General features: G+C 41.6%; 1 protein-coding gene across 3 annotated transcripts; it reads left to right on the top strand.

Moving 5' to 3' along the window:
- The first annotated feature begins 79,280 nt into the window (after positions 1-79,280).
- On the top strand, positions 79,281-287,160 carry zswim5 (zinc finger, SWIM-type containing 5). 3 transcript variants are annotated; one of them, XM_080195380.1, is made up of 15 exons: positions 79,753-79,852; positions 125,580-125,653; positions 207,857-208,213; positions 231,018-231,166; positions 239,557-239,707; positions 258,519-258,698; positions 270,295-270,471; positions 270,585-270,731; positions 275,787-275,924; positions 276,558-276,818; positions 278,359-278,494; positions 279,866-280,023; positions 281,756-281,919; positions 283,780-283,861; positions 285,579-287,160. In XM_080195380.1, the coding sequence occupies exons 3-15, from the start codon at positions 207,910-207,912 to the stop codon at positions 286,439-286,441; spliced, it is 2,910 nt and encodes a 969-aa protein (XP_080051506.1). In that variant the 5' UTR covers positions 79,753-79,852; positions 125,580-125,653; positions 207,857-207,909; the 3' UTR covers positions 286,442-287,160. The 3 variants fall into 3 exon arrangements, with proteins under 3 accessions (XP_080051505.1, XP_080051506.1, XP_080051507.1); XM_080195379.1 differs by lacking the exon at positions 125,580-125,653 and having other exon boundaries at positions 79,281-79,852; XM_080195381.1 differs by lacking the exons at positions 79,753-79,852; positions 125,580-125,653 and adding an exon at positions 205,230-205,704.
- Positions 287,161-288,358: the final 1,198 nt, after the last annotated feature.

Here is a 288,358-nt window from a genome sequence, read left to right as displayed (position 1 = left end):
AAATAGAATTCTGTAGCCATTGGACTTATCACAGGCTTATGTGATGAGAGAAATTGCTCTGTAGTTGCCATTTATTACACTTGACGTAACCAGTAATCTCATCCTTCATAATGGATTGGTGCCTGCACCTTAAAAGGAATGTATTCATAGTCACTGTCAGTTGCCAATCCAAGACTCGGAATTCAAAACTAATTTCCTTGATAAAAGAGTCATTAAGGACAAACAGCTCAACCTAGCCATTCTTTCCCGCCATCACACTCTCCCCCTCCCAACTTTCTCTTTGTGGCTCACTGCACCTACATGAAGGCACATTACTTGTGGGGTTTATCAGTGAAAAGCAGTCATATCCCAGAGGGCCTCACAGGAAGGTGGAAGCATCGGAAACAAACTTCATTAGTGTCAGCGAATGAAGCATGAGGGAAGTGAGGCCTAATCAGCCTGGGGAGATGAATTTCAGGCCTTTTTCCTTCTGCTAAGCAACGCGTTGAAGTGACAGCTTACTGACAGGGCCTCAGAAAAATTCCTTTCTACCTTTTACATATTGTATAGCCGCATCTGAGGTGAAAACATTTGCTTTTTTTTCAAACCCCATGCTGATGGTTAGCTCTTTCGTGATAATTTCAAAACGTTAAAAAAGAACCTTTGGTGATTCTTTTTAACTTTAATTTTGACAATGATCTTTTTGGGAAAGCTTGTCAACTGTGGCACTAAAAGCACTTTTCACCCTGGGAAATCACACACCAGTCATATGCACGTCATTAAACACATTGGCATTATCGGACTTGAAACGCATGCAGCCATAAAAAAAAGACTTGTGATCTGAATTACCTTGGCACTCTATTCATGACAAGATTTTCTATTCGTATTCAATCAGAATTACAAGGGGCTGTTGCTGCAGTATTGTTGGGGGAGGGCATTGTCAGGGGCAGACAGAATTATTTGAAAAGCGAGAAATAGGCTTACAGCAAAGCTTTACAGTAGTTCTGCTGTAAAGTGCTAGTGATGAAAGAATATTTTTACACTATTGTAGTTGCTATTGCGTATGTATGTATGGTTGTGTGTGTGCGTGTGTGTTTCTTTGTGCATATCTACTGTATATTTGCACGTACTACTTCATCAGCTTCAAACATCTCTTCCTCCTACATGTTGAGTTTTAAAGGTTAAATTTGCTGTTATCTAATTGTTACATTTTGATTATTATCACCTCCTCCCTTCTATTATTCAATCTGGGTGGTGTTCTGTGCTTGGATCCTTGGTACTTGCTTGGACTTTTCACCAAAATAGTTTGGCTATTTTAAGGAACAGAGTTAGGACAAAATAGCACAATGCAACACCAATCATGTTAATATATGCCGTTTTATTTTCACTTTACCAGATGACTGGTCTTTTCAGCATCTTTACTGAATGATGGATCGCCTTAGAGTGAATCATTGTATATGTTGAAATGTGAGTTCACTTTAGAGTGACATTCTAATGAAAGAGAATTCTTCTTTTGATTTGTTGAAAAGCAGGTAGCCCTGACTGCCCTGATGGTCAGTGGGTAAAGGCACCAAAGTGAAAGATGGTTTGTGATGTCCATTTCCCCCACTTTCTTCTCCACAGTTACAGTGTCAAGCAGTCTCAGGTATTGGAAAGTATTGTGTGTTTGCAGCTACTAATAAGGGGAATCTACATCTAGGTTGAGCAATGTTCTACTTTAATGGGAACTTCAGAAGAAATCCCTTCCTGAGCCTGTGTAACATTTGTACATCCCAAGTCAGCTGTCCTGAAAGATTCTTCATAAAATTACCAAATTACTAAGTAAGTGTAAGTTTCATGCTTTAGAAAAGCATTCATTAGAAGATGACACATTTATAACCTCCAAAAAAAGCTTTTTTTCCCATTACTTTTGATGTCATTCAACATTTATGCAATACATTAACAAGATGACCAAAGTTCCTTCAATAGCACCTTCCAAACCCCATGATCTCTGTCGGGATAAGGTAGAAAATGCATTGGAACCCCACCACCTGGATGTGCCCCTTCAAGCTGCACACCATCCTGACTTGGAACAATATTGCCATTCCTTCACTGTCACTGGATCAAAATAGGAACTCTCTTCCTAACAGCACTGTGGGTGTGCCTACACCACATGATTGCAGCAGTTCAAGAAGGCAGCTTACCATGGCCTTCTCACGGCAATTAGGGTTGGGCAATAAATGTCCTAGCCAGCAACCCTCACATCCCATGAAAGGGCAAAGTTTTAAAAAACACATTGTGATGTCTCCTGGGGTTGGGTTTTGTCCATTTTTGCTTGGAACTTGAGGATTGAAGGTATACTGAGAGTTCAATAAAATTCTGATAATAATGGAGTTGTGGGAATTATGCGAAGTTGTACAGTGAAGGTTAATATACATGCAACAAGTTATAAGTTGTTCTGGGTGAGGAATTTCACTAATTTCTGGCAATTATATGTGAAATGATTTAGACAATCGCCTTATTAGTTTTTTGAAACAAATACAGAGCAAACATAAGTCATAAAATATGAACTGTGGCAGTAAACTTAAGATTATTGTATAAATCTGGCTATAAATACGTTTATATACTTTATTTGTCTGCTTGATTTGAGCTATACCTGTTTGCAGTGTTTGTCCGGATAACAAGGATCCAAAATGAGTGTTAATCCATAAATCTGACTGTTGACTGAGTTACCTATTGCACATCCCAAAAATGTCCTTGGTAAATGCGACGCGACCACCTGTGCACTACCTGGGTTGGTCGGAGAATGTTGCATTAGATGCGCTAGGAAATCATGTACATACTTATTATCTGTCTGTCTATCTATCTAGTCAGTCTAATTTTGATCAGATTCACTGCTGTATCCTACTGCATGCGCTGAAATCCCAGAGACAAGGATACGATGGGGGAGGAGTTGCATTAGACAAAGTGTACTTGACATCTTCGTGAATGACTTCGGACAGCTAGATTAAGGACAGAGGAAGAAGCTTATTTCATGGCTGATTTGCTTTAATACCTCAGCGACAGCAGGGAAGCTAAAATGAACTTGCCCTTGAGAAAGCGGATGCAGGTCCTTTTTAAGTCACGACCAGACTCCAGTGAATGCATCAGTGCTGCTGCTGTGTGCTGGGAAATAAGCACACATGCACAAAAGGGAGGGGGAGGAGAGAGCTGAGATTGGGTTCATTCTCCAGAGTTGATGAAATGTTGCATTTTAAACAACGTACTTCGTGTACTTCAGATGCACGAGTACCCTGGAAATGTTTATGGGTGCTGTCCAGTCTCTCAAACAATCAAAATAAATTCCTGCTTAAAAGTGTTTCCTTTTATGTCATTCACGTTTGCAGTTTGCATTTCAATTTTGATACCATTCCCGCTATTATTTAGAGAAACACCCACTGCTTTTTCTTTTGGCTCCTCAGTTGCCGCACATCAGATGGAACAATTCTGTACCTCCCGATCTTCTTCATATTGCAGCCACTATCATATTTTATTGAAAAAACAACTATGACGGCCTGTGATACTTTGATTAAGCTCCTTGTATAGCCCTTGACCTGTGAACCTGATTGAATGTCAGACAACACATAGCATTCACTGTCCCAGCTAACAATTAAATCGAGAAAGAGAGAATGATTGGGAGGAAAACTACAAAGATAAATAGAAAAGAGATTGATAGGTGGTGGAAATGACAGGGACACAGAGAAGCAGGAAAAGAGACCAAGAGATTGCCAATGACAGGAGTAAATTAATATGAATAGGCAGATAAAAGCAAAAGGACAGAGAGACTTTGTTTCCAAAAGAAACAAAGGGATTGATAGTCATGTAAGTCGATTAGATAGGTTGCTTTCATATATGCACTGTATACATATGTAAATAGCAATCAATAGAAAGAAATACCGTTAAAAATAGGATTCATATATATACTCTATATACAAATACATTTTGGTGAACAGATAAATAGAAAATTGGATCAATAGATTCATACATAGACACATAATACATAGCTAGTGGGATAATAGGTAGTTGGACAGATATATGGATGAGAAATAGATAGATAAATAGAAAAGTAAGAGATTTACAGCACAACACCAATGTATAGATAATTCCTGCACGTACACCAGCTACAGGCAGAGCAAGTGATTGAATAAAGGACCATCTCCAATGAGCCTGTAATCAAATTTTAAGGGATACACTGATGAATACAGTAAAAGAGCATTTGGGGTAATGAATATAACAAAAAGAGCATACCTATTGTTGCACTGTAAGTCATAAATAAATGTATCATTCCAGAACAGCATGGGATAAAAAAAATCATTCTGCATCACACAAGTTTAAAATTGCCACTTAGTCTTTCTGCAGAACAGCCACAGTCTTTTTAACCCTTCAATAACAAGAGTCTGCCATGTTCAAATTATGCTATGTGCTGCATGCAGAATGCATATCAATACAAATAATTCAGAGGTATAATGAGTGCCATAGAAGGAAAGTTTATGAATTTGAAACTGTACTAGGTCAGGATAAACTCAACCCAATCCATTCAGGATGGGAGCTAGTGGCTGGGAATTTCTTTTCTTCAGGATAGGTGAATTTTCAAAGGGTTGGAGACACATTTGTAGAATCATAGATGTTTACAATGCAAGTTGAGACCTTTCAACCCATTAAGCCTGTACCTGCTCAAATCTAAATGTAAACTCACTCAATCCCCATAGTCATACTATTCTAAATGTCATCTGCTCTTCCCTTAATAGATTCCTCACTCCATTTATATTTGTTAAGCTGGTGAGAATATGCTTGTGTATATGGCATAAGTAGCAATCTAAAACCATTTTGTTAACTGTAGGGCTATATTGCTTATGATTGGCCTATGCTTAACTTTCCTCATTCAAGAGATGTACAACTGGCTGGCACAGTGCCACAGTGATGAACGCTGCTGCCTCACAGGACCAGGGACTCAGATTCAATTCCGGCCTTGGGTGACCATTGGTGTGGAGTTTGCATGTTCCCCCCATGTCTTCTTGGGTTTCCTCCATATGCTCTTGTCTCCTCCCACTGTCCAAAGCTGTGCAGATTAAGTTAATTGACCATGATAAATTGCCCTTTAGTGTCAGGGGAATTAGTAGGGTAAATATATGGGGTTACAGGGATAGGGCCTGAGTGGGATTGTTGTTGGTGCAGGCTCAATGGGCCGAATGGCCTCTTTCTGCACTGTAGGGATTCTAACTTATGTCATTACTTTTGTTTACTAAAGTTTTAAGGTTTACAGAACTTAGATTTATGCTTTTTTGCTCAGATTTATAGCTGGTAAATTTTTGAGGATATTACCAAAACAACTCTGACAATCATTTCATGTGCCTTCAGCAAGGAAACACCATCCCATTTATTTTCAAACTAACTTTCAGGATTTCCTTCACAACATTTAACTTTTAAGGTGTAATACTTGCACATAAACAAGATCCACATGCATCTGAATGCACTTTAATGCTTGGTTAGATGCTAAATCATTCTTGTCAGGTCTGTGTCCCGGTTTTGACCTAAAGTCTTATTGCTGGTGGTGTATCCTGTTCAAGCCATGGCATATAAGCTTCTTGGACGAACGTCAGGTCTCTGATATTGCATTACCCCATCTCTCCCTTCCATTAAAGGGATATCGTCAGTCTCACAACAGGTTCAAGGAACCAGTCTCAATTTTCGTTACAGTTGCTCAGAAAACACTGCTTTCATTTTAGCTATAAAAACATTTATGTACTAGCAACTAGAACATCGCAGTTTTGATAGAAAATATCTTGTTTCATTTTAATTTAAAAAAAACATACCCAGATAGGATCAGTAATACAGTGACATGATTGTTTCATTGTGTGTCTCTGTAAGCACGGTGACACATCATGGCAGTTTTTTACCAGCTTGGCAATGTCTCTCTGAAATTAATCACGTTGCCACAATGTGAAGACGTGTAAGGTCGTCCATGTTGATGTGAAAAAGATAATTCAGGATATTTTCTGTACAGTGAGAGACGGGAATCTATGAGACATTGTGACTGTGACAGAGGTAAACCTATCCCTCCACATCCTGCTTGAACCATCCACAACTTTGATGTGGATGACAACATCATTCTCCTTAACACCTCTCCATCATTGTCCAGCTGGATGCCTGCACTCACCTAGTTCTGTTCTTATCTATCCAATTGTTATAGCAGTCATGAAGGACATGGAGGGGGGGGGGGGGGGGGGGGGGGGCGGTGGTTGAAGGGGGTGGGGGGTGGGGTTCATCAGTAGATCTCCCCGTGGGATTCGTGGAATACAGCTTTCCCTATTAAGCAAGTGGGAGCCCGCCCAATGAGAAATGAGCAGCAGGAGTTTAAAATCCATGCTCTTAGTCTGGACCAGGCATTGTAAGTCTGGAACCTAGAACTTGTGTTGCTGTAATCCATGGGTGTGGCCTTTTTTCTGTTCAATAAAGCAGTATGATTTGGAAGACTGACCCTGGTGAGATTATTACATTGGTGATGAGGGTAAACAGGAATTTTCTTTCCTCGTCTCTTCCTGGCAACTTTCTTCATCAAACACAAGCAGCCTTCCTTTCCGCGAAAAAAAATAAATGCCTCTCTTCGGTAAACCTGAACCCTATAATGTGAACAGAAAAGAGTGGGCCCAATATGCAGAGCACATGTGTTACTTCTTCCGGGCAAATGTTATTAAGGGAGATTAAAACAGAAAGTGTTCTTACTAACAGCATGCTTGGCCCTAGTGTTCAGCCTGATTATAAAGCCTGATGTATCCAGATACCCCAGACTCAAAGATCTTTAATGAGCTCATAGACTTGATTAAAAACCATTATGATCCAAACCCCTCTGTCATACTCCAGAGATATTGCTTTAATATAACAGGGTGAATGCATGGGGAATCTGTTATCAAATTTTTGGCCAGAAAATTGGCAGAATATTATGAATTTGGGTCATCCCTGAATGAAATGTTATGAGACAATAGGTATATGGAATAAACAGCTTGATAATTCAAAGAAAAACTATTGACAGGACCTGATATGGACTTAAAGGAAGCTCTTGAAATAGCTCTATCATTGGAAAATGCAGGAAAAGGGGCTCAAGAGCTACAAGTGTCATCTGAAAGTAATATTCTCCAGTTAGAGAGAGAGGCCTTGAGTAACAGTGACCATTCTTCAGCTGTTGGTATCTGTGCAACTAAGATGTCAGTTTCCAAAACAATATCAAAGAACAGCTGGTGTCGCCAAGCAGTCAAGGTAACATAATGACATCCCCAAATACACTGAAGAATATGGTCTTGAAGGTTGCAAATGACACACATTGTAGGCTCAATTATCGGAGCAGACTAAACATGTGCTATTCTGGGAAGAGACCAAGGCCAGTTCTGATCCATACCATAAAGGTTCATCCACTGCCAAGACGAGAAACAATGTAACTAAATCACATATTATGACCTAGCTTACTCATTAATGTTGGAACTGCTGATAAATGGACACTCGTTCAAAATGACATGAGACATGAGAGCTCTGGCTTCCATTATCAGAAAGCAGACATATGATCATCCTCAACCCAGAATTCAACTTCTGAATTTACAGCACACCAAGGCCAGACTGACAACCTATCTGGGGGATCTACTGAGAATTAGTGGCACTACAGTTATCCCAGTGACCTACAGACAACAATCAGCCCAACTCCCACTCCTAATTGTGTGGGAGAAGGACCAAGCCTAACAGGGAATAATTGGCTCCAGTGAAACAGGCTGAACTAGTTGAAGATCTTCTAGCTAGGTGTGGGAGGGCTATAGGAAGTCATCAGCAGACATCCTGAAGTTTTTCAGGAAGAATTTGGGAAAATGAAAGGGGCCCGAGCCAAAATTTATGTTGATTCAGATTCCACACCTAAACAGTATAGAGCAAGACCTGTTCTTTGCTCCCTACTAGAGAAAGTGGAGATCAAACTCAGATGCCTGAAAGATCTCAGCATAGCAAGGCCCTTGCAGGTCACAGAATGGGCCACACGCATCGTCCTTGTTCTTAAGCCAGGACAAGTCAATCTGCATCTATGAATATTATGAATTAATGGTCAATTGAGTCTCTAAATTGGATAGATACCCCATGCCCAGGATCAAGGATGTGTACAACAAGTTAGCAGGTGGCACATTTTCACTAACCTGGATGTGAGCTTTGCTTATCTTCAACTCAAACTGGATGAGGCATCCTGGCAGTACGTTACAATCAATGCCCACAAAGGCATATATGAATATACTCACCTGCCCTTCGTGTCTTGTTAGTGTGTGCCATAGTCCAATGGATAATGGAGAAAATGCTGCAGGGGTGATCCAAAGTGGCAGCATACTTAATGATGTCCTAGTCACAGGGACTTCAGAAAAAGAATATCTAGAAGAGGTTGAGAAGATTTTCGAGAGATGGAGTGCACCTAAAGAGCGAAAAAAGTGTGTCTTCCAGGCAAGTGAATTGACCTACTTGGGTTACCGTGTGGGTGCAGAAGATAGCAGACAAAGTAAATGTCATTAAGAAGACACCAACTCCACAAAATACCACAGAGTTGAAATCTGTTCTAGGGTTATTAGACTACAGTGGGAAATTCATCCAAAACTTGACCACCTTACTGACTCCCTTGCACACCCTGCTGCAGAAGTATCAGAAATGGTCTTTGGATTCTCCTCAGGCTGCGGACTTCAGTAAGGTTAAAAAAACTGTTGCAGTCATTCAATTTGTTGACTTATTTTGACCCAAAGAAGGAACTTGTTTAAACGTGTGATGTTTCTCCTTACGGGATCGGAGTGGTACGTTGGCATCACTGGAAAGATGGAATGGACAATCTATTGTATATGCATGCAGGACCCTCCCAGATGCCGAGCAAAGGTACTCACAAATTGATAAAGAAAATTGATGATTATTTTTGGCGTTAAAATTTCCATCAGTACATCTATGGTAGACTCTTCGTAATAGTAACCGACCTCAAACTCTTACGAGGGCTTTTTAAGGAAGATATTCCCCGCTATTATCTCTGCCTAGATACAGCATTAGGGCCAGTTACTCATAGTTTATGAATCTTTTTATCACCCTCGAACCCAAATAGCTAACTCCAAAACATTGAGACACCTTCCACTGTCCACAAGTGCAGCTTCTCTGCCAGGTGTCCACAGAACAAATTAGGACCAAGAGGTCCAACCTTATCCAAAGTAAAGCATTTGCTCCTGAATAGTGGACTCCAAAGACAATCTCAGAAGAGATAAAGCTATATTTGACTAAGAAGGACAAGCTTAGTGTGAGGATGCTACTCGAGACCCCTGGGGGTCTTGAGTAGTTGTCTCTCATCTAGGGCAACATCCAATACCTATGGAAGTACATATCAAAAATGAAAATGCTGTCCAGGAACTATGTCTGGTGGCCTGGACTTGAATTGCAGACTTGGCAATTTTCTTCCAAGGTGCGGAGAAGGCAGCAGAATAGCACTGGGCAAATGCTCATTTGGAGAGCTGATGCAGGCACGATGGGCTAAATGGCTTCCCTGTGTAATATAACAATTATACGATTCCCCAGGTGGCATTATTTGAAGGATGCCAATCCGTAGCTTATGCTGTGATTTTACTGTGGGGCAGGGGGAAGTGGCAGCCCACTTCAGTCAGAATGCGTTCGAACTGTGAGCATTATTCTGAACCATATGCTAACCATCCTGGTAAACCTCCTCTGCACACTTTCCAATGCCTCCACATCTTTCTTATAATGTGGCGACCAGAACTGTACACATTACTCCAGGTGCGGCCGCACTAGAGTTTTGTACAATTGTAACATGACCTCACGGCTCCGAAATTCAATCCCTCTACCAATAAAAGCTAACACACCGTACGCCTTCTTAACAACCTTATCAACCTGGGTGCCAATTTTCAGGGAGCTATGCACATGTACCCCAAGATCTCTCTGCTCGTCAACACTACTAAGAATCCTTCCATTAGCCCTATATTCTGTACTCCTGTTATTCTTACCAAAGTGAATCACCTCACACTTTTCCATATTAAACTCCATCTGCCACCTCTTGGCCCAGCTCTGCAACTTATCTATGTCCCTCTGCAAACTGTAACATCCATCCTCACTGTCTACAACTCCTCCGACTTTGGTGTCATCAGCAACTTTACTAATCCATCCTTCTACACCCTCATCTAGGTCATTTATAAAAATTACAAACAGCAGTGGTCCCAAAACAGATCCTTGAGGTACACCACTTGTAACTGTACTCCAGGTTGAATATTTCCCATCAACTACCACCCTCTGTCTTCTATCAGCTAGCCAATTCCTGATCCAAACTGCTAAATCACCCTCAATCCGATGCATCTGCATTTTCTGCAATAGCCTACCATGGGGAACCTTATCAAACGCTTTGCTAAAATCCATATACACCACGTCAACTGCCTTACCCTTGTCCACCTCTTTGGTCACCTTTTCAAAAAACTCGATAAGGTTTGTGAGGCACGACCTACCCTTCACAAAACTGTGTTGACTATCCCTAATCAATTTATTTCCCTCTAGATGATTATAAACCCTATCCCTTATAATTCTTTCCAAAACTTTGCCCACAACAGAAGTAAGGCTCACCCGTCTATAATTCCCAGGATGGTCTCTACTCCCCTTCTTGAACAAGGGGACAACATTTGCTATCCTCCAGTCTTCCAGCACTATACCTGAAGTCAATGACGACATCAAGATCAAAGCCAAAGGCTCTGCAATCTCCTCCCTAGCCTCCCAGAGAATCCTAGGATAAATCCCATCCGGCCCAGGGGACTTATCTATTTTCACACTCTCAAGAATTGCCAACACCTCCTCCTTTTACATTTCATGCTTACCAATTCCGCTTCTTTAATGCTACAATTCACTACTTGAAATTTCAGAATGTAAAATGATGCAAAATTAATTGCCATAGCACCACTGGAGACACTGCTCTTGAGGCTCAGTGCCATTTTGTCAGGGCACACATAGGTTGCCAGCTGCTTCTTAATGGCCCACATGGTCCCCAGCATATGCCATCCTTACATTACACAGTCACCGGAAAGTCGAGCGTACCAAAGTTGGACTACAAAGATCCAGGCATAAAATCAGTGAAAAATCCATTAACAAACAAGTGTTAAGCTGCCATGTGGGCTCTGCATCCATGTTCCTTAAAGGGATAGGCACCAAATTGCAGGTATGGTCATCTTTAAGAACTTGCACTATGGCAATGTGTTTGGAAATATGCTAGTGTTTTTGGAGATGTTTTGGTAAGTTCTTGTTTTTATCATAGACTGTCATTGAACCCTTGGATGGGGGGAAGAGGGCTAGGTGACCTATCCACACAAAGGAAGGCTGCAACAGCTAATGGGCCAGCAGTGGTCTTGCTCTGGCTGTAGATGAATGCGCTAATCCAGATTATGGATGAGTGGAAATATCTCAGAAGAAATAACAGAGATTGGTGAGGCCAGAGAGGGATGTGAAAACATAAGAACATAAGAACATAAGAAATAGGAGCAGGAGTAGGCCATCCAGCCCTTCGAGCCTGCCCCGCCATTCAATAAGATCATGGCTGATCTGTCGCTGCTCAGTTCCACTTTCCCGCCCTCTCCCCATAACCCTTAATCCCCTCTCTTATCAAAAAGCCATCAACCCGCATCTTAAAAATATTTAGCGAGGCAGCCTCCACCACTTCAACGGGCAGAGAATTCCAGAGATTCACCACCCTTTGAGTGAAGAAGTTCCTCCTCAACTCCATTCTAAACCGCCCCCCCTTTATCTTGAGGCTGTGCCCCCTAGTCCTACTGTCTTTTTTGAGCGGGAAGAGTCTCTCCACCTCTATCCTATCCATCCCATTCATCATCTTATACGTCTCAATGAGATCTCCCCTCATTCTTCTAAACTCTAACGAGTACAAGCCTAGTTTATTCAGCCTCTCCTCATAGCTCAACCCCCTCAACTCCGGTATCAGCCTAGTAAACCTCCTCTGCATTCCCTCCAAGGCCAAAATATCTTTGCGCAGGTGCGGCACCCAAAACTGCACACAGTACTCCAGGATGAGAATTTTCAAAATGAGGTACTGCTTAACCAGGAGCCAGCGTAGCTCAACAGATAAATAGATGGTGGTGAACAGGACATGGTGCAGGTTAGGATATAAGCAACAGAATTTTGAATGACATCAGAATAACAAAGATTATAATGTGAATGGCCAGCTAGCATTGTGTTAGAACAGGCAGTGGTGCAGTCATATTGTTGTTGGACTAGTAATCCAGAGACCCCAGGTAATGCTCAGGTGACCCAGGTTCAAATCCCATCATGGTAGATGGTGAGATTTGAATTCAATAAAAATCTGGAATTAAAAGTCTAATGATGACCATGAAATCATTGTTGATTGTTGTAAAAATCCATCTGGCTCACTAATGTCCTTTAAGGAAGGAAATCCTTTGGCCTATATGTGACTGTAGATCCACAGCAATGAAGTTGACTCTTAATTGCCTCAGATATGAACAATAAATGCTGACCCGGCCCATGAACGAATAAAAAGAAGTATCGAGTATAGAGTAAACAAAAGATGTAGATGAGGGTTTCAGCAGCTGGTGTTGGAATAGGAATGCTGAGGAGGTGGAAATGGACAGTCATGTATTGATCCATGGTTGGAAGCTCATTTCATGTTTAAATATTACACCAAAGTTGCAGACACTCTGCTCAGCCTCAGACTGTTGTTAGGGAGAGGGATGGAGTCTGCGACTGAGGGGTAGAGTTTTTGACATTGAGCACTATAATGGTAACAATAGGTAGATCAGAAAGAGGAACTGAGTGGGGATTCATCTAATGTTGGGAGGACTACATGGAGTACAATGAAAAGGCACAATTTACAGTAAAAATTAATTAAGCAGACATGCAAATATGACAAAGGCAAAAAACAGATGTGACATTACAGAGGAAGTAAATGTGAAAACAAGACATACTTTTAATATTCATTTAATTTTTATTTTTATTTTGTTTTTATTTATTATCAGGTATGCTTACATTAACACTGCAATGAGGTTACTGTGAAAATCCCCTAGTTGCCACACTCCGGTGCCTTTTTGGGTACACTGGGGGAGAATTTAGCATGGCCAATGCGCTTCATATTTATTGATTTACTATTATATATATATATGAATTTCCATCCCCAAAAAATAAAGGCTACCAGTCTGATTGAAGTGTCAGGATCTGCCCACAGATGACCTCTGACACTGACTCCAGCAAATTAAGCAGGGCCAAGGGACTCACCTAACTCAAGTATTCTGCGTGAGTGTCTGCATTGCCAGGGGCACACCATGGGCACTGAACTGACTGGGAATTCTGTTGGGGAATGCGAGATCTGATGTGATACTGAATAATATGTGCAGTGCCACCTCATTTTCCTGTTCAAGGAGCCAAATAAAAATTGAACGTGTATGATATCTTCTGAAGGGCTTGGAGAAACCTCAAGTCTGGACACTCATGGTTCCCATTATTTCCAAATGCCAAGCTGATATTCGTGTTCTGACTCGGCATGCCAGTTTGCCATTCTTCAGTCAGGTCAAGAACGGGGAAACCTGTGGACCTGGGCGCTCTACTTCATTCCTCCTCAGAGATGTGGGATTTTGTTTGAGGCAGGTTGAGGCACCACCCAAAATAACAGTCCACATCTAGGCTGTGCTTCTGGCTCTTCTGTCAAACCAATGGTGGGAATGCAAAGAGAGCTTGTGAATTTTCAGCTGTACTGTGCTCTGTGCCCTGTTTGTTGCTTTTTGATGTAACCCTTTTGGGCACGTTGTACTGAATTGCTGAACATATATTCATTAAACAACAGCCAACTGGGGTCACACAAATAAGGAACAAAGCAGTCAAGTAGCAAGCAAGAATGAAAGTGGGCAATCAAGCTGAAAATGCTGACCTGATTGAGACATGACAGAAAATGCATTTTTTTATTCATTCATGAGATATAGGCGTCACTGGTTGGCCATCTGTGGTTGCCCTTGGAAGGCACTCACACTGCTGTGGCACTGGAGTCACATGTAGGCCAGACCAGATAAGGGTGATAGATTTCCTTCCTAAAAGGACATTAGTGAACCAGATGGGTTTTTCCGACAATCGGCAATGGTTTTATGGTCATCGGTAGATTCTTAATTTCAGGTATTTTTTGTTGAATTCAAATTCCACCATCTGGCATGGTGGGATTTGAATCTGGGCCCACAGAACATTAGCTGAGTTTTTGGATTAACAGTCCGGCGATAATGCAACCAGGCCATTGTCTCTCCATATATATGTATATGCATACATTTATTCATCAACTGGATTATTTTATAGAGCCATTTTTTTCTGTTCTGTAACAAATTGTTGAGTTAACAAATGATTCAGCCAGTCACCTGATGCCTTGCAGCAGCTTCAAGGTAGCGATGGCCATAGGGGTGAGGAGCCTGATCCAACTAACTCCGAACAAAGGATAAACTTCGCAAATCGTAATTTCCCATTGTGGTGCTATTGGCAAAAGCATTAACAGTCCCAGTGTGATGGCTTCTTCAAAGATAGTGGCAGTTTGGAGACACCAGCGTCTCCAAACTAAAAGGAATCTCAACTCCAATTAAACAATTACATTCCAGCATTGGAAACACACATCCTGTGTCCAAAATCAGGGAGGTATATCACATGAACTCCCTTCAAGCTGCACTGTGACCTCATCTGTTGGAGCTGACTTCCGCAGTTGCAATTTAACTTCCAAAGTGAATAGAATTCCAGGTAATACCTTGTGCTATCTACCATCAATGTAGGGGGAATAATACTCCCATTTATAAAGGGGGATATCAGAATTCCCTCCATGTCAAACTATGCCCCTCCAATACAATCAATGGCCACTCATACCTTTCATGCCAACCTATGGCAGCACTTCATTGCACTTTGATCCCATACACACTCTTCACAGATCAATTAACCTGAAGGTTACAATGACATGCATTAAAGAGCATTTTAAAAAGTCATTCATTCATATCTATCTTACAAAAGCCTCTTGTTACTGTGACCTTCTGAAAGTGTCAATCGACTAGTTCTTTAAAAATATCACTAGTCAAAACTGCAAGTAGTTGACATTTCTTTATCTTCTGCGAATAAACTTTGAACAAGTGAGAAAGCTGTCAATCAAGAGATATTTTCCCCTGGGCATAGGTTTTTCCAGTAAGAAGTCTCACAACACCAGGTTAAAGTCCAGCCAGATTATTTGATAGTAAACCCACAAGCTTTCAGAAATGCTGTTCCTTCGTCAGGTGTATGGAAATTTACTATCAAATAAACTGGTTGGACTTAAACCTGGTGTTGTGAGACTTCTTACTGTGTTTACCCCAGTCCAATGCCGGCATCTCCACATCATAGGTATTTCAACAGACTAATGGATGTTTGGGCTCTCACCTTAGGATGCAATGGGGTGGACTTGGACTTTGAAATATGAGTTGGCATGAAGAGGGAATGGGGTGTGTGGAGGGGGGGCGCAGTGAGAGGGTGTGAGGGGTGAGGACTAGTGGGCAATTTTCTGTTTTATTGTTTTTATTGAAACTGGGAAAAAATCTCAGCAGACTAAGGCAGCCCTTTGAATAGCCCTCTTCCTTACCCAACAGTTCCTGTGGTTGCCTCCAAACTGTTTCTGGAGTCACCGAGCCCTATTCCAATTAGCAGCTGCTGACCGGGAGAAAAAATATCCCGCTTTTCTCCCGAGGCCTGAGAAATTTCCTGACTCCTGCTACCTACCGCTAGGATGAAATCCAGCACATTAGATCCAAAGACCAAAGGTTTGTCAAAGAGATCTATTTTAAGGAGTGTCTTAAAGGGGGAAAGCAATTTGGAGAGATGGGGAGGTGTAAAGAGGGACATCCAGAGATTCAGACTTCTGCAACTCAAAGCACATCCACCAGTGCTGGAGAAATTATCATTGGAAATGCACAAAGGGCCAGAATTAGAATACTTCAGATATCTTGGAGGGTTGTGGGGGCAGAGCAGATTACTTGGAAATATATCGTCGTTCCTTCACTGTCACTGGGTCAAAAGCCTGGAACTCCACCCCTAACAGCATTGTGTGTGTACCTGGAGTACATGGACTGCAACGGTTGAAGAAGCCAACTCACCGCAACCTTCTCAAGGGCAACAAGGGATGGACAAAAAATGCTTGCCTATCCAATAACGGCCATATCCTGTAACTGAATAAAACAAAACATGGCAAGGCACGGAGTAATTTGAAAATAAAAGTGTAGAAATGAAAATTCAGTAAGAAAAAGATTTTAAAAATCCTTGTATTGTAGCACTTTTGTAAATTAAGTGACTGTAAAGTATTGGAGGTTTGTGTCTATGTGAGAAACCTAAAGCTTGTGTTCTTGCAATTTTCCAATGCCATTGCTGTTATCTGAGAAGGCTCAAGCTCACTGGCAACAGCTCATAAAATACAAATGCATATACAATTTCTAGACTGGCCATTGCAATTTAGAGGATACGAGAATTTATGGTGAGCAAGACTGCCTCTTTCTCCTGGTGTATCAATGGAAAATTGGAACAACATAGAAGTTGCAAAGGAAATCACTTATGGAACATATAAGAGTCACTGGATTTCTTTGTAGAGAATGTCAAAGACAATCCGAAATACAACTTTTTTCTGAGCTGGCTGAATTAAGACATTTTCACAGCAGATTTCACGTTAAGTTAAACTTTAAGTAATGTAACTTTAAGTAATGCCATGGCTCACTGCCTATACTCAGTGATAAGATGCACGTTCAGTAATCACGCAATACAAATGAGCGTGAGCATAACATGTTACCCAGAACCCATGTGAACACACATGTTCATTGTGTACCCCTGCATGCCTGGTACTGTCAAACGTCTCAACTGATGCATGGCCTTCACAGTAACTTACTTTGTACTAATGGAAGTATAAATATTTAAGTAACTGGCATCTAGTTGTTGCACTGATATTTCATGCATCTCTTAAATCTTCCCCAACAGCCCAGAGGAGAAAAAATGCTGATCACTGGTATTTCTGATGCAGTTGATGCAGTGCTGATTACATCCATGACAATGTGTGAACAAGAGGTAAGACTTGATTTGAACCCAAAGAAAAGGAAAAGAAACATAAATCTAGAAATCTTCAGTAGAAACATTCTTAATATACTGTTGATGATACCCAATTGCCAGAAGTGCTTGCATGCAAATCTATCTGTATGAAGCAGTGTCTCTGTGATTTATTAGTTTTGCTGGTCTGCTAATTAATTACTTATCTTTCTGAGATAGGCGAGTCAGCATGGTGGCACAGTGGTTAGCACTGTTGCCTCACGGAGCCATGGACGCAGGTTCAATTCCTGGCTTGGGACTGTCTGTGTGGAGTCTGCACATTCTCCCTGTGTCTGCATGAGTTTCCTCCCGTTTCCTTAAACAGAGTGAAAGGTGTGCTGGTTAGGTGCATTGGCCATAGTTAAATTCTCTCTCAGTGTACCTGAACAGGCGGCTGAGTATGGCGACTAGGGGATTTTCTTCATTGCCGTGTTAATGTGCGTCTACTTGTGATACTAATAAATAATCCTTGCAGAAGGATCTAGATAGGCTGGGCGAATGGGCCAGGAACTGGGAAATGGAATTTAATGTTGGCAAGTGTGAAGTTGTCCACTTTGGTAGGAATAATGGTAGGAAGGACTATTACTTACATGGCGAAAAACTGCAGCATGCGACGGTGCAGAGGGACCTCGGGGTCCTTGTGCATGAGTTGCAAAAACCCAGCCTGCAGGTGCAGCAGGTGGTCAGGAAGGCAAATGGGATGCTGGCCTTCATAGCGAGGGGGATTGAATATAAAAGTAGGGAGGTCTTGCTGCAACTGTACAGGGCACTTGTGAGGCCGCAGCTGGAGTACTGTGTGCAGTTTTGGTTGCCGCACTTACGCAAGGATATTTTGGCCTTGGAGGGAGTGCAGAGGAGGCTTACTAGGCTGATACCAGAGTTGAGGGGGTTGAACTATGAGGAGAGGCTGAATAAACTAGGCTTGTACTCATTAGAGTTTAGAAGAATGAGGGGAGATCTCATTGAGACATATAAGATGATGAATGGGATGGATAGAATAGAGGTGGAGAGACTCTTCCCGCTCAGAAAGGACAGTAGGACTAGAGGGCACAGCCTCAAGATAAAGGGGAGGCAGTTTAGAACGGAGTTGAGGAGGAACTTCTTCACTCAAAGGGTGGTGAATCTCTGGAATTCTCTGCCCGTTGAAGTGGTGGAGGCTGCCTCGCTAAATATATTTAAGACGCGGGTTGATAGGTTTTTAATAGGCAAGGGGATTAAGGGTTATGGGGAGAGGGCGGGAAGGTGGAACTGAGCCACGACAGATCAGCCATGATCTTATTGAATGGCGGGGCAGACTCGAGGGGCTAGATGGCCTACTCCTGCTCCTATTTCTTATGTTCTTATGTTCTTATAAACTTAGGTGACATTTTCATGTTGTGTATAGATCACTGACACTTGAATACCATATTTGGATTCATACTTAAGTCCACATTTTTGCTACTGAGGCGGGTTGCTCGAGTTGGGAAACTTCTCGACTCGGCAGGCCCACCTTGGTTTAAAGGACCCCATTACATCCAATTAAATCATCATAATTACTCAGAAATCATTAAGCAGGGAAGTGGAAACCAAATGAGCTAAGGACGACCTACTCTCTCAATGTTCTGCACATGTGTTGGTAAAATTATATATGATAGATGATGCAATTGCTGCAGTTCCTTCAGCAAAATGTAATTGTTTCTTGCATGAGGATTGATGGAGCTGGAAAATATCATGCAGAAAGCTATCCTATGCTTGCACGCCAACCAATGGAGCTGAAATTAAACAAGTCAACAACTTGAACGACTGCATGAGTGATCTAGCAAAGGAATTTTCCAACATCATTTCACCAGACAATTGATGGTAGTTAGAAATAAAGCTGACACAGCTTTGTGAAAATTCGATGGACGTTTTACTGTCACGAAACAATGATCTATGAAAAGGTTAAATATAGACAGTGAAACTCTTCAAAGCATAGGGCTCATAATTTGAGGATAAGACGTAAACCTTTAAGGCCCGAGATGAGGAAAAATTTCTTCACCCAGAGAGTGGTGAATTTGTGTAATTCACGACCACAGAAAGTAGTTGAGGCCAAAACGACTCAAAAACAGCTTTCTCCCTGCTGCCATCAGATTTTTGAATGGACCTACCTTGCATTAAGTTGATCTTTTCCTACACCCTAGCTATGACTGGAACACTCTGCACTCACTCCTTTCCTTTTCTATGAACGGTATGCTTTGTCTGTAAAACATGCAAGAAACAATACTTTTCACTGTATGTTAATACATGAGACAATAATAAATCAAATCAAAAAAACATTGTGTGATTTCAAGAAGAAATTGGATATAACTCTTGGGGCTAAAGGGATCAAGGGATATGGTGGAAGGGGGAATCAGGATATTGATTTTGATAATCAACCATCATCAAAATGAATGGCAGAACAGGCTCGAAAGACCAAATGGCCTATTCATGTCTCTTTATCCATGTTTCTAAATGTTTCATATTAGATGCCACAAACCCAACAAGCTGCATTATCCATGGATACACAATCAGAAAAGTGCATAGTTATAAGTGCAAATCGAATTGATATAAGCCTGAAAGATCCAACGGATGTGGATGACTGCCAGTGGTAAATGATAAATGCCACAGGTGCAGAAAAAAATTGACCCTTTGTTTGAGCACCTGCTAGTCAAACAAACGTAAGTACACCAAAGTAAAATAATGTCCGATCTTAAAAATAGCAGTAAGAAGTCTCACAATGCCAGGTTAAAGTCCAACAGGTTCAAAGAACAAAGAACAAAATCAGCCCAGGAAACAGGCCCTTTGGCCCAATGAGCCTGCGCCTCCATCTCAACACCACCAGTCCCCCTCTCCACCCACGACCCTTGTCTAATGTTTTATGGCCATCCAGATTGAGGGAAACTGATTTAGGGACAATTTATTCCTGCCAATCAGCCTAACAGCACATCTTTGGGGTGTGGGAGGAAACCGGAGCACCCGGAGAAAACCCACGCAAGCACGGGGAGAATGTGCAAACTCCCACAGACACCGGCCCAAATCCATGTGTCTGCACAGCAATCAGCGATAGTCACTGAGCTGTCGTCTTGTCCAGTATCTTGTCCAGTTTAGGCACACACTAACGACATGAAGCACTAGGCCAATCTCGAACAACCAAGAGCAGCCCCAGTATGACCCATCGCATGTATGCCCCTCGTTGGACACGAGGTGGACCAACTTAAAACCTGTGAATGAAAAGAGAAAAAACATTATTATCATACCATACCCATTTACATTACCAGGGACGCCCCAATGCTAATGACCCTTATTTAAAACAATCTCCTATATCCACCCATCTCCAACTCACTCATGTGCCTGTCTAAGTTACTCTTAAAGGACTCTAGCGTGTTTGCCTCCACCACTTGGCAGAGCATTCCATACCCCCACTACCCTCTGTGTGAAAAACCTCCCTCTAATATCTGTGTTGTACCTCTCCCCCCTCACCTTCATTTGGTAGCAGAAGCCACTAGCTTTCGGAGAGCTGCTCCTTCATCAGGTGAGGGGGATTTCAGTTCACAAACAGGGCGTGTAAAGACACAAACTCAATTTACAAAATAATGGTTGGAATGCGGGTCTTTACACGTAATGAAGTCTTAAAGGTACAGGCAATGTGAGTGGAGAGAAGGTTAAGCACAGGTTAAAAAGACATGTATTGTCTCCAGCTACCTTCTGCATTGTAGGTTTCTATGATTCTAACAATGTGTTTGTGCTGAATATCCCTTCTCCCAGCACACCCTCATCCTGCTATTTGGCATGACATGCACTCTGCTGCTGGCATAACCATGGACCTTTTATTTCCCAATATCCTTCTTCTCTCAAATAAACATTTCCCATCTTTCAGAAAACCAGTAACTGTTTCCAGCCCAGTCATGGTACTCCGAAGGCAAAGGGAGATACATCAACGCCATACTGCTGATGAAAAGGCCCTATTACTCGATCACCTACTGGCACTGCATGTTCCTTAGCCAGAAGTACAGAGCCTGGATCAACACATGGTTGCACCATCCAGGCATGAGTGGACGGCAGTCAGACCAGGGGAAAATGATCTTTAGTGTGCCAGCTCACAGGAAACTGAGGTCACGGACAGGTTCTGCTACAGGCATCTGATTTGGATCAGAAGGCACACAGGAGAAAGGTAATGAGCATGTACACTGAGATGCTGGAAGCATTGGCTAACCTGGTCGATAGCCTTCTATCACTACCATGGAGAATGAATAAGTGTTTCTTTGGATTAGGAGTTTGGCCCTCTGAAAACCTTGCTCCATCTCCCTATCAAGCTGCTCATATCTGGAGCATCCCCAATTTCAATCACTCCACCACTGATGACCGCATCTACAGCAATCTGGATGCCAAGCTCTGTAATTTCCTCCCTAAATGGCTGCACTTCTTTACTTTACTTTCCTCCTTAAAATGTACCTCTTTGCCAAGAGGAAGTGATGACCTAGTGGTATTATTGCTAGACTATTAATCCAGAAACTCAGCTAATGCTCTGAGTACCTGGGTTCGAATCCTGCTATGCAGATGATGGAATTGGAATTCAACAAAAAATTCCGGAATTAAAAATTTACTGATAACCACAAAACCATTGTTGGAAAACCCATCTGGTTCACTAATGCCCTTTCAAGAAGGAAATCTGCCATTCTTACCTGGTTTGGCCTTCATGTGACTCCAGAGGCACAGTAATGTGGTTGGCTCTCAACTGCCCTCCAAGGGCAACTAGGGATGGGCAATAATTACTGGCCAGCCAGTGACTCCCATGAATGAATTAAAAAATATATCTCTTTATGTGACTCAGTGTCAAATTTTATTTTCTAATTTCCCTGCAGTGTGCTTTAGAGTGCATTATTATATTAAATGATTTTTTTTTAAGTGTATTATGCCACAGCATTCCTGACCTCAGTAGTTGCTCTGTTATTCTCCCCAGCATACCTGGCAAAGGTCCTCAAACAAACATTTTGTTGACGCTCAGTTGAATGCAACATAACTAGAAACCTCCACCCAACACCTCTCCCCTGGCTTGCAAACATCACTCTGCCACACATCTACTGACTGATTAAAACCCTCAAGCTAGCTGAAACCATCCATGGTGCATTTCGCTTAGCACTCTATGATGACCTGTTCAACTCTCCAAAGCACAACTTACATTTCTGTACCCATATGAAACATCCTTCCTGAGCAAGATCTAACAGCCGACATCTTTGGATCAATGCATGGGAAACCCAGGGAGTCACTAACATGATCCTGGTTACAAAGCTTGTTGAATGGCAGGCTTTGAACCTCCACAGCAACAGTGGTACTCACCCAATGAAGGAGCAGTGCTCTGAAAGATTGTGCTACCAAATAAACCTGTTGGGTTTTAACCTGGTGTTATGAGACTACTTACTGTGCCCACCCCAGTCCAATGCCAGCAACTCCTCATCATTGCTGGAGAGGTTCAGGACAGACTACGGATCCCCAGTGAAGCCAATCTACACCTCTGGGATCTCAGTGCAAACCCCTTATGTATTTGTGCAAAGACACAAACAGTGCAGCATATCATCGAGTGTCCCCTCTAGAGTTTAAAGTTTACTTATTAGTGTCATAAGTAGGCTTACATTAATACTATAACGAAATTACTGTGAAAATCATCTAGTGGCCACACTCCAGCCTGTTCGGGTACACAGAGGGACTTTAGCATGGTCAATGTACCTAACCTGCATGTCTTTGGGACTGTCAGAAGAAACTGGAGCACCCAGAGGAAACCCACACAGACACAGGGAGAATGTGCAGACTCTCTATAGACAGTGACTCAAGCTGAGACTTGAACACAGGTCCCAAGCACTGTAAGGCGACAATGCTAACCACTTTTCCACCAGACCAGTCACCAACAGGCTTAAACTCAGCAAATAAGGAAGATATTGCCCAGCTTTGAGGATTTGCATTCACTAAATAAATAAAAATAAAATTACGTTGAAAGCACCATATACATACAAGTTGTTATTGCTCCTTATTCTCCACTGACAAATCAGAAATTTGTTTTTTCAAAGCCCTCATTACAATTTTTGCATCTGATTTTCTCCCAGATTCATTATCATTCACTCTCATAACTGGGCCCTGTGACCCCATAATCAGCAATATACTCTGAATGCAACATCTTTTTGTATAATAGCATGACACGAAGATTGCAACAGTGAGATCTCTTGCAGCGTGATCTTGCTTGTACCTGCTATGTGTACATCCTATCTTGCAAAAGGCTTATAATGAATGCTCCTGTGAGACAAAGCTAATTGTAAACCAATGGGTTAGTTTATTTTGACTGAAGCACACAATTTCACAGAATATCAGACTATGATGCACTAATCTTCTATCACCCCTCGTAACACAAAAAAAATTCAGCCAACAATATTGCCTTTGATATTGGCTTATCTTCGCTGGTCTGCATGGTTGAACTAATCAGTGGTCACCTGGATGATCATTGATAGCACAATGGTTGTTGCTGCCTCACAATGCCAGGGACCCGGTTCAACTCCTACTTGGGTCATTGTCTGTGCACAGTCTGCATGTTCTCCCCGTGGTTTCCTCCGGGTGCTCCAGTTTCTTTCCACAGTCCGAAAGACACACTGGTTATGTGGATTGGCCATGCTAAATTTTCCCTTTACTGTCAGGGGGATTAGCAGGGTTAATAGGTGGAGTACATGGATAGGGCGTGTGTGGGATTGTGGTCAGTGCAGACTTGATGTGCTAAATGGACTCCTTCTGCACTGTAGGGATTCTATGAAATTGATTGCCAAAGGATTCTGTTTTATCCAGAGGGAAGGTGAAAGGTTGAACTGCTGTCCATTCCAGCTTGGCTCATCAAGCAGTTAATCAAATCTCAGCAGTGTCCCCTGTGGAACTTCCTGCTATGCACAATGAATGAAACTAATCCAGCACAATAGGGCCAATTTCCATCCTTCCTTTTGAGGTGAAAATGGGAAATGGCAGTGTACTATTTACCCACTCCTCGTGTCAAGCATCCCTAAAACAATTCACTGTAGATTAAATGCTAAAAAATAAACCATTGACATTACCCATGCCCATTGCAGCTAGATTTCTAAATAATCATGGTTTTCAAATTCCTTGGAAGGAATCTTGTTACTGTTCACGCTGGCAGGATTTTCCCATCCCGCCGCAGTGAATGGAGATTCGGCCGGCCGCTAAATTCTCTGACCTCACTGCAACGGAACTGTGGTGTGAACGGGCAGTAAGACTGTGCCCTTTGTCTCACACTAAAACAAGTTGCATAGAATCCCTACAGTGCAGAAGGAGGCCAGTTGGCCCATCGGGCCTGCAACGACTACAGTCCGACCCTGGCCCTATTCCGATAACCCCACGTATTTACCTTGCATTCCCCTGACACTAAGGTGTAATTTAACATGGCCAATCAACCTAACCCGCACATCTTTGGAGTGTGGGAGGAAACAGGAGCACTCAGAGGAAACCCACGGAGAATGTGCAAACTCCACACAGACTGTGATCCGGTTCTGGAATTGAACCCGGGACCCTGAAATTTGCTTAATCATCTCTCTCTGAGCTAACCTGTGTCTGAAATAAAAATTAAACGCTCATTCGTAATTTTGCTGCAAAAGTTCATCTTAAAAAGTTGATAAAATCGCAGTGTTTTAAAATAATTGAATTTAAAAGCCCAAATATTGCATCGACAATCTAAGTCTTAATCATTGCTGTATTTGATTTCTCAGTAGCAGAGTCAGCCTCAGTCTCTGAAGTGAAATGCAGTATTTGATAAAAGCTTTGCAGAGAAACTCAGAATTTCACCTCTCTGGCTGGGAGAATCAGAAGCATGAGGCCTGTCTCATCTCATTGTGTGGCAACACATTTTTCTTCTCCATTTCATCCTAAAGTGTATGTTTTGTAGATGAAAAAGGAAAATCACATGAGAAGAGATCACAATGTTGTGTGCTGCGCTATCAGTTCTTTGCGGGATTCAGGCATCCCCATCCGAAGATGCTTATGTTCTCCCGTTGGGAACTGACTGGCCTCTGCTTCTTCCTTCTCCCTTGAGGGCTCTCTGGGATCAGAAGTAGATCAAGAGAGGAATTGAAATCCACAATCCAGAATCCTCAAGCATATCAGCAACTGCATCATAAGCTTTATTTAACGCGAGCACAGAGCTCAGAAAGCATATACGGACTGGAGTAACAGCAGTAAAAAAATGAACATTCTATTGGAAACAAATAGGTGACAGGCCTGCTATGTATCTCATCTCTTGATCTGCTAGTATTTCTTGCTGTTGACTTCAGCTCTACTGATCCAAGCACTCTTCCCCTGCCTGTCACTGAAGACTATCTATCAGTGTCTACCGTGTCTGGCTCACAGCAGGTGTCTGCTGGGTGATGCTTTTATCAGAGGCTTGGCAGTGTCTGCCAGGACTGTTTGTTGTCATTGTTTAACACGGAGTTTTCCATTTGACACACAGCTTGTTTTTTAGCTTGGATCTCATTAAAATCTGCCCTGTTTAAAGACATTTGAATCCCTGTCTATTGTCACAGAGCTGTACCTAATTAATTTCGATAAGAAAAGTGAAAAGGAATCTGGTTCGCTGAGAGAACAGATATCGAGGTGACAGTCTCTGCATCTTGTTTGTTTCTCTTCGTATTTATTAATGGGTCATTTATCGATCTGAGCACAGTAAGGTTCCAGCACCAAATTCCCAACAGATTTATTATATTTATTCTATCCAATGGGCAGCGCAGTGGCACAGTGTTTAGCACTGCTGACTCACAGTGCCAGGGACTCAGAATCGATTCCCAGCTTAGGTCACTGTCCGTGCAGAGTCTGCACATTCTCCCTGTGTCTGCGTGGGTTTCCTTTGGGTGCTCCGGTTTCATCCCACAGTCCAAAAGGCATGCTGGTTAGGTGCACTGGTCATGCTAAGTTCTCCCTCAGCATATCCAAACAGGCGCAAGAGTGTGGTGACTAGGGAATTTTCACAGTAACTTCATTGCAGAGTTAATATAAGCCTACTTGTGACAATAATAAACTTAAAAAAGAGGGTCGGAAGGGTTGTGCTAAAGTATGGACAGATTAGGTTTTGCTGCTGTGAAAGGGCATGGAAGATTGTGTGGGTGATGGTGAGAAAGGAGATTGTATTTGTGGGTGGGCTGGAGCAGGGGGGAGGGAGGCGGGAAGGAGAGGTGGATCAAGAAAGGGCGCAGAGGCAGTGATGTGTACAATCAATGGAGGAGTCCTGGGAAGAATACTCAGGTTACAAATGATAGGATGGATTCCTGATGGGGGTGAGTAGAGTGAGGGTACGGTGATGGCAGGTAAAGGGGCACTGAGAGTTGTTGGAGGGGATGCGGATGGTGATGTGGGTTCATGGGGTCAGAAGGATGAGGGAGATTCGACTAACAGGAGTTGGCTGTTTGGGAAGGTAAGGGATATGGACATTCACATGCACAAAACGGAAAGTGATTGGGAGGATTGAAGGGTGATGGTAAGGGGATCAGAAGTGATTCCTTGGAGTTAGGGGTGATCTAGTTATGGGGGGAAGGACAGCTTACATTGTGTTCTATTGTGGAACTAATATTAAGGGTCCAATGGATTACTCCTTCCTTCTCTTGTTATTTCTTATTTCTATTCAGACTGATTCCACATCTTGATCTCTGGTGCTTATATAATTTCTCACTATAGCACTGATTAGTTCCTGCACTAACAAAGCTACACAATCTCCTTTTCTTTTCTGTCTATTCTTCCAAAATACTGAGTACCCTTGGAGATTAGTTCCTTTGTGGTTCTGATTTTTAACACCTAGCTTTATTATCATTCAAGGAGACCATTCATCCTATCGAGTCTCCACTGGCAACAATCCCACCCAGGCCCTATCCCTTTAAACCCATGTATTCATCCTGACACTAAGGGACAATTTAGTTTGGCCAACCCATCTAACCTGCACATCTTTGGAGTGTAGGAGGAAACCGGAGCACCCAAAGGACACCCACACAGACATGGGAGGAACGTGCAAACTCCACACAGTCACCTGAGGCCAGAATAGAACCCAGGTCTCTGGCACTGTGAGGCAGCAGTGCTAACCACTGCGCTGCCAAATGGTGGAGTTGCTGGGTGAAGTTTGCACATTCTCGCTGTGTCTGGCGGGTGCTCCAGTTTTCTCCCACAATCCAATGATGTGCGAGTTAGGTGGATTGGCCATGCTGAATTACCCCTTAGTGTCCCGAGATGTGTAGGTTAGAGGGCAGATATGTGGGGTTACAGGGATAGCGGCTGGGTGGGATTGTAGAAAGTGCAGGTTCAAAGGGCCAAATGGCCTCCTTCTGCACTGCAGCGGTTCTATGATTCTACCTAGCTGCTTGAGTTACCTCCTCAGAACCCTTTTCCTCTTTGTATCTATATCGTCGGTACCTACATGAAACACCACAACCGGATCTATCCCCTCCCACTCCAAGTTCCGCTGCAACGCAGATGAAATATCCTTAATTATGGCACCAGGTAGGCAATGCAATCTTTGGGAGTTTGGGTCCTGGCTACAGAGTAAGCTGTGACTCAGGAGTTTAGGTGTTCCTATTTTGGGGAGTATTGGGGGTGGGTTAGGGAGGAGTTGTGGGGGGCGGACAGGCACATAGCATAAATTGTCCACATCAGAATAGTGCAATCCAAGATATTTACAGATGATACCATATTGAAAGGAATAGCTCTCATAAGGGAAGGCACTAATAGGATTTCAGAGTAGTTGGATAAACATTAAATTGAATTCAAGACAGTGAGCTGTGAGTTGCTTTGCTTTGGTGGAAAGAATCAGCAAGCCACATTCATTGGAAGGCAATGAATGAAATGGATTGAAGGAGAAATGAGAACATCTGGAAAACAGAAAACAGAGATCTTTAAAATTATGATGGGTTTTGATATGATGGATGCACAGAATTCATTCCCACTTCTTGGTGAATCCCTTCTCTCCACACACGAGTGTGGTTAGAATGTGAAACTCACTGCCACAAAGAAAGGTTGAAGATAATAGCATTGATGCCTTTAAGGGGAGGCTTGCTGAATGTATGAAGAAGAAGGAAATCAAGGAATATAGTGGGAGAGCGGGAAGAGTTAATTAGAGTAGAAGGAGACTCAAGTGGAGTATGACCTGCTTCTGTGTTGCAGGTTATGTGCAATTCTATGCAGTGGACTAAAACCTGGTCTTGTCAGACTTTTTACTGTGCAAGCTCAACAGCAGACTGCACAGCAGTAACCCCTGCTTCAGTGCAGAAGCAAAGCAGCATAGCAAGCTAGTTTGCAGCATGGTCTACAAGAGGATGTGAAAGTGAATCCATTTCATTTTATAAAATATGTTCCATTTCATGGCTAGTCTTGTAAGAATCATAGAGTACCTTTGGAAGGTTTGTTGCTGAGAAAGTTGGTCATCTGTAAATGGGATGTGGCACATTTCCAACAAGGGCGCATGCTAAGCTAGTGAAACATATCTGCACGCCAGAGATACACCATTATAATCAGAGACCTGGATTTGCATTTTTCATTGAAAAGTTGGTTGGTAATATAAATTGTGATCCCCAAACACCAATCAAAAAAACACAGAAAATCTTGTGTAATAAAAAGATTCTCACTTGATCGATGTACTAGTCGACCTAACTATAAGCTGATGGAATCCTTGGAATTTTATGACCTCATCCGGGCAAGGCTCGAGGCCAGTGGAGAATTCCGTTCCGTATGCCTCGCTCCTCTGATTCCAGGGCGGGTGTGCCAGTAAAGTTCCGGCCCATCCCCAAAACAGGAGTAACAAAACCTAGAATGCCAATTTAAAAATGAGCATTTGACTTATCCAGACAGTTTAAAACAATGAGCCTGAGTTTACTTATGCAAAGTGAAAAGAAACCCAGTCAGACCTCCATGGGACCATTTTCAAACAAGAGAGAGGTTTGACCTGAAAAATCACAAGATCGACATTTAAATATGAACAATCTATTCGGTAAGATTTTAATTTGCCATCAGAAAGGAAGTTGCAAGTTTTGACCACTCTTCACCTGAAAAGAGTTTTCTAACATCATCCTTGAATTACTTTTCGCTCAGTTAGAACTGTACCTCAATGTTTGAAGCTACAGTTTTACTTGGAATAGTTTTCTTCAGTTTGGATTTCTCCAGTTGCTTCTGCATTCATTTCCAGCCTTTGTGCATCCTTCATTGCAGAATTGTCTTCAGCTGCCTTGGGCCATAAGTTCTGAAATTCCCTCCCTTAGACTCACCACTTCTCCCTCTCCTCCTTTGAAACGCTCCTTAAAACGTATTTCTTTGACCAAGTTTTTTGGTCACCCATCCTAAAATTGCCTAACGTGGTTTGGGAATAATAAAGTAATAAACTTTATTTATTTGTCACAGGTAGGTTTACATCCCATTCAATGAACTTACTGTGAAAATCCCCAGTCACCACACTCTGGCACACTGAGGAAGAACTTAGCATGGCTAATGCACCTAACCAGCACTTCTTTTGGATTGTGGGGGAAACCAGAGCACCTGGAGGAAACTCACGCAGACATAGCGAGAACATGCAACTCCTCACTGACAGCGACCCAAGCCAGAATTGAACCCAAGTCCCTGGCGCTGTAAAGCAGCAGTGCTAACCACTGTGCCACTATGCCATCCATACTGACCACTGTGCCACCACAGTGCTTTGTTTGCTATGTCTCCTATGAAGCACTTGCAACATTTTGCTACATTAAAGGCGGTATATAAATGCAAGTTACTGTTATTTTTCTTGAAAGAGAAAATGGGGATTGAATGAATGAATATTTTAAACATCTGCAGTTTTGCATTTTTATTCAAAGCTCACCGAAATGTAAAGTACCTTGCCTACAGAAATAATTCTTGAAAGCTTACTTAGCACTGTGTAATTGTGAGTTATTTGTGAGTAATTATAGTAAGTCTGCAATTTTTTCAACTACAACTGTCATGCTAGTTCTTCAACAATTCATTGCTTTCTGTTGGATTGGAAGTGGATTGTTAGAATAGTTTGGTTTAAATATACACTGATATTTAGGGACACTTGTATCTGAGTGTTAACAGTGGCTACCTATATAGATGGCAAACTCTAAATATAGTAGATTCCACAATGGCATTCTCTGTTTATTCATTCTGATTGTCAATTGTCACTTCCACATGCTTCCATTGCTACTTTCTTCCTCTCATTTGCCTGTGTGATAATCTCTCTGTGTCAGTTCTCTGTGCTCTGCGTTCTTGCAGAGCATTTTGTTTTGCCTTCACACTGTCTTGCTTTGCAAATGTTGTTTTACACTTGCTGCGATCTACTGCTCCTGAGAGAAATTGTGTACTGCACTGATGGAATTACTGGTAGCCTTGCAAGTTCGGTCCAAATGACCTGGGCTTGATTATACTTTTCATCTCCTTCTGACATCAGATATTCTGGAATTTGTAATTCACTGTTGCCTGCCCTATGAATTTCAGTGCCACTGGAGTTGACTCCTGTGCCATAATCCTCTCTTGTCATTAAATGTTGCTAAGGTCTGCCACCTATTGATGGGCCATAGAGTCAATGCACAATTGCAATACATTAGTGGAGCGGGGGGTGGAGAGGCTTTACCCTTTTTCTGATAGCTGCAACTAATAAGTTCTCCCTTCTCATGCAGATACTTCTGCCAGAGTTTCAGAAACCTTTTGCTCTGTTGTTTGGAGTTCACAGACGTTATGAAAGTTTGTCAGGTGAAATGCTGCCTTTATTGTTCATTTCTCGATTGCTTATAATAATGAGTTGTTGTGCCCCAGGCTAGATGACCATATTCAAGGACTAGGTGGATGTAAACTTTGTACAACCAGAGGAAAGTTCTGTAGTTGATTCTATGCTTCTTTCAGGAATTGGCCCAGTCTAGTGATGGGACTGAGCCATATTTCCTTGAAAGATTTTGTGCAGAAAATCCTGTTGCCTGTTTGTCTTGCTTGGTGTGGTTGCAAGTCATTCAATCCTCCTTTTCTGTTTGTCGTACCAGCTTGTTTTTGAGAATCACAATTGTTCTGATTTTTGGGGGTTCATTAACCTTTGACAAGTCCATTGCTCCAGGTGACCCTGGTATCTCCAGAGTTTTTCTGATGCCATTACTAAGCTCCTGAACACCACCAACAATTTGCAAGCAAGCCACAATCTTCTGGTTATCGGAGCCTCATTGAGAGAGACAAAGAAAGAAAAATGAACTGATTACTAATCCTTTGGAAGAAAACTTAGTAGATATTGCTGTGTCCATTTTGACATCAATACTGCCCTGAAATTTGTTATCTTTCAAATGAGATCAGTGGCAATGAGATATTGGGCCTGGGATTACAGTCCGTGGTGCTAACCGGGGCATAGTGGTTAGCACTGCTGCCTCACAGCACCAGGGACCTATGTTCAATTCCTGGCTTGGGTTACTATCTGTGTGGCATCTACATGTTGTCCCTGTGTCTGCATGGGTTTCCTCCAAGTATTCCAGTTTCCTCCCACCAAAAGACGTGCTGGTTAGGTGTATGGTCATGTTAAATTCTCCCTCAATGTACCCAAACTGATGCCGGAGTGTAGCGACTAGGGGATTATTGCAGTAACTTTATTGCATTTTTAATGTAAGGCTACTTATGACACTAGTAAATAAACTTAAACTTTGTCAAAAGCCACATAACAGGAAGATTGTCGACGTGCACTCTTTCTTGTTAAAGCCTCAGAAGATGTGCTCTGGCTGTTGTGCTAAGTTTTGACCGTTGCTTCTTCTGCTTATGAACCCTGCTTGTCCTGAGTTGAAGAAGTTAATGCTGTCCAAGTCATTTCAGAGTTAATATGTGATGACTCTCTGGAGCAGCTTTTGTACATATTCAGTGCGATCATTAGAGTGCTTATCACTCAAGTAACAGATAGCACAGTGGTTAGCACTGCTGCTTCACAGCTCCAGGATCCAGGGTTCAATTCCTGGCTCGGATCACAGGTTGTGTGGAATTTGCACATCCTCCTCGTGTCTGCGTGGGTTTCTTCTGGGTGCTCTGCTTTCCTCCCACAGTCCAAAGATGTGCAGGTTAGGTTGATTGGCCATGCTAAAATTGCCAGTTAGTGTCCTGAGATGCGTAGGTTAGAGGGATATGGGGGTAGGGCCTGGGTGGGATTGTGGTCGGTGCAGACTCGATGGGCCGAAGGGCCTCTTTCTGCACTGTATAAATGTATGAGAGAAGATGATGCACTGCTTTAAGCCAGCCAAATGCTACTGCCGTGGTTTGGTTCACTTTATGGAACAGTCATGAGAAAACCTCTGGAGAGAATAGTGTCACCAAGCATATGTTCAATAAAGCCCCTGACAGAGCAATGCAGTGTCAGCGAGGATTCTCACCAGGCCAGTAGTGTTGGATTACTTAGGAAAAACAGTACTTCAACAATGGCAACCCCCAAAGCAGTGGTATTTTGGGCACAATCAAAGGGACATGATTCTCTGGCCCTGCTTGCAAAGGCAAAAATCCCATTATGGCCAGAGACTCTCGTGAGAGGAGCCATAATATGATTTGCACTACAGAAAACTGATCTTGAGATTCTCCCCATCTGCCAGCTGGCGACATAGTCTAGTTCATGCCCAGTGAGAGCATGGATCAGATTAGCATTATAAATATTCATTTAAATATGCAGGATCCATTTTAAGCCGAATTCACCCAGCTCCTGGAACTCACCCACCCTCTGGCGCAACCTGAAGTCGACGGGAGTCACTATAGGTCTCCACTAATGGGACTTGGAGGCTGTTGGGTATCCTGGGTGGTCAGAGAAATGGCTGGATGCTGTCCCCTGGCATGTTGGCAGCTTGGCAAGGCCAACCTGGCTAAGCTAGCACACCAAGATGCCAGGGGAGGCACTGTTGGGGTGACTCTGCCAAGGGGCCGGAGACTGAAAAGGGCAAAGCCTGAAAGGGCAGGGGCTGAGGGGCTTTGGCAATCCTATAGTTGGGTGTCACTCACTAGGGGGCAGGGGGTTTGGTACCTGTGATGGGGGGGTCCCGAAGCTGGTAATTGGGTGGGGGGTCTGTAGCATTTTCAGAATGGACAGTCCTTTAAATAGGAAGCCTCGATCTCTGAAGTTCCCCCATATCTCTGAGGTTCCCACACATCTCTGAGGATCCTGCACATCTTTTTCATGGCGCAAATCATCCCAAACTTCAAAAAGTTGTTTAAGTGTGGGTGGATGACGAACGGAATTGCGCTGACCCACCCAGCTGGAATCACACCGTGTCTTCTGCCAGAGATCACACTTAGAAATATTCTCGGAGAATTGCACCCAAGGCATATTGCCTCATAAGGAAAAGGGGCAGTGTACAAAGTCAAAGTTCTCTGGATGGCAAAAGAGCTGGTGCTACGTATTACGGAGGTGGGGGTGCACAGACGGCTCAATTGGATTGGCCAGTAGCAGTTTCTGCAGTGCCAAGAGGGCATTAGTGGGCAAGCCTGGACTGCATTAAGCCCCAATAAGAGGGCACAATGGATCTCCGAGCAATTCCGGGTTATTGGGCGGTCCGTGTTTGGGCAGTTTAGGGAAGGGGAAGGGTGGTGATGTGATTGGTTTTACAGATAAGGCATGCAGGAAGAAACATGCAGGGGTAGGGCACAATTACCTGTTGTGCAGGCCCATGTAGCAATTTGATGGAACTTGGTGCCAGAAAAGTTCCTTGCTTTTAGGGTGGAAAGAGATTAGGAAGCCTTCCGAGGGAGGCCAGGGTTTTGGATACCCAACTGCCTCCAAGTCCCATGAGTGGAGACCAGTAGTGGAGAACAAAGCAGGGTTAACATTCTGAAGGGAATTCTATTGATGCACACAAGGGCCGCAATTCTCCCAAGAGTGCTGAATTGATGGGAGAACTGTTCTAAATCCTGACTGTTCTGTTAGTTCAGTTTCTCACCTGTGCGTCTCCACACTCTGTGCACTGAAGAGGTCCCAGTCGGGAGTCTCATTGAAAACCCCGGAGGGCCAGGGACTATTTGCGCCGGAGTTTACAGTTCTGGAGTTCTGTGCGTGCGCAGTGGCCCCAATCTGTCAGACTCCCTGTTTGCTGGCCAGCTCGATCATTGGCCAGCCTGGGACCACCGCAGTGCTGCCCCTCCAGCCCTCCTCACAGCCTGATCGTGGCCTCCACAGCAATTCCCGGGCCAACTCCAACCCTCCCTGTCCCAGAGCACCCAGATATACAGCCCACCTCCCCCAGCAGTGGTGATGCCCCCCCACACCCCTCATCCCAGCAGCGCCCGCTCCCCCCCCACCCCACTGACTCCCCCCCCGGGGTCAGTCCCTCTCCTTGAGGCAGGCCCCCCACCTCGGCAGACCACCCCTAGCCCGCCCCAATCGCTGCCCTCCCTCCAGCCCGCCCCAATCGCTGCCCTCCCTCCATCCCAGACCGATCCTGTCTGCAGACTGGCAGCAGGACCCCCACCCAAAATATGCCCACCCCTTGTCTGTGCAATGCCTGATGGGCAGTGCCAAGGTGCTCCCTGGGCATGGGCACTTTGCTCCATGCCCAGGGGGCATCACCCCCTGCTGTCCGACCCCCTGGGACGGGATTGCCCTCCATAAACGTGAGGAACTAGTCTGAACCCCACCGGAATGCAGGGTGGGAGATTCAATCGGGATCTTTCAGGACCCGATAATTAACTAATATGCATATTTAAAACAGATTCAAACAGATTTAAATGATTTACCTGCCTTCCTGCCGGTTTCCAGCATGGTCTGATCGGCAACTGTTCGCCAGTTCTGGGAGATGTGCATGCGTTCCCAGCACATGTGCAAATCCTTGTTCAAAGCCACAGATGCGTGTCTCCCACCGTGACCCGAGAGAAAAGCTGCGGGTCGCAATGGGAGAATCGCGGCCAAGGTATCCCCTACAGCACATCCCACCCTTCCTTCCCGCCTTTTAACCACTTGTGTTTAAAAACTGGCCTCCCCACTCCCCAACAGTACTATGGCCTGGGCAGCATATTATCAGGGTTAATTGGCTTGTTGACAAGCTCAATTAGTCCCTAATTATTTATTCCAATATAGTTGCCGATTTCAGCACCGTTTTATGGGAAGAGCTCAGGGATGGCCGGGAAGGTGGCGCGTGATCCCTATTTTATGTGCTTACCCAAACCCCCCTCAAAAACATGCCCGACTCAGGCATATAAAATCAAGGTAGAAAATACATTTGATGACCAGACTGAATGTAGAGGGTTCAGAGAGAGATGAAAAACCAAACAAGAGAAGCAAAGAGGGAGCATGAAATGAATTGATGGGAAAACTGTTCTAAATTCTGACTGTTAGTTCAGCTTCTCACCTGAACCTCCACACTCTGTGCACTGAAGAGGTCCCAGTCACGAATTTCATTAAAAACCCAGGAGGGCAGGGACTATTTGTGGCGGAGTTTGACAATTCTGGAGTTCTGCGCATGCGCAGTGGCTCCCCCCCCCGCCCCACCCCGGCTGATTCCCCCCCCAACATCAAAAGGAATCCCAAAGTCTTACAGAGGCATATAAATAAAGTGGTGAAAGGAGAAGACGGACCAATTAGGGACCAAAAAGGAAGCAGTGGATATGAATACTTTGCATCCGTCACCAATGTCTATTCTTTCTCAGGAAGCTAAGGAAATTCAGCATGTCTGCTACGACTGTCCCCAATTTTTGCAGATGCACCATAGAAAGCATCCTTTCCGGATGTATCACAGTGTGGTATGGCTCCTGCTCTGAGCAAGATCGCAAGAAACTACGAAGGGTTGTAAACGTAGCCCAATCCATCACGCAAACCAGCCTCCTATCCAGTGACTCCATCTACACCTCCCGTTGGCTTGGAAAAGCAGCCAGCATAATCAAGGACCCCATGCACCCAGGGCATACCCTCTTCTACCTTCTTCCATTGGGAAAAAGATGCAAAAATCTGATGTCATGTGCCAACCGACTCATGAACAGCTTCTTCCCTGCTGCCATCAGACATTTAATTAACTATCGGGAGGCTTTTGAACAGAGAGTTGATGAGCATAATGCAATTGATGTGGTGTACATGGACTTTCAAAAGTCATTTGATTCAGTGCCACACAACAGACTTGTGAGCAAAATTATCGTTTACGTAGTAAAAGGAACAATAGCAACATGGGTACAAAATTAGCCAGGTCACAGGAAACAAAGAGTAGTGGTTAATGAATGTTTTTCGAGCTGGAGGATGGTTTATAATGGAGTTTCTCAGGGTCAGTGTTCGGAACCCTACCTTTCCTGATATATATTAATATATGTACGGTGCACAATTTCAAGGTTTGTGAATGATATAAAATTTGGAAACATTGGCTGGAATTTTCCTGCTCCACCGCAACAGAAGTAGGGGTGGAAAATGTAGGGAGCCAACCAAAAGCCCATTGACCAGAAGACCTCACCCATTGTAAACTGTGAGGACAAGAGTGTAGAACTTCAAAAAGACATAAACAAGATGTGAAGTTCAATGCAGATAAACGTAAAGTGATTTTATATTGTAAGAAGAATATGGAGTGACAATATAAAATGGAGTACAACTCTGAATGGGGTTCAAGAACAGGGGAACTTGAAATATATGTGCATATGCCATTGAAGGTGGCAGCAAAGGTTGAGAGAGCAGTTAGTAAAGTAGACAATATCCTCGGTTTTATTGATAGGGGTATAGAGTACAAGAGCAAGAAGGTTATGCTGAATTTGAATAGGACACTATTTTAGCTTCAGCTGGAATTATTGCATTCAGTTCTGGGTCTTTAAGAACAATATGAAGGCATTGGAGAGAGTGAAGAAAAGATTAATAAGAATGGTTCCCTGTGATGAGGAACTTCTGTAATGAAAACAGATTGGAGAAATTAGAACTGTGTTCCTGAGGGAAAAGAAGGCTGAGGGGAGATTTGATAAAGCTATTCAAAAATCATGAGAGGCCAGGAACAGTGGGAAAAACTGTTCCCACTGATGAAAGGATCGTGAATGAGAGGGCACAGATTTAAAATAATTGGTAAAAGAAGCAAAAGCAATGTGAGAAAAAGCTTTTTAACACAGTGAGTGGTTAGGGTGTGGAGTGTTCTACCTGGAAGTGTGGTGGAGGCAGGATCAATTGAAGCAATCAAAAGGAGGCAGATTTTTTTTTAGTTTGTTTATTAGTGTCACAAGTAGACTTACATTAACACTGCAATACATTACTGTGAAAGTCCCCTTGTTGCCACACTCCAGCACCTGTTTGGGTACACTGAAGGACAATATAGCACAGTCAATGCACCTAACCTCCACACCTTTTGGACTGTGGGAGGAAACCAGAGCACTCGGAGGAAACCTACACAGACATGGGGAAAACGTACAGACTCTGCACAGACAGTGACCCAAGCTGGGAATTGAACCCCAGTCCCTGGCACTGTGAAGCAGCAGTGCTAACCACTGTGCCATCCTGCCACTGATAGGTTTCTGAAGAAAAAGAATGTGCAGGATTAAAAGGAGAAGGTGGGAAATGGCACTAGGTGTGGTGCTTATTTGGAGATAGGGTGTGGATCCGATGGGCTGAATGGTCTCTTTCTGGACTGTAAGAATTCTGTGATTGTGTGACATATCTGTGGTGTTAGAAACCAACTGCGGTTCCAATAGACATAGCAGTGGCAATGGCCCACAGCACACAATTTGTACCTTTTGAGAGGATGCTTAGCTTATTAAACAGCACAGATATTTTCTGATGAGCTGATCCGTTGTATCTCTTTATGCATTGTTTTGAAATGTATCTTGCTGAAAGTGTAGAATTGGATGCTCATGTGAATGCATTAAAAGAAATAAGATATTTTTCCCAACTGACCTAACAGATTGCCAGTGGACTAGGAGTAATTATGCCCCAAGGAAACTAGACTGACATCTGGTATCATTCTTTTACCAAAAGATGTGTACGAACAGCATGGATAAGCTGATCCTGTAAGACTGCTTTATGTTGGTACTCAGCCTGTACAGTCTCAAGAAAACAAAATTTCAGAGTCAACTCCATGTATAAACATTCCAGCATGTTTATTCCTGCAGCACAATGGTAGGGTCGTGCACACACTCTGATTTTAACTCCCAGCTGGAGTCAGGTGGGCAAGGGTTGAGGCAGAGAGCAAACCATCTGCCAGCCAAACACCCAAACCATACTTTTAGACCTGCCAGTCCATAGTCCAGCCAATCTTGCATGTCCCCATCTGAACCCAACAGGAATAAGATTTTGGGTGGCAGCATGTCCCTGCCAGTGGCCGAACAAATAGTTCCTATCATTCAGGTCAGTGGTTACAGTGAAGATAGCAAGTCCAAGCTTTCCTTCTGGGCTCATAAAACTACTCCTACCCTACTTGAAATGAAAACTTATCTTTCCGGTCTTCTTCGAGTCTTGGTTCCTCTTATAAGAACATTAGAACTAGGAGCAGGAATAGGAGTAGGCCATTTGGCCCCTCGAGCCTGCTCCACCATTCGATAAGATCATGGTTGATCTTTTCGTGGACTCAGCTCCACTTACCTATCCGTTCACCATAACCCTTAATTCCTTTAAAGGAATTAAAGGATTCCCTCTTGCTGCTAAGCAGGGCAGCCATGTCAGCTATCCTGAGCACAACTTGTGATAAAATTGCAATCCAGTCTGAATACATTTATTGGTTTATTGAAGGGACTTGTGATCTTCAGGCATGAGAGCCTCTTCCCTTCTCATCAGAGTAGATTAAGATTGCAAACTGTGCATCAATGGGAGCAAATTGCTGCAGCCATTTTGACAGCCCAGGTGAGCAGGGTTAAAGTTGGCCCTACTAAGTTTGCAAGTTTGGAACTAAATGAATGCCTCTATCTGAGGTCTTTGGAGTTATGCCTCAACTCCGCTCAGTTCCTGACACCTCAAAAGTTGTCCCCCATCAACAGGGCACAGCTACCCACGGTTACTCCCTCCCCATTTGCATACAGTAGTAGCAGTGTGCACCATATATAAGATGCACTGCAGCAATCTGTCAAGCCTCCTTCAACAACATCTTCCAAATCCACAATCTCTTCCATCCAGAAGGATAAGGGCAGCAGGTGCATAGGAACATCACCACCTGCAAACTCCCCTCCGAGCCACACTGACTTGGTACTATATCACCATTCCTTCACTACTGCCAGATCGCAATCTTGGAACTCCCTCCTAACAGCACTGTAGATGTGTCTACACCAGCAGGATTGCAGTGGTTCAAGAAGGCAGCTCGCCACCACTTTCTTGTGGGCAGTTAGGGATGAGAAACAAATGCTGATCTTCCTAGTAATGCTCACATCACAAGAAAACATTTTAAAAAGCTTTTGCTCTCCAATGTTGGTGAAATCAGGGATTTACTTTGGAAATTAATATTGAGGGAGGAAGACAATACTGGACAAAAATGCTGCCTTGTAACATTTAGTGAACAAAACTTTTACTAATCTTACTTTCTTTCTATATATAACATCAATTTTAGAAAGGAATAAAGGATGTGTGGCACAGTGGCACAGTGGTTAGCACAACTGCCTCATAGCTCCAGGGTCCCAGATTCAAGTCTGGCTTTGGGTCACTGTGCAGAGTCAGCATGTTTTCCCTGTGTATGAGTGGGTTTCATCCGAATGCTCTGGTTTTCTCCCACTCTAAAGATGTGCAGATTATGTGGATTGGCATGCAAAATTGCCCCATAGTGTCCCAAGATGTGTAGGCGAGGGGGATTAGTCATGGCAAATGTGTGGGGTTATAGGGATAGGATGAGGGAGAGGACCTGGGTAAGGTACTCTCTCAGGGAGTCGGTGCAGATTCTATGGACCAAATGGCCTCTTCTGCACTGTAAGGATTCTATGATTCTGTGAACCCATGAAGGACAAAGGAAAGGGCTGGTTGCAAGACAAGTGGAGTTAAGACCATAGGCAGATCAACCATGAGCTTATTGAATGACAGATTAGGTTTGAGGGGCTGAATGGACTACTCCTGCTCCTATTTTTCAAGATCCGCTGATGTTAGGATCTTCTTAGGAGGAGCTGAAATACAAGATCCATCAGGAAAGATGTGAAGCAACCACAGACTGTAAATGAAAAATAAATTAGTGCTACCCACAAACTCAAGAAAGCTGAAGAATCAACCCACTTTTGTATTTATCGCTTCTTCAGCCACACCCACCCAAAGCACAACTATTTTTCTTCTTGCCATTTAAATGGAAAAAAAAATACAAAAATAATTGTGTTTACACAGTTAAAGGCAAGGAAGTTGCCAGAAAAGCATGAATTCATAAGAGTGATGTGAAATGGGATCCAATGAAAAGATGCATATGAATGCTTTCTGAAAGCTCTTCGTGGAGAATAATTTTGGAACAGAAGGAGGTAATTAAAGCATCTGCAGACAGTTCATGACACTAATGTTTATGAGAAGTTCAACGTTTAATATCAGTGATTATTTCCTCATGGAAAACTAAGAATTAAATGCTTTATTTCCTTTTGTTGAACCAGAAAGTCTCTGTGTTATTAAGTGTACACGCTAAATGATGTCTGCAAGGGAACAAAGTGTGACCCATGAATTTCTCTGTACCAACCCACTGTTGATCCTCTTCTCCTTTACAGTTGTGCGCACACACTGAAACTGAAACATCTTCCTGGGCCCAGGGGATTTCTACAAATGATCCTCATAGAATCGCTATTCTATAGCAGAAGACGCCATTCAGCCCATTGAGTCTACACCAACTCTCTGACAAAGTATTTACACAAGCTCTCTTCTCCTCTCTACCCCCATAGATTTCCCTTCATATTTTGGGATGATGTTCAATACTGGACACTGCTTTGAAGTTACTGTGAAAATCTCCTCATCGCCAAACTCTGACACCAGTTCAGGTACACTGAGTGAGAATTTAGGGTGGCCAAAGCACCTAACCAGCACATCTTTTGTCCTGTGTGAGGAAACTGGAGCACCGGAAGAAACCCGTGCAGACTCAGACAGAGAGTGACCCAAGCCGGGAATTGAACCTGGGTCCCTGGTACTGTGAGGCAGCAGTACTAACCATTGTACCACCGTGTCATGACACTGAGCCGCCACAAAGAGAGAAGGCAGGAGAGAAGAGGGATGGGAAAACAAGACATAAGACAACAGAGACTAATGAGAAGAAAGGAGACTAAAAGAACCAGGGATTGAGGGAGAGAGTGAATGGGGAGTAATGACTAAGAAAAGAGGGTAATGGGCCTTTTCATGGTCTTACCATTGTGATTATGGAGCTAGTCTATGTTTTTTTTTGTTGGGAGCTTTTATTACTGTGAAATCATATCGGGCCCATTCACTGGTTGGTGTTTCCAGCCTTTCAATGCTCCAAAATAGTTTTCTGAGCAAAAGAAAAACTGTTCCAGTTCAAAGGCAATAACAGGGCAGAAAAGCCACTTAGTTGCTATGGCCACTTAGAGAAATCATGCAGCAAATGAGCAACATTCCCAAATTTCCAACTTCCATTTCCAAAAACACTTTATAAGGGTCATTGTTCTTCGCTCTGTTATCCAAAATGTTCTGCTCAAGAGCATGAATGAATTCACATTGCATGGATCACATGCAGGGAACTTGCCTCTCAGGTTGGCTTGGATTAGGGTTAAAACCTTAGACCGTGTATGAAGTGTTTTTCCTTTGGTCAACATCAAAATGGAATAAACCTCGACAGGCTTAGAAATGAGAATGTTCGGAGATGATCCTGGAGGCAACTGAAGCACTGAGAAACTCAAGAAATCTCCTGAAACTAGCGAGCTGCCAGAACAATGTAGAAGGAACTTATTTGACCCACAGGATCCTTGATCTGGATGTGTTTAGTTAGTTTTCACTGAAGGCAAGAAGGGAGACTTATTCGTACGCCAATACTGTCATCGCTAACCTCACTGACTACTAATCTATGTGAAAGATGTAGATTAAATGTAAATATAAAGAACCTTTGTCCTCAGTAGCCTCGAAGGCAGCTGACTTTTTTTTAATTCAACCGAATCAGCAAAGAAAAAGAACAGTTTTAAATTTAATGGTAACCCTCTGATTTGACTCTCAAAAGTGGGAGCGATTGTGAAACTCCTTCTGCATGACCAGTAAACACGCAGTCTGCACTCTTCTTTTGATCTCAGCCTTGCTGTCGGGAAGAAGTGCAGATGCAGACGGAAAGACAGGTGCTTCTCCATGTGGAAGGAAAGGAAATCACCCCCGGGTTAAAATCTCTCTCAGCACCTTTTTTTTTTGTGGGCCATTCAAGGGCAGCACTGCCAGAGGCACCGAGCTGGGTCACCTGCCTATTCTTTCAACCAAGGAAAAGTATTGGGAGCAGCTGGGAGAGGAATGGGCCTAAGGTGAAATTTCTTTTTTAAAAAAGAACTGAAACAAATAGAATTGTTGGAAACAACTGAAGACTGAGTCAGTGTTGTGCTGTGTGAAGAACGTACAGCATTCAATTCACGCCACACTTACACCAGCCCACAAAAATGGCATTAAATCAGTTTTTGAATTAGCTTGGTATTCGATTATGCTTCCACTCTATGGCTGGGATTTTACCTCCCCAACTACCACGTGAATCGGAGTGAGCGAAGGGCGGAACATGGAAAGGTAGACCTCCGGCAGGATTTTACGGTTTTGGGACGAGCAAGGCTGTAAAATCCCACCCTATTCCTTTATGGACTATTTGATTAAACATACAAGCCAATATTTCTGTGTAAAGTTTATTTATTAGTGTCACAAGTAGGCTTACATTAACACTGCAATGAAGTTATTGTGAAAATTCCCTAGTTGCCACACGCCGGCCCCTATTCGGGTACACTAAGGGAGAACTTAGCATGGCCAATGCACCTAACCAGCACATCTTTCAGACTGTGAGAGATAACCAGAGCATGTGGAGGAAACCCACGCAGAGACAGGGAGAACATACAAAGTCTGTACCGACAGTGACCCAAGCCGGGAATCGAACCAGGGTACCTGGCGCTGTGAGGTTGCAGTGCTAGCCACTGTGCCATTCAAGTATAGATTACAATGCAATGAGTATTGCTGATTTAGCGAATGTATTTTGGTGTTAAACAACTTACTTATTCAACATCAATATCTTATAATGACGCTACAGTTTAGAATTAATAAAACCCTCGCCGGAATTCTACTGTCTTGCCCACCACAGAATCGGAGCAGGCAAGGGGTGGACGATGGAAATGTCCTTTGACCTCAGGCGGAAATTTCCAGTCTTGCTTGAGCGAGGCAATAAAACTTTGCCCCCTGATAAACTCCACTTAGAACCATAGAACCATAGAAAATTTACAGCTCAGAAACAGGCCTTTTGGCCCTTCTTGTCAGTGCCAAACCATTTTTTGCCTAGTCCCACTGACCTGCACTTGAACCATATCCCTCCACACCCCTCTCATCCATGAATCTGTCCAAGTTTTTCTTAAATGTTAAAAGTGACCCCACATTTACCACTTTATCTGGCAGCTCTGCGTGAAGAATTCCGTCCCCTCCCCCAAATATTCCCTTTAAACTTTTTTCCTTCACCCTTAACCCATGCCGTCTGGTTTTTTTCTCTCCTCTAGCCTCAGTGGAAAAAGCCTCTTTGCATTCACTCTATCTATACCCATCAAAATCTTATATACCTCTATCAAATCTCCCCTCATTCTTCTACGCTCCAGGGAATAAAGTCCTAACCTATTTAATCTGTCTCTATTACTCAGCTTCTCAAGTCCTGGCAACATCCTTGTGAACCTTCTTTGCACTCTTTCAACCTTATTTACATCCTTCCTGTAACTAGGTGACCAAAACTGTACACAATACTCTAAATTCAGCCTCACCGATGCCTTATACAACCTTACCATAACACTCCAATTTTTATACTCGATACTCCGATTTATAAAGGCCAATGTACCAAAAGCACTCTTTATGACCCTATCCACCTTTTACGTCACTTTGAGGGCATTCTGTACCTGTGTTCCCAGATCCCTCTGTTCAACTGCACTCTTCAGAGTCCTACCACTTACCCTGTACATTCTACTTTGGTTTGTCCTTCCAAAGTGCAATGCCTCACACTTGTCTGCGTTAAATTCCTTTTGCTATTTTTCAGCCCATTTTTCTAGTTGGTCCAAATCCCTCGGCAAGCTTTGAAAACCTTCCTCACTGTCCACTGCACGTCCAATCTTTGTATCATCAGCATATTTGATGATCCAATTTACCACATTATCATCTAGATCATTGATATAGATGACAAACAACAATGGACCCAACACCGATCCCTGCGGCATACCACTCGTCACAGGCCTCCACTCAGAGAAGCAATCCTCCACAATCACTCTCTGGCTTCTTCCATTGAGCCAGTGTCTAATCCAATTTACTACCTCTCCATGTGTACGTAGCAACTGAACCTTCCTAACTAACCTCCCATGAGGGACCTTATCAAAGGCCTTGCTGAAATCCAGGTAGATAACATCCACCATCTTCTCTTCATCCACTTTCCTGGTAACCTCCTGAAAAAACTCGTATAGATTGGTCAAATATGACCTACCACGCACAAAGCCATGTTGACTCTCCTTAATAAGTCCCTATCTATCCATATATTTGTAGATCCTATCCCTTACCACACCTTCCAATAACTTGCCCACCACTGATGTCAAACTTACTAGCCTAAAATTTCCCGGATTTCTTTTGGAACCTTTTTTAAACAACGGAACAACATGAGCCACCCTCCAATCTTCCAGCACTCCCCCATGCAAACTAACTTTTTAAATATGTCTGCCAGGGCCCCTACAAGTTCAACACTAGCCTCCCTCAAGGTCCATGGGAATACCATGTCTGGTCCTGGGGATTTATCCACTCTGATTTGCCTCAAGACAGCCAGCACCTCCTCCCCTGTGATCTGTAAAGGCTCCATGACCTCCCTACCTGTTTGCCCTCTTTCCGTATATTCCATGTCCATTTCCGCAGTAAATATGGATGCAAAAAACCCATTTAGTATCTCCCCCATCTCTTTTGGTTCCATACACAGTCTACCACTCTGATCTTCAAGAGGACCAATTTTATCCCTCACTATCCTTTTGCTCCTAACATACCTATAGAAGCTCTTTGGGTTTTCCTTCACTCTGTCTGCTAAAGCAACCTCATGTCTTCTTTTAGCCCTCCTGATTTCCCTCTTAAGTAGCTTCTTGCACTTTTATACTCCTCGAGCATCTGATCTGTTCCTTGCTGCATGTACATTACACACAACTCTTTCTTCCTCCTAATCAGTGTTACAATCTCCCTCGAGAACCAAGGTTCCTTATTCTTATTTACTTTGCCTTTAATCCTGACAGGAACATACAAACTCTGCACTCTCAAAATTTCTCCTTTGAAGGCCTCTCACTTTCAATTTACATCCTCACCAGAGAACAGCCTGTGCTAATCCACACTTCCCAGATCCCTTCTCATTTCATTAAATTTGGCCTTTTTCCAGTTCAGAACTTCAACCTGAGGACCAGATCTATTCTTATCCATGATCAGTTGAAACTAATGGCGTTATGATTACTGGATCCAAAGTGTTCCCTCACACTCACATCTATCACCTGTCCTAACTCATTTCCCAATAGGAGATCCAATACCGCATCTTCTCTAGTTGGCACCTCTATATACTGATGTAGAAAATTCTCCTGAACATATTTTACAAACTCTACCCCGTCTAAACCTTTAACAGTACGCGAGTCCCAATCTATATGTGGAAAATTAAAATCCCCTACTATCACAACTTTGTGTTTCTTGCAGTTGTCAGCTATCTCTCTGCTGATTTGCTCCTCCAGTTCTCGCTGACTATTGGGTGGTCTATAGTACAACCCCATTAATGTGGTCATACCTTTCCCGTTTCTTGGAACTGTGTTTATAATTCCATAGAGACCTTAGTGAGTTCTCATGTGTTGGAAATGATTTGGGGGAGGGGGCAGTGCATTGAAACACGTACGTTAATACTCTGCTGCAGGTCACTTGAGGCTCACTGATCCACATCCATGATTTGCCATATAACAAATTCCTGGTTTTAGTCATGACACTAGATTAAGGCATTAAGTAGGGGACCAAGTATTGCTCCACAGGAAGGATGGTAACAGTGGTGATGAGGTACCCTGGATTGTCCTCATTAAATCCATGCGCGACTAGTGTAAGGGATGAATTGAAAAAAAATGTCTTTTTGCCAATTACCTGTTTATTGTTCTCAGTTAGGGAATGGCATATATTGCTGAGGGTGGATAGGTATAGAAAATACCAAAACAAAGGTGTCATAACATTTCTAAAATGTATTTCTTAATTGCTAAGGTGTGACATTCATCATAGGGAATGTTTTGACATTGGCAGTTCCCCAGAAAGACAATTCTACAAAAATGGCAACATGGCTTCGGACCGAGGTGACTGAACTGGAAGAGATGGAGCTTACATGGGGTGAGGCACAAGTTAAATCACAAGACAGAGCCTGATGGAGGAACATTGTTGTGGTGTTATACTGGACAGGAAGATCCCAGAAAGGGACCAGATCCACAGAATCTCTACAATGCAGAAGGAGGCCATTCGGCCGATTGAGTCAGCATCGACTCTCTGAAAAGCATCTCATTCAGGCCCACCCCACACTATCACCATATTCCTGCGCATTTACTATAGCTCATCCACCTAACCAACACATCTTTGGACACTAAGGAGCAATTTAGCATGGCCAATCCACCTAACCTTCACATCTTTGGACTGTGAGAGGAAACTAGAATACCTGGAAAAAACCCACACAGACACAGAGATAACATGCAGACTCTACACAGGCAGTCACCCATCTGGGACTAGGAGGATAACTAGCTAACTAACAAAATGACATGTAAATTCACCAGCAATATTGTTAAGTTCCAAAACAAAAAGTATTTCTGAAATTCAAGGCAGGAACAATTCTCCATCAGTGAGGAGGGCTAACAAGTTACTATTCTTTTAATAAACAATCCTGAATATTTTCCTAACCTTCCAGTGAATATTTCCTCATCCCACATGCCTACTCTATCCAAAAGGACAGGCTAGGAAATTATTCTCAGCCTCTAACAGTATTGTTGACTGTATTACTTCAGTATTACTGATTATCCAGCGTCTTCTTCCTTCCTTTTTGGAAATGCCTGGTCTTCATTTGACAGCTCCTGATGTTATGCCGAGTTCAGGGAATGCAACATGGAGAATTTGTGTAAGAAATCTATTAAATTGTGATGCATCGTATTGAAGGTCCTATTTGTTTTACATTATGCCATCCATGGTATACAATCTATTTACAGTACCGCCTTTACATACCTGAAACCCTCATTATGATAATATTTTGGAGTGTTTAGCATTCCGTGACATTTATGCCAACAAAACTGCTTCATGTTGCAGTATTTAATGGGTACTGTTACTAAACAAATTGGATTTCGCAGAGTGCCAAGATTTGAGTTTGCACTCACAACTTTGTAAACAGTAAACTGCTGCTCTCTGCTTTGGATGGAGGGGTATATAGCAAAGATCAATAGCTTCACTTAACAAGGAAGATAAGAGTGCCCAGACTCCTTCGTGCATATTTGGGTAGCTGGGTGCAAAGTGAAAAGTACAGGGTACAAGACTAATTCTTCCTTAGGCAGGCTGTTGTAACAACATTAATATAAGTGATATTGGTATGTTCCTGGGGATTATAATGTATTGTTGAACCTGTAGTTAAAAAAAATTGCAACATATAATTAAGGACGCAAACTAGTTTGAACCTGTCCTGAATCAAAGTTATTTTGTGAAGGTTTGTCAAGTAACGAAGAAATTCTGGATAGTATAGCACCTACTAAATGATCTGTATATACATATATACTTAAAACTACAGATCCTCAGTAAATTAATAATGTGTATTTATTGTCTCAGTCCAGCTAACCTAGGCATATGCCAAGCTGAAAGAAAAACTCACAGTTTAGAATTGAGAATCAATGATTCATTTATGTTAATCAGGAGTAGGATAAAATGTTCTGTGGAGGAGGGAATAGGAAGAGGAGAAGCTTAGCTTGCATATTTTCAGTATGCAGTACAAAATGAAAATGATTAATTAAATACTGTAGTAGCACTGTCGAACCTAAGGTGGAGCTAAAATTATTGCCAGCGAGATCTATTTGATAGTGAGTTGGAAATTGCTATGACAAATTATTTTTTAAAACTGAGGTTCAGATTTTCCTCCCCAGGTCGGGTTTGTCAATTTGGTAGATTTGTGGGTTCGGTGAACTGGACATTTAAAAACATTGCCTGCAGCTCAGACTTTTGGTCAGGTGCAGGGTGGAAGGTGGATTGAAATAGGAGTCGGTGTGGGTGACCTTGGAATGAATGCAGAGTTGCCAAGTACGGAGGTGGGCTGGAGGAGGCAAGGCCTGCTTCTGTATAACTATTTAGTGAAATAAAAAATAATGATAAAACAATAAACATCCCACTAGAGTCATAGATTTCTCTACAACTGCCTTGCAAATTTCTGCCTCTTCCTCTCACCCTTCACATCACTGCACCCCCACCACACACACACACACACACACACACACACACACGCACATGGGCACATACACACACATGGGCACACAGACACACACACACACACACACACACAAGCACGCACACACATACACGCACATGGGCACATACACGCACATGGGCACACAGACACAGACACACACACACACGCACGCACACACATACACGCACATGGGCACATACACACACATGGGCACACAGACACATACACACACACACACACGCACGCACACACATACACGCACATGGGCACATACACGCACATGGGCACACAGACACACACACATACACACCCCGATCATGTCAGTTGGGCCACAGATTTATTTGTGTTGTTTTAACATTTAAATGCAAGCCTGACCACAAATTAAGATTTTAAATTCCAAGGAAGTATGATAATTTGCCTGCCAATCCTTGGTTCCAATTTATCTTGGCTACATCCCTTCTTACCCCATTGAAGTTGGCTTTCCCCGAATTCATTATTCTTACTCTGCATTGCTTTTGTCCGTTTCCATAGCCAATCTAAACCTTATGATATAACGATCACTGTTTCCTAAATATTCCTCCACCGACACTGATCCATTTGTTCCAACTCATTCCAAAGAACCAGCGTCTCCTTTCTCATTTGATTGGAAACATACTGTTCTTAAAAATTCTCTTGAAGTGGAGCTTTGTTGAGGAACAAATACAGCGTGTAATTGATACGTCTGTCCCTGGCAGGCAGGGAAGAAATGGCCTAGTGAGGGAACCATGGTTCATAAAGGAGGTTGAATGTCTTGTTAAGAGGAAAAAGGAAGTGTATGTAAGGATGAAAAAACAAGGTTCAGTTGGGTCGCTTGAGGGTTACAAGGTTGAACATAAGAACATAAGAAATAGGAGCAGGAGTAGGCCATCTAGCCCTTCGAGCCTGCCCCGCCATTCAATAAGATCATGGCTGACCTGTTGTGGCTCAGTTCCACTTTCCCGCCCTCTCCCCATAACCCTTAATCCCCTCTCTTATCAAAAACCCATCAACCTGCTTCTTAAAAATATTTAGCGAGGCAGCCTCCACCACTTCAACGGGCAGAGAATTCCAGAGATTCACCACCCTTTGAGTGAAGAAGTTCCTCCTCAACTCCGTTCTAAACCGCCTCCCCTTTATCTTGAGGCTGTGCCCCCTAGTCCTACTGTCTTTTTTGAGCGGGAAGAGTCTCTCCACCTCTATCCTATCCATCCCATTCATCATCTTATACGTCTCAATGAGATCTCCCCTCATTCTTCTAAACTCTAGCGAGTACAAGCCTAGTTTATTCAGCCTCTCCTCATAGCTCAACCCCCTCAACTCCGGTATCAGCCTAGTAAACCTCCTCTGCACTCCCTCCAGGGTCAAAATATCCTTGCGCAGGTGCGGCGCCCAAAACTGCACACAGTACTCCAGCTGCGGCCTCACCAATGCCCTATACTGCTGCAGCAAGACCTCCCTACTTTTATATTCAATCGCCCTCGCTATGAAGGCCAGCATCCCATTCGCCTTCCTGACCACCTGCTGCACCTACAAGCTGGGTTTTTGCGACTCATGCACAAGGACCCCGAGGTCCCTCTGCACCGTCGCCTGCTGCAGTTTTTCGCCACGTAAGTAATAGTCCTTCCTACCATTCTTCCTACCAAAGTGGACCACCTCACACTTGCCAACATTAAATTCCATTTGCCATTTCCTGGCCCATTCGCCCAGCCTATCTAGATCCTTCTGCAGACTCTCCACACCCTCCGCACAATTTGCCTTTCCCCCAATCTTGGTGTCATCAGCAAATTTCGACACCCTGCACTCGGTTCCCTCCTCCAGATCATCTATATAAATGGTAAATAGCTGAGGCCCCAGCACCGAGTTGCTAGGAATGAGTTAAAGAAAGGGTTTAGAAGAAATAGGAGGGGGCATGAGAAGTCCTTGGCAGGTCGGATGAAAGAAATCCCCAAACTTTTCAGTCTTATGTGAGAAATAAAAGAATGACCAGAGTGAGGTTAGGGCCAGTCAAGTATAGTAGTGGGAACTTGTGCATGGAGTCAGAAGAGATAGGTGAGGCGTTCACTAAGGAGAGGGGCCATCTTTTTGAGGATGAGTGTGTGATACAGGCTGATAGGGTGGAGGAGGTAAATGTTCTGAGGGAAGGTGTATTAGCAATTTTGAAAAACCTGAGGGTCGATAAGTCCCCTGGGCCAGTTGGGATATACCCTAGGATTCTTTGGGAGATGAGAATGCAGAGTCTTTAGCTTTGATCTTTGGGTCCTCACTGTCCATGGGGATTGTGCCAGAGGACTGGAGAGTGGCGAATATTGTTCCACTCTTCAAGAAGGGAAATAGGAATGACCCTAGTAATTATAGTCCAGTTAGTCTTACTTTGGTGGTCAGTAAGTTAATGGAAAGGGTCCTGAGAGATAGGATTTATGACCATTTGGAAAGGTGCAATTTAATCCGGGTTAGTCAGCACGGTTTTGTGAGGGGTAGGTCCTGCCTCACAAATTTGATTGAATTCTTTGAGGAGGTAACTAAACATGTAGATGAAGGTAGGGCAGTTGATGTTGTATACATGGATTTTACTAAGGCGTTTGATAATGTTCCCATGGTAGGCTCATGAAGATAAGGAGGTTTAGGATAGAAGGAAATTTGGCCGATTGGATAAGTAACTGGCTGTCTGATAGAAGACAGGGGGTGGTGGTGGAAGGAAAATTTTCAGACTGGAGGCCGGTTGCCAGCGGTGTACCACAGGGGTCAGTGCTGGGTCCTCTGCTATTTGTGATTTTTATCAATGAATTGGAAGAGGGGGCTGAAGGGTGGGTTAGTAAATTTGCTGATGACACCAAGATTGGTGGAGTAGTGGGTGAGGTGGAGGGCTGTTGTAGGCTGTAAAGAGACATTGATAGGATGCAGAGCTGGGCTGAAAAGTAGCAGATGGAGTTTAACCCTGATAAGTGCGAGGTGATTCATTTTGTTAGGACAAACTTGAATGCAGATTACAGGGTCAATGGCAGGGTTCTGAGGAACATGGAGGAACAGAAAGATCTTGGGGTTCATATCCACAGATCTCTGAAGGTTGCCACTTAAGTGGATAGAGCCATGAAGAAGGCTTATAGTGTTTTGGCGTTTATTAACAGGGGGTTTGAGTTTAAGAGCCGTGGGGTTATGCTGCAACTATACCGGACATTAGTGAGACCAGATTTGGAATACTGTGTTCAGTTCTGGTCACCTCACTATAAGAAGGATGTGGAAGCATTGGAGCGAGTGCAGAGGAGATTTACCAGGATGCTGCCTGGTTTGGAGGAAAGGGTCCTTATAAGGAAAGGTTGAGGGAGCTGGGTCTTTTCTCTTTAGAGAGGAGGAGGTTGAGAGGTGACTTAATAGAGGTTTATAAGATGATGAGAGGGAAGAATGGACATGCAGAGACTATTTCCTTGGGTGGATGTAGCTGTTACTAGGGGGCATAACTATAAGATTCATGGTAGGAGACATAGGAGGGATGTCTGAGGTAGATTCTTCACTCAGAAAGTGGTTGGGGTGTGGAATGCACTGCCTGCTGTGATAGTGGGGTCGGACACTTTAGGAACTTTTAAGCGGTTATCAGATAGGCACATGGAGCACACCAGAATGATAGGGAGTGGGATAGCTTGATCTTGGGTTTGGACATAGCTGGGCACAACATTGGGGGCCGAAGGACCTGTACTGTGTTGTACTGTTCTATGTAACACATTGTAGGAACACTTGCCCTGTCTGCCCATTTGGATGATTAAAGTCCCCACTGTAACTATTTTTTATTTCTTGTACTGCTCTACAACTTCCTTGCAAATTTGTGCCTCTACATCTTTCCCATTAGTTGGTGGTCTATAGCCTACACCAAGCTATATAATTGCACTTTTCTCGTTCCTCCACCCTGGCCAAATAGATTCTATCCTTGGTACCTCTGGGACATTCTCTCTCTCCAACACTGAAATAATCTCCTTAATCAACACTATCACCTTTCCTCCTTTCCATCCTCCCTTATCTTTCAAGAACACTTTCTATCCAGGAATACACTACCCAGACCTGCTCTTCTTTGAGCCAGGGTATAGCCACATCATATTTCCACATGGCTACCATTCCTGCAACTTACTAATCTTAATTATCAGCTTCCCCATATTCATTCACATGCACTGCAACCTTAATTTAGTATTTATTACTCTTATACTGAACCCATCTAAAACCTCACTGCTTTTTACTATAGAGCTATCTGTCTCTCCCAATATTCTACAACCTTATTATTCCTCTCTAGTATTATTTCCTGGTTCATACATACCTGAAAGTTTAGTTTGAAGCTTTCCCAATAACTTTAACAAATTACCCCGTGAATAACTTGCCCCAGGCTGTGTTTAGGCACATCCTATTTGGCCTCTACAGTCCCCATCTTTGCCAAGATTGATCCAGATATCCCAAGAATCTAAAGTTCTCCCTCCACCACCATTTTTTCAACACAAATTGATCTACTTATTCTACATCTTATATCTACATTTACTTCATTATGAAACTGGAAGTAATCCAGAGATTCCCACTTGTGAGCAGGATGGAAAATTTGGCATTCCAGTTGAAGCTCCATTCACTCTCAGCGGCAAGGGAAAATTCCAGCCACGAACGAGGACAGATGATTTCAACCAATATCTTGCATTGAGGTCTGCGACTGCAGAAACACCTGTCTGTTCCTCTCCCTATCAAATCTATTCTCACTATTGCTTTTCCAGTCTTCTTTTCCTTTACAACGGAGCCATTCATGGTACCATGGTCATGGCTCCAGCTGCACTCCTCATAGGAACCATCACTTTCATCAGTCCTCTGGATTGAATACTGGTTGAAGAGTGATATTCATTCAGGGGACTCCTGCACTGTGTGCCTTGACTGCTTGGTGGTCATGCATTCCCTCTCTCCCTGCATACTCTTAAGGTGCAGGTTGACCATAACCATAACCATGCAATCCATGAAGGTCCCAACCTCATGAATACACTGCACCAGTGCTAGCTGCCATTCAAGTTCCAAAACCCAGAACTCAAGCAACAGCAACTGCCAACACTTCCTGCAAATATGGTTATCCAGGACATGAGAAGTTTTTTGGAATTCCCACAAGGAACAGGATGTGCACCCCAGGGATCAGAACTGCCCTGCCATTCCTCTCTCCAATAGATCATAAAACTTACTGCTTAAAAAAGAAAGATTCACCAACTACTCATATCTCTTCTATTGATGTCACTTAAATACATCAAGGTTAGCTGAAATGTTTTACTTAGTCCTTGTTATCCAAAAATAATTGACATTTTTAATTTTCAGGCTCCTTAGACAAACTGGCTAACTTTGGAACAAGGGAAATGAAGCAATAATACTCACCAGCTGATCAGCTCACAGCTTTCCTGTGATATCCATCTTTCTTCACATTAGATTATTTCACACTGCTCCAGGCCTCAATCCAAATCAAAACTGTAGTTATGTTGACTGAGGAAACATTGGAATTCCCTGATGAAGGGCAATCAACCCAACCAATGTGATCACTGTGCTGCAACAGCTACAGTGGCTGCCTTCCCCTGACCCCAACATTAATTAACTCATAGATATCAAAGCTAAACAAGTTGTCTCAATCTTCTAACTGTATTGATACCAATGCAAACATGGTCAGGCCAAGAAACCTAACAGTATCTTTGTGAAATCAAAATGTACAATGTTTAATAAATATACATTTAAATGTACATTTACCTAAACTTAATGGGCAAGATTTTACCACGGGCTTCAGACCCCAATGCCAAGCCTGTGCTTGCCAGCAGCAGTCCCACTCAACAATTTTACCAGTAGTGGTCTTGCAGTTAACAGTGGTGGTGGGATCCCAATGCTACCAGCCAATTAGAGGGCTGGAAGCTCTGAAGCCTCAGAGACCCCGTCATGAGAGGTGGTCACTGCTGAAGTAGGTCAGAGATCGAGGGGGTGCTTCAACATGAAGGCAGCCTCAGAGATGAAGTAAAAGATTAAAATATCAGGGGGGCCAAACATGCAGATGTCTCCATATGACACACTGAAGCTGTAGGGGTGGCCCGCCCTGTCTGCTATCCTCACTTTAAGAGCATGAAACTTTCAATTCCAATGGCCAGTTGGTCAGCAGGAGGGCCAGGGGACACCTCCTGGAAGCTACTGACCCCCCACTAAGCAACAGTCCTTAAATCTTTAAATTGGCTGCCCATTTCCATTCAACAGGCTGGCACTGTACATCCAGTCCTTCCATTGGGAAAAGCCTCACAGCACCAGGGCACCAGGTTCAATTCCCAACTTGGGTCACTGCAGCATGGAATTTAAATTCTTCCCATGTCTGCGTGGGTTTCCTCTGGGTGCCCGAGTTTCCTCCCACAGTCCAAAGGATGTGCTGGTTAGGTGTATTGTCCATGCTAAGTTCTCCCTCAGTGTACCCAAACAGGCGTTGGAGTGTGGCAACTCAGAGATTTTCACAGTAACTTCATTGCAGTGTTAATTTAAGCCTACTTGCAACACTAATAAACAAACTTAAACTTAATCCTCCCAGCAACGAAACAGCACTGGGGAGCTATCCCCAACATGGCTTCCCAGGACTGGGAAAATCCTGCCCAATATGTGAATGTGTAAACATGCACTCAAATACACAATAATCTCATAATACATTTAGGCGAATGTACCATATATCATTCCTACAATGCAGAAAGAGGCCATTCAGCCCATCGAGCCTGCACTGACAACAATCCCACTCATGCCCTGCCCTGTAACTCCACATATTTACACTGCTCATTTCCCCGACACTAAGGGGCAATTTAGCATGACCAATCATCCTAATCCGCACACTTTTGGACTGTGGGAGGAAACCCAGAGCACCCAAACACAGGGAGAACGTGCAAGCTCCACACAGACAGTCACCCGAGGCTGGAATTGAATTTTGGTCCTCGGTGCTGTGAGGCAACAGTGTGAACCACTGTCCCATTATATATAATGTTCACACTATATATATCTATATATAATTATATGCGCTTAAAAATCTAATAAAAAATCTTAAACATAAGAAAGCCATTGGAAAACCTCATCAATAATGGTGCATGCATTCACCCTGAACAGGCACGACTTACATTCCATTATTTTGTAAGAAAGTACCATTTCAGCAGGCACCTTGAGTTGCTCCCAACTTTTCCTGTTCCCTGCCTCCAAAGCACTTCTGCAGTATTTCATCTTTCACCCTGCAGAATCGGAATAGATTTGTAATGTGGATGCTGGAATTGTTTTCCCATTAAAATAAGTGGCATTTAGAAAGATTAGGTTTGTCTGTGTAGTTATTCACTGAATACAGAATCAAATAAAGCATGTGATGAGATGAATGATGCAATTAAATGCCATTGATGTATACCATTAATATGTGCAAAAATTATTTTTCAAAGTTCAAATGTTAAGCAAATTAGACTGCTTTCTGCAAACTGGACCTTTGGTCTCTAACGCCAAGCAGTGGTCTGAAATTGCGTGTTTTTAGACTGGTGATTATTCTGAAGTCAGAAGTAATTGGGTGACAGCAGATAATTCTTGGCTCGAGGATCACCAACATTATCATAGCTTTACATTTCATTGCTGTCGCTTCAAATTCCCTAAGAAGTGATATAAATCATTGGGGTTGAATGTGACCTCATGTCACCTACTTTACAGGCATTAAACAAGTACAACAAAGCCACTATTGGGACCAATTTCCTGCACTTGAATACTTCGGAAAGCCCTGGTAGATCACTAACTAAGTTGGGGGAATTAGCTGAAATGGTAGAGCGCTCGCAATGCATGTGAGAGGTAGTGAGATCAATGCCCACATTCTCCACTTTGATTTGTGGGTGGCAGAATGGTTAGCAGTGGCACAGTGGTTAACACTGCTGCATCACAGTGCCAAAAATCCAGGTTCGATTCCTGGCTTGGGTCATTATCTGTGCGGAGTCTGCACATTCTCCCTGTGCTCCAGTTTTCCCCTACATTCCGAAAGATGTGCTGGTTAAGCACATTGGTCAAGCAAAATTCTCCCTCAGTGTTACCCGAACAGGCGCCAGAGTGTGGCAACTAGGGGATTTTCACAGTAACTTCATTGCTGTGTCAATGTAATCCTACTTGTGACACCAATAAATAAACTTAAACTAGGCATATGGAGCCTAAAGCCTGAACTAGGTCCCCTCTACCAAACTGATCATTAGATTCTTCAGTGACTGCTGTGGTTTCAGCAACAATTGCCATCAAGTTATTTTCTTTTATTTCAGAAATATTCCCTAGTAGCGAGCAGGTGTAGGACGATTACCCAGATTTCACATACTCCTAATTACCCACCCCATTAGTATTATATTCCTTCCTTCTAGTTCAGTGGTTGCAGCACCGAGTTAGAAATCAAATTTGGAGACACATTTGAAGGAGACCTAAAAACCAATAAAATCCAAGCCAACCTTTTCAGCGAAAGCTATAGATTGTAATGGAGGGAGGCCTGCAACAAGGCCACAACCATGAAAGTAACAGAGATAGTTGCAAGTTGACAGGGAGATCCTTGCCTGAGCTGGCACGGGATGTCCACTAGATCTCAGAAATTCAGGACAAAACTGCCAAGTTCACAGCCTCAGAGTCCAAAATTTAGATGCCACCATTGTTATGGTAACCACTATTTAAATACTCTCTCATTCTCAGTCAAAGTGCCATGCCTATGGGAAGGTCAATCATATCAGACAGCATGCAGGAATAGAGGAAACATTATTGCTTGGGATGGTGGTAAAACATCTCGGTTGCAGCTATGCTGCAGGTTGACATCATTGTAGATTAAAGGCTAATTCAGGAGTCTGAAAATCCTTGAATGCATATGTAATAGATGTGGAAACAATGGTCAATGTTATCAAACAGGAAGATCAACGGTTGTACTCAGCAAGAAAAGCAGCACATAAAAGATGAAAGTAAAAGGGCTAGAGGCGAAAATTCCAGCACCCATAGTAAAAATAAAGGTATGAGATTCCCATATGACTTTAATCACTGATACAGTTGTAGTAGTTAAAAGATGGGAAGGAAAGGTGGGATGTCCTGCACAGGGTTCCCAATGTACATTGGGGACACACTCCTCAAGATGTTACTTCTCCTTTGTTCTGCCCCACCTACCCTCCAAAATCCTTCATGTAATGCCTCCCAAGGTTTCCTGCCCTGAAAGCAAGGGAATTATCTGGCTCTAGGGTCTACTGAAGTTCTGTATGGTCTGGCTTGCAGTCCCAGCAGTGCCCATTACTGAGTTCTGACCGGCAGCACTCAAAAGCGGGACTTCCTCTCACAGAGGAGCAGAAGTCCCACTCTCAGCCATTTAAACCTGACGGCAGCTCATTATGGTTGCGATGTGGACTTTTTTCTTTAGGTGCTTCAGCTGCCTCCTGCAATGGGTGGGAGTTGAGGGCAATATACCCTCTTTGAAAACCAGCCCTAAAGGTCATTATTCTTCCAAAGTTAAAAGAGAGATTGCTAGTGTAACTTTATCAAGTCCACTCAGCAATAGTCCAAATGAAAGAAGTAGTAAGAAGGTACCCAAAAGTAGATAGAGATGTCAAAGAGTTGTTGAAAAGTTACGAAGTTTGTCTCCAAATGAGAAATGATCCCTTTCATTCCATGGTCAAACACAAAAGGTGGTGGAAGAAGTAATTGTCAATTTCTTTGAAGTGGAAGGAACAGAGCACCTTGTTTTGCTCGATAGTTCTAGCAAGTGGTTAAATGTTGAGTCAGTGCCCAAAATAGGAGTCGCTTGCTGGGCCAGCAATTATTGTCTATCCCTAATTGCCTTCCAATTAAGAGTCAACCACATTGCTGTGTGCTAGAACTGTTGAGGTTTCCAGAAGTTGGGTTGCAATTTATGGGCAGGATTTTACAGCCTCGCTAGTCTCAAAACCATATAATTCCACCTCAGATCAATGTATCTTCCCATGCTCCACCCTTCCCCTGCTCCAATTCACATGGTAGACAGGGTGGTAAAGTTATGGTTTATGGGCTGCTGTAAGTGCTGGTGTCAAATAATGGTCCACAAAATTCATCCAAGAAATTTGGGGGTGAAATGAAGAGTTTGAAATATTTCTGAGTAAGCATGGAATCTCTAAGGCCACCATATCACCTATCATTGAATGGTGCTGCACAACAAAGTGTACAGATTGTGAAGAGCTCTCTGAAGAAGATAAACTAGGCAATAATTTCTACATTTCTCTTCAACAAAGATTAGACAATTCTCTATTATTTTACAGAATAGTCCGATAATCTACAACGGGTTGCTCACCTTACAAGTTAATATTTAAACACGCTTCTTGTGAAAATATGTCATGATATTCCGGGCATGAAACTTAAAGAATCAGAAGGCCATGATGAAAAACCACTGTGGTGATAAGGACGGTGGTCTGTACCCACCCTGGTAGTGCAGGGTATTGGATGCTTAACCCCTCTGCTTATGCTCCTCCTAACATTGGCGGGGATAAGGCTTCCAGACATAAAAAGGGGTGTAGATGAGCACAAGGAGAGCAGATGGAAACACAAATCTCAGATTTAGATCTAATAGCAATGAGGAGCAACCATTTCAGTGGGAAAGACAGTGTCCAGGGCATGAGGAGGACAAGTGAAAAGAACAAGTGGCAGGATGGCAACAGAGGTCATACACTCTTCATAGCATCTACCACCAAAAATGAAGCTACATGGAGATATCAGAAAACCAATGCCAGAGGAAACTACCTATTCAGGCTGCTGGTCATTGAGTTTACAGAGGTCCTCTGACCTTGCAGACTGCTCACCATGCCTTGTTGGGAGCCATCACACTCATGTGGCATTTTACTTCTTTGTCTCTGGCTCTTTCCAATGATTGGATGTGGACCTTGTTGGCATCTCACAAATGGCTGTGCACCACTACATCTCATTGCTCACTGATACTCTACCTGTGAGAGTTGGGCAGTATGTTCACTTCCAGACTTATAGGGTCAAACAGGCAATGGATTTTACCTCTATCGCTAGTTTACCCTAGGTGTAGGCATTATTGATTTCACCCAAAAAGAATGGACTTGGGAGACAACAACATGTTCAAGGACTTTTGAAAGGGAAAGGAGGATGGGGATGGGTTTGTAAGAATAGTTGGGTCAAGGGGTGTTTTGTGGGGAGAGGGATGATGATGGCAGATTGAAAGGAGAACAGGTCAACATCTGAAAAGAGGGAATCTTTCCAACACTGGCTCACATGGGGAACAGTAAGAGAGGCTGGGAAGTCAGCAGTTTACTAGGAATAAGATTGATGAAGCAGGAGTTGGATATCCTGGGTTAAATGAACTCTGAGGGAACATGAAGGGAGATAGAAGAGATATGAATCTCCCATTTTGTGAGCTGCTCTTGCCTCCTGATGTGCACTTGTGACGTGCTCTTCACTCTGCACCACGTTACCTAATTCTGCTCGAGTATGCACCAATACGAGTGTATCATGGAGGAGCTGGTGGAGGGTGACCTTGTAAGAGGAGACAGTGCCTGCTCTGATGTCTCTGCTTCCTGCACTTGCCCCATAGTAGACAGAGGAATATGTCTTACCCCTCCATGTCAGGCACAAGGAGAGTTCATGAGGATTAGATTTTAATGGCAGAAGCTGAGGCTTCTCAATGCAGGTGAGTCTCCTTCATGTTTAAAGACATCAATGCTTTCTCATATTAAGTTTTTATTGACCTGGCTGTAAAATGGCAGCTTACAGAGATTCCCTCCTAGAGCTCACATGACTACAGCAAACCAGATAGGACATGCAGTACTGTTGCATTTCTAATCCCAAACATCACCTTTTCATATTGAACATAAGATTCAAATATCTCCCTTTCCCAAATGAACAGAGGGCACATTTGCATGCAGGGTCATGTGTAACTGTAACAGGTTATCCACTGCTTTCATGTAGTAACAATTGCTTATTCTACTGACCATTTTCTGTTCCAGCATTGCATACAGTCTTTAAATCCTGCAGGTTTCTTAATGATACGCATGTGCATTGTCATTGGCTGTACATCCGGGTGATGTTCCTTGTCTGGACGGTGTCATTCCCATGACATTTGTTACCATGGTAACATTTGTTGTTAATTGAGATTGTTGGGGAATGTGTGGCTCTCTGAGGTTGATGGTAGCTCTGTACATCATATAGCTGGGGAGTTTCCTTCTTTCTAGAATCATAGAATCCTACAGTGCAGAAAAAGGCCCTTCGGCTCATCAAGTCTGCACCAAACACAATCCCACCCAGGCCGTACCCTCATACCCCTACATATTATACCCACTAATCCCTCTAACCTACGCATCCCTAGCCACTAACGGGCAATTTCTTAGCATGGCCAATCAACCTAACCTGCACACCTTTGGACTGTGGGAGGAAACCGGAGTACCTGGAGGAAAACTATGCTGATATAAGGAGAATGTGTAAACTCCACACAGACCCGAGCTGGGAATTGAACCCAGGACCCTGGAGCTGTGAAGCAGCAGTGCTAACCACTGTGCTACCATGCCACCCTACATGACTGACTGACTGGTGAAGGAATAGTTTCACCAGTTGTTTGTATATGCCTGCAATTGTGGCGGTATATTCAGTCATTCACTTCCACTGCATCTGATCAAGATGATAATTTCTCTACACACATCCCAAGTTTCCACGTGGGTTGACTCTTGCTGAGATTCTTGAAGGTGTGTAACCTGACTGGCTCTTCAACTCCCAACTCTGGTGACGGTTTGGCAGTCTTGTCAAACTGAAATTTAGCTTTCTGCCTTTTGAGCTTGAATTTTCACTTGTGCCTTTTACTACTTTTGGTTTCAATTTTTTTTTGCCTTTGGAAGAGTGGTCTGCGTGCAGCATGATAGTAATCTTGCCATGCATTCAGTCAATGTCTTTTGCCATTCAAGGACTGTCTATATCTGTGCTAAATTTGCTTGATTTCTAATGTGGCATAAATGCAAGGAAAGGTTTATTTACTCCAAGAGTGATTCCACTGACAAATTGGGGACCTTTTCATGAAAACAAGTTTTATTCATAAAGGAGTTTAAATATATGTCTGGCAAAATGACACAGTCTAGTGCTTAATCATTGAATAATCTTTAAACATGAAAAGAAACAAACTCTTAATTTCTAACTTATTACTATTCAGTTCCAATTAAGCAATATCTTTCTTATAGATTTAAGCCCTACTTTAAAATTAGTTAGCAAATTCAGGCATACTTGCTTTATCTTGGGTAACTGCTTTGGAGCTTTAAGAAAGGTCTTTTCAGCAACTGCTCTTCTTAAAATGAAAATGAATTTTTTTTCTGCTATAAGCCTAGGCACTATGCCTGGACATGATGGCTGTGAACACCCAGGAGGAGTGCAAGGGGAAAGGCCATCCCTCCGCTCTGGTCAATGCCTTTGACTGTTCCTGTCCAGTCAGCAACTTCATCCAAAAGGACAGGCTCCTTGATCCTCACTCCTTGACTCTCTGGTTCAAGGTATAAACTCATAGAGCCTGCACTGACTCAGCATCTTACTCAGGCCCATCCCATCCTATCCCCATAACCCCATGCATTTACCCCACTAATCCCCCTAACCTGCATATCTTGGGACACTAAGGATTGATTTCACTTTGAGCTTTAGTGTTGAATACATCATGTTCATAATTAACATTCATTCAGGTGTTATGATCCTGGTCAGAAAATCCAAGATGTTTTATGGAGTCAGCCTTTGTAAAGTTTTGCTCTTTGATTTTCAGCACTGGTACTAAATTTGCTTGATTTCTAATTTGGCATAAATATAAGGAAAGGTTTATTTACTCCAAGAGTGATTCCACTGACAAATTGGGGACCTTTTTATAAAAACAAGCTTTATTCATAAAGTAGTTTAAATATATGTCCAACAAAATGACACAGTTTAATCTTAAGCTTTGAATAATATTTAAACATGAAAAGAAACAAACTCTTAATTTCTAACTTATTACTATTCAGTTCCAATTAAGCAATATCTTTCTTATAGAACATAACATGTTTCACTCCAGGTATGATTCAAATGGCCCACTAGGGAACTTTTATCAAACAAAATTTATTTAAGAATGCAGTTAACACATAAGATAATTAGAAATTCTACCAGTTACAAACAAGGAAAAAAAAACAACCATTATATTATATCAACCTTATCTGCTCTGAATACTGTTCCAACCAAACAAATCTTCTTACAAACATACACCCTTCCCAGGTTTAGCACAGAAAATAAGAATGCTCACATGATGCTGAATTTTCTAGCTCTGCAATACCTGTTGTGAATTAGCCCTTAGGATGGAGAATTGATAGTCTGACTTCCCAGCCCTGCAGCTTCCAGCCCACTTCTCTGTAGAGATAGAGCTACTGCTCTAGCCAGCAAGCCACCAACAGCAAAATGTTCACTCCAGAAAAGTAAGAAAGACTGCTTCTAACTAGCCAGCAGAATTTCTAATACCAGGGAGAGAGACAAACACACTGCATCCAGCCTGGCGTCCAAACATCTTCTAACTAGCCAAACTGAAAGTGAATCTTTGGATTCCTCTGTAAGGGAGCCAACTGACCATGACCTGTCAGTCAGGCTTCCCACAACAATTCAGAAGAGTCATAAAACTCCAGAACATTGCATTAGGCCCACATTACAAATAAACGAAATAGCCCATTATGTGCCTTCAACAGACATTGCAGCATGATGCAAAAAAAAGGCTGCTCAAAAATAGCAGAGAAACAGAATTATTAACATCCATAGAAAGTTGGTGGATTGGGTGCCAATCAAGTGGCTGTTTTGTCCCAGATGATGTCAACCTTTTTGAATGTTTCTGGAGCTGCCTTTCTAAGCTATGATTTCTCTGCAGCATTTCAAAACTATTTTTTTCCACTTACTGACACCAAGTTCCATTTTTAAAGAGAGCAGTGCTTTCTTTATTGAACTAAATGCAAGATAGCAAAAGAGATTCCCACATGGCAGAAGTCACGTGACTACAGCAAGCCAGATAGGACATGCAGCAGTGTTGAATTTCAAAACTCAAGCCGTCTTTGTCATGCTGTTCGACAGAGAGGAGTACATTCCACATGCCATCCACGGATATCTTTTCATCCTCTCCACCAGGAATGCCTTCCTTCCTTCCTGACCTGCTTCCAAGGCCACCCTGGCAATCTCAAGGGCTCTCTCTTCCAAGGCAATAATGATGTGCAGATGGAAAATTCCCCCTCTGATCTCTGCCCATTTGCAGACATTTTGAGTCCTTCAAGGACAAGAGCAGGAAAGACAATTAAGGTATCGTTGGCATTTGTGGTCTATACCAGTGGCTGATTGACACAGGAAGCTGTACATGTCAGTTCTGGCAAGTGTTCAACAGCTAAAGCTGGGAACTTTGTTGAGAGGTCAGAAAGTAACATAGGCACACATTCCTTCCATATTCAGGAGAAGCATGAGCCTTTATGCTGTTCAACTGATGTATCTGCTAGATATCCAGAAGTCTGTCTGAAGAGTGTAGCATTGCATTCACCTTGCCAGAATGAATAAGGTCATTGAATCATTCCTGACATGAGATTGGGTTCTCCATCACCTTGCTTAGTAGGCTAATGTTCTCAGCTACCTCAATCCATGATTTCTTGGTTTGGGAGGGTAACCATTGCCTGCCATCCTTGATTAAGAGGAGCTTTCTCCTCACTGTCACTGTCTCAAGGGGGCTTCCAAGCAACAGCAAAGAGAGGGGCACCCCTACTCCGGATGCTCACTCTTGGTCTTTCCTTTTTCGTCTCTGCTTTATCCACCCCTTCAGACAAACAACACCCATTATGCATTTAAATTTGGCCTATATTTACACGGTCTCACTTAATCGGCATATTCATTGGCAAGCATGCCAATTAGCAGTCTGCCTCTATGAAAATCAGAGGGGGGAGGGCCTGCTGTGGCCGCTTCCTTCTTGGGATGATGTGGAAATGCCAGCGTTGGATTGGGGTGGGCACAGTAAGAAGTCTCCCGAAATCAGGTTAAAGTCGAACAGGTTGATTTGATATCACGAGCTTTCAAAGCGCTGCTCCTTCATCAGGTGATCACTGGATGAAGGAGCAGCGCTCCGAAAGCTCATGATACCAAATGTTGGACTTTAACCTGATATTATGAGACTTCGTACTGTCCTTGTAACAGGGATGAAGACCCCATAATGATCCTGATATTAGTTCCCTGATCCCAGAAAGAAAATCAAATCTAGTCTTTTATAAATTAATGTGCTCCAATAGATCTGCAGCAGGTCTCAAGTAAGGAACAATATAATTTTGTATTACGATGAAAGTACATTAATGCTTTGAGCCAGCTCAGCATGTCTAACAGTTAGAGAGGAGAACATTGACCCTCCCCCCACCCACTGAAGACTCCCAGTGACTGCAGGGGAATCGTGCATCATTGGCACTTGACAGCACTCAAATAAGGTAAAAGCTCCTCTTGTTGTTCTGCTGAACGATGGTGGCCTTTGCTGGAACCTTATTTGCCCCCCACCTTTATTTAAAGTACCTCACCAAAATATATTAGTGCATTAGCACAATGTGTTAGGTTATGCTGATGGATTACCTCTAGGGCTGAATCCAGCTCAGACTGATGGGATGAATATTTGCTTTCTGTGATAATTCTTAAGTAAAGTTAGTTTGGACACATCAAAAACACAATCATTTACAGGACAGCCAGTAAAAACTGGCCTTTAAAAAAAACAGGTTTCTCCTTGGGTTATCATTGAATTTTCCTAATTACATTTCTGCTGAATTGGTCTAGTTTTGTCCCCAATTAAAACTGACTTGAACACAAATGTATTAAGCGTATGCAAATATGAAATGTTCCTGCTCATTCAGCTATGAGCTATGAGGAGACGCTGAATAAACTAGGCTTGTACTCATTAGAGTTTAGAAGAATGAGGGGAGATCTCATTGAGACGTATAAGATGATGAATGGGATGGATAGGATAGAGGTGGAGAGACTCTTCCCGCTCAGAAAGGACAGTAGGACGAGGGGGCACAGCCTCAAGATAAAGGGGGGGGCGGTTTAGAATGGAGTTGAGGAAGAACTTCTTCACTCAAAGGGTGGTGAATCTCTGGAATTCTCTGCCCGTTGAAGTGGTGGAGGCTACCTCGCTAAATATTCTTAAGACGCGGGTTGATGGGTTTTTGATAAGACAGGGGATTAAGGGTTATGGGGAGAGGGCGGGAATGTGGAACTGAGCCACGACAGATCAGCCATGATCTTATTGAATGGCAGGGCAGGCTCAAAGGGCTAGATGGCCTACTCCTGCTCCTATTTCTTATGTTCTTATTCAGACACCTCAGTGAGAAACGCTCATGCAAACCAAGAACATTCATAGAAAATGTTCTGTGGCGGAAAGTTAGAGGAAGGAAAAGTAGGCACCAGAGTAGATCCGCGGCATGTTCCTGGAAGGGGATTTCAAAATTTGGTTTTTTAAAGTCATCTTTCAGATTTCACTTTTGCAGACACAGTGATGTACAAGATAGGCTGTGGCATGTTATTAGTGAGGCCTTTCAAAGAACTCTATGTCAGCCACAGTTATTATACAGGCAAGTACAACTCAGCATTGAATCCACACACATATATAAAAGAGAAAATGAGGATAAAACCCATCACATAGAATCACATGAAACTTAGAGTTGCCTTGCTGTTAGAACTCCGAACCTGCCTGTTACTATGAAGTGCACAGTGAAAAATAAATTGCTATTTCTGATTGCTGCTGCATATTCGTCCAATCTGTAAAAGCAATGAAAAATTATTCTACTTGTGCACCCGTGCTTCTGTCATGTTTCTTGGATCTGTATTCAGGCTGGTGGATATTAAATCCTGTGTAAAAGGCGGGTTGCAACCCCAGGAAAGATATGTTTTCAAGCTGCTCTAATAAATGTACAGGAGAACAAAATATAAAAGTGGGACATACAATGATGCCCAACCCTAATTTACCATCAAATCTTGAATTTGCAGCTTTTTTTCTCCAGGGAGTGTCTATTTAACACCTCTTTTCACAGCCCTGGTTAAGAGAAAGTGGCTGACTGCTCCCAGGGTTTCATTAAAGCTGTTTAGTGAGCAGTTGTCAAATGTTACAAAACATTGACTCCTCGTTCTGGTTTGATCCCTCCGTATGGAACTACCTGGCCAGCACTCTATAAGACCCCCACCATGATATATAACTACAGTGCTTGAATGGTTCAGCAGCGAGCATGAAATTGCATGGTGCTATAATTTGCTGTCAAAATGACGGTGAAGCTAATGGTACTCTGTTATTTATACACAAATAGTTCAGCAACTACAAGCAAGGACAAATTTGCAATTGTGTGCGGAGATGCAAAAGTTGTCTCTGTCATGAGTTTTGTGAAGGCAGCTTCTTACTGTCTGCCTCACCATTGAAACACACTTAACAGTGTGAAGTTACTATACCTGTGCGTTATACCTCAATATAAATGAATCAGAAATGCCTTGTGAATTTCAGTCCAAGTATCATTTTTAATATATGATATAGTTAATTACTTCCAAACAACTTCCCTGGCAGTGAAAAATTGACAATTATTAGTGTGGAGCTTCTTCCTTCAAGTTTTAATCATTATTGGACATTTTACTATATAACATTTAAAACTTGTTTTTTATATTTTCCTTCTATTTCATTTTTTTCCCTCTCTTTTTGGGCCGAATTTTTGTTCCGGGGTCAGGGCCTTGACATTGCATGAATTTCCAGATCCCAACCAGGCACTAAGCGCCTAATGTGATTTTTTTAAATTATTCCATTCTCAGAGTTGCAAAGCCAATGTACAGAGTGGAGAGGGCAAAGCCCTTAATCCACCTCCTTGCTTATTCCAAAAACCAATTCAAATTCAAATGGAATCCAATTCATGGTTCCCATAAAAGAGATGTAGTAGACCCAAGCTGACAAGAGCAGACATTATACCTGTTGTCAAGCTTGATCCTATGCTTGACCTTAGACAGAAGGCCTAGCAGGCCAATTAGTGCACCAGGGTGCAAGCTCATCATTCAGTTATGGAAGGTGTATAGGCTCCTGAGACTAAAGAGTCAATAGGAAACCAACCAGCAATGATACATTGCTAGCTCCACTATCAGAGATGGTTGCTGCTGGTAGTGGGGAGGCGATGGCCTATTGACATTATTCCCTAGACTATTAATCCAAAAACTCAGCTAATGTTCTGGGGATCTGGATTCAATTCCTGCCATAGCAGCTGGTGGAATTTAATTCAATAAAAGATATCTGGAATCAAGAATCTACTAATGACCACAAAACCATTGTTGATTGTTGGAAAATCCATCTGGTTCATTAATGTCCTTTGGAGAAGGAAATCTGCCGTCCTTAACTGATCTGACCCATGTGTGACTCCACAGCCACAGCAATATGGTTGACTCCCAACTGCCCTTGGGCAACTAGGGTTGGGTAATAATTGCTGGCCAACCAGTGATGCTCATGTCCCATGAATGAATAAAATAAATGCCTCCTGTTGAAAACATCCTCTAAGGGTAAGTTTAAAACTTTTAATGTTAAAAATGACAACAGCTGCCAGACCATTAGCGTCAAGGACCAGCTTCTCCACAGGACATTCAGCAGTTGTGGTCTGACGGCGGGTGAGGTGAGGGAAATGGTTTCCCTACCACAAGTGGTGTACTGTATTGGTCTACTTATTTAAGGAAAGATGTAAATGCATTGAAAGCAATTCAGAGAAAGTTTAGAAGACTAATACCTGGAATGGATGGATTGCCTTATGAGGAAAGGTTTGTCAGGCTAGGCTTGTATCCACTGGGGTTTAGACGAGTAAGGGGAGACATGATTGAAACATATAAGGTCCTGAGGGGTATTGACATGGTGAATGTGGAGGGGATGTCTTCCCTTGTGGGGGAATCTAGAACTAAGGGTCAAGGTTTAAAAATAAGGATTGCCCATTTAAAATGATGAGGCAAATTTTTTTCTTTCAGAATGTTGAGAGTTTTTGGAACTCTCTTACTGAAAGGGAAGCAGTCTTTGAATAATTTTAGAGGTGGATAGATTCATGGTAAGCAAGGGGATGATAGCTGGTCAAGGGTAGACAAGGTGCAGATTTGAAGTTACTATCAGATCAGCTATGATCTTATTAAATGGCGGAGTAGGCTGACAGGACCAAATGGTCTACTCCTGCTCCTCGTTCATATGGAGCATTGGCCACCCTTCTTTTTTGCCAGCTGGCCACTTTAATCTCTTGGCCAAGTTTTGGCCTCATTGAGAGCCCCGCATTCAGTTTGTGGAGAGTGGTTTTAATGGGTCCTTTGATTGTTTGCACACCATTTACAGGTATATAGGCCTATCATAGAACCCTACAGTGCAGAAAGAGGCCCTTCGGCCCATCGAGTCTGCACCGAACACAATCCCACCCAGGCGCCTACCCCCATATCCCTCCATATTTTACCCACTAATCTCTCTAACCTATGCATCCTGGGACACTAAGGGGCAATTTCTTAGCATGGCCAATCAACCTAACTCGCACATCTTTGGACTGTGGGAGGAAACCGGAGCACCTGGAGGAAACCCACGCAGACACGAAGAGAATGTGCAAACTCCACACAGACAGTGATCCAAGCCGGGAATCGAACACAGGACCCTGGAGCAGTGAAGCAGCAGTGCTAACCACTGTGCTACCGCGCTGCCCCATCTGCCCTATCACAGTGCCCGCTGCTCCTATCTGCCTCCAGTCCTGCTTCCGCGATTGTTTGTAAATTCAGCCCTTTGTTTTTCATTTTGCACCTGATTAATTATTAGAACATAGAACATCACAGCGCAGTACAGGCCCTTCGTCACTCGATGTTACACAGATCAGTGGAACCAATCTAATGACCCTCTAACCTAAACTATTACAATGTTATCCATATGTCTATCCAATGACCATTTGAATGCCCTTAAAGTTGGCGAGTCCACAACTGCTGCAGGCAGGGCATTCCACGCCCTTACTACCCTCTGAGTAAAGAACCTACCTCTGACATCTGTCCTATAATTATCACCCCTTAATTTAAAGCTATGCCCCCTTGTGTTAGCCATCACCATCCAAGGAAAAAGGCTCTCACTGTCTACCCTATCTAATCCTCTGATCATCTTGTATGCCTCAATTAAATCACCTCTTAACCTTCTTCTCTCTAACGAAAACAACCTCAAGTCCCTCAGCCTTTCCTCATAAGACCTTCCCACCATACCAGGCAACATTCTGGTAAATCTCCTCTGCACCCTTTCCAATGCTTCCACATCTTTCCTATAATGCGGCAACCAGAATTGTATACAATACTCCAAGCGAGACCGCACCAGAGTTTTGTACAGCTGCAACATGATCTCATGGCTCCGAAACTCAATCCCTCTACCAATAAAAGCTAACACACCATACGCCTTCTTAACAACCCTATCAACCTGGGTGCCAACTTTCAGGGATCTATACGCATGGACACTGAGATCTCTCTGCTCATCCACACTACCAAGAGTCTTTCCATTAGCCCAATACTCTGTAATCCTGTTACTCCTTCCAAAGTGAATCACTTCACACTTTTCCGCATTAAACTCCATTTGCCACCTCTCAGCCCAGCTCTGCAGCTTATCTATGTCCCTCTGCAAACTGCAACATCCATCCGCACTGTCCACAACTCCTCTGACTTTAGTGTCATCTGTAAATTTACTAACCCATCCTTCCACACCCTCATCTAGGTCATTAATAAAAATGACAAACAGCAGTGGCCCCAAAACAGATCCCTGCAGTACAGCACTTGTAACTGAACTCCAGGTTGAATATTTCCCATCAACTACCACCTTCTGTCTTCTTTCAGCCAGCCAATTCCTGAACCAAACTGCTAAATCACCCTCAATCCCACGCATCCGTATTTTCTGCAGTAGCTTACCATGGGGAACCTTATCAAACGCTTTACTGAAATCCATATACACCACATCATCTGCTTTACCTTCATCCACCTCTTTGGTCACCTTCTCAAAGAACTCAATAAGGTTTGTGAGGCACGACCTACCCTTCACAAAACCGTGTTAACTATCCCTAATCAAATTATTTCTCTCTTGATGATTATAAATCCTATCTCTTATAATCCTTTCCAAAACTTTACCCATCACAGAAGTAAGGCTCATCGGTCTATAATTTCCAGGATGGTCTCTACTCCCCTTCTTGAACAAGGGGACAACATTTGCTATCCTCCAGTCTCCTGGTACTATACCTGTAGACAGTGATGACCTAAAGATCAAAGCCAAAGGCTCTGCAATCTCCTCCCAAGCCTCCCAGAGAATCCTGGAATAAATCCCATCCGGCCCAGGGGACTTACCTATTTTCATGTTTTCTAGAATTGCTAACACCTCCTCCTTATGAACCTCAATCCTGTCTAGTCCAAAAGCCTGTATCTCAGTATTCTTCTCGGCTACATTGACTTTTTCCTGCGTGAATACTGACGAAAAATGTTCATTTAGTACCTCTCCTATCTCTTCAGACTCCACACACAACTTCCCACTACTGTCCTTGACTGGCCCCAATTTTGCCCTAATCATTTATTGAATCCATCCACTCATTTGCACTTCCCACTCAACCCTTGAGCTGTTATTATAATATGTCCAAGGGTTCTTTGCCCTGTTTCACTCAGATACCAGATGTCCAATTTCCCTCTTTGCAATATCTTCACCTTGCAGCAATGTGTGGTGCAAACTTTCACCATGATTAAACGGGAAAGGGCAAGTCTAATTAATGTTGAACAGTTTGTTGCTCTGCAGCAAATGAGCTTATGGTTTACTATAATATAATATTATGTTAGGGTTTACCATTCTGTGGCACAATTGCAGTTGTACACGTTCTGTGTCCCAGACCATCACTCTGCATCAATAGGCCAGCTATTTATTCCTCCCTGAACCTGGGCTATCTTAGCTTTTACCAATAATGTGGTCTTCCTGTTTTTATACAGCTCTCTGATGTACAACTCAATATATTACCTGACTGAGGTATTGGGAAGCTCACAATAGTAGCTTTGACATATTGCAACATATGCCAATACCATGAAATATCACAGGATGAAATATCACAAATTTCAAAACTCCGTCACAAGGACATCTGCCAGAACTATCATTCCTTCTCTTCTGCTATGTAAATTATTCTGCGAAGGAATGTGCTCAAGGCATCTTTATTCACATGCACTGAACATTTGCAGTGAATACATTGTGTGACTCAAGCAAAACAAAACTTTGTTTTCATGTCTAAATTGGTGCTTTTTTCTGCCAGGTTGCTTCAATCAGGGAGAAAGCAGAACTGATTTAGGAAGTTGTACAATTACAGAAATTCACTATGGTTGGTGATCACTTTCACTGTGAGACTCCTGGACCTGCATTTAAATCCTGTTATTGGTATCGTGCCTTGCCTTCAGGCCTGAGGAGGCATTGTTTTGCTGTGTGAAAATGTTAACCTTTGCAATGGTGCTTGGCATGAGATTAGATGTCTATGTTGTTGGCAGGAACAAAAGCAGCATTTACCACTGACCAGTCTTACCTGAAGAGCATGATTTGTTATGTCAAAGAGGCTGCAGATAACATCCCTCAGGCATTTTGGACTTATTGAAAGGAAAATAAAATGGCCTGTGGTGTGTGCAGCAGCCACCTAATGATTGAATGTTTGTAAGGGGGATTTGACAAAACAGAGGGTCAGGGTTTGGACATATGCACTTTTGATGAGGGATCATTAATTCTTTTGTTTGAGAAGAAAATGTGGTTTGGGGAGGGAGCACACTTCCTGGCTGTATTCTACAACTAAATCAAAACAACAAACGCAGGCCTACTTGCACAGAGCTTTTTATACTTCTCTCAGTGAAATTCTAACAATTCAAATTTATGAAATCAAAACCTTCCAGACCCTTGACCTCTATTATCAAAATATTGGAGGCAGCAGGCACGTGGGAACGCCAATTCCGTGTTTCCCTCCAAGTCAGATATCACCCTGCCTTGAAGTCTTGAATGTATATCATTGTTTGTTCATTGTCAATGGGTAAAAATTCTAGAATTCCCTACCTGACAGCACGATGGGAGCACCTTCACAAAATGGACTTGCAGCTGTTTAAGGGAGTCACGCAATAACATAATCTCAAGGGAACTCAAGATGGGAAATATATGCTGGCCTTTCCAGTGACACCCATATCCTAAAAATGAAGAAAACACAAACTAAACTCGCATAAAGAAAATGTTGAAGATTAGCAAAGGTGCTAAAGCATGAAACTAAGCAGGAGTCAGTGAGGCCCATACCTAGGAGGCCCATATACATATTGGCCTGGTTAAAATTAAAGCTTAACTTAATCATAGTTATGAATGCAGTATATGAATATTATGCAGGCCTATTTACCTTTCTGTAACTCAGGGAGTGACTGGATCTTCACGGGAATATGATGGAGTGGAATAATTTGGCAAAGGACATGTGCCACCAATTTTTGAATTGGCACTTATAGGAACCTAAAGGATACTATAGAAATTATTCATAGCAGAATTCCCAACTCTGATCTGCCCTTGCGCCACAGTATGCATATGGCTGGTTCTATTAAGTTTCTGGCCAATACTAGCCCAAGGAGGTCTTGTGGCGCAGTGATAGTGTCCCTACCTCTAGACCAGGAGCTCCAGGTTCAAGTCCAATGCCAGGACTTGTTGGCCCTGGAAGGAGTGTTCATAATGCAGTTTGACAGGCTGATAATCAGCTTGGTATTCCTTGGAAGGAAACAATCCTTTCATCATTTCCCCCATAATTCTCAAAAAGGAAAAAAAAATTATGTGAAGGCAACACTTTAAAAAATTATATCCCCCAGGATGTTGGTGGTAAACAGCATAGTAGAAGTGACAGAAAGCTTTCTGTGCAAATGTTTGGGAGGATTTAGTGGGAATTGGTGGTTTGGAAAGTTGTCTGTGCATCTTGCAGATGATACGCAGTGCTGCTACTGTGTGTCAGTTCACTCTGACATTTCTGCAACTCCCAATCTGCTCAACCATACCATCACTCCAGCTTTGATGTCTACAACCTCAGCAACTGCATTTCAGAAGTAGGTTGTAAAATGCTTTGTGACATCAGATGATCATGAGAAGCACTATCTAAATGTAAGTTTTTCTTTCAGTCATTCCCATTAAAATCACTACACTTGCATGCTGGCTATTCCCTGTCATACGTCAGTCATCACCATTCCCTTAAGTCCAAGGGTTACAACCTTGCAAGAATATGGTCGACAGCTAAGTAAATCATTCATTAACAGATCTGCCTGGACCACATAAATCACCATTGATTTTTGCTCTTATCTACAAAACTGTTCACCATTCTTCGAATGCAAAGGTACCCTTGATTATTTTACTGTACTGCAAACTGTCTTCTGAAACCCCTTTCCTTTACCTTAACCACCCTCACCCCAATAGCTCAGGGATTTGTCATTAAGTTTGAGACCATCCAATCAGCTGTGTCTGGCACATGCCTCCTTCCTGGCTCACTGAACCAACTTTTCTCACCAGGTCCCCCTGCTCTAGTTGTAAACTTGTACCTCTCCAGTTTCTTTTCTTTCTCCCCTCATGTGATCGGTGATGTTATCTTGTCTGTGAGATCCACTTCCTGCTCTCTTGACCCTATTTCCACCAATGTATTGGCCACCCTTTAGCAATACTTGATTGGACTGGTTACTGAACTGGACTAGCCATATAAAAACCATGGTTACAAGAGCAGGTCTAAGAGGCTAGGAATCCTGTGGCAGTAGCACCCTCGCCAAAATCTGTCCACTATCCACAAAGCACAAGTCAGGAGTGTGATGCAATACTTTTCACTTGCCTGGAGGAGTGCAGCTCCAACAACACTCAAGAATCTGGACACCATTCAGGACAAAGCAGCCTGCTTTATTGGCATCCCATCCACAAACATTCACTCCCTCCACCATCAACGTACAGTGACAGCAGTGTATACCATCTACAAGATGCACTGTAGGAACTCACCAAGCCTCCTTAAACAGAAATTTTCAAACCACTACCATCTAGAAGGAGGACGGGCACAGATAAATGAAACACCATCACCTGGAAGTGCCATCCATGTCACCAACCATTCTGACTTGGAAATATATTGGTGTTCCTTCACTGTCACTGAATCAAAATCCTAGAGCTTCCTTCCAGCAGTACTGCGAGTGTAACTACACCATATGATGTGGAGATACCGGCATTGGACTGGGGTATGCATCATAAGAAGTCTCACAACACCAGGTTAAAGTCCAACAGGTTTATATGGTAGCACAAGCTTTCTGAGTGCTGCCCCTTCATCAGGTGATGAAGAGAGTCGTAAGACTACTTACTGTGCCTACACTATATGGACTGCAGTGGTTCAAGAAGGTAGCTCACCACCACCTGCTCAAGGCCAATTAGGGTTGGGGCAATAAATGCCAATGACACCCACATCACAAGAATCAATAAAAAACTCTTTAAAACCTACCTCTATGACAAAGCATTTCGTCACCTTCCCTACTATCTCTGTATGTGAGTTGCGTCATAATTTGCTTTAGATTGCCTCGATGAACCACTTTAAGATATTTTATTACGCTTATTTTTTAGTGGTGTCACAAACAATAAAGTTATTGAGAAAATCCCCTAGTTGCCACAGTCTGGCACCTGTTTGGGTACACTGAGGGAGAATTTAGCATGGCCAATGCACCTAACCAGCACGTTTTTCGGACTGTGGGAGGAAACTGGACCACCTGGAGAAAACCCACAGAGACACAGGGAGAACTTGCGGACTCCCCACACAGTGACCCAACCTGGGACTCGAACCCAGGTCCCTGGCACTGTGAGGCAGCAGTGTTAACCACTGTGCCACTCTGTCACCTGCTTGAAGTGTTGATGCTGATTTTCTCATTCCCTATCCAAAAGGAAAATAACTGGCCCTGTCACATGATATTTTGCATATACTCTCAGTCAGCAGTTCATAGAATATCATTAATGTTGGTCTCTAGTTAGTTCAGATAGTTGTACCATTCTGCATGCAGCAGGTGTGTTTTATAGGACAATTTGGGAACATTGAAGAAAAACCTTATTTATTCATGCAGCCCTGCATTCCAGAGGAGGGTAGGTGGATTTTATCCTTACTTTGTCCCACTCTATCCCGTTTATTCTCTCTTACTTGTCAGACTCAAGTGTTGAGCGTTCAGAAGAGGGGTGTGGGAATGCAACAAACTGTTACAATCTTCTTGTGCAATGTCAAAGCATGTAAATGTGGTAGCAAAGTGCCGTTCTCACTTTCCAGGTCCTTCAGACATTGCTTAAGGAATGCGATTTTTCACACTGCACTGCAATCTCATTAACACCTATTAAAGCTTTAAACAATTCTTTACTTGGGTCTCACTCTCGGTCTATTTAAGTTACTGAAATGGGTCAATGATAGTAGGAGGAGCCTCCATCTGAAAGCTTCAATGATCAGAATCCCACTGCAGCATGACAGTTGCAGAGGGAGGAGACACTATACGGCTAGTCACCATGATCAAAAGAACTCCAGAAGTCTGGGAAGGGCATCAGTGACTGAGTTAACATCATTCTGGTAAAAAAAGGATCTCCCACTCCAAGTGAAAGTGTCTCTGCTCTGGATATTCTGAAAGGAGGATGGCCACAACTAATATTTAGTAATAAAACTTACATACATACAAATTAGGCCACTCAAACTTCTCAAACCTATTCCGCCATTTAATAACATTATGGTGGATCTAATTGTAACTTCCATTCCGCATTCCTGTCTAACCTTAATAACCTTTCACCCTCCTGTTAATCAAGGATCTATTTCGCTCTGCTATAAGAATATTCAAAGAATCTGTTTCCACTGCCTTTTGAGGAAGAGTGTTCCGGAGACTCACAACCCTCAGAGAAAAAAAATCTCCTGCCTTAATTGAGCTTATTTTAAAATCCTGTCCCGTAGATCTAGATTCCCCCTCAAGAGGAAACATCCTCTCCCCATCCACTTCAATTGATACAAGCCCAACCTGCCCACCCTTTCCTCATTAGACAAACACCCATTCCTGGTATTAGTCTCGTTTCCGAACTGCTTCCTATGCATTCACATTTTTCCTTAAATAAGGAGACCATTAATGTACACGTTACTCCAGATATGGTCTCACCAGTGCCCTGTACAACTGAAGTATAATCTCCCAATCTCCACATACTATAAAAATTTTAAAACTGCAAAATGATTAAAATTTATGTAGGATCTTTTTTCCATTTTAGTTTTGTAAATGTAAAAATGTTTTTCATAAAGCAGTGAGCGCACATGAACATACTGACTGGTGGAGTTATTGATCTCAAGAAGTGAGTGCTTCAATAAACATAAATGGAAATATACAGCCACTAGAGTAATTCAGTGATCTTGCCATTGTAATCGTGTGATTATTCTCTTCCAGACTTGAAATTAATAAAAGTTTCAAGTTATTCCATAATATTTTCACTTTTGCCCCCCAATGGTGGTGAAGGCAAAAGAACCATGACCTCATAAATTAATGGCTGTGGGCTGAAGAAGGGTTCTCTCGAAAACATTCATCATTCCAAGGAGACCGTGTACAGAGTGGCATTCAATAAATATGAGTTGATCAACTAAGGTGCTTGCACCTACCGACATCACCTGTCAGCCAATGTCTATGTTATGCAATGTTCCTCCTGGGACGGTGTCTGATAAAGTTAAAACACAGTACTGAGCTGAAAACAGCTACCAGATTCTCTTTCTGAAAATTGTCCAAGGATCCAAAAATCTTCTTCAGGCATATAAATAACAAAAAGGAGACAATTAGGGGCATAAAACGGAATTTATGCTGTTGTGATGCGGGCAAATATAAGACACAGCAAGATTCCAAAGGCAAAAATTAAGTAACAAAATTTAGTAGCATTGGTTGAGCGCCAGCAGGAGAATTTCCCAGCTTTTGTTTTATGTCCACCTTAGGGAAAGATGGTGCATCGATTTAACATTTCGTTGTAAAGACAACATCTCTGATACCACCGTTCTTCCTCAGGGTTGCACGGAAGTGTCAGCCTAGATTATGTTCTCAGTCCCTGAACTCCCACAACTTTTTTTTAAGAGGTGAGAGTGACACCAATGAGCTAAGGCTGTCACCCAGTAGATGCTGAGTGGTGGGAATTTCTCAGCATCACCAGAAACTGGCAAGTTTTCAAAACGCTTAGCTTCACTTACAGTACAGAAAGAAAGGCAGTCTGACTAGATTGAAATTTAGGAACCCCAAATGAGAAGACAAATTTCATGCATGTTTGAATGCGTAATGAAGGTGAAGACTCCAAAACAAAAACTGAGAAAAGGAACACATTTATAAATATATTGCCTTCCACAATCCTAAGACATCCCATCACCTTTTATAGCCAATGAAATAAATTTGCAGGAACCCATACAAGCAATTTGTGCACAACAAACTCCCAATAGTTCAGGTATAAATATTGGTCAGGACATCTGCGGTAACACCCTGCATCGCTTTCAAATAGTCTGTGGGATCGTTTAGACCCGTAAGAGGGCAGGTGGGACCTCGACCGGAATCATACGCCAGTTCACGCTGGATTTTCCCGTCCCGCTGCAGCGAATGGAGATTTGTCCGGGCGGCAAATTCTCCGTCCTCAATTGCAGTGGCGACGGGGGCGTGAACGAGTATCTCCGACAGTGCAGCATTCCCTCATTACTCCACACTGGAGTGTCAGCCTGGACTTCTGAACCCACAAGCTGACTGTAAAAGTCTGGCTGATCTAATGCAGAGTGCAAACCCTCCAGAAGTCACACAGCAAAAGCAGGCGCCAGGATCTCCTTCCTGCAGGGAAAAAAAAGGCAGGATTTCCCCTGCTTCCCCCGAGTTGTCACGAGTCCCAGACTAGGCTGGAAGTAGAAACACACAGTGCATGTGTGTCCCACAGCGACTCTTCGTGCAGCATGACCTCCCTCCCCACCCCGTGTGTGTGTATATGACAGCCGGCTCCCTATTCAGACACGCGCTCCTTATATGGAGTGGAAGGGCCGGCGCACCAACATTCCATAATTGTGAGCGAGAGGCGTGATTGGCAACGTGGGGGACCAATCGGATCCCGAGGGTGGTGGTGGGGCGGGGAAGGCAGGCAATCCGATCTGATTGATAGACGGGTAGACCAATAGCAAGGCCAACCGGCTAGTCAGCTGTAGCCAATGGGGAATGAGGACGGCGGGGGGCGGGGCCGGCCGTCAGCGCAAGACACAGGGCGGAGACGGGGGTCGGCAGTGAGTTCGTGAAGATTGACAGACGGATGGACCAATGGAAAGGCAGAGCGGCCAGTCAGCTGCAGCCAATGGGAACAAGGAAGGGGGCGGGGCCGGCCGCCAGCGCGAGACACAGGCGGAGACGGGGTCGGCCGTCAGTACGAGCTAATTGATAGACAGGGGGACCAATGGGGAGGCGGAGCGGCCAGTCAGCTGTAGCCAATAGGGAATGAGGAGGGGGCGGGGCTGGCCGCGAGCTCAAGACACACAGGGGGTAGACAGCGCCGGCCGTCCGTCTGAGTTGATTGACGGGTAGCTGGACCAATGGCAAGGCGCAGCGGTGGAGTAGTCAGCTGTAGCCAATGGGGAAGCGAAGGGGGCGGGTGCGCTGGCGCTGTGAGGAGTGTGGAGGTTTCGAATGCTGTGTGAATAAAAAAAAGCAACATTGTAGCGGTGCGGGCTGCTTGGTGGATACTTTCCTCCTCCCTCTCTCTCTGTCCCCGATACTGTGGAGCAGCATGGCGGAGGACAGAGCCCAGCCGACTGCCAAGCGTCTCTGTTCCAGGCCTTTCCCCGCTTCCAGAGCGTCCCAGAAACCCGCGCCGACCGGCAGAACCCAGCAGCCGGAGTCTCTCCTGGATGCCAGCGCTAAAATGGTGGCGGAGAAGTGGCCCTTTCAGCAAGTGGAGGAACGTTTCTCCCGCATCCCCGAGCCAGTCCAGAGGCGAATTGTTTACTGGTCTTTCCCCCGGAACGAGAGGGAGATCTGCATGTACTCGTCCTTTAACTACTACTCCCCCGAGGAGACGGCAGCAGCCGCCGCCGCCGCCGCTGCCGCGGCAGGAGGCGCAGCCGTGCCCGGGGACGATGAGAATCGCCTCCCGTTCAGGAGGGGCATTAAACTGCTAGAGAGCGGTTGTGTGGAAAATGTTCTTCAAGTAGGTGAGTGAGATTCTGCCCCCCCCAAAAAAAAACACACAGAAGATGAGGGGGGAAAAAAAATTACACAATCACCACAAAAATGGATTCGGTCCAGTGACACTTCCGTTTGAATTGCCTTCTTTCCCACACCGGGGAATGTTGTTCAACTGTCTGCAAAACATATACCCCACTTTTGCTATTTGAATAGTTTGTTTTTTTTGCTGTCGGAATGATCTTTGCAGGCTCTGGCTTAGTTGAAGAGGAACATTTAAGACCAAACAGTCCGCCGTTTGATGCCACAAAAGGATGTATTTATAGCCTTTGTCGATATGTTTTTGTTAAATCGTGGGAAGAGTGGTTTTTGCGGGGGGGGGGGGGTGTGCTGGTGTTGATTTAGGGTTAGAAGAGGGCGGGGAGATAAATAAAAGCGACGCTGTGGTCCCAGTGAAAGGTGTACACTGACAATTTAGATAAGGTCATGGATACATTTTTTTTCTTTTGCCTGATTGAGATTACAGCTTCAAGAAAGCCAAATAAAAAAACAAAATGCAGCTCGCTATTTCAAACAAAAATGCGCACACAATCTGCAGTGATTTTTTTTAAAATTTAATTGTATTGAGCTGTCAGAAAGGATAACGCTACGAGTTGCCTGTCAGGAATGCTCTTGACTGGAGGGAGGAAATGCCAATCCAGCATTTAACACCAATATAGTGATTAACATTTTGGCTGGGGTAGTCACGACTTTTAACAGTATGTTGATGTTTGAAGTAGAGGTAACATTTCCACTTTTATACAACGACCGCCGCCGCCCCCCCCCCCCCCTTCCCCACCCCACTGGAAATGAGCAGTAAGCAGCAAAGCGAAACCAGAATAAAAGGAAATGGGAGAGAGAGAAAGCGAGCCAGGCAATTTCCATAATAAGGATCATCTCTCTCTCTCACACTCTCTGTAGTGATGCCAAGGGAAAGGGGGAAGGGAGCTTGAAGGGGAAGAATGGTAAAATAAGACTGACCATTGTTTCTCATTTGTTTCACAGTCAATTGGTTGTTGTTTTGCGATCGTGAACCGGTCAGCTGGTAGCTTTTTTAATGTTTTGATACGCTTCTCAGTTAAGTATTTGCATTTTCCAAAAGCGATTTTTTTTGCCCTTGGTTTTTTTCCCACCTGATTCCCCCAGACAGTAGGGAACTGAGCCAAATGGGTAAATCCCGTGTTGATACATCACCCGAGGCTCTCCACTTTTTTTTGTTCCAACTGCGGTTTTGACTTAATTTTTCCCCTCCTTTTTCTGCGCTTTAGCAGAAACGTAATTAGAAAACGACAGCCTCGCCGCGTTTAAGCCGCACAGTTTCGTTTGTGAGAACTTCGCCATTAAGCTTCTTTGCACCTCTTACAAAACAATATATTCTGCAAGCCGTTTCTTAATTCCCTAACCTTTTGTCTTCCTCTAAACTGCCGTGATAAATAAAGGTCCGAGTGACACTTGAACCTTAAGGGGTGAAATAACTTGAATGGAACTGCAGAGTCCCTGCAAGTTTGCACTTGTGCGATGTTCCGACTTTTTAAAATTATTAATATATTATGGGATCTAAGAGCAGAAACTAAATGACGGAAGGGACGGAAAGGTTCGTGTTTGTTTGTATTTTTTCGTCATCAAGTTTTGTCATTTGAGTGCCCCAGTTGCGCGGGTTTGTTACTGGTGTCGTTATCGTGGTGTTGATTGAATCGTTTCTTGTGCTTCCGTGAAGCCAGGTAGGCGACTTCGCAACTTGGAAGTTTGCCACCTGAGGTTTCCAGGCTGGCCAGCCTGTTCAGAGCAGACTGATACAAGGCTGGATACCACGACTACCGGGTAGGTCATTAGCAAGGAAGGATGCGTTTATCGCTTTCCAGAGGTTCGGGATGAGAACATTTAAACTTTTGTGTTTTGAGTTTGTGGTGAGAGGTTTTGGTTGTATTTTAACTGAGTGGATAGTTACGTGCGCCAGTGATGTATTCTGAAATACAAGCAAGCAGTAGAGCCAGGTTTGGAGGTGGCATATCATTACTGTTGTTAATACAAAGAGAGGACACACCTTTTTTAAAAGAACGAATCAGTTCGTAGTTTCAATTAAAACATTTTGGTTCATGGCATTGGTACAAAAACTCCGTGGATCACTTATTTTCTAACGTTTTGATTATAAACTGACTTGCTTAGTTTTAATGCAAACTCGCCAATTTGTATTAACAAACAGTTTAATCCCTTCTGGGTAACATAATTTTATTTACTCCTGTTAGAAGTTAGATTACAATTTGCAAGCAATCTCTTTCAAAACACATCCAGAAGACCAGAAGGCTTCATTAATAATATTTGACATAATTGCTTGTTTTTTAACTGAAAAAATAACGTTTTGTTTATTACTCAAAGTTTTTAATGTAAATAGTGGAGGCTGAAAATTATTTTTCCTCTAAATCTGTAAGGAACCTTATTGCTTATATATGCACAGATCTCATGGATAGTCTTGACTACATAAATTAATTTAAATTGTCCACTAAATTATTTATTCAAAATATTAGAAGCTAATGAGTTAGCAGATGCCTTTAGATTTTTCTTATATATATTTTATGTATAACAATGTCTGTGGTCATGTACCAACCAACTCAAGATTAGTTTCTTCCCTGCTGCCATCAGACTTTTGAATGGACGTACCTCATATCAAGTTGATCTTTCTCTACATCCTAGCTATGACTGTAACACATTCTGCACCTTCTCCTTTCTTTCCCTATGTACAATATGCTTTGTATAGTGCAAGAAACAATACTTTTCTCTATACACTAATAAGTGACAAATCAAATAGTTTCTATACATCAAAAAATAGTAATAAGAAAAGCTTTTTCACCTCTCTTTCTCTCACTCCTTTCTTGGGAACTTTTACATCTTACACTTGTGTGCTTGCTGAGAAACTGCTTGCTCTCCAGTATCTCATTTAGTCGCCATATATTAGTTCTGACAGTGGGAATTGGCAAGCCATTTGACTGTAAGTGGGTGGGTGGAGGTCATAGTCAGACCTCAATGTCCACACGTAGCCAATACGGTCATTGTATAGGAATCAGGAGTGGCCCTGGCTAATTTTTCCCTTTCCAAACCCAGAGGTACAGGAACTGAATGTGGTACTTCTGAGTGCCCTGACTGACTTCAGCTAATACTGTGCAAATTTGAGATTCAACCTGGGTGTTTTGATTGGCGTGACATAGCTACTTACTGAGCGAACTTGTTGAACCATTGAAGGATCTATTTTGTGTAAACAAAATCTCTATTTGTAAATATGTCAGTCCTAATGGCTTGGATGCAAGATGTTTTCGATGGTATTGTATGTTTTGATTTTGAAGTAAAAATTGTACTGTGGATAAAAATATAGCATGTTTACACTTGTGCTATTATAGAGGTTTCCCTTGGGGTAATGGTTAGGCCTGTGCCGAAGTCTAGCCCAGGATGTCCACTCTGAATAAGAATGTTACATAAATCTTTCATGCACAAAATGAGTTTGTGAGAAAGAATAATATTCTCCAGAGATTATCTTTTTATTTTGCATTATAACAGTGACTACATTTCAAAAGTAATTGAAGACATCTGGTGGCCACTGAAAGTGCTATATAAGTGCAAGTTTTTCTTTCTTGTTGGTTTGGGAATATTTTATGGGACACCTTGTCAGAAAAAGTGGTATCTTGCTGTTTACATTTCTGTAATTTTTCCAGTATTTACTACCAGAAAAGTAATTATTGCAGTAACAATTCAGTAAGTCTTGAATATGCAGAAATGTGATTAATTTTGAATTTACCAAGTAATGAATAATTTAAAACACTAAACAGTTGAAAATATACACCAACGTTAAGGTGATGCATTTCTGCATCAGAATGTTCAGTTTGATTTCATATCCATATACATTATTCTGTAAAGTAACCAGTGTTCTTTGGTTCTTTGTGCTTAAAACAGGAATTAGTCAGAGGGTTGTAAATTTGAAAGGGATAATTTTGGAAATCTTCATATGGATACAAAAAACGTTTAAAAGATATTTTCTGATGCTAAATAATTTTACTTCTTCAAGAGTCCCTTTTGAACACTAAACAGGAACTTAATGACAGTAATAATTTAATAGGGAATGTAAAAGTAGAAATGTTACCTTCTTTAAAAAAAACTGTCATAGGTAATGTGTAAAGCACAGATTTTAAAAAGAGGGGAACTGCAAGCCACCAATGATGGAATGAATTTAAGTTCAGTATTTTGACAACTTAAATCATACTAACAATTTGAGTCTATAACTACATTCGTAAATATAGAAGATAAGAGCCTTTTGTCGCACCCTATATTTTATTAGTGAAGATGTGTATAATGTTATAATGTATATAACAGTTTAGATAAAATATTTCCATATCACAGGCAATAATGTTGAGTAAAATAATTGCTGTAAATTTAATTAAATTGCAATCAAGTACTCGTAACCAGTGCGCTCTTCAAAGCTTTTACTACTCAAATTCAAATTTTTCAGTTAAACACTTTTTGCTTTATATCTGACATAAAGCAAAGGCTTCTGAGTGTCTGAGTTTGTATTAAAGTTCTGGAAGGATCTCAGTTTTTAAACGTCTGTAGATGACTGCTACAGTTTTATTATCTTGCGATAAACATCCGGTGTGTTTGTCCCAGTCTTCTATCTGGAAAGTATAATAATGACACAAATTACTAGAATATGTCCAAGACATATGTTGGATGCAGTGGCCTGGAGTTTTTGCCAGGTTGCGCTGTTTACTTTTAATCGGCCTTTGCCCAAAAGCATCTAAACCAGAAAAAGATAGTTATGTTGAACACAAATTGAGGTTCCAAGATTTTTTGCAATAGTTTATTAAACTACTGTGCAACTGGCCCCATCCAGAAAACAGACCACAGCCTCAGATGATATTAATCACTGTGGTGATCGTATCAAACAGCATGTCGCTTTGGCTGTTCGCAGTTGGCATATGTGGTTGGGCAGCACTTGCTGAATGATCCCAAGTGATAATCTTAAACTGACTGTTAGAGTAATTCATTTCACTCAGCCTCACAATCTAGCTCACTTGTGCGTGCTGGAAGCAATTCTATTCGTAAACGGTTCTGCTCTCTGACATTGCACCTTTTTTGAGTAAACAAAAATATGAACAATAGCTCTCTATTGCATTTGCCATGGCAACATCTGGCCCAATTGGAACTAACTCGCCAACCAGTCATCATCCCTTTCCTCTTGTGGTGCAAATTGTTGTTCTCTTTGAAATTTGGCATTCTTGCTTCTGTCCTAACGAGCACAAGGCAGGAAGTTTCGATTAGCATGCCTCTTTAGCAGCAATATTAAACATTAATTTACTAAGAACTATTTAGTAGTTCATTTGTGCAGTAGTTAGTTTCTGTATGTTGTTCTTAGCACCATTTTTAATTATTTAAACATTTTTCATGATGATCACTTTCAGTTTTTAAAAAAACTATCAATTTACCACCCTTAAATTATCAAGGATTTTTAAAATTGCAAATTGTTGCTGGATTTCCCTGGGTTATGAAAGATCTTATGTGCCCAAAGAGGAAACTCTACTGCAATATGTCAGACAGGATTTAGTTGAATGACTCCAATTGTTCAAGATAAAAGCTTGGAATGCACCATGGGCCTGCTGACATTTGAAAGTAGAAAATAGAAGTAAGTTAATATTATATCATCACAGTGAATAGGTAGCTAGCAGGTTTTGATTATATTGTGGTTATAAATGATGACCGATGCTCACTGTCATAATACAACAGATTTCATCTACCCAAGTGAAAATATTGGATGCCAGCAGATTAATTTGATGTGGTGTAAAATGAGGTAACATCTTTGAGAAGCTGTGCTGTCTTGGTCATGATTCACTGTAGTGAACAGTGTAGCTCTTGATAGAAAGATCTATTTGCTGTGCCTGTATTTTCATGTCCAGATACAGATGACTTTTGTGCATGATTGGTGTCTCAGCAAGAGAGGATGCACTATTTGTGCAAAACGGGCTGGAGGGAGGTGATAGCTTGATATTTTGGGTGAAGAATTATGCAGTAAACATAAAACTGCAGTACATTGCTGGTAATAAAATGCTGCATTTGTGTTTAGATTGAGGGCTGTAGAAGAACAGAAACATTCATTTAAACTCAAGTCTGGGCATTGCAGCATTACGTTGTAATTGCATAAAAATGCAAAGTGTGGGGGAAGGAGAAGAAATAAAAACTGGGAAATCAAATCAAACTTGCAGCTGGAGGTAGGATTGAACAGACAATGGGATAGGATCCAGTGGCATCATTCAAACTGTATGCTATTTAGATAAATAGAATAAGCGAGAGAGTTCAGCCTGATTAGAAAGAACAAAATTGATATTTTTGAGACAGCACTGCTTTGAATCATTAGTGTTCACATGAAGGTATCAGCATGTTTTAATTGGGCAAATGTTTTGCACATGTAAATAAATAGGTTTTGCCCTATTAAGTGTCGTTTGACCTAATGTCCCTAGGATGAAATAAAAGGGCTTTGCCTTTTTTAAAGGGAAAATACATTTTGTATGCATTGTAACATGTACTCTGATACTGGAGTAAAAATGCTTTGTAATACAATAGCATTTTAAAAATGTAATTAAAGCAACACTGAGGGAGGCTTTATAAACAAGATTGGTGAGTGCCATTGTTCATGTGAGCCTAGTTGAATATCAGCAGGTTGGTGGGGAATTGCAGCCAAGTCCAAGTCTGTCCACGCATGCATTCCCAGCAGGGGTCACTGGTTAGTCATGAGGATTGGGAACCCTGGCAGCTATTTCCAATATATCTTCCACACCCGGGGACATTGAGGACAATTTTTGGACCCACACACGGCAGAGCTAAGAGCTAATTCAGCACAGACCGCTGGTCAAACTTGGCCTGTTCTTTGTCTGTATGACGCAGCACCACAATTGGCAGCCCATTTAGATAATGGGCTGCTGGAAGTACCAAAATGGTGTCTTTATTTTTCAAGAAGTAGTGTAATGCTGCTAATACAATTTCTCTTGGTCAAGTTTTATAGCCTATAATAAATAATTATCTTGTACACAGTCTAGCTGATCTACTGTTTAATGTTAATGTAATTTTGATATTTACCATTCTAAAGGGAGCTTGAAAGTGGTGCTCATTTTGTTTTCACTTGAAAAATATACTACCATAGACATAACATTTGCTTCAAGAGATCTATAGACGTGAATGGACTTGGAAGGTTAAAATATGTGAACATATTTCATATATTTTGTATTCCCTCGAGTATGAAAGATTAAAGGTTTATCAATTGTGGTTAAAATAATTTATTAGAGTAGATATAGAAAAATTATTTCCTCTGGTGGGGCAATCAGGACCAAGGGGATTTAATCGTCATAAAATTAGAGTTTGATTATTCTGGATCGAAATTGGGTCGCACTTTATCTTCACAAAAGATGGTAGCGATTTGGAACGCAATTGTTGTGTCCACAAGGGTTGTGAATGTTGAGTTAATTGGAGCTTGGAAGACTGATAGATTTTTCTTAGCTTTAATGTAACAAGAGTTATGGAAAATAGAATTGTGGTCCAAATCAACCATGATCTAATTGATGGCAGAGCAGGGGCTGAATGGCCTATTTCTGTTGCTAAGTTTAAAAAAATGTAATTGCCCATCAAGTGGTGCTGAAGATGTATTTTAAGTGGTTTGGCACTGTTACCCGAATCCCTTGATTAGGTTACAGCCTTGAAAGGAACGCAATCTATTTAATAAAATCAGTTTTGGAATGTCAGATCTCAAAGTAGACATCAACATCTGGGCAACTTGGTCTCGATACTTTATGATGTTTGTGCTGCAGGAATAATAACTCATGTTCTTGCAGGTATGCAGAGAAATAATTTGTCATTGAGAAATGGAATATTGGCCAGTGAACAGTGTCTTTTTAACCTTTAGTAATGGAAACAAAGTACTGTGCTCATACTAGTGCCAACTTTTTATTTAGGTAAGAGGGATAAACTGCTCACACTAATTTACTTATTAAATTAATTGAATTTTCACACGGGAAAGTGACAGCTCTGTCCTCTTGGCTTTCACTCAAAATGTGACTTCTGCTGAGGCGTGCTGCCATAATTGAGTCTTGACATTTGAAAACAATGAATAATTCCGTGTGTGTGTGTAGGTATTTGTTTTTCAATGATAAAACAGTACCTGGGGAATGCTGTGGATCCAAGCTTGTGGTGCCTGGCATCTTTTATTTCCAAAGTAATGGTGTTGGTCCTTACTTAAAGCACAAAACTTGCATAGGATTTTAAACTAGGTATTATACAACTTTTTAAAAATAGTCAAGATGTTCTGTTGTAGAGCACAGTAATAACTAGTTCGAGGAAGAAAAACAGGTTTTCCTATATGTCAACCATATATGTTAGCAATAAATCTATTGAGAGTAATGATAAAGACGCCCCCACCCCTTAAAAATTTAGGAGTAATCTTGATGAATCATGGTAACATTGACATTAACATTCTGAAGTCCTGTTGTCACACATGCAGCTGGTCCCCCAGATGCACACTTCAACTTCTGTCTGTTATGATGTGAAGTACCTCAGTTACCTGTATCATGTGGACAAAGTTCTATGAGAGGATACAGTTTGTTTATTTATTAGTGTCACAAATAAGCTTACATTAACACTGCAATGACGTTACTGTGAAAATCCTTTTGCTAACGGTGTACTATACCATTGATAGTCAAAACTGTTTATTCGTTATTTAAACTCTCGTCTATTCAAATTAATCTTTTGGCTCTAAAAGTTGTTTGCTGATTAATAATTTTACCCTTTTCTTTGTATCTGAATTTCAGTGGTGCAAGGAATATTGAAACTAAAAATCGGACTTCATTAAAGTAACAGTTTGCATTCGATAGGTTTTGTAGAGTTAAACTAACTGTTTAGAAGCTAATCTGACTTGTTGCACCAAATCTATTATTATTAAAACTGATATACTTTAGAGGATATGTAAATATTCAGACCCTGAATTTCCTTGAATAGCACAATTGGAACTGAAGCCAAAATATGTATCTAGATTATGCCAATATTTCCATCAGACCCACACCAAAATTTTGGCAAAGACGTTCATGTTATCTTACACCAGAATATGTGAACCGGTGTAAAACTAGTGAAAATCAGCATAATTAACCAGTTCTAAGGAAATTGTCTTCCTTTTTTCAAGATCACCTTTATACTTAAATTTCACCTTTGATGTAAATTAGACAGTATTGAAGAAAATGAATTTCTGAAAGTTTTTCAATTTTTACTGAAACTTGCTCTGATTTTGATGCCGTAAAGGTATGATGAAAGATATAGTCTGGGATTTTCCGGTCAGTTATGCTTCACAACCACTGCGAGCGTGGGCAGAGAATTTGGCACTCTGCCAAATCGCCGTGTGCTGCAGTGAGACTAAAGAATCCTGCTGTCTGTAGGAAATATAATAAATTTAACTTTGAACTGTAAATTTGAATTTTAAGCTATTCAGAACTGGCAGGAATTTTGGACTTTTGCATGGGCAGGGGCTATCTCAATGAGTAGCAGAGGTTCTGTGAGGATTTCAAACAATCAGCCTAGAAAATTTGGATATGACATAAAATTTGATCCAAGACATCTCTATAGCCGAATTTCCATGCTCTTTAGCAAAATCAGCATTTTGCCATTCTTCTGCTGTTGTTTTGTCCAGGCTTCCAGAAGTTCTGGGCCACAGTAGCATCTTTGTACTTGTTCTGTCTTTTTGTGCTTTGGATTATTATTGAAACTGATGCACTTTAGAGGATATTCCTCTAAAGGCCCTGATATTCCTTGACTAGCACAATTGGAACTGAAGCCAAAATATATACTAGCATAATCTAAATGTATATGAGTGTGTGCCTGGGTGTGGGGGGAGGGCAGGGATTGAACATTTTTTTATTCATTCGTGTCGCTGGCTGGCCAGCATTTATTGCCCATTTCAAGTTGCCGTTGGAGAACACTTGGGACTCAGTCACATAGCTATGGCTGTGGAGCCATGTGTAGGCCAGACCAGGTAAGGAAGACAAATTGCCTTCCCTAAAGGACACTAGTGAACCAGATGGGTTTTTACAACAATTGACAATGGTTTCATGGTCATCAGTAGATTCTTGATTCCAGGTTTTTTTTTATTGAATTCAAATTCCATCAACTGTAGTGGCAGGATTCAAACCCAAGTCCCCAGAACATTAGCTGAGTTTCTGGATTAATAGTCTGGCGATAAACCACCAGGTCATTGCCTCCTCACTATGTGGAGAATAAATGTTGACCTGTCTGATTTTCATTTGACCAATGCATTACTTGCTCGGGAGTAGTTAAAGGTCTTATTTTGGTCAACACGTTTTAGAGCAGCCAGAGACTGGAAAAATATAGTTTGTTATACCATGTGCATTGCGATAAATGCATATTAAAAACATACAATCCAGCTCGGCATATGTTTCATATGTTACGAGTTTGGTGGGTAGTGGGATGTCTTACAAATATAATTTATTTTTTTAAAAAAACTTTCTTTTAAAAGAGACAAGATTTTCATCTAGGCATCGTTATGTATTATGTTTCTCATTTCTTTTCTTTCGTTGCAAGAAATCTGCAAAGCAAATGCTTAAAAATGGACTGGTCATCCTTCCCTGTAGCCATGTTTAATGCTGATGTGTTCATAGATATTAATATTTTATGTATATTTTAATTTGCGTTGGCTTTCTAAAACAGATTTTTGTTCTCATGCATGACAGCTGTACCCCATGCTGCGTATGGCTATTAAATTATGTGAATAATCCACAGCAGATCAGCTGTCGCATACAGGATGCATTTGATCCTCGGTCTGTAGCTGTCCATTAATGAGTCCTGACAACGGCCAATGAGTAGGTTCATCGTGGCATTCAGTGGGATTTTGTTCGGCATTGACCCAAATCCTGTGGAGGGTATTGTTCCTAGTCAAGTGAGCTAGAGGTGGATGATTTGGCCTTGGACAAATTAAAGAAGCAGAATGCATATTGTACAAGAAGTCAGCTTTATTGTTATCTAAATATCTATAAACAATCTAATCCTGGAGAATAGGGTCATCTGTATTGTGCCTTGTTTAAACTTCACGAGCTACAGTAGATTGCATTTTCGTATGGCTGTAATAGCAGACGTGCTAAGTCCATGTATTGAGCTTCCTTGCATCACAGAATCTTTCTTCATTGGTTGCAAAACTTAATTACTTGTTGACCAATTAACAGTGGGATACCCATGTTTCAGCCAATCCACAGAGTGCTGCTGAAGTTATGTTTTTAAAAAAGTTTTCCTGATTTTGTTTAAAAGTGTGCAGCCATATCTCAGAATCTAGTTTATTTCCTCTAATCTTATGCATGCTCCCCTGAAAGCATCTATTTCAAGTAGGGTTTGAGACCCATTCCAAAATATCCTCCCTTTCTGCATCAAGAGATTGCGAGCGATCAAAATTGCAATCTCTATCACGGCTAGAATTGCAGGCAGTCCTGATCTATCTTCTGCTCGATATCTGAACGCTTGTGTGATCTGTAGTAGTTGGTGCAGGATACTGATCAGGAATCAGAATACTGATTGCCTTTTTTTAAAAACTCTGGCGATGCTGAGTCATGTTCTGCCTGTTAGCTTGTGTCTCATGCGCACTAAGAGCCAATACTGAGGCTTGCCTGAGATTTGGGTACTGAATTACTTTTAAGAGTCCATTATATTTTGTTTTGGATATCCCTATCCTGCTTTAAACCCGTGAGCAGTTTCTTTAAATGACCCTGTGCAGAGAAGTGAAAAACAATGTATGCTTTTCCTGTAGGATTACTCAAGACTTTGAAGTTTTTACATGAATAAAATTATTTGTGATGCCTAGTATTTGTTTCAATGCTGTTTAGCTCATGACTCAGTGAGAGAATTAAATTGTCTATTCCGGGGGTTAGGTGAGAAAGAGAATGTAAGATACTACTTTGCTGCATGAGGAATTTAAGGCATTGGCACGGTACTACCATGCTACCTGAATTTTTTTCTCAAACTCCGCTGTGTAATTTTGCAAATTGTTGAATTTGCCCATATTTAATTATAAATAATCATTCCGCTGAAACCATGTTTTTTTAAAACAAGTTACATTACTTTGGATCAGATAAGCTCAATCACAGTACTGCCCAATTGCATTCAATAAAGGATGCTATAAACTATTTGTTGGCAGCAGACTGCGTTTTGACTTTGGCACCTTTTGTATATGATTCTGGATTATTTTTAAGCAACTTCACTTTTGTTTCTGTTGTAGGATGTAGACCTCCTCAAAGAATTATTACATGAAAGATTTCTGCCATGTGTGGATGCGCTGGCAAGGCATGTTGTCAATAATGGCTGAATTGTAATCTCTCTCTCGCTCCTTGTCATTGGTGTGTTGGAAGGGTTAGCAGACTGATTCTTAACCTTTCTGGCTGCATCATGAATGCTGCTTCCATAACCAGTAAACTTGGTGTGAGTTTTGAACCTGGACCTTCTGGTTAAGAGGTAGGGTGTTACCCACCGAGCCGCAAGACCGTCTGTGTCATTTCAAACAGGGCATCCTAAAATGAGAGAAATTTATTTAGAGTTTCACTTAAACATTTTCCTTTTGATATAAAGATGTAACCTTGTCACTTTTTGTTTCTCCAGTAATGCAGCAGTGAGTAACTGAGGTACGTAAACCATAGAGGACCTTATTCCATTCCGGTTCCGTGCTGAGTTAGCTGATTTCCACCTGAACAGGGATAGTAATGTCACAATTATTGCGATGCCTCTGGGTTTTGCTGTGGAAATTAGCTACCCCTGCACAATGGGAGGTCTGGCAAGGAGAGAATGAGTCTTGGTTGTGAAGGACCTGGGGTCAAACAGCCATGCTGGCAATCCCTGTTGAGGCTCATGCATGACTAACTGCTACGTGGGGTAAGTAGCTTTGGGCCGTGGTGCTCGTGGAATTATTTCCCAGCAAGGAGACAATGCCTTCAGGAAAGCAGCAAATGAACAAGTTGAGGGAAAAAAATAGACATTTCTAGTGCTGCGGTTAAAAATTTTGTGCTACAAATGGGTATGAATGTTGATTAGACTCGATGATCACTCGTTCCGTTGACTACATTTGGGAAAATTTTGGATCAGTATTATTGGAATTAATCACAGAGAAAACAGAGTTAACGTGAACCGAGATGGTCATTAACTTGTTATCATTTACTTGAGTCACCCAGAATTTGAGTTTTCTAATGGTGCTGATACTGAAACAAACTCAAACGCAATAGTTCTGAAGTTATTCAGATACCAAAACTATATTTTAATTTGAATTTTGTATTCTTTAGGTTTGAAAAAAGCTGTGCAGTAAGTTTTGTATTACGCAATGCATGTTTATTTTGTTCATGTTTCTTTGGCTGCCTTTTATTATTGAAGAATGATATAGCACAGAAGGAGTCCAGTTGGTTCATTGCACCTATGCCTGCTCTTTGAAGGAGCTAGCCAATTATCCTAATCCCCTGCCTTTTGCTCATGGCTCCACAAAGCTTTCTCCTTAGAAGCATAGGAAATAGGAGCAGGAATAGGCCACTCAGTCCTTCAAGTCTGCTCTGCCATTCATTATGCTTGTGGCGGATCTTCCAACTCTGTAACCTGTTCCCACTTCTTCCTCCTGCACCTTATCCTTTGATCCCTTGAGCCCCAAGAGTTATCTCCTTGAAAACACACAATACCATATACTCCTTCAAGTATAGAAACGTAAAGACAGGTGTAGGTTGTTGAGGCCCTTGAATTTTCTCCACTATTCAATGATATCATGGCGATCTGTATCCTAACACCACCACCTGTCTTGGTTAACAAAAATCTATTGATCTTGGATTGAAAATGAGCTTGGATCCACTGTTTTTTGTGAAAAATGGTTTGAGATTCATTATACTGCCCTTTTGTTGCGGGAGAAAGACAGGAGAAACTTCTTCACACAAATGTCTCTGCCGTTATGGTTACGTCTACTTGTTCAAGACTCCTTCGCTAGTGGATAAATGGTTTCTCTCTATTCATCCTATCAATTTTTTTAATCCTAAAACTGTATTCAAACCACCCCTGAAACCTCTATAATCCAGGGATACTAGTCTAGTGTATGCATTCTCGTCTGGTAATTTAACCATTCAAGTCCCACTTGAAAGCTTGAGCGCTAAAAATAAGGCTTATGCTCCAGTGCGGTATTGAGAGAGTGCTGTACTATTGCAAGTACCATCTTCCAGATGAGACAACCTGATGCCTGTGTCTGTCTGCTCAGGTAGAGTTATGCCTACTGTCCTGGCCATTATTTATCCCCCGATCAATATCATACAAACTAGTTATCTTGTCACCATTACATTGCTGTTTGTGGGAATTTGTGTGCAAATTGACTACCATGTTTTGTATATTATGAAAGAGATCACAATTCAGTAATACTTCATTGACTGTATAGCATTTTGAGACGTTTGGTTGTGAAAAGCACCATATAAACGTCAGTCTTTTTTGTCCTTTTCCTTGGAGACCATATTACATGTTGGTGAATCTGGGCTCTACTCCTTACAAGGTCAAACCTTACGATACAATGCAAATCGGGTCTTTATGCAACTATAGCAAAACATCTTTCCTTAATATTCTAGCCCCCAGTTGTAAAGGCCATTCCATTAGCCATTTTAATTTTTCTTTTGTACCTGATTGCTGCATTTTAGTGATTTGTGCATTGACTCAAGTCTGTTTGGATATGAACAATTCCTATCTTCTCACTATTCAAAAAATACTCGACCTTTTTTTGTTTCAAAATAAATAGATAACCATATAGCTCAGCAACTTCCTCAAGCTAGTTTCTTAAGATGAACACTTACTTAAATATTTTCGTTTGGAAAAATGAACAAAAGGATATTTTGTTTGTATTGTAACTGATTTTATTTTTGAAAGAACATGATGTGTGCCCTTTAAAACTGCAATACTGTCACGATTTGCATGTGGTGTTCAAAACTTGTGCAGTTGGGTTACCACTCTGTCTGTAAAAAAAAAAGTTCCAGGTTGTGCTGCTGCCAGTTTTGTATTGCTGTGTTAGAGAAGACGCAGATAGTTCATGCAGTCAGGTTACACAATTGCAGTATCACTGGCTGTTAATAGAATGATTGCTTTTAATGCTACCTTTTGTATTAAACATTTTTTTAAAGCTTGGTTCACTGTTATGTTTATATTTATTTGTATTTTTCTTTCACTCTGACCATTGCTCCCCACTCCTTCATGCAGAACGCAGTGACTCGTGAAGACATGCTGTTTCGCAGATATGGTAGACACTTTCATGTACAGAATTGGGGGACGATTTTGTGGTTTTTGACTGTGGGTGGTATCACAACTAAAGTTCAGTCCTAGCATCTATAGATGCTTTTCCAACTGGCTTCACCAGAGAATGGAAGTGGTCAGAAGCCTTGGCCTTTGCATATGCATCCTTCTTCCTTACCTCCCCATTTCCCCCCCCCCCCCCCCCCAACCCCCCACCCCTCCCCTCTAGCTGGGGGAATGAAGCCAATATGGATTTACCAGATGGGACCCTCCCGGCCTGTAGGATTCAGCCCACATGGTTCATGCACGCACCGAGCCATGGGGGAAGCTTCTGTCCTGGCATATTGGCTTTTAGTTACCGTTGTGACGATCAGTCATGTGACATGGCTCAGATAACAAGCTTCAGTTATGTTCGTGCCCACATGATTGAACAATGCCTTAGTGTAAATAACTGAAACAGTTTACAATAGCTGATTGAAAATAAATAACTTTCTTTCAGTAGTGCTAGATCACAAGTGTGAAAAAAAGTGTATCTGACCTACTGCGCCACCCTTGCTCTCTTATTTCAGAGATGCAAATCCATATCTTAAGGGTTGCACAGCCATCCTTTCTTTTAAGCTGTCATTAGTGTTTGCTGTACTGTATGATAATGCTTGGAGGCAATGAGACAAAATGAATATATTTATGGGCTCAAAATGCTGCTTGTTTAACCTTAATTAGCAGTACATACTACTCTACATGCAGTTCGCAAACTGATTAGTGGTTGGGTTTTTGATTAAGCCATTTTTCTTTCCTCTCCTCCCCCTATTGCATTAACCAGTTTCAGGCAGATTTATGCAGATTATGTAGCAAGTCTGTCAGCAATTCAGGTTTTAAAAACTGTGACAATTTTCTAAAGACTAAAATCTGCCTGCATGAAGTATTCTGGACCTTGAGTTCTAAAGTTATTTATTACCTACAAAATAAGATGCATTTTCATTTTAACTTCTACATCAAGCAGTATTTTATCGAAGTAGGGATTTCAGCTCACTATTAAACAACTTTCATGTGGTGCAGTTGATGGATACGTGATGCAGATACAGAAGTCTAACATTCCATTCGTTTCTGCTGCATTAACTTGTGCCATAGAGTGCTTATCAGATGTGTGTACCAAGAATACAACTAATGTAGCCTATCTGTGAGTGGCACCTCATTACAGCACCAGCTTTTGGAAATCTTGGGATAGCAACTCGTCATGAGCAGCGGCGTGAAATGGAAATTATTGCATTTGTCATCTATTATACGCTCCACTTAATGTTCAGTTCCATTGAAGTCAATGGAGCTGAATATTGGCTCTCGCCAGTTTCGTGTTACCCCTTGACAAATTTAGACCCCTAAATCTTTTATCTATTAAAAAATTGTTACTTTTCCAAGTGTAACATTTCTTGTTACAGCAGCTTGAGTCAGATGTAATGGTGTATTCGATTATTGTATTGGTACTTCTGAGCACTGAGATCAAAGGTTTGATTTAGGTGCTCTAATCTTTTATGATCCAGATTTCAGTCATTAACTTGAAATAAAATGAGGATATCACCACTTGACTGGAGGTGTTGACTTAGAGGGAGTGTTTTGTGTTCCGTTGTACGCATTCTCATTGTGGACAAATTTTACAAAAAAACCTTAGTACCTGACAAGTACTTTTAAACCATAATGAAAACTCTTCACTGAAGATATTTAGGCATACATATCCATGAAGAGAATGTACGTGTATGGCATTGTTACCAACAGCAGCTTTCAGATAAATCAAAGCTAAGAGACAATAACCAGATATTTAAAAAAAAAATATGTTTCATTACATTCTCCAATGTGTTCCACCCACACTCCTACCCTCAATAGCATGGTGGGAAGCTGTGCTGAAATTAGCTTTTTATTTTTGCTCAATTGCTTTCTCCGTTCATGTATTCACATTCTCACTGTTTCTTTCCTTTCTTACTTTTTATTTTGTGTGCTACTCTTTCTCTCCTTTTGTGATGTATCTTTTCCTTCAAGTGCATTCTTCTGTCTGTCTTTCTCTTTTGTTTTGTTTCTGCTGGTGCTCTTTCATCTTCCCTTTCTTTCAGGTGCTTGCACACCTTCTCTCCATCTCTCTGATCCACTCTCTCCGTTTGGTGCATATGGTCTCTGGCATTCTCTCCCTTGCTTTCTGTGGTGCCTATGCATTCTCTGTGGCATGTTCCTTAATTCCCTGTCATCACGCATGCTCCTTGGTATGTTCACTCTCCTTTTCTCTGCATTCTTTTTCCTCTGTTTCCCTGTTCTATATGATTGCACACACAATGTCGCTAACTGTCTTTGACAATTTTTCAGTTAAGCAATCAAAACTAGTATTCAATGTCATACATCTGTATAAACTAGACCAGTTAGTTCTCAAAACTCAAGTCCAGATGAAAATGGTTAACATTTGGAAATGTATAGAGTAATCAAAGACAACCAGCAAGAAATTATTAAAGCCAAGTTATGCATACTGCTTGTTGCCACTGCGCTTACCCATGGTGGACATCTGATTTGTTGAACATGGTTTTCTGCAACGCTTATGTTATCCAAGTAGCCTAATGCGTGTCGTGACTTGCTCACTTATGACCGTTGTGGTCATTGTTTAGTAGCAGTTAGTTCTTGAGATGGACCAGCTGCAGGCCTCATCTCTTATGCTGTTAAATTGATCCCATGCCAGTTGGTGAATTACAACACTAGACACTAATTCTTGATGAAAATTCACTTATTTGTAGAATGCAGCATGCCTGCTTATTTACTCCCTCCCATCTACCAGCACATCCTCTTTATATTCTTTTTGAGTACACTTATAAAATAGACTAATTGATCAAATTAACTAATTTAAACAAATTGAAAGCCTTAAAGGGGCTGATTTAAATTTCCTGGTTGCCATGGTAGGATTGGTTCAGGTCTTTGGTTTGCGAGTCCAGTAACCACTGTGCTACCATAGCCGCGTGCCCTAGGTACTTAATTAAACAATGCCCTTCACCTGTGTGTCTTCATTCAATTACTATGCTACTAACACAGGCAGCCTGCCTCCATTCTGATGTGTGTGCAGGCATGGCAGTCAGTGTTGTGGATGGACTAGCAGGGTGATATTCATGCTTTTATCCTGAGACTGAAGAATCGTGTGACTGTTTCTTGCTGTGCCATTAGTACTGGGCATTGGCTTTGCATGATTACCAATGAGTACTCAAGGCCCTTCTTTGTTTGGCGGTTACCTCTCGCCGAGCTGGAAGAGACGGCCCTTTCCGCTCTGGTGTCAAAGGCATGTATGACCTTAGTTTGAAAATGCATAGTAGAAGCAATGGCGTATTTAGGGCTGTTGTCGTGGAAGCCTCTGCTGTAGATCAGCTTGAAGCTGCTGCACATTGCATGATGAACTGCAAAGTCATCCATCATTCTGCCCAAAATGTCAGTCGTGCACCTCTCCAATTGACTTGCATGTTGCTGGATAGCATTCCATGTCTGTAAGCATCCTTTTAAAGGATACTTGAGTTCTGATGCTCTTTTGCCAAGAGGCAATGTCAGCCAGGTCTTCCTCCCCGGCTTTTACTCCAGCTCCTTCTCCTGTCAACTGCAGTATGTGTATGTGCAGAGTGTAAATAATGACATGAAATAAAATATTGGGGCAGGATCAAAAGCAGGGGTGCCTGATGCATCTACCATGTCACACCTGGGGGAAAAAGTGAGAATGGTAGCTGCATTTACCTGTATTTTCTGCTAGAATGAGTTACGAGTTTTGTTATCTAGTTTGCTTCTGTTAGAGTCTCAAACTGTCATGAGTCTGCAATGGGCACCTGCCTTTTCGTTGCCTATCCCGGACCTCCTGTGTTGATTGCTGCATTAGAAGCTCCTATAGTTGGGTATTGTCATAGTTGTATTCGTTTTCAATGTCAGCAGGGAGACCACAATGTAGGTGATGACTAGCGTATCAACCAAGCAGCCACATACTATGTGAAGCATTTGGAAATCCATGCATACAAGCTTCTGAGTGAAAGATCACAGGTAAGTACCGTAAACGGTTGGACAGTATCGCTTGCCCTTTAAAACATAGGACTAAAAAAGGATGTAGAACCACTGCAGAACATGCCAAAAAGAGTTAGAGATGATACCAGACCTGTGTGAGAGGGTATATCTATTAGGAAAGACAGAACAAGCTGGGGCATAAGCACTGACATGGAATGGCCTATTTCTGTCCTGTATATTCTGTAAAAGAAACATTAACTCAGAAGGTGGCCACTTGCCAATTGTGCCTAGGGTCTTTACTCACTCCCTCTGCGTAGCCCTGAATCTTCCTCTTTGCTTTCTATATGGATCTACTTCTACTCTTCTATATGCTTCCGAATGTCTTTATATATCTGTCCCACACAGCTTCCTTCACTAACATATTCAATAGCACTGTCTGACATTTATTAAAGCTTGGGTAATTTACTTCAATATTGCAACATTTATATTAACGTTTGAAGTGGTATGATGGCCAAGTACACACCTTTCTTCGAGACATCTGTAGTCTTTGCTTGTGTCCTTTTCACTCAGAAATTTGGAAGGGGACAGTTATTAAACCAAATTGGTAGCTTTAGTTTGAAAAAAAACTATTCATTTAAAAAAGATCTAATTAATTGTCTTGTAACTATACAGAAAGCTGTGATTAAAAATGTTCCTCTCTTATGCAGCCATGCATTTCCCAAATATAAAGTAAAACCTGGCCAATGTAACAAGACTGCAGCCAGCATGTGCTGACTTGGAGGTGAATCGAACGAGTACAGATTGTCCAGGAGCTGGTACAACACAGACAAATTGGAGCAGGATTGGAGGCTGAGGATGACTTAGCAGCTCTAATTCACCAACCTCATCTGTGGCTCGGATTATCTGGTCCTGCTGCAGTAAATGGAGATTTAGCTGAGCACTAAATTCTCTGTTCTCGTGGCAGTGGGGCATGTGAGACTGGAGAACTCTGGCCAGTACGCTTGAGGTGAAGTGGTGAGAAGCAACGGGAAGCTGGGAGATGAGCATGCTGAGACTGTGGGATAGAACAGGCAGCTCTAGGCCAGACAGTGCAGGGATTGTTATGTAGCTGCATTTGAATTGCAGGGAAAAGTAATGATCCACTTAAGGATTTGGGCTGATGGGGAGAGGCAACATGGTGATGTGTGAGGAGAGAACGTTGCACATTCAGCATGTTGCAACTCAGTGTGCTGAAACAGGGTTGAGAATCTTGTTGCTGGACAAGATTCTTTTATAAACATCATTTTTCTGTTGGGACATATGTATGGAGATAGCGTTAGAGGCATTCTAACAACGTAGGAACAATGAAAAGGGTAAGATGTTTGTCCTTGGAATCAAGATGCAGCAGGGGTGAAACTAACACACAGCTCTATTTCTGTCACAACGTACTTGTACTAGCTAGTGCTGTGACTTAGAATGTGAGTTTTGCAGCTACTGCCAACCATCATTAATTGGTTGCAATAAACATTGAAAAGGATGAGAAAAGTGAACTGCAATTAATTAGACACACTTTCTTTGGATTAAAGAATAGAAATAAAGGGACAGCAACTGAAATATTTTATATTGAATCTTTTTGGCTTCCAGCATTAGCCCTTATGTACTCAAGTCACTTATTTGCTGGGTATTGTTTTAACCCTACAGCAATTTGCTCAAATGGCTTCCTGTGTAAATTTAGTTTGTGAATTTAGGTGATCTCTTCACCTTTTGAGAACATGATGCTAAGTCTGGTCCCATTTCTCTCTCTTTTGCTTGTCCTTCTCTTTGATTCTTTCTCATTCTCCTGCTTATTGGATTAAAACTGGATGCAGGAAGCTTAGCTTTGTTTTAATCTCCCAAGTCCAGCTCAACAAGGGTAGTTAAAATGCTTAAGGAAAACGTGACTATTAAATGATTTCAGAAGTGATGACTTTATTGATGATCATTTCTTAGGGATTGAGAAAGCTGAAAATAGAATTTTTATGGCCTGTGAGAACACTTGTTAAAGAAATTAGTATCTGGTCATAATCCTTTTGTGGCATTTGTAATACAGTTGCTTTGTGATTTAGCAGTAACAAGTCAAAAGCAGGGAGACTAACTTGATATCCCTATTTATGCAGAGCTCCTGAACTTTTTTATTTTGTAAGTGTTGCATTTTTGGAACTTTTTCCTGAGTTTTTGATCTTATCTTTTGAAGCTGTTGAATCTTGTTGGAGGATCATTTCAAAGATTTCCGAGCTCCTCGTCACCTCACCCAAGTAGCTTGTTTTAGTCTAGTGTTGATTTGATTTTACTATTGTCACATGTATTAGTATACAGTGAAAAGTATTGTTTCTTGCGCACTGTGCAGACAAAGCATACTGTTCATAGAGAAGGTTCTAGTATTGGTATATTACTCAATCAGGGTACTGATCATAGCTGAATCTGAATCCAACTGATAATGGTTTCTATGCCAAAAGCAGCTCCATACAAGATATCTGACTATCATCAGCTAATCTCTGTCCAAATTATGGAACTTCCTGGTCTCTAAGGCTCAGCTGTATTTATGAATTTTTAGAAACTTCTGGGGAAACGCAAGATGTTCAACACCAATATGAACTGAAGTGATGTAAAATTTAGGAGTAATTTTTTATGCTGACCTTGACAAGATATTGATGCAAGGGTGAGTAACACTTTGGTAGGAATAATGGTAGGAAGGACTGTTACTTACGTGGCGAAAAACTGCAGCAGGCGATGGTGCAGAGGGACCTCGGGGTCCTTGTGCATGAGTCGCAAAAACCCAGCCTGCAGGTGCAGCAGGTGGCCAGGAAGGCTAATGGGATGCTGGCCTTCATAGCGAGGGGGATTGAATATAAAAGTAGGGAGGTCTTGCTGCAGCTGTATAGGGCATTGGTGAGGCCGCAGATGGAGTACTGTGTGCAGTTTTGGTCGCCGCACTTACGCAAGGATATTTCGGCCTTGGAGGGAGTGCAGAGGAGGTTTACTAGGCTGATACCAGAGTTGAGGGGGTTGAGCTATGAGGAGAGGCTGAATAAACTAGGTTTGTACTCGTTAGAGTTTAGAAGAATGAGGGGAGATCTCATTGCGACGTATAAGATGATGAAATGGGATGGATAGGATAGAGGTGGAGAGGCTCTTCCCGCTCAGAAAGGACAGTAGGACTAGGGGGCACAGCCTCAAGATAAGGGGGGGGGGGGGGGGGGGGGGCGGTTTAGAACAGAGTTGAGGAGGAACTTCTTCACTCAAAGGGTGGTGAATCTCTGGAATTCTCTGTCCGTTGAAGTGGTGGAGGCTGCCTCGCTAAATATTTTTAAGACGCGGGTTGATGGCTTTTTGATAAGCGAGGGGATTAAGGGTTATGGGGAGAGGGCGGGAATGTGGAACTGAGCCACGACAGATCAGCCATGATCTTATTGAATGGCGGGGCAGGCTCGAAGGGCTAGGTGGCCTACTCCTGCTCCTATTTCTTATGTTCTTATGCAATCCAGTGTCAACAGCAAGCTCTTTCATACTAGAGATATTGAATGATGCTCTCTGTACTGAATTCTAATAATGTTCTCTGGCATCACAGCAGATATTAAACTAGTATTCCATACCCCACAATAATGCCAAGCACAGGAAGTGTTTGACTGTCTCAGCAGATCTTAAATTATAAGTTGTTTTGTGCTGTGGCCTTGCAACTGAAATGAATTCACTATGCATGTTTAAATTAGCATCCTTGTTTTTTTTAAATGAGGCTTTTGTGTTTTGAATTAATATCAATTAGCAAATGGGTTTGAAACCCAGAGATAGTAATTGCAATAGTTGATCTTTCTGATCTTCTATTTTCTCCCCACCAGATGGAAATTGGTATGGTTGAGAAGTCTGTGAATTTTGAAAAAGTAAGTATATAGGCTAGAGAACATGGTTCATTCAAGACTTTTATATTCTTGTATTCCATTCTACATCATACATGTCTCAGTCAAATTAGCAACCTTGTCCAAGATGGAATAAGAACAAAATACTAGAAAAACTCAGCGGGTTTAACAGCACCTGTGGAGAAAGGAACCAAGTTAATTTTTCAATTTTGTTTGACTGTTCTCTGGAACCTGTCTAGGATAGACTGGGGAACGTTTGTTTGAACAGTAAGGATTTTAGATTTTTTAAGAATTGGTAAATTTGAAATATGCATTTAAAATGCAAGAATAGAGCAAGTGGAATGTAGGTTCGACAATCGAATTTTAAGACTGATGTTAAGAAGTTTTTTCTCATAAGTAGAGTGGTGCAAATCCGAGTGAATATAGGAACTGGATGGATGGATGGATGAATAAAGATTGGTTGAATGTTCTTGTTTGTGTAATTGACATCTGCTTTGTGTCCTTTTAAAATTTTTTTTCTGAGCTATGAGCGTTGCAGGCAAGGGTGTTTGTTGCATTTGAGAAGCTGATGGTGAGCTGCCTTCTTATCAACTGCTGCAGTGCTTGTCATGTAGGTATGCCAACAGTGCTGTTCGGCTCTTTCCCGTGACTGACTTCTGTACCAAACACGAACTTTTGGGGAAAGGTTTGGCAGATGACTTGTACACCTTTGGCAACCTAACTATCAAGACTAGTTTGCAATGTCTCTAACTTTTCCTGCTCTGGGCAGATTTCTAACTCAATGGTATTGATGATTGGACTCTCACCAGCTTAAGCCAATATCTGGCCACTCTGTAATGTCTTGGCTGCATCCTGCTGATCCACAGTTGTCTTTTACTTCTTGAATTATACAATTGTACAACACAGAAGGAGGTCATTTTGCCTTCTTTTTTTTTGTCAACTAGCTCTTGGATAGAAATAAAAAACACACACATTTATTCTTTTTTGAAACCTATTAGATTTTGCTCTTACTGGGTTATAGGAATAGTTACTCAGAAAATATTAGAAGAATTACAACTTCTTCCAACTTCTGGATAACTGTGGTAGCCCCATGGGACTTTCCCACATCTCCAAGCATCTGCTCTCCCCCCACCCCCGCTTCAGGAACACCTGGAGGAAACCCATACAGACACGGGGAGAACTTTGCATAGACAGTTTCTCAAACCGGGAATGTATCCTAAGTCCCTGACGCTGTGAGGCAGCAGTGTGAACCACTGTCCTGCCCATTCTAATCTATCTCAATTTATCTCAATCAGTGAATTGCTACTATGTGGTTGAGCTTGGTAAGTTTGCTTGGCAGTTGTTTGTTGGGGGAACTTCAGGCAAGATAGCAAACTGGAACATCTGAGCTCCCCAACGTTTGCGGGTACCCCGAAGAGGTGCTGAGGAATCACTCTTGGAACAGGTAAGGGTTTGCACTGAAGTTTCTCAAAAATGCTAACTTCTTCTGGATAATTGCACTGAGATAGGAACCATCCAAAAATGTGATTTAAAATGCAAAGGGTAACGCTAATAGTTTATATAAAGTTAGAAGAATTAAAACCTCTTGTAACTCCTGGGTAACTATTCTAAACACTCAGACCAACACCATGGGACTCCCCCACTAGACCCCTCTTTCTCATTTTATCCTTGCCACCTTGGACCCTCTTGATCACCCATATCCCATCCACTTACCTTTGGATGCTTACCTTCTCCCTGGCCTATCAATTTCACTGGGCCCTTTAAACATACCTGCTTTATGGCAAATGATGCAGTAAAGAGGCATGGCCACTTTGAATCTATCAGAGCTGGATTATGCTGATACTGGCAAGGGCTATTTCAATGCATGCCCCAAGAAACCCTGGTGATTTAAGAAGTTTCCAAAAGTAGGTGAATGCACATTAAAGTCTTTTAATTGTGGCAGGCCATCGCTTTCTGACATGCTAGTCTAAAGCTATGATTCGTGGTCTTGGTTGAGTTGTAGAATCTCTACAATGCAGAAGGAGGCCCATCAAGTCTCCACAAATCTCTGACAGAACCATATCTTGCCTGGGCCCTACTCCATAACCCCACCTATTTACCCCACCAATCCCCCTAACCATCATTTTCTCAACTTCAATGAAAATGCAAGAAAAATCAGGATTGAATTAATTCTGCATTCAGTGCTACGCTATGGGTCACCTGAGCTGAGAGATTAGGAGCCATGGTGTGAATTTACATCCTGTGGGAATAATGCTGATGGAAATATTGTATTACTGGAGATGCTGTCTTTCACATGAGACTCTAAACTGAGGCTGCCTCTGCCTGTTGACAGATATGAAATTTCCCATTGAACTATTTTGAAGAGGAGCAAGGGAGATCTGGTATCCTGACCAACATTTATTTATTTCCTTGACTAAAACTACCAATGAAGATTGATCATTATCATTTTGCAGTTCGAGACCTTGCTAAAATGCTGCTAGTTGTGATAATTGAATTTCAGTTTATTTCTGGTTGGGGCAGGCATCACCTCTTACAAAACATAGGTATTTCAAGAAATTTGGCATCTGTATGATCTCCTGGATTCTTTTTGAATTCCTAGATGGGCTATATAATTTTTTTTTTGTTTTGCCTGTTCCGGCATAACTCAACTTTGCGTGAGCAGTGTACATATTGTGATACACAAAGTATCATAATGGTGATGGACACTCTGGATGGTCTGGAATGTCTTTACCTGTTCATCGTTGTTTGTATGCTTATGGTTTATAGTTGCCTTGTTTGGGCATACAATTGTTGTACTTCATTATTCATTCGCTGTTCTTTTTTTAAAAAAAGTTTCTGCGGACGTGAAAGGAGGTGTAGTGATGCAACCTTTTTTTAGCATAGCCCATCTTGTTAACATTGTTGTCATTAGGATTTCAAGTAAATTCTAATTGTAGGTATGCAAAATTGTGGCTCAGCAATACAATTATAGATTTTTGTCCTTTCAAACGTGGTTCATATTTGGCCAGTTTTATCTGAATATCAGTATGGAAAAATGTGTTTTGATTTTAGGTGATGAATTATAAGTAGCAGACATGAAATATAAGACATTAAATGGTATTGAATTAACTGTTGGCAACACTATTTTTGTTTGTGGGATATTGAGCTGCATGCTTCTAAAATGATGATAACTGCTACAAGATTATTTTCTTTCCGGTGCTCTTGCTGCTGCTCAAAATATCTCATATATTTTGACATTGCGCTGTTTATTTATGGGCTTTCAAGCTGCCGCACTATCGTTATTTTTAATACTGCAGCCAGAAGGTGTTGATGTTGAGAATGAAATTATGCTGGAGGAAAAGGTTAGTTTAAAAACAAGATGATCTTAGATGGAGTCCTACTATTAGCATCATCTTTTAATAAGTCCTCTTGCCAGAGTCACAGTTACACATTAGAAATGTTTGTATCATTTGTGAACGAGGACAAGCCATTAGGGGAACTGAATCTATCCTTGCAATTAGTGCTCAATTAACAAATGCTCAATCACTGAAGTACCTGAGTTACTGATGAGCTCTATGGATATTTGATTTCCTCATTTTCTAACTCTTGGCCGGTTTCCTATGATGTGATCATCATTCTTCAGTTGATTCTTCTTTATATTTCCTGGTATTTTAAGATGACACAATTTTCGCATTGCATAAATCAGCTGTCAAGGCAAAATTACTTTTTTTTTCACTACACTTGTGTTCACACTGGCCGGTAATGGGAAACAAGTCCTCTGTTTGAGCACTCTAAGCCAAGGCATTCAACAAAGTGCTCAGATAAATCCTTTCTCTTCCCACCCGATTGCTCTTGGACTGAAACTGGTGAACTCTAGCTTGCTGAACATTAGGTCATTGGCTCATTCTTGGTTTGTCTACCCACGCCTTCTTTCATTTCAACTCCCCCAAATTGCTTCTGCCATGAATTACCACATCAACCAGCTGTTAAGAAAGACTTTTATGCGATCCTTATTTTAAAGATGTATTTTTACATGTATCTGAATGTTGCAGCTGTAAAGATAACTAAAGAGATGAATCTATTGGCAATCTGCAACAAGCTGGGAGGGTTTCTGATACCTAAGTTTTTTATTTTTCTCATTCCTTTTATGCCTTTTCTTGTCTCGTGCCATTATCAACACCTCTCATGGTTAACGATCTTCTGTTCTCGATCAAATACTGTTACAGCTCATTCTGGCATGCAACGTTCTTCTCCCTCTGTTATCTATTCACCTGATTTGATTTTGTGGAAGAATAAGTCCTGTGACTGAGTATTTCCAGCATTTTCTGTTCTTCTTTCAGATCAACAGTGGTTTTTAACGTTGAAGTAATGCTCCTGTACAATTTACATGTAGCAGTAAGTTTATTTCTTGAAAGAGCGAGATAAACCTTTTCCTGTCCATTCAGATGGTTTTGATCATGCATTGTTTTCTACTTCAGTACTGTTCGCGTCATTGATGTAAGTTACTTTGTGGTGGAATCTGCAAACTGCACTTTTTTTGACCAGCAGTTCCTTTTGTGGCCAATGCAATGACTGATTATTGTAAATGTTTGCTTAATCTGTCATCTGTTACGTACACCCATTAAAATGTGCAAAGCACAAAACCAATCCTGCAATGACTAAAGCGGTTGACAATATCAGGCTGTAAAGTTGTACAAATGAATGGTAATCAATGTAATGCAAAGAATTGAAGTTTTCAAGCTATCGTTTCAAACGAGATGGAATTGATTTCTTTTGCTCTACTGTAAACTTATTCTTAAATGTTATAAAATTGCAGTACTCCAAACAACAACAACTATATTTAGTAGTTTCTTTATTCCTTAGGACTTTGTGAACTTGCTTTTAGAAAGACAACACCCCGCACGCCTGCATGCATGTGCGTTTATCATATGAGGGTGATAAAATGAAGTAGTTTTCTTTCACATTAACAATAAATTTGAAGTGTGAACCTGGAGTCAGAATTCAATCTAGCTCCCAAGGCTAAGTGCAATGAGAATGAGACTGTCTTGATTTGATTTATTATTGTCATATGTATTAGTATACAGTGAAAAGTATTGTTTCTTGCGCGCTATATAAATAAAGCATACCGTACATAGAGAAGGAGAGGGTGCAGAATGTAGTCTTTCAGTCATTGCTAGGATGTAGAGTAACATAGATTGTGATAGTGCATTGTTCAAGAGTTTAAAAGAGTTAGAATCAAGTTTTCGAAGCATAGAATGAGAGTAAAAGATAGAATTAGAGGGTATGCTGGGCACAGCTCACAAGAAGTCACCCTGCTCTGGTGCCATCTTGAATAAAGAGGAGGGTGTTTCAGTCTTAAATTTGTTCAGGTTTTAGTTCTGGCTTTACTCTGTAACCCCCACTTCACACCAATGCTGCAGCTCTATTGAAAAGGAAATGTAGTTATTCCAAGCCCCTCCTTAGCTAAGCAGTGCGTAAGGGAGGAAGAAAGATGAAGGAGCTTTTCAGCAATATATTTAATATTTACTGACCATTTTCTTTGTATATCAAAAAGAGTGTTGCCCTAAATCTATGCTTAGCCTGTAAAATGTAGAACTCACATATGCTCATACTGTTGATAAGGTGACTGAGGATTTTTTTTTGGAAAGTGGAGTGATGTAACAGGAGATAATGAAATAAGATTGAGAACTTGAATATTGTTTAGCTTTCAGTTTTCCTGGACCTGCTGCTTGTGCAAAATACATTCAAACTAAATTTGTAGATAATTTCACATCATCCAGAACTTCGTACCATAGTTGGAACTATTCAGTAAACACAACTCGGGATAATGTACAGATGTTTCTGAGGACAGAATTGAAAGTCACCCTGTAGTTTGTAAACTTTGTCCAGATACTGGGTGAGGCCTGTTCATGTTATGAACCCCAGCAATAGAGTTCACTGATAACTGTGTTAAAACCACAGCCAAGTTAAAAGCTAGTTGCTATTGGTCCCTCTCAGCTATTTGATTAAATTGAATGGAAAGTTTGAGTCAGAGTTTCACTCTTGCGTTCAACAGTAGATGGTTGTGGTTTGCTGATGACTGCCAGCTCTTTGTCTCTGCATTCCATAGTCTGAACTCCTTGTCAAATCAGTTCACTTGAACCATGAGGTGAACTTTGACTAAACTAGTAAAATTGGCTGGTGAATCATTTGTAAATTAGTAAATTTTTGCCTAGAAATACAGTGGTGTGTCTTTAGATGTAGAACTATGACAGCAGTTCCAGCTTATGAGATCTTTGGTATGCTGCTTTCTTTCAAAGTGCTGTAACTAGGCTGCTGTGGACTTTACATAATAACCCTTCTAGGATTATTTGCCCTTTTTCACTAAACATCTGGAGTTATTGTCATCACGGTGGTGTGCCAGTCCTCCAGCAAGCTCCAAAGTAACACTATTTTTTTTTACTGTTCTCTCCCACCCTTTAAAAAGAAAAACTAGGAAAGAAAATTATGATGATCCAGTAAGAGGATACTCGTTTAAGATGCAGTTAGATAGGCACATGAGTGAAACGAGAATGGAGGGATATGGTAGGGGCTATTAAATAGGGTTAAACCTCGGGAGACACCGGAAGGGCAGGCTGTATGATTAATATTTTTTGTCTTTATTCCACAGGTGGAGGTCCACCTCGTGTCAAGCGAGGGGCATGCACACAGCGGGTCGTGCGTGGGCTGCTCTTGGAAGTCCAGGAGTGGCCTAGTACTTCATGTCGGTGTGTGTGCTTGATCCTGGACCGATAGACGGGCTCCACAACAGCTCAGTGACTAGCACTGCTAGCTGTGCAGATACATGGATTTGGGCCTGTGTCTGTGGGAGTTTGCGCATTCTCCCTGTGGTTGCGTGGGTTTCCTCCGGGCGCTCCGGTTTCCTCCCACACCCCAAAGATGTGCTCTTAGGCTAATCGGTTTCCACCAAATTGACACTATTTCTTCCCTGAATCTGACTGAGTAGGGTCCCATTCGTAGACATGCAGGGTAGAATAGGTGTAGGGCGATGCGGCGGCGCAGGCTCGTTGGGCCGAAGGGCCTGTTTCCCGTGCTGGGTTGTTCTTTGTTCTTTGATGGTGATGGTGAGCAGCTTCATTATTTAAGTGAGATTTTTGAGCCCCCTGCTCCATTGAAGAGTAATCATAGACTTGCAGTCAGGTTGGCCTCCTTTTGGACAACTGTTCTGGCCTACGCTAAGCACTCCCCACCCTGACTCAGCAACATCTAACACCGGTTACAGCACCTCAATCACTGTCTGGACGAGAATAGATAACTCAGCAGAGGTGGAAGATCGAGCTATAAAAGTAAATTGGATTCGGTGCTATTTCTGCAGTAGCATATCAATTCTAGTGAATAAGCTGAAAGACAAAACTGCCATGCAGATTGCTGCATCATTGATGATTATACAATGCCAAATGAATAATGTATTTTATTGACTGTCCCTCGTTCCCCTTCCCAAATGCATCATTTCTTTGGTGTTAATGTGCGTTTCAGCTTGCTAACCTAACTGATTTTCCCATATCTTGCAATTAGCTGAAAGTGCGAATGCAGTATTTGGTCCTAGGATTAGATTCTGTTAGCCCCACAAGGCTAATTTTGTAATTTTTGCATCCCATCCTCTCCGATTCTTCTGTCTTTAACTCCTCTTCCTAATCTTGTCTTAGATGTCTAGCTCTATTTTCTCATCACACATAAAATAGTGTATAGATGGCTTGCTTTGAGGATTGTATTCCCTTGTGCTGCTATGTGTGGAACAGTGGGGCAGAGTGAAAATTACATGGGTGTTGTTCTTTCAGATTTAATTTCCACATTACAGTTTGAGGAAGATGTGGGGTTTTCTTTTCAACAGCCTGGCTAAGGTGGATATCTCCTTGCTGCTCATCTAATCCCCCAGCAGGCTGGCGTAGCATGCCAACTGTGTCATCTACCTCTGTTTTAAAGCTATCTGTCAACTCTTCTCTGGCATTGTTTTTGAGCAATGAGAGGGTTTATAAATACAAATAGACACAGTTGCCTAGTGGTACTGGATTAGCCACCCAAAGACCATGAGTTCAAGTCTCACCATGAACAGTTGTGAACTTGTGGGCAAGCATCAGAAAAACAAACTAATTGTCATAAAATCCCAGCTCCTAATTTCCTAAAGAGAACTTGCAGATTTACCTATGTCTGGTCGTCTTATATGATTCTAGTAGAGCACTAGCTGGTTGATTCCTGAAATGAAATTGATTTCGCCGCCATCCAATGAACTTGTACCGTGCACCCTTGACAGACCACACAAAGATTTGAGTTTTAAACCGGCCTTTATTCGCGCTATAGCGAGAAAGTCTGCCTTCCACCAGGTGGCGTACAGACTTCCTGAGTGATTCATGGCATCAGCAAATACCAATTGCAAGTATACATTTCTGAAATCATTGATATCCAACTACAACTAATAGTTCTGATTACTTCATTTATAGTAAGAAGTTGCACAGCACCAGGTTAAAGCCCAACAGCTTTATTTGGTAGCACAAGCTTTTGGAGCCTCACTCCTTCAGGTGAGTGAGGAGTTGTGTTCACAAACAGGGCATGTATAGACAGAAACTCAATTTACAAGATAATGGTTGGAATGCTAGTCTTTACAGCTAATCAAGTCTTAAAGGTATAGACAATGTGAGTGGAGAGAGGGTTAAGCACAGATTAAAGAGATGTGTATTGTCTCCAGACAGGACAGTTAGTGAGATTTTGCAAGCCCAGGCAGGTTGTGGGGGTTACAGATAGTGTGGCATGAGGCCGTCCTCGTGTGCGGAACTTGGTTATCAGTTTCTGCTCAGTGATTCTGCGTTATCATGCGCCATGAAGGCCACCTTGGAGGATGCTTACTTGAAGGTCAGAGGCTGAATGCTCATGACTGCTGAAGTGTTCCCCGACAGGAAGAGAACCCTCCTGCCTGGTGATTGTCAAGCGGTGTTCATTCATCCATTGTCGTAGCGTTTGCATTGTCTCCCCAATGTACTATGCCTCGACATCCTTTCCTGCAGTGTATCAGGTAGACAACTTTGACCGAGTTGCCAGAGTCCATAGAGATACAAAATAGATACCTGGTGGATGGTGTTCTCACGTGAGCTGATGGCATTCGTGTCGAAGATCCTGCACATCTTAGAGGTTGCTGTGGCAGGGTTGCGTGGTGTCGTGGTCAGTGTTCTCCTGAAGGCTGGGTACTTTGCTGCAGACAATTGTCTGTTTTGAGGTTGTGCGTTTGTTTGATGGCAAGAAGTGGAGGTGTGGGGACGGCCTTGGCAAGATGTTCACCTTCACTGATGGAGAAGATAGTGTAGCTTCTCTGCTCTCAAAGGATCTCCCTCTGTGTACCTGAACAGGTGCCGAAGTGTGGCAAGTAGGGGATTTTCACAGTGACTTCATTGCAGTGTTAATATAAGTCCACTTGTGACAAAAAAAACTCATCGCAATCATCTTTAGCAGCATCAATGCATCCTTCCCCTCAGATAAGAGTGGGGCATTTAGCTGATGTTTCCTCAACATTCAGCTTTATTCACAACTCCTTTTTGTAGCAGCCAAAAGTTTGCAAATATCTCAGTATTGTGTCTAACACTCATGCACTGTGCTCTGCTCAGATGAGGACTGAGTTGTTTATGGTGCTGCCTCCTCCCCCTTGCTAGTTGTCTGGTTATTTCCCTCATCATTTATGATTGGAGTACAGTAGTAGGATGACCAAAATACTTTTTTGGGTGTTCCAACTGGTTTCTTCAATAGTGGGTCAGTGGCGTTGGGCATCTTTTCAATATGATGCCCGGATATGACAATAGACAACATGCGTGCCCTGTCATGGAATGTGGTGCAAAACCCTCAGTTGTGTGATTGGAATCAGAGTCAGAAGACATGGTGTGGTTGTCTGCCAGCCTCTGCAGTGGGAAACACTTCCCTGCACCGTTGTGGGACTTAATCCTAAGGTGGGAGAATTCCGTCCATATTCTTTATTTCCTTCAACACTGGGTCAGTATTCTGAAATTTTCTACTGCCATTGTCCGCGTCATCGTAAAGACTATTGAAACACGAAGAAGGATCACCACCACCTTAAAACAAGGATAGATAGAGAATAGGAATGTGGTCTGGTCAGTGTCACCTTTTTTTGTGAAGAATTGGGAATTTGTTCCAAATAGTCTAACCAGAGACATTTGGCATTTCAACACCTGGAAGTGGTGCTGGTTCCCTGAGGTGGCCTTAAGTCTGATGTTACTGGTATAGTATCTCAGTATATAACAGTATTTCTGGGGGGATCCTAGGGAGTTTGGGGGACAAGAAGTATTTGGGAGGTTTTCCTTTCAATGGAATTTATCTAATTCAGCTAATACCACTTGATAAAGGAGGTCTCCATGCTCAGCAGTTTTGGGAATAGTCCTGGAATAACAGAAGGCTGGGAATGCTATGTTGGGGTTTGTGAGCGTGAAAGATGAGGTTCTGGGAATAGGAGAGAATCGACAGATTTGGACCTGTGATTAGTGGGATGGTAGAAGGTGTTACAGAGGATTAGGGAGTCAGTGTGACGTTGGGGGAACGAGTTTTGTTAATCTTGAGTAAATATGGCCTAGAAAAATTTATCCAAAGCATGCTAGGCCTGTTTTGGACTATAATTCTGTTTGCCCGCTTGTCAGCCCCATTCCATTGCCTGTCTACCATCCCTTTTGTGACTTTGGCTATCCCAGTTTTATCACTATCATTAATTATTTCCAGTCCTTGCATTACTGCGTCTTTTAAGGATACGTTTTCTGTCAACTGGTGTGGAGTAAATAGTTTAGCAGAAAGCCCTGGCTGGATATGTGTTTTCTGCTGTGTGCGCCTAATGCTGGGTGTGGCAAATCAAGCCAGCGCTACTTATATCAACCACCGACAACAAATATAAATATTTCAGCAAACAAATAACACTTATAATGTTATAAACGTTTATCATCTTTCGAGTTTAAGTCCTTGTGCAGTAAACATTTCTTAAATCTCAAACATATTCCCAGGAGAGAGAAATTTCCTGAGCTGAAGTTTCAACTCGCACAAAGGTTGAAAAAGTGGTAAGTGGTTGAAAAAGAAATCCACTCTTGATGAAGGTTCTTTGTGCTTGTTTCCAATCATCAGTGAACAAATCGTACCAGCTGCAATTATCTGTTTTGCAGTGTATAAGAAAGCAGCATGTGTTGGTAAGTTTAAAGGCAATCGCTAGCCGCTTGGCTTCGATTCTCGACTTGGGTCACTGTCTGTGTGGAGTGTGCACATTCTCCCTGTGTCTCCATGGGTTTCCTCCTACAGTCCAAAGATGTGCAGGTTATGTGGATTGGCCATGCTAAATTGCCCCTTAGTGTTAGAGGGACTAGCTCGGATAAATGCATGGGATTGTGTGGTAGGACTTGGGTGGGATTGTGGGTGGTGTAGATTTGATGAGCCGAATGGCCACCTGCTGCACTGTAGGAATTCTATGATTTACTCTAAGTTGAATTTTTTCCCGAAGTCCTGTTTTTGAACAATCAGGAAATTTCTGAAATTGTCACAGAATGAAGGACCATGTGCTTTTACCCTTATAATCTATGCACCAACATGATCTTTATAGTAGAAAAATTTCCACGCACAAATTTCATGGTGGTAAAAGCTACAAACTGCTTGATGATCAGGATGCATAGATGTAGTTGGAAGCTATGCCCAGTTGTTAGAAAATTAAAAACATGCAGGTGTAGCCCAGGCAGTTTAGACTGGCTAAAGCTTTGAAGTAAAACTCTGAAGAAAGACATTAAATTTACCCACTGAATTGTCTGTTTTCAATCTTTTTTTGTGAAAAATATATATTTAAAATTTTAGTGCCTCATTTTGTAAAATCCTTTTTTAGTTCACATTTTTCTCAGCAACAAAAATATCTTCAGAGTTTCTTGATTGGATTTGTCCTTGAACAAACGTAACAGCAAGTTGTTTGCATACGTTTTTCTCATTATAAAATGTTGGCTTGTTTAGATTTGTGGATAGGAACTGCACACCACATGCAAGATTTTTTTTAATAATGTATGAGAGACCCCCACAGCTACATCTTTGTCAACTTGCAGTACTTAACCCTTGGGTTTTGTAAGACATCTTCAATGTTGCAGGCATACAAGTGCATTTTATAGTTTATCGGTTATAAAGAAACTGAAAAGTATGGCATGGTTTCAACAAGTAATACGATCTCTGAAGTCGAATGGTTTGTAAAACGCCATGCCTTCATTTTTTTTCTAGTTAATGTTTAAAATCCCACAATGAAATTACCACAATTCCAGTTACGAATACAGGCAAAGTTCAAAAGCAAGGAAACTGCACTAAAGCTTTATAAGATTAAAGGTGAAGCGTGAAAAAAACCAGAGGTGACATGAGGAAAAGATTTTTTTTTACTCAGCAAGTCTTATGGAATGCGCTGCTTGAAAGGGGTGATGGAAGTGGAAGCAGATTTCGCTAGGGAATTGAATAAATTGTCAAAGGAAAAATTTGCAGGGCTATGAGAAAATAACCAGGTGATTGGGATTCATTGCATAGCTGTTTTGAAGAGCCAATACAGTAGGCTGAATGGACTGCTGTGATTCAAGAAGGCAGCTCGCCACCACCTTTGCCCGTCCCTAATTGCCCTCAATGAGTGCTGGCCAAGCCACATCCCTTGAATAAATTAAAAGAAGGTTTCCTTTTGTTCTGTATAATTTTATATATATAAAAATGACGACTGAATCCATTGATCAGATTACATCTTTGTCCTGGGGCACTATTTAAATTGTAAGAGTTGTGTAGCAGTATGTCAAAACGGTATTTCCATTGTATGTGAGCCGGAGGAAGGTTTATGGCCATTAATGTGGACAGTAACACCTATGAGCAGGGAGGAAAATTATTCTTTCTAACCCAGCCTTACCAGATGCTCCCAGTAAAACCCAACAGACTTGTCAAATTATATCACTGTTTTATAGATATTTGTAAAGTTTCAAGCATTTAAAAAATAACTAATGTTTGGTTTAAGTTGCAGTATATTAAGTGATTTGTTTTTGTGTTTGTTAACGTTTGTGTGTCTTTTTTTTTGTAACTGTTACAGCCCACCCCTCATGTCTCTGTAATGGTTTCCAGATTCCTACTGGGTATGTGTGTAAAATATATTGTAACCCAGTTAACAAAGAAAGTTACAGCACAGGACCAGGTCCTTCAGCCCTCCAAGCCTGCACTGACCATGCTGCCTGTCTGAACTAAAATCCTCTACCTATCCGAGGACCATATCCTTCCATTCCCATCCTATTCATGCATTTGTCAAGGTGCCCCTCAAACGTCACTATTGTATCTTCTTCCACTACCTTCCCTGGCAACGAGTTCCAGGCACCCACTACTCCCTGTGTGTGTGGGGGGGGGGGGGGGTATCACCTTTAAACCTTGCCCCTTTCACTTTTAACCTATGCCCCCTAGTAATTGACTCTTCCACCCTGGGAAAAAGCTTCTGATTATCCACTCTGTCCATACCTCTCATAATCTTAGACTTGTATTGGGTCACCCTTCAACCTCTGTCGTTCAAGTGAGAACAAACCAAGTTTTTCCAATCTCTCCTCATAGCTAATGCCCTCCAAGCCAGGCAACATCCTGATAAATCTTTTCTGTACCCACTCCAAAGCCTCCACATTCTTCTGCTGGTGAGGCGACCAGAATTGAACACTATATTCCAAGTGCGGCCTAATTAAGATTTTGAGGATATTATCACGTTGTAATTGTTCCCAGCTATCCATTCACAATTGAAAGGATGAGCTAGAAATTGATCTTAAATTCAGTGTGTTTTTTGTTTGTTTATTGTTCAGAAAGTTGTGTAGCTGTCTTTTTCCAGGAGTATTCCAGCCACTTGTGTGAAATTCCTAACACAGCAGAGATTCTTTTTTATGCTGATCTTTGAGATCAGTTGTAATGAGACTTAATGACCTTCATTGCAAGAAGACTTGAGTTCAGGAGCTGTCTTACTGCAGCTGTACAGGATCTTGGTGAAAGCACACCTGGAGTATTTTGTGCAGTTTTGGCCTCCTTATTTAATAAAGATATACCGGCCGCAGAGGGAATGCAGTGAAGGTTCACCAGAATGATTTTTGTAATGGCAAGATTGCTGTCGGAGGAGAGATTAGGTCAATTAGACTTATATTCGCTGGAATTTAGAAGAACGAGGGGGATGTAAGTGAAATGTATAAAATTCTGACAGGCTGGACAAACTGGATGCAGGGATGTTGTTCCCTCTGGCTGGAGGGTCTAGAAAAAGGTGTAACAGTCCCAGGATATGAGGAAGACCATTTAGAACTGAGATAATGAGAAACATCTTCAGAAGATGGTCAACATGTGGAAATTTCTCCCACAGAAGGCTATGCAAGTCCTATGGCTGAACATATTGAAGAAGGGACTGGATTTCTAGACTCTGACTCAAGGGATAAGGAGAGAGTGCAGGAATATGGTGTTGAGATAGAGGACCAGCCATGTGGCAGAGCAGGCTTGAAGGGCTGAATGGCCTACTTCTATTTTCTGTGTTTAACAGGAAATCCTGATGGTCTTTGAGGGTCAAGAGTAAAATGTGTTAAGGTTGTGGATAGACCAGACACTAATTTTTTTCCCAATCGTTCTCGGCCATAACCTTTTGATCCTGTGAGATCATTAGAATTACAAATGTGCAAATTCATAGAATCACTAAAGTGCAGAAGGAGGCCATTCAACCCATCAAGGTTGCACTGACATTATTGCATCTTACCCAGGCCCTATTCCCATAATCCCTCTAACCTACACATCTTTGAACGTCAGGGGACAACTTAGCCTGACAAATGCACCAAACCTGCACACTTCGGATTGTGGGAAGAAACTGGAGCACTCGGAGAAAATCCACGCAGATGTGGGGAGAATGTGCAAACTCCACACTGACCAAGGTTGGAATCGAACCCTGATCCCTGGCGCTGAGAGGCAGCAGTGCTAACCACTGTGCCATCATGCTGACCTAACCACTGTGCTGCCTTATGAGAGACATGTTTTATACTGTTGTAATTTCTGTACTATAGAGACACCATAATGCCATGGTGGTATATTAGTGGATTGTTTGTTTATTTTGGAACATATCAATCATTTAAAATATTCAACAACTGAATCACAGAAATTGCAGCATTGGAGGATATCATTTGCCTCATCAGGTCCAATGGAGCTAACGTGAGTTTTTTTTTGGCACTATATCATTTCTTAGTCAATTATACAGCACCTTTTCTTGTATCCTTTCAGATACCTTTACAAGTACCTATCTAATTTTATTTTAAATGATGTTACAATATCTGCTTCAACAGGGTGAAGCATGCTTTAATAACTGTGAAAGTAGTCCTAACTTCTCCATTGTTCCTGTAATGGATAAATCTCATATAGGGTCCCCTTACAACTGCTTTTCCAATCAAGAGAGAGACTGTCCTTCATTTATAATTTTGTAAAGCTGTTGTTTGCTGCCTCCCCCCTGGAGAAAATTGGCAGTTTTTAATTTTTAAAAAAAAACCTTTTAAGTTTCATCTCTCGTTCCCTCGATTATTATGGTGAACCTTTGCTGCACCTTTCCCAAGCATCTAATTTTTTTTTGACATGTAGTTAGCTAAACTATATACATTCCAAATTAATGTTGTTATGGCTGTCCCCTCCCACCATCAGGATGATCCAGTTCCACTGAGCTGTGTTTGATTTACATTCCTACTTTTCAAACTTTTCTTTGTGCTTATCCTACCTCTATTTCTCCACTGGTTTAAAATTGCTTTAATTTAAGGTATGTGTTATTTTACTCTTCCTTTCTCAAAATCAACTTCTCAACTTCTCTTCCTTTCTCAAAATCAAAATCAATCCCTTTTGGCGCAACTCGTGGGCCGAAGGGCCTGTTTGTGCTGTAGTGTTCTATGTTCTATGTTCTAAATATACGTTAGTATTCTCCATCAAATTGGACTTCCGTTCTTTGCTCAACTGCAGGTTTATGGTAGCACAATGGTTAGCACTGCTGCCTCACAGCACCAGGTTCAATTCCCAACTTGGGCCACTGTGCAGAGTTTGCACGTTCACCCCGTGTCTGTGTGGGTTTCTTCTGGGTGCTTCAGTTTCCTTCCACGTTCTGAAAGACGTGCTGGTTAGGTGCATTGACCTGAACAGGTGCCACACTGTGGCGACTAGGGGAATTTTGCGGCACCTTCATTGCAGTGTTAATGTGAGCCTTACTTGTAACTAATAAATTAACTTTAGCTTTTAACTTCATCTTTTTCTGCAGTCTTTCTCAGAATGGCATCTCATCTTAACTGATTCCATGACAAAACTTTTGTGCCAGTGTCCACATTTTAAGAGCTCTGGAACACTACTACCTGGCTGGAAAATCTGGACTATTTTTAACTAAAGGCTCGGTCCTATTGGCACTGAGATGTGGAATGTTTTTCACTCTAATGGCAGTGAATCCCAGAGAGCTGTGGGTGTTCACTTATTGAGTGTATTGAAAACAGGATGATTTTTTTTTGGGGGTGCTAAGAGATACGGGGATGATGTGAGAGTTGAGATAGAAGATCTGGCCTGGACCCTGCTTAAAAGGCCAAATCACAGAATTCCTACAGTGCAGAAAGAGGCTATTTGGTGCATTGAGTCTGCACTGACCACAATCCCACCCAGGTTCTACCCCTACATCCGCCCACTAATCCCTCTAACCATCTTGGGTCACTAAGGGGCAATTTTAGCATGGCCAATCAACCTAACCCACATGTCTTTGGACTGTGGGAGGAAACCCACGCAGACACGAGGAGAATGTGCAAACTCCACACAGACAGTGCCCCAAGCCGGGAATCGAACCCAGGTCCCTGGAGCTGTGAAGCAGCAGTGCTAACCACTGCTACAGCGCTGCCCTATGGCTTACGCCAATTCCTATTTCTTGCGTTCCAATATTTATTTTTTACAAATATTTAGAGTAAATGGTTCATAAAATCTGAAATGATGTATATGAGTAGGCCAAGGTCTGAAGAACCTAGTTGGTTGCTTTGTGATGGCAAATTAACAAATAACTGAGGGCTGTTTAATTTCAAGTGAGAGAGAGAGAGACTGTAAACAGGATGAAGCATTGTGTGAAGTTGATCTGTACTTGAAGAGTTTTGCTGATATAGTATTAAACCCTTGCTTTTTTATTTTGTGTGCTTGTTTTTGTATTTTTTTTGGTTGGGCCAGGTGCCCCAAAAGCTTGGAACTGTGCATGTGACTCAACCCAAATAAACCTGTTGGACTTTAACCTGGTGTTTTGAGACTACTTACTGTGCCTACCCCAGTCCAATGCTGGCTACTCTACATCATTGTGACTCAATCCCTTATTACCCAACAGAGAATCAAATAAATGGCTCTTTGTAACTCTGCATACACATCTGCTTTATCTTATTTTGAAAGCGAAGGGTGGCATCTCTGTGGCTTGAATAAATGTTTAGTTTGATAAATGTTTTAGTAGGGAGGAAGGAGATTTTGGAGGAAGGGTAAGCTGTATGTTTTTTATGGTTTATGTTTCATGCATTGTTAAAACTCTCAAACAATGTCGAGTATTAAATCCTTGATTACTTTAGAGATGTGCATTTTGTGTACTTCCGAGTTCAATCAAGGATGTTGTAACATCTAAAACAGGTGAAAGCTCAACTCCATTTTTGGACATTAGTGATCACAGTGGAGAGTCATAGCTTAGTTTGTGGCTTGTATATTGGGACAGAAAGTAGGTTTTTAAAATGTTTAGGGAGAACCTATGATGTTGAAGCTTATAGTATTGTCCCTAACTCAAGGGTAGATGGTATTGGAACTTCAGTTTTTCTAGGTTTATTTTAAGCTGGATTTTCAATTTTTGTATTCAGTATCTTGTCTTATGGCTGGAATGGAATAAAGATTTTTCAACATTGGATGCTTTGTTTTAATTGAACGTATAAAGGATTTCACAATACGGTTTTAATATGGGGATTCAAAACTTTTTTTACTCTATTATATTGGATCTGGTGCATGTATTTAAATGATATTTACTGAAACTTTTTGACTTCCCTGTTGCAAGCCATGCGAAGTACTAAGGTCCAAATTTCAGAAATATTCTTTACTGCTCTTAATTCACAAGCAAAAATTGGATTTGAATAATGTAGAAAGTGTGAATTATCCAACAGTAAGAATTGAACACCTTTTGTATTGGAACAGCACATCCAAGCACCACAGGGTTAAGACAAAAAACATTCCACAATATATGAAGTAACTATTGAAATGCACATGCTCAACTTTGGAACACTGCATTTTACAGTGCACAACTTGTACAATCATTTTGCAAAATGCTCTTGTGGTTTGCTTTTTGCCAACAGTATGTTTGGCCAGATGAATGTTAATTTTATTTAGCATGGAGAAAAATTCCATTAGGACATCTGGTTTTGCTGCTGGCCACTTCCTCAGCAATCTCTATAATTGTACACCTTGGCTGTAGTGGAGGCTGGCTTCTTCCCCCTGTTGGATCACTTCACTTTGGACCTTTTTCCAGCTCTTGCTCTCGGTAATAACAGGATTTTCCCAGACAACAGTAATTTCCATGTTGGTCAGCAATCCAGCTGTTCGGATTTCCTTTAATTGATTTGATAGTACACTGGTCTGCTGGTAGTCACAACAGGTAATATGTGCACTCAGATCAGCTCACTGCTTCAGAGTTGTCAGGTGTAGCTGCTTCTTCTGCTACTGCTGCCAGTTTGTGATGCCAAAAGCAATTGCCAGTGGTTACAGGCAATGTGACATTGTGTTCTTTTTTGAAACTTCCAGACATCATTGGCTTTTCATGCCACAACCCCCATGCCCACCTACTATGTAAGTGCAGATCATCATAGTCATTTGTTGCTTAAATTTAATTTTCCAACTGATCATTTTTCACCTGATAAAAGCTGATTTTGTGCACAGGCACAACTTGTCAAAAGTGCTGCCTTCAGGATTATTAAGAGTGGAAATTCTATCACATGCCCAGTTATCACTTCTTCTCCCTTTGTTTCTCAATTGATTTTGTGCCAGTTTTGGAAGCAATTGATCCATAATGCAGAATCTGGATTGGTTCCAAATTCTTCTATGAATTCATTTACTTTCCCAAGAAAGTGAGGTTGGGTAACCCAAAAAACTTGTCTGTCCCGGCCTGCTTGAGATAGCCAAACCCATATTACAAGGCTGAATTTTATGATCTTTTCCCTTGGCTGAAAAGCCTCTGCAAAAATCTTTCTCTTTGCTTTTCTGGCAGATAGGTAGAATACGAGGAGAGAAGCTAGATTTTTGTTTGAGCTACATATGTCTTAATTAGGTCTTGCACTTGCTGGATAGTCACTGTGTGAATCTACCTTTATCTTCTTCCAATATTGATCATTGTGGTGGATGGAGGTCCATTTAACTGTGGTAAATAGTGGCCTGGACCCAACTGTGGTGGGAACTTGTCGACAAATGGACAAGTAACTAAAATGAAGAAGTTTGAATTAAGCCCAGTTTCAGTGCAAAGCGTTTTACCATGATTTTGATGCGAATGACTTGATGGTTCAAATTAAAATAGCTGTGTGTTAAGAGAAATTGATTTTATTAAGTCTTTCTGTCTTGATAAATTCTGGTTTATTGAATGTACCTTGTAAGTGCCAATCTGGCCAATAATTTCTGCTTTAAATGCAATAAATTCCTATCTCTGTGGGTCATATAACTTGTATGCTATGATGCTGAAAATTACATCAATAATATTTAAACACCAGGAATAGTTTTATAATCTCAATTTAAATTAACCCTAAAAATAAGATCAGCCAAAAGAAAGACGTAACCAATAATTCTACAAAAGCCATTATTCCTCTTTTCCAACCCTCTATTACCTGTTCTACTGTAATTTTGTTGCTAAGTATTTGTCAGCACAGTAGTTAGCACTGCTGCCTCAGTGACAGGGACCTGGGGTTTGATTCCTGGTTTGGGTCATTGTCTGTGCAGAGTTTGCACGTTCTCCCTCGTCTATATGGGTTTCCTCCAGGTACTCTGGTTTCCTCCCACAGTCCGAAAGAAGTGCTGGTTAGGTGCTTTGCCCATGCTAAATTCTCCCTCGGTGTATCCCAGTAAGTGCCGGAGTATGGCCATTTTCACAGCAAGTTCTTTGCAATGTTATTGTAAGCTTACTTATGACACTCATAAACAAAGTATTAAAAACTTGTATTAACATTGTATTTCCACTTTATATAAGTTTCATTTTACTGATCTTTTTCATTTACCTTCATACTTCTGATTTCCCATTTATGGGATAGCTTTTAAAATGTTGCTTAAAAACTGGCTTCTCTGGTATTTTTCTTCAGGCAAGCAAATTGATGAATTGTCCACTTGATGACTTTCAATGAGGGCTACACAATGGAGAGTTGATGCTCTCAGTAGATTACTAACCAAAGATGCACCCCACAACATTGTATCAATTTATGTAATTAAATGGGATGGTGGTGCATTTTCCATTGTCCTGCCGGACAGGCTTGCTGACATGAGTATATCCACCATCAGTTCCCTTCCTTCCCCACTCCGCTCCCTCCTCTCTCTCTCTCTCCACACGTACCCCACCACCCCCCGCCCCCCCCAAGAGTTCACCTCTTCATTAATAGGTTAAACACTTGTTCTGACTGACCTAAATAGGATGGTATTACTAATATTGGAGGATAAGAATAAATGATGTAGTGAAGCAAAATGTTTTTAATGTTTCTTCTATTTGCTTTGTTATAATTTTTTTTTGAAAGCAAATTGCAAATATTGAGCATTTCTTTTGTTGGGCATTTTACCAACAAGAAAAATTAAAGCTGAGCATCCTTTAAATCCTGTCCTTATATGGTCCCAGGCAAGAAGATGTCATGTATTATTTGGGTGTTTGCAATAGACGTAGCACAAGCTCAAGTAATTTGTAGTAACTTGCATATTACATAAGACTGATCATACTGTCGTATTTTTAAAACATCTAATGACCCTGTTTTTCTGTACAGTTCTTTGTTATAAAGTATTGACATTTGTTTACTTGATTTTATTTCACACCAGTTACTGTATTAGCTAACCTACAGGCCAGAATTCTCTGACTCTGTTTGGGATTCTCCAGTCCCACTGTTGTGAATGGAGATTTGGCTAAGCGTCAAATTCTCCGTTTTCTCTGACTGTGGTGGCAGGGCATATGTGATGGGAGGATTCCAGTCGTGGTTTTTATGTTACCTATGTACGTTTCACATTTACAATACGGATGTCGGAAAGATGAAGACTTATCCACTAATCCACAATGTCAGAAATAGATAACACAAAAGGGATGCAACATTGCTCTGTGAAATACAGATATTTCTCTTATTCCTTTATCTCTCATCTGGTTTCAGCAATTTCTCTCTTGCTTACAATTGCCAAAAGCACCCAGGTTCTAAATAGGCAACACACGTGCTTCTGATTTGCCTTTATTCCTGTTCTTGTCCTGTATTTGTAAATTTTGACCTGAACGAGAGCTTTACACTGAAGTGATAAGTTGTGGTTTTAAATTGATCCCACATCTTATGCTAATTTACACTATAACTGTAGCATTTTGGTTTGCATCTGTACTGCAGATTTGCAGTGCAAGTCTAGAATCAACACCCAACATTATTCCAGAGTTGAACGGGATGGTGAGTTCCTCCTTCAGGGAATTTTGTGGTGCTTTTCTTGGGAGTTTATTTTAGAGTATGGATCTCGATAAAGCTGCGATGTAACCTGGTTGTGTAAAATTTTGTTTAGTGGCTCATGCCCATTTATTATGCCCAACCAAATAAGAGATGGGAAGAGGTCTGCAAGAGATGGGAAGAGGTCACATTGTGTATTGCAATTGGGAACAAAGAAGTGCCGATAGATACTCTCTGTAGGTGAAATGAATAAAATCTTTATGGTTCAGTAATGCTGCTTTTTGTAATCCTGGAGACTGAGCACTGTTTATGCAATGTGAGATTAAACTAGTCAAGTGGTGTCCAGAGGGCACATTGGACTTTGGGTGTTGCACCATGGAGGAACAGAACGCAGAAAACAAACCCCTGGCGACAAAGTAAATGACATAGCCGTTATGTTTTTTATTCCCTTTAGCTGACCATCTGTCATTTTTCTCAAATATCTACTATTTCATCTGCTTGTATATTTTACAGTTACTTGGAGGTTCCAAACTGTGGCTAAGCTTAGCGAGCTTTTCTTTTCTGACACGATGTAATTTCAGTATTCAATCTGTATTGGAGCAATAAAGGCTGAGAAAAAAATCCTTCTTTTAAAAAAAGAAATGCAGTGTATATTTAAAGCATGCTATTTAATTTCCTTTCAAAAGGGCGATACTCCTTTATTAGTACGGTTATCAATAGAATAATTTGGATCCATATCAATACACTTTGGCAAATGCTTAGGCAAAATTTTAAAGAAAAAACAATCTTTAGTCTCTGAACCTAGATGTAAAGATTCCTTCCAGATCAGCTTGGATGATGGACACTGAAATGAGATTCATCTGTCTCTTATATGGCTTTTTTTTCAGGTTGGGGTGTGCCGGTGCAGGGAAGAGGAGCATAGAATAAACCCAAGAGTGGCTCCTGGAAAAGGGAGGTCAATGTATGTCAAATTTTTAACTCCCTAAGATTCAACAGTAGTTATATTTTTAAAAAGCTTTCGGGGGAATTTTTGCTTATCAAGGCGAAATGGTGGAATGCACCGTCTTATCAGACACTATGGGGGCAGGAGCACCTTTTTATGTATTTAGTGTATGGATATCTTAAATCAATTTATAAAGGGCAGCTTTACCATTTTGTTATATACATACTGTGCAAAGGAAGTCTTGGCACCCCAAAAAAGTCAGTGTACAAACACATACAAATTAGGGACAGGTGTAGGCCACTCAGCCCCTCAAGTCTGCTTCACCACTTCATAAGATCATGGCTGATTTGTAATCTTCTGCCTACCCCCAATACTCTTTCATCCCGTTATTAACCAAGTGTTTATCTTCCTCTGCCTTAAAAAATTCAAAGACTCAGCTTTCACTGCCTTTTGGGGAAGGGAGTTCCACAGCCTCATGGCCCTCAGAAATAAAATCTCCTCTCTGCCTTAAATGGGTGGCTGCTTTATATTTAAACAGTGACTTGCCCCCCCCACCCCAATTCCAGATTCTGCCACAAGAGGAAACATCCTCTCCACATCAACCCTGTCAATACCCCTCAGAATGTTAATAGTTTCAATCAAGTCACCTCTTGCACTTCTAAGCTCCAGCAGATGCAAGCCCAGCCTATCCAATTTATCCTCATAAGTTTTTTTTTTAAGTTTATTAGTGTCACAAGTAGGCTTACATTTACACTGCATTAAAGCTACTGTGAAAATCCCCTAGTTGCAACAATCCAGTGCTTGTTCAGGTTACTCTGGGGAGAATTTAGCATGACTTATGCATCTATCCAGCGTATCTCTTGGACTGTGGGAGGAAACCGGAGCACCCGGAGGAAACGCACACAGACTCCGCACACAGTGACCCAAGCTGGGGATCAAATCTGGATCCTGGGTGCTGTAAGGCAGCAGTGCTAACTGTGTAATGTAACCAACAATAACCCCCACCACTGTGCTGCTCATAAGACGACTCATCCAGTCCAGGTACTAGCACTGAGCATTTTCGTGACCCAGTAAAGTTCCTTCATTGTCCCAAAAACGTGCCCTCCCCTTCAGGTTATTCAAAGAAAAACGTATTCAACAATATCACAATTTTCATTTTCTACACGAGCCATTCTTTAGCATCAGGGAGGTTTCTGATTGTCAGATTGGAAATAATTTTTTGCTATGGGGTTATGTGCACTGGAAGCTAGGTTGAGACTGGCCAAACTAATTTTACTCAGGCTCCTACTACCAACAGACAAGAGGTTTTTGTCCAATCAGTCGGGACCAGATCGTTTCTTGCCAGCGATGAAAGAACAGTATGCTGCCTCACCTACACCAGAGAATGGATACTGTATCTTTCTTGCTATGGTATTGGACAAGTCACCCAAATCCCCCAAATGTTAAATTATTAACATGATATTATGTGATGTTAAGTAAATCTAATTGGCCATGGTTGACTTGTGCCCTCAACAATGAGATATGGGCACAAAATTCACTAATGTCCTTTAGGGAAGGAAATCTGCCATCCTTGCCTTGCCTACGTGTGACTCCAGAGCCATGGCAATGTGGTTGAGTCTTAACTGCCCACCAAAGGCAACTAGGGATGGGCAATAAATGCTGGCTAGCCAGTGACACCCATGTTCCATAAATGAATAAAAAAAAAAATGCCTTACCAGTTTCTTTACATCTCGAGCAGTTTCTAAAGTACTTTAAGATTACTGAGAATAGATTTGTTGGGCTGTCATTGCTGGAGAATATTTTAAAATATTTAAGAATGTGCTTGTATGTTTCCCAACCAATAAATATACAACTGTGTTAAAATTTCAGAGTTTGGTTCAATTTGCCATGTGGAAAACACTCACTCGTTTTATTTGTGTGGGTGGTATACCAGTTTTTATAAAAAGTAAAATTAGTGCTTTTTTTTTAGCTGGCTTGGTGGCTTAGTGGGTAAACACATTGCGGTGTGCGATAGTCAGCTGCACAGACCTTGTGGTTCCAAGGTTTTCTGTTTGGTGGGTGCTAGGTTAGGTTGTCTCAACCGTGAGTAGAAATGCTAAACACTGCTGCGATGATAGCCAACTTTCCATCTTTGGAAAGTGACCCTGTTGGATGACGCTTGTGGATGTTAAGTGAGTTCAGCATCTGGCACGATGCTCCCCGGTGTGAAATAGCCTGCTAAGCCTGGCTTTGCAAATACATTGTCACTTCGAAGAGATGCCGTTTCATTGACGCTGCCTGTAAAATCATGCCCAGCATGACTCACTGCTTTCAGGATACAGGAGGGAAAATTTGGGGGAAGGCAGGAGAAATAGTTTGGTCATTTCTATTCCAATTTTGGATTAACTGGATTGCCTGTGTGCATTTATCTGGCAAGTATTTTATTTGTATAGTTCTGTTCCGTGTAAAAATTCACCAACCTGCTTTAAGTTGAAACACAGACCTACAGAATGAAAGCAGTAGACAATAAATAAAATTGCTAATTTGAAACAGTACATTTGTACATAAAGAGCCTCCCTTTGTAAGTACGCTGTTGAAGGGAGGATTAGGAATAGCAGGGTTTGAGCTGTGGTCAGCATAGACTTTAAGCAATTTGGCAAAGTCAAACAGAAGAGAATTGGCAAACCGCATTTCTTGGATCAGTTACCACTAACAGCAACATACTGTGTGTTGATTCCTGGGCCAATTGAGTTAGTGGTTTGGCTGAAGAGGGAATTTTCTAGCGAAATGAAACTGCCTTGCATTCTAAACAAGCAAATGTGGTGCCTCTGTCTGTTGAGCTGCAGATTTAAGGGCTGAGAAAAATAGGACAGTGGTGTCGGTGTCTTTCCCTTTTTTTTCTCTCTTATTTTAACCCTTTTTGAGTTTTGATATTTGATTAAACAAAATGTTCAACATTGCAGGAATGCAACTGCTTTTAAGAGGCAGTATGACAGAAAACAAGACAATTTTGTTCAATTCTTAGTAGGGTTAACCATTTAAAAATTGCTTTTTTTTTGAGGGTGAAATATGTTATGATGTTCTTTTATGTCCAGCTAGAACAGGTGGTTACTGCACTAGCGAAATGCTGGTTTGATCTTTATTCTGTGCAAAGTTAGCTTAATTCTGAATTGACTTCATCTTTCCTGCCCTGAATCGGAAACTGTGCATAGCAGCAGTTTCTTAAACATGCTGATTCACCTGTCCAAGTCCTTGCTTTGGCATATTTTAAGTATATGTAGCATATCTCGTTCTCATTGCAATTGTGATTAAAGCTTGCAGGCCATTGATATTTTCTCCAATTTCCCTACCCAGATGGTCATCATTGGTTAGGCATCAGGGCCTGTGATTCTGACAGGGCCACTATCATTTCAGTTGAGGTTTGATAGGCAACAAGCAGGACTCTGTGCCTGCATGCGTTGGAGAGCTATCAGCCAATCTGACAGCTAGTACCTAGGCCTGAAGAGGTACTGCTGGTGTTAAGGTGAGTGGCAGGTGTCCCAGGGACGATAGGGAACACTGATGGGTTGTGAGTGAGGTATTGGGAATAAGCTAGGATGGAGGGAAAGCGGGGGACAGTCTGGAGCTCTCTGGTCTGCGAAGGGAGGCAGAAGGGGCCTTCCAATGTACTAGTGGGCTTGATAATAAGTAGAATGAATCCTGGAATGTGACATCCAGATTAATGAAAAATGCCATGTATTAAAAATAAACATGCATGTCACTGGTTCCCCTAGACATTATCCAACCCCCCCCTCCTCCTGCATGCATGCACACTTTATTGGATGCAAGTCATTTTGTCCTAGTCACTTCCATGGTTCAATTTGAACATGGCTGATGGTATTTTAAATCTATTTATCTGCCTGTATTTCAGATCCTTTCGATTATCCTTGCTTAACAAAAATCTTGAACATTTAAATTGACTCTGCATCCATAACCTTTTGTGGGAGCAAATTCCAGATTTCCACTTTTTCCTGTTATGTGGACAAGGCGTTCCCATGGCCTATTTCTAATTTTAAAGATTGTACCCACTCATTGTGGATGGGCCCACCAAAGAAAATAATTTCCCTGTATTAACTGAATTTAATTTCTTCTTCTTTGCACACATTTCAATTTAACAATTCCCTCAATATTTGAAATGCAAGGGAATACAAGTTAATTTAACCCTTTAAACACTATTTATCATCCTGGCGATAGTCATTGAACTTCATCTGCCATTGATTTATTTATCCATTAACTCAATCTGTCAGTGTTCCTTTTTGTAACTTCCCAATTTGATCCAGACAACTTCCTGTGCTCCCGAGTTTAGGGCCATCTCCCAATTTGGACATGCAACTCGCTTCCTTCATCAATCAATGTGAAAAACAGAGCTCAGTATAGATCCCTGGCTAACCCATGAGGCACATCCTGCCAATCAGTTAATAGTTCCTTCATCTTTACTCTTTGACGCCTGCTAACCAATTATTAATCCACATCACAAGGTTGCTTTCAATTCTAATCTCATTTATGCTAATAGTCACTTATGCAAAACCTTGCCTTCTAGAAGGACAGACAACATCAATGCTAGTGACTTCTACAAAAATTTAAAATGTGTAGTCAAGCATAATTCATACTGTTTCTTTGAATAACTGATCCTTGCTCAAGTCATCTTGATTCTTCAAAGTTGCCTAATTTGTCAATGTGTTTGACCTGCTGAAATTGAGATTTTTTTTTAACATCCCTCATATATTGAATGTGTTTGAAAAATTAATTTCACACCGGTTTCTATTAGATTCTGATGTCTATATTCTGTGACCGCTTTCGATTGATTCAGAGTTAGCACTTCTGCATCTTAAAGATTTGAATTTAATAGTGACTGGGATTTTCTGGGCTCGTTCACTACAGGTGCAAATCCCACTATGGCTGCTAACTCTTGAAAGAGGGCCATAATAGGATCTACATCGGGGAGATCTCAAAAGGAGATGTTTCCCACAATTCCCCCTCCACCCACTGGTGACATAATCAGCTTCATGCCCAGTGAGGGCTTGAACCTGATTACCAAGAATCTGCATGGACGTAAGTATGCTTAAATAGCGTAACACCACACCTGGAAATGTCAGATGTAATGTTCTCCCCACATGAAGTCATGCCAATGAGAATTAGTACTGCTCTCCAGCAGTCTAGGTGACCATGCCAAGGTGCACGGAGGTCAGTCCTGCCCCTAGCTGGATAGGGACATGGTAGCTTGGGTTGGAAATGTCAGGGGGGGTGGGGCAATGATGATGAGTGGGGGCGGGGGGAGAGGCGCAGATTTCTTCGTGTCCATTAGTTGGGGGCGGGGGGCATACTATCTCAACTTTGGGATTGGGTGCCCTTTAAAAAGGGTCTTTACCATTTTTGGGAAAACTCAGTGCCTTTCACAACCATGGAATATCCCAAAGCACTTGAAAGCCAATTTTTCTTTTTGATTCATTCATGGGACATGGGTTTCGTTAGCTGGCCAGCATTTATTGTCCATCCCTAGATGCCCTTGTTCAGAGGCCAATTGAGAGTCAACCACATTGCTGTGGCTGTGGAGTCACATGTTGGCCAGCCTAGATAAAAAATGGCAGTTTTCCTTCCCTAAAGGACATCAGTGAACCAGAAGGTTTTTTCCAACATTCGTCAATGGTTTCATGGTCATCAGTAGATTCTTAACTCCAGATATTTTTTATCGAATTCAAATTCCACCATCTGCCGTAGTGGGATTCGAAGTGAGTGTTCTGGGAACCCGGGTGAGTTTCTGTATTAATAGTTTTGTGATAACACTAGGCCATTGCTTCCCCAATTTGGTACTTTTAGAAGTATATTGTGGGAAATATTACAGTCGGTTTGCACACAGCATGGTCCCACTAACAAGGATGTGATCATGACCAATTCTTTTTGTGTGTGGTGTTGGTTGAATCAAAAGATTTTCAATTCAAGCACTACAGTAGGGTCTTGAGATTTGAGTATAGGTTGTTGAGAATGATGCTTCAGCACAGTACTAAGTCAATGGGCACAGTTGCGGGCGCTATCTTATAGACATCATAAAGCCTGTCTATCTTGAAGGTAATCAAAAGGTAGAGAGTTTTCTGTCCAATATTAAGACATTTTTGGTGATTTGGGGGACAGGCCACACTCCTTCCACACACACACACACACACACACACACCGCCCACACAGCCCCCCCTCCCCCCGCAATATGTGGGCAGTACAAATGCATTTTGTAAAAACTGCTAATGCAGTATGGGCCTGAGCTAACATTCAAAACACACATTTAGGCTACAACATTTTTTAAAACAGCTATAGGAAGTAAGCTTTTTAGTATCACTGAAAAGAGACAAGTTGCCGAAGCTCATTAGGGAAAATGTAAGAATGCCAAACTTAAAACTGTCACAACAATCCATACCACATGAAAGAACAAAAGGTGATTGGTTGGCAAATTGAACAAATTTGACTGATCCATTGCCACAGAGAAAGCAAAGGGGACTGATAGGCTCTCCATGCTTTCAAGTAATTCAAAAAAGGTGCAAGACTTGAGCATGTTCCTTTTTATTTGCAGAGAACAGGTCCCCAAGTATCAATGCATGTACTTTCCAGAAGTAACAAGTGAGCCACGTTATAAACTGAACTGACTGAATTGATATTATAGCTGTTATCACACTTGGGATCATTCCGTATGTGCTGCCCAATTGTAGAATCCCCTCTCACAGCAGACATTTTGTTTGTGGTTTTGCAAGTGCAGGCTAGTTGGCTATTGCATCTGGAGGTATCAATTTGAGCCAATTGTTGGGATGTACTACCCAGTATTGAAATGTGTACATACAGTTGCTTAATTGTTCAGTGTGCAGAACATCTTTTTGGACTGATGGCAACATCCTGTTATTGGAAAATACTACTCATATAGCCTCTGCATAGTAGCAGCATGAAATGGCTTGCTTAACCTGCTTAAATATTTTTAGATACTTTTGCCTTTCCAAGGTGATATGAAGTAGACCGGACACTTTTCAGGTCCAGAAGTGTCCAAATAAAAGGGTTGACTTTCCAACCAATCTCTCCAATTTTCCTCCAGTATAAATCGTTGTGAACATTTTGAAATTTGGCATTCTTGTGTTTGTCCTGATGAGTGTAAGATAAAAAGAGTCAGCAATGTGTGGCTCTTTTCAGTAATATCCAATTCTGTGCTACCAAATTTAGTATTTTAATATTATGCAAGTGTTCTGTTTTAGTAATTTCTTGCTATGTGAAGCTCTTTTTATAGTGAAATTGTTCTTGTCATGATCAAGTTTCACTAGTTTGTTACTTTGGAAATTCAGTTAATTGTGTGTATACTGACTTATTTCAATGTTGAGGAGACTGCAGGTTTAACCTGCAACAGCTGTGTTCTCAGCATTGAATTAAAGACTGTTTCAGTCGTATCGACACAAATTGCTTTGCTCTTGTCCATGGACAAGAGCAAAGAGGATGAAGAAAAATCTCCACCTTCAGTGTGTGGAGTCTAGCAGACCACAACCAACAAGGCTGACTTAGGGGATCGTTCTCTGCTCATCTTGAGTTTCCAGCCAATCTCAGATGCAAGTCTTGAGTCAATTTAATTCACTTCAGATACCCTCAAGAAACAGCTAAGTGCATTAGATACTGCAAGAGCTTTGGGGCCCTGGCAGCATCCCAGTTGTGCTGACGATCTCAGAATTAACTGTGCCACCAGTTAAGTCATTCAGTTACAGCGGCAAAACTGACACTTATCCAACAATTTGCAAAATTGTTCCGATAAGTCCTGTCGAGAAAGCTGGACAAATTTTAATTTGGTCCTAGTTATTAAGTTTGAGTTGCACCACGACCAGTCTTCTGAAGATGTCAGTCATACCCATGCTTGAACTAAGGCTATTATCAAATTTGAGAGGGGAGATGAGAGTGACTGTCCTTGGCATCATGGCAGTATTTGACTGACTGTGGTCCTAATAAGCTTTGGTTAAAGTGAAGTCAGTGCAGATGAGAAGAAAAATTCTTTAGGTAGAGTCTCTGTCAAATGTTACAGTCCAATCATCTCAAACCATATGCAGCAAGACCTGGACAACAACTATCACCTTTGGAGTGATAACTGGCGAATAATATTTCGACTGCACAAGTTCCATGCAGTGACAGACTCCAAGAGAACCTAAACATTCATTGTCTTGGAGGTCACCGATGATCAGAAACTAAACTGGAAGAGCCACAAAAATTTCATGAGTACTGGAGCAGGTCAGAGTTAGGTATTTTAATAGTAACTTACCTCCTTACTGTCCAAATCAGTTGCACTGTCCACAAGCCAGTAGTGGGATTGGTGTAGCTGCACAACACCTCCAGGAAATAAAACATCATCCAGACAAAAGCTTCTGCTTGACCAGACCTTCACTCATAGCTTAAACATCCAACCCATTCACCACAGGCATCACTTAACTGTATTGTGCACCATCTATAGGATACACAGCAGAATGAAGACGGGAGGTGCATGAGAATAATGTTGCTGACTACTCAGCCAAGCAATACCCCATCATGAATTGGACAGATATTCCACTTGCATCTTTGCTGCTTAAAAATTCTGGAAGTCTTTAGAAGGTCCACCATTACCATCTCAAGTACAACTAACAATTGATAATAAATGCTGGCCTTTCCAGTAATGTCCACATTCTGAAATTTAATTTTAAAGAAGAATAACTCATCAGACTGGATCTAAATGTAGTGATAAAGATTACACCTATGCATGTCTCCCCTGAATACGATACCATCTTTTACCTGCAGTGCTTTGCAAAACAATCCATTGATGCTGAAGCAAGCAGGGTCCAGGAGCACTATGACTTGAACTGTTGCCTCTGAGTGGAAATGCTTTTTTTCTTTTTGATCTATGTGACAAGTAGTTTTTCAATCCTTCCAATATGCCTATGGCAAGCAGTAAGATTGGGAGAGTTTCCTGGCCAGACATTGACAGAAGGCAATGGCAGACCACTGTAGTGCCTTGCCAAGCATAACCACAGACAACAAGGAGGTCCATGGTCTCGAATGCTCTTTCAGGGCATGGTACTCAAAGAAGAGTTTACTTGCATTGGAAACAGTTCCGAGAAGGTTCAGTAGGTTGATTTCTGGGAAGAAGTGTTTGTCTATTGGGAATAAGTTAAGGCGGTTGAGAAGGTTGGGCTCTGATGAAGGTTTGGCAGGTCGGGCTGTGATGAGTCATCCAAACCTGAAATGTTTGTTATCTCTCCACAGATGCTGTCAGTTCAGAGATTTTTCCAGCATTTAATGTTTTTGTTTCAGTATCCAGCATCTGCAGTAATTTGCTTTTAATTTTTGGGCCTGAGTACAGTTGAATCATCCGATGGAATGCATCCGAGGGTTCTGAAAGAAATGGCAGAGGTGATAGTGGATGCCTTGGTGGTTATTTTCCAGACGTCACTGGATTCCAGGGAAGTGCCGGAGGATTGGAAAACGGCTAATGTTACGCCGTTGTTTAAGAAGGGTGCCAGGCAAAAGGCGGGGAATTATAGGCCGGTTACCTACGTCTGTGGTAGGTAAAATGTTAGAATCCGTCATTAAGGAGGAAATTGCGAGGCATCTTGAAGGGAACTGCTTGATAGAGCAGACGCAGCACGGTTTCATTAAAGGGAAGTCGTGTCTGACAAATTTACTGGAGTTCTATGAGGATGTGTCTAGGGCGGTGGATAGAGGAGAGCCGGTGGATGTGGTCTTTCTGGATTTTCAGAAGGCGTTTGACAAAGTACCTCACAAGAGGTTATTGCAGAAGGTCGAGGGACATGGAGTTAGGGGTAGGGTGTTAGCGTGGATAGAGGATTGGTTGTCAAATAGGGGGCAGAGAGTGGGGTCAACGGGTGCTATTCGGATTGGCAGATGGTGACTAGTGGAGTGCCCCAGGAGTCGGTGCTGGGGCCTCAGCTTTTTACCATTTATGTAGATGATCTGGAGGAGGGAACCGAGTGTAGGGTGTCGAAATTTGCTGATGACACCAAGATTGGGGGAACGGCAAATTGTGCGGAGGGTGTGGAGAGTCTGCAGAAGGATCTAGATAGGCTGGGCGAATGGGCCAGGAAATGGCAAATGGAATTTAATGCTGGCAAGTGTGAGGTGGTCCACTTTGGTAGGAATAATGGTAGGAAGGACTATTACTTACGTGGCGAAAAACTGCAGCAGGCGACGGTGCAGAGGGACCTCGGGGTCCTTGTGCATGAGTCGCAAAAACCCAGCTTGCAGGTGCAGCAGGTGGTCAGGAAGGCGAATGGGATGCTGGCCTTCATAGCGAGGGGGATTGAATATAAAAGTAGGGAGGTCTTGCTGCGGCTGTATACGGCATTGGTGAGGCCGCAGCTGGAGTACTGTGTGCAGTTTTGGGCGCCGCACCTGCGCAAGGATATTTTGGCCTTGGAGGGAGTGCAGAGGAGGTTTACTAGGCTGATACCGGAGTTGAGGGGGTTGAGCTATGAGGAGAGGCTGAATAAACTAGGCTTGTACTCGTTAGAGTTTAGAAGAATGAGGGGAGATCTCATTGAGACATATAAGATGATGAATGGGATGGATAGGATAGAGGTGGAGAGACTCTTCCCGCTCAAAAAAGACAGTAGGTCTAGGGGGCACAGCCTCAAGATAAAGGCGGGGGGGCGGTTTAGAACGGAGTTGAGGAGGAACTTCTTCACTCAAAGGGTGGTGAATCTCTGGAATTCTCTGCCCGTTGAAGTGGTGGAGGCTGCCTCGCTAAATATTTTTAAGATGCGGATTGATGGGTTTTTGATAAGAGAGGGGATTAAGGGTTATGGGGAGAGGGCGGGAAAGTGGAACTGAGCCACGACAGATCAGCCATGATCTTATTGAATGGCGGGGCAGGCTCGAAGGGCTAGATGGCCTACTCCTGCTCCTATTTCTTATGAATCAGGAGAATGAGGTGACCTCATTGAAACATGAGATTCTGAGGGAGCTTAACAGCTGAGAGGATTTCCCAATGTGGGGGAATCCAGCACAAGGGGGCACAGTTTCCAAATATTGAAGTTTAAAATGAGAAGCAATTTTCCTTTTGAGGGGCTGTTTGATTGTGGCATTTTCTTCCACAGTCGAGTGCAGACTGGGTCACTGAATGTATTCATGGCAAAGTTCTGATGGACAACAGAGTTAAGGGCTTATGGGGTGGGGGCAGCACAGGTAAGAGTGAAGTTAAGGCCAGAATCTTATTGAATGGTGCAGCAGGTTCTATGTGCTGAATGAACCAGTCCTTATCAGTACTGTACAGTGAAGAGATTAGCTGAAAACTGGATGAATGGCCACCCTAGCTGTGAGTCAAACCTTGCTCATAGAACATTTGGAGTGCAAGAAAACAGTGCACTTTTTCTGTAATTTATAAAGCTCTGTCTTCTGTAAGTACACCCAGCACATTCTGGACATAATTGAAATTAAAAACATTCAGGTTAATTAAATTTATCAGTGAAGAAACGATTTTAAGATTTAAAAAGCTTTTTGTCATCACAGTAAACAGCTTGCTTTTTAATTAAACCGTTTCATTCCTTAATGTAGCTTTTCTCTCATCATTTTGTATTGACTTCTTGCTTCCCTTCCCCCACCATAGAGCTACTTTGATTCAAGGTCCTTATGATGTGTTTGTCAAGCTGATATGTGATTGGATCTGGGGAACCAAAGCAATTAGTATCCAATTTGAACATTTTAAGGATTAGATTTTCTTTCTTGAGTAGTGTTGTTAAATGACATTATTGCCACAAATTGTGCTACTAACATACCAAGCAACTTAATGTAATCTGGTCAAATGCTAGAAGCACAGCATTTTCCCCCTCCCCAGAAATAGGTGAAAGTTACTCATTAATGATTCGACTGCTGAAAATGCCTATTGCAAATGATCTTCAATACATAAGTGATTCATTCAGGGCTGCTGCCTGTTCATGGCGTTTTGCTTGACATTTGGTGACTTGAAATCTTTATTTTACCCTCTTTAAGAGTGACGGAAATGGATTGAAATTGATTTATTTTTCTGTATTATAATTGTGGTCACAGTTGCAGTGATCCTTCACCATATAATTTTATGTTTCACTTGAAGAGAACTTGCAGTGAATTGTCAAGGCCATGATAAAACACCACCAAAGTTTCAAAGTGAAAGGCAGTCCAAGTAAACCACACAATGAATACTATTTAATTTGATGAGCTGGAATTTTAAAAGCGTGACATTGTAAGAGGAGGAAAAGATGAATGTTTTGGAGTTCAACAGTCTGATGCCTTGGAAGTAGGGTGGGGCAAATTAGGATACTGCAATGAGTATTGCTTTCAACAAAGTGAACTTGTATGCAGCTGGAAAATGATGTTGGATGGTGCATAAGCAGCAATTAATGAGAATGTTAAGAGGCATGTTAACCGTGAGTTAAATTAACATCAATAAGATAAAAAAAGTTGACTGGAGAGAGAATGGAAGTCACAACATGAGATGACAGACTTTTCCTCAATCCTTAGAAAAGATGCAAGTCTACTTTCTCAGAAGACAAAGGAAATTTGGCATGTCAGCTATGACTCTCTCCAACTCGCACAGATGCACCATTTCTCGTTGTGTCACAGCTTGGTATGGCTCCTGCCCGGCCCCAGCCCACAAGAAACTACAAAAGATTATGTGGCTCAATCCATCACGCAAACCAGCTTCCGATCCATTGACAGTCTACGCTTCCTGCTGCCTTTGCAAAGCAGCCAGCATAATTAAGGAATCTACGCACCTTGGCCATTCTCTTTCACCACCACCTTCCTTTGGGAAAAGATACAAAAGCCTGGGGTCACATATCAACCAACTCAAGAAAAGCTTCTTCCCTGTTGCCATCAGATTTTTGAATGGACCTACCTCTTGTTAAGTTGATATTTCTTTACACCAGAGCTATGACTGTAACACTACATCCTGCATTGTCTCATTTCCTTCTCTACGAATGGTATGCTCTGTCTGTATAGGGCACAAGAAACAAGACTTTTCATTATGTTAATACATGTGTCAATTCAAATCAGAAGTGTTTAAGTGGTCTCTCTGGTTATGGGAGGTTGACAACTTAGATGGGTTTGGATTTTATAAGCATTGAGTTTTTTAGTGGGTTGACCGGGTTAATGACAAGAAAAACAAGCTGCTTGAAGGTGGCCGGAATAATGGTGATCACAAAAGACAGACCAGTAATGTTGTTGTTTGAAAGATGTAGACTATTCATTACAGGTACATGGCGAAATATTCTGATAATGTGTAGAAGAAATATTAAGAACACTTACCTGAAAGGATGTCAGAGGTAGGTTCTTTACCCAGAGGGTGGTGAGGGATTGGAATGCCCTGCCTGCTGCAGTTGTAGATGCGCCTAGTTGGGGGGCGTTTAAGAGATCCGTGGATAGGTTTATGGATGGAAAGGGATTGGTTTAGGTTAGAGGGTCATTGCTTTTTTAACTGGTCGGCGCAACATCGTGGGCCGAAGGGCCTGTTCTGCGCTGTAACGTTCTATGTTCTAGGTGAGAGTGGATTGCAAACTGTAAGGTCAAATATTGCTTATGAGTGGCTTATTCCTTTTAGCAGTATAGTTGGATCATTGCAAATGGTTAACTGGAATTATTGCTTTAATGGAAATTTTTGATTTTGTATCCAACTTACGTCATCAACTGATTTGCTTAACTCGTACATACGTATTTATGCATTAAGATGCTAAACTGGTTGAAAGTGGGAGGTCTTTTGATTTGATTTATTATTGCCACATGTATTACTATACAGTGAAAATTATTGTTTTTTGCGCGATACAGAAAAAGCATACTCTTAATAGAGAAGGAAACAAGTGCAGAATGTAATGTTACAGTCATAGCTAGGCTGTAGAGAAAGATCAACTTAATGTCAAATCTTCAAAAGTTTGATGGCAGCAGAGAAGATACTGTTCTTGAGTCAATTGGTACGTGACCTAAGACTATTGTATCTTTTTCCCAACAGAAGAAGATGGAAGAGACAGTGTGCTGAAACTTCCAGGAATACCTCCAATCAGTTGGCAACCCTCATGGCAGCAAATTACACTACTCTATTCTCACCTTTTCATAAAGGGTTGTGTAGGAAGAGAACTGGACAGTTATTTCAACACAATTAACTTGTTAATGTTAATGAGATCATAAATGATTTACAGTTAAATTAATTTATTAGCTACATGATTAGAAAATGTAGGGTAGAATGTACCTCAGTGCATAATATTAAAGTGAATTGGCTTTGGGAATTATATAATTGGATCTCTGATATATGATGATCTTGCAGTAAATTATGTTTTGAATTGCTAGTGTTAGATATTGTAAGAGCAGGTTTAAGGCTTCAGGGGCATATTTCCTATTAATAACAGGAAAAATTTAGCTAAGCTGTGCTGGTCTAGACTTCAGAATTCCCTTTGCAGAGGTATGGCTAATATGACGTCAAAGTACCATCCTTTTCACATTCCTAGATTGATTGTGATAGAAGTCTCATGTTTAGTAGTTAGAAAGGTCAAACGAGGGTGGATAATTTAATGAGCACAATTTATGCTACTGTAGTGTTAGACCAGTGTGTGAAATGGAAATGTCACAGTACAGTAATGGGGTTCTTTTGATGTTGCCAATAAAACATTTTTGGAGTAGCAACACTATAATCCATGTTGTGCCTAATTTAGGAATGTTTGGTGCTGATGCTGGTTGGGAAAATTGGGCCATTCCCTATTGTTATCCGGTTTCCCTGAGGACAACATTTTCCCAAAAAATTCAGGTGTATACACTTTCCTGTAAATAATAGACATGGTGTTAGCATTAAAATACTTAAGTGGATTAAAGCCTGTAAAAGAGTGAAGAATGTACATGTTAAGCATTTGTATGTTCATATCGCACAGTTTAATTTGGTCTCATTCTGTCTCTGTAAAAAAGATATGTTTTTATTGTGCACCTTTTAAAAGATATAATTCCACCATCAAAATGTAAGTGAAATTATTAGTGTTATATTTCTAATTATAAAGCTGACTTGCTTTTGTGAAACGAGCTTCATTTTTAAAAGCAACTTTTTGCAGATCCTGAGCTGTCAAAAATACTTATTAGGGGTTATTCCATTGAAGTAATAATGCCTTGATTTTAGGCCAGGGTTCCAACTTTTACGACTAAATTGAATTCCTTATTTTGATGCAGGCAGAGATTTTTACACTCTACACTGTCCAGAGTAGAACTGAATTTTTGCCGGTTATTGTCTTCTCTCGTTTCCTTCCTTTTTTAAAAAAAAACACTTTTACCAAATCTTCTCTAATGGTGAGCCAGTACAGACTTTGAATGACACGTGAAAAAAAGAGCAACATAAATACAGGCTGCAGAATGAATGCTAGGGTTTCTCTATTCTGAGTGCATAATAGGGTATAATGTCTCTCCTTATCATGGATGAAGAGGCTATTATTGTGTGGTGATGAATGTTACAGAAAGCTACAGGAGTAGATCGGAGAACACCCAATGAAAGGCCTTTGTCTGCTGCTTCAACTAGGTTTTAACTGTGTAACAGCACAGACAAAAGTATTGCAAACCCTGGCCCAAAAGTTATAATCTACATTTGTTGTGCCTTGCAGAACAGAAAGATGGATGTACACAGCACTGAACAAATAGCATTCAAGATTGGTGAGCTGCAATATAAACAGAATTGTTGATTGGTATTCCACTCTTATTGATAGATGTTCACTGCAATGTAAGCACATTAATCCATTCACCTCTGTACAAGCCTACTGGATTTAACAGACGAAACTCTGAATAGGATCAAATACGTAAAGCATTCTACTGTATGATTTTCTGGTGACAAAACATTTTGTCTTGCATATATATCACGTCTTCTATGGCCATCTTGTCTATTGTTTGAAATTTTCTTCTTCATTTGTGAAATAGGTTATATTTTTCTCCCTTGATTTTTGTTGCCTGAATTTTGCAGCTTTCTAGCTGGTGATTTTCTCCTTATTATTCATCAGTTATATTGTGCATGGTCTTTTGCCCCAATTTTGATAATTTCCTTAATTGCATTCCAACAAAAAGCAATTCTGAGGTACAGCTGCCATGACATTGTTTTCACCCACCCCTCTGTATAACCCCAGAAATACAATTAATCCGTCTTCAGCCACACGAGTTAAAATATATACCTAAATGTAATTTGACCAATCGTGCAGCTGGAATAAAGGCAGTAAGTTCTGAGCATACTCAGGTCGTGCAGCACCGACAGAGAAACGCACTTGATATTTCTGATTGATAATCTTGTGGAAGAAGTTAGATGTAACCGGCTTTAAGTACAGAGGTGTACTGGAAATGGGTGGGAAGAACAAAAAGGCACGTGATAGGGTAGAAGGCAGAAGAGATTAAATTACAAAGTAAATTATGGTATAGAGAAGCAGGCCATAGTAAAATGAAAACGGCGAAGTAAACCCCAAACAAGTGATGAGTCCAGGTGTAAACAGGAATAGCAGAATTAATGTCAACACTTGATCTAAAATGATCAGATAGAAATGTGATCTGAAATTGTTGAGCTCCATATTGAATTTGGACGGTTGTTAATTGCCCAATTGAAAGATGAGGTTCTGTGCCTGCCATTGGTGTTGAGTTTCATTGGAACAGTGTAGGAAGTTGAGGACAGAGTGGGAATGGAACATCAAATTAAAATGACAAGCAAATGGATGCTTATGGTAGCACTTGTGGATTGAATGTTCTAAACATGGTTGTCCATTTTACATTTGGTCTCCCTAGTGCAGAGCAGACTGCATAATGAGCAGAAAATACACCATAAAATTCAAAGAGCTGCAAGTAAATCACTGTCCTACTTGGAAAGAACATCTGAAGCCTTGGAAGATGAGAGGAGAGGATGTTAAAGGGCAGGCAGTGCATCTCCAGCACTGGCATGGAAGTGGGAAGGAGAGGGAGTGTTTAAGATGATGGAGACATTGATCAGTAGTCGTGGAGGGAGCAGCCCCTTCAGAATGCTAAAGATGGAGGGAAGGGAAGGTGTGTTTGGTGTTGGCATCCTGCTGGAGGTGGAAATGGTAAAGGATGATCCTTTGAGTATGGAGACTGGTGGAATGAAAGGCAAGGACAAGGGAAATCCCCATAATTGTTCAGGTGAGGAAGGAGAATGGGTGAGAGTAGGAGTGCAGGAAATGGAACAGACGCTGTCTAGGGCCTGGGCAATCATGGTTGAGGAAATGGAGAACCCATTGGAAGCAAAGGTATGATTCATTGCATATGAGAAGTGAGGTGGAGAAGTTGGAAGAATGGATTATGACCCTTTCAGCAAGTGGGCTAGGAAGAAGTCAAGGTAGCTGTGAGAGTCACTGGATTCATAGTGGATATCGGTCTACAGAAAAAATGAGCATGAGTAGGCTATTCAGTCCCTCAAGCCCACTCTGTCATTCAGCGAATTCATGGCAGATCTTTTACCTCAACAGCATTTTCTTGCACTATCCCTGTATCCCTTGATGTTTTTAATATGTAAAAATCTATCGATCTCAGTCTTGAACGTACTCGAAGACTAAGTGTCCACAGCCTTCCAAAGATACACCACACTGAGTGAAGAAATTCCTCCTCATCTTAGTCCTAAGTGACTGAGTCCCCTGGTTTTGGTCACTTCAGCAGGGAAACATCTTTTCTGTGCCTACCTTGTCAAGTCCTACAAGAATTTAGTATCTATGAATGAGATCACCTCTCATTCTTCTACAGTCCAGAGAATTGGGTCACCTATTTAACCTTTCTCCATCTTGGGAATTAATTTGGTGACCCTTTGTTGCACTCCCTCTGTGGCAAGTTTATCTTTAGGTAAGGATACTAAAACTGCGCACACTATTTCAAGTGTGGCTGACCAAAGCTGCAAATGATTGCAGTAAGACGTTTCTATACTCAAATCTTCTCGTAATAAAGGCCAACGTTCCATTTGTTGTCCTAATTTCTTGCTGTACCTGCATGCTTGTTTTTAATGATGGTTGAATAAGGAACCTGAATTCCCTGTGATGTTCAGCACTTCCCAGCCCCTCTCCATTTAAGCAATACTCCTTTTCCATTTCCCTTCCTCAGTAGATAACCTCACATTTCTCCAAATTCTGTTCCATATGCCAAATTTTTGCCCACTCACTTCGACACTCCAAATCTCCTTTTAAATGCCTTTGTATCCTCCTCCTCAACTCTCACTTCCTCCAAGTTTTGTATCATCTACAAACTTGGAAATGTTACATTTAATCCCCACATCCAAATCACTGATACAAATACAGGGTGGCACAGTGGTTAGCACTGATGCCTCAGCGCCAGTGATCCAGGTTCAATTCTGCATGGTTTCCACAATTCTGTGTGGGTAGATATGCAGGGTTATGGGGATTGGGCTCAGGTGAGATTATGGTCGATGCAGACTCAATGGCCAAATGGCCTCCTTCTGCACTATGAATTTTTATGGATTCTTAGATTGTGAATAGCTGGGACCCAAGCACTGATCCTTGAGGTACCCAACCAGTCACAGCCTGCCAACCTGAAACTGACCCATTCATTTCTATTCTTCCATTAACTATTTTACAAAGTATGCCAGTATATTACCCCTAACCCCACGTGCTCTAACTTTGTTTACTAATCTCTTATTGTGCGACCTTATAAAGATTTCTAAAATTCTAAATATACGACCTCCACTGTTGCCCCTTTTATCTATTCTGCTAGTTACATCCTCAGTGAAATTCCAGCAGATTTGTTAAATATGGTGTCCCTTTGATAAATCCATGTTGATTCCGCCCAAACTTCCCATTTTCTAAGTGTCTTGTTATTTAATCCTTTATTATAGACCCTAGCATTTTTCCTCCTATTGATATCAGGCTAACAGGTTTGTAGTTCCCAATTTCTATTTCCATCCTTTCTTAACGTACATGGTGGACAGGCTTTGGGGAGACTGGAGATGAGTTGCTTGCTGTAGAATTCCAAGCCTCTGCCCTGCTCTTGTGGCCACTGTGTGTATTTGCCTGGACCATTTCATTTTCTGGTAATTCCCGGGCTGTTGATAGTGGGGGATACAGTGATAACGTTATTGAATGTCAAGAGGAGATGGCTAGATCCTCTTGTTGAGGATCATTACCTGGAACTTGTATGGTGTGAATGTTTCTTGCTCCATATTTAATTGTACTGCCTCAATATCTGAGGAGTCACGAATGGTACTAAATGTTGTGCAATCATTAGTAACCAGCCCAAATTCTGACTTGTGATAATGTGAAGGTCATTGATGAAGCAGCTGAAGGTGATTAGGCTTAGCACTCTACCCTGCAGTGCTGTCCTGTGGTTGTAATGATTCTTCAACAGCCACAACTATTTTGCTTTGCACTTTGACTGCAACCAATGGAGAGTATTTCTCCCTGTTTCTTATTGATTCCAGTTTTGCTAGCGCGCCTTTGATGCCACATTTGGTCAAATGCTGCCTTGATAGCAAAGAGAGCCAATCTCACCTTACTAATGTACTCTTTCATCCATGTTTGGACCAGGGCTGTAATGAGGCCAATGGCCCTGGCAGAACTCAAAATGCACATTGAGCAGGTTGTTGCTGTGGAACTGTGAATTGTTAGCACTGTTAGTAACACCTACAATTGCTTTGCTGATGATCAAAAGGAGGTTGATGGAGTAGTAATCGGCTAAGGTGCAACCTGATTTGTGGACAGGACATACCTGGACACTTTTTCCACATAATTAGAGTAGATTCTGATGTTGTAGCTGTACAATGCTTGGGGCAGAGCTAGATCCAGAACATACGTTTTCACCATTATTGCCTGGATAGTGTCAGAGCCTGTAGCTGTTGCAGTATCCAGTGTCCTCACTCTACTTGATTTTACAAAATAGCTGAACGGAATTGGCTGAAGAGGAGGAACTGAAATGTATCATTCACTCGGCACTGGGCTGAGGTGATGGGGGACATCACAGTGGAATTGTCTGATATATCCCTCACTCTATTGTCATCATCACGCCAAAGAATCAATGAGACATAGCTAAAAGTGAGCATGGGATATTCGTGGATCCACCCCCCCCGTGAGTTGTTTAATTGTTCACCAAGATTCACGAATGTGTGTGGCAGAACTGCAGGTCTTTGATCTGATCTGTTGTTTGTGGGATTGCTTAGTTTTTATCAATCATGTACTTTTTCTATTTGGTGTGCAAAAAGACCTGTATTGTAGCTTCACCAGGTTGAAACCTCACTTTTAGCTTTGTTTTGTTGATTTCTTTGGCTTGATGATGATGACCTTGTTGGTGGGGCTGGAGGCCATTGAGGTTCCCCCCCCCCACCAACCCCCAGGTAATTGGGGGCATGATGGTAATAGAGTGAGGGATATGGCAGACAGTTCCACTGTGATGTCCCCCAACACCTCACGAATACCCAGTTTTGAGCTCGATTTGTTCTGAATCTATACCGTTTTTAATACTGTGGTAATGCTCAATATCGCAATAGAGGTATGTTAGTGTGAAGACTGGATCTCCGGGCACTCTTACCAAAATAATTCGAAGTGCTCAATGAGCATGAAAACGGAAGAGAATCATGCCTGTTTTTAGTGAGCTTTCAGATACGATCTTATGCCACTTAGTGCAAAAAAAAGGCAAATTGCGATTCACGCCAGTAGAGGGAGTAGATGGAGTCTATTTTCACTGGAAAGCTGACTGCTCACAGCTAGAGAGCTCTATTGCGCATGCACAGATCTCTGTTCTATGCAACAGATGAGAGATCTGTCAATCCTCCCAATAATTCTCTCTCCCCACCATCACAGCTGATTTTACCTCCCCCCCCCCCCCAATTCCAAAGTGGGGAGCTGCCATGCCCCTTGGCACTGCCAGTGCTTGGTGGGCAATTCTAGGCTGGCACTGCCCCCCAATTACCTAGGGGTTGGGGGGAACCTCAGTGGCCTCCAGCCCCACCAACGAGGTCATCACATCAGAGTCACCCATTGTTTTGGACCATACGTGATCCTCACTGGTGAGAACCTCCACCAGCAAAGCCATTAAGGCAAGTGAGCCCAGATGATTGCATCCAGGACTCACTAATAATCTGGAAATGACATTTTAAGTATTTAAATCTCGCCACTTCCCAGGTTTAAGGCTGATCGTGCTGGCAATCCAGGGCTGGTAAGGTCACGAGGGGCAAGAAACTGGGCGTGAACCTGGTTTTTCCATCCCTCGTGGTCTTCCCCACCCACCTTGTTGATTGACCAGCGGATAGATGCACCTGTGACAAATTGAAGACAGGTCTTATAGGCTTGTTCTTTGTTTGATGAATTAATTTCACATTTTAAGGTTAACTTTGTCTAAGCACTCCCCTGTTATTTTAGATATCAAGCCCTAAAAACATCAATTAACTGCTTGGGTGTCCTTTAGCCAACTCTATTCATGCCGCTGCTGTCCATTTCCTGTTTGCACATGTCCAGTAGTAGTTAATGCTGTTTGAACTGAGTCGATATTGTGGAGCTGTTTCCTCATTTAGCCAATTTTTAAACCCTGTTTTCAATTACATCACTTTTGTGGATACATACATATCCACACCCATGATTAACACTGGTGGCAGCAAATAGTACTCTTCCACTTAAAACAGGACAATTGAAAAAGTAATTCAGGATTGTATCATGTCTGGATGCACTCTACTTGATTAGCATTGTGTACTTTGTTATTTTATAGCTAGATTTATGGTTCTAAACCTGTATATTCATCTTGTGCTTCATTCTAATTCATTCCTCTGCTGCTGCCAATGCAAAACCAGGTTATTAGTTTTGCTTTCATTAGAGTGAGTTTATTTTGTCTGGAAGAAAATTACATTTACATATTTAAAATCGCTTAAAGGGTTGTGTGCTTTTCCATCCTGCTGAGTGATTTAGATTTTGTATGGGCAATTGCCTGAGTGCATTTGTTCCAAGTGTGAGCACAGTGGGACTTAAAACTGCAATATATCCTGAATGATTTATATGGAGTGGAGCATTTGGATAGCCTCTAAGCATCCAAACTTTTTATATTTGTTATCCAGAATCAGGACAATTTTTTAGAAAAAACAATTTTTTTGTGCTTTTTCATTTTTAGTAGGCAGAGCCTTAATCTCAGTACTGATAACAGATTTCCTTGGGGCACTTACTGTCTGGCATTACCAGTATCCTGTTTTGGAAACTAATGCAAAGAATTTTTTTTCTGGTATTTTTATTTTGTGATAGCTAGGCACTGCTTGGAAGAAGTTTTCCTTCAACCTGACTTTGCAAGGGAGACAAGCCATCATATTGGGATACTTTTGCTTGAATTGTTGGTATTAATCCATCATCCATACCTTGTAGGTTGGGATCGGTTAATTGCAGCTGGACTGAAACCCATTACCTGGAAATTGCTATGGCATTGGTTCTCTGGAAGTTCCTGGCAGAATTAAAACTTGCTGTGCTATTTCCTGTTTGGGTGTAATAAGTTAAATGCAGAGCAAGGAATCACTACCTAATGGAAATTTGGAGCAAGCATCTTCTCTAAGTAGAGAGGATTGTGGTGCTTAACATTTTACAAATTCTATTGGTGCCTAATTACTTTACTTAATTTTCACACAATTGACCACTTACTCTGTGCCATAGAAAAGAGGGTGGCGATGGAAGGGTGTTTTTTCTAAATGGAGGTCTGTAATTACTGGTGTTTCGCAGGGATCAGCGCTGGGACCTCTGCTATAGTGATGAAGATTGTCATAGAATACAGCTGGATATAGACAGGGTGGAAAATTTGGGTGGAGAAGTGGCAAGTGGAATTTAATCCAGACAAATGCGAGGTGATGCGTTTTGGTAGATCCCATTCAGGTGGGGAGCAATAAAACAAATGGCAGAATAGAGATCTGGGAGTACAGGTCCACAGATACTTAAAGGTGGCAGCACAGGTGGAAAAAGCGATGAAGGCATACTTAGTATACATTTGGAATATTATGCCCAGAATACTATGTCCAATTCTGGTCACCACACTACCAGTAAAACATGGTGGCTTTGGAGGGAGTACAGAAAAGGTTTACCAAGATGTTGCCTGATGTGGAGGGTATTAGCTATGAAGTGGAATTGAATAAACTGGGATTGTTCTCCATGGAAAGACGGAGACTGAAGGGGCGACCTGATAGAAGTTTATAAAGTTGAGGGGCATAGATAAGGTGAACAATTAGAAGCTTTTTCCCAAGGCAGAAATGGCAATTACAAGTGGCACAAGTTCAAGGTAAAGGGGAGAAGGTTCAGCACAAGGGAAGTTTTTTCTACACAGGGTGGTGGAGGCCTAGAATGCATTGCCAAATGAGCTGGTTAAGGCAGACTTATTACTTATTTTAAGACTTATCTGGATAGGCACATGAACAGACAGGATGTAGATGGGTAGGGGCAGTTAGGGTCTAGGTAGGACAATGTGATTGGCGCAGGCTTGGTGGGCCCAAAGGCCTGTTCTTGTGCTGTACTGTTCTTTGATACAAAATCTTGTCTTGTACAAGTCTGCCTGAAGCATAACAGTTGGAAGTTGAAGGAGGTTGGCTGGGAGAGGATACATTTTGAGCAATGCAGCATGTTGAGTGAAGTGTGTAGAGTGCAGTTAGAAACCTATGTCATAATATCAAGAAAAATAGGATATATGTTTTTGCTCTGACAATTTTATTCAGTAAAGCTTGTGACTGTTCAACTTTCATAGTAACCCAAATTAGAACTGTAGTGATACCATCCTACATACAGTACAATATTGGTTTGAACAGACTGCAACTGAGAATTAGATTTTAATTTTGAAAATGTCATCGCATCTTCAGATTAATTTTCAACATTTAATTGTTTAGTTCAGTCTCTTGATCTAAGAAATCAAAATGTTGTCTGACCAAATGTCACCATGTTACTTATCATTTTTTTAAAAAAAAAGTTACTTGAACATTGAACAAATGCAAAGAAGCAAAAATAAATAAAAATTAGTCACTTAAAAGATCCATGCTGATTTAATTAAGCTGGTTAACTTGATGAGTATCACAATCAGACAAGTCAGGCTGGCTGCGGATCCATATTGTTACACTCCCTGTGGAGACCAATAACTATTCAAAAGAAATATAAACTTCCAGTTAATAGATTAAAGAATGACACAAGATTTCGTATTTTAAGGCATTTACTATAACATAAACTATTGACTAAACATTATCCAAGTGGCCAATTCATATTTTAAAGCAAAGAACAAAATACCCTCCTTTTCATTTCAGTGCAATTGATTAAACTGTACTTCTCAGTTATGTTATAATGTCCTTTGAGTTGACACTTAATACTCATGAACTCAGTCTAAAGTGGTGATCCTTGGCTCCCGAGCGTTCACTCATTTTCTTTTCCTTTCTCAGCCTAGCAACTTACAGCCTCAGAACTGTTATTCATAGTGAGAGTAATTATGGAGATCCTCTTCCTAGCACAAGCTGGGCAAATCTTCCAGCTTCATTGTAACTTGCCACAAATTTAGTCTTTTCAATGTGAGTAAGAGTTTTCTGATGTGGTGAACCATAGAGACTTTCTCTCCATCATTCTTTCTGCTCTCTCTCTCTCTGTCTCTCTCTCTGATCTGGACAGACTAACCTGTCTATGATGTTCAGTGATATGTTAAAAGTCATTCCACTCTGAGTCCATTTCTATAGCACTGTGAATGACAAGCGCCATGTACCCAGTTAGAAATGGTGATTCTTGTGAGCCCAACTCTTTCTCAGCTTGGAAACAAATGGACAGTTGACATTGGTAACACTCTGAGGGACTTTGGAGACTTGCAATCAATCTACAGTTAGCACACAGGCTGATGGCATTGTCTCCAAGGGTAAGCTCCTTGCACCTTATTCCAAATAGCAATTATAGTAGTCAAAGATTGCAAACACTAGGCAAAGTTCTGGACCCACATTGACACCTCTGATAAGGATGCTGTTGCAAATATCTGGCTGAGGTCTTTTCTCCTTTAATAACATATTTTGAGTAGAAGGAAGCCATCAAACTAATATTGCTTCTTTAAAGCATATTAGAGCCATAGAGGTTTACAGCATGGAAACAGGCCCTCCAGCCCAACTTGTCCATGCTGCCCTTTTTTTTAAACCCCTAAGCTAGTCCCAATTGCCTGCATTTGAACATAACATAAGAAATAGGAGCAGGAGTAGGCCATCTAGCCCTTCGAGCCTGCCCCGCCATTCAATAAGATCATGGCTGATCTGTCGTGGCTCAGTTCCACATTCCCGCCCTCTCCCCATAACCCTTAATCCCCTCGCTTATCAAAAACCCATCAACCCACGTCTTAAAAATATTTAGCGAGGTAGCCTCCACCACTTCAACGGGCAGAAAATTCCAGAGATTCACCACCCTTTGAGTGAAGAAGTTCCTCCTCAACTCCGTTCTAAACCGCCCCCCCTTTATCTTGATGCTGTGCCCCCTAGTCCTACTATCCTTTCTGAGCGGGAAGAGTCTCTCCACCTCTATCCTATCCATCCCATTCATCATCATATATGTCTCAATGAGATCTCCCCTCATTCTTCTAAACTCTAACGAGTACAAGCCCAGTTTATTCAGCCTCTCCTCATAGCTCAACCCTCTCAACTCTGGCATCAGCCTAGTAAACCTCCTCTGCACTCCCTCCAAGGCCAAAATATCCTTGTGTAAGTACGGCGCCCAAAACTGCACACAGTACTCCAGCTGCGGCCTCACCAATGCCCTATACAGCCGCAGCAAGACCTCCCTACTTTTATATTCAATCCCCCTCGCTATGAAGGCCAGCATCCCATTCGCCTTCCTGACCACCTGCTGCACCTGCAAGCTGGGTTTTTGCGACTCATGCACAAGGACCCCGAGGTCCCTCTGCACCGTCGCTTGCTGCAGTTTTTCGCCACGTAAGTAATAATCCTTCCTACCATTATTCCTACCAAAGTGGACCACCTTGCACTTGCCAACATTAAATTCCATTTGCCATTTCCTGGCCCATTCGCCCAGCCTATCTAGATCCTTCTGTAGACCCTCCACACCCTCCGCGCAATTTGCCGTTCCACCAATCTTGGTGTCATCAGCAAATTTCGACACCCTACACTTGGTTCCCTCCTCCAGATCATCTATATAAATGGTAAATAGCTGAGGCCCCAGCACCGACCCCTGGGGCACTCCACTAGTCACCATCTGCCAATCCGAATAGCACCCATTGACCCCCACTCTCTGCCTCCTATTTGACCACCAATCCTCTATCCACGCTAACACCCTACCCCCAACTCCACATCCACCGGCTCTCCTCTATCCACCGCCCTAGACACATCCTCATAGAACTCTAGTAAATTTGTCAGACACAACTTCCCTTTAAGGAAACCGTGCTGCGTCTGCTCTATCAAGGGGCGTACATCCCTCTTACCCATGAAACTATAAGTGCTTTTTAAAAGACAAAATTGTACCCACCTCTACTACTACTTCTGGCAGCTTATTCCAGACACTTGCCACCCTCTTTGTGAAAAAATTGCCCCTCTAGACCCTTTTATATCTCTCCCCTCTCCCCTTAAACCTATGCCCTCTAGTTTTAGACTCCCCTATCTTTGGGAAACGATATTGATTATCTAACTGATCTAAGCCCCTCGTTATTTTATAGACCACTATAAAATCACCCCTCAGCCTGCTATGCACCAGAGGGAAAAGTCCCAGTCTATCCAGCTTCTCCTTATAACTCAAATCAAGTCCTGATAGCATCCTACTAAATTTTTTCTGCCCTCTTTCTAGTTTAATAATATCCTTTCTATAATAGGGTGACCAGAACTGTACATAGTACAACTGTGCCTTGTACAACTTCAACTAGACGTCCCAACTCCTGTATTTGATGTTCTGACCAATGAAACCAAGCATGTCAAATGCTGCCTTCACCACTCTGTCCACCTGTGACTCCACTTTCAAGGAGCTATGAACATGTACCCCTAGATGTCTTTGTTCTGTAACTCTCCCCAGTGTCCTACCATTAACTGAGCAAATCCTGCCCTGGTTCAGTCTACCAAAATACATCACCTTGCATTTATCTAAATTAAAGTCCATTGCCATTCGTTAGTCTACTGGCCCAGTTCATCAAGATCCTGTTGCAATCCAAGATAACTTTCTTCACTGTCCACTGTGACCAGTCTTGGTGTCATCTGCAAATTTATTAACCATGCCTCCTATATCCTCATCCAAATCATTAATATAAATGACAAATAACAGTGGAGTCAGCTTTGACCCATGAGGCACACTGCTGGTCACAGGTCTCCAGTTTGAAAAACATTCCTCTACAACCACCCTCTAGCTTCTGTCATCAAGTCAATTTTGTATCTGTTTAAATACCTCACCCTGGATCCCATGAGATTTAACCTTATGCAACAACCTACTATGCAGTACTTTGTCAAAGGCCTTGCTAAAGTCCATGTAGACAACATCAACTGCACTGCCCTGATCTATCTTCTAGGTTACCCCTTCGAGAAAATTCAATCAAATTTGAGACATGATTTTCCATTCACAAAGCCATGCTGACCATCCCTAATTAGTCTTTGCATTTCTAAATGCCTGTAGATCCTGTGTCTCAAAATCCCTTCCAACAATTTGCCCACCACAGATGTGAGGTTTACTGGCCTGTAGTTCCCAGACTTTTCCCTGCAGCCCTTTTTAAACAAAGGCACAACATCTACCACCCTCCAATCTTCAGGCACCTCACCCGTGACTATCGATGATCCAAGTATCTTGGCTAGGGGACTCTCAATTTCCTCTGTAGCCTCCCACAATGTCCTGAGATACACTTCTTCAGGTCCTGGGATTCACCTACCTTGATGTATTAAGACTTCCAGCACCACCACCTCTGTAACAGTACACTCCAAGACATCACGATTTATTTCCCCAAGTTCCCTAACATCCATGCCTTTCTGCATAATAAATACTGATGAAAAATATCCATTTAGGATCTCACCCATCCCTTGTGGATCCGCACATAGATGATTTTGTTGATTCTTAAGAGGCCCTACTATCTCCTTAGTCTTTTGGCCTTTATGTATTAGTATCTCATTGGATTCTCCTTTGCCTTACATGCCAAAACAATCTGTGTGCCCTCCTAATTTCTCTTAACTCTACTCCTACACACCGCTACCGCCCCCCCCCACCCCGCCCCCATACTCTTCAAGGGATTCACTTGATAACAGCTTCCTCTGAATGTCATGTGCCTCCTTCCTGATCAGGGCCCCAATATCCTGAGTCATCCAAGGTTTCCTACTTCTAATAGCCTTGCCCTTCACTCTAAGAGGAATGTGCTTACCCTGAATCCTGGTAACCACAGTTTTGAAAGCCTTCCACTTACCAGATGATCTTCTGCCTTCCCACAATTTTTATTGAAATTGGGATTAATCAGACAGTGTACTGTGTACAACAACTCTTTTTGTGCTCACCTAGTAGAGCTGTTGACCAATTTTAAATTAATGTCTTAGCTGGAATAGGGGCTTTGTATATTTTCCACAATGCTACTATATACATAATGATGTGTGTCAGCATGTTCATTCACTATCCAATGTGCACTTGAAGGTGAATAAGAATCCTGATGATGAGCTGCATGCATGCACTCCCTTTTTTTTCTCTCTCTCTCTCTCTCTCTCTCTCTCTCTCTCTCTCTCACCTATTCACACTCTCCCCCCTTTACTTCGCACCCTCTCCTTTCTACATCATACCTGCACACTGTACTAAATCTTTCTGTCTCTGTGTTTGCCCTCGTTCAGGAGTTCGCTGTCCCCTCCAGCTCTACTCTGGGACTTGTCTTGAAAACTCACCAGTGAGCGTAATGCAGGGGCCAAGCAGTTTTACAACATTTTTCAAGTGTAAGTCAGTTGGATGTCCAGCAACTTTGGTGGGCCCAGTCCATTGCAGCCCCTGCACCCTGAATTGGACAAGACTGATATACATACTGCAGCAACTGGGCTGTGAATTTCTAAAGCATCTGTGGAGAAAGTCAGGTCAGTTGTTCAGATTGATGACCAATTGACCTGAAATGTTAACTCTGCATCTTTCTCCACAAGTTGCCAGATCTGCTGAGAACTTCTAGTATTTTCTGTTTTTTATCCCAGAATTCCACCATTTTGCAGTTCTCTTGTATGAATTTCTAAAACAAGAGCTTGGTTGGAAAAGGGGCAACAGTCCTATTGCTGTGTCAATGAACTTAATGGGTAACTAAAATATAATGACACATCATTGGTTGGGTCACCTCCAGCTTCATGTACCAGTTTTTTAGTTCTGAAAAGTTTCCAAAATTCCAGGACTTGGTGTTGAGAGTCTTATTATTTATAAACGATCAGAAAGACTTGCCTTTCTGTAATGTTTGTCATAACCACTGGACACCTCAGTGTTTTACAGACAATGAAATTTTGTAATATGCATGATGTGACAGCTAATTTGCCCACAGTAAATTGCACAAACGGCAGTGATGATGTTAGTAATTTGATTGAGGGATAAGTAATAGCTAGGACTAGGGATAACTTTCCTCCGTTTCTTCAGTAAGTGGTACTGGTTATTTTGCATCCACCTAAACAGTCAGGTTTAATGTCTCATCTGAAAGGTAGCATTTGCAACAATGCCACTCCCTTGCCAGTGCACTGGAATGTCACTCTTGATTTTCATCCATGGGATTTGATAGCACCATACAACTGAGTGCTATCAGCCAAATCACAGTGACACACACTGGAGCTGAGTGAAAGAACTTCAGATTTATTCAAATTGAAGTTGCAGTAAATTTTGCAACAAGCTTGAGAATGGTTTACGATGTTAGAAAACTGAATCTACGGACTAGAATGCAGTTCAGTGTAAAAATCATTTCAAAAAAACAAAACTAATTTTAAATGATTGAAAGAGATAATCATAAGGAGTACTAATCAAGGAAAGGTCTGAGAGATTGCTGAGGAAGAAAATCATGGAAAATGTCAGAATAGCATGTGGGTAAGACAGCTCCAATGACACCAAATCTAAGTAACAGAAAATGCTTCAGGAAGATTTTGCTGCATTAAGATGAGGTGATCCAGTTCAAAAGTTCCAAAATTGTGAAGAGGGTTAATGAAATAATCCAGACAAATTATTGAGTGACGTGAGGTTTAAAAAAAAGCATATTGCATTTAAGACACTTGAGTAAAAAGCATGATAATTTCAGACTTTGTAGCAGACACACATTAATGACTAGGAAAGACAGTTAAAGCAAACTTCCCATTCAGCACATGCACTAACTGAGTGATTTTGTATATTTTAAACAGCATGTCCGTTGGTGTTAGTCTTGAATACTTTCAAGTGTGTTTAAGTAGCAGAAGTTCTTGTAGCCTTGCCTATGTTTAAGTGACTACCGTTGTTTTTATTATACAGTATATACATGAATTTATTAACTTAATAAAAAGTTCTGTATTTTAGTGATGTATAGAGAAGTGATGTGTACACTGAGTGCTTTGGTTTAAGGTTTGTTAACACTGAAAACTGATTTCTCTAATGGAAAGCTTTGCAACCCATCATCTGGTGGAATTTAAATTCAGTTAATAACTCTGCAATATAAAGCTAGTTTCAGTCAAGGCTAGAGAGAAAATTGCGGGTCCCCTTGCAGAGAGGTTTGAATCATCAATAGTCACGGGTGAGGTGCCTGAAGATTGGAGCGTGGCAAATGTTGTGCCTTTGTTTAAAAAGAGCTGTAGGGAAAAGTCTGGGAACTGTAGGCCAGTGAGCCTCAAATCTGTGGTGGATAAGTTGTTGGAAGATATTTTAAGAAACAGGATCTATAGGCATTTAGAGATGCAAGGACTGATTTAGGAACAGTCACCATGGCTTTGAGTGGAAAAGCATGTCTCTCAAATTTGAGTTTCTTGAAGGGGTAATCAAGAAGGTAAATGAGGGCAGTGCAGTTGATGTTGTCTACGTGGACTTTAGAAAGGCCTTTGACAAGGTACCGCACGGTAGATTGTTGCATAAGGTAAAATCTCACGGGATCCAGAGCGAGGTAGCTAAATGGATACAAAACTGGCTTCTTGACAGAAGCCAGAGGGTGGTTGTAGAGGGTCGTTTTTCAAACTGGATGTCTGTGACCAGCAGAGTGTCTTAGGGATCGGTGCTGAGCCCACTGTTATTTGTCATTAATATTAATAATTTGGATGAGAATATTGGAGGCATGGTTAATAATTTTGCAGATGACATCAAGATTGGTGGCATAATGGACAGTGAAGAAAATTATCTCAGATTGCAATGGGATCTTGATCAATTGGGCCAGTGCGCTGACTAATGGCAGATGGAGTTTAATTTAGATAAATGCAAGGTGATGCATTTTGGTAGATTGAACCAGGGCAGGACTGACTCGGTTAATGGTAGAGCACTGGGGAGAGTTATAGAACAAAGAAATCTAGGGGTACATGTTCAGAGCTCTTTGAAAGTGGAGTGACAGGTGGACAGAGTGGTGAAGAAGGCATTCAGCATGCTTGGTTTCATTGGTCAGAACATTGAATACAAGAATTGGGAAGTTTGGTTGAAGTTGTACAAGACATTGGTAAGGCCACACTTGGAATACTGTATACAGTTCTGGTCACCCTATTAAAGAAAGGATATTATTAAAATAGAAAGAGTGCAGATAAGATTTAGTAGGATGCTACCGGGACTTGATGGTTTGAATTATAAGGAGAGGCTGGATAGCCTGGGAATTTTTCTCTGAAGCATCGAAGGCTGAGCAGTGATCTTAAAGGTCTATAACATAATGAGGGGCACAGATCAGCTAGATAGTCATATCTTTTCCTAAAGGTAGGGGAATCTAAAACCAGAGGGCATAGGTTTAAGATGAGTGGGGAGAGATACAAAAGTGTCCAGAGGGGCAATTTTTTCAGAGGGTGGTGAGTGTCTGGAACAAACTGCTAGAGGTGGTAGTAGAGGTGGGTACAATTTTGTCTTTTAAAAAGCATTTAGACAGTTACATGGGTAAGATGGGGTATAGAGGGATATGGGCCAAATGTGGACAATTGGGATTAGTTTAGGGGTTTTAGAAGAAAAAGGGATGGCATGGATAAGTTGGGCCAAAGGGCCTGTTTCCATGCTCTAAACCTCTGACTCTGTCTTGGTGGGATAACCTTAAAGCCATTGATCGTCATAAAAACCTATCTGCTTCAGGAGACCTGCCGTCCTTACTGGGTCTGGTCTACATGTGACGCAAGATGCATATAATATGGTTGATTCCTATGGCCTAGCAAGCCACTCAAATCAAGGTCTATTTGGGATAATCAGCAAATGCTATCCTGGCAGCAGTTCTGCATGCTATAAAAGAATAAAGAACAAAAGTATTGTATAGTAGAGTGCAATCTGCTTGTACTTTTGTCACCATACAATATGTGCTTTATAATCCTGCATTAATGTGAAAAGGACAGCACGATTAGAAACAAGGGAAAAATGTACTAAAAATACCCTTTCCTCGCCCGAACCTCCATTCCAAAAGCAAAGAAATAACGTTGCAATTTTGCAACACTTTTCACTACCCTAGGACATCCCAAAGTGCATCAATGCTAATCAATGCCTTTTGAAAATGTAGTGACTGTTGTAATGGAGGAAAGCCCAGCAACCAATTTCTGAATAGTAAGCTCCCACAAATAGCAATGTGATAAATGAGTGAGTGAGCAATCTGTATTACATAATTAAGGATCCCATGCACCCCGAACATTCTCTCTTCCACCTTCTGTCGGGGGAAAAAGATACAGAAGTCTGAGGTCACATACCAACTGACTCAAGAACTGCTTCTTCCTTGCTGCCGTCAGACTTTTGAATGGACCTACCTTGCATTAAGTCAATCTTTCTCTACACCCTAGCTATGACTGTAACGCTACATTCTGCACTCTTTCCTTCGCTATGAACACTATGCTTTGTCTGGCATGCAAGAAACAATACTTTTCACTGTATACTAATGTGACAATAAATCAAATCAAACTTAGTTGAGGGATAAAAATTGACCAGAACACCAGACCAAAATCTTGTATCCTCCTTCTAAATAATGCAATGGAGTGCTTATATCCACCAGAACAGGCAGTTGGGGCCTTGTATCTTACCAAAAAACAACTACACCAGATAACAATCTGCATTTTATAGAAAATGAAATATACTGCTTGTCGAGCTCTAGACGTTCTCTTCCGGTGTCCTTTAATTTAAGTGTCATTCTGTCATTAAACATCATTGTGAGTGCTGCTGACACAAAAACGTGGAATGATAGTGTGTATGTGGTACTGAATTATAAATTGGCAAATAGCCTTGAGACCCTGAATGTGCTGACTTCGAGGTGTAAATTAAACATTACAAGATTTACAATGAGATCATCCCTAAACAATGTCAAAACCACATGACCAAGATTCCATTCTTTCTCCTGTGAGGGTAGATGTGCAGAAAACCCACAACTAAGGTGTTGTCCCAGCCACTTCTCGGTTAGATATTGCTCCATGCCTGCAGAGGGACCTCGGGGTCCTTGTGCATGAGCCGCAAAAACCCAGCTTGCAGGTGCAGCAGGTGGTCAGGAAGGCGAATGGGATGCTGGCCTTCATAGCGAGGGGGATTGAATATAAAAGTAGGGAGGTCTTGCTGCAGCTGTATAGGGCATTGGTGAGGCCGCAGCTGGAGTACTGTGTGCAGTTTTGGGCGCCGCACCTGCGCAAAGATATTTTGGCCTTGGAGGGAGTGCAGAGGAGGTTCACTAGGCTGATACCGGAGTTGAGGGGGTTGAGCTATGAGGAGAGGCTGAATAAACTGGGCTTGTACTCGTTAGAGTTTAGAAGAATGAGGGGAGATCTCATTGAGACGTATAAGATGATGAATGGGATGGATAGGATAGAGGTGGAGAGACTCTTCCCGCTCAAAAAAGACAGTAGGACTAGGGGGCACAGCCTCAAGATAAAAGGGGGGCAGTTTAGAACGGAGTTGAGGAGGAACTTCTTCACTCAAAGGGTGGTGAATCTCTGGAATTCTCTGCCCGTTGAAGTGGTGGAGGCTGCCTCGCTAAATATTTTTAAGACGCGGGTTGATGGGTTTTTGATAAGAGAGGGGATTAAGGGTTATGGGGAGAGGGCGGGAAAGTGGAACTGAGCAGCGACAGATCAGCCATGATCTTATTGAATGGCAGGGCAGGCTCGAAGGGCTAGATGGCCTACTCCTGCTCCTATTTCTTATGTTCTTATGTTCTTTTTAAACCCTCCACTCATACCCCAACATCACAGCAAGACTTTAACACACCCCTGCCTCCCTCCCCCATGCTGAGAGAGATTTCATCTTTGTTATCCTGCTTCCACCTCCTCCCAACCATTCTGCTCACGTTGTGTTTTCCATTCCACTCCCTGCCAATAGCCCTCTACTCATTGCAGCTGTGCCAGGAGTTCCACTTCGTGGGTTTACCTCAACCTTGTCTCATGTCTCCTTTTAACTCCTTTCCGATTACATCTTTCACCCGCCAGCAACCGATTCCATCTCTCCCTGACCACTATCTTGAGTTGAATGAGACTGTTTGCAACCTATTTGACCATGAGTTGAGCTTCCAATTCTGTATGCTGTCCCTCAAGATTTCCTTTATATTGCCTGCCTGTGCTCCTGCCATTTGCTGCTGAAATCCTATCAACTTGCGCTGTCAACCCAGATTTGCCTATTCTAGTCCTGGATAGTCTCCCATTTTCCACATTCTATAAATTTGAACTCATCTAAAACTCTACTAAGCATGGCTAATCTCAGATTAAGGCCTGTTCAACCACACTTATACTGGCTGCAAAATTCCTGCAATTTTAATCCTTGGGTATGTGATTGATTTCACAAGTGTGCGCACAGCTCCTTTAATTTCTTTTATGTGGCTGCACATGTGTGTAGCCAGAATTTTGAAATTTTTATACTGGTGTTCAAACTCTGCCATGGTCTTATCACTCACTCACTCACACTCTCTCTCTCTCTCTCTCTCTCTCTCTCTCTCTAACCTCCACGAACTGTCCAACCCTCCAATTCAGGTCTCTTGTGCATCTTCTGTTTTCTGTGCCCCACCAATGTCTACTGTGTTTTCAGATGTTCTTCTGGCCTTGTGAACATACCCATTCCCCCTGCCTCCCCCAAAATCCTCTTTCAGGTATAAGCCTTGAGCTGCAAATGACCATTTGTTGCACTGTAGGAAATAAAATCGTCTTGCTTATCATTTAGATTTCTAATTATTCATTGTGTGCAATGTAGTGTAAGATTGATACTATCTTAGTCTTTTGCAAATTTCCTTAGTCAAGAGTCTTCTCTTTCTTGCTTTGCAGATTTCTTTATTAGTATGGGAGAAAGAATATGCAGACTATTCAGTGATATTCAAGTTTAAGTCTCTCATTGCCCAGTAGCAAGTGCCTGGCACCTGAAATTTGGTTGTCACAGCCTGACTGGTTTGTACGTGATTTTGATTTGATTTATTATTGTCACATGTATTGGTATACAATGAGAAGTATTGTTTCTTATGCACCATACAGAAAAAGCATACCATACATAGAGAAGAAAAGGAGGGAGTGCAGAACGTAGTGCTCCAGTTATTGTTGGGGTGTAGAGAAAGATCAACTTAATGCAAGGTAGGCCCATTCAAAAGTCTGATGGCAACAGGGAAGAAGCTGTTCTCGAGTCGGTTGGTAGTGATCTCAGAGTTTTATATCTTTTTCCTGACAGAAGAAGGTGAAAGAGAGAATATCCGGGGTACATGAGGTCCTGAATTATGCTGGCTGCTTTGCCGAGGCAGTGGAAAGTATAGATAGTCAATGGATGGGAGGCTGGTTTGCGGGATGGATTGGGCTACATTCATGACCTTTTGTAGTTTCTTGCAGTCTTGGGCAGAGCAGGAGCCATACCAAGTGTGTTTAAAAAAAGAAATACCAGAAAGAATGCATCTGTGAAAGTTGGTGAGAATCGTAGCTCCAAATGCCAAATTTCCTTAATCTTCTGAGAAAGCAGAGACGTTGGTGGGCTTTCTTAACTGTAGTGTTGGCATGGGGGGACCAGGACAGATTGTTGGCGATCTGGACACCTAAAAACTTGAAGCTTGTGACAAACGTGAAGCTGATTTCATGTAAAATCCTTTGATTAAAAGCCTTCCATTTCTTGCCGCGACTGGATAAATGAGCGAAGACTTGCCTTTTATTTATTTTGTAATCCTGTTTAACATTCTATCTCGAGTAATTGCTTAGTGTCTTGATAGTTGATTAACCTGTTTAGCTTGACATTCAGGGTATGGTAAATTAATTATACGGTTATTATTTATCTCTGGGATATTCCAATGCTTAGCTGGCTGCCATCTTCCTTGTAAAGAGAGAAGAAATCATTGTTTAATGTTTTTGACTTCTATGTAAACAGAGCCAAAGATATCAAGCCACAGAAACCAAAATTGGATCGGGTGATCAAAAGCTTTGTCAAAGAAGTAGGTTTTAAGAATCATCATAACGGTATGGGGATGGGGGGTGGGAAGGATTAAGAAGGGAATTCTGAGTTTAGGGCCTAGGCAGCAGAAAGTGTGGTCAATGATGGTAGAGTGATGAAAACTGGGGATGCATAAGAACCACAGTTGAAGTACAAAGATGGAAGCAGATTGCACGACTATGGGAGATTACAGAAATAATGAGGAATGAGATCATGGAGAATCAAGGAAACAAGGGTGAGCATGTGGAAATATGGAAGTTCCTGATCTCGCAATGCTCATGTAGATGAACCAACACGGGTGATAGACAGTGTTCCCTCTCAGGTGCGCAGCTACACAGCAACCAGGAATGGGCTGCGCGGGGAGCAAACCAACTGCACAATAAGCATCAGTGCCTTTAAGATTGATGCGTGCAAGTGTCTTAAAGGGGCAGCAGTCCACGGAGAGCACTAGAGAGACCATTGGTCATGGGTGAGCAGGGCTTTTGGTGAGTTTATATACAAGCCATAACATTTTGGATGAACTCAAGTTGATTGTAAACATGTGCCTGGCTGAAACAATAGATGTGGTTTTTAAGAAGTCCTGTGAGAAAGCAAAGGCTGATGAATAGAATTGAGATCTAAACTGAATGGTGGAAACAGCTCAGGGCTCAATGGCTTGCTTATGTTTCTAATTTTCAGATTTGTATTTTTAAACTGTCATAGAATTGGTGAGGGATGGAGACAGATGAGACAGAGACTAATCTAGGACCTCAATATTGTGTTTCTGGATCATTGTTACCTTTTTGAGAGCTTACAAAGGATAATAGATGCAGATGTGTCTGTTTGTGCTGGGCCTGGGGGTGTGTGCGCCTATATACAAATTCACAACACACTCAATGCAGTGTTGTCCAAAGTGGTTTGGTGGCTAGTGTGATTGTGTGGGCATGATATGTTTTCATGGTCAGCATCCCATGGTTTCACTGCTTTGGGAGTATGTTCATTTGAGGAGTCATTCACTGACTTTAATAATGTAATACTGCCCACATCGCACATTATTAGGTCTTTCTAGACATGACTGGTGATTTAATGCTCCATTTAGTAGGGTGAATTTGGGTCCATCATAAACTAAGTTGAGACGTCTGAACATCACTTTATAGCTGCTGGGGAAAGAAGATATTTATTCCATTAGTCTGGATTAATTTGAATCTACATCCCAGAGCTGAAGGTTGCACTGAGGTCTGTGTGTGGGGTGGTAATTGTGGGTTTATTGGATAACATTGCCGCAATTGTGCTGCTTTAATTGGTCATGTGGGCCCAGTAACTCTGCTGTGATGGGACTTTGGTCTCATTCTTGGCATTTAATTAAGTGGACTTTGCAGACATCCTTGGAAATAAGGGTTGAACTATATTCATTAATACCATTTAAATGTCAAAATAACTATAGAGAAAACCTATATCAGGGAACAAAGGAATGGTTAAAAATTGGTTTCACGGTATTTGTAAAGCACTTCTCTTACGTTTTTTATAATGGGAAACACTTGTTGAAAGTCCTCAGCTTGCTGAAGGAAACAAAAAAGCAGAAGCATTTTGGAAAACATTCTGGCAACAACTTTGAGTGCATTCAGTATTCAATAAACACGCACTGTATAAAAAAAAGTAGCAGATCCATGGTCATAAACGTTTGACGCAAGTTTACAAAAAAAAATCAATGGAGCGGCTGTATAAACTACAGTGTAGCTTTCCTAGAACAAAGATTAGACATTTCCATTTGGAGACTGTTTTGTAACCCTTAGATGCATTATTAATGAAGCTTTTAACAATTACGATAAATTAATCTGCTCTTGAGGCTGTTTGTTCAGGTAAGATGCCTTATTAGCATATCTGATGGATCTGCTGTCAGGTACAGATTAAACCACCCGCCCTTGGAAACTCTCTTGGGAAAACAATGAATAAAATGTGATACAGAAGTGCATTTTTAATTTTGGGGGTCTTGGTGAGAAAGCAGTGTCTGACCAATGAGGATTTTAGCATTAATCAACTTCACCCCAAAGTAAAATTGCAGTATTCTTTCTTTCTCGCTCATCACCCCTATTTTAAATCTCTCTGTTTAATGGACATTCTGTATGTGGCATGTGTTTTCATTTGTTTATCATCCCTTTGGCAATGCTGTTTAGATCATAGAGAGGAAACAAAGTGAACAGTTATGAGTAGATTGATTTTCTTTGTTTTTTTTGATGCTTTGATACTAGCATTATTCCATCAAGCAAAAGTTAAGCATTGAATGCAGATCAAGGTAAACCTAAGTTTTAAAGTTCTGATAGTTTAGCTAAAATTTTGTGTGCGTCTTTTTTATGGCCACTGTTTCTATTGGATGGGAGTGCTTGAACAGATAATGCAAAATATGTGAGGAGGAAGAATTCCAATATCAGTAAAATGTCAAAGCTAAGCAGATGGAAAGAACACAGATTTGTCAAACAAAATTGGAAACTTAATGGCATTTTTTGTCTTTCTTAGGAAAAACTTAATATCATATCAAACTCGGTAGGTAAATGTAATTGGCTCCGATAGTGGAGACAGAACAGTGCATGCACAAATTGAAACTATGCCAACTGCTCAAAACAGGTTTCATTTTGATTCACTTGTGAAAGGAGTGCCCAGGCTCGTTGTTTTGGGCTGCTTGGAACCTTGTGAGCCACACAGAAAGTAAAACACATTTCATTTTAATTTTCATGTAGCTCAGGCTATGCTGTAGGTATTTATCTTCAACAATCACACCTACTTTGGGTAAATTGTAAGAGCCAGTTTGTGCACAACAAGGTCCCAAAAAACAGTGCGAATGTGTGATAAAATCAGTTTTTAGTGGTGTAGTTTGGACAAATTGGTTAATTATTCAAAAAGGTAGGCAGGGTGAGTTTCTCTGAGTGAGTAGGCAAATGCACTGAGAGCAATATACTGAAATTTGTCTCAAGTGCAGCAACACAATCATTACACTTGGCTTTAGGTACCCCTCAGGCAGTAAATGAGGTGAGGGCTCTCGCCCATAATGCTATCTTATAAGCCTGGAACAGTTGAAGGCAGGATTGGTCTTTTATGCTAGATCAGTATTTATTACTCGTTCCTCATTATCCTTGAGAATGTAGTGGTGATCTACCTTCTTGAAGCACTGTAGTCCATGATGTAGGTACACCCACAATGCTGATGGAAGGGACTTCCAGGATTTCTCTCCCACAACAATTAGGAAATGGTGATATAGTTCCAAATCAGGATGACGTCTGGCTTGGAGCAGAGCAGTTCTTTTAAATTCATTCGTGGAATTAAGCTGTGGCTAGTTGCCAGCATGTATTGCCCATCCCTGGTTGTCCTTGAACTGAGTGGCTTGCTAGGCCATTTCAGAGGGCAGCTGAGAGTCAACCACAATGCTGTGGATCTGGAGTCACATGTAGACCAGACCAGGTAAGGACAGCAGATTTCCTTCCTAAAGGACATTAGTGAAACCAGATTGGTTTTTCTGACAATCGACAATGGTTTCATCATCATCAGATTTTAATACCAGATTTTTTTTTGAATTCAAATTCCATCAGCACCAGGGACCCAGGTTCAACTCCCAGCTTGGGTCACTGACTGTGTGGAGTTATTCTGCCGTGTGTGCGTGAGTTTCCTCTGGGTGCCCCGACTTCCTTCCACAGTCCAAAGATGTGCAGGTTAGGTGCATGCTAAATTTTCCCGCAGTGTACCTGAACAGGTGCCGGAGTGTGGCGACTAGGGGATTTTCACAGTAACTTTGTTACAGTGTGAGTGTAAGCCTACTTGTGACTAATAAATAAACTTTACTTTTACATCATCTGCCTTGGCGGGATTAGGCCATCGCCTCCTCTTGCAGGTGTTCCTCTGTCAACTGTCAGGGTTGGAAGGTGTTGTCAAAGGAGCAATGGTGAGGTGCTGTCGAGCATCTTGTGATGGTGCACGCTGCTGACACTGTGTGTCAGTGGTGGAGGGTGTGAATGCTGAAGATGATGGGTGAGATGCCATCAAGCAGATTGCTTGGTCCTGGATGTTGTTGATCATTGTGTGTTGTTAGAGCTACACTCATTCAAGAAAGTGAACATTTATTCCATCACACTTCGACATGTGCCTTGTATGTTGTGAACACCCTTTAAAGGATCAGGAAGCAAGTTACTTGCCACAGAATTTCCAGCTTCTGACCTGCTTTCATGTAGCCACAATGTTTGTGGCTGGTCCAGTTTAGTTTCTGAGCAATCGCAACCCTCCATGACGATGGGGGATTTGGTGATGATTTTTGTGAGAGATGATCCTTGCTTAGTACCTATGTGAAGTCATCATTTCTTGCCACTTATCAATTCAAGCTTTAATGTTGTTCAGGTCTTGCTGCATATCTGCTTCATTCTCTGTGGAATTGCAAATGATGCTGATCAGCAAACACTCCCACCTCTGACCTTATGATGGAGGGAAAGTCATTGAAGCAACTGAAGATGGTTGGGCCTATCTGGGGCTGAGATGATTGACCAACAACCACAACCATCTTCCTGTGTGCCAGATGTGACTCCAACCAGGGGAGGGTTTTTCCCCTGATTTCCAGTGACTCCAATTTTGCTAGGGCTTCTTGATACCATACTTGGTCAAATGTTGCCTTGATGCCAAGGAGAATTGCTCTCTCCTCACTTCTCCAAGTTCAGCTCTTTGGCCAATGTTTAGAACAAAGCTGTAGTCAGGTCAGGAGCTGAGTAGCCATGGTAGAACTGAGTGCCAGTGATCAGGTGAATGCTGAGTAAGTGCTGCTTGATAGCATTGTCAAATGCATATTCTGTCACTTTACTGATAATCAAGAGTATACTGATGGATCAGTAATTGGGCAATTTGCATTTATCCTGCTTTTGCATATGGGACACATGGGCAATTTTCTGCGTTGTCGGTCCCGCACACCTGACGAAGGAACACCATTTCCGAAAGCTTGTAAGATTACAATCAAATAAACTGGTTGGACTCTAACCTGTTGTTGTGAGACTTCTTGCTGTTGGTTAGATGCCAGTGTTGGAGTTGTTCTGAAATAACTTGGCTAGGGGCCGCAGCATGTTCTGGAGCACGTCTAAAGTACTATTGCTGAAATTTTGTCAGGGCCCATAGCTTTTGTAATTTCCTTTGCTATTTCTAAATATCACCTGGAGTGAATCAAATTGGCTGAAGACGAGCATCTGTGATGCTGCAGACCTCAAGTGGAGGCTTAAATGGAACAGTCAGTCGGCACTTCTGACTGAAGATTGCAAATGCTTTAGCCGTGTCTTTTGCACTGATGTGCTGAGCTGCCCCATCATTGAGTTGGAAATATTTGTGGAGCCTTGGCTGGGGGGCAGTTTAGATTGGAGTTGAGGAGGAACTTCTTCACTCAAAGGGTGGCGAATCTCTGGAATTCTCTGCCTGTTGAAGTGGTGGAGGCTGCCTCGCTAAATATATTTAAGTCATGGGTAGATAGGTTTTTGATAGGCAAGGAATTAAGGGTTATGGGGAGAAAGCGGGAAAGTGGAACTGAGCCACTTCAGATCAGCCATGATCTTATTGAATGGCGGGGCAGGCTCGAAGGGCTAGATGGCCTAATCCTGCTCCTATTTCTTATGTTCTTATGAGTGCCCTACCCATTTCCAGATTCCAGGCCAATACTGACAATCCAAATACACATGAAGAATTTTGAAAAGATAATGACAAACTGCTGATACTTATACTACACCCAAGGAGGAAAGCGACTAGGAGAGGAATGGCAAAGAGCTTTTCTAAATGAAAGTAGTAAAATTATTAATGCAATGGCAGGGGATGTTATTAGAAATGCAATTTGGACTTTGATGCTGAAGTCACAAGAAAGATCTGCGATTGTAATGCTGAAATCGCTAGCCCTGTAAATACATTGATTCTGGACCATTAAATATAAGGGCTTTTTGGCTAGTGAATTGAACTATGTTGAGTGATTTTTGACTTGAGATTAACTTTAAACAAAATACAAGTGACTGTGTAGTGGAAGAATTGGGCCTTTTAGAAAGGTTTTCATTAAAGTATCCATTCAAACTTGAAAAAATTGAATTTGAAAGTAAGATTTCTAAAAACAAATTGTCCCAATCTCATTTAAAAGTGGAGTAAATATACTTTTTGAGTAAGATTTGGAAAGTTTTGACTTCTCACACTTGGTCCAGTAATACTATTACAACAGATGTTTGGCCCACTGGGTTTCTTTACAGTGAGAATCATTGAGAAGTGGTTTGGCTTGATGGGATTCTGGAGCATGTATGACAGGATAGTGGTTTATCCCAGAGGGGCTCAACCCTTGGATCTGAATTTAGTTTTCATTAGGAGTCTGCTGCATATCATCTCTCTTTAACTTATTCTTATGAACAAAACAAGCAATCCTGTTCCTTTGAAATGAGGATAACAACGTGAACTTCACTCAAACTATGTGGGTGCTGGTGACTGAAATGGTGCTGAAGTCAAGAGATGGTCATCATCTGGAGGGTTGTCTTCCTCTTCCTCTGCTCACACAAGGCTCTCCACGTATTCTGCATCTCGGCAAGGGTAGTATTTAATGACAAGGGAGGAAGAAATGTTAAGTGGCTGCTGAACTCAGTGGCACTTTGTCGTAGATAGTGTACGAGGGTGAGATTTCGTGAGAAGAAAGGCTAAGATGACCAGAAATACTTGAGCAGACTATCCTCCAGCCTTGTCAGTTACATTCCTAAAATACCACCTCTTGCAAAATATTAGTCTTTTCATCAGGACAGTAAGTGGATTGATGGCAACCCTCCACCACTCTTGGTCTGCTCCATTGTACTTGTGTGCCAGTTTGTCTGACCAAAAAAGGAAGTTTTGTGTTTGTGAAAACCATGTGCGATGACATGCACATCCTCTGATCAGAAGCATAGAGTTTGAGAGCAGGGAGGTTATGCCGGATCAGTACGAAATGTTGGTTAGGCCATGGCTAGAGTATTGTGTGCAGTTCTGAAATCCACATTATAGGAGGGGTGTGATAGCACTGGAAAGAATGCAGAGGAAATTCACCAGCACGTTGCCTGGACTGGAGAGATTTAGTTATGGTAGATTGGATAGATGGTGTTGTTTTCCTTGAAGCAGAGAAGACCTGAGGGGCAACAGGATTGAGATGTAGAAAACTGAAGGGCATAAATGCAGTAGTCATGAAGAAACTTCCCCCTTGGAGGAGGGATCAATGACCAGGGGGCATAGATTTAAGGTGAGGGGATGTGAGGAAAAGCATTTTCACCCAAAGGGTGGTGGAGGTAAGTAGTTAGATGTGTACTTGTGATGCCAAGGCTATGAACCAAGTGCTGAAAAATTAGATTAGAATAGTTGGATGCTTTGTGTTTGATCGGCACAGACTGAGCCGAAGGGTCTTTTTCTTTGTACTGTTAGACTTCTATGACTTTGAGAATGAAATAGTAATGGTGAGAAAGTGAGGGAAGTAATTGTAAGGAGAGTAATAAATATAGGATGTGGCAGTCACAACGGAAACTGATGAAAATATACAGAAATGATGAGACGAGGGTAATGAGAAGTGGGCAGAAAGGATGCTGAGTGCTGGAGTTACAGGTGTTTGGGGCTCAGCAGGGATACAGCAGAAATACAAATTAGATATCTTTCTTTACAGCTCTTGTCAGATCTTTCTGCGTGGTGCTCCTCTGTCTACTTGGTTTATCATTTCTCTCTCCACCATAGTTATCAAAGAAAATTACAGCACAGAAACAGGCCATTCAGGCCTGCACCAATCGTGCTGTCCGTTCGAGGATGGTCATGTTCCTGACAAGTAATTTTTTTTTTAGGTTAAAAGCTGATTTTTATGTATTAAACATCAATTAAACACAAGCAAAGACATAAGTTGCCAAATGTGCACCAGATGCAGAAACTCAAGAGTAGTCACTTGCCTGAATGTTGGGATCAAAATTATTTGGCTGTAATGAAACTTGTGTGCAGATGAGATCCAGTGGAGATAGGATTTCTGACAAGGCCAGGGAATGCTGGGTCTTCAAAAAGCTAATATGCAGGTACAGCAAGTAATTAGGAAAGGTAATCGAATGTTATGATTTTTTTGGGAGGAGAACTGAATACAAAAGTAGCAAGGTTATGCTTCAGTTATACAGAGCATTGGTGAGACCACATCCAGAGTACTGAACAGTATTGGTCACCTCATTTAAGGAAGAATGTATATGCATTGGAAGCAGTTCAGAGGAGATTTACTTGATTAATACCTGGAATGGATAGGTAGTATTATGAGGAAAGGCTGGATTGGCTGGGCTTGTATCTACTGAAGCTTACAAGAGTAAGAAGTGACGTAATTGAATCATAGGATTCTGAGGGATCTTGACTGGGTAAATGTGGGGACAATGTTTCCTCTTGTGGGAAAATCTCAAACTTGGCCGGTTGTGGGGGGGGAGGCATTACTATTTATAAATAGGGGGTCACCCATTTAAAACAGAGTTGAGGTGATTTTGTTTCTTTCAAGGGTTGAGAGTCCTTGGAACACTCTCTTCCTCAAAAGATAGTGGAAGCAGAGTATTTGCTTATCAAAAATCTATCAAGTTCTGCCTTTTGTTCGTTTGAATATTTTTATTGGGAGTAGGCAATAATGCATAGTCAGATTACAATCAGATCTGTCATGCTCTTAGTGATGGTGGAGCTCGCTTGAGGGGCGGAGTGGCCTCCACCTGCTCCTAATTTGTATGCTTGTAAACTTTGTTTTGACAACATTTATACGATAATTAGATGTACGCGTGTACCTGCACGTGTGTATAGGCACATCTATATGCACACATAAGCATGCTTGACATTTGCATTTTTCTCTTCTCCTGCCCTGCTCTTCTCCCTGTAGGCTCCCATAGATAATTTCCTCCTGCCATGGCAATGCTGGTGAGTGTATGGAATGTGACTGCATTTTTGTCAGTTGACATCCGACTGGGACTAGGCTATGGGTTCTTTTGTGTTTGGCACGTGGCTAAAGTGACTGGTTTCCAGCTGACTGCACCAGGATTAAGTGCCAAGGCATTATTTGATTGATTTTCATACCTCATTCCGGTTTGTATGCGGTCCCAAATTCTTTTCAAATTATGGCCACAAATCGCAGTGCCGACCCTGCTTAGTTAACTATTGCTATCTGATCTTGTCAATCCAACTGTGTTTTGATTTATCTCCTTCACACTCTGGGGTTCTAGGAACACCTCCAAGCTATTTTGTTGTCCCCGCTGCATCAGTATGCACTGTTGGCAGTGATCATGAAACTGTCTTTGCCTCAGCTTTTGTTTATAAGTACAGCTGCACAAGTAAGAGATTATTTTGCCAACTTGCTTCAAGTATATTTAATTTCTGTGTCTTATAGAAACCTGACTGTAAATGCATTGCTGTTGAGGGAAGAGGGAATAACCACCTGTTTGGTGAACTGCATAACTCCATACTTTGGGGGCATCGCTGTCCAGCTCTGGCAACACATTGCACAGTGGTTAACACCTCTGCCTCACAGCATCAGAGACCAAGATTCTATTCCGGCTTCTGGTGACTGTCCGCGTAAAGTTTGCGCATTCTCCTCATGTCTGCATGGGTTTCCTCCCATGCTCCAAAGATGTGCTGGTTAGGTTGATTGGCCACACTCAACTGCCCTTCAGTATCAGGGGGATTAGCAGGGTAAATTGGTGGAGTTATAGGGATTATTGTCAGTGCAGGCTCAATGGGCCAAATGGCTGCCTCCTGCCATTCTATGAAATGTCCGAACAAATAGTTTTTTTGTATTATTCCAGAGGCTTGTTTGTGCTCAAAGTCAGGATAGGAGAGTCAAAGTTTATCGGGACTAGACAGGAAAGTGAAGTTGAGGCCACAATAGGATCAGCCACGGTGGTGGAGCCGCTTTGAGGGTAGTTAGTGATGATGGATCAAATGATAAATTGAATAGCAAGTAACATATTACCACTTTTTTTTTAAACTGCAGATCATACGGGGAGGTTGCCATTACTGCAACCATTGTTATTGGAAACGCACTTCCCTGGAAACATTTACCCTTGCAAAGAAACTTGAAAGAGTGACCAATGTCATAGAAAGACTTGGTGATCTGAAAAGGAATTTTTAATTTGCTCATTTCTGTTGACTGCATTCCAGAATGTGCATTACATTTAGTCATATGGATGAAACCATAAGAATATAATTTAGTTTTGCCTCTTGGAGTTGAAAAGAAAAAGTCGATGTGATTTCATCCCAAGTGCTCAAAGACAACAAAGTAGTTTAGAAGAGCAGTCGCTGTTTTAAAGTAGGGAACCAGCTAGTTTGCACACAGTAAAGTTCCACAAAAACAATAATTAGCAGATAATTATTGACTGAGGAATAAATATCACTTGGGGCACAGGGCAAGCTCCCTGCCCTTCAAAATACTTGCGTGGTATCTTTCATGTCTATTTCTGAGGGATTGCGGTTTAACACCTCATCTGAAAGGCAGCACTTTCAACAGTAACACTCAGTAAAAGGTAAAGCCATAGTCCCAGATGACCCATAGGCTGCGGGAGAGTGTCTGGTGATGATATAACTGGAGGATCATCACACCTTGGTTAAGGGCAAGGTTGAGAAGGCAGAGCCTTCATGTATTACCTCAGCTGATACAGAAATTGAACCCATGATGTTGGCATCTCTTTGCATCACAAACCAGCTAACTGACCCCCTGATCTGGCTGAAACTCAAATAAGTGCTGTGCCATGTCTGTTATCCAAATATTCCACAAAGACTGGGAATGTGATTTCCAATATGACGTATGGAACAGCCGGAAAAACCAGAAGTAGCTTCCTGATTACTTTAATGAAGAATGGGTCCGGTTTCTCGCATTGGTCTTGGATAATGTTCCTTGAGGCTACCTGGCCCTTTGTAAAAACATAGCTTCTCTCCTTGAACAATCTCCATGACTAAGGCCTCCAACACCATATCTGACAGACTGGGAGTCCTCCTTTTGCTTTAGTGCCCCATTTACTTTGTTTGTAATTGCAGTACTGGCAGTTAGCAGCAGCTTCCTTTTGATCAGTGTAGCTTCCCTGTAAGAGGAAAAGTCTGCCTTTAAGAGCTGGAACACATGCTAAGCTCACCAGCGTTCAGCCAGCCAACAACAATCTGCCAAATAAGGAGGCAATACAGACTTTGTATGCTTCTGTCTTGGCACAACAGCCTGGGGTCAGATGGCGACATACCATCCCAAAACATTTACGGGCCAGTTTGTAGTCGATAATGTTTTGCTCTAATTATGCATGATTTCTGAGCCATTTAAATCTTATCAAATTGAGTTGATAAAGTTATCCAATAGTTGTTTGGTTGTCCTTTGCCATCTGAAGTATTTAAAAAATGGTCCTTGTTTGAGGCACTCTGGGGTGGCACAGTGGTTAGCACTGCTGTTTCACAGTACCAAGGGCCCAGGTCCGATTGGGTCATTGTCTGTGTGGAGTCTGCACGTACTCCATGTGTCTAGCAGGTTTCCTCCAGATGCTCTAGTTTCCTCGCATAGTCTGTAAGACATGCTGGTTAGGTGCATTGGCTATGCTAAATTCTCCCTCGTGTACCCGACCCGGCGCCGGACTGTGGTGACTGGGGGATTTTCAAGGTAACTTCATTGCAATATTAATGTAAGCCTACTTATGACACTAACTAATAAATAAACCTGAAAACTGTCATCTTTTAAAATATTTGAAGATGCTTCTATTTTGCAGTGCGACAGCTGGTGTACATTGCTGTGGCAGAGCTAGTTTGGTGGCAGGATCACTGGAAGAGAATAACTGCTTTATTGCATTACTAGGAACTAGCACTACAGGAAAACTAGCATTTATGTGAATAAAATTGTCACTTAAAAATTATGCATTATCTTTTAGATTCTCCTAAAAGATTGCAGTTAAAACAACATTTTTCTAAACAACAGTTGAGAGGGTTTATGTGACTGGTCTTGGTTTCTGATTTTTTTTTTAAATTTAATGTTAGCAATGTGTTTGAGACCGCAAGTACTGTCCCACTAAAACTCATGATGGCATAATCAAGGATAATTAGAGGGGAGACTTTCCACCTACCAACTTTGACCATGATTTGCTGTCAAAACTTGCACATTTTGTTTCAGCATGGTTTATCAATGACAGGACTTAGCTGAATTGTGCTGCCTCCATTTTTGTTTTCCTGCGGTTACTGTGGAACCAATAACCATGTTGTAACTGCACATGCTTGATTTTTTTTTAAACTGCTTTGTTCACCTGGTTGCCTTGCTTCCTCCCTTTCCTACTCCCTGCCTCCTGCTTGCCACTGCGTTGTTCCTTTTATTTTGTTGCTGATTCCCATTTGCCGCTTCCTTCTCCCAACTCCCTCCCACTCGCCGCTTCCCTCTCACGGCTCCCTCCTGTCCTCCCTCTTGCCACTTCCCTCTGACTCCCTCCCACTCGCCGCTTCCCCCTCCCAACCAACTCACTGCTTCCCACTCACCACTTCTGTCACCTGGCTACCTGGCTGCTTCCCACCTTGCTGCTACTCCACTCCCCCCCTTCCCCCCCCCCCCCCCCCACCCCCACCCCCGCCACTCACCACTTCCCTCTCCTGACTACCTCACTGCTTCCAACTTGCTCGCCAGTACTCTTCCTGAATCTTCATTTTATTATGGGAAAGTAATTAGCACACTTTTATCATGCCATTTCTGAGGAACATTAGGAGTGCTCAATGAGGGATAACTATAATGTAAAATCCACGCTGACCTATTTGAAGGGTATGCTGCATTGGTGCCCGGAGAATGGTAGACCTTCCTGCTGTTGGGAATCAAGTAGATAAGGTTGTTAAGAAGGCATACGGTGTCTTGGCGTTTATTGGTCGGGGGATTGAATTTAGGAGTCGCAGCGTAGTGTTGCAACTGTACACGACTCTGGTGCGGCCGCACTTGGAGTACTGTGTGCAGTTCTGGTCCCCACATTACAGGAAGGATGTGGAGGCTTTGGAGAGGGTGCAGAGGAGGTTTACCAGGATGTTGCCTGGTATGGAGGGGAGGTCCTATGAGGAGAGGCTGAGGGATTTGGGGTTGTTTTCGCTGGAAAGAAGGCGGCTAAGAGGGGATCTTATTGAAACATATAAGATGATTAGAGGTATAGATAGGGTGGATAGGCCTTTTTCCTCTAGAGAAATCTAGCACGAGGGGGCATGGCTTTAAATTAAGAGGGGGTAGTTATAGGACGGATGTCAGGGGTAGGTTCTTTACCCAGAGGGTGGTGAGGGATTGGAATGCCCTGCCTGCTGCAGTTGTAAATGCGCCTAGTTTGGGGGCGTTTAAGAGATCCGTGGATAGGTTTATGGACGAAAAGGGATTGGTTTAGGTTAGTGGGTCATTGTTTTGTAACTGGTCGGCGCAACATCGTGGGCCGAAGGGCCTGTTCTGCGCTGTAATGTTCTATGTTCTATGCCCATTTTAGTACAAAATTTTCAATGTGTGCATGAGGTATTGGTTAAAAAAAAAACCATGCCTTTTGACAAGAAAGGTAGCAGTATAGATAGAAAATGTGTTGGGAAACAAAACAGGGTTAGTAGATGTTCGAATTGCAGAAAAGTTGGTTGTGGTATACATTTGTGCTGACACAACTAGCTAGTGACCGGTTTCTTCAAGTTAATGATCAGCTACCCTAAGAAAATCTGTCTCTTTCCACCCCTCCCCACCAGCCTTCATGAAATACAGAACTTAATAATCAAAATGATTAATATTCATTTTCATGCAAACATACAAATTACAATAAGAGTATTCTGTTGGGGCAGCACAGTGATACAGTGGTTTGCACTGCTGCCTCACAGTGCCAGGGACCCAGGTTTGATTCCCAGCTTGAGTCACTGTCTGTGTGGAGTTTGCATGTTCACCCCATGTCTGCCAGGGTTTCTTCTGGATGCTTCAGCTTCCCCTCACAGTCTGAAAGAAGTGCATTGGCCATGCTGAATTCTCCCTCAGCGTACCCAAACAGGTGCTGGAATGTGGCAATTTGGGGATTTTCACAACTTCTTTGCAGTGCTTATGTAAGCCTACTTGTAACACTAAAAAAATCAACTTTAAAGCATCATTTAAAGGTCATGAGCAATGCCACGAAGAGAGTCACTTGAAATGTTAACAGATTGTGCTTTAGATGGGATAATACTTGTTATTAAAAATGGCAGCCTCTAATCTATCAAGAGTTGCACCATTGGAGATTCAGAAGTATTTATTTATAAATGACTGCAAAATTTACAAGGCTGTTTTAAGTACTTAACTATTTCCACCATGATATTTGCTCCTCACTTTGCAGATTCACTTGAAGCTAGCACCTGAGAGTACTGGTGCTTTGGAAGCTGTCTTGTTTTTAATAGTGTCCAGTGTATTCTCCATCATCTCAGAAGTAGACAATTGTATGTGGTTATTCAAAGTGAAGATTTTTATATTCTGGCTTCTGGACCTTGGCTGAATTCAGGCAAGCCAAGAGATTTTCAAGTTTTTTAAAAGTTTATTTATTAGTATTGCAAGTAGGCTTACATTAACACTGTAATGATGTTACTGAAAAATTCCCCTAGTTGTTACACTCTGGCACCTATTCAGGTATACTGAGGGAGAATTTAACATGGCCAATGCACCTAACTTGCACATCTTTCAGTCTGGGAGGAAACCGGAGCACCTGGAGAAAACCCACACAGACACTGGGAGAACATGCAAATTCTGCACAGACAGTGACCCAAACCAACAATTGAACCTGGAGGCTTGGTGCTGGGAGGCCAATGCTAACTGCTGTGCCACTGTGCAGCCCGAATGGAAAATGAACTCTGGTCCTGTACAAGTGCTCTGTGCTTCTCAACCAACTGATCTTCAGAATAGATGGCCTCTGCCTCAGGCTACATTTTGTAAATTTGTCATGGGGTTCTGCCACCTCAATTTACCTTATGGTGCTGCCATCAAAGCTGGGGTTGCCAATATTGATAATGCTATGTAGTAAAAGTGGCACTGATAATGTTATAAAGTAAAAATGGCATCGGACATTCCTGTGCGTTCATGCTCAATGTTGTTGTTTACCTGGGAGCAAGTGTTATCTGCTACGCCTTCGGTAGTAGTTAATGCAGAAAGTCAAAGTCTTTGTGTACCAGCTGCAAAATTAAGGCCTTGTTAAACTGCTGGAGATGAATGGCAGAATTTGCATGCATGTTTTATTGATTGAGTTTGTAAAAAAAAATGCAGCGTGGAGAAGCACAGAGCATAATTCTCTCCTATAGGTTCCTTGGTTAATGAGCAAGAAGTAGAAAATGGTGTAAAATGCTATTCTGATTGCTATTAGAAGTTGTCACTTAAATACATCAATTGCATTCCAATGTTGATGAGCTTTTAAAACTCCAAATGAAAGTTACAACTTATGAGCTTGATGCGGTGCTAAATGAATGTGGAGATGGAGAACAGGACCAAAACCAGTTTCAATATAGCTGTAAATTCCATCGGGAGAATTCTCTTTCTTTGTGAATTAGTTTTAAACCTTTAAGATTTCAATCTTTGTTTCCTTTGAGATCGTACCAGCATCACCCAATTTCTATTTGTCTTATCGTTTCCTCTGAGTAACTGATGCTGTCTTTCAGAAGTTAGGACAAAGGACCTTTTTGGAGTAAGTTACTATCAGCAGTGGATTGTAAGGCAGGCTTGACTGGTCTTTTTCTCTGACTTCTTGTACGTTTGTACCTTTTCCGCACAGAAGAGTTTGAAAGCCTCTGCTGAAGCTGACACCCAGTTTAGCCAAGGTACCAAGCACTGATCGTTTCACTGGCACACTATGGTATCAGTGAATGGAAGTTTTGGTGGATTAGCATGGGAGCCATACGATTTCAGTGGACCAGCTTTGCACTAAATACTCTGTAAATTTTCTTGCGCTTTAACATCTGCACCGGAAAACGTTACAGCTTTATTTGAAAATGTGGCGTTGCAATAAGTAGAACACAGTACATGAAGGTGATGCATGAGGCATGAGTTTTGACATTTGCTAGCAGGTTGCTTAGGCATGTATTGGCGTCAACCAGCTCTTAAGATGAGTCTGATTAACGTTGTCACTGCCTTGGTGAAAACCCTTTATGTTTGCATTTCAGCCTTGGGGTTTTTTTCAAATCAGAATAGGCACAGCTTTGGTATTATGTGGCTGTGCAACTTCCCTGCTGTTTTCAAGCGTAAAGCTTTAATAAATTCAGTAGGATTACAAAGTGTCTCGATTTAAATCCGGTCATATCTTTCCCCTCTTTCTTCTCAGCTAAAACTCTTGAGCCTTTTACACTGGAATCAGCAGATGGCTAAAAATTATGAAATGGTGTGAAACCCAATGTCACTCCTTAAAGCTGTACTTGAAGACCTCTGGACAACTGTTGGATGCCTCTCCCACTTCCCACATCTTTTACCTACTGGAGAACTCATCAGTGTAAATTCACTGTATGAACCATTTTAAAAATGTATTTTTTTTAATTTCAATTAACCATTTCTAGTTTGCTCTGTAAATGTTAAACTTGTTTCTCTCTGACATTGCTTGCCAGTAAAAAAAGACATTTTGAGCAATGAGCTGCTTAGCCCCTCTGTTCGCTGTCCAATTTCTTTCGCAGCTCTATCTCCGAAAAGCAATTTTTTTTTAGCTCCGTCCACTGCCTATGTGATTTGCACCACTCTCCTCGCTCTGCCTCTAACTGCAAATGTGGCCTTAGCTCCACTTCTGGCCGCTTGCTTTGTCTTTCCATTTAGCTCCCCCATGTAAGCCACCTCCTGCACTACTTCTGCTATATTTGAGCCCCTCTAGCCCACCTGCTGTGAATGCTGTCTTCCACCCCCTTTGCCCCTCTGAAGAGCCCTCATTGGAAGGCTGCTGTGCTCCCCTCTCACTTCGGCCTCTGACTCTGGGCTGTGCTTTGCTCTTCTGATTTTAGCCTCTGGTTCTGCTTGTGTGTAATGAAATTTGAAAAGCAAAGCCATCAGTTGTCCATATTAGTCTTACTTCCTGAGCCAGATTTGTATCACTTGCTGTACATCAACATTTACGATGGAAAAACCCTAGATCAATGTTTTGTAGTAGAACAATGTATTAGGATTTTGCTGACTCATTTTGTTAATTGTCTCAAAATTAAACAGTCAAAAATCTGATCTAAAGTTGACACTGTGTGGTGGACTAATTTACAGTTTTCAGTCAACTCCATAACCTATTACTCTATTACCTGATTTATCTATTAGAATTTCAGAATGCCATTTAATAAAAGTTGAATTCAGTCACCTATCTCAATATTATGGTCTTGATATAAATGCCCCAATAATCATAGAATCCCTACAGAAGGGGTCATTCAATCCATTGAGTCGGCGCCCCCTAGTGGTCTTCATTACTTTCTCTTAATGTGCATAATCAGTCAATTGGATCAATCTCTGCTGTTGAAACAGAAACTCAAACTGATAGCTTCCAGAAATGACATTGCCCCTCTCTCACCCCATGTCTCTTGCTCCTCTCTCCATCATCCACTGATATTGATTCTTCCCCTTTTTCATTCTTTGTCCCTTCCTTTTATATTCAGCCACACAGAACATGAGACATTCTACCCCATGAGTATGTTCTGCTACTCAACTAAATTATGGGTGAGCTGTGCCTCAACTTGTTTATTTCCCCTTGTTTTCATTCCCTTACCTGATAATAACTTACTGATCTCCAATTATATAAATTTGAATTTAATAACATACACTAAGAATGTTTCACATTTTCTAATTAGACTCCTCAATTGCTTAGCTGTTAATTTGTTTTTGGCACCTTGTTCTAGTTTTGCACGACATAGGATATAGGCCCTGTGTATCTACACCAACCCATTTATCACTTTAAAGGTCTTGATTTCATCAATCGTCAACCTTCTGAACTTAAAGGAATATGAACTGTTTATATATCCAGTCCTTTAAGTTAATGTTTTATGCCCTTTCAGCCTCCTACAACCTCCTCTTCCCATTCCATTGTTTTATACCCTTCCCCATCCAGCTTTCTCCATCTCCCCCCTCTACTCTCCCTGTTCCACATCCTTCTGTTACCCCATTGCATTATCCCTCTTCTTTTTATACCTCATCCATCACTTCTATTCTTCTACCATTATTCTTCCCCACCCCCCCCCCCGCCTGCCCTCTTTTTTTTCCCCCCTCTGCCTGCTGTGCACGCCCCCCCCCCCCCCCCCCCTGCCCACTGTGCACACCCTCTTTCCTCCTCCTTTCCCTGGTATTGTGTGAACCAGAAACCACCTTTGATTTTGATAGTTTGATATCAGCAATACCATGGAAGAAGGAGCAGTGTGTTTAGCAGAGGAGATAATGAAAAGACTTTGTTGTTGTTATTAGGCCTTCCTCCCTTGGGGGGATGTCAAGGCAATCCTTTTCAATTTCTCTGGACCAAAATGGCATTGATAAAAAAAAATTTGAGATTTCTACTAAATTTGATGGCTTGATTCCCTGGAGATTTTTCAGTTTGCTCTTGGAGAAAATGTGGAATTATCATTTTGTGTAATTATACTTCAACCTTTCAATGAAAACCTCTTTTCTGGGAGGTAGGAGATACTGGATATTTTCTGTCCTTCAACCTGTCCAATTGCGAGCTATACTCCAATCTAAAGGCAGCATTCATGCATCCTGCCAATAACATGTTGAAATACATAGCAAGCAAGAGTAGCCATGGATAACTCTCGTACTTTCCTTTGTTTGCAGTCTATGGAATAGCCCACAATTAAGTGATTTTATGATGTAAGCCTTCAAGGCATTCCAGAACTTACTACATTCTTCCATAAAATGAATGCATTAAATTAGCGTTGGCAGAGACCTCACAACAACCCTCATGCCTGACTTGTTTCCAAGGCATAGTGTGTAATGTGTCTTCAATGAATAATGCCTGCTCCCTCCCCCACTATCACCTGAAAGTAATTTTTTGTTCAGTCTGTTTCGTGCTGATAACTTCCTCTGGGGAGCTGTCCAGTAGGTGGTGTTGAGCCCAAACGTTGCTTTTGCAGTGCTTTGTATGAGCCCTGTGTGCACTGTGCTTCCTGAAGCACAGTTGTTGTGCAAGCTGTTTCGAGCCAAATATAAAACTGCCATCGATAGCTAAGAGCAGCGGCCCAAAGGATCTACAGCTTCTGCCGTTAAAGTGCCTTTGCCTTCGGTTAATGTAGTTTTCCTCAGTATTGGAATGCCACTCCAAGGCTGTTTCTATTGTTCTCCTTCCACTGCCACTCTTGCCTGCAGAAATAAAAATGACACTGTTTGCATTGGCTTGTGTTAATAAATAAAGAAAAAGGCCAAACAAGCTGTAAATGTAGTCTCGGGTATTTGCCTGAGGAAAATGATAGCTTTGTCTTTGAAAATTAAAATATATAAGATGACAAGTCGGTGCTTAATAGAAGGGAAGATTAGATACGAGGCAGTGATGAATCGTTGCAAATATTGGCTTTTACTTATAGATGAAAAAGAAAACAACTTGCGCTTACAGAGCTTCCTTTCACACCAGTGGAGCACTTTTGAAGTGCTATCACTGTTGTAATGCCAGAAATGTGGCAGTCAGTGTGCCTGCACAGCAAGCTGCTACAAAGTGTAATGACCAGATAATCTGTTCTTTGTGATAATTTAAGGATAAATATTGTGCAGGGCACTGGGAATAAATTCCTTGTGTTTCAAATAATGCCACAGGATTTTTTTAATGTATTCCTCCCCCCACCAAAAGAACAGATGTGGTCTCAAGATAGCAACTCCCATACTGCAGCACTGCTTCCTTGCTGTACTAGTGTGTCGGCCTAGACTTTCAGGATGAAGTTTCTAAAGTGAAGCTGGAGAAAGGGAAGGCTGAGGGAGGTGAAGAACTGAACAGTTTCGGGTAGAAGGAATGAGAATAGCATTCAGTGAGATGAACGTAACATAAGAAATAGGAGCAGGAGTAGGCCACCTAGCCCTTCGAGCCTGCCCCACCATTCAGTGAGATCATAGCTGATCTGAAGTGGATCAGTTCCACTTTCCCGCTTTCTCTCCATAACCCTTAATTCCCTTGTCTATCAGAAATCTATCTACCCGTGACTTAAATATATTCAACAAGGCAGCCTCCACCACTTCAATGGGCAAAGAATTCCAGAGATTCAACACCCTTTGAGTGAAGAAGTTCCTCCTCGACTCTGTTCTGAACTGCCCCCCCCCCACCTTATTTTAAGGCTGTGCCCTCTAAATATCACATTAAGATGAGTCTTAATTGCAATATGAGGACATGGGGGAAGGTGGGCCAGAGGTATCTTACTGTTTTGAAGATGAATGTCAAAGTTCATGTGACCTAGTGTGACAAACCACTGTGTGATCTTTCATGATATGGAGAAAATCATTGACGTCTCACTCATTTTGACTTGATTTGAAGACGAGGTGGTGATGATCACTGATGCATCCAACGTCTAACAGAAAAAAGAAAAACTATGCCAAAAGTAGGCCATCCTGTCGTCTTTCAAACGCAGCAGCAAGCATCCAGTTCTCGTAATAATCCTGTATAATGTTTCCTTTAGCCTTACAGTTTTAATTATATTTAGTTCTGTTTTTATCTTGTCTTTGTTCAAATGGTAAATGTTTCAGGGAGGGAATTGAAGCAAAGAAGACTTCAGATCCAACACAGCCTCATCAGGACAAAACATTGATGCTCTTTTCAGGTGTATAATGATTAGTTTTCATATTTCTGCAATTATGCATGCAGATTATTTTAAAAGAAATCGGCTCAAAAGGTTATTTTGCCTTCTGGTCTCCAAATTGATCTTTGATCTAATTGTGTTGGTATTCACTGAGTCAAAACAAACAATCCACTAATTGGAACAGAGTCAACCTTAATGAGATTGACTACCTGTAGTTTGCACAGAGTAAAAGATCCCAATACAAACTTTTCATTTCAGACTGGAAAAATGCACTGTGACTTCCCCCACTTTACTCAATTCCTGGTCTCCTCAATATCCAATATCTAATACTTCAAGCCAAGAGAAGGGGGAAGAATCAGAATACGTTTTTAAACAGTACATCATGCTATATTAGAGACTGCATTTGTGTTTTTGAAGTAGGCTACATACCTGTCTTCTAAGCAGCAAAGGCCTTGATTGAGTTGATTGAAAAATAAGGCAATGTATGCATATGGACAATAATATGAAAATTACCAATGTACACCATGGTATGATGGCACAGTGGTTAGCATTGCTGCCTCACGGCGCCAGGGACCCGGGTTCAATTCCTGACTTGGGTAACTGTCTGTGTGGAGTCTGCATATTCTTCCTGTGCCTGTGAGAGTTTCCTCTGGGCGTTCTGGATTTCCTCCCACCATCCAAAGATGTGCGGGTTAGGTGGATTGAGGCCATACTAAATTGCCTTTTGTGTCAGGGGGATTAGCAGGGTAAATAGAGTCTGAGTGGGATTGCGGTCAGTGCAGACTCGAAGGGCCAAATTACCACCTCCTGCATTGTGGGGATTCTATGATCAGCTATACAAAAGTGTAAATATTGAACCATTTACAATGTATGTACTACTCAGAGACACACCTTCTCAGATAAATTATGTTTCTAAATTATGAATCTGTCCACTATCAGTGATCACAAAGTGGTTTTGAGCTTTTTGGTGACCTGTGAGAGGGGATTGCATTTCCCGCTCCCATTTTTGGCATTTGGGATCAGCAGTGGAGCGGGAAGTCCTACAAGAGGCAACAGAATTTACATAAGAACATAAGAGCATAAGAACTAGGAGCAGGAGTAGGCCATCTAGCCCTTCGAGCCTGCCCCGCCATTCAATAAGATCATGGCTGATCTGTCGCTGCTCAGTTCCACTTTCCTGCTTTCTCCCCATAACCCTTAATCCCCTCTCTTATCAAAAACCCATCAACCCGCGTCTTAAAAATATTTAGCGAGGCAGCCTCCACCACTTCAACGGGCAGAGAATTCCAGAGATTCACCACCCTTTGAGTGAAGAAGTTCCTCCTCAACTCCGTTCTAAACCGCCCCCCTTTTATCTTGAGGCTGTGCCCCCTAGTCCTACTGTCTTTTTTGAGCAGGAAGAGTCCCTCCACCTCTATCCTATCCATCCCATTCATCATCTTATACGTCTCAATGAGATCTCCCCTCATTCTTCTAAACTCTAACGAGTACAAGCCCAGTTTATTCAGCCTCTCCTCATAGCTCAACCCCCTCAACTCCGGTATCAGCCTAGTAAACCTCCTCTGCACTCCCTCCAAGGCCAAAATATCTTTGCGCAGGTGCGGCGCCCAAAACTGCACACAGTACTCCAGCTGCGGCCTCACCAATGCCGTATACAGCTGCAGCAAGACCTCCCTACTTTTATATTCAATCCCCCTCGCTATGAAGGCCAATTCTCCCTGCCTCTTGCTGATCCCAAAGTTCAAGATTAGGATCTCCATTAGAATATATTTACATCTGAATATCAGGCCCCTATGCCCGATAATCGCCCCCCCCCCCCCCACCCCCTGACAGGTGCATGCTGATGTAATTCACAACTGGCGTCCCAAGATATGCACCTGGTGAGCAGAACCTGCCAGGGGAGTTCAGGTGAGTGCATTATTCAGGGGGAGAGGCTCATGCCTGAGCCCCACCTGGGCATGCCAGGGTGGGTGGGGGGGTCCGGGCAATCTAATTGTTGAGTTAGAATTTTTAAAAGATTAATTTGCTGTTGGAAAAGCCTCAATCAGTGTTATGTCATGGTACCCACCTCCAACTTTTCCAACCATTTCTTTGACAATATGGCAAAGAAAACTGTCTTTGGGGTCAACAGCTTTGACACCATTTTTCCCACCCCGCTGCACAGCTCAGCCAGAAAATGGAAAAATGCTGTCCTTGGAATTTGTCTTGACAATTATGGAATCAGTTCACTCAAACATTTTTATTGCCTGTATGCATGATATTGGGAATTCATTCTCTTAATTGATCTGAGGATTATCCACCTTTTTCTATTCAATGTTAACACATACATGACATTGTTTTGTGAAAAACACAATCATTCAAGTACCAATTTTTTTAAAACTAAAGAAGAGCATGTAGTTGTATCTGGCACAATTTCAAGTGGCAAACCCCATCATATGAAGATTATATAGAAGCTTAAGAGACTACCAGTCCTCTGGGGCAGTCAACAAGCCACTTTGTAAGGCTTGCTTGTTGCTGTATAAACTATCAGTATAATGTATGATAATGATTATAACTAAAGAAAATTGCAGTACAAATATATCTTTGGAGAGCTGGAAATTGTCAGGAGCTTTGTACAGATTGGAGCACAAAACTTAAAACTGACACAGTGCAATGCTTCCTAAATATTGCACTGATCAGAAGTGCCATGTTTTGGATGAGCTGTTAAACCGTGGTCTCACCTGCCTGCTCAGGTGGATGTGAAAAATTCAATGGTACCATTTTGAAGAAGAGCAGAGGATTTATACTTGACGTTCTTGCTATTATATATTCCTCTCCAGCGTTGCAAAAACATATGTGGTCATTCTCACTTTGCTCTATGTGGGAGTTGGTGGTGTACATATTGTTTGACAACACCAGGTTTTAGTCCAACCGATTTATTTGATAATAGACTCACAAGCTTTCGGGGTTAGCCCCTTCATCAGGTGACGAATTCACCTGATGAAGGGGCTAACCCTGAAAGCTTGTGAGTCTATTATCGAATAGATCGGTTGGACTAAAACCTGGTGTTGTCAGACTTTTTACTGTGTTTACGCCAGTCCAATGCCGGCATACCCACATCATACATATTGTTTGCCATGGTTCCTGCATGAAACGTTGACTACACTTCAAAAAAAGTGCTTAATTGGCTTTAAAGCAGTTTGAGATGTCCAGTGGTCATGAAAGGTGTTAAATAAGTGCAAGTCTTGTTAGGATCAATAGTGTCCAGTGTTCCTGTGACCTTTTAGGTGGTTGTTTGGTTGAAATTTGGTGCAGTTACTTTTTTCACTGCTTTGGGGAATGAGTAACAAATTGTAGATGGCTTAATTCAAAAGTTTTATTTTAGCTCTAATATCAGTCAGGACAGAAATATTTTTTACCCTAGAAACAAGTATGCCCGGTTTTATTTATTCCTGTATACCGTATTTAAACAGTACAAATTTTAACCATTTATATCTGTTTCTAGTTTTTAAACTGAAAAATAAACTTAATCACTTAAAAACATGTGGAAAGAGAAAATAAAGTTTTGAGAAAAAAATTAAAATGGCTGTACTCTTTTTTTAAAATGTGTTGGGATACAGGCCATTATTTCTTTAAGTGTGAATGGAAGGCTTACTTAATACTGGACCTATCCAATTTGCAAGCAGAGTCCATAACAAAATCACAACTAAATTAAGCTTTCAAATCTTGAAATGGTACAATTCTACCTTAGCAGCTGACCCACTTTGCTCCTGCATCCATTTTGCTGTTTTCCTGTCCCAAATCTTTGTCTTTGTTCTTTTCCTCTCTTCTATGATTCTCTTTCTGCTTATAACATTTTTTATCATATTATGTTTGCGACCGACTCTAACTTAGTCTCTCATCTAAATCTGTCCCACTTTCTTTTATGTATATCTGAAATAAATTAGCTGATTACATACTCAATTCCGATGCAACACATTGTATTGGTGCATACAATAAAATGGCAGCCACTTTTTACCAGGATAGCACATGGGATCGTGTAAATGCACGACAAAAGGGAAAGAATGGGAGACTCGGGGCCCAGCCAACGTTTGGAAGTGAAATTACTCTGCTATGTGGGAGGCCTGCTGAAAGAAACAAAGCCCCAGATTCATGCGACCATTTTTTCTTTCTCTCTCTTTCTGTCCCACTGATTTATATCTCAGAAATAAATAAATAGACTGCGCAAGCCCTCAATTTTATTAATTGCGGCAATAGATAACTGTATTTAGCTAGTCAGAAAAGTGGCATCATCTCCATTATCACTGGCTGAAAATGCACAAGAGCTGAATAAATATATCAGGTCAACAGACTCCAAGTGGAACTTAGTCAGGAACATGAGAAAATGGCAGTCTTATGCAAAACAAAGTTTGTTACATTAATTTTCAATGCAAAGATTTATGGATATAGTTCATGAGTTAGTTGTGATTTTATAATGTGCATTTATTATAGAATCACAGAATCGTTATAGCACAGATGGAGGCCATTCAGCGTATCGAGCATGCACTGACAACAATCCCACCCAGGCGCTATCCAAATAACCCCACGCATTTGTGACACTGGGAAGCAAACAGGGTGTTATGCACATCAGGAAGGGTGGAAATTGAGATCAAGGCTCAACAGCTTCAGCTGCCTCAGTTCATCATCATCTCAGCCTCAACTCTGTAAAAATATATTCAACAAAAGGTCATGTGGCTTGCTCTTTCCACTGTTGGGAGGGTGGGTGTGCATGGAATAATCCAAATAAGGCTGTTGTTCATGTATAAGTAGTGTATATATATGAAGGTAGTTTGGCTAGCTCATACCTACAAAGTTGCCCTTAGCCATTATCTTGTGGGCAAAGTGATTTGATTTAATATCCCATCTCAAGCAATTGAATCAAGTTCAAATATCCTCACTTATCAGTGACACAGGAGATAGGGTCTTTCATATTCTTCGGGGGTTTCTTGTCTCCTCCTGTGACGTCTCTGCACACCCGACATCCCCATTCCAATGAAATGGAATGTGAAAGGCATAGTGATGCAGAATTGGGGCAGCCATTTTTTTGGCAATGGTTTGCAGCCAGTTTTTATAGCATGTTGTTTAACAGTCTGCTCTTTAAAATGATCAAGTCCAGGTTTCCAGCCAGTGGATTAAAGTAAGCACATCTTCATGACAGGATGTTGAAGGTGCATGGACAGCCTAGCTTTCTTCAACCTCAAAACATATGGGCTGTTTTATATTAGTGTATGGTCAACTTGGATTTCCCTGGAAAATGAAACAAGGATCAAAAGTTAACAAACTGATGCCATTTAATAAAATAGGTCCTGATTCCTAATTGCAAGCTTAATGTTTCCAAGTCTTAGCGCATTCAGTGTTGACAATCGGTAGCTTATTTCAGAGACAAATGCAATTTTAAGCTTTGCCTACTTGCATTTGTTTCATTGAGATGTTTTGTTAATAAATTTTGGTTAAAACTGCATTTTAACTTTATACTGGGACGACATTAGAATTAAGCATGTGTTCAACACAAGTCTAAATGTTACATCTGTGAGACGGGAGATATCATTGCAGTCAATGTTCAAACAGCTCAGCAGGCAGCTGAGTAGTGGTATTCAACTGTGCTTGAGTAACACTGACACTGCAATATACAGACTTTGTCAAAATGTATATATGTTTTATTGTAGGCATACCTTTTCCAACAAGTTCATTGTGCAAGAATTCTGAATATTTTATCTTGCTAGTAGGTCTTTCATAGTCATTCTCATTGTAAGGCAGAGTAAACACTGTTTTCTAACATAATGCATTACATGGCACGATGTGTTATCGGAGCATTGATTTGATGTTTGCATTCTGATGTTACATGATATTATGGGATTTTTGTCCATTTTGAAAGATTAAAATCTGCAACTATTTTTCTGTGAAAACTGTTGATCAGAAAAGCTTTGTTATTAGCACAAATTCTTGTAATTTGCTTGTGCATCCCATATTAATTTTAGTGTTCCCTCTGCTTGCTCTCTACACTGTTGTATGCTGCAAATGTATTTGTTTGTTGCCATGCTCACTGGTCCATTCACTTATTGATTTCCTTTACCTGTTGGTTTGTGAATTTATTAATTCACCCCATCTGTGTTTTCAATTTAAGTGACTAGTTAATGAATTGTAGCTTTGCTTAACTTTGCTGGAGTGTTGTTAGTTGCCGATGGCTGTTGCAGTATGAAATTAGTTTAATGGTGTCTACTGTATTGGTTTATTAAATAGCTGGTACTTTGTGTTTTTAACTTTGAAACATCAGCTGAAATTTTATGCTCTGAAGTCTGAGTGGAATGTGAACACAGGCTCTTCCAACTCGAGGCAAAAGTGCTACCACTGAGCCAGAGCTCTGTATAAAGCTTCCTACCAATATTAATGGTCACCCTCCCCAACCTTTCACAGACCTCTGTACTCTAATTGTCTTCATCATAGAGAAGCCCATCTCCCTGTTTGTATCCATGGGGTTACCATTGACCAGAAACTCAACTGAACTCACACATAAACACAGTGGCTAAAAGAGTAGGTCACAGGCTAGGAATATTGTGGTGAGTTCTGATTCCCAAAAGTCTATCCACCTGACTCCCAAAAGTCTATCCACCATCTACAAGGCCCAAGTTGTTGGTGGTGAGTGTCTGGAACAAGCTGCTATAGGTACTAGTAGAGGCGGGTACAATTTTGTCTTTTAAAAAGTGTGGGTTACGTGGGTAAGATGGGTGTAAAGAGATATGGGCCAAATGCGGGCAATTGGGACAGCTTGGGGATTTAAAAAAAGAACACAGACAAGTTGGGCCGAAGTCAGGAGTGTGATGGAATACTCCCCACTTGCCTGGATGGGTGCAATTTCAACAACACTCAAGAAGCTTGACATCATCCAGGACAAAGCAGCCCACTTGATTGGTACCACATCTACAAATATTCCACTCCCTCCACCACCAGTGCTCAGTACCAGCAGCAGTGTGTACTATCTACAATTGCACTATAGCAATTCACCAAAGATCCTTAGATAGCACCTTCCAAAGCCATGACCATTTCTATCTAGAAGGAAAAGGACAGCAGATATATGGGAACACCACCACCTGCAAGTTCCCCTCCAAGCCGTCCACCATCCTGACTTGGAAATATATCGCCGTTGCTTCACAGTCGCTAGGTCAAAATCCTGGAATTCTCTCCCTAACGGCGTTGTGGATCAACCCACAGAAATGGACTGCAGCAATTCAAGAAGGCAGCTGACAACCACTTTCTCAAGGGCAACTGGGATGGGCAATAAATGCTGGCCGGCATGATGCCCATGTCCCAAGAATGAATTTTTAAAAAAATTGGTACCTAGTTCTTATGTTCTTATTTCCTTACGTGCTCAGTTCCTTTAAATATTTTTTGCAAAGCAGTAATTTAAACAGACCATCGTGTGGGCCAGTGGCTTTTGCATGGCCATGTGGATTAGAAGGAACATTGGTTGCTGCTCAAAGAAAGAGGTGCAGATTTGGGATTTTATATAGGAATAGGAGGTGGGCATGCAATGTTAGTTTACAAGGACCACAGTGGGCCTTTTGAGATGAAATTTGATGGCAGATTTGAAAGATGGTGGGACAACAAAGTGCAAACGTCAGGGCTAGGAAGAGAAGACTAGCAGTTTAATGGGGAATGAGATTGAGAGTGCAGGGTGTGGTTCTTATGGAAAAAATTAGGCTACAACTTCTGAGCTTTTTGATAACGGCTCTGGGGATGTACCTACATCATATAAGAACATAAGAAATAGGAGCAGGAGTAGGCCATCTAGCCCTTCGAACCTGCCCCGCCATTCAATAAGATCATGGCTGATCTGTCGTGGCTCAGTTCCACTTTCCCGCCCTCTCCCCATAACCCTTAATCCCCTCTCTTATCAAGAACCCATCAACCCGCTTCTTAAAAATATTTAGCGAGGCAGCCTCCACCACTTCAACGGGCAGAGGATTCCAGAGATTCACCACCCTTTGAGTGAAGAAGTTCCTCCTCAACTCCGTTCTAAACCGCCTCCCCTTTATCTTGAGGCTGTGCCCCCTAGTCCTACTGTCTTTTTTGAGCGGGAAGAGTCTCTCCACCTCTATCCTATCCATCCCATTCATCATCTTATACGTCTCAATGAGATCTCCCCTCATTCTTCTAAACTCTAACGAGTACAAGCCTAGTTTATTCAGCCTCTCCTCATAGCTCAATCCCCTCAACTCCGGTATCAGCCTAGTAAACCTCCTCTGCACTCCCTCCAGGGCTAAAATATCCTTGCGCAGGTGCGGCGCCCAAAACTGCACACAGTACTCCAGCTGCGGCCTCACCAATGCCCTATACAGCTGCAGCAAGACCTCCCTACTTTTATATTCAATCCCCCTCGCTATGAAGGCCAGCATCCCATTCGCCTTCCTGACCACCTGCTGCACCTGCAAGCTGGGTTTTTGCGACTCATGCACAAGGACCCCGAGGTCCCTCTGCACCGTCGCCTGCTGCAGTTTTTCGCCACGTAAGTAATAGTCCTTCCTCCCATTATTCCTACCAAAGTGGACCACCTCACACTTGCCAACATTAAATTCCATTTGCCATTTCCTGGCCCATTCGCCCAGCCTATCTAGATCCTTCTGCAGACTCTCCACACCCTCCGCACAATTTGCCGTTCCCCCAATCTTGGTGTCATCAGCAAATTTCGACACCCTGCACTCGGTTCCCTCCTCCAGATCATCTATATAAATGGTAAATAGCTGAGGCCCCAGCACCGACCCCTGGGGCACCCCACTAGTCACCAACCGCCAATCCGAATAGCACCCATTGACCCCCACTCTCTGCCTCCTATTTGACAACCAATCCTCTATCCACGCTGACACCCTACCCCCAACTCCATGTCCCCTGACCTTCTGCAATAACCTCTTGTGAGGTACCTTGTCAAATGCCTTCTGAAAATCCAGAAAGACCACATCCACCGGCTCTCCTCTATCCACTGCCCTAGACACATCCTCATAGAACTCCAGTAAATTTGTCAGACACGACTTCCCTTTAATGAAACCGTGTTGCGTCCGCCCTATCAAGCAATTCCCTTCAAGATGCCTCGCAATTTCCTCCTTAATGACGGATTCTAACATTTTACCTACCACAGACGTTAAACTAACCGGCCTATAATTCCCCGCCTTTTGCCTGGCACCCTTCTTAAACAGCGGCGTAACATTAGCCGTTTTCCAATCATCCGGCACTTCCCCGGAATCCAGCGACGTCTGGAAAATAACCACCAAGGCATCCACTATCACCTCCGCCATTTCTTTCAGAACCCTCGGATGCATTCCATCCGGTCCTGGGGACTTGTCCACAATCAGCCCCTCCAGTCTGTCGAGCACCACCTCTCTAGTAACAGTAATGTCATTAAGACCCTCCATTCCTACCACCTTTCCATCGCTAACACCCGGCAAATTATTCACGTCCTCCTCCGTGAAGACAGAAACAAAAAAGTTATTCAAGACCTTAGCCATATCCCCATCCCCTACCACTAGCTCCTCATTCTCATCCTCTAAAGGACCAACGTTCACCCTAGCCAGCCTCTTCCTTTTTATATATTTATAAAAACTCTTGCTATCCTTTTTTATATTAAGTGCTAGCCCAGCCTCATAGCTTCTCCTACCCTCCTTTATCAACTTCTTTGTCAATCTTTGTTGACATTTAAACCTTTCCCTCTTCTCGCCCACTGCTCTTAGCTACTCTAAATTCCTCCGCTTTTAATTTAACACTTTCCTTCACCTCCTTCGTTATCCACGGCTTATTACCTCTCTTCCTATTGTCCTTTTTAACCATCGGAATAAATTTCTGCTGAGCACCAAGAAAGATCTCCTTAAAGATCCTCCACTGCTCCTCAGCAGACCTACCTTCCAACGCACTCCCCCAGTCCACATTCGCCAATTCTTCTCTCATCCTACCATACTCCCCTCTATTCAAACAAAGGACGCGTGTCTGGGAACCCACTTTCTCCTCCTCCATCTGCACCAGAAACTCCTCCATACAATGATCACTCTCTCCAAGAGGATCCTTCACCGCAAGGTCCCTAATTCTACCCGCCTCATTACATAGCACCAGATCCAAGATAGCTCGCTCCCTCGTCGGCTCCAACACACACTGTTCAAGGAAATTATCCCGGCAGCATTCCAAGAACTCCTCCTCGAGCCCACCTCGTCCAACATGGGTCGACCAATCAATATGCAGATTGAAATCTCCCATAATTATGGCCGTCCCATTCCTGCACGCCGCACTTATTTGCGTGTTAACAGCCCGCCCCACCTCCAGATCATTATTCGGGGGCCTATAGACGACACCCACCAGCGTCTTCCTCCCTTTGCTGTTCCTAATCTCCACCCACAACGATTCCACGTTCTGCTCTTTGGCTCCGATATCATCCCTTGCTACCACCTTGATACTATCCTTAATCAGCAGAGCTACGCCACCCCCTCTTTCCTCCTGCCTATCCTTCCTAAACACTTGATAGCCCTGTACATTCATCTCCCAGTCCCTGTCACCTTGCAGCCACGTCTCTGTAATGGCCACGAGATCGTATCCATTTGTGTCGATCTGCGCCACCAGCTCATCCACTTTATTCCGAATGCTTCGTGCATTCAGATAAAGCGCTTTCATCCCAGCCTTCACCTGGACCCTATTTGCCGTAACGCCACCAATTGGGACATCCTTGGCCTCTTCCCTTACCTGTACCCTATCCTTAACTTTAGACCTCGTAGCGTCACCTACCCTCGCGCACCCCCCCCCCCCCCCCAATTAGTTTAAAGCCCTGTCTACAGTCCTCTTTACTCGATTCGCCAACACTCTGGTCCCAGCACGATTCAGACCAACCCCGTCCCACCTACCCCAATACTGGTGCCAATGCCCCATAAATTCGAACCCATTCCTCCCACACCAATCCCTGAGCCACCCATTCACTTCCTTTATCCTGTCAACCCTACGCCTGTCTGCACTCAGTTCAGGCAGTAGCCCAGAGACGACCACCTTGTCGGTTCTACATTTTAATTCCATTCCCAGCTTCTCATACTCCCTCCCCAGATCCTCAGTCCGCACTTTGCCTACGTCGCCGGCACCCACATGTACTACAACGACCGGGTTCTCACCCTCCCACTCCAGGTTCCTCTGCAGCCCAGCTGTGACATCCTGTACCCGAGCACCAGGCAGACAACACACCCTTCTGTGCACTTTGTCATTGTGACAAAGGACAGTGTCAATACTCTTCACCCCACTATCTCCAATCACTACTACGTTCCTTTTCCCCTTCTCTTTGCCTATGTCCTGCTGCATCACTGTACCATGTGCAGTTTGCTCACCAACCTCACCTGCCTCGTCCTCTTCCAGACTGGAAGCAAGAACCTCAAACCTGTTATGCAGATTAAGAGGCTGAGGCCTCCGCTCCTCACCCCTCTTCCTCCTCCCAGCAGCCCCCTTTTGTCCCTGACCCTTAGATTTAGCCAGTCTAGGGGCACCCTCTCTCCCCCTGATGAGCCTCAGCGTCTGTAGCTCAGAGGCCAGCTCATCCACCTTGAGCTGGAGCTCCTCCAGCAACCTGCACTATGGCCTGCAGCTGTTGAAGCAGGTGGCACACCTCCACCTTCTTGAGTGTTCCTAATAGTGAGGGAGTCCAGAGCAAGGGGTCACAGTTTGAAGATAAGTAGTAAACTTTTTAGGACTAAGGTAATGAGCTTTTTTTCGTCCAGAGAGTGGTGAATCTGTGCAATTCACCACCACAGAAAGCAGTTGAAGCCAAAACATTGTGGGATTTCAAGAAGAAATTAGATATAGCTCTTGGGGCTAAAGGGATCAAGGGATATGGGGAGAAGGCAGGATCAGAATAGTGAATTTCATGATCAGCCATGAATGTAACAAATGGCAGAGCAGGCTCGAGGGCCAAAAAGCTCCCTCCTGTTACTAGTTTCTATGCCTCTATGTTGAGGGATGGACAATAAATGCTGACAAAACTGATGACGCCCATGTCTTGTGAAAGAATTTTTAAAAATGTTGCGGATACTGGGTTTAAGGAGCAGTTTGGAAATGCAGAAAAATCTGGAGTTTTTCTATTTTGGAATGATAGGAACATAGGACTATTTAAGTTGATACTTCCTCACTCCATCTAGCTTTCCGACTACCATTCTGAAAGGTGAATGATATATTGCTGATGGAGTTACTGCCTAATTGTAGCACTCAGTCTCGTTCAGTTAGTCTATATGTACTCGGTCATGGCGCATGGAAAGTCTGATTGGTGAACTTTGGGAACCAGAGATCCTCCCAAGCAAGCCTACTTACTACATGTCACATCTCAAATTTTGTGTGCGCTATATCCAAAAACACTGTTTTCAGCATTTTTAAAATCTTCCTTATTTAAATAAATCAACACAAACTGCTCCCATCATCTCCTGAGGAAGCCTGTTCCATTAATTAACCATTCACAAAGTTTATATCCATGGATTATAATGTTTTGAATTTGCTCCTCTTGTTCCACTATTCTGAGCAAGACGAAATAGTCGATGGATATTATATGGTGCTTTGAGCATCCTAAAAAGCAAGCACATCGTCACCTCTTTTCCAATCAAAACATATCCAGTTTCTGTATCACCCCTCAAAATCCAATCCATTCATCCCTCAGTTTTAAGTTGCTCTTTCCTGTATTCTTTCAATAGCTGTAATGTGTTTATACTGTGGCTGCACCAGTGACAGGATTATCTCACTATTTCGGCTAAATATTGACCTCTTAATTCATCTTTACTGATTTGCTTTACTCACTGCCATTCAATGTTGCTTCGGTAGACTCAAGCTAATGTCAATCAGGACATTCAAATTTCTTAATTTTCCAAGTGTGTTATTTTCTTTTCAGTAATTGTCCCTCAAGTTTGTTGTCCCCATGTGAAACACTTCTGATCCCAACATAATTGCGGTTCAACATGGGAGAGCAGGGCCAGAGAGTGGTCCAGCCAGATCTGGTGATGAATAGGCAAACAAGTTTGTTTCAAGTCTGCATAAATGAAGAAAATATGTAAATGTTTGAAGTTTTTTTAAATATGAATTTTCAGTGCCCAGGTCTATCCTGTCCACAAAAAGCAAGAGGCAAGAGAAATCCAACCTGGCCAATTACTGCCCCATCAGCCTATTCCCACTCAATCTTCAGCAAAGTGATTGAAGGAATCATTGACAGTCCTATCAAGCAGCACTTACTCAACAATAAAGTGCTCACTGGTGCTCAGTTTGGATTCTGCTTGAACCACTTGACTCCAGACCTCATTACTGCCTTTGTCCAAACATATCAAAAGAATTGAATTCCAAAGGTGAGATGAGAGTAACTGACATCAAGGCAGCATTTGACCAAAGTGCCACATCAAGGGGCCCCAGTAAAATTGAAGTCAGTTGAGAATCTTTTGTACTGGCTGAAGCCATATCTAGCACAAAGGAAAATGGTGTCGATGTTGGAAGTCAATCACCTCAGCCCCAGGACATCACTGCAGAAGTTTCTCAAGATCTTTGGCTTGATGAGCTTTACCTCTGTCATCAATGACCTTCTCTCCAACGTAAGGTCAGAAGTGAGGATGTTCATTGATGATTACACACTGTTCTATCCTATTTGTGAATTCTCAAACTGAAGCATTCCATATCCATTGGTAAGGCCACACTTGGAATACTGTGTACAGTCACCCTACTATAGAGTATTATTGAACTAGAAAGAGTGCAGAAGAGATTTACTAGGATGCTAATGGGACTTGATAGTTTGAGTTATAGGGAGAGGCTGAATAGACTGGGGCTTTTTTCTCTGGAGTATAGGAGGTTGAGGGATGATCTTATAGAGGCCTATAAAATAATGAGGGGCCCAGATCAGCTAGATAGTCACTATCTTTTCCCAAAGGTAGGGGAGTCCAAAACTAGAGGGCATAGGTTTAAGGTGAGAGGGGAGAGATACAAAAGTGTCCAGAGGGGCAATTTTTTCACACAGGGTGGTGAGTGTCTGGAACAAGCTGCCAGAGGTAGTAACAGAGGCGGATACAATTTTATCTTTTAAAAAGCGTTTAGACAGTTACGAGGGTAAGATGGATTTAGAGGGATATGGACCAAATGTGGGCAATTGGAACTAGCTCAGGAATTTATATGAAAAAAAAAGGTGGCATGGACAAGTTGGGCCAAAGGGCCTGTTTCCATGCTGTAGACCTCTGATTCTATGTCCATTGCAGCAAGTCCTAGATGACATTCGGACTTGTGCTCATAAATAACCATGCCATACAACTACCCGGTAATAACCATTTCTAACAAGAGAATTTAGCTACTTCCCCTTGGCATTTTGCATCATTATCACTGTCAAATTTCCCATCATCAACAGGCTGATGGTCACCATTGACCAGAAGCTTAACTGTACCAATTTCATTTCCTGAAAAAAAAAAAGTGTGACTACAAGAGCCAGGCCAGAAGTTGGGTACCCTAGAGTAAGTAACTGAACTCCAGGCACCCCAAAGCCTTGACCCAATCCACACGAGAGTGATGGAATGCTTTCCGCTTGCCTGGATGAGTGCAGCTTCTTCAGGACTCGATGGGAAAACCATTCTTCATCTTGGATACCAAGCTGAAAAGATTGGGAGTTCAAGTGCCACTTCAGGTTTCAGCACAGAAATGGAGGCCAACACTCCAGTGCAGTACTGACGGTCAGAGATTCTGTCGTTGGGATGACATTGGCAGCTGAAGTTTTTACATTTGTTGGAAAAACCATGTCTTGGAGAACTATTTTTTTAAATTTGGAAGAACACAATTATTTGGACACTTTTTTATTAAAAAATATCATAAGCTTACCTTTTGGACTAGGAACAACTATGTCTTTTCAAAGAAATCACCTGACCAACATGGCACTTGATGGGGGAGAGCAAGTCTGCACTGCCATTATTTTAATTGATAGCAGGAAACAACTGGCTTCAAGGCAAAGGGTAATGATTTGCTGCAAATCACCTGACAGATGAGCTTTAAATTTGAACTTTGTTTCAAATTCAGTTGCACGAACTGTGCATATAAAAAGTTGCCCAGTGCGCGCACACCTTGCCTTGCCTGAAACCATGAGATTGTGTCCAGGAATTCTCTGGCTATTCGTGCTAGTGAGAAAGGAGAATTTGCTCAGCCAAACCTCTGTTCGCTGCAGCAGGACCGGAGAATCCAGTCCCTTAGTGGAATGTGTCGGTCTTTGGAAATCAGTAAAGCTGAGATGAGGATTGATGCAGCTCTATTTTACTCCATGCTCCAGGTCTGTTGGTGGAAACCTCTAGGCCTCTACTGCGACTAACTTCAAATTAAAAGCATTAAAACCCTGCAAACTTTATCTTTGTGTTTATAAAGTCTGCTGTTTAGGGGATTTTTCACAGTAACTTCATTGCAGTGTTAATGTCAGCCTATTTGTGACATTAATAAATAAGATTAAACTACTCATCTCTGCAGATACCCCTATCTGTTTCTTTGAGTGTGTTGGGAATTTTGAGAGATAGTTATACTTCCAGATTGCAATGGTGTGTTAACTAGTTCTTGCAACTTCTTTTTAAAAAGCTTTGTTTTATAATGAAACAATCATTCTGAGCTTAATAAAAGAAGCCTGGTTGAAGTATCTTGTATTCTGATTCTAACGATAACAATGATAAATAATTGGCCTTTTTGTTGTAAATTACATTTTTGGTGTGACTGCAGAGAAGAGGGCCTAGATAAACTGTACGTTCCTCCCATCCTGGTCATAACACATTACAGTAGAGAACGCTCTTCAAAAAGAAATGTACGTAATACATGTGCAAGTTTTTCTTAAACATTCTGCCTCTCCAGCGCCAGCACACAATATTACCGAGTATATACTATCTTCAAGATGCATTGCAGCAAGTTGCCAAAGCTGCTTCGACAGCGCTTCCCAAAATCCTGACTTCTACCAACAGGCACACACAATCACTACACCATGTCAGACAGCATCCCGACTTAAAATATATTGGCATTCGTTCATTATTGCTGAGTCCAAGCCCTGGGATATTACCCAACAGCACAGTGGGCAGTAACTTCACTACACAAGTTGTCCCACTTCAAGAGGGTGGCTTATCACCACCTCTCCAGCAATTTGGGGTGTGCAACAAACGTTAACCATGAATGAATAAACAAAGATTCTGGCCTATATTTCTTACCATCTCAGCATTGTTTAATATACTGGATTTATACATCTCAGCTTTTCAACATGATTTTATGGAATCTGGGTTTACAGTCGCTGCTGTCTTTGGAAAGTAAGACAACATTGTTTATGTACAACATAAAATGTAAATACAGTGCCGCAGTTGGACACAGGTTGTGACGCATGTACTTTTTCAATACAAAAAGTAGTACAACAGCTAATTGCCTTCAATATATTTTACATCCACAACATATATGAATCTGAAGTTAAACACAACGGAAAAAGTATCACTAACAACAAGGTGAATGTTTTCCATTATTGTGACGCATGTACATTTTCAATACAAAAAGTAGTACAACAGCTAATTGCCTTCAATATATTTTACATCCACAACATATATGAATCTGAAGTTAAACACAACGGAAAAAGTATCACTAACAACAAGGTGAATGTTTTCCATTATTATTCCATTTAAATTTGTGTACATAAGACATAAAATAAGTGGGTAAATAGGGAAAGGATCAAACTATGGGATTGTTTGCTGGAGCAGACGAGTGAAGGAGCAGAGAGACAGATAAGAAATTACCTGTTAAAAACCTGTTTAAATAAGTTTAAAGCACTTTCATAGTAAGAACTTACCTTGTAGAACTGTATAAATCATTTAAAAGCATTTTTGCGGGCTTTTTGTATCTACCGCTTTAAGAATTCTAAAGGAGTGGATAGCAGGGAGTTGTGGAGGAGCAGGCTTTAAAACAGCGCCAGGTTTAAAAGGAGGCCTGGTGTAGACAGCGGGCAGCGGAATGAGAGGGAAGCAGAGTGAGCTACTAGGGCTTAGGAGCAAAAGGGCTGGGGAGAAAAAGGGCCAGGTAAGTTCGTGTGGAAATTTTCAATACTACTACAGTGAATAATGGAGGGGCATGTGATGTGCTGTTTCTGTATGATGTGGGAACTGGTGGACCCCAGGGTCCTTCCTAGTGACCATGTCTGCAGTAAGTACAGGTTGCTGGAGGAGCTCCAGCTCAAGGTAGATGAGCTGGCCTCTGAGCTACAGACACTGAGGCTCATCAGGGGGAGAGAGGGTGCCATTGTCAATGGGGTGCAAGTGACATCCAACCCCCCTAGACTGGCTAACTCTAAGGGTCAGGAACAAGAGGGGGCTGCTGAGAGGAGGAAGGAGGGTGGGGACTGGAGGTGGGGCGGGCTGTTAACGTGCAAATAAGTGCGGCGTGCAGGAATGGAACGGCGATAATTATGGGGGATTTCAATCTACATATTGATTGGTCGACCCATGTTGGACGCGGTGGGCTCAAGAAGGAGTTCTTGGAATGCTGCCGGGATAGTTTCCTTGAACAGTGTGTGTTGGAGCCGACAAGGGAGCGAGCTATCTTGGATCTGGTGTTATGTAACGAGGCGGGTAGAATTAGGGACCTTGTGGTGAAGGATCCTCTTGGGGAGAGTGATCATTGTATGGTGGAATTTCTGGTGCAGATGGAGGAGGAGAAAGTGGGTTCCCGGACACGCGTCCTTTGTTTGAACAGAGGGGAGTATGGTAGGATGAGAGAAGAATTGGCAAATGTTGACTGGGGGAGCGCGTTGGAAGGTAGGTCTGCTGAGGAGCAGTGGAGGATCTTTAAGGAGATCTTTCTTGGTGCTCAGCAGAAATTTATTCCGATGGTTAAAAAGGACCGTAGGAGGAGAGGTAATAAGCCGTGGATAATGAAGGAGGTGAAGGAAAGTGTTAAACTAAAAGCGGTGGTGCTTAGAGTAGCTAAGAGTAGTGGGCAAGAAGAGGATTGGGAGAGGTTTAAATGTCAACAAAGATTGACAAAGAAGTTGATAAGGAAGGGTAGGAGAAACTATGAAGCTGGGCTAGCGCTTAATATAAAAAAGGATAGCAAGAGTTTTTATAAATATATAAAAAGGAAGAGGCTGGCTAGGGTGAACGTTGGACCCTTAGAGGATGAGAGGGGGGACTTAGTGGTAGGGGATGGGGAAATGGCTGAGGTCTTGAATAACTTTTTTGTTTCGGTCTTCACGGAGGAGGACGTGAATAATTTGCCGGGTGTTAGCGATGGAAAGATGGTAGGACTGGAGGGTCTCAATGACATTATTGTTACTAGAGAGGTGGTGCTCGACAGACTGGAGGGACTGATTGTGGACAAGTCCCCAGGACTGGATGGAATGCATCCGAGGGTTCTAAAAGAAATGGCGGAGGTGATAGTGGATGCCTTGGTGGTTATTTTCCAAACATCGCTGGATTCCGGGGAAGTGCTGGAAGATTGGAAAACAGCTAATGTTACGCTGTTGTTTAAGAAGGATGGCAGGCAAAAGGCGGGGAATTATAGGCCGGTTAGTTTAACGTCGGTTGTAGGTAAAATGTTAGAATCCGTCATCAAGGAGGAAATAGCGAGGCATCTTGAGGGGAATTGCTTGATAGAGCAGACGCAGCACGGTTTCGTTAAGGGGAAGTCGTGTCTGACAAATTTATTGGAGTTCTATGAGGATTTGTCTAGGGTGGTGGATAGAGGAGAGCCGGTGGATGTGGTCTGTCTTGATTTTCAGAAGGCGTTTGACAAGGTACCTCACAAGAGGTTATTGCAGAAGGTAAGGGTGCATGGAGTTGGGGGTAGGGTGTTAGCGTGGATAGAGGATTGGTTGTCAAATAGGAGGCAGAGAGTGGAGGTTAATGGGTGCTATTCGGATTGGCGGTTGGTGACTAGTGGAGTGCCCCAGGGGTCGGTGCTGGGGCCTCAGCTATTTACCATTTACGTAGATGATCTGGAGGAGGGAACCGAGTGTAGGGTGTCGAAATTTGCTGATGACACCAAGATTGGTGGAACAGCAAATTGCGCGGAGGGTGTGGAGAGTCTGCAGAAGGATCTAGATAGGCTGGGCGAATGGGCCAGGAAATGGCAAATGGAATTTAATGTTGGTAAGTGCGAGGTGGTCCACTTTGGTAGGAATAATGGTAGGAAGGACTATTACTTACGTGGCGAAAAACTGCAGCAGGTGACAGTGCAGAGGGACCTCGGGGTCCTTGTGCATGAGTTGCAAAAACCCAGCCTGCAGGTGTAGCAGGTGGTCAGGAAGGCTAATGGGATGCTGGCCTTCATAGCGAGGGGGATTGAATATAAAAGTAGGGAGGTCTTGCTGCAGCTGTATAGGGCATTGGTGAGGCCGCAGCTGGAGTACTGTGTGCAGTTTTGATCGCCGCACTTACGCAAGGATATTTTGGCCTTGGAGGGAGTGCAGAGGCCGTTTACTAGGCTGATTCCAGAGTTGAGGGGGTTGAGCTATGAGGAGAGGCTGAATAAACTAGGCTTGTACTCGTTAGAGTTTAGAAGAATGAGGGGAAATCTCATTGAGACATATAAGATGATGAATGGGATAGATAGGATAGAGGTGGAGAGACTCTTCCCGCTCAAAGGACAGTAGGACTCGAGGGCACAGCCTCAAGATAAAGGGGGGACGGTTTAGAACGGAGTTGAGGAGGAACTTCTTCACTCAAAGGGTGGTGAATCTCTGGAATTCTCTGCCCGTTGAAGTGGTGGAGGCTGCCTCGCTAAATATTTTTAAGACACGGGTTGATGGGTTTTTGATAAGCGAAGGGATTAAGGGTTGTGGGGAGAGGGTGGGAATGTGGAACTGAGCCACGACAGATCAGCCATGATCTCATTGAATGGCGGGGCAGGCTCGAAGGGCTAGATGGCCTACTCCTGCTCCTATTTCTTATGTTCTTATGTTTCAAACAGAAAAGTAAATGTCAACTGCTAGATGCTTCAAACTGGAAAATTACATTCAATTTTGTGGAAATTGATCATCATGACATTGGAATTCACTGTTATGACACTGAGATGTGAGAGTATTAAAGAAGGGAATTATAAAGTAACGTGTACTTTTATTGGCAGCAGAGTCAGCTGCACTTTGCAGGATCTTGTGGTCCCATCAATGTCAATGGCCATTTGTGTTCCTTGCCAGCTGCGCCGCCAGGGAACCCACCATAGGGGATCACCTTTGGCAGGACTGGAAGATCCTGCCAGCAGAAAGGGCTGGGAAATTCCATTGTGGTGTTTTAAAGTCTGTATTGTGTTACCTAACTGCCCACTTCAACTTGTGGGAGAGGAGACTGAGCTCAGTAGGGGGTCGGCCAGGGGACCAGGAAAATTAACACATCAGCAGCAGCACCCTCACTATAGACTGGCTGTCTCTGCATATACATGAAATAGTCAGCGCAGCCAAAGGTGGCTGCTTCACTATATCTATCAACAGGACATAGCTGAACATCATTGCCAAAACACCAAAACTGTAATGAATACCTGATTAAGTAACCATTGAACAGATATTCCATCTGTCCACCACTAAAGATTATGATATTACTAATGGGAAGCGATTAAACAGCCATTGTCTTGGGCCTACCTCTTTGTATCATATGTAAATAATTTACCAGTGTGTGTGATTAGAAACAATTATCTTTACTAGAAATTGTAAGAAATGCCCTATAAAAAAGGCTAACTACACAATTGGGCAGAGCAGATTGAAGAAGCCTTAGGGATTCTCTCTAATACTCATCTCCTAAGAAGGCAATAAAGGATCCATCACTCATCAATGCTGCAGCTGAATATCTTTTGAGCACTGACAAACTCCCAAATACCATTTACTTTAACAGACAAATGCTTTGCTTGTAAAGCTCAACTAATAATCTAAACAGGCTGCTAGCAGGTAAATGAATGGTATCTATTTCTGTATTGTCAATTTGCAGGGAGAATGGTGAGAGATGTTTGGGTCTTTCCACTCTCCTAAAAGGCTAATGATAGAAGTTTTCAATTGGAAGAAATGAAAAATTGTTGCATTTGTTTAAACCCTTGAATGACTAAACAATTGTAGTAGTTCTTGGAGTTCCAGTTTTTGAGCCATTACTGGAACAAGGCGTGAGGCAGTCCCATATTTCAGTTTTTAAAAATGTATTGTTTTGAGTTTGCTCTGGGCCAAATTGTACATGTTCTTCTCCAGTGTCTCAATATACAGCCTTGGCAATGTTATAATGTCAGATTAGTTGGCATGGATATTTATACAAATTATTTGCTTCAAAAAGGGAGTTGTGCTGCGAGGTTTCCCACCATGTTTGGGTTGAGTTGGGGAGATTATTCCATGTCAACTCTTAGGGTATTGTGTGTTTGGGTGTTCTTACCGTAGATGCATTGTGTGGTGGTATTGATCCTCTTACCCTCAATGCCTGGTATTTCCTCGACTTGGATTGAACTGTGGATTATTTGTTCCACTGGGTGTATCCCGTTTATGCTTTCCTCATCTGCTTGTCATGAGGAGTGGGGGAGGATTGCATCATCTTATTGTTAATGAGAGTCGAGCTGCTTGCTCATTTTTTAGCAAGGTGAGCCCAATTGCTATTGAGTTGATGTCTTAAAATTACAAGACCTCTATTTTTCTGGCAGCTGCATAAAATAAAATGGTGTAAAAGGGGGCGAATGGGATCAAAGCTTATGTGGAGAAAGCATGATTAGTCTATTGAGTTGGACGATCAGCCATGATTGTAATGAATGGTGGACCAGGCCCGAAGGGTCAAAATGGCCTTCTCCTGCTCCTATCTTCTGTTTCTATGTAAAAGCATGACCAAGAAACATGTATTTTTTTTCTACCACCTGCATTCATTGATCATAGGAATCAAACTTGTGTGAAATTGTTGACTGTTGTACAAAAACAAACTGACCCTTATGGAAGAAAACCTACTTTCTTTACCTATTCTGATCATTGCATGAGTTTCGTATCTCGCCACCAGTGTGGTTGACGCTTAACCCTATCAATGAGGAGGCCTACGAAGACACAATTGTTTCAACCCCTCCCACTTTCTCAGGTGTAAAGAGTGGATAAGAAATCATCCTATGAACAAAGTATTTAGAAACTTCCTCTTTGACTGAAATCTGGAGCTTGCTGGAACAACGTGCTGCTTGACCCAGGGGAAATGATTTACAATACTAGGTTAACACTTAAAGAAATCTGGGTGTGAGGTTGAAATTTTTTTTCTTGTTATTTACCCAAGTCACAGTGATACAGGTTCTGAAGTAGCACTTGTTGCCAAGGTTCCTCATGTGGTTAAACCTTAAGTCTTTCTAAAGCCTTCAAAAGTGTGTTGATTTACAATCCTTTTATAATAACCTGTTTGTATTCCTTCCGTAACATCTAATCTTGTCAGTTATAGGACCATGTAGCACAGTTTTGTACCACTCCAGAATCCATTTGCATGGTGCTTAAATCACAAAAGGGTCACTTTATCAACTACGATGAGAAAAGTTGCTCCAAGCTAACAAGATGGAAGAATGGCAAGAGAACAGGGTAGAAGTTCAACCTTGTTGCCCTAGTTGTTAAACATGCATGATAGGGCCCAATTTTGGGGACCTGCATCTTGCAACCTAAGGATATCAAAAGAGTGTGGGTTTTCAAGTTTATGTGGCAACGAATTAATCTATTTGAACCTTGCATTTAAATGTATTTTTTATATTATAGGTATAAAGACTGTTTCAAGCTCTGTTGCTGAAATTGGTCTTCTTTAAACACATTTACAAAATTGCTCTTGTGAACCTGGGAGAAACCTAAGTGCTTCATTTAGTTGCACAGCTCCCCTGAGTGCCATTTTCACCCCACATTGTCCTTCTGTTCTTTTGTATCCCTTCTCTACGCCATTGCATTCCCAGCCCACTGGGTACTCACCTGAGAAATACTGTTGACAAGACAGGAAGCCCAAAATTCAAAGTGACAGAAGGCCGAGCTGCCTGTGCTAGGTACGAGCTGCTTGTCAATGTTAATCTGGTGATTCACAGAAACAAAATACTGCGAATGCTGGAAATTTGAAGTAAAAACAGACAATGCTGGAAACGCTTGGTGGGTCTGGCAGCATCTGTAGGGTGAGACGCAAAGTTAAGGGATATACTTGCCGTGAAGGTTCACCAGACTGATTCCTGGGATGGCAGGATTGTTATTTTGAGGAGAGATTGGGTCAGCTGGGCCTGAATTCCCTGGAGTTTAGAAGAATGAGAAAAGATCTTACTGAAATGTATAAAATTCCACCAGGACTTAACAGATTGGATGCAAGGATGATATTTCCCCTAGCTGGGGTTCTGGAGCAAGAGGTTGTGGTATCAGGACACTGGGTAAGCCAATTAAGTCTGATGACAAGAAACTTTGTCACTCAGTGAACTTGAGGAACACTCTACCACAGAAGGTTGTGGAGGCCAAGTCACTGAATATACTTTAGAAGGAAAAATAGATTTCTTAACTCTAAAGGTGTCAAGGGGTATGGAGGGAGCATGGGAGTATGACGTCAAGGTAGATGATCAGCCAAGATCATAATGAATGGTGGAACAGGCTGGAGGGGTTCAATGATGTACTTTTGCTTCTATTTTCAATATTTCTATGTTAATGGCCAAAATCTCCCAGTCTTTGGATCAGTAGCAGACCTTTGACTGGTTAAGGCCCTGTAGAAATTGTGATGTGACAAAATGGGAGTTGTCTGAGAAGGTTAAACTTCCAATGGAAAAGTCGCCAGAAGCCTCTGAATGTCTCTGACTCTTGAGTTAGAATCGGAGAGTTGGGACAGTTCTGTGTGGATAGTTACCCAGGAAAGGTTAGATGAAAACCTCAATCCTCCCCCCACAAGTGTTTCCTGAGGTATGCTGCATGGTACGTTTCTGTGACAGCTGGGATCAGAAGATCCGGGAAGAAATGCACGGGATCATTGGGTCAGGATTGCATGCAGCACTACTGGCTCAAATCTTCTGAGCAATGTTTCAGCTATGTGACCTTTCAACCTGAAGAAAGGTCACAAACCTAAATTCATAACTGTTTCCCCTCACCCCACTGACAGATGGTGCGTTACATGCCAAGTGTTTATAGCATTTTCTGTTTGTATGACTGAAGTAAGACCTTAAGCCGCCTTTGAGCAATGCCTTATAGTTATGCCTTATACTCTTGTTTCAAGTGGGATTTCTCACCCCTGTCAGTGTGGAATATCATCAGCACCCCGAAGCACTGAGAGGGGTGAGAAATTTGATCATCCTGAGGTGCCCTGGGGCATTTGATGTTTGTCCTCTGTATTTGTTTCCAGAGGGGCCAATTTAGTTTGCGGATTACAAGGGGGACAACTATGACCGTTGACACTTGAAAAGTGGAGAAAAGAGTCATAGATGCAGTTCACCTGAAAATGTTATTGTATTCCAATTAGAATTATGAATCAGTGTAGAAGAGGCTCTTCAGCCCATCAAGTCTGCACCAACAGATTAGAAACAGCTGAACTTCCACCTAATCCCATTGGCCAGCACTTGGCCCATAGCCCTGAATGTTATGATGTGTCAAGTGCTTGTCCAGATACTTTTTAAAGGATGTGTGGCAGAGAACAAATGAAAAATGATCATTTGGAACTCTCTGCAGAATGGCTTGTAGGGACACCATAATTACAAAACAGCAACTTATTTCAATGGCATGGTAAAGGGAGATGGCGATTGCAAATTAAACTTCTTGAACAGCAGTTCCCCTCTTGCAGAGCCCAGAAGATAGGGATTAGGTGAGAGGCTGTTGTTGGTTGATCCCTCAAAGACAACGTAATTAAACCCTGGGGAATGGTTTTCAGCTCTTCAGTTAGGACAGCTAAAATAAAGAGCTGGATGTTTAACTAAATAGAGACCCGAAAATGCCATCCAACATGTTCACTAAAACTAATTTTGTAGAAGGTGATTCCCGAGTGAATAATAAAACAATATGAGGACTGACACCTTAGGCAGAAAGTTGAATGATGGTGGATAAGCCAAGGCATTGCACAAAATTGTGACTTGGTAGATTAGTTGAAGTGAGACTTATTTGAATATTACCCCGGTTTTAATCAATATCTTGTTTTTTTTCTCCTCCACACCACCCCCCACCCCCCCACTTCCCTTGCAGGGTTTCATCTGAGTGGAACTGTGACTGAACCAGGCACCCAGTCAGAACCTGAAATGATCTACAGAGTCGCCATCAGTTTTGACCGCTGCAAGATCACTTCTGTAACATGTGGCTGTGGCAACAAGGACATTTTTTACTGCGCCCATGTAGTGGCACTTTCCCTGTACAGAATAAGAAAGGCTGACCAGGTCAAACTACGCCTTCCCATCTCTGAGACACTTTTCCAAATGAACAGAGACCAGCTTCAGAAATTTATTCAGTATTTAATCACAGCCCATCACACAGAAGTACTTCCCACAGCACAGAAATTGGCTGATGAAATCCTATCGTCCAATTCGGAGATCAACCAAGTACATGGTAACTATTGTAAGGGTCCCTTCCCCTCCCCCATTTATGGATGTCATTGTATTGTGATGTGTGTGTCCAGTTAGTACCATGGGCAGGGCATAATCCTGGACCAGAACACTATTCTGGAAACTTCGTATGATCCTCGTAAGTACAATTATTGATGCAAACAAAATATGTGTGAAGTATAACAAAATATCAAAAGACTAATAGAAGAGAAAGTGTTTTTGATGGAAGCACATTTCCATTAAATTCATGTTTAGTTATACAATCCAATCCATTTCAGAAAGTATAGCAATCTTACAAATTTTATTATTTCATTACTTCCATCTATAATCTTTGAAAATGGTTGGAATTGTTAAGATCTATTTGACTCTTGTGACCATTGAATGGAAGAAACAATCCTATGATACCTTATTGCTTTTTGTCAATTTTCGCTCCTTCTCAAGAGATTGATTCATTGCTGAGACGCTGTTTCTTGAACACTTATTACCTTCTGCTGCCTAAGGCTGAGTTCTCCCGTTTATGTGGGATCAATGGCACTTGTGTCAGTTGATATTTGACTGTAAAGTAAAAGTCTATTTATTAGTATCACAAGTAGGCTTACATTAAATCCCTCAGTTGCCACACTTCGGTGCCTGTTTGGGTACATTAAGGGAACATTTTGAGTGACCCATCCATCTAACCAGCACAACTTTTGGACCAGACAGACAAATATGGACCTTAGTCCATATTTATACTAAGACCGTAGATAGCAAAAAGTAACCAGCAGGATAAGTTCTACTGTGACAGTGTCAGGCTGCAATTCGGACACGGACTGCAAGAAGATTGTAATACTTGGTGTTTAACAAGAACAGTTTTAAACCGGCAAGGAAGTGGCAGCCTAATTGCATTCTGAGATAGGAGTCCATTATAATCATCTTCATTCAAATTCTTCTGTGACCGGTACAAAGGTTCAATTTAAAAATCAAAGCTTGGGCTCTAATTAATGCTCCAACGTTATGTTTAAAGCTTAAATGGAAATTTCCCTGTATTCATGTGGCAATGTGTTAAGAAATTACTTTGTGCATCTGGTATTTACAGCCTCATTAAATATGGGAAAAGGATAATGTTGAGGCAACAATGATCTTTGTATTCTTCCACTTGGATTGTCAGGGAGGTGCAGGTCTGAGGAAAAATACTGTTTCAGAAGGAATTAAAGTATGAAGGAGTTAATTTGGCCAGTCTTGTATACTTGTTGGAGACTTCTAAAAGGGCAGTCTGCTAACTGATTGCCATGTACATCCATCCTTTAATGTGAAAGGTTGGATAGATATTGAAGCTTTTTGAACATTTAAGCAAATCACATGCACTCAAGGTTGGCACTGTGGAAGGGAAAGCCAGTTTTCGGGAAGTGAAACATAAAAAAATGAAAGTGGGGTTAAATGTAACCCACTGGGCAAGTTATTCCACACAAGTATAAGTTGACTGAGGATTCCTGCACTGTCTGAACTTGTTGATTAGGTTGTGGCCTTATTCAAAATAATGCTTGCTTCATCTCCCAGTAGTAAAGCTTTTGATTTGGTGGCAGCAGCTTCTTGACTTGCAAGGAAAAAAGCTCTCAAATTCTGCTTTGCAAAATAAACTAATTGGGCAGCCGAACTGATATTAAGTGGTTGTTTGCTTGGTTCAGTGCAATGGCGTTGCAAGTTTCAATACTTTAATTTTGCCTACACTACCTTTTAAATTTCTGCCTTGTTTCTGCAAGGTTTAATAAGCTCTGCACACTTTTTAGGTTCATTGCTTAACTGATTTAAATAGCTTTTGTACTGATACGCTAGTGTAGAGAGCTTCTGTTCAGTGAAGGTACAAGCTGATTTCTGTAGCACAAGTGTCTGCTTCTGTTCCTTTTAATGTTCTTGATGCAAATGTACTGAGATTGAATGGAATTCAGAAGAATAGGGGATTGACACTGTGTTGCAAATAAAGAGGTGATCATGTTAGATTGTGCTGTGTAGGTTAATATATTTGTCATTATAGGTGTCAAAAATTATTAGCATATCCGTAGGAGTTGCTGATGATTTTTGACATCTTGCATACTAGTCCCGGATATTGTGTAGGCGAGGGGAACCAGAGAAAGGTGCTAAAGTCTGTTATGATGAAAATCGGCTGTCTAATAAGTGCTTTATTTTTGCTGCATGATTTTGTATTTGTGAAGGTGAGGACATCAAAGTAGGAAAGTGAAATGTGGCACCTAATGTTGGGATTGAATGCAACTGAGATGAGTATAGCTTTTTCCATTATCCTGCTAAATATGCCTGTATACTTGACCTCATAGATTCACCTTTTCTGCATCAGGTGACATTTTCCTCCCTAATTATAGCCTCCCTTAGTCTTTTTGGATGCTGACCATTTAATGTGGAAAAACTGCAATCGACCTAATTCCACAAGTAAACTACATTAAAACTGCTGAAACTCCTTTTTTTGCAGCAGATGGGAGAAACTATAATCCCAAGTTAATTAACATTGCCTGCCTTCGCTCCTGCCTTGGCTCATCTGCTAAAATCCTCATTCGTGCCTTCATTACCTCCAGACTTGCCGATTCCAATGCATTTCTGGCTGATCTCCCAAATGCTACCCTCTGTAATTTTGATCATCCAAAATTCTGCTGTCCTTGTCATAACTCGCAATGAGTGCCATTCATCAATCATTCCTGTACTTGCTGACTTGCATTGACTCATGGTCAAGCAATACTTGATTTTAAAATTCTCATCCTTATTTGGAACTTTCTTCATGGCCTTGTTCCCCCCGTCTCTGTGCTTTCCTCCAGGCCAACAATCCTATGTTATCTACATTCTAATTCTGGCCATTTGAGCAGGCTCAATTTGAATCACTACAACATTGTTGGCCATGCCTACAGTTGTCTGGGCCCCAGCTTCTGAATACCATCCCTACATCTCTCTATCTTGCTTTCTTCCTTAAAGACACACTTTAAAATTGATCTCTTTGATCAAACTTTTGGCCATCTGACCGTATATCTCCCTATGTGGCTAAGTGTCATATTTTGTTCTGTAATACTCTTGGAAAGTAGTGGGATGTCTTATGATACTAGTGGTGTTTCATAAATACAAGTTGTTGTTGGGCCCAGGTCCAGTGAGTCTCATTGTTGCAATTAATTTATTGACTTTCTAATTGTCAGAAATGAATGCAATTAAATAGCTTTTATTACAATCTGATCAATATCACAATACAATGGTCCTCACTATCATATCAAATACACGCTATTGTCTTTCTTGCAACCTTACCACCTGGTCATCTGTTATCACTAATTTATGCAGTCTCTTTCACGTTCCTTGGGAATTATCTTGCTGACGATGATTCTCATGCTCATTTAATGGTATCACTACTATCACCATGAATAATGTGGTGTCTTAAACTCTGATCATAAAATCATAGAATCCCTAAAGTGCAGAAGTAGGCCATTCGTCCCTGTACTGACTGTCCAACAGAGCATTCTCCCTCCCCCACCTTTGTCCTATCCCCTTCATCCCACACATTTACCCTAAATAATCCCCCTAATCTGCATATCTTTAGACACTATGGGGCAATTTAGCACGGCCAATCCACCTAACCGGCACACCTTTGGTTTGCATTATTCTAACCATTCAGTTATAATTATTATGGCCAAATCTCTCTTACCCTGTACTGCCTGCTCTTCCTCATTGCCCTATTATCCTATATTATATGCTCATTGAGCTAATAAACAGAGGTGACTTATTTTTTTATCATGAACCATGATTTTGATGAAATTGAAGATCTCGAAGTTCAAATACTGGCATAATTAGGTGGTCACAAACCAGTCATGTGAATTGTTTGGTCTCAATGCAGTAGTGTTGAGGTGATATTCAGCCAGTTAAATCTGTGCAGCTGTCATCAGAGATATGCTCACATTTCAACACAATACATTCACTCCATGTGAAATTGCAAGCATGAACCTGCAGCCCAATCTGGAAAATGTTTTTATCCACATCACCTTAACTTTGCCAAGGACATCTGGTACTGCACCCATGCTACCTGGCTTAGAAGCCTTAAAGACTCTGGAATAAAGAACTGGTGCAAGTTGCACCAGACTGTAGTATCTTTACAGTTCTTGATCAGCAAATAACAAAATAATTTTTTTAAAAACTGATACCTGAATTCAAAATCCAACATTCCCAAAGGTGTAACATTTACAGAAGGTAAAAAAAAATTAAATTTGTTATTGTATCTCTTTCTTGTGCATGCACCAGGGGAAAAGGTATCAACAGTGAACCATGGAGATGTGGGACCTCATCAGGTCTCCCAAGTCTCATGCACTTGGTGATACTCTAATATGTGATTGCCATTTTATCTCCTACTCCCCATCTTCTTCCCCCCCACCACCACTGCAAGAGTGGAGGGTTCCATTTCCCACAGTTTAGACTGACACAGAAAGCATCCTTGTTGTAATATGTATTACTTGTCACTGCCTGAAAGCTGTCAGGGAACACTTGTTAAAAGAATCACAGGGAAAGCACTCACTTTTGCAGCCAGGAAGGTGAGAAAAGAGACTGCTGTTCACTATTAGAGACTAGAGAGACTTGGGAGCAATTGATGTTTGGAAAAGAAGTTAGTCATCCTTTACTGCATTAAAACAAAATAGTTAATCAGGCCACATGTACAAATGCTGTGCAGGAGGACTGATTTATTTGCAGCTCCCTCAAAAACAACATTATTATTTGCCTAATTTCTAATGAGATGCAGTGATGACATAGTGCTTTAACTGTAACTGTGGTTATAGTCAGCACTTAGCACATTATTTTTCTGACTTTTATTAATACTCTATCAACTGGCAAATACATATTTCAGCTGACAAGGCACCATGAAGTGCGGAGTGCAGTATTATTCCTGATCTGTTTGTGTGTGTTTTTAACCCTGCTCGTAGTTGGTGTAGGATGATGGTCTGGATCTTCACTTCCCAGGTGGATGTGTAGAGCTGGAAAATGTTCTGGCTCACCACATCTGCATCGGGGGAAAAATGCCATGGATCCGTGATCCAGTCAGCATTTTGGACGTGTCCCAGAGTCTCCACAGCTTAGCAAAAATCCAGGTTGTTGCCTCAGTTGTATAATTCACAATTCACTTCTCTTCCCACTGTTGACAATTCTGTTCTCCTATGTTTAACCTATCTCCTTGGCATGATGGGTGATAGCTCTCATGAATTGTGTTTTAGATATCAGAAGGGTACAGTGGACTGCACTAAATATCTGGAAGCAAAATTCTGAAATTGGGATTGGAGCATACACATGATGGTTTTTGAGTTTCTTATTATGAGTCTTCCATGCGAGGGAAAGGCAGGGTCTGTATTTCTGGAGTTAGAAAGGCTAGTCATTGGGTGACATTTAGTCAAACAGAAGTCTGTTTTCTCCCTCCCACTCCCATCCCCACATCAGTCAGATAAAATAAAAAAAATACTGACATTAAAAAAAAAATTATTTTATATAAATTCAAATACCCAGGCACTGCTTAAAAACTGCTTCTTAAAATTCAATAGTATTACTGGCATAAGGTAATTTATGCAAAATATTTTATTCTACATCTTCCTGTTCAGTGAGTATAAAGCACAGCTTGGGGTTTACAGATTTTACCATGGTACACTATTAAGATAGAATAAGAGAAATTGGATTTTGTTTCCATCCCCAGCTCCTATTTATCTTGCAGATAATGGAGGGTGCTGGGGTGAGCAACATTATCATTTTTGTGTAGCTGAGCCAGTGGCATACTTTAGTAATTGAGATTCTACCGTTTAACATACGTAATGTGCACTTGGCCACAAAACAGATTTTCTGACTGTGAGCTTGGGGAGCAAAATTGAAAGTACTTTTTTTAAGGAAAGCAAGAAATTGCTGGGTACATTAAATTATTAATTCTCTTCTTGCATTCGCTCTAGGAAATTCCTAAGCCCATGACAGTAGCCAAGAATACAGCTGCATTAGAATTAATCTCCGGGGCTGATTTTAACCTGAATAAGTGGCAGGGAGTGGGTTAATGAGAGGGTCATGCAATTAGGGAAAGGGGGACCACAAATACCCTGGCCCACAATAGCAAAGTTTGGACTTGCCTGCTGGAGCTTGTTCTGTCTTCAGGCCTGCTTCTGTCTGGAGGGAAAATTACCACTTCCCCACTGAGGCCTTGTTAATAATTGCATTGGGGTTATTGCATTGGGAACCTCTTGACATGACAGGACCCTGAGTTTCAGTAAGATGCAAGATTGAATTGCCACCCCATTTCTCTCTCTTCCCCCCCCCCCCCCCCCAATCCCTCCACACTCCCCCAGCAAATTCCTGCTGGTTAAAATGGGATTTGAGCAAGTAAGCAGCCTTCTCATTTTCATCAGCCAACTCACCCCATTTCTATCATTCGGTAATGTTAAATCAAATAAAAATCTTGTTGTAAAATTCTTTCTATCCAGCCATTCTAAATCTGTTCCCTTTGAGGCTGTTGAACATAAAACACATTTCAAGATTATTGTTATTTTACTGCTGCTGTTGAGATTGGAATCTGGGTTGCCCCATTTACTTGATTGTTAAAGTAGAACGGCTTGAATAAGAAGATCATATCTGAACCCACATGGCGCAAGTAGTTCTGTCAACAGGACAGACTCTGCATTTATACAACTGTTTAATTTTCTCCATGACTTGATTTATGTTTGAGTGGAAAAATTGAGCAAAAGTTACTATTTGCATCTGCTTCATTTACCACCTGACTGTTATCTGTTTACATTGGTGCCAAATAAGTTGATTTTTTTTTTAATATTCTTCCCCAGGATGTGGTTGTCACTGACTTAGCTCAATACTTTTCATGTATCTGATTATGTACCTTTGTGATTCCTAAGTGATTGAAAGCAAAGAACTTGCATTCATGCCATGTTTTTCATCACCTTGGGATGTCCAAGCACATTTACAGCCAATTGAGCATTATTGTAATGTAGGGGAAGCATGCCACCTAATTTGCTTGCTGTAAGGTCCCATGAGTGATAGTAAAATACATGACCTGATCTGTTTTGGAGATAGAAACACAGGAACTAGAAGCAGAAGTAAGCCATTCAGCCCTTCGAACCTGCTCCACCATTCATTTTGATCACGACTGATCATCGAATGCAATATCGTGATTTTCCCCCTTCCTCCCATATCTCTTGATCCCTTTAGCCCCTAGAGCCATATCTAATTTCTTCTTGAAATCAGACAACGTTTTGGCTTCAACTACATTCTGTGATAATGAATTCCACATATTGTCAGTTCAGGGATATCACTGACCAGTTTCCTTCAGATTTTCCTTATTTAATTTCTATTCAAAACATCTCTGTCTGATTGATACATTGGCTATTTGCTAATAGACGTGATGTGTTTAATTAGTTGCTTGCGAATCTCCTATGTAATTGCTCAGAAAAACCTCCTGATTTGTGTCTGTATTTCGTTTTATGTGCACTCTGATATCTGGTTCCCTGTCCTAGCCCAAAGCTCTACAGTTTCCTCTCTTCTTTCACCTGGCTTTTCTTCGTTTAAAACACTCCTTAAAACTGAGCACTTTGATCAAGCTTTTAAACATTTAACTTAATATCTCCTTAACATGGCTCTGTCATATTTTGTTTTAGTGATTTTAGTAAAGCAATTTGGGATGTTTTATTACATTAGGGGTATGATGTGAATCTAGATTGTTGTAGATGTGGAAATGGTTCCATTGAATGATACAATACAGGACCACGTGAGAGGTCACTGAACAGGGGAGGGAGAGTCCACTGGAACAAGTGGAATGGAGTGTATTCCGCCGCACTCCTAACTTGCCTTGGTGGTGCTGGTCGGCTTTAAGGCATCGGGACGTAAGCCAAACAAGGAAGAATACCTTTGTCTTGTAGTCAGGGTGACTGACTCGATGGGGTTTCTGTCAGCTTTTGATATCGGGCAGCATGGTAGCACAGTGGTTAGCACTGCTGCTTCACAGCTCCAGGGTCCTGGGTTCGATTCCCGGTTCAGGTCACTGTCTGTGTGGAGTTTGCATGTTCTCCTCGTGTCTGCGTGGTTTTCCTCCAGGGACTCCAGTTTCCTCCCACAGTCCAAAGATGTGCGGGTTAGGTTGATTGGCCATGCTAAGAAATTGCCCTTTAGTATCCAGGGATGCATAGGTTAGAGGGATTAGTGGGTATAATATGTAGGGATATGGGGGTAGGGTCTGGATGGGATTGTGTCCGGCGCAGATGCGATGGGCTGAAGAGCCTCTTTCTGCACTGTAGGGTTCTATGATCTATGATCAGGTGTTTATTGCAGGAGATTCCATGATATTAATGCCACTGAAGAGATAAATTAAACATCTCACTTTATCAGACGTGGTCATTGCCAGGCACAAATATTATTTGCTTCTATTCACTGAGCCTGGGTGCTACATATGGACATGATGTACTTTATTTCTGAAGAGTTGAGAGTGGAGTTGAATGTTATATAGTTGTACTTCAGACCTCATGATGGAGGAAAGTCTGTGCTTAAAGTAGTTGGACCAAGGGCATTGCCCTTAGGAACCTGTGCAGGGATATTCTGGGCAGAGATTATTGACCTCCAAGAAATCATCTTCTAATTTGATTTGATTTATTATTGTCACAAGTATTCGTATATAGTGGAAAGTATCATTTCTTGTGCACTCTGCAAGCAAAGCATACCATTCATAGAGAAGGAAAGTAAGACTCCCAACTACTGGAGAGTATTCCACTGATTCCCATTGACTTCTGTTTTACTAGGGCTCCTCGGTGCCTAATTTGGTCAAAGCTACTTTATTGTCAAGTGACAATCATCTTGTTTCACATTTAGAAATTCAGTTCTTTTGTTCATCATTGGAACCAAGCTTTAGTGAGGTCTGGAGCCAAGTGGATCCAGGTTGAGTACTGATGAATAGGTTATGGATAAATGAACTTCAAATGGTAGCGTTGCTGATGATTGAGAATAGATTGCTTGGACAGTAATTGTCCTTTTCTCTACAGCCTGGAAGTACCTGGGCAATTTTCTACATTACCTCATAGGTGCCAATGCTCTAGTTGTGTTGGAATGGCTTGGCTTGAAGCATGGATAGTTCTGAAGCACAGGTCTTGGCTCAGATTTGGATTGGTACATTGGGTATTTTACTGGAAATGGATTTACTGGGTGCCGTGAGTGTGCTCTGGTGAATGTTGAGCTTGCACCACTAGGTTGCATTTCATCTCACTGCAGCCTTTGTTATGCCATCATGCTGCCATTGCCATGTTCTGTGTTATACATTCTTTTTATTGTGATGATATTTGGCTTTTCTTCTACCAGATACTACATCAAGACTGGATTTTACTGTGGGATTAGCTTTACCATGCTGTGTAAATTAGATTTGCATATAGTCTAGATATTGTTTAATTTTAAGGCAAACAATTAAAATCATAATTGGTTGTGGCTCATTTGTATTGCTTGCTGGTGAGTGGGGTTTCAATATTTTGTGTGTTTGGTATTTGCTGTTCTGATAAACAAGGTTTGAGTCCAAACTATTTCTGTAGCCAGAACGTTTTCGTAATCCACACTAATTGACACCTCCCTCTCCAGCCCTACCAGTGGCTGTAAAAGTAACTATCCCTCTCAATTTTTATGCATCAGTTTCTTTCCAAAGCTCAGCAGAAGACCTGCCTGGTATCCCCATCAGCTGCACTAAGGGTATTCAATACAGATTACTCTACAGGCAGCACAGTGGCACAGTGATTAGCACTACTGCCTCTCAGCGCCAGGGACCCAGGTTCAATTCCAACCTTAGGTCACTGAGTGGAGTTTGCATGTTCTACTCGTGTCTGCATGGGTTTCCTCCGGGTGCTCCGGTTTCCTCCCACATTCCAAAGATGTGCAGGTTAAGTGGATTGGCCGTGCTAAATTTCCCCGTAGTGTCCCAAGATATGTAGGTTTGGAGGATTGGCAAAATAAATGCATGGGGTTACGGGTGGGCCCAGGTAAGATTCTCTGTCAGAGAGTCAATGCAGAATCGATGGACCAAATGGACTCCCACTGCACTGTAGGGATTCTATTTTGTGACTAATTGATGATCAAAATGTAAAAATCAAACAACAGGGAATCAAAGTTGTTTGAAGCATTGCGGTTTCTCGCAAAATAGGCTGAAGAGCTAAGTGACACAAGAAGGAAGAACTACACCACCACTGGCAGACAGTTGGAATTGCACTGAGAGAAGTTTAGAAGTTTTAAACATATTGTAGATGACAGTAGTGGTTAGCCTCTGATGGTCTTGTTGAGTTGTAGGATATCCTTTCTTTCTATGTAATGAGTAATATGAATTTGCCATGATTACCATAATTGAGTTAGCTCAGTTGTTTCTTACCAAACAGACTATTTTTAAAATTGTACTTAGATATAGATGTTTCTGGCTAGGCCACATTTATTTTCCATCTCTAGTTGCTCTGAGAGGGTGATAGTGGGACCTTTGCTTGAACCATTGGAACCTTTTATGATGATGGTGATTCTAGCATTTTGACCTGCAACAACAAAAGAATAGCAATTTGTGATGACATGTGCCTCGGAGGGGAACTTGGCAGAGGTTCCATTCCCATGACACTGCTGCCCTTTATCCTCCTTGGTGATATAGGTCAGCGGACTCAGGTGCTGTTGAAATAAAATTGTCAAGTTGCTTTCACAGCATGCCAGTGGTTGAGGGGTTGCCTATTGAGTCCACTGGTGGGGATATTGATCAAGTGCATTGCTCAACCTTGAATGGTATCCAATTTGTAGGGTGTTATTGCAGCTGCCTCCACCAAGGCATCTGGTGAGCATTCCATGCTATTCTTGATTTGAGGTTCGTAGATGGTGGAGAAATTTTGAAGAGTCACGAGATGGGCTCCTTTTGCATAGTGCTCAGCCTTTGCCTTACTCATGTCATTACGGTGTTGATATGACTGTTATATTTTAGCATGTATACCATGGTGTGGGAGTTAGCATAACTCCCACATGACTTCCCTGCTTTTGTAATCTATGCCTTAATTGATAAGGAATTTGCAGTTTTTGTGAAGTTATTGGGACTTGTTAGAGATGATTATTGACTGGTGCTTATGTGACACGTTATTTAAAAATGATGTCCTTGGATTTGAATTCTCTATTATTCTGTAGCTTACATTGAAACTATAAATCAATGGTCATGATTTCTATTATATATTATTTTTTATTATATTACTTATATTGCTTAATCTTTATAAAGCCTAGATTATCATAGAATCATACAGTGGAGAAGAGGCCCTTCAGCCTATTAAGTCCACACCAACACATTAGAAATACCTGAACTCCTACCTAATCCCATCTGCCAGCAATTGGCCCATAGCCCTGAATGCTATGATGTGTTAAGTGTTTATCCAGATACTTTTTTAAAAGGATGTGGGGGAACTGCCTCCACCACCCTCCCAGGCAGCACATTCCAGGCCATCATCACCCTTTGAGTAAAAGAGTTTTTCTTCACATTTCCCTTCCCCCCCAAACCTCTTGCCTCCCACCTTGAACCTGTGTCCCCTCGTGACTGACCCTTCAGCTAAGAGGAACAGCTGCTCCCTATCAACTCTGTCCATGTCACTCATAACCTTACACACCTCGATCTGGTCATCCCTCAGTCTTTTCTGATCCAACAAAAGCAACCCAAACCTACGCAACCTCTCTTCATAACTTAAATGCTCCATCCCAGGCAGCATTCTGGTGAATTTCCTGTGCAATCATATCCTTGCCATGTGGTGATCAGAACTGCACACAGTACTCTAGCTGTGGCCTCACCAAAGTTCTATACAACTCCAACATGACTTCCCTTCTTTTGTGATTGATACCTTGACTGATAAAGGCAAGTGTCCCTAATGCCTTTTTTACCACGCTACTAACATGCCCTTCCACTTTCAGAGATCTGTGGACAAACACACCAAGGTCCATTTGTTTCACAGAACTTCAAGTCCTACCATTCATTGAGTACCTTCTTGTCAAATTATTCCTTCCAAACCCCTCTCTTTTCAGGGTTAAATTCCATCTGCCACTCATCTGCCCATTTGACCATTCAATTTATATCATCTTGTACTCCAAGACGCGCTGCCTCACTGTTAACCACCTGTCCAATCATTGTGTCATTCCCAAATTTACTAATCCTACTCCCCAGATAGTCATCAATGTCATTTATCTAAATAATGAATCATAGGGGGCCCAATACAGATCCCTGTGGTACACTACTGGACACTGGCTTCCCATCACTTTTGCAGCCTTCTGTCATACCTTCTGCCTCCTACAACTGAGCCAATTTTGAATCCACTTTTTCAAATTACCTTATATCCCATGTGACTTTATCTTCTTTATAAGTCTCACACGTGGGACCTTGTCAAAGGCTTTGCTGAAATCCATATAAACTACATCCAAGATGGCGTCAGAGTGAGGCAACTTCTTGAAAGCTGTGCCTAGCATACCTTCTAATTTTATCTTTTACTCTCATTCTATGCTTCTAAAACTTCACTACATTCTGCACTCTCTCGTTTCCTTCTCTATGAACAATATGTTTTGTCTGTATAGTGCGCAAGAAACAATACTTTTTACTGTATGTTAATACATGTGATAATAAATCAAATCAAATTGACTGTATTACCCTCAACTAATACCTTGTCTCCTCTCCCTCTGATGAAGCCATACTGACTATCCCTGATCAAATTTTACCCCTCAGTGGAGATAGATGCTCTCCTTCAGAAGTTTCTCTAATAGTTTCCCTACCACTGACGTGAGACTCACTGGCCTGTAATTCCCTGGTTTATCTCCAAAACGTTTCTTAAATAGCAGAACCACATTAGCTTGCTCCCCGGTCATCTGGCACCTCTCCAGAGGAAAATGGTAGGGAAGCTGCTGCAGGAGAGTAATTGAAGATTAAGGGCGGCAGTATTAGTTGAGAAGGTATTCCTGAGGTTTGCAGGGAATTCATAGGATTTAGGAGCATGAGGGAAGATGCTTGGGGTAATAGCAAACTGAAAAGGAGAATAAGGAGCTTAGGACATGGTGTTTGTGATGTTTGGGTCCATTGAAAAGGAGATATCAGTGGTCTAGCAGGAGTTGAAGGCATATATCAGTTATGGGAAAATATTGTTGTTTGTGGGGGAGAGGAGGGGGCCCAGTGTGTGAGAGCAGCACAACAAGTCTAGAGCATTGAGTGAGTGAACTTGGCATCACTGAGAGTGCTGGTGAGCTGTGGATGTATGATGGGGTGAGGGATGCAGGAAGACACTGTTGATATTCTTGGAAGGGGGCAAGTTCTTGAGTTATATGGTAACAAAATTTCCTCAAAGTTTTATTATTTTCTTGTTTTGAACCTGCTCACTGGAGACAGTTACTTAAGCTGAGTTATGGTTCTGTGTAACAGATTCTTTTGATTCCTTGGCCAAGTTGCCAATCTTGTGCATGCCAGATTAGTGAGCATGAGCAAGCTTTTTGACTGATGTTAACATGATTAAAGCATACCCAGAATCGCTGCGTGGGATAGTCAACAGGCTTTGCCTGCGATTCAGTTGAAGTTTCCCCCCATCTCTAGTCTGGGAACATTAAAGCTATTTATCACACCCTCCTCGTTGAGGTTGAGATTAACAAGTTCAGTACAAAAATTCCAGGTATGTAAAGCCGCACTGCATAATTTAATTAAGAGAAGAGGTGGTTGTGGCGCTTTGAGAAGCGGGGAACAATATTTGTTGTCTGCAAAAAAAGATTAAAGGAGAAGCTACAAGAGTTTGAGAATTTTGTGATTGGACAGTCTGCAATTACTTTGACAGACCAGGATAGTGGGGGCACACTAGCTCTATGTTCTAATGCACTTGGGGGCAATGTAATCGGAGTAGGTTCTATTGTGTCAATGTTATGGTTCAGGTCAGAAACTGAGTGTTTTATGTAGCCTGCCTGAGTCATAAGTTTCACACTTTGAATTTGGCTAGGATAAGCATAATATGCTTCACCTTGGGTACAATTTGAATGACCGACTGAGGAGTTTATCATCAAAGTTCATTTAAGAATGTAATTAACCGGTATGGAAAGAAAATTAGCAATAACTTCTTTCAATTACAAACAAAAACAACCACAATAATGTATAACCCTCAACAAATACATCTAAAATGTTCCAGTCAAATAAAAAACTTGTCATAGACAACACCCTTTAAACAGATTCAATACAGCAAAAACCAAAGCTCATGTGATATTGGAATTGAGTCCTTTGGTTGGAGAATTGAAAACTTTATCTTGTAGTTCTAGTAGTCCTCTTGACACATTCAGAATAATTTGAAGTCAAAACAGCTTCCCAGGGTAGATTCTAGTTAAGCTACCAACAGCAGGTTTTCTAGGAAGGCCTTCAGCCTACCTGCAGAATTTCCAAAAGCAAGGAGAGAGAGAGAGAGAGAAGTACTACTTTTCAGTTTGCTGTCCCTTCTTTAAAAAAAACAAAACTCAAACCTGCAACTCAGAACTGAAAATGAAAGAATCACTGGCACCTGACCTGCCAACCAGTTTTCCTCCTAACAATGCAGAGCCATAAAAGATCCCACAGTAAAAATAAACACACCCCCATTTAAGCAGTAATAAAAGGACAGCTCCAGACAAGCCAGTGCCATAATGAAAAAAACAGCTGAAGCCAAAAAGGCCTGTTTACAACTGCAGAAAACGTTATGTGGAAAAAAAAAATCTCTTAAAGATATACTAATGTCACAGTCAGTTCCACAGAATTGGAAGTACGCTCAAATTCATCATTTCTGGTAGTTAAAGAAATGATTTTGGACAATTCTCATCAGTTCAGATTTTTATAGTGCATTATGCACTCGAGTCCCTGGAATCCTCACCATATGCATGCTGTAGATGAACAAAACCCTAGCAATGATGCCCATTTCGTCATTGGGACCTCTACTTCCTGTCATTGTGTGACTTCTGACAATGTAAAGACCTGGTTTTTTTTCTCCGACATATGTATATAGAAAATGGGATGGGAGGGAGAAATCATAAGGTTTATATCTTGCCTTTTCAATGTCAATTTCACTAGTATCTTTTATCATTGGCCAATACAATGAACAGATAGCTCATTTGACTATAGACACTTTACGTGAAGTCTGTATATGTGCGCATGTATAAACTGTATGTGCATCATGACCCCCACAGAAAGAAAACTTTTAGAAAGATATTTGAATTTGGGTGGATTGGCCATACTAAATTATCCCTTGGTGACCCAAGGTATGTAGGTTATGGAGATTAGTAGGGTAAATGCATGGGGTTACGGCGATAGGGCAGGGCTGAGCATGGGGAAAATGCCCAGTCAGAGACTCAATCGGCCAAATGGCTGTCGCCTGCACTGTACAGGTTCTATGATTCTAATTTCTAGTGCCTGGGAGGATGACGAAACAAGATTTCAGGTTTTAAAATTTTTTACTGTAACAAATAAGCTAAAAACATTGTCTGAGCACTACTCAGTCAGCAACTTGTACTCTAATTACAAAAGCAATATTTGCATTCTCTAAATTAGAAAGATCTCGTGTTTATATGTGTGCGTGCATGTGTGGGTGTATGTGCCTGTGTGAGAGGGGAGTGCTCATGTGTCTGCTGCTTTTGAATGAGAGTTTGTAGGTGTGTATATTTGAGGATCCCTCTCCAGCAGCATCCCTAATATTAAACAAATGTGTGAGCATCACTCCTCCCAATAAAAATGACACGAAGGTAGGATTTAAGTATCTCTTCAATAGGAGAACATTTTAATTATAATAAACCTACCATATAAAAATAGAAAGGACTTTTAAAAAAATATTTTTGTATGTTTGTTCCTTTTTTCAAAAATAATAATTTTTGTAGTTTACTTTTCACCATAATACGAATGTTTCCATCAGTACTGTTGGGAGGTGAAACAGTTTGGGAAACCTATAGAGGTTGAAATAACTCCTCCAAGGTCAGTGTGCCTTATTTACACAGTAAGTAACACTCGGACAGGTGCCTCCTCATGCAGAGTATAAATCCAGGGTGCCCATAACCCTGACACTCCACATTATGTACACAAGCAGGGTTCCCTGATTTGATGAGCCATAACTGAGTCAATCAAGGAGCTCGTGTTCTAAGAGGTACACATCATGGGCCTTGTTGAAGTCATTAGACGTTTCCAGAATTTTGTGTTTCCACAGTCGGGCTTACGGTAACTGCTGAAAGGACCAGAGCAAAGAGAAGGAACATCTTTCCTAAGCTGCAAGTAGTGGAATGGAATGCATGACCCAAAAGATTCAATAGTAACTTTCAAAAAGAAACTGAATACGTTTGACAGGCAAAAGATGCAGAGCTATGGCGAAAGTGCAATGGGATAAGATTAATTAGAAAGTTATTTCAAAAGAATGTGTAGAGGCATGGATGGGCTGAATGGCCTTCTCTTCTATTTGATTCTGTGGTCTGTCTTGGGTGGGAATGAACTATCACTTTTGCCTACAAAACCACAATAACTACATTTAGGAATTATTATTGGCTAAACTAAATTAATTTTGTCAGACGCAATTTTCTTTTAATAAATTTGTGCTGGTTGTCCGATGAATTACCAGTTCACCTGTTGTGGTGATGATGGTTAAGGGAAGAATGTTGCCCTGGACACCAGGAGAACTCTGTTTTTCTTTGCAGTGTATCTTGGGTTCTTTTACTTATATTCAATCAAGTAGGCTAGGCCTCAATTTTAATTTTTATTTTCAATGACCCCTCTGATAATACACTAGATACACTAGACTAAAGGAGCAGCCCAGATTATGAATCTTCAGACTTTTTGACTTTGTTTTGGAATGACCCAAGTGTTCTTGAAAGGTGAATGAAATGCAAGTTCTTTCTATGATTCATTAAAGCCACTCTGGAAAACTAACCAAATCTGAGGAGTTGCTTCAGAAAAACTGGCACATCCTAAAAATTGATTTAGCCTTGATTAACAGCTTATGATATGGGAGTATATAGATTTGGTCATTCAAGGTAGCGTTCTGTAGCAAGACGTGGTCCAGAAAGGGGATGGAGGGTTGGGGGTAGTGAGTGGTGAACAAAACCAAACGAAAGAATTAAAAATGCAAATGGAAAGAAAGAGGTATAATTGGTGTTAGTTTCCAGGGGTTCTGTGAATCAGCTTTCTTGAAAACAAAATTGTGCATTCAAATAATGCATCCTATTGAACTTTAAGTCCTTTTTATATCTCCAGAATTAATAGATTTTTCATCCTTAAGCAAGGAAATCAAAAAGATCATTTGAACTTTCAATAGAATAATCAGACTATGAATATGCCAAAAAATCATTCTCAACACATCCTCCAGTTCAAAAGAAGTTGGATTTCTGTGAAGCATCCTGGTGGATATGTAAAACTGTTTGAACCTTGCATCAAAATTTTGATCTTTGAAACTTGTGTACTGTCTCGGAGTATTTTGCAAACTGCAAGTAATTACAATACTGGAGGGAGCAATTATAAGTGAAGAAGCAATGAAGCCACATATGTAGAATATTGACTCTGAGCACAATTTCTACTAATGCATAACTATGCCAATTCTGAATCAACCAAGTGACAATAATGCTTGTGCAAACCTAAGAGCAGTTGGTTCAAGAGTTACATTTGTAAAGACTTGTAAGCAGGTCTCCTGCCTACCATCTGCAAAGGTGGAGGAAAGATGGTTTCTTCCTCTGGAGAAATACTTGGAAGGAATACACAAATTATCTTCATAAACAAAAGTATCGGGGCTTGTTGGCGGACAGCAGCAGGGTGGCAACCTGCATAGCATTTCAAGTCTTGCATTTTGTGTGGTGTGAAAACAGCATATTCTTCACAATAACTATAATTATATTCATGTTTTGTTCTAGAAGGGAAACGTCAAAATAAACTGTGAAATGTGGTCTGAATTCTACAATCTCAGCAGACTCATTGTAACCAACGATGCTGCCTTTGTGGCATGTAAACAGGGTAATTTAACCTGATTGTTTATGGTGAAATGCTGTCAGTTTGATTTGAGCATTCCCGAACTGGAGCAGTTGCATTTCAAAACACAAATTATGTTTGTACATTATTATAGGTCATTGCAGTTTTAATGGGATTAATGTTAAAAGAAAACCTGTCGAGGTTTAGATAGGTGGGCAAAACGGTGCAAAACAAAAAGCTTATCTGTAAGCTCTGGTTTAAGAGCAAAGGCTGTATTGTAAAAACAGCAAGACATGCAAGTTTTTGTTTTAATTATTTAGCTGAGGGTGACAAACTGTTACCTATTTCCAAACGTTCATTACTCATTGATATATATTTTCTTCCTTACGACTGTAACACTACGTTCTGCACTCTCTCGTTTCCTTCTCTACGCATGGTGCGCAAGAAACAGTAGTTTTCACTGTATGCTAATACATGTGACAAATCAAATCAAAAGCAGACTGAGATAGGACACTGACATGTGTGGCAATATGATGCGTCCTGTCAATCCATGGTGGCAGATCATCTTGGAAGATCGCAATACTCTCTTAAATTAAGTGAAATATCTCAGGGGCAGCATGGAAAGCTCTCATTCTTTTGATTTGATTTATTGTTGTCACATTTATTAGTAGGCATTGAGAAGTATTGTTTCTTGCATATTATACAGACAAAGCACACCATTCATAGTGAAGGAAAGGAGAGGGTGCAGAATGTAGTGTTACAGTCATTGCTACAGTGTAGAGAAAGATCAACTTAGTGTGAGGTAGGTCCATTCAAAAGTTTGATGGCAACAGGGAGGAAGCTATCCTTGAGTTGGTTGGTACATTCCTCAGACTTTTGCACCTCTTTCCTGATGGAAGAAGGTGGAAGAGAGAATGTCCCAGGTGAGTGGGGTCCTTGATTATGCTGGCTGCTTCGCTGAGGCAGCGGGAAGTGTAGACAGTGTCAGTGGATGGTTTGTGAGATGGACTGGACTCAACCTCATTACTTGTGTTACACCAGACTGTAGAAGGAAATTACGCTCAGTACCTATACTGATTTCATGGTATTTTTTGCCTCTGATGAAGAGGCAGTGCTCCAAAAGCTTGTGCTACCAAATAAACCTGTTGAACTTTAACCTGGTATTGTGAGACTACTTACTGTGCCCACCCTAGTCGATGCTGGCAACTCCACATCATGAAGATGAATAAGGAATTGCCTGTCAGCATGGCCCATGCTGACAGCATTACATAAAGTTGAAAGGATGTAAATGTAGCCAGAATTTGTATAGCCTTTGTAAATCTGCAATGATGAAAAACTTTTAGGTTATCATAGAATCCTACTGTGGAGAAGGAGGACATTCAGCCCATCAAGTCTACACAATCCCATCCAGGCCCTATCCCCATAACACCATGCATTTACCCTAGCTAGTCGTCCTGATACTAAGGAGCAATTTAGCATGGCCAATCCACCTAACTTGCACATCTTTGGACTGAGGAAACCCTTGCAGACATGGGGTGGATGTGCAAACTCCACACAGTGACCCAAGTTGGGAATTGAGCGCATGTCCCTTGTGCTGTGAGGCAGCAATGCTAACCACCATGCCCCTAAAGTTAAACATATAAAAAAAAAGGCTTTGTAAAGACAGTTTCCAACAAAAGAATGAGAAGGCAAAATCATTGGCATACAAATTTTGTGCTGGAGCAGGAAACTGAACATGCGATTGGAAGGTGGAGTAACTTAGTACCAAAATTCCCTTTCTTGATAACTGGTAAGGCAGACATGCACACAGTTTCTGTTTACAGCATTCCAGGGTAACTGATAATGGGTGGCAAGGTGGAATGTTGTCTGCATTACCTAAGGGATATGAAAATGGATGCAAAGAAAGGAGGCAAACCTCAAGAGAGCTGGCTAAGATAAGATCAGCCAATGGTATCTGTTATAGATGCATGACAAAATTATGTATGTAGTTGTTACACGGTGATCTGTCCCATCTCAACTTCTTCCCTACCACCCCCCTCTGCAGTTTTGGGAAATGCAAGACTTCGGGCAGCCATGTTATGCTCCTGATGTTAATTAGTAGCAAAGGAGATTAAAAAGATTGCTGCGCTATTTGTTCTACACATCTGAGAGCAGCACATTGGCTAATAGTGTAGATTGCCCTAAATTAGACTGAAGGAGGTGGAGAATCCAAACCATGATCCTGCTATCCTTACAATGGGTCTCTCCACAGCTGATTTGATAGATCTACAATTCAACTCGTGCTCTTCTTTTGTGTGGGATTGTGGTCGGTGCAGGCTGTGGGCTGAATGGCCTCCTTCTGCACTGTAGGGATTCTGAATGCTGTAAAGCCAGTTCTCCATGGAAGTGACCATGTAGATACGTGACAGAGCATGCATGTATGGTTGGTGCCTGTGTTGTTGAATACAGGTAGTTGAGCCCTGCTGCTTACTGCTAGGTCTGATTATGCATTCTTTCATCTAGTGCCACACATTGATGTTTTGATAGCACCCCACTATATTCAGCTAACATTGATTTGCCAATGGACACTGCACTTGATGTAGCTTCCAGTTAAGTGCTGTGATGCATGGAAGTAGAATGAATATTGGTTTGTGGGGAATACTTTGCAGATCCCATTTACTTTAAGGATCTTCCTGTTCTGCAGAGCTCTTGGAAAGACTTCCTGTACACCTAGTTCCTTATTGGTAAGGGATTTTGCAACTTCTCATTTCACAAGCATGCAATTTATGGTCTCATTTGCAGAAAAGAAACCATGGAAAATGCATTAAACATTAGCTGGAGAAAATACACTTTTAAATATCAGCTCAAACATGAATTATTAAAATAAATGTACAAATTAACCCAGAAAATTCAAAGATATACATTGCCACTTCCAACATTAGACCAAATGCCAGCAATGTAAAATGAGGCTTGCTAAAGATCCTTGTCAACGCATTGGATGCATAGTTAGGCTGCTCCTCATTCTAACGAGAAGTTAAAAATTGCAGAGACATAACCACGAATGAAATTACTGTAGAGTGCAGTGGAAACCCAGCAGAAGTGCTTGCTGCCTTATTTCCTAATTCCTGTTCATCTGAATCGTGCTGACAATCCAAATAATGCTGTGGGAAATCTTGTCGCTTATGTCATGTGCCTTCCTTACATCTATGATGCAAAACATGATTGTTATCTTTAAATGGGGATGCATATATATTTTATTAACCACGAGGAGAATGTTTTTGGATTGCTCTGTTAGGTAACCAGCAGTGTCTGATTTTAAAGAAGCCATTGATATTTTGTTTTTGGTATTTGTCAGTTGCACGTTTATGGTTGTGGAGTGACTCCAAGGAACAGGTAGTGCCAGAAACCAGTATACAAGTTACACAAAATATGCCTATAACCTGGGGGGTGAGGCTGGGGGAGGGGCTGGGGGGAAATAGTGCAAGGACACAGATCATCTTTGGCTCGTACTAACATCAGCAATAAGTTTTGGCTGATTTTTTTTTTCTAATACAGATTGCATAAATCTGAAATTCGTGATTAATAGCCGCCTTGACACTTGTCAATTAAACCAACACTCAGTGTATGGGCATTTATTTTATCAAAATGGCTTCTCTTTCTTTCAGTCCTCAGCTAGGGAATGTTGAACTGAAAATGGAGATTTTTTTTGTTTTGCTCCTTCAATTTTGATTTATTTTTGGACCTGATTTTATGGGATTTCTTCTAGGAGTCTATCTTGCTTTCTTCAGAAACCCTGAAAACTTCCTCCAATGACCGAAATATTTGGTTTCTTATAAATTTATTTGGTGTCTTCACAATAACATTTCAGTTTTGTAAGAGAGTTTAATAAGATAATGTTCTTAATGATTAGGTTTTAACTACTATTGTCCCTCCTGCCCAAGGCAGTAATTCATTGTGCCCAATTCTGTTTGAACCATCAGCCGTCCTGTACTGAGTTTGAGTGACTGTTCTCCGTGTCACCCATGACACAGAGGGCCAACCTATTTATTCAGCAGTGCATGCTATCGCAACTGATTTCATTCCTGATATCTGAGTGCACCTTCCACCAAGGGCCACTACATTCCTGCATTCAAGAGCAGGAAGTCCAGGTGAAGTTTTTTTCCTTTAACCCAGAGGTACAGAGACCAACTGTTTTTGCCTTCCTAAACTCCTCCACCTGCCTCCCTCTTCTCCTTGAAGATGCTGCTAAAAACCTGACTTTTCTGCCATGCTTTTGCTTGATCACCTGGTTACACCAGCCCCGCCAACACGGACGGACGGACACACAAAATGTTAGACTGTCCATTTAATATGAAAGCACATCCACACGAATCATGCCAGATTCCCCACTGTGTGCGCATCAAGCGAACAGAACCCTCTGGAGGTGTATAGGTGCATACAGTCCCTGGGTGAGAGAGGGTCATGCCCAGGTACTTTTTCCTGCCACTACCCAGCTCAGCGCTGAGTGGGTTGTCGTGGGGGGAAAGAGAAGGAGCTGTCAGTGAGGAGGTGGGGGGTGGGGGTGTGTGTGTGTGGTGTCCATGGGGTGTTTGTGTTTTTATTTCTATTTCTTTAAAGATGGTGCCTTGATCTTTCAAAAGCCTAAATTGCTTGTAGACAGGCTCAGAGTTTGGCCTGCCAACATGACATCATTGGAACCCACCCTTCCAAATCTATTTTTTGCAAGGTGTTTAAAAATACAGCAGGAAAAAGCAGCCAGCAGGCTGCTCTCCACTTTTCCCACCTAAGACAACACTCAAAATCAGAAAATTCCGCCCATAGGAGAGTGAGTATCCATTTTAAAACACCAAATGTGGTAGAGTTTTGCTGTTTACCTGCTTTCTGTTTTGCTCAGGCGCCCCTGACCCAACAGCTGGTGCCAGTATCGATGATGAGAACTGCTGGCATCTTGATGAGGAACAAGTTCGAGAGCAAGTAAAGCAGTTCCTATCACAGGGAGGATACTACGGGTCTGGCAAGCAATTAAACTCTATGTTTGCTAAGGTAAGGTTCTTTCAGCACACAAGTTATTTTCAAAAGGCAAGCTTCTGAGTAAAACCGTCATGAGTGAAGTGCAGCAATGTCACGTCAGCGCTTTCTTGCCACTCTAGTTCTTTACAGCTCCTAACTCCACGCTGCTTTTGGTCAGAATTATGTCCTGTACAGGTTGACCAATTTGTAAAATCATAAGAATGAATTAATCTTGTTGTTTCAGCTCAAATAATTATCCTCATTCTGTTATCCATTTCAAAGAAAGGGTTGCCAACTTTATGCTTAGCTTAAGAAAGGAACTTCCAACAACTGCAATGATGTAGAAGTTTTAATTGTTTGTTGATTTTTGCTTATTTATTTCCCAAAAATATTGACATTCCCTTATCTTGCATTATTTGTGCATCAAAAATACATGAGAAAACTTGACAGCTATAATGGTGACAAGAACAAATGATATTGGTGCAGCAAAACTGCAGCAGCTCCATTCCAGAGAGATTAACAGTGCAAAAACTACATTATGAAAGATTGTTCTGGCAGCTTCTTCAAGGCAGTAACTCCTTGAAGTTTGAATTGTACTAACCAGTATCATGTTCAAACAGTTAAGAGACATCATCTAACCTGTAAGGATACTACTGTATCTTATAGTCCAGAAAGCAGGTTGGGGGAGGATAGAACTGAAGGCAATTTGTACCTGCTTCTATAAGCATTTCTTTACGGAATTGCACAGTACACACATACATTTCCTAACCCAAATCCCAGTTCCAATGTGGTCCTTTTATTTATTCTTTCACAGATGTGGGAGTTGCTGGCTTGATCAGCATTTATTGCTCATCCCTAATTGCCCTTGAGAAGGTGGTGGTGAGCTGCCTCTTGAACCGCTGCAGTCCATGTGGTGTAGGTAAACCTGTGGTGTTGCTAGAGAGGGAGTTCCATGATTTTGATCCAGCGACAATGAAGGAATGGCGATATAGTCAGGATGGTAAGTGGCTTCGAGGGGAACTTGAAGGTGTTGTGTTCCCATGGATTTGCTGCTCTTGCCGTTCTAGGTGATAATGTCTCTGGTTTGGACGATACAGTTGAAGGAGCTTTGAGTTGCTGCAATGCAGCTTGTAAATAATACACACTGATGCTACTGTGCATCAGTGGTGGAGGGAGTCAATATTGAAGGGGATGGATGGAGTGCCAATCAAGGAGTTGCTTTGTCCTGGATGGTGTTGAACTACTTGAGTGGTGTTGGAATTGCATTTATTCAAACAAGTGAAGAGTATTCCATCACACTCCTGACCCCTGACTTGTGCCTTGTGGATGGTGGACAGACCTTAGGGAGTCAGGAAATGAGTTACTCATCACAGATTTCCCAACTTCTCATCTGATCTTGTAGCTGCAGTATTTATATTTGTTTCTGGTCAGTGTTGACCCTGAGGCTGTTGATAGTTGTCTATTCAGTGATGGTTATTAAATATCAAAGGGAGATAGTTAGATTCTCTCTTTTTGTCGATGGCCATTGTTTGACATTTATGTGGCGCAAATATTACTTGCCACTTATCAGCCCAAGCCTGAATGTTGTCCAGTTCTTGCTGCATATGAACACGGATTGTAATGAGGTCAGGAGCTGAGTGGCTCTGGCAAAACACAAACTGAGCATCAGTGAGCTGGTTAAGTGCCACTTGAAAGCACTGAACCTCTTCCATCTCTTCGCTGATGATTGAGAGTAGACTGTTGGGATGATAATTGGCTGGGCGGTATTCGTCGTGACTTTTGTGGACAGAACATCCCTGGGCAATTTTGCACATTGGTAGTTGCCAGTGTTGTAGCTCTACTGAAAAGCTTGACAAGTCTTCTGTACTGTTGCTGGAATGCTGTCAGGGCCATGAGCCTTTGCAGTATCCAGTGCTTTCAGTCATTTCTTGACATCGCATGGAGTGAATTGCATTGTCTGAAGACTGGCACTTGTGATGCTGAGGTGCTCAGTAGGAGGCCAAGGTGAGTCATCCACTAGGCACTTCCAGCTGAAGATGGTGCTAAATGCTCCAGCCTTGTCTTTTACGCCAATGTTCTGAGCTCCTCCATCAGTGAGGAGGGGGATATTTATGGAGCCCCTTCCTCAAGTCAGTTGCTTGCTTGTCCACCACCATTCATGACTGGATGTGGCAGAACCACAGACCTTTGGATCTGTTGGCTGTGGGAGTAATTGTGCAGAAAACATATAAAGCTAGCATGCAAGTGCAGAGGTAATCAGAAAGTCTAATTTCAAGCAAGTTGGTTGGAATACAAGAGTAGGGATGTTCTGCTGCAACAGTACAAGGTATTGATGAGATCACATCTGGAGTACTGAGAGCAGTTTTGGTCCCTTATTTATGGAAAGATTTTTTTTTTGGAGGCAGTTCAAGGAAGATTCACTAGGATGATCCCCTTATGGAGGGATTGTTTTATGAGGAAAGGTTGAACAGATTGGGAATCTACTTATTGGAATTTAGAAGAATGAGGCGCGATCTCATTGAGAAATGTAGTTTTTTTTTAAGGGGTTTGACAGGGTGAATGCTGAAAGGACGTTTCCCCTCATGGGAGAGTGTAGGACTAAAGGCCATAGTCTCAGAATGAAGGAATGCCAATTTAAGATTGAGATGAGGAGGAAATTCTTCTGAGTCTTTGGAACTCCTCGCCACGTAGAGCTGTGCGAGTAGAGTCCTTGTGCATATTTAAGGCTGAGATAGATACATTTCTATATGTATCTATACAGTAAGAGAATCATTGGTTTTGGGGAAAGGGCAGAAAAGTGGATGCAAGGAATGTTGGATCAGCCATGATCCTACTGAATGGTGGAACTAGCTCGAGGGGCCAAACAGCGCATTCCTGTTCCTATTTCTTATGATCTAACGTTGGCAGACTTTTGATTTATTGTTGGCATGTATATTGGGATACAGTGAAAAGTATTGTTTGTGTGCTATAAAGACAAAGCATACTGTTCATAGAGTACATAGAGGAGTAGAAAAGAAGATGGCGCAGAATGTAGCATCACAATCAGCTAGAGAAAGATCAACTTATTATAAGGTCTGATGGCAGCAGGGAAGAAACTGTCTTGAGTCGCTGGTTTGTGATCTCAGATTTTTGTATCTTTTTTCCAATGGAAGAAGATAGAGTATGTCTGGGGTGCATGGGGTCCTTAATTATGCTGGCTACTTTAAGTAGTGGGAAGTGTAGATGGAGTCAATGGATGTGAGGCCGATTTGCGTGATGGACTGGGTTACGTTCAGAACGTTTTGGCATTTCTTGTGGTCTTGGTCAGAGCAGGAGCTGTACCAGATTGTGATGCATCTGGAAAGGATGCTTTCTATGGTGCATCTGTTTTAAAAAAAAAATTGAGTGCTGCAGCAAACATGCCAAATTTCCTAAGCCTCCTGAGAAAGTAGAGGCATTGGTGGGCTTTCTTAACTATAGCATCCATGTGGAGGGACCAGGCTAGTTTAGTGATCTGGACACCTAGAAACTTGATTAGATTATGTTTTTCCAAGTGTGCTGCTGTTACTCCCTTAATAATTGATTCCAACATTTTTCCAATGATAGATGTTAGGCTGATCTGCCTATAGTTACCTGTTTTTTTTTTTGCTTCCCTCTGTTTTTGAATAAGGATGTCATGTTGGCAGTTTGCAATCCTCTGGTACAACTAATGCATCCACTATCACTCTTTTAGGATCCTAGGATGTAAGATATCAGGGCCAGGTGTCTTATCTGCTTTTAGCCCCATTAGTTTGTCTAGTACTACTTCTCTAGTGATGGTGATGATACTTAACTCCTCCCCTGTGTTCTTTAGTATTAATGGGATGTTCGAAGTATCTTTCACCATAAAGACTATGCTAAATATCTGTTGAGCTTCTCTGCCATTTCATTGTTCCCCCATAGCTACCTCCCCAGATTAATTTTCTAAGGAGCCTATGTTCACTTTGTCCTCTGTCTGTCTTTTTTATATATTATATATTTAAAGAAGCTCTTATTGTCTTTTTTTTATTCCTCGCATTGTAGTTTATTTTCTCTCTTTTTATCTTTCTCGTTCACCTTTCTTGCTACCACTATTTAGCATGCAAGTAGTCCTGTTTGGTAGCTTCATCAGGTTGACACCTCATTTTACGTATGCCTGGTACTGCTACTGGCATGCCCTCCTGCACTCTTGACCACACCCTGGCTTGATGGTAAAGGTAGAGTGCTGGATGTAAGTCATGATGTTACACAGTGTTGATCACAATTCTGGTGCCGGTGGTATTCAGCAGGAGGGTTCCTTGTCTTTATTTCATCTGTGCCATGAAACTTCATGATCCCAAAGTCAGTGTTGAGGACTCAGTAAGAAGCCTCACAACACCAGGTTAAAGTCCAACAGGTTTATTTGCTTTCAGAGCATTATCCCTTCAGGTGTTCCTTCATCAAGCGTTCTGAAAGCTTGTGATATCAAATAAACCTGTCGGACTTTAACCCAGTGTTGTGAGACTACTTGCTGTGCCCACCTCAGTCCAATGTCAGCATCTCCACATTAGTGTGGAGGGCTCCCAGGGCAACTCCCTTTTGAGTGTATACTAATCTGTCCCCTCCCTGCCACCACCCCCCTCCCCTTCAGTGGATATATACCGCTGCTGATCCGGGATGTAGCCAGAGATGGTGGTGATTGTGTCTGGAATGTTGTTTTTAAGGTATGATTCGGTCAGTGTGACTACGTCAGACTGTTGCTTGACTACTCTGGGACAGCTCTCTCAATCTTAGCACAAGCCCACAAAGTAAGTAGTGAGAAGGACTTTGCAGTGTTAACAGGGCTAGTGTGCCATTGTCATTTCAGTTGATGCTGAAACTGATGCTGGATTGTCTATCTGGTTTCATTTGCTTTTTGACTTTTGTAGCAGTTTATATTTATAGGAACATGGGGATTTGGTTAATGACCACCGTCTGCGTGCAATTAAATACAATTAATATACCAACACCACTGAATGCCAACATCGTCCCAACCTTTTAAAAATAAATCTGTTGCAGCGCTGACCAGTATTGAGTCGACTTAGTTTATTCTTTTGAGAAAAGTGTTTATGCTTTATTGACTAACGAACAGAAATGCATTTTTTGAAGACTTTTTTTTGCATTCTCTTCCCCATCCTTCTCTAATTACAGATATAATGGGTGACTTGGAACAGTGCCTTATTGTGCATTGTCACACTGGGTGAATTTAAGATTCAAGAACACTTTCACTTGCCCTTTAAACTTAGCTTAAGTGCAAATGCTATCAGATGCAACAGGGAGTAATCAAAGCTATCTCAGCAAATTGATGGAAAAGAAAAACATAGCATATTTCCATTTTGTGCGATGCTACAAAATTGGCTACAAGGTTGCATTGATGTAGGTAATAGTTGGCTGCATGTTTCAATATTTAGTTATATCGACGTATGCCTAAGAACTTGGCTGTAACAGAGGGAAAAAAAAATCAAATAAATTAAACTAACGATAAGTGCTTCTCGAAAAGGACATGTCCAGACAGTTCAGTACTTTAGACAATAGTGTACCTATAGATCCTAGTGCGATTATTGCTCATATCCGCTAACAATGATTTCTTCTGGAGTTTGGACCACTTTTAGGATTGAATTGAAGTTGAAAGATTAGCATAGTGGAAAAAGAGTTAATATCACAAATACAATCCAATCAAGTTTATTAGGGGGAAAAAGAAGGGAAAATTGTCTTCATTTTCCTGAAGAAGTAAATTCCTTTCTACTCTTTTGTCAATGTGTCTGCTTTCTGCTTGGGGCAGTGACTTATGCTTGGTTACTAGTTCTGCAGTCATTACCATCCTTCTGGCATCTTATCTGAGTGGTTGCTCTTCATGTATGAGCCTAGGTCAAGAAGGTTGATCAGCTATTTCACTGAAGATGAAAAACAGCCAATGACAACTGTGTCCAGTCCTATACTAGCCCAACATCTACATGTGCTTGAATAAAAACAAAATATTATAGCTGCTGTAGATATGAAATAAAAACACAAGTGTTGAAAAACTCAGCAAGTCTGGCAGCATCCATGGAGAGAGAAACAAAGTGTTTCAAGTCCAATTTTCTCATCTTGGGAATGGTGAATCCACATGTGATTTACTCAAAGGGGACAGGGGAAGAGAAGTCAAAATTGTCACCAGATGAAAAAGGGCCTACTTCCCTCTGCCAAGCCCTGCTTACATTGAATCAAAGGGATATTGGTTATTTATAGGTAACACTTTGCAACCTTGATCTTTTGTTCATAAAAATGTATACAGAACTTAGTGGGACCAAGCTGGAACAGAATTGCTCTTTCAAAGAGTCGGCACAGGCACAAATGGTCGTCATCTGTACTGTATCGTTAAATGAGACTTTTCAGTGGAAATATTTGATTTTAATATTCAATCATGTTCAATAAAGATGCAATGCCACAAAATAAATGGTGCAACTAAACCCATTGCTATGATGTATATGACCTTGCAGGGTGTTTGGCTAAGAAATTAATGACAAAAATGCAACATGCTTCAGAAGCTTTCAATTGTATTTTAAGTCGGTCTATATTACACAACTTACTCTAACAGAGCAGTGAAGCATTTGACCACAAGATTTAAACTTTCTCACTGTGCCAATAGTTGCACAAGGAGATTCTCCACCCACTCACCAAATTTATGTAAGCTCTGAAATTTATTTTTCCACTGTTCGTGAGATGAATATTGATGCATGGCATTAACTCGTAGATAGTCTATTTTTTCAAATGGTCACAAATTCTGCATTTACATTTAATCAATAATGTAGTTTAGAATATCTGAACCTTGTATTCCATTTATAAGAGTTAACTGTGTACAAAGATTAGAGTAAACCTCAAGCTCCTTCACGATTTTTAAAAGACCAGCATGGGTGGTGTAATAGAGCCATATGAAAATACAGAATGGGAAAGATGCTGTAGTTTATCTGACTTTGTAAAAACAAATATGCACTCCAGTAAATACCTATCCAAGCCTTCCTTAAATTTTCCCACATTTATTGCCTCACTGACTAGTTTGTTCCCCACATTCAATAGCCAAAGAATTAAGTTAGGATCTCCCAAACTTTTCCAACTGTGGAAGCCCTAGTGCCCACCCAAAAGCATTGATGGACCCCATATATTCTTATGTTGAAGACAGGTTTTTTTTGCGTAAAATAGATGGAAATACCAAATCCAAATGTATACAAGTCTTTTTTAGCAAAATGTATGCATATATTACCCTCTCACATCAGCCTCGCCTGTGGAAAAACTTCTGTCATACAATACCCGTTATTTAGAATTTTCCTTGCTCTCCACTGCTTCCATCCACTCCCTCTGCTGCTGCCTCTGCAAGCTTCTGCAGAACCCAGTTTGGGAACTCCAGCATAAAACAGTTACAATTAAACTGCTTTTTTACCTTCTAAGCTTGAATTTGTTTCCCTTCTTCTGGCATTTATGCCAAACTGGAGCATGTTTTTGAAATTCCATCTTTGTATAATGCTTGAATCTTGCCAATCAGATTTTTCTCCCCTCCTTAGTACAAGATCCATAACCACGGGATTGAGGAAGATTCTTTACCTCACGGTTAATATTTCATGGTCTTCCTCAACCTGCTTGCAACCTTTAACATACTTGATCCCATCCTTTGATAGAAAGAATTGTACATTATCCTTGTTGTGTGACCAATGAAAGCCAAGGCATTTCTGATAGGCTTCTCTTAATTTGTGCATTACCACATCAGAGTCCTTCTAGTTACCTCCTTAATTCAGTTATCATCTTATGGCAACACCATCTCCTGAAAGAGATCTGCTTCCACATCCATGCAAATGCCACCCTGCTGTTCCTATCTACAACTGCTTTGGTACTGTCATGACTGGATACTTAACAAGCAGTTAGAATGAGCCGAAACACTTTCCAGCTCAAAGACCAAAGCCATCAAAATTCAACTGTTATCAGTTTGACCTCTGTGAACACTGAAATGAAGAATTCATTTAGCATATGTGTAGCCTTTAAGCATTGGAAACAATCAAGTCCTTTTTTGGCATTTTATTTTGTGGCTTCACTGTCTGCACACTTTGTTACAGTGTTGACCACCTAGAATGTTGATGTGAATATTAACTGATCACTATTACATTATTTACTGACATAGCAGGTGCAGTGATGAATGAAACGCAAGTCAACACATGTTTTACACTAATTGTGCTGTTTCAGAATTTTCTCTTGAAAGTATTCTCCTTTCTTGATTTCTTTTAGAAAAAGTGAACTTTCTGAAATCAATTATTTTAAAAAATAAATATTTTGATTTGCTTTAAAGTGGAGGGGACAATTTCTTGGAGTAGCACCAGTTCTCTAGCAAAGCATCAGATTCCCACTCACTGCAGATTTTTAAAATGTTGTATTGATCACAGGTACGAGAAATGTTGAAGATGAGGGATTCGAATGGTGCCAGAATGCTGACATTAATAACAGAACAGTTCATGGCTGATCCCCGACTTTCTCTCTGGAGGCAGCAAGGCACGGGCATGACGGACAAGTGCCGACAGCTCTGGGATGAATTAGGTAAGCGTAGGGCAGAAGGCTGTACAAGAGGAATCCAGTATTTGAACCCTTGCTCCCAATAGTTCTTTCCATTTGCCATTTTCTGCGTTAATCATCAACTGTATTTGCAATCTGGTTTTGTTAAAGATAAAGAGAACCCCCCTTTTCTGGTAGATACAACTAAAATTTGGAAGATGAAATTGAAAATTGTAGAAATTTCTCAACTGATGCTTGAAACGGTTTGTTTACAAAGGAGGGGTTGGGAAGAACTCAAAAAATACAGATATTTGTCATGTTGCATGGGATTATCTTATCGTTTGAGAATTTATTTCATGGCATTTTGATGATTTTTCAATAACATGTTCTAAAATTCAATGCCAAGATTTCTTTATAATCATCATAGAGCGGATGTGACCTCAGGGACTCGATTTTGTTGCTTTTTTTGCCAGACTGTATTCAGCAGAAGGTTGTTCTTGTGATCAGATATCAAATTTCTGTTGTAATTTCTGAAAAGGTAAAATTAAAAACAAGACACAAAACAAAAGTAAAGGAAAATTTGCAAATTTTGGAAATATACAGCAAGTTAGCCAATGGACAAGATTCTCCAGCTTCCCAGCAGCGTGTTTCCCACTGGCGGAAGGTGGTGCATTGTTTGCTAATGGCGGGATTCTCTGGTCGCACCACTGTCAATGGGAATTTCCACTGATATCACCCCATGCCAGAGGGAGCCCGCAGGTTGGGATGTGCTGCCGGTGGGACAGAATTCCACCGAGGATTCTGGCCAATGTCTTTCAACCTTAAAAAAAAGTTTTGGGTTTATACCTCGGAACTCGAGAAAATTGAAGATAGCCATTTTAATAACACGGGGCAGGGAGGTGGTGGGAAACAGCAAAAAGGAAGGGAAGAGGGTGAATGACCTCATGTATCAATCGGAGAGAGAGAAGTAGTTTAATGAGCTGCAAAATCTTGTATACAAAATAATGCAAGAGATCATCAGTGAGATGCAACAAAGATTTAAAGGGGACAAAAGAATGAAAAGGCTAGGATGAAAATTATCAAGAGGCGTCGATGCAAACAAACATACGTCTCGACAAAGAAAAACTAACAAATGGGGTAGAAAATGGCCAGGTCCATAGTTAACCAATATGAAGTCAAAACAGAAAAGTAAGTAAAAAATAGGGCAGAATAATGGGACTGTAAAGTGAGGCAATTGATTCAGAAGTCCATTGAATTTGGTGAGCCTCCTACCAGAGGGAGGGCCAGAAAATTCCAAACATAATGGATTCACCAGTTGTGACAAAAAAGAGAATTCCCTCCACCCATGCCTTGACTGAGCCTCCTCCATCAGAAATCCCCTCAGCTATGAAGAAACTAAGAGAGCTAAGATTGGAATCATAGAATCCCAACAATGCAGAAGGAGGCCATTTCGCCCATCAAGCTGCACCAAGTACAATCCCACCTGGGCCCTATTTCTGTAACCTCACACGTTTACCCTGCTAATCCCTCTGACATTGGATCAATTTAGCATGGCCAATCAACCTAACCCACACATCTTTGTAGTGTGGGAGGAAGCCAGAGCACCTAGACAAAGCCCATGCAGATACAGGGAGAATGTGCATGCTCCACAGACAGTGACCCGGAACCAGAATTGAACCCAGGTCCCTGGCGCTGAGAGGCAGCAGTGCTAATCACTGCCATCGTGCAGCCCCAAAAAAAAGAATTGGATGCAGTATTCCCGATGAAGCCTAACTAATTTCTCATACAAGTTCATCATGAATTCCACCATCTTCTGTAGTGGGATTTGAACCCGTGTCCCCAGAGCATTAGCCTGGGTCTCTGGATTGCTGTCCAGTGACATTACCACTGTGTCATTATAGGTATTCTGAAATGGATACCATAATTGAAGTTGTTGAATGTAGAGTTTATTTTGACCCAAGCTGGGAATCAAACCTGGGTCCCTGCTCCACTTAACTGACGTTAAGAATGGGAATGGTGATAGTTCAGCAGTGCTCATGGCACAGTGGTTAGCACTGCTGCCTCACATCGCCAGGGACCCAAATTCAATTCCCGACTTGTGTCACTGTCTGAGGCAGCAGTGCTAATCATTGCCACCAATATGTGCTTTGTAGATATTAACTTGAATGTCTAGATGTGATGGCTGAAGGATACCCTGCAGAAAAGTGAGATATTTGATCCTGGAGCTTGCATTGTACTTCTCTGGAATGAGATTAGTCTGAAATTTCAAAACCTTCTTTAATAAAAAAATGAATAAATCAAAATAATTAGACAACGTTAGGTATGAGGACGCTGACATATAAATGGGTATAATTCTTGGAGCTAAGAATACATTCCACCAGTCACAAGGCTTTTAAATGTCATATCACATCTTTGCTGATGTGATATGCTCTATTTATTTCTCATTTGTGCAGTAAAGAATGTGCGCATGGCCAGTAATATTAGTAGAACCAATCTGCAACCAGCATGTACAATTCATTTAATAAAGATAAAATATGGGAAGCTACAAATCTAGATTGTCTGAACTTAGATCTTACATAGGAAGGTATCAGTTCGTATATTGATGTTTGTCGGTTAATGTGTTCTACTCAAAACTGTTAGTTGGGGACTACCTAACTGCTGAGGTTTTAAGCTGAATTCTCTGCCTTTGTGTTCTGATGCTCCACTTCACTGAAATTCAGAATGGGAACAGTGATAGTTCAGCAGTGCATGTGGCACAGTGGTTAGCACTGCTGCCTCACATTGCCAGGGACCCAGATTCAATTCCCGGCTTGGGTCACTGTGCAGAGTTTGCATGTTCTCTGTGTCCATGTGGGTTTCCTCCAATTGTTCCAGTTTCCTCCCATAGTCCGAAAGATGTGCTGGTTAGGTGCATTGGCCATGCTGTACCCAAACAGGTGCCAGAGTGTGATGACTAGGGGATTTTCACAGTAACTTCATTGCAATGTAAGCCTACTTATGACAGTAATAAACGAACTTAAACTTGAAAAGATGCCAGCCATTATGACATCTTTGAAGGACATTAATTGTCAACAGGGTCAGTAAGTGAGCTTAATTCCTTTGGCCATTCTGCTGAGATTTGTACTGCAACGCCAGAGACAGATGTGGTATAATACGGTGCTATTGAGTCCCACTGCAGCAGGGTGGCGGATACGATGTGCGGCCTGGCCAAATTCTGAATTAATGGTCTGGACGCCCGAACTCTGAAGATGGACAAATTAAATTTCAATAGTTCCCCCTGTTAGAAAAGGAGGTACAAACTGAAATCCCTGGGGGCCTGTGCAGTTGCTAAAACAAGGAGAACTTGTAGAAAACAAGACGGGGAAAATGAGAGAAATTAGATGGGTGAATATTTACACGTCCAAGGGGTCTGAAATTGAAACAAAGTGGAAACAGATGAATGATCTAAGCAGAAATTAACATACCAGTCACAAGTCCTCTCCCACCAAAACCATGTTCTGATGCAGGGATTGCATGCAAAACGTAAACCCATCTTTTCTTCTGCCTTCCCGCCCCAATCCACCACCTTTTATGCCGACAGGTTCAGCCTCCCTTCCTGCCCTGGTTCTATTCATTTTGTTGTTTTTTTCCTTCTATGTAAACAGGCCTTTGTGCCATCTTAGCTACTTTGCACATTTTTGAAAGAAGAAATACAAATACTGAAAATCTGAGATGCACGATGGCTCAGTGGGTATTCATAAATGGATGACTCGCATTTGATATTTCGGGCATATACTGTTCAGATTTGAAAACTGAAAGACAGGCCAGCTTATTTGTGTAAATAACAAAAAGGAGGAGGAAAAGTGCCAACTGATACTGCAATCGCCAAGAGGAAGTTAATTGGTGAACAATTTACAGAGTGTTTAATGGAGAAGCAGGAACCTGTTAATTATGTTAAAAATCATCTCAAAAGGCAAGGGGAAAAAAATTGGAAATGTAAAAGAATGTGCAAATGGTTGCGGTAAGCTGCATGGCATTGGCATTAGGTATGGCATGAAAACATGAAATTCTGGTACTGCACAGTAAGCCCTACCGAACACACAATAATTACCCTGGCATGGCTGTATGTCAAAATGGCTGTATTCCCACAGCAAAGCACCAAGTTGTTTCCCCTCCCTCTGAAACTAAGAGACCACCTCCATATTCCGAATTTAAATTCAAAAGTGTATTTATTAGTCACAAGTACACTTACATTCACACTGTGATGAAGTTACTGTTAAAATCCCCTGGCTGCCACACTCCAGTCCCTGTTTGGGTACACTGAGGGAGAATTTAGCATGGCCAATACACCTAACCTGCACATCTTTGGACTGTGGGAGGGAACTGGAGCACCCAGAGGAAACCCATGCAGACAGGGGAGAGAACATGCAAACTCCATACAGACAGTGATCCGAACCGGGAATTGAACCCAGGTCCCTGGCACTGTAAGGCAGCAGTGCTAACCACTGTGCCACCAAATGAATGATGTCTGCAGATCACCATTACTCCCCCCTCTCATTCTCGCTCCAACCCCTCCATCTTTTAGCCTGCTGTTGCAACGAAACTTGGGGCTCAGTGTGGCAACAGTGAAGCTGATTTTTTTTTTTGAATTCCCATTCCAAGCGGAAATCCTCATCCATGGACCCGTAGTCCGCTCCCCTTCACTCTGACCATAATGTTGAAAATGTTTCATATTGATGCTGAACTTGTGTAAATGCACAGAAAGCGCTGATGTGATGTATTATGGACTGAGAGAACACACTTGTACACGGAGGATAAAATCTGAGAGAAAAACTTATTGCTATATTTGGAAAGGCAGAGGCTTAGTTTTCTGCTTTTTCAGATAGCCTAGAATTATTTAAAAGGAAGAGTGGAAGAATGCAGTGAAATAGTCTAACTTAAAGAGAGAACCTCAAGAGAAACATGCATTTGAAGCAGTCATTTAAAATGAGAAAAATTTGGCCATAAGGACTCCATTAAAAAATGATGCATCTTTACTATGTATAACAGCTACTTCGGAGCTATCGGAGTATCAAGTATAAAAGTTGGAGTGATATGGTAAGGTTATATAAGGCATTGGTGAGGCTGAATTTAGGGTACTGTGTACAGTTTTGGTCACCTAGTTACAGGAAGGATGTAAATAAGGTTGAAAGAGTGCAGAGAAGGTTCATAAGGATGTCGCCAGGGTTTGAGAAGCTGAGTTAGAGAGAGAGAGAGATTGAATAGCTTAGGACTTTATTCCCTGGAGCGTAGAAGAATGAGGGGAGATTTGATAGAGGTGTATAAGAATTTGATGGGCATAGATAGTGAATGCAAACAGGCTTTTTCCACTGAGGCTAGGGGAGAGAAAAAACCAGAGGGCATGGGTTAAGGGTGAAAGAAGAAAAGTTTAAAGGGAATGTTAGGGGGGGGCTTCTTCACGCAGAGAGTGATGGGAGTGTGGAATGAGCTGATGGATAAAGCGGTAAATGCGGGGTCAGTTTTAACATTTAAGAAAAACTTGTATGGGTCCGTGGATGAGAGGGGTGTGGAGGGATTTGGTCCAAGTGCGGTTCAGTGGGACTAGGCAAAAAATGGTTCGGCACAGAGAAGAAGGACCAAAAGGCCAGTTTCTGAACTGTAATTTTCTATGGTTCTACTTTGAACAAAGAAGTACAGCACAGGAACAGGCTTTTCAGCCCTCCAAGCCTGTGCCGATCATGATGCCCTAACTTAAAAAAACCTTGTGCCCTTACTTGGTCCGTATCCCTCTATTCCTCCCAATTCATGTACCCATCCAGATGCCTCTTAAATGTGGTTCAGACTGTGTTTTCTTCCTCCATCTCTCTACAAGAGAGAGAAGGGACACTTAATGACACTAAGCAGTTGCTAAAAGCAACACTCAATGCCAGCTTCCACCACATCCTCTGGCAGTGTGTTCCAGGCATCCACCACTCACTGCATGAAAAACTTTCCCTGCACATCTCCCTTAAACTTTCCCCCTCTCACCTTAAGCTTGTTCACCCCTGAACTGACACTTCCAACCTTGGAAAAAGCCTCTGACTATCCACCCTGTCTACCCCTTTCGTAATTTTGTTGACTATCAGGTCTCCTCTCAGCCTCTGTCTTTCCAATGAAAATAATCCTAGTTTATTCAACCCCTCCTCATAGCCGAAAGCTGTGAGACCAGGCAATGTCCTGACAACTCTTCTTTGCACTCTCCAAAACTTCCACATTTTATAATACGGTGACCAGAATTGCATGCCAGAACTCCATAGGTCACCTAACCAAGGTTTTATATAGCTACAACATGATTTCCCAACTCGGTACCCCAGCCGATGAAGGCAAGCATGCCATGTGCCGCCTTAATCATGTTGGCCACTTTTAGGGAACCGTGGACCTGCATGCCCAGATCCCTCTGTTAATATTCCTAAGGGTTCTGCCATTTACAGTATAATTCACACCTAAATTTTATCCTGCAAAATGCATCATCTTGCATTTATCCAGATTAAACTCCATCCACTATTCCTGTCCCCAAGTCTCCATTCTATCTATATAAAGTTTATTAGGCACAAGTAATGCTTACATTAACACTGCAATGCAGTTACTGTGAAATTCCCCTAGTTGCTACAGTCCAGCGCCTGTTTGGGTCAATGCACCTAACCAACACGTCTTTCAGAATGTGGGAGGAAACCAGAGCACCCAGAGGAAACCCATACAGACACGGGGAGAACGTGCAAACTCCACACAGACAGTGACCCAAGCCAAGAATCGAACCCGGGTGCCTGGTGCTGTGAAGCAGCCATGCTAACCACTGTGCTAGTGTGCCACCCCATCTTGTTGTATCCTCTGAATCTCCAGCACTATCAGCAACTCTGCCAATCTTATCATCTGCAAACTTGCTAATCAGGCCTCTCACATTTTCTCCAGATCATTTATAGAAACTACAAACAAGAGGTCCCAGCACTGATCCCTGCGGACCACCACTAGCTACAGATCTCCATTCTGAAAAATACTCTTCCAACACTACTCACTGTCTCCTATAACCAAACCAATTCTATATCCATCTAGCCAGCCCACCCTGAATTCCATGTGATTTTAGTCTTTGTACCAGTATGCCATGTGGGACCTTGTCAAACGCCTTATTAAAGTCCATATAAACTACATCCACAGCCCTTCCCTCAATAATGTTTGGTCACCTCTTCAAAAAGCTCAATCAAGTTGGTGGGATATGACCTTCCCATGCTGCCTGTCACTAATTAATCCATGTACCCTGTCCCTCGATATCTTCTCCAAAAGATTCCCCACCACTGATGTCAGGCTGACAGGCCTATAATTTACTGGATTATCCCTGCTTCCTTTCTTAAACAAGGAAATAACATTGGCTAGTCTCGTCCTCTAGAGCCTTGCCTGTAGTCAAAGAGGATGCGAAGGTATCTGTTAAGGCCCCAACTATTTTTTTCCCCCTGCCTCCTGGAGTAATCTGGGATAGATCCCATTCAGCCCCGGGGACTTGTCTACCTTAATTCAATTTAGGATGCTCAATACTTTCTCCTTTGATATATTGACATTCTCAAGAGCGTTCACACACCTATCCCTGACCTCCACATGCTTCATGTCCTACTAACTGAATATCATTGTATGGTTTGTAAAGTAAATAAAACATCACTCATGTTTTGCAGCTGGGAAATATATCTCCATCCTCAGAAATTGTTGTGCAGCTGAACATTGAATTTACTTATACCTTCATCATAAAATAATACTTCATGCAAACAAGATCTGTGGAAGAGGATTAAATGCCTTTCATTCTGTCCTGATTGTCTGTGTGAAGGTTAGAAACCAATAGCTCCTATTTCTGTCTGCACAGTATTGTGGCTCAAGATTAAAACCTAATTACATGTAACAGGAGAAAAATGGCATCTTTATTCAATATGAATCCAGAGGCTGACCTTAATCTTCCTCTCTGGTAGCGCATTCAATTCAACATGTCTCCTGAATAAGCTGCCAGTAAGCAAAGGAGAAGGGGGAGGGAAAAATTAATACCATAACCCAGTTGAGCGAGATGGTGATTATTCAGCCACAGCTGATTCTGTTTCAGTCAACACAGCTTTACTGTGGCATAAATATGATGAATCCATTGACCAATGTGAAGGATTTACAGTTCCAACAGGACAAAGTCAAATTGCATTTGTAGTCTGTGGGCTGATGATAATTTAGCCCTTTTTCATTTGCTTAATGGAATGCTTCACAGCAGCTTTGTGTTCCATTATTTATGGAAGAATCCCAATGTATGTGCATATTCCTTAACTTGGATTTGCTCCCTTTGCCCAATGTTACACCACTCTCCTCCCCATCCCCTCCTCATAAAGAGGAAATGGTGGCCTACTCTTCACTATTCATTTCACTGAATGATACAAGATTACATTCGAGGAAGTATTATGATTGATGATGAACAGTTTCCTGAACAAGGGTCTGCTTGGCATAAATAGATTGGAGGTTTTCTTGAATTTCAAAATGATGTTTTGGTGGAGGGGGGTGGGGTGTGGTTGGCAGAATTTCCCTTTCAAGTTATTTTTCTCATCTTTTTCCAGCCCTCGTCACCTCCACCATATCCCACCACTCCTCCCTTGCAATAATTTCTAAAGAATTATCACTTGCATTTGTATATCACCTTTCACAATCTGAGGTCATCCTAAAATGCTTTATGATCAATGAAGTACATTTGAAGGTTGGTCACTATTGTAACACATGAAATGTATCAGTCCAACAAACTGTCACAAGCAGCAATGATGTGAAAACTCAGATCATCTGTCTTTCTCGGTGTTCATATGTTGGCCATAACACTCCCTTACACTTCAAGTAGTACCCCAGGATCTTATACATCCATTTAAGAGAGGACCTTGCTTTGAACCTCATCTGAAAGCCTGCTCTTGAAACAGTGCATTGCTCTGGTGCTACTCTGATGTTTCCGCCTAGATTGTGTGCTCATTGTTTTGGAGTGGGACTTAAACTCGCATCCTGATTCAGAAGTGAACATGGTATTCACTGAGTGATGGCTGACACTTTGGGATTCTGTTGCAGCAATGCCGGAAGCCGTCTGCCACTTCTCCCAAGTGATTACTCTTCACATATTGCCTGTGCTCATCTGTTTTATCAGGGCTGGGTACTCAAACTGATTTTAACATGTTTGTTTCATTATTATTCCAGGGAGGCTAATTGTAACATCCTCAACTGCATAAGTTGAGATCTGCTAACTCACCAAAGACCAGAGGTCCATATGGTTTCTAAACACCAAACAATGCATTCTTTTCAATGATCATGTACAAGCTGAACTACATTATTTTGAAAACCGAACATGCAGTGTTTGACCTTTTCACTTGAGATTCCTGTCTTGCCTCCCTGAAGACAGGGCTTCTAAAATGTGAATGTTTTAGAACGATCTGCGCATTACTTCAATAAATAATGAGCCTAGAAAGCTGAGGCTAAGAACAGGAATATTTTGTCATAGCACCAAGCCCAAAAAAAGTGGTGCCAGTTGGAAGAGAGATACGATGCAGCAATATTCTTGTAAAGTGGGATTTTTTTTCTTCACAACCACTCAACAATGAATATTGTAAGAACTGTCCAGTCTGGAGCTGTGCAATTCAGAATTTTTTTTCAGTCCAAGCAAGTGAGTCTCAATCTTTCTGAATGATTTGTAGACATAATATTGCATGAATCTCCCCCATTTAAAATAGTTTTTTATAAATATATTGTTCTCCAGAGTCATTTTGAACATACTATTCCTGTACATTTGAGGATTACGAACTAGTCAGAAAGGAGAGTAGAAGTTCAGGACATTTTTCTGAGTGATAGGGAGTGAGTTATGGTGTCCGGAGGGTTCATTGTACATATCAGTTTGGATGTTGGTGTAGTTGATGCCTTGTTGACATTTGCAGGAGATGCCAAAATGGAAGGTATTGCTGATTCTTCAGAAGACCAAAGGAAGCTGCAAAGGGATATTGGTAAAGTTGGGAATGGGTAACCAATTGTCAGTTAGAATTCTATGTCAGTAATTGAGAGGCAATGCAGTAAACTTATTCTGAATACAACTGGGTTTGGCACTGTAGACGAGAAGAGCAATTTGGGTTGCAAGCATATAGGATGTTGGGCAGTACAGTGCACAGTGGTTAGTACTGCTGCCTCACAGTGCCAGGGACCCGAGTTTAATTCCGTCACTGGGTCACTGTCTGTGCGGTGTTTGCACATTCTCCCTGTGTCTGCATGGGTTTCCTCTAGGTGCTCTTGTTTCTTCACGCAGTTCAAAATTGTGCAGCTTAGGTTGATTGGCCATGCTAAATTGACCCTAGTGTCAGGGGCATGATCTGGTTAAATATGTGGGGTTACGGAATAGGATCTTGGTAGGATTGTGGCCGGTGCAGATTTGATGGGTCGAATGGCTTCCTTCTGCACTGTAAGGATTCTATGATTCTATGTTGAAGGCAGTCAATAAAGCCATTAAAACATTATGGAATTCTAGCTTTTATCATGACATAGAAAGTACAGAAACCAAGAGGTAATGATGAGTGTTTATGTGCATATATAACCTCAGCTGTGTACTGTGTATCTTTTTCTTTATTTATTCGTGAGGCATGGGTGCTGCTGGCTGGCCAGCATTTATTGCCCATCATTAGTTGCCCTTGGAGGTCAGTTGAGAATCAACCACATTGCTGTGGCTCTGGAGTCACATGTGGGCCAGACTGGCTAAGGGTGGCAGATTTCCTTCTCTAAAGGACATTAGTGAATCAAATGAATTTTTCTGACAATCAACAATGGTTTCATTGTCATCAGTAGATTTGTAATTCCAGGTATTTTTTATTGAATTCAAATCCCCCCCCCACATCTACCATGGCAGGATTAGAACCTGGGTCCCCAGAACGTTGGCTGAGTTTCTGGATTAATAGTCTAGCGATAATACCACTAGGCCATTGCCTCCCTTGTAGCACTCCACACTATAGAAAAGATATTGAGGATTTTAGAGTATGTACAAATCAGATTAACTCGGATACTACCTAACATGAGGAAATACAAGCACAGAGAAAGATTTGAGAAATTTAATGTTTTTCATGAGAACGATGTAAATTACAGAATGACAATCCTTTCATAGAATCCCTATAGTACAGAAGGAGACCATTCGGCCTCAAGTCTTCACCAACTGCAATCCTTCCTAGGCTTTATCCCTGTAACCCATACATTTACCCTGCTAATCCCCCTCGCACTAAGGTCAATTTAAGGTGGCCAATCAACCTAACCTGCACATCTTTGGACTGTGGGAGGAAACCGGAGGAAACTCACCCAGACATGGGGAGAACGTGCAAACTTCACAGTGACCCGAGGCCAAAATTGAACTAGGGTCCATGGCGCAGTGAGGCAACAGTGCTAGCCGCTATGTCATCGTGCCGCCAATCTATTATTAAAATTTATGAAGACATTGGCAGTTTAGATAGAAATAGTAGTTGAAGAGACTCATGTGGGGTCATAGGTACAATATTAAATATTGACTGGAGCTTCCAGTCAATGACTGAGGCAAAAACTGTGTCAGTATTCAGATGAGATTGGATAGATGGATGAAAGAAAAGTGCCTGTAAAGATACAGGATCAGAATGAGTAAATGTTAATAGATGAGATGAATAGTGAGAGCCTTTTTCCTCGGATGGTGACGGCTAACACGAGGGGACATAGCTTTAAATTAAGGGGTGGTAATTATAGGACGGATGTCAGAGATAGGTTCTTTACTCAGAGAGTAGTAAGGGTGTGGAATGCCTTGCCTGCAGCAGTTGTGGACTCGCCAACTTTAAGGGCGTTCAAATGGTCAGTGGATAGGCATATGGATAACATTGGAATAGTTTAGGTTAGACGGTCATTAGATTGGTTCCACTGGTCGGCGCAACATTGAGGGCCAAAGGGCCTGTACTGTGCTGTAATGTTCTATAATTAGGACACTCATGCAAGGTAATTGCTAGCCCAGATTGGTTGGACTGAATGCCCCATTTCTGTGTCAAACCTTTCTCTTTATCCCAGTGAGTATGACTCCCAATGAGGTTTTATTAGAAGAGGGAATAATCATGTGGCTTACAGAGCTGAAATTCCAACCATGAAACTCGATAATTAGAAAGCATATAATGATCCAATACAGATCAGATGCTGCCTGAAAAGCTTCCTGTTCTTGATGTATATGGAAGTGAAAAATTGGAAATTTAGTGAAAGGGTTAATTTTCAGAGGTGGAGATTTCAATTTAAAAATTTGGGTAGCTTTTTCTTCAAAGAAGTACTCCATTAAATTGTTCAATAGACATTTAAAATAATCAAATTGGCAGCTCAGTCACCTTTTATTGTGTTGCAGACGACTAGCTCACACCTGTGGTTTTCCCCATTCAATCGACCTTGCAATATTATTGAAGAAATAACAAAGGAGCAATGAAGGAAATACAATGGGGAAAGTTTGCATGGATTTTCAAAAAGCACATAAGAGACTTATAGTGAGGATAAAGTATATGAAATATAACCATTTAAAGTCCAACAGGTTTATTTGGTAGCAAACGCCATACATTTGGTAGCATTTGCTACCAAATAAACCTGTTGGAGTTTAACCTGGTGCTTTGAGACGACTTATTGTGTTTACTCCAGTCCAACGCCAGCATCTCCACATCATTTAGAAGATTGCAGGGCAGAAAGCAGATTTGGGATAAGTTAATATTTCTTGGGAGTGGCAAGATTCAGTGAGTGGTGTTTCACAGGTCTCTTTGTTGGAGTTGCACTGATTTACTATATACATAAATGGTATGGACTTAGTAATTGAGGGATCAATGTCAGAATTTGCTGATAGCACAAAATTGAAATATACAGCAAATTGTGACAAGGCTGGTAAAAGATTCAGGAAGACATGACCTTACAGGTTGGGCGTAAAGATGTTGGACCTGATTTGTAGTAGAGAAATGTGAAATATATTTTGGAGGCAAGAGTACCAAAACACACTGCACTTTTAAAGGTAAGAGGACCGAAGTTGTGCAGTTATCCAAGTCATTGCAAGTGGCAAATACAAGCAAATGACGCCATAAATTTGAAGAACAGAATCCTTGGCCATATGTTTAACGGCATGGAATAGAAAAAGTAAGGAAAGAATGTTGAATTTGCACAACCTATTTAGATTGTGGTTGGAGTATTGTATATGGTTTTGGGCACACCATAATAGGAATAGTAAAAAGCCAATGGCGAATGAGGGCTAGTTATGAAGGAGATGGGCTTTTTAGCTATGGCTGATGATGTTAAGTGTTGCCTGATTGTAATCTTCTTCGTGATTAAAAACAGTCCCAATAAAGTCAATGGTGATAGATTGCTTTCACAGGCAGGTGATGGCGAGAGCACAAATTAAATAATCATAAAAAGAAGGGAAAATGTTAAAAATTCTCATGCTTCAATCATGTCGTTCAAATTTATATTACTTAACAATTATTTTAATCAACTTTTTTCATTGTGGCTCTTTTTAATATTTAACAGCAAAATCTTCCAAAGGGAACTTCACTATCCATAAGACATGGGAGCAGAATTAGCCTGTTCGGTCCATCGAATCTGCTCTGCCATTCAATGAGATCATGACTGATCTGATGTGATAACACTCAACTCCACTTTTCTGCCTTATCTATATAACCCTTGATTGCCTTACTGACCTAAAAAAAAATCTTCAGCCTTAAACATACTTAACAACCCAGCCATCTGTGGCAAAGAATTTCAAGGATTCATTACCCTCTCCCATTTTGAATAGAATTGACAGCAGTAAAACTTGATTCAGCTGAAAAACAGCCCGAAAAATTGGTCTTCACCCAGAGCCAAGACTGAACAATGTGGCTTCACCTGATCATCTACACCACCAGAACAATCAGGTGAAAATATATATTATTCTCAAGGCGCCATGTGAAAGGACTACGCAACTCCTTTGTTGCTCACAGGTCTCAGGGTTACCAGTGTTTAAAAGTCATTTGAATCCAAAGATTGTAATCTACTTTCTTCCTTGATATAGTTTTCTGAGAGACTTAAAGGTGCCAAACCTTTGCTTGAATAATATCAACTTGGATATTCGCTATATTCTCAGATTATTTTTAGACAGCAATCAAACTTGTATTGCATTTCTACAGAGGACTTGATGTATTTTTTTATCATATATTGCATATAAATCCAACCTGTTTAATTAAACAGCTATTTTTACAATGAGGTGGTGGTTGTTTTTGTTGTTCCAAGATCTGCCTTGACACCAATCCAGATCTTTGGTGTAGTTATGTGCTCTGTACTTGAATATTTTGTTGCCTTGCCCTTATTGACCTGCCTTAAACATGGTTGACTGTACCATCCTCCTCCAATGTCACTTCATTTTTATCTAACTGCATGGGGCTGCTTTCACCTGGTTCCATTCTTATCTACCAGGAAATCACTCTCAACGGCTTCTCTTCCTGCTTTTCGCGTCCGCCAAGAGTCGATCCTTAGACTTCCCCTCCTATTTCTCAACTCAATTCTTGCCCGTCAGTGACATCATCAGAAGGCTCAGCATTAGTTTCATGTGCATGTTTATGACACCCAGCTTCACCTCCTCACCATCTCTCTTGATTCCATTGTTGCTAACTTTTCAGACTGCTTATCCAACATCCAGTACTAGAGGATCAAAAATTTCCTCTAATTAGATATTGGGCAGACAGAAGCCATTGTCAATTAGTCCCCATTCCAAACTCTATTCCCTAACTACTAAATCCATTCCTCCCTTAGCTACTGTCTGAGATTAAACCAATTTGCAACTATTGTGTCATGTTTGACCCAGAAGTGAGCTACTGACCTCTGTACCCTCACTAAGACTGCTATTTCCACCTCCAGACCTTTTGAAACCCTCATTATTCCTTCATTGTCTTGAGGCTTGACAGCTCCAATGCATTTCTGACTTCCACATTTTTCCACACGCTACCTTCAGTAAACTTCAAGTCCCCCAAAACTCTGTCCATGCCTGCCCTCGCAGCAAGACCCATTTCCCTATCACCCCTCTGTTGGCTGACCCACATTGACACCCAGAGAAGTAATGCCTTGATTTCAAAATTCACATCTTTATTCTCATCCCTCCATGACCTCACCCCATCCTCTAGAGTAACCTCTCTAGAACTCTGCCCTTTAAAACACTCCTTAAAACCTACCTTTTTGATGAAACTTTTGGCCATCTGACATAACATCATATGTTGCTCAGTGTCATACTTTGTTTTATAATGCTTCTGTTAAATCTAAATATAAGTTGCTGTATTATATTGAATCAGTGCAAGTCCAACCTGGAACAGTACTTTATGGTTGAACAAACTATGTTATGGTATATCAGACTAACAACAAGATGAGCCTACAATGTATTCTGGACTGGATTTTGACAGATGAGGCTTCAAGAAATATGTTGACAGATCATCTTTTAAAGGGAAGCATTTTGTTAAATTATAGTGTCTTCCTCCTTATAGTCTGCCTTCAAGGTTTAGGAGTATAGCTTGGCAGCATTGTAATTTTCTACTGAGTACCTGTTGTAAAATCTTTATGAAATGTGAAAATGCCAGATAAGCTACTGTGTAATTTTTTAATAACTTTTACAGAATTGTAAGACATTGACTTTCTGTGAATGCATTAAGTCAGAAATGTGCTGATAGCAACTACTGGGATCAACGCTGAATACCCAATCTTTAATTTTATTTAGATGGTCATTATTTGCATTCTTTTTGTTTTGTCCTTGGGCTTTTGGTGCCTTGTCTATCTTTCCATTCTACATACAAATGCTTTTGCATCAAAATGATGGTATTTGGTATCACGCAGTTTTGAACTGAATATTGATAAATCTTGGGGGTGATTCTCCCAAAAAGGTTGAATTAGTGGGAAAACTGTTCTAGATCACGACCGTTTTTTCAGTGCAGTTTCAAACCTGAATCTCCGCACTCTGTGCAATGCAGAGGTCACAATCAGAAATCTCATTAAAAACAGGGTGGGGGCCCATTCACGCCAGAGTCTGATAGCTCTGGAACTCCGTTCATGCGCAGTGGCCCCAATCTGTCAATCTCCCTGTTTGTTGGCCAGCTCAATCGCTGGCCAGCCCCGGGACCCCCACAGTGCTGCCCCTCCAGCCCAGTCCCACAGCCCGATCACAGCCCCTATAACAATTTCCGGGCCAGCCCTGACCCCTCTGCCCTGAAACCCAGCCCTCCCCACCCCCCCAGCAGTGGTGATTTCCCCCCACCCTGCGGGAGGCAGATTGCTCTCCCCTGCCTCCTACGCCCGTCCCAATAGCTGGCCTCCCTCCAGCCAAGACTGGCCTCAATGCAGAGGTGGCAGGATCTCACTAATCATCCCTAGGGCCGGTCCACAATAGGCCCTACCGCATTGGCACTGCCTGATGTCTGTTGGGCAGTGTCAAGGTGCCCCCTAGGCAAGGGCATTTTGCCCTTTGGGCAATGCTGGGGGAACAGACTGGCACTGCCCAAGGGGCAAAATGCCCTTGCCTAGGCCTCCCCCCTCACTCCGGCAGGGTCTCCCACTAGTTCCCCGAACGTGGGGAGCTAGTCTAAACCCCACCAGAATGGAATACTCCTGGCAGGGTGGGTAGAATTGACAGAGGTAAAACTTGATTCTCAGTCAGCATTTAAAATGTATGTAAAACATATTCAAATGACTTACCTCACTTCTCGTTGGTTTTCTGCATGTTCCCTGCAGCGCATGGAGATGCGCGTGGGTTGTAAACACTCACTGGAAACCCGCAAAATGGTTGACATGTGCATCTATTGACCCGACCCACCAGAAAAGTTGTGGGTCACAATGGGAAAATCGGGCCCCTTATTTCCGAAAGGAGCATATTCTCGGTTTCTGAACATGAACAATTCGTTAGCATTTGACCAATGTAATTGTTGGACCCCCACTATGTCTAAATACAACGTCTGTTCTAACCCTTACCTTCCCTTGGTTTGGCACAGTGGTTAGCACTGCTGCCTCGGAGCGCTAGGGTTCAACTCTGGCATTGGGTGACAGTCTGTGCAGAGTTTACACATTCTCCCTGTTTCTGCGTGGATTTCCTTCCACGGTCCAAAGATGTGGGGGGTTAGGTTGATGGCCATTAATGTCAAATCGCCCCTTAGTGTCAGGGGGATTAGTGGAGTAAATAAGTGGGGTTACAGGGACTGGGTGGGATTGTTGTCAAAGCAGGTTCAATGGGCCAAATGGTCTCCTTCTGCACTGTGATTTTAAGATGTTGGGATATATCCTGGGTCTGAACTGGATTAATTAATGCTGGGGAACAAGCTTTTAAGGCTTTAATATGGCAAAATAAAGATTTCCTTTCAAAAAACAACTGAAGACAGGTTCAGTTAATGTGAGAGAGAAAAATATATTTTGATGCAACATCTGATGTAGCTCTTTTTTTTGTTAGATAAACCTTAGCAGGAGTCGGGGTGGGTGGGAACTGGAAACTTTTGCTTTCCTGCATTGCTGCCACAACTGAGCGTAAAATGCATGCCAACGCTAATGGGTAACAACTTGACCAAAATTTCTGATTGTCTATTGAATAAGCTTCAGTGTATATGTCATCTCTTTTCAACCCTGCAACGAGCAGGTTTTCTCATTACACCACACTTAGCAATTGGGAGCTGTTTCCACTGACTCTTTATCCCCACCAACGAGCAAGATGCTGGCCCCCAATACTCTCACCTAATTGAAGTGAAAGCACCAAGCAACATCTTCCTTCCTCCCCTCCTCTATCCCTACCTTCCACTCTTCGCTCACCTTCAGTCTGCTTCTGCTTTTCCTTTTCCCTCACCACCCTTCCATTTGCCTCCTGTCTTGGCCTAATTGGAACGCTTCCCTTGCTTTTTATACGTTTATACGTTAGACAGATATAGATCGATATATACAGTAAACATGTCACCCGCAATCCATGACTGGTCAACACCATGTACCAAGCAGCATTTAATGAACAAACCACCTCTTTAAAAACAGCCTATTGCTACAGGCAAATAAATGCCTTTAAGAGGGTTGTGGGATCCTTGAGGGACAAAATACCATTAAAAGGCAGATCCTTGAATTAAGCAACAGAATAGAATACAAGCTGTGAGACAGCTGTGGTATGTGACAAGTCAATAGAAGAGCAAAAGTGAACAATCTGAAACAACACCAGGGTTCAAGTCTCTCTATGTGTAATGCTTTGGGGCCCGAATTCATCAAAATATTAGAAAATAGGTTATGACTATAAATGATTTGAAAGCTTGCATTAAGTTCATGAAACATGTTTAAAAGTGTTTTGTTGCCATTCAACTTTTACTAAAACTGGAAAAGAAGCTAGAAGGGAAACTAGATTATTACTGAGAAAAGTGTTTGAAAATCATCAGGAAAGATTGCATTCCCAATAAGATTCAATATGGTGTATTGGACAGAATGACAATGGTGATGAAGCATAAAAGGTTGAAACTTGATAGCCATTTCTTCTGCACAAGAAAAAATGAACTTGCTGTGAGTATTTAGTCAGGAAAACACAAATGTGGCAACAAAAGGATATGTCAGCCTGCACGGGATACAGAAATTTGCCATAGAAAAGTTACCATTGTGCATGGGGTACAGAAATTTCTGGAGGTGACAGTGCTGCAATACATGTTTTGTGGGCAGTTTTTAGTGCATGTTTTAATTATAATGCTTGATATTGTTTTCTTCTTCCTATTGTGTGTTGATGGAGCACATTCCACAGTACATCCAATTCCTAGGTTACAGTGCACATTGCTTGACAATGCAATGATTGAAATGCCTCATCACTGAGAATTGTCTCCTTCCTTTTCAGGTGCACTGTGGGTGTGCATTGTATTGAATCCTCACTGTAAACCAGACGAGAAAGTCTCCTGGCTCCGACAGCTGAAGAAGTGGAACGACATGGATGTCTGTCCTCTGGAAGATGGAAACTATGGCAACGAGTTACCCAACATCACCAATGCTCTTCCTCAGAGCTCCAATCAGAATCAAGGTAAGGGCTGCACTGCATGGTGTAAGGGCTCTTCTGTTTCCACTTTGTGGATGTTAAATCTCTGATGATTCTGAACCCCTTGGAATGATCGTTTTATTTCTCAGGACTGGCAATTCACACAAATAAAAGCATAGCTGATGTCTGGAAGCAAATTAGAAGGGTGTTACTAATAGAGAGTTTAGATAACATGGTCATGGTAAACTGCAAATGTCTTACTAACTTCGCAGTCAAATCAAGTATGTATGAACCTCACTGACCTACAGTCATATTTCTGTTACTATGAATTTAAAGTTTTTTTTTAAGATGTAGCCTATTTTATTTCAAGAATCTTTTTGTGGAGCAAGACTTACTGAGGCACAGGGCATTGTATGACAATCAGAATAGGAATTTGCTTTTGTTGAATTGGGTGTTGGTGGGCTTTGTATTTTTTTTTACAGAAATCAGGTAATTAACAGTGCAGTGTCAGCAGAGACCCGAGGAATTACTTCCACTCTTAACAGCCCTCATAACCTGATTACCAAGTTTAATGTTCTAGCAACAGACAAATGTAAGTTCAAATTATTCCAGAAAGTTGGTCACTTCAATTTTACTAGAGAAAATAAGATGTATCTGGGGCTATTTTATTTACATCCTTGTGTGCGAGCGTGCCCTTGAAACTATATCTCGCATAGAAATAATGATCGGCAGGAAACATTTACTGATGGCAAATACACAGATATTAATTTACAGTTAAAACGGAACTACCTTTAGTCAGTCATGTTCTTAAAACATTTTAGTTGAAAATTCAAACAGTTTTATTAACTAGCACAACCAATGAAGTTTAAGGGGGAAGTTAAAGCATTCTTCACAAGTTTGGAACAATTGAAATGGGTTTGACTAAATACTTTTTCTTTTGATCCATATTTGGACTTTTTCTCCCCCGTCTGCATCTGTTTAGATTTAGACAGTTGCTTCTAATAACCTGAATTGTAAGAAATGTCAGTGCTGAAGAATTTCAATTTCTATCTACAAAATTATAGAGACATTATCCTCTACGTGAATGTTGAGGATCTTTTAGTTGTTAAATATGTATAAATTGCACATTTTTAAAGTTGAGCTGTGTAAATTGTCTATTGCCTATTTTGTCAAGGTAATTTATTACCAGCGATAGCTTAAGCAACAGGTTGGTTACAATTATGTAAACTGATGGTCTTAACAACAGAGACTGAACCATTTGACCTTTAAAGAGCCCAACATATTTTCAATTTCTGCTGATAAATGTGGAATATGAAGCATAATCCTAAAGACGTCCAACAATTGCAAGTTAAATTATTGGTTTGCATAGAATTTTATAGGACAAACACAGGCCATTTGCCCACTGATGTTCATGCTCCACATGATCCCTTAATAAAATGCCAATATCGTGTGAATATTAGTATGGCTGGGCTCGAGATAGCTGGAATAGATATTTGCAGAACTACTGATGCTGACACCAGAAATAAATGGTTTTCAGTGGCCTCAAAGAGGTGGGATGAATGCAGGTAACGCAAAGTCAGGCTCACAAGAATACGCTTCAAATGTGATTGTGTAACAGAGGAAATGCTGACGGCAATGGAAAGGAGAATGGTCTTCATCTTTAATAATTTAGTGGATCAGGACAGTGTTTTGGCTGATTACTTGGGTAAATTAATTTTCAAAAATCTGTCATATATATTTTATATCTAGTTATTGATTATACTCCATACAGAACATGGTAATATGAGCCAAACTAATGTTGATGCCAGTTTAGTGTATTATACCATAAATACTGTACCATATCCATTATATTCTTGTATCTGCTTCCAGAAATTTGGAGCTCAAATTCTTATAAGGCTCATAACTGTTTAAAAAAGTTTGATGCATGGTAAAATGTAATTCATAATTTCTGCATTTGATCACATCTAAATCAATGACTGATGGAAAAACCATTATGCTTGAAGAGGAAAATACTTCAGCCTTTTCAGAAGAGAGGAAATGGAATCTGTGAGCACAATAAGAATATCATTGGCATTAGAGGAGGTCATCTAATAAAAGCCCGACTTTATCCAAACTCTTAGAAACTTATTGATATCTCTGATAAGATATCAGCCATAAGGGTCAGGAAATATTCACTTAACCAATCCAGAGCTAGCAGGAACGAACTGGGTCAAAGAAAGTTGTGCCAAATTGTACGAACATATTGTGTGCAGTTTGCTTTAGACAGGCTGCATGATGTAATTTAATCTTTTGCATTAGCAATCATAACATAGTTACTCATGGAGATTGACAACATCTGCATAGTCACCTCTCCACGAGTCATTCAAACGATATGTTTATACTGCAGCTGTTTTGCTCTGTATAGGTTCCATCAGGTAAGCATATCCTGCCCAGCTTTAATTTTTCTTCCCTTAGCCAAAGATGTTCAGATCACCACAACCTGTCCTGATCTCGCTAAGCTGATGCTACAGTTAAGAAAGCCCACCAAAGCCTCTACTTTCTCAGGAGGTTAAAGAAAATTTGGCATGACCACGACAACTCTCACTAATTTTTACAGAAGCACCACAGAAAGCATCCTTTCTTGATGTATTACAGCTTGATATGGCTCCTGCTCTGTCCAAGACTGCAAGAAACTCCAAACATAGACGGTCCATCACACTAACTAGCTTCACATCCATTCATTCCGTCTACACTTGCTGCTGCCTTGAAAAAGCAGCCCGCATAATCAATGACCCCATGCACCCCAGACATACTCTCTTTACCTTCCTCCATCAGGAGAAAGATACAAAAGGCTGAGAACACATACTGACTCAAGAACAGTTTCTTCCCTGCTGACATAGACCTACCATATATTAAGCTGATCTTTCTCTACATCCTATCTGTAACTCAGCACTATATTCTGCACTCTCTCCTTCCCTTCTCCCCTTTGTATTCTATGAACATTGTTTTTTCTGTATAGCGCACAAGAAACAATACACTGGATCTCAACAAGTGAAAATAAATCAAATCAAGAAGGCTGCATCTAGAATATTGTGCAGCTTTGGTCTCCTTATCTAAGGAAGGATGTTTTTGCTATATGGGAAGGCAGAGAAAGTTTACCAGACGGATAACTGGGATGGCAGGACTGACATACAATGAAAAATTGAGTTGGTTAGCTTTATACTCACTAGGATTTAGAAGAATTTGGGGGTGGTGGTGGTGCAGGGGGTTCTCAGAAACTTATAAAATTCTAACAGGACTAGACAGGGTAAATGCAGGAAGGCTAATCTTGATGGTGTTTAGAACTAGGGGACTGAGATGAGGATGAAATTTCTTCACCCGGAGAGTGATAAGCCAGTGGAATTCATTACCGCAGAAAGCCACAACATGGTGTGTTTTTAAGAAGGAGTAAGATGCAGGTCTTGGGGGCGAAGGAAATCAAAGGATATGGGGGGAGGGTGGATCAGTCTATTGAGTTGGATGATCAGCCATGATCGTAATAAATGGAGCAGGCTCCAAAGGCCAAATGCCTACTCCTGCTCCTATCTTCTATGTTTCTATGAACAGCTAATGGGCAAGTTTTTGCTTAAATTCAAACCAGGTAAGTTGACACTGGTCATGTCATTGCCATGGAGAATGAACCAGGGAATTACTTTCCTCCAAGCTTTAGTATAGTTGAAAAAGGCCCTTTCTGTCTGTAAAGGACAGGGTCTTGTAGCTTCTAGCGTGCGCAAGTAAATTATACTGTGAGCCGATTGATCATCTTTTTCAACTTTTTTTCACCAATCTCAATTTCTGTGTCAAGCAACTACATACTAATCTAAAACTGGTGTTCAATTGTATGCAGAGAATACCAATTTGTAATTACTTTAACTATTGCCAATACTGCAAGGAAATTATTTGGTGTTATTGCAGTGCATTAGATGATTTCAGCAGCAATCATTTAACTCAGGAATGCTTAAGTGATCTCATCATGTTAATCCAGTTTATTCATCTGCTTTGCACAATCCACCTCAATAACTCCTTCCAACCAATTTTAATCACAACAATATCTCCTCTACTCACCATTGCAAATATTGGAAAACAACATTGAGAATACTGCAGTTAATCATTTTTTTACAGCTGTTTTAAAACAAATGGCACAACTCACTTTCATAAGAATCAATACATATTCAGTGAAATATGGAAATGATTACAAAACTGGAGTAAATTAATAATTCATCTTCACTTGTGTGATTGTTTGACTTTTACAATAAATAATATAGCTTGTGCATAGATTTCTCTTGAGTAATTAAAACTCCTTGCTGCTTACAAAGTCAGGTTCGCTTACAGCTCCCACATGGCGTTCAATGGACAGACTATTTTGGGTGTCATGTTATTTATAATTGGAAATTTTTAAAATAGAATACAATCAGTCTACAAGTAATGGTCTTTTAGTGTGCTTGGAGAAGGGGCTGAAGTGGAATGGAAATCTGAGACCAAGTTCCATTCTAAGGAAAGGATGAGATCAGAATGTAATTTCAATATGTCTACTCAACATAAATGTCCTGAATTATCTGCATGCTGTTTTATAGATTTGTTTGTATGGCGTTTGTGCTCATCAGAGAGAAAGATGTGTCAGCATTAGGTTCAGGTAAAGCACAGGAATATGCTACCTTTTGACAGACAAGTTACCATTTGCACAATCCCCATAACAAAGTCACCATATGGTATTCAGACTTAATTTTCTTCCCACTTCCCAAATACAAATAACATTACTTTAAAGAAAGTAAGGGACAATTTTGTACTGTGCATCAGAACTGGATCGAGTTTGCTTAAACTAACTTCACATGGGCAAAACATAGGATGCATGTGTTCCAATCAGTCTGAAATGGTATAAATCCAAGTCTCACTGATAGAAACTGCCATTCATAAGCCATAGCCTTGCTAGATTATTGAAAAGTTAAATAATTGTTGAAGGCTAAGGGATATCTCTGGCCAGATACCTATTATCCTCCTATTTAAAGTTTGAGACAATTGTTTGGATATAAAATTTGGTCTCCCTCATGGGGAAAAAAAGGCACCGTATTATCTCCAAAGATCTAATTTATACTGTGTGCACCTTCATAATTTGTGCCTAAATTTCTGTTTGTTTTCCAATATTTGTCACTTCATATCGTAGCATGTCTCATTTGACTCATGCACATGTTAACATGATTGATGCTTGCATTATGGTATGCATTCCAGACTTTGTTTTGCATTGAATTGAAATGTTGCTGTCTTCTAAATATGGTAAATATTATTTGTCTACTGTACTTAACTTTTCTCACACATGCCATTAACGTGTCAGGAGTTGCTATTGTTAAGGATTTCAGCTTGTATATCCATTTGTTGAGTTGTTAATCTTTCAATGGTTTTGCAATGAGGCCTTAACCAGAGAGTCTAGGCTTTTTATTTTTTCTACTTGGAAAACTAGTAGCAACAGGTCTTTATTTGCACCAACTCATGACTGTGGAACAGAATTTATAAAGGCAACCTCATGCTGGAAAATTTGGAGGATAACCATGATATGGTTGATGCGGGCAGGCTATTTTTTTTTGTTACCTAGATGAAAAAGTTTAAAGTTTATTTATTAGTGTCACAAGTAGGCACTTATTAACACTGCAATGAAGTTAGTGTGAAAATCCTCTAGTCACCACGCTCCAGTGTCTGTTACACTGAGGAAGAATTTAGCATGGCCAAAGTGCTTAACCATCACATCTTTTGGACTGTGGGAGGAAACCAGAGCGCCCGGAGGAAAGCTGTGCAGACCCTGCAGAGACAGTGACACGTGTCAGGAATCAAACCTGGGTCCTTAGAACTGAGACAGCAATGCTAACCACTGCCACCGTGCCAGCGGTAAAGGAAGCATTTCCCCATTTAGGAGTGCGCTGTGCATTAGGAGCATCCCCCTCCCTGCGCCCCTCCCACCAAGTTGCCCCTCCCACCTCCCCTCATCCTGCTTTATCGGATCCCCCTCCACCCTATAGGTCCAGAGCACAAATGGGCAAGTTGCTGGAGGAGGAACAGCTTGAGGGGCTGCATGGCTTCCTTGTGCTACTAAGTTGTCTATTTGGACTTGGTATGACAAAGCTTAGTCAACCTCAACAGAGAGATGATCATCAATCCAGTATTATTTCAGCTTCATTCGTGTATTTTAATTAATCTTCCTTGCACAATTTGACAAAATTACAGATTGCTCAGACTTTACATGCTCATCACTTACTCTTCAGTCTGTTTGGCTAGGGTATAAATAGAGTTGTTCAACAAAATACAGTGATATTGATATTATCACACTCTTTTCCCATCTAACCCATTTCTTGTGAATATAGTTTATGTCAATCTTAATCCAGAGTTAGAATAGTGACTGTACAATTGAGATTTTTTTCATTTTCTGTAACATCTTCCCTGTCTAAATAAAGTTACCAAATTAAGGATGTTATGGACCTTTGTTCATGGGGAACTAGATTGAAAAATGCTGATCATATTTCACATTAGACATCTCAGCCAGAAAAAAAGGCTTCCAAACCATTGTTCTAGCATAGGTTTGAACTCAAGTTCCAAAAATGAAAGGATGCTAATTAAACTGGTTATCAAAATCTCATTCGATTTTATGCTTTCATACGATGTGAGTGTCTGCCTGTCTTTAATTACTCTTGATAAGGTACTGGTGGGCTGCCTTCTTGAACCTCTGCAGTCATTCTGTGGATACATCCACGGTGTTGTTAGGAAGGGAGTTTCAGATTTCCTGACCCAGTGAGAGTGCAGATCATGTCAGGTAGAGGGAAAGGGTTGTAAGGGACTGAGAAAAGGTGGAACCAAGCGGCAGTGCAAAATGCATCAGGACAACATCCAGGGCATAACCATTTGCCGCCTGGCTCGCTGCAGGAGTGTCAAGTGCGTCTCCAGCCTGATCTACGAGTAGGCCTGAAGGTGTTCCTGGAAAACATCATCAGGGACTTTGACCTGTACACAAGGTGAAGGCCATGATGTGATGTAGCCATGGGTGTGATGTATGCCCTGAAGTGCAGGGGCAGTCCCTATATGGCTTCAATGGCTGAGGACAGTTTTAAGAAAGATTGCAACAGTGAGGGAATGGTGATGTCATTCTGATTCAGTGTAGCGAATGACTTGGAGGGGAACTTGTAGGTAATGATGCTCCCATGTGTCTGAATACCTTTATATTTCAAGGTGGTAGATTTCCTGGATTTGGAAGGTGCTGTTGAAGTTGGCTCACTGACTATTTTGTTTTCAACTTGTTCCTGAAAGTTTTAACTTATGCAGGACGCAGTTTGTGGAATTGATGATCTCCTGCCTTTGTGCATTAACGTTTGTAGGTAAATTACTAGAAAGTAATCATAGACGAGCCCAATAATGTATTTGTCAAACATATTAACAGGAGAGATTGTTGGATTGTAAACAGGAACGGCAGCAATTGCTACCTCACAGCTCACTCTCTCCACCTTTGCTAAGCTAAGGATGCTGATCTCACCACTCTGACCAAGATCCCCTGAAACCAGAATCCCAATATTCATTGTTAGCCAGGGAGGTGACGCAGACGCAGCTGCTGGGTAAGGGTTTCATGGGTCCCTTGCCAAATTTAAAGGACATAAGAACATAAGAAATAGGAGCAGGAGTAGGCCAACTAGCCCTTCGAGCCTGCCCCGCCATTCAATAAGATCATGGCTGATCTGTTGTGGCTCAGTTCCACATTCCCGCCCTCTCCCCATAACCCTTAATCCCCTCTCTTATCAAAAACCCATCAACCCGCGTCTTAAAAATATTTAGCGAGGCAGCCTCCACCACTTCAACAGGCAGAGAATTCCAGAGGTTCACCACCCTTTGAGTGAAGAAGTTCCTCCTCAACTCCATTCTAAACCGCCCCCCCCCTTTATCTTGAGGCTGTGCCCCCTAGTCCTACTATCCTTTCTGAGCGGGAAGAGTCTCTCCACCTCTATCCTATCCATCCCATTCATCATCTTATACGTCTCAGTGAGATCTCCCCTCATTCTTCTAAACTCTAACGAGTACAAGCCTAATTTATTCAGCCTCTCCTCATAGCTCAACCCCCTCAACTCCGGCATCATCCTAGTAAACCTCCTCTGCACTCCCTCCAAGGCCAAAATATCCTTGCGTAAGTACGGCGCCCAAAACTGCACACACTACTCCAGCTGCGGCCTCACCAATGCCCTATACAGCCGCAGCAAGACCTCCCTACTTTTATATTCAATCCCCCTCGCGATGAAGGCCAGCATCCCATTCGCCTTCCAAGGAGAATCTGATTTAAATATTTTGGCCCCGATTTTCACAAGATTCACAGGTACTGTGTGGACCTTGAAAAATAGTGCGCAGGACCCAGATTTGGTTATCCAACCCCATTTCTAACGAATCCCATTTTTATCTGCAAGGGAAAGAAACTGGCACGTGAATCACATGAGGGAAACCCAATGCCTGCAGGATCATTTGAACTTAGTGATAAGTTTAGCCGGATTCCATTTTTGCTGTGGAGAAGCACATAACCTGCAGATTGGGAATTATGAATTTTTGGAGTAGAGTAAGTGCTCATGAAGGGCATATAAGATCTGTAGAACTCGCAAACTGAGGTTATTTAAATCCCTAGCCCTTTAAAAATTAAATAAAGCAGCCTGCTGTGTCACTGAGATGTAAAACATAATACCCAACTGTGAAATTATTTAAACCAACAGTCCTTCACTTTAAAAAGAGGTTACCTGTCAGTGAGAATATTAGAAAATCTGTCCTAGAATTTACAATTTGTTGGCATTATTCAAGAGCTATCATTGTATTATTACTATTATTATTCATGCTTAGCTGCTTTCCACAACCTATCATTATCTCAGGGATCCTGGGTATGTAGTTTGACAGTTCATAAGATAATAAAGGATTAACCGCCTTTGATGTGTGATTTTTAAATCCACATCATTTTTTAAGGGATTAAGTTCCCGGAATTTAAATATTTTGAACGGGTTTTCATGAATTTTTTTTTGCTATAGGAAAGGCTATAATAGATACTTAAATCTATATTAACACTCAAAATGGCTCCCGACATTTGCCAATACTAGATGTTTGTAACTGCAAAGGGCTGTGGGGGTCATGAATGGGCACCAATTAGCATTAAGATGACATGGGGGTTATATGGATTTATGAAGGTGGCTGGAGACCATAGGTTAGCACAGATGATGGAAGTGGCATGGGAAGTGGGTGGGAGGTGGTGGTTGATCAGTGGGAGAGATGAGGGCTAGAGGGCCTAGAATTAAAGGAAACACCTAGGACAAAGTCCCAGAACCCAGAGACAAGCCTTTTAAACAGCTCACATCAGCTCTGTGGCTAACTCCAATCTGTCTCTGGGAACAGCAGGTCTGACTCCAGGTGAGTGCAATGAGTCAGGAGTGAAAATCCAGGTATCCCATATTCCAGCTGCCAGCCATCAAAATTGTGAGGTTAATCGGGATTGGATTTCCCAGTGTTGAATTTTTAGCCCCCTTCCAGCTTCAGGATCTTAAGAAACCTTTGGGGAGGTCGGGTGTCCTTGGAGTTAGGTCAGGTGCTCTTTGGAATTGATAAAAGTAGGCATGAACGTGTGACAGAAATGTATAACTCATTAAATGTAAAGATCATTGGAACTGTCAACAGACCTATTATAACTGTCAAAAGTACCTACAAAGTGGGCCTACCTAAAGTGTCGAGAGGACCTGTCCAGGCATTTACAAGTCCTGTCCTTTAAATTTTTTAAAGAAATGTGTGGAGTGTTTCAAAGAAAAATACTTGCTATTTCGCACTGTCTGTTGACATAAGCCTGATGGTTTCCCTTACTGATTGTTGCATGACTGATTTCAAAACTATCCATTATTACAGTCGGGAGCCTACCATTTCACAATTTGACAGCTACAAATGGTTTATAGACTGAGATATGACTGTGAATTTCAATGCTTGCTGTTTTATGAAATTGCATTTGAATGAATTTTGTTTTTATGCTGTTTTATGTATTTGAAGGAATGTAAATGCAGCAATATTTTTTGATTGTTTTTTTTTTCAATTAATAAAGTCTGAAATACTTAAAACTTTATTTTATTTCCCCTCAACATGTTTCCTGAGGTCTGTTTATTATGGATACTGAGTGAGTTGGTGGTAGGTGTAAGGACAAAAGGATGGTGGATGGGAGGCATGAGTTGGCATTGGCATGGGCTATAAAAGGCCATAGGAATAGGTACAGGGGCATGAGTTGGCATATCAGGTGAGGCGCTGTGGGTAGCAAGTACAGGGGCATAGATTGCCATGTTGGCATCATAGGGGCATGAAGGCCATCAAAGGTTACAGAGGTGGGCTCAGACCATGAGGTAGCATGGGTTGGCCTGGATAGGGCTTTGGGGACTGTGCAGGGCGTGTGATTGGTGGGATTTTTTTTTTTAGTTTTGGACACAGTGCTGGAGCCGTAAAGCAGGCTTTTCACCCAGCATCCTCACTACTTCCAGGATTGCCTGCCCTAACTTCTAGTTTGCTCTACACTGAAAATTAGAAGTGTGGGCAGCCATTTTTAAGCATTTGTCTTGTGGAGCTGGGAATTCTCCTGACATTAGCCCCCTGACTCGCGAAAGAAAATTCAGCCAAAGGTTCTAGATCGATTAAGTGAGTGGCAAAAATTTGACAGATGAAGTATAATGTGAGAAAAATGTGAGGTTGTCCACTTTGGTAGGATGAATAAACAAGAAAAACATTATTTAAATGGTAAGAGACTACAAATGTAGTACAGAGGAATCTGGGTGTCCTCATGTGTGAAATGCAAAAAGTTTACATGCAAATACAGCAAGTAAATATGAAGGCAAATGGAATGTTGCCTTTTATCGCAATGAAATATAAAAATAGGGAAGTCTTGCAACAGCTGTGTTGGGCATTGGTGAGCTCACAATTTTTTGGTCTTACTTTTAAAGGAAAGGATATGCTTATATTAACGGCAGTCTAGAGAGAGTTCACTAAGTTGATTCCTGGGATAAAGAAGTTGTGAGGAAAGAGCTTGTAGTCAATGGAGTTTAGAAGAATGGGAGGTGATTTTATGGAAATGTAAGATTGAGGGGTGTTGACAGGGTAAAAACTGGCTGTTGCCTTCATTATGTAATCCGGAACAAAAGGCAATACTCTCAGAATAAGGGGTCAGTTATTTTAAGACAGACATAAGGTGGGATTTCTTTTGAGAGTCATGAAATATTGGACTTCTCTTCCGCAGACAACTTTGGAAGTTGGTGGTTGAATATATTCAAGTCTAAGATTGATTTTTGCACCATAGGTGAGTTAGAGGTTATGAGGAAGATGGAGGAAAGTGAATCTGAGGCCAAGATCAGATCAGCCATGATCTTCTTAAACGGTAAAAGGCTTGAGGCGCCAGTGGTCTACTTAAGCTTCTGTTTCTTATTCTCTTGTGTTACATTTTAAGGACACGTGTCACTCAAAACTGGGACCTGAACAACTGTTGACACAATTTATGCCATCCAGTGGTGTCAGAAGAAGGTTTTATGTTGCTGTTCTCATATAAGATGGTAATCCTTGTAAACTGCATATAGTAACTTATTTCCACAATGTTCTCTCTAAACAGAGTCTTTAGCTAGGCCACGACGGACTGTTTTCACACGTGCAATGGAAGCTTGTGACCTTCATTGGCAGGATAGTCATCTTCAACGTATTATAAGCAGCGACTTTTATGCGTCACCCTCTTACCAGAGAGAGAGTGAGAGCCTCCTGTTCAACGTGCATGGACAGCCTCTGTGGTTAGGTAAAGTGCACAATTTACTTTGTTCTTAATATCTTTTTCCTTGCTCTAACTCCTTGCCCCTCACAAAAGTGGCCTAATACTAATTTCTCTCCAAACTATTCTAATACTCGTAGAACATGTTCCCACTGCCTGTGCCAGGGTGGATGCCCTACGTTCCCATGGTTATCCTAAAGAAGCTCTTCGATTAGCTGTTGCAATCATCAATACACTCCGTCTACAGCAGCAACGGCAGCTAGAAATCTATAAACATCAAAAGAAAGGTGAGTCCCAGTGAAAAATGTCAGAAAGGTATTAACTTGATCTCTCTCTTCCCCTAGCTATGACTGTAACACTATATTCTGCACCCTCTCCTTTCTTTCTTGATGAGTGGTATGCTTTGTCTGAATGGCATGCAAGAAACAATACTTTTCAAAGTATACTAATAAATGTCATAGAGGTTTACAGCATGGAAACAGGCCCTTCGGCCCAACTTGTCCATGTCACCCTTTTTTTTTTAAAACGCCTAAGCTAGTCCCATTTGCCTGCATTTGGCCCATATGTGGGTGTGGATTTAATCTACAAAGATCTGTGGATTAGGTGGATTAATTTTGATTTGATTTATTATTGTCACATATATTAGTATACAGTGAAAAATATTGTTTCTTGCATGCTCTGCAGACAAAGCATACCGTTCATAGAGAAGGATTGGTCATGGCAAATTGCCCCTCAGGATTAGCAGCGTAAATACATTGGAATACGGGGATAAGGCCTGGTGGGATTGTTGTCAGTGCAGGATTGATGGGCCAAATAGCTTCCTTCTGCACTGCAAGGGATTCTATGATTGTACGATTCTATGTGATGATAATAAATCAAATCAAAAATGCTGTTACTTATGGGATAGATTTCATGTGCAAGTAACTTGCCCTATATGAAATATAAAACAAAAAAGCCATGGATGCTAAAACCTTGGAACTGAAACAAAAAGTGCTGGAAACTCTGCAGAGTAGGCAACACCTGTGGAGAGAACAGATGAGCTAAAATTTTGGGTGTGGATTTATTCTTAGTCCAATGTTCACATCAGACTTTAACTTTTAACTTTTCCGCAGCTGTTGCTGATCTGCTGAGAGTTTCTAGGTGTTTCTGTTCAATTATGGAATTTTGCTTTGAGGTGGGGCAAAATAAGGTGAGATCCACCAGCCTGGAGATTTCAGTTAACTTCTTAGCGATGGCAATGAGCCTGGAAAGTTTCCTTCGTACGTTCACATATTATCAAGGGACTCATTGAGGAAACTGTGACTTGTCTATTCATAAATTCGTTTATTCATTAATACTTCAGAATTTTGAGTTTTTTTAATGAGTGCTTTGCATCTTCTAACCTAAAAATTTGTCTTTAAAATAAAAAAAAGCACCTTACTATAGACATACCTTCTTTGTTGTTTGATAATGGAGCAAGAAGCTTTGGCTGTATTCTCCTCCCCACCCATCCTTAGCCCCATCCAGAGCTAATTTCTGCCTTTTGATACAGTTGATCAATCACTTCCCCTGCAGAGTTGATCTTCACAGTAGCGTACAACCTCTTCTCGCATGGCTGCACAATCATTTCAAAAGCACACTTGTAATATATTACATTTTCTATGCAAGTTGCAAACTCCTAGAAATATGGGAACAGAAGGAGGCCCTCGAGCCTGTTCCACCATTCAGCTGATATTGTGACTTAACTCCATATGCACTTATTTGTCCCATATCCCTTACCAGTTCTGATTAAGAGAAGCCTATCAATCTCAGATTTAAAATTAACAATTGACCCAGCATTAGCTGCTGTTTGAGGAAGAATGTTCCAAGGTTTCACCATCCTTTGTGTTTCTTGACTTTCCTCCTGAAAGAACTGCCTTGAACTTTAAGGTTATGCCACCTTCATTCTTGATTCCCCAACCAGCAGAAATAGTTTCCCACTTCCTACCTATCACTTCCTTCAATTTCTTTAAAACTTTGATCAAATTGCTGCTTAACTGTAATTCCTGGGAGTGTGATACTAATTTTTGTGTAATTGCTCCTTGTATGTTAATGCTTGGGATCATATTATTCTTGTGGACCTATGCTGTACCAGCTCCAAGGAAAATATTTCCATCCTAAGGTACAGCTGCCATAACTGAACCATATTCCTCATGTGATATGACCTGGATTTTGTATCGTTGTAGCATAACATCTAACCCCTTGTATTCTAGCCGTCTACATACAAAAGCCAGCATTCAATTAGCCTTTTTTTTCTGCATCTGTAAATGACATTTTAATCTACCTACATGAACTCTTAAGTTTCTTTGGATCACCACTGTTTTCAGCTTTTCACCATTTAGAAGCTAGAATCATACATTCCCTATGGTACTGCTAATGAGGCCCATGGAATCTGCAACAACTCTCTGATAGGTCCATCCCTCTGCCCAATCCCTGTAACCCCACACATTTACCACGGCCAATCCATCTTGGGACATTAAGGGGCAATTGAGTATGGCTAATCCACCTAACCTGCACATTCTTGAACTGTGGGAGGAAACTGGAACACCCGGAGGCAACGCATGCAAACACGGAGAACATGCGAACTCCACTTGGGCGGTCACCCAGGCTGGAATTGAGCATGGGTCCTTGGGGCTGTGGGGCAGCAGTGCTAACCACTGTGCCACAGTGCCACACCAGACTACTCTAATCTATCATTATAGCTTCAAAGTGGATGACCTCACACTTGTCTGTGTTGAAATCTATTTGTTTTGCCCATTCACTTAATCTTTCAATGTCTAGTTATAATTTTGTTTTCTTTACACTGCTTACAGTGCCAGTTATGGTTGGCACAGTGGTTAGCACTACTGCCGTAAAGCGCCAGGGGTCTGGGTTTGATTCCCGGCTTGAGTCACTGTTTGTGCAGAGTCTGCACGTTCTCCCCGCGTCTGCGTGGGTTTCCTCTGAGTGTTCTGGTTTCCTCCCAGAGCCCAAAGAATATGCTGGTTAGGTGCATTTGCCAAGCTAAATTCTCCCTCTGTACCCTAACAGGTGCTGGAATTTGGAGCCTCGGAGATTTTCACAGTAACTTCTTACTGTTAAACTTTAAACTTTACCATTGTGTCATCAACAAACTTGGATATGTGACTTTCTATCCCATCATCTAATTTGTTAATAAATACATTGAAATGTAGAGGCTCCAACACTGTCCCTTGTGGGACACCATTAGTTATGTCATGGCAATTATAGTACCAACCCATGATCCATGTCACTTTGCCAATCTCATAACCAATAATTTTCCCTCCATTCCATCAGCTTTATCTAACAGATTCTTACTAGGGACTTTATAGAATGTCAGTCTGAAAATTCATGTAAATAACCTCCATAGACATTCTCCTGTCCATTACCTTGGCAATCCTTCAAAAATTTCAGTCAAGTTTGTCAGGCATAACTCTTTACAAATCCCTGCTGACCCTTTCTCTGGCTAAAAACTTACAAGGTGCTCAGTCACTCCATCCATAATTACAGACTCTACTAATTTCCTGACAACTGATATCAGGCTAAACAGTCTGTAAATCCCTTGTTTCCTTCTCTCGTCCTTCAATTGCAGAGATATCTGTACAATTTTACAATCTAAAGGAGCGGTCCCTGAATCAAAAAAAAGCTTTGGAAGATTACTGTATACTGCAATGTTCTCATTCGTTTTCTTTCAAACCTTTGGATGAAAGCCATCAGATCTTAGCGATTTATCACTTCTTACTGCCATTATTTTCTTCTTTTACTGCTAATTTGCTTCTGTTAATTTTGGTACGTCTCCCCATCGATGATTTGGTATAGTTTCCTCGAGTGTCCTCTTCCTGTACTATAAACACCAATATAAAATATGTCTTAATACGTCTATCACATTCTGATTTTTCATCTATCACCAATGTCAGATTTGAAGAGCACAAATTGCTTTTAACCACCAGACTTTCCTTGTTACATTTGTGGTTTTTGCTTTTATGTAGCTATTGTGATCCATTGCAAATTTCTTTTCGTAATTCCTTTTTAAAGCTCTTACAATCTTCTTTTGCATTCTTTGTTTTTCTCTCATTCAGTAGGATCTGTGCTTTTTATTGCATTTTTATAGGCTTTTCATTTTAGTTTTATTTTGTTCCTTATCACTCTTTAATCATGCGTGGATAGCTTTTGGCAATTAGAACTCTTGCCCCTTAGGATATAACCTACATCACGTTAAGTTATTATTTTGAACACCCCCACTGTTCTGCCATTTTATCCATGGACAGATTTATTCAGTTTACTGTGGACAATCTCTGTCTCATCCCACTGATGTTAGCGTTGACTAAGTCCAGGATTTTAGTAGCTGGCTCATGTTTCTCCCCTTTTAACACAACATTGCATTCAATCGTGTTATGATCACTATTAGATAAATGTTCACATTCTATTAAGTTATTAATTAAATCTGGCTCATTGTTCATTAAACTATCCTGAACACACATGAAATGTGGGCATTACCATTTCTGATGCACAATCGTAACTGCAGCTGCACAATCCTGTCATTAGATGTAACTTGATAAACTGCAGGTCCCCATAATTATACGTACACCAGTGAACTTAGTGGAAAACTGTTACTTTCCATGTGCAAAGCTATAGGAGATGCACCACAATACACTACTTTCAATCATAATTCTTATGGGTTGGATGCTTTGCAGTTTTTAAAATGTGGCAAAAATTAAATGTTTAAATTGCAGTGTCTTTTGAACTTATTTCAAGAAGTGGCATGTCTTATTTTAATCTTTATTGTGAAAGCACCCAGCACCTTCCAAAGGATATTATGTTTTTATGTATCTATATTGGTCTGACAATGTTCTAACCCAGTTGGTTTCCCCTCATTGTCGGCAGGTGGGACAAATGTAAGAGTGAAGGCTGCCTTGTTTGGATGTTGTATCATGCATTATCTAGGGATCAAATGATGGCAGAAATGCAACAGCTACAGTTTGCTCAAATTCCAGATATGTTTTGTTTGCTAACTCTTGAGCCACAAGGTTTTACGTGGGAATAGGAATTGGGCCAGTTCCTCGTGATCACACAAAGGAACTGATCCTGGTAGAGGACGGTTGTCTTTTGCCTTCACCTCTGCTGAAGGAAAATTTTAGTGGAGATCAAGGAGGAGAATTAAAAGAGATTACAAAGCCTATGCAAAAAAGAAAAGTACTGTGTGTCTATACATAGGACTTGAATCCAGTTGGATAATATTGCTGATTTGTTAGTGAAGGTAAAAGATTTTTTTCATTGGCCAGCAGAAGCATAGCACCTTTGATTTTTGTTGAACTATTTCTTTTCAGAATTACTGCACAGAGGAGTAACTACAATTACAAATCTGGAAGGGTGGGTGGGTCATCCTTTGGACCCAATTGGGTGTCTCTTCATCACACTGACTGAAGCTTGCCGACTAGATGACGAGAGTTGTATGGACACAGCAGGTAAGAGAGAGTCCTCTCTGTGTTCATTACTTGTACCTGTTTGCTCAAATAGGGTCGTCATCTTCGAGTTCTAGAATTACCACTATATCAAGTACCTAGTAGAAAGCTGCAGTTTCTTTTCTTTAACAGATAGAAATGGGTGACTGAGATCAGTTCTATGCTTCTGGTCTTGTGTACTTTAAATTCCTTGCTGTTCTTGGGTTATGTGTTCCCAATTATATCCTCAGTCACTTGCATGTTTCCCACCTGAGACTAATACATGGTGATGACAAGTGTGTCAAAGGGAAGAGGAGTCAAAGAGACAAGTTTAGAATAGGATTTTTTTGTTATTGAAATAACCCCATGTATGGCTTTTGATTTTTAATGAACTACTGGCAACAGGTAATTGAGTCTCAGTTGACCCCTCAAGCCAGGTGACCCTCTTCTGCTCTGTTGTCCTCAAAGGGACAATCATCACATTATACAAGAATGTAAATGGGAATGCTGAAACTGCAAGTTTTTGAGGATATTTATGCATTATTAAGTTTTTCTTTAATAGTCCAAAAACTAAAATTTTAAGAATGTTCCAAAAGTCATTTATGGAGCAGATGTTTACATTTTGTCCAAGAATTCTTTCTGTTTACTTCCCACTAGATTCGAGCAGTGATCTGAAGCCTGCCACCTACCAACATGTGGTTGTGTCTGGGTATCTAGATAGCAACGAATCCTACCTTACCCTTGCTATGGAAGTAGCGCTGATGGGCATGGGTCAGCAAAGAGTAATGCCTGAAGGTCTCTACGCACAAGACAAGGTCTGCCGTAATGAGGAGCAAATAATCTTCAAACTGCAAGAGCTCGAATTAGATGAAATGCTTGTGCAGGTCCTCCGTAAACAGTCTGTTATCTTGTTAGAAGGTAAGCTAATGTTTTAGATCAAATCCTTTTATAGAAAGCAAATGAGCATCCACTGTTTGTCAAGAAAGGCAAGTTATAATGGCTGGTGTAGTGTTACCCTTTCAGTTCTGGAAGCAGTAATGTGAGAATTGAGGCGAGATTCATGCACTTATTTGATATAATTACTTTCAAAGGATTGGGAGATATGGCACTAACTTTTGTTTTCCTTGTATCAATTCTAAGATAAAGGCTATAGATAAGATGGCCAAGTTAATTTTTGGTGTTCCGTATTTATGCTTTTATATAATGGATGGGTCTGACCTAGACTTGATGATAACTGGAAAGATATTTCATCTTGTTATAATTGGAAAATTATATTTTCATAAACCTTCTGCCATATTAAGTTGGTGCAAGAATATACAATCAGCTCCAGAAATTGCCCTTTTTTATTATGTTATAAAAATAATTTAAGGAACACATGAAGAAAACTTCAGGATTAGTGGAAATGTCTTCAGTAAGAAAATATTCACTTTTCCAGGGACACCAGTAGATGATCTGTGCAAACGTTGACAAAATGGCAGAAATTACAGTATTTCTCCAAGATCTGTCCAAGATTTTAAGAAGAAAGTAGACATAGCTCTTGATGTACTCATTAGAGTTTAGAAGAATGAGGGGAGATCTCATTGAGACGTATAAGATGATGAATGGGATGGATAGGATAGAGGTGGAGAGACTCTTCCCGCTCAGAAAAGACAGTAGGACTAGGGGGCACAGCCTCAAGATAAAGGGGAGGCGGTTTAGAACGGAGTTGAGGAGGAACTTCTTCACTCAAAGGGTGGTGAATCTCTGGAATTCTCTGCCCGTTGAAGTGGTGGAGGCTGCCTCGCTAAATATTTTTAAGAAGCGGGTTGATGGGTTCTTGATAAGAGAGGGGATTAAGGGTTATGGGGAGAGGGCGGGAAAGTGGAACTGAGCCACAACAGATCAGCCATGATCTTATTGAATGGCGGGGCAGGCTCAAAGGGCTAGATGGCCTACTCCTGCTCCTATTTCTTATGTTCTTATGTTCTTATGTTAAAGGGGTCAACTGATATGGGAGGAAGAAAGGATCAGGATATTGAATTCAATGATCAGTCATGATCAAAATGAATGGCGGAGCAGACTTGAGGGGCTGAATAGCTTACTCTTGCTTCTAGTTCCTATGCATCTCATAACTTGCATCAAAATTATGTTGGAATATTGAGAGAATCCCCACCAAAGTTTAATCCCTTAATCTCAGTTTGCAACAAGACTGAGCTACAAAAACCTGAGCAATTGCAGAAGGAAAGCTGAAGTATTTCATAGTTGACGTTCATTGTCAAATTTCCCAAAGATAGCTCTTCTGTTTCAAGATTAACGATATTAAATTGAGAAGTATTTGCATAATATCTGCAGAAACAAATACATGAAATCGGAAGCCTTGTACGTTAAAATGTCACCTTGCATGTAAAATTATTTATGTAAAAATTCATCAGGACATTCTTTCTTCAGCTGAGCTGACAGCAATTCTGATTATTAACAGGAGGTCCTTTCAGCGGCCTGGGCGAAGTGATTCACCGGGAAAGCGTGCCAATGCATACTTTTGCAAAGTATCTTTTTTCAGCTTTACTGTCCCACGATGCTGACCTTGCATACAAACTAGCTTTAAGAGCAATGAGGTTTGTAATTTTACTGGAATATTAAATATTGATATGGATTGCATGCAATTTATGACTCCAGTAGCTGCACATCCCCCTGCAGTTCAAAGTGTGCTTTCAAGGTTACATTAAGATATCTCAGCAGCACCAACTAATCATGTATGTATGTATGTATGTATGTATGTATGTGTGTATATTTCAATGCAATAATGCAGGATCTGCGCAGATCTTGATGTTTTTTGAGGGTAACTAAAAGTAGACAGGGATGAGTGAAAGGTGATTTGTGTAGTCCTGGCAATTTTGGGTCTAAAAGTAATAAGATCTAATATTGTGCCACTGGGAGTGGTGCAATGGTGAGGGATATTTTTTTCTCCCATATGGCAAGAGTGTAGACATTAGTTGAATAAGGGTAGAGAAAGGTTGCAAGCCAGAGGCCAAGATCTACCCTCATAGGAAGAGTGACTGAAATTAAAGCATGACACTACATTCTATCCCCAGTATAGCTCCTGATCATTTGTTAATTGTTGGTCATACTGTCTTAAAATTGGAAGGGATAAAAGAGTCTCTACAGAGCCTGGGGAATGTTCAGATCTCAAGAACCTGTTGCGTTGCATCTGTGACCTCTTTATTTGTCCTTTGACCTCTTTGAAGTAGTGAACCTGGGCATGTCTACGAAAGGTGCAGCTCATGGGCAAGCATCAGAGATAATGCAGAAAAGGATCTTCCTGGTCCTTCATTTTCAGTTTGCTTTTGCAATGGAAGGACGCTTACTTTTTGGGGTGGGCAAAATCTGGATATCTGTCACCACTCTTTGTCACTGTTAGGAATTTTGGGCTGGCGATAGTTTTCCAAACCAAGTTATTGTACCATTTTCACAATATACCATTTTTCATCTTAAAATATCTTTGGTGGGGAAAAGGGATGTCTTCACTTGGAATGGCAGCCAATTGACATTGGGCTAAAGTTAGGACAGAGCAGTCTTGGTCCAAGCTTGATGAGCTAACAGTTCCATACCTAATTTTCCTCATCAACATTCTGGCTTTACATCGGGGAACCAGGGTGAATGCAGGAAAATGTGTATCTTGTATTCCCTTCCCAAGCCCATCCCAAGTCCCTGCAAAACAAACAGATTGATTATGGCATCTGAATATACATTTTTTTATACCTGTCCTAATATTTACACAAATATAATGCAAAAAATATTGAATTTGCAGAACATTAAAACCTAGAAATACAGCATTTTAAACAGCTCTCCTGTTCTCTCAGACTATGAGCCAATAAATGATGCAAGATATAATTTATACATTTTGGGCTATCCACAGACCTGCATACTATTTAATATCTGTTCTCCACGTATCACCTCTTATACTGTAGCTGTCCTTATTTTTGTAGATTACCTGTTCTGGAGTCGACGTCACACGCAGGCGATGTATCCCACCCCCACCACATTGTTTCTGTTGTACCCAGTCGATATCCCCGATGGTTTACTCTAGGACACCTCGAGTCTCAACAATGTGAGCTGGCCTCCACAATGTTAACAGCTGCAAAAGGTTAGTCTTAGCACAAACAAAAAAGAACTTTGGATCTCCACGTTACTTACTGGATGAGCTGTGCTGTGAAAAGAAATGAGATAATGGTATGCAGCCATATTCTCAACTCAAAATTCTAGTCTCGACCATGCCATGGTGGAGAAGGCACCAAGAAGCAAGGAGCATTGCTACATGGTTGAAGGGTGGAAGTTGCAACGATTTGCTGTCCCCGCCCTTTTAGGACTTGATTACAGACAGTGGCTACAAGTCAACTGTATGCATTTAGTTTGGGAATGTTGTGTGACACTGGGCAAGAAAAGAATTTAATGGGAGTGGAGACACTATTATTTAAAGCTAATGCCATGCAACTGGGCCTAATTTGGGTGTGTACCACTACAAAAAAAGTTTGGGGACAAAATGTTACTCATTTTTGGGTTGACAGTACAAAATTATCCTGTATTCTAAATTGGGGGATCAGAACAGTAAGTTATATGATTCTTATGATGACAACCATGAAGAATATTTAGTTATGCAGTAAGAGTGCTGATAAACGTGAGCATTTCCATCGGGAGAACCAGTTGGTAGAGTTGGGAAAATTATTTTAGTTTCAATTTATACTCGTTCTGTAGCACGCACGCACCCAATGTGATCTGTGTGGCTTTTTAATGATATATTGTTAAAATGACTTATGGCCATTTGATATATACAGAATGACAGTTCTTATTGCACCACAATCTGGGTCAAAGAGAAATTTTCCAGAGCTCCTGAATTAGCCTCCTAATTTATTGTCTTTCTTTTTAGCCTCTCCAAGGCAATTGCACAGAGGCTGATAGTTGGCAAGTATGGAGAGTCAGTTAGCACAATATGACTGAATGAGCCAGGCTCTATGGAACAGCTAGACCTTTTCTGTCATATATCTTTTTCACATATCCTACTTACACGGAATGTGATAGCGTGCAGATCCAGTGGCATGGACAATTTTAAAATTCTGAAATCAAAAAGGAACGTCTCTTAATCAGTATGTAAAGAGATCTTATTTTCTAGGCTGTCATCAAAGTGAAGTTTGCATGGTCTCCCTTGGTTGATGTCACCAGACTCTACCAATGTTTCTTGACTCTGCCAATTTAAGGACGTTTTGAGCAGTCATTTAAAATACAAGTTCAGCAGTAATGGCATTTTGTGTGAATTCAACTGGCTTGTACTTCTGACCACAGTAAATCCTGCAAGCCAGTTTGTCTATAAATGTCATTAATACTCATGGTGCAAATTATTTCAAAAAAAAAGTATTAATATGCATCCATAACTATTTTTGGAAATACTGGTGATTAAAATTATGTTCCCCTCCCCCCTCCCCACTTCCCTTATAACTTTCTGCCTATATAGATAACCAGCAAGTATTTGCCAACTAAATTTTATAACCAAGTCTGAGGAAATGGCCTTGGGCAGGTGGAATTGGCTTGCTCTCATGTTCAATTTTGTGCATTGTGCTCGTGATGAAGTATCTGGTATTTGCCTCATTCTGCTGCCTGAAAACATGGGCAAGGTTGAGAGGTCACAATGGGGAGTTATATAGCATGATGTATTAGAAACATGTCTCCATAAGCGTCTTGGTATAATACCATCGTGCTTTTTACTCTCTTTTCTCGGTGACCTAAGAATAACGGCACTGACCTTGTTATTCACAGACTGATGTGAGGGAGCTCCAAACTGGTGAGACAATAGGACCCAATTAACTTCTTTTGACAATTTTCAGGGGATATGCTGAGGTTGCGGACTGTCCTAGAAGCTATTCGGAAGAACATTCATTCCTCCTCCCTCATATTTAAACTGGCCCAGGATGCGTTTAAAATAGCGACACCGGCTGACATTCCACCAGACATTACGCTTCTCAACGTGGCTCTGGAGCTTGGGTTGCAGGTGAGAACAATAAACTCACCACTCTAGAATAAACAAACCCAATCCAGGCCATCAATGCTTTCATTCTGTGGTATTCTACCCAGCTGATAAAATCTTCCATTCCTCATGCAAGGTTTGCATTGTAAGATAGCTCCCTGGGTGAGGCATCAGAAAGTCACAAACACCAGACAGCTGTTTCCACCATCAGGGCATTAAAGGGTATGGGATGAGAGAGGGAGTATTGAGATAGAGGATCAGCCATTATCACGGTCAATAGCAGAGTAGGGTCATTATGTCAGATGGCTCACTCCTGTTCCAATTTTCTATGTTTCTATTTGCAGAGAAAAGATGGAGGCCAGGGGATGGGGTAGTGGTGCAGGGAGGAGGGGGTGGGGGAATTGAAGGAGAGTGAAGAAATAACAAAAAGCTGTAAATGTAAATACTTTTCATTATATAGAAATTATTTGACTGAATCATCCATAGAGTGGGAATCACTGTTGGATTACCACTCCACTCTTATTTTCCAACCTTAGAATGTAGCTTCGCATTTCTCGACTGAACTTTTGACCAAGGCCTGCTGAAAGATGTGGAACTTGGCTGTCCCTGGAGTCCTTCAAAGTGTAGTGCTGGAGACTTGGGTTATGTAAAGCCATGGCCCCTTTTTACAGTGCTAGCTGCCATATGCTGGTACGTTTAAATGTCCCAGCCACTTTGATAAGCCATGGAAGGAAGGTAGTTGTGAAAGGTGAATGGTTGAGGAAGGAGGATGAATCAGCTAGTCGGAGTGTGTTTGGGGGCACTGGGGGGCTTGAGAATATAGTTGGAGGTGAGGAGGTAGTTGGAAGGTGAGGAGATAGTCAGGGTGGGAGTGGGGATTGGGATAGTCTGTGTGGGGTGAGGGGGTGGGGGGTTGAATGTCGTTTGTGGGTTAGTATAGTTATTCAAGAGTTAGAACTACTTTTAATCCTTCCAACGTTTCCTGGATAACTATTTTAATACGAAAATTGGAATCAAATTCTCCAACTTTTTAAACTGGAGTTTTGAAGAGTTCCAGGTCCAGATACCTAACTTAAGTTGAAACTTCCTGGGACATTCCCATGCTATACTTACATGGGGATTTCAAGTGGAACCCCGGTACATCTTCCAAGGTACGTCTGGATACGACCACCTGCAGAATGGAAGATCTGGCTAATTTTTTTTGAAAATATACACCTCAGCACATCTTTGTATAACATCATTGTATGATCAATACATTAAATATATAAAATTCCGAGATTGTCTTTTTGAGATATCTCAATGAGAGTGCATTGTTATCCTTCCCTTCATGGAAATGGTGAATACAGAATCATAGAATCCTTACAGTGCAGCAGGAGGCCATTCAGCCCACTGAGCGTGCACTGACAACAATCCTTCTGAGGCCCCATCTCCGTAATCCCACATATTTATCCTGCTAATCCCCCTGACAATAAGGGGCAATTTAGCATGGCCAGTCAACCTAACCTGAACATCTTTGGACTGTGGGAGGAAACTGGAGCACCTGGAGGAATGGGGAGAATTTGCACAAGGCCAGAATTGAACCTGGGCCCTTGGCTCTATGAGGCAGCAGTGCCAACCACTGTGCCACTGTCTGCCCCATATGGTGAATACAGAAACATTTTACTGTTCCCCAGTAATTGGATGCAGTGCTCGCAACCTGCTCCTGCTTTTTTCCCTCAATTATCCAGTGACAGGAGAGTTAAACTGTAGTGCCACACGAGTGTTGAAGATGTGATGCATATTTCTGCCTTTAATCTAGTGCTGGGAACCATGTTTGGGATTGAGGGTGATGAGGAACTACCTAATGGAGAGGAAAATAATCTAATTCATCCGGTTTTCATGCAGGTGATGCGGATGACTTTGTCGACCCTCAACTGGAGACGCAGGGAAATGGTGCGCTGGTTGGTGACCTGTGCTACAGAAGTTGGTATGCAATTATGATTGTTGCAATAAAACTTTTAGAATTTGCATTAAAGTATTTTGTCAAATCAAAGTTAATTTTAATTAATATCTTGAGTGATAAAAGATTTCTAAAGAAATTGCAATGCCTTTAGCTAACTCTACTTGGATTTTCATCAGATAGATTTGCTAATTAAATCATGCTAACCATTTCTAGATTGTTCTATCTGTCACAAATTGAACTTTTCCAGCTTAAATGGCATGATTTCCAGAGATACTCCCATGTTGGCACCTATCTCGATATTCTGAATTCAGCTTTTTTATTTCAGCTTGGGTTCCACCAAGATAAAGTTCTCCCTTTGTCCACTATTAGCCACTGTTGCCTAAATTCACTGTTTAAGCAGTAATATTTACAAAGGATTTGAAAAATAGAAAATCCCAAAGGATATCAGTGTAAATTTTTAGTACCTCAAGAGGATCCAGTGTCATTTATTTAGTGTTGCCAGCCCATTAATTGTTCTGTGACACAAAAATGTCTATTGAATTGTTTTAATTGTTGCTCCAAGAAATTGGTACATTTACAGAGGTCTCTGTTATCCCTTGTGCTTTTATTATTAGAAACAGATTGCTAGTAGCAAACCAAGTAGTGCTCCCTTTCCTTGCTCATTGCAGCATGAAGTTTTGCTACAGAAGCATTACATTTCTTTTCCAAATGCACTTCCACGGCCCACTTAGAGTTCTACAGAAAGGACATCAGCAAACAATCTCTAATAAGCAAAACAGCATATTAAGGGGCAACTGAGAGAGCCTAATATATGATCAATAAATATTAACATTATGAAACAACATGTTTTACTTCATTCAACTACAGTCATTCCATTCTTTTCCATGTGTTTCTCTTATTCAATGCAGTGCAGTGGCCCATTGAGTCTGCACTGACTCTCTGACACAGCATCTTACCCGGGCCCTCTCCCCTGCCCTATTGCCATAACTGCGTACGTTTGTCATGGCTAATCCATCTAACCTACACATCTTTTGGGGCACTAAGGACAATTTTTTTTTTACTATGGCCAATGCACCTAACCTGCTCAGCTTTGGACTGGGAGGAAACCAGAGCACCCGGGGGAACCCATGCAGACATGGTGAGAACATACAAACTCCACACAGACAATGACTCAAGGCTGGAATTGTCCCTGGTACTGTGAGGCAGCAGTGCTAACCACTGTGCCAATATTGGTCAGAAATGGATGAGTGGCTTCAGATGAATTAGTTATGATGGGGAGATGCTGGCGTTGGACTGGTGTGGGCACAGTAAGAAGTCTCATAACACCAGGTTAAAGTCCAACAGGTTTATTTGGAATCGCAAGCTTTCGGAGCATTGCTCCTTCATCAGGTGAGTGGAGAGGTAGGTTCACGAACATGGTGTATGTAGATAGAGACACAATTGCAAGATAATGGTTGGAATGTGAGTCTTGTAAAGACTTGGTTACCTGTAAAGATTCACATTCCAACCATTATCTTGCAGATGTGTCTTTGTCTATGTATGCTGTGTTTGTGAACCTGCCTCTCCACTCACCTGATGAAGGAGCAGTGCTCCGAAAGCTTATGAATCCAAATAAACATGTTGGACTTTAACCTGGTGTTGTGAGACTTCTTAATGAATCTAGTTACACAAAGGGAAAGAAATTAGCCATGTCCACACATTCCAAAAAATGTCTAAATATTCTCTTCTCTTTTGCTTGTAGGTGTGCGAGCTTTGGTCAGCATTCTGCAAAGCTGGTACACGCTCTTCACACCAACTGAAGCAACCAGCATTGTGGCAGCCACAGTCACGTCACACAACACCATTCTTCGGCTGAATCTGGACTACACACAGCGGGAGGAGTTAGCGAGCTGTGCGCGGACCCTTGCTCTTCAGTGTGCCATGAAGGATCCCCAGAACTGTGCACTGTCTGCATTAACTCTGTGTGAAAAAGACCACATTGCCTTTGAGACGGCCTACCAAATTGTTATTGATGCAGCTTCTACGGGTATGACCTATTCCCAATTGTTTACCATAGCTCGGTATATGGAGCACAGAGGGTACCCGCTGCGGGCCTTCAAACTTGCAAGCCTCGCCATGACCCACCTCAATTTAGCCTACAACCAAGACACCCACCCAGCTATCAATGACGTTCTTTGGGCATGTGCACTGAGCCACTCCTTGGGAAAAAATGAACTAGCTGCCATTATCCCTCTGGTGGTTAAGAGTGTACAGTGTGCCACGGTGTTATCGGACATTCTGCGCAGGTGCACAATGACGGCCCCTGGACTGGCGGGAATTCCCGGTCGGCGAAACTCTGGCAAACTGATGTCAACTGACAAAGCGCCACTCCGCCAGCTGCTGGATGCCACAATTGGTGCCTACATCAACACCACCCACTCTCGTTTAACACACATCAGCCCTCGCCATTATGGGGAGTTTATTGAATTTCTTAGCAAAGCCAGAGAGACGTTTCTGATGGCACAGGATGGACATATACAATTTGCGCAGTTCATAGATAACCTAAAACAAATTTATAAGGGAAAGAAAAAGCTAATGATGCTTGTCCGAGAACGCTTTGGCTGATGCACTATTTACAAACTTATATTGGTTCCTTTTTTTTGTTCAACTGTGATCTTGTCTCATAGGAGTGGTACTCAGTGTCTTGGCACAACCAGTGGAGCCAGTCAGCATTTATTTGAGCATTAACCAATTTATACATTGTTCAATAATTCCAGTAGCCACAAAAAAGAATTGTTCTCGCACGTGAAACTCAAGGATTACGGAAAACAAAGTTATACAAAGTTTCTTACACTTTACAAGTGTACCCATTATACCAAATTCTGTCACACAAGGCAAATACCTCTATCTCTCACTTGTTCTTTCTCTCTTTCTCTGATTATTCTCCGTCTTGCTGTCTCCCATAGTCAGCTTTAATCTCCATGAGTGACTAGGTTTAAAAGCGAAAGGAAGAGTACACATTTTTTTTAAAAGAGAAATGTACAAGCAAAGCAACACTAAACCTCACGCACCACCAAAACAGTTTAGTGAGATGGCTTACTCAACATGTGACCATATGCCATGTGTTTGTGTGTGTGTGAAGGTACTTAAAAGAAGAGACCATTCTCAGGGATGCTAAAACAAAAGTAGCAAAAGCATTTATTGAAAACTGTAAATATTATATTATATGTGTCAATTATTGAAAGAATTGTAAAGTATATTAATTTATAATTAATATTCTATGTCATTAATGGGATACTTGAAATTCACTGTGGGCTGGAAATGTTTTAACAGGAGGGAGACTGCAGAGCACATTTCTCAGGTTACCCCCGCCCCCACCCTCCCCTCCCCTCCCCGCCCCCCCATTCCCCCTCCCATGCATTGTGTTTGTATGCGAACGAGTGAAGGAGATGGCATCTCTATGCAGAGCTACTTGCATACTGTCCACTGAGTCTGAAGTAGTTCCCAAGGGTGAATTGGGGTTATTTTTTTTAAATGAGTTTTATTTTTACGAGTTGACGGTCGAATGCCGATGGGAGAAGAATTTGGGTTTGGTACTTTATGAAAGTACACACAGGTATTAATTAACCTGCCACATGTACCTCTGTGGAGACAGTATTTTGTGGTCCGAACAACTATTTTAAAAAAGTGAAAAAGTCGCGGATGTCTGTGAAGTGAATGAGCTGGTGGCACTCTGCTTCCTTCGTTAGATCTTGCGTGTGCAACCTTTTGTCATCAAGTAAATCATAATTCTTAATAACACCCACCATGTTCTAATACTACACAGATAAATAATAATTAAAAAGAAAAGTTATTGAAAGTGTTTCAACTTACAAAGCTGTTGCCTTTCCAATGTCATTCATTCAAAAAGAAAGTGTTTTAAGTTTATCTTCTGTTACGTTCCTGCGTCCGATGTTTTTCTTTTTACAGATAGCTGCTTCCTGTGAACGGTTTTGGAAAAAAAAGTGTAAATCTTGTTGGTCCGGTTGCATTGCAAAAAAAAACTTTTTTTGAATGTCTTTGTGTTAACTGTACCAGTGTCCGTTTGTCATAGTTTTAGGGGAAAAATGCGCTGATAGAGAACGTTGACTAGATGTACCTACTGTTGAGATATGAAAAAAAAGTGTTTAGTAAATGTCGCCTCTCTCTGCGCTACTGAAAGCTTAATTCAGTATTTGTTGCCACAAAAGTATCTACTTTCATCAACGATTCATTTTTTTTGTGTAACCTCTTGATCTGATGTTTAAAAAGACAAAAGATACAAAATTTAATACTATTTATGTAATGCTACTACCATTTTATATAACTGTGTCAAAAATTTCAGTGCTTTTTTTAATGAATAAAGTGTGGAACACAACTACAATTCTAACCTTTCTCAGTGTGTTTGTCTGGGGATTATTAAACTGCACAGTAATGCTTTTGATATTTTTTCCCTTGCCCCCAAGTCCAGCTGTTCTTTTGCATGCAAAAGGTATTTCCAGGAGAGAAGACTCAACAACCCTT

Source organism: Carcharhinus amblyrhynchos, chromosome 9 (genome assembly GCF_965287045.1).
Source record: "Carcharhinus amblyrhynchos chromosome 9, sCarAmb.v2.hapA, whole genome shotgun sequence".
In the NCBI taxonomy this organism is placed as follows: Eukaryota; Metazoa; Chordata; class Chondrichthyes; order Carcharhiniformes; family Carcharhinidae; genus Carcharhinus; species Carcharhinus amblyrhynchos.
Note: the sequence above shows the minus strand (reverse complement) of the source record. Positions and strands in the feature narration are given on the sequence as shown.

What these genes read in the sequence shown, in the direction of transcription:
- zswim5 (XM_080195379.1), top strand. Translation starts at nt 79,429, where the DNA reads ATGGCGGAGGACAGAGCCCAGCCGACTGCCAAGCGTCTCTGTTCCAGG. An exon ending in TAAACTCTATGTTTGCTAAG is followed by an intron (nt 231,167 to 239,556) that starts GTAAGGTTCTTT and finishes TATTGATCACAG; the next exon opens with GTACGAGAAATGTTGAAGAT. An exon ending in GAGTTGTATGGACACAGCAG is followed by an intron (nt 275,925 to 276,557) that starts GTAAGAGAGAGT and finishes ACTTCCCACTAG; the next exon opens with ATTCGAGCAGTGATCTGAAG.